Here is a 214,139-nt window from a genome sequence, read left to right as displayed (position 1 = left end):
GGCAGCAGCCAGAATGGCCACTGGAATCAGGAAATATGACCACATTTCTACTGCACTAAGAGAACTAAAATGGCTCCCAATTGATCAACGGGCGTACTTCAGAACGGTCTGCCACACGCACAAAGCCCTACACACAGGGAAACCGGACCACCTGGCCGCCAAGCTCAAAAGTACAGGTCAGACAAGGAACCTCTGGAGCTCCAACTCCCTCCTTCTCATCCCCATGAGAGCATGCAAACAATCCACCGCTGCGAGGTCATTTGCGGGAAATGCGCCCAAAATCTGGAACTCCATCCCAGCAGACATCAGAACGATCCCGTCTTCACAAAATTCAAAATGCACCTTAAAGCCCTCCTCCTCAACCGCTCCAACCCAAAGGGATAACCCCCTCCCCCACGCCTAACCCTATCCGCGCTTTGGCTCCGCACCAACAGACTCACCTCAGCCAAAACAAGGTTTCCTCAGGACACTTGAACTACCTTAACAATGCGTGCAACAAGACTACCTCAAGACTCTACTACTACCTCAAGAATTTGCAGCACACGTGGACTTCCGAACTTTTGTTTGATATTGCTTTATTAGGTATCTCCTATGAAACACTGTTGTAAAGCGCTCCAATACCCTCGGGTCAGGTCAGCCCTATATAAAACTCCTACAATAAAATAAATAAAAATATTAAATAAATTACACCTACCCCTCACAGGATACCAGCAGGGAGCTTTCTATGCCTGTATTACACCTACCTCTCACAGGAGATCAGATTTAAGCTTTCTATGCTTGTTTACACCTACCACTCACAGCATACCAGCAGCGAGGTTTCTATGTTTGTATTACAACTACCACTCACAGGATACCAGCAGGGAGCTTTCTATGCTTGTATAACACCTACCCCTCACAGGAGACCAGATTGAAGCTTGTATTATTCCTTCCCCTCACAGGATACAAGCAGGGAGCTTTCTATGTTTGTATTACACCTACCCCTCACAGGATACCAGCAGGGAGCTTTATAAGGTTTTATTAAACCTACCCCTCACAGGATACAAGCAGGGAGCTTTCTATGTTTGTATTACACCTACCCCTCACAGGATACCAGCAGGGAGCTTTATAAGGTTGTATTAAACCTACCCCTCACAGGATACCAGCAGGGAGCTTTCTATGCTTGTATAACACCTACCCCTCACAGGATCCTAGCAGGGAGCTTTATATGCCTGCATTACACGTACCCCTTACAGGATACCAGCAAGGAGCTCTGTATGCATGTATTACACCTACCCCTCACAGGATAGCCAGCAGGGAGCTTTCTATGCTTGTATTACACCTACCCCTCACAGGATACCAGCAGGGAGCTTTCTATGCTTGTATTACACCTACCCCTTACAGGATACCAGCAGGGAGCCTTCTATGCATGTATTACACCTAGCTCTCACAGGGTACCAGCAGGGAGCTTTCTATGCTTGTATTACACCTACCCCTCACAAAATACCAGCAGGGAACCTTCTATGCATGTATTACACCTACCCCTCACAGGATACCAGCAGGGAGCTTTCTATGCGTGTACTACACCTACCCCTCACAGAATACCAGCAGGGAGCTTTCTATGCATGTATTACACCTACCCCTCACAGGATACTAGCAGGGAGCTCTCTATGCTTGTATTACACCTACCCCCTTACAGGATACCAGCAGGGAGCCTTCTATGCATGTATTACACCTACCCCTCACAGGATACCAGCAGGGAGCTTTCTATGCTTGTATGTCACCTACCCCTCACAGGATACCAGCAGGGAGCCTTCTATGCATGTATTACACCTACCCCTCACAGGATACCAGCAGGGAGCTTTCTATGCTTGTATTACACCTACCCCTTACAGGATACCAGCAGGGAGCCTTCTATGCATGTATTACACCTACCCCTCACATCGAGGCGGGGCCGGAGCAGGACGGTAAAGTAGCAAGAAGCCTCGTCGATCGAGTGTGCAGGTGACGGGTAAAAGTTGTTTTTTAGTCCTTTGGTCCTGTATCCGAAGTTACGATCCATTTCTTCTTTAGTGTAGCTTTGCGAATTAGTAGGAAGCAAACAAGCGCGAAAAGAAAGCTGTGGCACTCATAGCGGGTCAGAGCGGAGCACTACGGCAGTCAGCCTGCTGCCGCCATGTTTCTCCCGTTTTCGATGCTTTCTATGTTTGTATTACACCTACTCCTCACATGATATCAGCAGGGAGCTTTCTAAGTTTGTATTACACCTACCCCTCACAGGATACTAGCGGGGAGCTTTCTGTGCCTGTATTACACCTACCCCCTCATAGGATATCAGCAGGGAGCATTCTATGTTTGTATTACACATACCCCTCTCAGGATACTAGCGGGGAGCGTTCTATGCCTGCATTACACCTACCCCTCACAGGATCCTAGCAGGGAGCTTTATATGCCTGCATTACACGTACCCCTTACAGGATACCAGCAAGGAGCTCTGTATGCTTGTATTACACCTACCCCTCACAGGATACCAGCAGGGAGCTTTCTATGCTTGTATTACACCTACCCCTTACAGGATACCAGCAGGGAGCCTTCTATGCATGTATTACACCTACCTCTCACAGGATACCAGCAGGGAGTTGTCTATGCTTGTATTATACCTACCCCTCACAGGATACCAGCAGGGAACCTTCTATGCATGTATTACACCTACCCCTCACAGGATTCCAGCAGGGAGCTTTCTATGCTTGTACTACACCTACCCCTCACAGAATACTAGCAGGGAGCTTTCTATGCATGTATTACACCTACCCCTCACAGGATACCAGCAGGGAGCTCTCTATGCTTGTATTACACCTACCCCTCACAGGATACTAGCGGGGAGCTTTCTGTGCCTGTATTACACCTACCCCCTCATAGGATATCAGCAGGGAGCTTTCTATGTTTGTATTACACATACCCCTCTCAGGATACTAGCAGGGAGCGTTCTATGCCTGCATTACACCTACCCCTCACAGGATCCTAGCAGGGAGCTTTATATGCCTGCATTACACGTACCCCTTACAGGATACCAGCAAGGAGCTCTGTATGCTTGTATTACACCTACCCCTCACAGGATACCAGCAGGGACCTTTATATGCTTGTATTACACCTACCCCTTACAGGATACCAGCAGGGAGCCTTCTATGCATGTATTACACCTACCTCTCACAGGATACCAGCAGGGAGCTTTCTATGCTTGTATTATACCTACCCCTCACAGGATACCAGCAGGGAACCTTCTATGCATGTATTACACCTACCCCTCACAGGATTCCAGCAGGGATCTTTCTATGCTTGTACTACACCTACCCCTCACAGAATACCAGCAGGGAGCTTTCTATGCATGTATTACACCTACCGCTCACAGGATACCAGCGGGGAGCTTTCTATGCATGTATTACACCTACCCCTCACAGGATACTAGCAGGGAGCTTTTTATACTTGTATTACACCTACCCCTCACAGGATACTAGCAGGGAGCTTTCTATGATTGTATTACACCTACCCTCACAGGAGACCAGCTGGGAGCTTTCTATGCCTGTATTACACCTACCCGTCACAGGATACTAGCAGGGAGCTTTAAATGCTTGTATTACACCTACCCCTCACAGGATACCAGCAGGGAGCTTTCTATGTTTGTATTACACCTACCCCTCACAGGATACCAGCAGGGAGCTTTCTATGCTTGTATTACACCTACCCCTCACAGGATACCAGCGGGGAGCTTTCTATGTTTGTATTTCACCTACCTCTTACAGGAGACCAGCAGGGAGCTTTCTATGCTTGTATTACACCTACCCCTCACAGGAAACCAGCGGGGAGCTTTCTATGATTGTATTACACCTACCCCTCACAGGATACCAGCGGGGAGCTTTCTATGTTTGTATTACACCTATCCCTCACAGGATACCAGCTTAAAGCTTTCTATGCTTGTATTACACCTACCCCTCACAGGATACCAGCGGGGAGCTTTCTATGCTTCTATTACACCTACCCCTCACAGGTGACCAGCGGGGAGCTTTCTATGCTTGTATTACACCTACCCCTCACAAGATACCAGCGGGGAGCTTTCTATGCTTGTATTGCACCTACCACTCGCAGGATACCAGCAGGGAGCTTTCTATGTTTGTATTACACCTACCCCTCACAGGATACCAGCGGGGAGCTTTCTATGCTTGTATTACACCTACCCTTTGCAGGATACCAGCAGGGAGCTTTCTATGTTTGTATTACACCTACCCCTCACAGGATACCAGCGGGGAGCTTTCTATGCTTGTATTACACCTACCCCTCACAGGCAACCAGCGGGGAGCTTTCTATGATTGTATTACACCTACCCCTCACAGGATACCAGCGGGGAGCTTTCTATGCTTGTATTACACCTACCCCTCACAGGATACCAGCGGGGAGCTTTCTATGCTTGTATTACACCTACCCCTCGCAGGATACCAGCGGGGAGCTTTCTATGCTTGTATTACACCTACCCCTCACAGGATACCAGCGGGGAGCTTTCTATGCTTGTATTACACCTACCCTTCGCAGGATACCTGCAGGGAGCTTTTTATGTTTGTATTACACCTACGTCTCACAGGATACCAGCGGGGAGCTTTCTATGCTTGTATTACACCTACCCCTCGCAGGATACCAGCAGGGAGCTTTCTATGTTTGTATTACACCTACCCCTCACAGGATACCAGCGGGGAGCTTTCTATGCTTGTATTACACCTACCCCTCACAGGAAACCAGCGGGGAGCTTTCTATGATTGTATTACACCTACCCCTCACAGGATACCAGCGGGGAGCTTTCTATGCTTGTATTACACCTACCCCTCACAGGATACCAGCGGGGAGCTTTCTATGCTTGTATTACACCTACCCCTCGCAGGATACCAGCGGGGAGCTTTCTATGCTTGTATTACACCTACCCCTCACAGGATACCAGCGGGAGCTTTCTATGCTTGTATTACACCTACCCCTCACAGGAAACCAGCGGGGAGCTTTCTATGATTGTATTACACCTACCCCTCACAGGAAACCAGCGGGGAGCTTTCTATTATTGTATTACACCTACCCCTCACAGGATACCAGCGGGGAGCTTTCTATGCTTGTATTACACCTACCCCTCACAGGATACCAGCGGGGAGCTTTCTATGCTTGTATTACACCTACTCCTCACAGGATACCAGCGGTAGCTTTCTATGCTTGTATTACACCTACCCCTCACAGGATACCAGCGGGGAGCTTTCTATGCTTGTATTACACCTACCCCTCACAGGAAACCAGCGGGGAGCTTTCTATGCTTGTATTACACCTACCCCTCACAGGATACCAGCGGGGAGCTTTCTATGCTTGTATTACACCTACCCCTCACAGGATACCAGCGGGGAGCTTTCTATGCTTGTATTACACCTACCCCTCACAGGATACCAGCGGGAGCTTTCTATGCTTGTATTACACCTACCCCTCACAGGAAACCAGCGGGGAGCTTTCTATGATTGTATTACACCTACCCCTCACAGGAAACCAGCGGGGAGCTTTCTTTGATTGTATTACACCTACCCCTCACAGGATACCAGCGGGGAGCTTTCTATGCTTGTATTACACCTACCCCTCACAGGATACCAGCGGGGAGCTTTCTATGCTTGTATTACACCTACCCCTCACAGGATACCAGCGGGAGCTTGCTATGCTTGTATTACACCTACCCCTCACAGGATACCAGCGGGGAGCTTTCTATGCTTGTATTACACCTACCCCTCACAGGATACCAGCGGGGAGCTTTCTATGCTTGTATTACACCTACCCCTCACAGGATACCAGCGGGGAGCTTTCTATGCTTGTATTACACCTACCCCTCACAGGATACCAGCGGGGAGCTTTCTATGCTTGTATTACACCTACCCCTCACAGGATACCAGCGGGGAGCTTTCTATGCTTGTATTACACCTACCCCTCACAGGAAACCAGCGGGGAGCTTTCTATGCATGTATTACACCTACCCCTCACAGGAAACCAGTGGGGCGCTTTCTATGATTGTATTACACCTACCCCTCACAGGAAACCAGTGGGGCGCTTTCTATGATTGTATTACACCTACCCCTCACAGGATACCAGCGGGGAGCTTTCTATTCTTGCATTACACCTACCCCTCACAGGATACCAGCGGGGAGCTTTCTAAGCTTGTATTACACCTACCCCTCACAGGATACCAGCGGGGAGCTTTCTATGCTTGTATTACACCTACCCCTCACAGGATACCAGCGGGGAGCTTTCTATGTTTGTATTACACCTACTCCTCACAGGAGACCAGCGGGGAGCTTTCTATGCTTGTATTACACCTACCTCTCACAGGATACCAGCAGGGAGCCTTCTATGCTTGTATTACCCCTACCCCTCACAGAATAGCAGCGGGGAGCTTTTATGCTTGTATTACACCTACCCCTCACAGGATACCAGCAGGGAGCTCTCTATGCTTGTACTACACCTACCCCTCACAGGATACCAGCTGGGATCTTTCTATGCTTGTATTACACCTACCCCTCACAGGATACCAGCAGGGAGCTTTCTATGCTTGTTTACACCTACCCCTCACAGGATACCAGCAGGGAGCTTTATATGCTTGTATTACACCTACCCCTTACAGGATACCAGCAGGGAGCTTTCTATGCTTGTATTACACCTACCCCTCACAGGATACCAGCGGGGAGCTTTCTATGCTTGTATTACACCTACCCCTCACAGGATACCAGCGGGGAGCTTTCTATGCTTGTATTACACCTACCCCTCACAGGATACCAGCGGGGAGCTTTCTATGCTTGTATTACACCTACCCCTCACAGGATACCAGCAGGGAGCTTTATATGCTTGTATTACACCTACCCCTTACAGGATACCAGCAGGGAGCTTTCTATGCTTGTATTACACCTACCCCTCACAGGATACCAGCGGGGAGCTTTCTATGCTTGTATTACACCTACCCCTTACAGGAAACCAGTGGGGCGCTTTCTATGCTTGTATTACACCTACCCCTCACAAGATACCAGCGGGGAGCTTTCTATGCTTGTATTACACCTACCCCTCACAGGATACCAGCGGGGAGCTTTCTCTGCTTGTATTACACCTACCCCTCACGGGAGACCAGCGGGGAGCTTTCTATGCATGTATTACACCTACCCCTGACAGGATACCCGCTTGAAGCTTTCTATGCTTGTATTACACCTACCCCTCACAGGATACCGGCTTCGGTGCTTCTCGGAGGTCGCGCCCCGGCGCAGTGAATGCTTTATGGACCACAATCACTCCGCCGATGAGAATGTCTCCCTCCGCGGAGTAGGCCTCCTGTGTCCAGCCCTGGACTCCACACCCCGGCTGCAGGCCCCGCCCCCCTCCAGCTGTGACAGAGGTGAGGAGAGAGGCTGTGCAGAGCCACAGGGCCATCATGGGTGAAGAGGGCCCCGGTCCTGTGATGAGGGGGTCTACCTCCTGTGAGACCAGACAGATGGACAGATGGACAGAAGGACTGACACTGAGCACCAGCGACCCTGAACCCTGCAGCCTGCACCAGGCGAGGACCAGGAGGAGAGGGAGAGGGGGGGGGCCCCGGGAGAGGGAGAGGGGGGTCCCGGCAGAGGGGCTCTGGTCCTGTGGTGGGGGGGTTCACCTCCTGTAGGACCAGTCAGAGATGGACTCACACCTTACAGCACCGACCCTTTCTCTGCAGCCTGCCCCGGGCGAGGACCAGAGAGGGGGGGCAGCCACAGGGCTCCTGTCATGGGTGGGGGACAATGAGGACTTGTATTCATGTTCACTACAGGGCTGAGGCGTCAGAGCTTTATAGAGGCAGCTTAAGGATGAGAGCAGCGCCCCGAGGGCGGGCGCCGGCCTCCAGGCGCTGAGGACGAGCGCAGGCCTCTAGGCGCTGGGGGAGGGGCGCCGGCCTCCAGGCGCTGAGGAGGGCGCAGGCCTCCAGGCGCTGGTAATCTTCATACCTGAGGTAATTACAGGGCAGGTTATAATGAGCAGGGAGGGAGCAGCGCCTTCCTTCTCTTGTGTCTTATTCTCAAAGGATGTGATACATCTAATCGGAGAACTGAAGCCGTCCTGTGGCCCCCGGGGGTCAGGGGAACTTCCTTCGACCTGTAACCAGTGTGCCAGGGGCCCCTGTGCACGGAAGGAAAGGGCCCCTGGCAGCTGTTTGAACTGTGAAATACAGCAAGAATCAGGGTTCTGTGTGCTCTGAGCGCCGGCGCCGCTGCACCTGCTGCACCAACGGAAGCCACGCCACACTACGACAGCTCCTTGAGCCCTGGGGGGGGGGGGGGGTACATTAAAGCGCTGGAACCCCGACGCCGAAGGAGCAGTAAACAGGATTTAAAGTTTGATTTTGTCTTCTCACACTTACTGTGCGTTCAAAGACAGAGGTCAAGGGTCAGCCTAGTCTGGTGTTTACTTTTCTTTCCCTCATAGCGTGAGGATTTTGTGAAATGAATGATGAGAGAAGCTTGCTGGTGGTAAAGACTGCAGGTCGCCGTGTTCCTCTCCCCCAGCCACATTTAAATACCTATAAAAGAACTGTTCACACATCTAAAAATAAAGGAAAGCACACGTGACGCGTCTTTCCCCCAATTGTAAAGTGTGATGGAGACAATGGTTTTAAGAGTCAAAACAAATGAATGCACTTTCCTTGGCGACGCGCAAATTACACATATTTTCTAACACATTATCGGGCGCCTCATAAAGTTTTGTCAGTAAAACTGAGGCCTTATTTATGAGGCTTGCGACAGTTTTGCGCTTCCGTTGCATCACTTATTGTGACGCCTCGGCGGAGTAAAACACGCCTCCTGTTGTGCCCTATTTACAAAGTGACGCATCTAAGCAGATGCGTCACTTCGTAAACCCCTGCGCTACATTATACCTGCGACAGGTATAATGTATGCAGGGGGTGCGTTCCCACGCAAGTAAGCCATAGAAGTGACGCAGTGAAGTACATACATACTAGAAGCCACTTCTAGGATGCAAATGCGTCAAAACCTTACCTCACGGCAGGCGTAACGGTGACGCAGTGCTGCATCCATCGCCTCCCCCTGCATTGCTGGAGTTGCATGACGCTTCCGACACAGCTCCAGCGATGCCTCATGTTTGCGCCAACAGATACGCCAGTAAAACTGACATATCTGTAACTCCTTGCGACATGATGCGTCATAATGTAAATATGACGCATCCATCATGCCGCAAGGAGGGCGCAATGAAAAGTGACACATCGCTGTTTTCACGCAGCGATGCGTCACTTTGCATAAATGAGGCCCTGAATGTCTGTGCAAATTAAGTGGTAATTTCAATGGAAAATGTGCGATCTGCAAATGACGGAGGCTACTGTAGCGTCCTCTCTGCTGAGGTGGACATATCAATGATTACGCCAACGTGGAACTTGATATTACACGTCTTTATCCTTCTGCGTGTAGCCGTGAACTCAACATTCTAAATCATGAATTCTATCATCCGCACCCGAACACTTACCGTCACTGTCCTACGGAGTCCGTCAGGAACCTACAGGGTCCGTCATCTCTAACTCACAAGACACTATGGGGCAGATTTACAAGAAACCGATGAATCTGTACAGATACTTCAGTTTCCCTGGTCCTCCAAGCGAGACGCCTGCGCCACCATGGATGCGCCATATTTAGAATGCGGCGCACCATGGCGCAAAGATTGACAGATGCTTCAGAAATTCTGACGCATCTGTTACCGCAAAAGTCACGCATTGCTGGAGTCGTGTGGCAAGCACAACACAACTCCAGCAATGCACGGGGAGGCCTATTCCCAATAAACTGCATAACTCCTTATGCCTGTTCAAGCAGGCGTAGGGTTTTGACGCAGTGGCGCCCTAGAAAGGGTGCAGTGAAATCTTGTAGATTTCCCTGCGTCTCTTCTACAAGGCTTTTTAGCGTGCGAACGCCCACCCTGCAAACAATAAACCTGATGCAGGTATAATGTGACACACGGCCTTACAACATGACGCATCTCCTCAGATGTGTCATGTTGTAAATGGGCCGCAACGTGGTACATTGTTTACGCCGCCGATGCATCACAAAAAGTGACCCAACGGCAGCAAAAAGTGTCACAAGGGGCTTGTAAATAGGAAACCGGGGATCTGTCAGAGGTGTTTTATCTTTAATTTGTCCCCCTGGTCTTCTATTTCTTCAAAGAGCTTCCAACACTGTAGTCGAGCCCACCCCGACTTATAGGCGTCGGGGTGACCCGATGATGAAGGATGACACCACTAGGGTGTGTGAGGGTAACTAAACAAAAAGAATTGTTTACTTGATCATCTGATGGTGAAGTGACACACCTTTCCTCACACTTTATTCTTCGCGCCCACCCATTTAAGTGCCCCCTAATTGACCACTGCGTGGTCAGGTGGAGTAACTTGTTGTGGATTTATGATTGAACGTGGGAGGTGTTACTCCGACCCAGAATCCTCTCGACCCTCCAGGCGTTGAAAAAGTGTTTCAGCAGCCTTTTTGTACACATGATTAGCACAGAGTACAGCTCTAGGGTTAATCACAGAAATCTTCTGTTTATTAACTCACAAGATTGCTCAGGTATTTTTCCCTAAAGTTGTATCTCATTCACGACCGCTGTCCATCTAATTAGACTCTCATTGACTCCATCTGAATACAAATATGGCAGAACAACTAGGAATTGACTACTCAGATGATATGGCTTCTGCTATACTCGCCGGGCCATCCCTTTTATCGGACACTAACATTAGCCAGAACCTCACCCACGCCAAAAACTGGGACGAACTAAAAGAATTGAAACGATGCCGGATGAAAATCCTGTTACACGGGGCCATTATGAGGGAATATCTCTGCGGTAAGGCAGCACCCACAGGATTGTTGGTGACTAATGCACCTAGGGGCAGATTTATGAGGCACTTGCGCCACGTTTACGCCGCTGTTGCGTCACGCAAGGCGGCGTAAACGTGGCGCATCCCTACGAACGATTTACAACGTGACGCATCTAGGCAGATGCGTCACGTTGTAAAGCCCTGCGCCGCTTGTGGGCGTTCCGGCGCAGGGTGGGCGTTCCGGGGCAGGTGCGCCTCGCAAAAGTGGCTGAGTGAAATCTATAAGATTTCACTCAGTCACTTTCAGGCCAATGCTGCGTCAAAAGCCTGCGCCTGCTTGAAGCAGGCGTAGGTCTTGACGCAGCATTGTGGAGATGGGGCACCCCCGAGCCTTGCTGGAGCTGCGTCGCGCTTGCGACGCAACTCCAGCAATGCGTCACCTTTACGGCACAGATGCGTGACGCATCTGTGCCGTTTTTGCCCCATGGTGCGCCGCATCATAAATGCAGCGCACCATGGGTGGCGGAGCTGTGGCGCACTGTGGCGCATGTTAACTGGCGCATCCCTGGGGATGCGCCAGTTAACATAAATCTGCCCCCAAGGATCTTCCGAGATGATCCCCAATTAAACAAGCATTGGCATAGCCAATAGGTCTCGCTTTTGGTACCTTATAACTATTTAGTTATGCTGCACAATGTCCTTGGTGCAACAACATCCACTGTTGCATGGCTAAAACACTTATAAGGTCCCAATGGCGAGACCTCGCCTTTGATTAAGTTAAAGCCATTTGCTTTGCTAATGGTATTGTATAGCAAAGCAAATGGCTTTAACTTAATGAAAGGCGAGACCTATTGCATTTTTAATGCTTGTTATTTCCTGCCACCTAGACCTTTACTATATACCCCTCTCATCTCAGTAAGCTCTAGGAATAAAACTGATCTGAGTTTGTGGAACAAGGCTGCTTGTCCACAAAATATGCGTACTTCCATCAGACGCTATTCCAGATGAAACTAAGTAATTTTTGCATCTGGGTCACCACTATTCTCAAGCATAGATAATGTTTTGGTATTTTGTATATTGTTTTCGTACAGCACCCAGGCAGGCTAGATTCCACTTTTAAGCGCTGGAAGTAGGAGGGTACAAAAGATAGGACGAGGTTGGTGATTGTCTGATAGAGAACACTCTCCATGTCCGGCGACAGCTAAAACAGGCCCAGGAATCTGACGGTAAGTCTTGCTCAGAAATGGAGGGCAGACATGGGAACTCGGGTCAGCTGCGCGGGCTTTCCAGAGCCTCGCGTTTCCGTCCCAACAATAGCTGTGTCACGCATCATGCCCCTACACGTGACACTGTTGGTCAACAGGTGATCTTGAAATGCGGCAAATGAGCAATCAACTCTGCGGCCATTATCAACGCAGGCGTACCTGGCGCAACTGTGACAGTATCAGGTTGGGGCAGTCAAGTCCTTAAGCAGTAGTGATCAATGTTGATTCAAGTATGCAGTACAGACCTGCACATATTGTAAACATTAGCACAACTTCTGTTTCATTTAACTGGCAGAAAGAAGTAAAAAAAACAAGGAGTGTGGCAAATGGCCGGAGGGAAGCCGGATGGGGGCGGGAGAGCCTGGTGGGGGGGCGGGAATGTGAGCGAGGGGAGGAGAATGGAGGGGGAGGCAAGACAGAGGCAAGGAGTGTGGCAAATGGTCGGAGGGAAGCCGGATGGGGGCGGGAGAAGTGATCGCAGTGGCTGGCACTGACTTTTTGCCTAATAATTTGCTCAGGGTTGATACACAACTTTTACTGGTATCAGTATTTTAAAACCCTTTATGGCCTATTTGCTTTACCAATGTTTTTTTACCGATTCAAATCCTGAGGAAAAAAAAAGGCACGACGAGGCGATCGCTGCTGGCACTCAAGTCATTTCCCATACATAGGACATGTAGAGATGCTCGGGCGGGGGGAGCCAAGTAGGAGCGGGCTGGGGTGCTGCGTGGGGCAAGCGACGGGGATCGGGCGAGAGGCGAGGGAGCAGGAATGGTGCGGGGAAAGCAAAGGATTTGTTTGGGAGGGCGGATGTGGAAACAACACAGAGCGCACAGATGGAGGAAGGGGCTGTTCACGGAGGCAACTGCACCACTGAGAGATGGAAAACATTCATTCTCATGGGGTTTAGTTGTTTACTATATTTGAGCGTTGGAAGAATGCGAGTGAGCCACTCGGAAGGATGGTAAAGAGGCTGTGCTCCAGGATAGGGACAAACACCGAGCGAGCAAGGCAACCCCTTAAATAAGAAGCAAGCAAATGAGCGTCAACAGTTAAAAATAGCGCGGGATCATGTTGCAGTGTAGAAGTGCCTGGAGACTGGCTTGTTTAAATAAGAAAAATGATTGAAATTATTGGAGAACATTCCACACCAACAATGATCTCTATGGGGCCGGATGGGGGCGGGAGAGCCTGGTGGGGGGGCGGGAATGCAAGGGAGGAGAAGTGTGGCAGGCGGAATGGCTGTGTGCGAAAGCGCTTGGAGAGAGGCCGGATGGGGGCGGGAGAGCCTGCTGGGGGGGGGGGGGCGGGAATGCGAGGGAGGAGAAGTGTGGCAGGCGGAATGCCTGTGTGCGAGAGCGCTTGGAGAGAGGTCGGATGGGGGCGGGAGAAACTGAAAGTACGAGTAGGAGGGAGGGAGGGAGGCTGATGCGCGCGATGCTCTTGGAGAGAGGCCGGATGGGGGCGGGAGAAACTGAAAGTACGAGTAGGAGGGAGGGAGGCTGATGCGCGTGCTTGTTTGCTCACGTGATTCACATGAACTTAATGAAAACCGCAGCGCAAGAAGCCCTTGGTTTCACGAGGATTTCGAGCACTTGAATTCTCGCTCCGCTCAATGCGCTTGCGCGCATTGATAGGTCGCGAGACCTAAAAAAGAGTGGTCACTAATTGCGTGCCGCTGTTCACACGATTGGTTGATTCTAATCATTAATACAGCTAAAAGTCTCTCCAACGCCTTACTGGTGAAAATCAAAATCAGCGAGGACTCGCTGATAACAGAAATTAAGCTGACTCTATATAAAAACAAACTTGAAGAGGTGAACAAGGAAATAGGAGAACATAAGGATTATCTCATGCAGAATAAAATCAGTGAACTGCAGAAGGATCTGAAAAATGTAGTCATTAGAAGGTATATCCTTACATAAAAGATGACTATAAAGGTCAAGAACATTTAGACTCAGGATCATCACACAGTGGACACTCAATATCATCCGGCTCTGAATATGCTGACTGGGCTAGTAATGACGAGGAAGAGCAAGAAGACCACGAAGGGGTGGCTACCACCAGAGACACGGACACCAACAGATGTATCCATGGCCAGGCCCCCAGGCCCCAATGCCTTTCCAAGGTCCTCCACAAATCCCCACAGGCCCAGACTACTGGCCCGGCTTCAACCAGCATTTTTTAGGACAGGGTGGAAGGCGAGGAAGATGTGGGAACAAGAGGATCCAATGGGAGGACTACAGGAATCCGATGAACACACGGAGCAACACAAGAGGTCAACAACGAATAGGAACGAGCAACAGGAGGGATTAGTCGTGAATCGGACTGACATCACACGTACAAATGAAGAACTGACGGTCCTGGAGAAGGGACTGGGTTTTGTCCCCACCACCTATTTGGACAAATTCCGCCTACGCTGTGAGCTGGGGGAGTTCTTCAGAAAAATGTGTTTGAAGACGTTCTTCATGGAGAGAGAGAGAGACCCAGAGATGATGACACCCATACAAACCTAAGAACTAAGTCAACCTTTTTTCCCCTATCCAACATGATACCTCCAGAAGTCATTTCCTTTGAAGAAGCAGTGGTCAAAGAAGTTTGGTTGCTTCAACCAAGAAGAGACAGGTTTAATACCTAAGCAACAAAGAACGAACTGCCCTGGCAACCCTTAAATCTAGAATGGACATAGTAATAAAGCCGGCAGGCAAGGGTGGGGCTATGGTGATTCAGTGTACCAACGCCTACAGGACTGCATGCCTGAGTCTACTAGCCGACACACGATACTATAAGAAGATCAACAGAGACACAAAACAACGTATAAAGACAACCATCAGTACAATCACGGCAGACGCCCTGGAAGAAGGATGGATCACGAAGGATGGATCACGAAAAAAAAAACGAATTCTTGAATCAAGAAGATCCTAGGACTCCACTGTTTTATACGATACCTAAGATTCACAAATGCAAGATTCCTCCTCCGGGTAGACCCATTGTCTCTGGCACTGGGTCTCTCCTGGAACCACGGTAAAAATATGCAGATTGGTTCTAACGCCCCTGGTGACATGAATCAAATCATATGTACAAGACACGAAACACCTCTTCAATCTTCTGGAATACAATCCTGAGGAAAACTTCCTGGTTGCAGGATCCACGCTGTTACAGGCCACTTTCGCTCCTAGACTCCAACGCCAAAATTATAGGGCCAATCGTCCTGAGCAGGATAAAGAACTGGGCCAAGCAGGGCAATGTTCTCTCTCCAGTACGGCTCTACAGAAGGGCGCAGCAAGGTAGATTAGTGCCTTAACCTTCTTCTGAATAGGCGTTTAAACAGAATGTCGGACTCAAAAATATTGTGGGACTAAATATCATGTCAAAAATATTGAGGACAAACATATTGCGAAGGTAAGTTTCTATAGGTAAGTAAAATGTTACTATACACAAATCCACATATATGTACCTTGACCATATACCTTCAAGCTTTGTAGACGTGGAGATCAGAATAGTAAATCTACACTTACCTACTTGTACTTACTTTCTGATATTGTGGTCCTCAATATTTTTGACACAATATTTTGATTCTGATATTCGGTCGCTGATCTCTCTGATTATTAACAGGGACACACCTGTGAAGGGGGAGGGGCTCTACATCTTTCCTTCATGGATTCGAGTGGTGCCTTTGATGCAGTCAACCGGTGGAAACTTTTCAGCATTTTGCAAGAGTTAGGTCCAGGCCAGGGGCCTCATTTGTGAGAGGCTTGCGTCGCCGGAGCATCACTTTGTTTGACGCTTCGGTGGTGCAAACCTCTCAACGATATCTATGCGGCGATGCAAAGCCACTGTGCCAGGCTTTGGATGGCTTCATCAATATGGAGTATGGCCAGCCAGCTCAAGGGACTGTGCTGCCTCACTCTGCACCAGGGAGGCGTTCCAGGGGCGTTGCAGTGCGTTATCCCACAGAACACCCATGGATGTTGACGCTGCCCTGGATATACTTAATCATGCAAACCTGGGGCAGCGCCAAAACCCTATGCTTCCCCAGAGCAGGCGCAACGAGGAGAGGCTGTTTTAATTACTCCTCTTTATTTTCTCACTCCTTGTATGCTGCATTCTGCAACATACATGGCAAGAGTAAAGCACCTACTGGATTGTGTTTTGTGCAGGAAGATGCCTCTTGCTGAACAAAAACAATCCTGCCTGCAACTGAGGCAGCAGTTCACAACGGAGCGAGAGTCTACGTCAAAATGGCACCAGAACATACAGAAAGGACAGGAATGCATCGTATTGCTTAAATACAGTGGGTTCCTGCCCTTTCACGTTGGCGTAGGGCAGCACAGCAGGTAGCCTTTCTGCTCTGCCCTACCCCAAAATGCCATGAATGATCCCCCGGTGTCTCCAATCAGTCTATCAAGAACTATCAGTAGCTCACAACTGTCAGTTCATTGGTAAATAAGCAGTTCAATAAATATGATTTACCTTTTCCTTTTGAAGTTAAGGGAAGTTCAGGCTGCAGATTGCAGGGCCTGATAATGTGCAGCGCTCAGTCAGATTTATGACCCAGGTGTGTCACAGAGGTGAACAATTAGGCATTGAGGTATTTCACTCTTAACTAAAAGTCCTTGTCAACTATGTATTGCTGTGTGAGAACAAAAGGATGTTTCTAAATGCTTTTATACAGGAGAACATTACAATGAAGTGTTAACTAAATGATTTCTCCTATTTCAAAGTCTCGCATTTACAAACATCAGGCCTCTCGCTCCCACGGGACAGTAGACACAGTGCCACATTTTTAACTAGAAGTTTCCGTTTTTTTTTAAATGAGAGAAATTTAAAATGAAGAAAATATTTCTATGAAACATGAAGGGCCTAATATAGATTTCCGTGGACGGGTTACTCCGTTACAATGGTGACTGATATCCGAAATCTAAATCCCATCGGAAATCATGGCATTTATATTTCAGCGGATGGCAGATTTATGTATGTGAATATATGTGTCACAGATAAAAGATAATGCTATGCGCAGTATTATTTCTTTCTACTGCTTACGCTGTACATAATTTATCTCGCATACTATCTTACCATTGTAACAGCTCATATCTCTTAAACGAGAAACAAGACTGTTCAATAAATCCTTTTACTGAAACAGCCGTCTATTCTTTCTGTGTAACTCTGAAGAAACTGTTGAACTGCATTTTAAAATGACCCACATGACTCCATTTTGTGTTGCCATGCTCTCGGCAACCTGGTGAAGGATTGCTTTCCATGTCCCTGTCAAAACTTGCCCAACCCTCCGTGCCCCTTGTGGTCGAGCCGATTCCGAGAAGCTGCCTGTGTGTCCCACCCCCCCAGTTGTGCCAGAGACTCAGCCACATCCTGTCCATTGTTGGTAACTCAGCCTGTCACGACCAGCTGCCCTGTGACCACACCAACTGATAGAGGGAGCACGAGGCTGTGCCCTGTGACCACACCAACTGATAGAGGAAGCACGAGGATGTGCACTGTGAACACACCAACTGATAGAGGAAGCACGAGGATCGGCACTGTGACCACACCAACTGATAGAGGAAGCACGAGGCTGCGCCCTGTGACCACACCAACTGATAGAGGAAGCACGAGGCTGTGCCTCATGACCTCACCAGTTGGACAAGGAAGCACGCGGCTGCGGACATTGTGCAATCAGAGAACAGATGTCCCCTGACCACGATTGCACCACAAGACTGACGAAGAACTTGTCAGAATGAGGAACTTATCAAAATGTGGAACTGTGTATTGTACAGATGGGCGTGGCTAGCGCTATAAATATGTGTAAGCTGTGGAGTAAAACAGCAGTCTCCGTAGAATTGTCTTTGTACCATTCTGGGACCTCTGTCCTTAGCTCGAGCTAATAAATAACTTACTTCCCTCCACAGCTGGTTGTCCTGGTCTCCTTGGTAATGTATGATTTGAGCAAGAAGAACCCCGTAGATTCTAGGTGTCCCCTGCACCACTGGCTTTGACTCTCCTAGTGGGGGAGTCTCCAAAAAGCCGGTTCTACAAAACTAAGCATGCACTATTAGCTGAGTGAAACTGTTATCTGTTGTTTCCACGATTCTGAGAGTGTTCCGATTCTAAAGGGAAACAAAGTTGTCATGTTTATGCGATTGCCAGAAACTACTCCCTTCTTGTTTACAAGGAGTTTCTAGTGGCCTCTGAGTTAGCCGGCACAAAGTAATTACGTTTAATATACTCGATAGGGGCATACTGACCTCAGTCCTATGCCAAATCTATAGGGTATATTATTCCAATGCGCAGAGCCTATTAGGGAAATAGGAACTACACTACAGTGGGTGCCATTTATGGACAACTTAGACCTTGAGATGAACATCTAAAAAAACACCTTTATGCTTTGTGGTCCTAAAACTAGCAAAGCAGGTATTACTCGAGTGAAAGGGCAACCTATGAAGAAGGTCAAGAGTTCAAAACTATTAGAACTCTCCCTCACGACCCATTTATTTTAAGGATCCATATCACAGATTCCACATTAGGCACTAATAAATACCAAAAAAACTATTATTTCTTTTTCACTTTCTTATTTCATTTTATTCATTAATCTTTATATAGTCCTTTGTTTCTCTTTTTTTCTTTTTTTTACACTATTTTCTTTCATGAAGAGGTCATTTTATACATCAAACACAGTTCTTTTACAAAATTACAATATTACAAAGTTATTTGCACATAAAACCACTAATGATTAACATACACACCTGGCTAGAGAAAACATGCAACCAACATCATACATACATACTACATGCATACTCCTCACTAATATACACTCCATCTGTACGAGTTAACAAGTTTCAGTTGTTTATCTATTGATCACAATGGATTCACTACGTTCCGTAGGATTCAAATAATAGACTTGGTCAACGCGTTTCGGTGGATTAACGATATTGGGAACCACCTTCTTCAGGACCCATCAGAATATTGCATAGGGATCTCTAAACCCAGGAGTATTCCTTTCTGGGTATAACGTCTTTATCTTTTCACAGCCAGAGATTCTGTTTATAATTTTTCTTTTTCGACTGTATATTCTAGTGGCTTTTTACAGCATAAATTAGGTATGGGTTCGACACGGTTTTTAATTTCTTTAGTTGTTCACTCTTTTATCAGTATTTCTTCCTTTACTGTGGTATTCGCCCTCTCTTCTATTATTTATCTTGGGTTGTTCTCCCTTGTATCTTTTCATTTCTTTAGTTATAAGTCCAAAATTTCTCCAAACTGCTCAATAATTCTTCTTTTTCATCTAGTTATGTCCTAACACCAGAGCCGGTGACACAGCATCCGTCCACACCTTCCTCAAGAGGTCAAGAGTTTCCCATACTTGGGAATCATTTTAGATTCTGGGAGCAGCTGGCTGGCTCGTACTGCTGACAGATGTCAGAGCTGTAGCCGAGCCGTGGGGGGCTTTTTGATTCTGCCAAGAGATTGGGAAGATTAGAAGCACTAATGCCTCCTGGTTTTAACACATTGGGCTGGGGTTTGGGGTTACGGGGATGGGCGCAACCTCAAAAACTGAAGAGAATCAATTGTGTTTGTGATTGTCAGGTTCCTTATTCCTTCTTGCAGGAGTAACGAGTGCTCTCCTACGCGCAGGATTTGAATAAAGTCTCACCGTTGCTGCTCTGGGTTTCAGTCTGGACCAACAGGTGTACGCGCTTTAACTGGGCTGTCATTCTAGATTGTTTGGTCTGTTATGAGTGTCACTTGACTCCTGGTTTGAATACATTGAGGTTTCCACCAAAGTTACTGGTAGGCTCGACTTGTTTACCTTTCCACACAGACTAACTAAGGCGGATATTACCTGGGTTATGATGCAATGTCTGTCATTCTGGGTTTCATCCAGGGAAAAAGAGAAATCAGGAAACTAATGTTCAGATATTTCGCCATTGCCCAAACCTTCCCATACCTGGAACTTTATCGGCTTGGATTAAACATCCCTGGGAAAGGTAATTTCTGTTAAAATTCCAGCTGGGGACCATGAGATCTCACCTTTGCTTTCTGCTCAATCAATATGATGTTGAGTCTATTTTAATTTGCTCTTCTGATGAGTCCCCTGTGCAAACTTTACAACATTATATCTTCTTTTACTTATATGATAAATCATTGACAAGGACATTTCTAAGACTGGTTCTTAAATGATATGGTTTTAAGCCGCACAAACCAGCTTTGTACTTTCACTGTGTGTTATTGAACCAATTTATTTCGTTAAATGTAGAAAGAGTTCTTAAAATGGCTATATGTAGGCGAATTTTGATGAATTTCTTAAATCTTAGTGCTGTATTCTTATTCACTGATGTATTTTCTTTAATCAAGTACTTGATGCTTTAATGATTGTTTGTAAATAGCCCAATAAAGCTATTGCGCAATTTGGAATAGATATCCTTCTGAGGGATGTATGACGTTACAACGCATACTTTTACATCGCATGCCTTTACAACGCGGTTTTTACATCGCATACCATTACAACGCATAGTGCTTTTAGGTGCTGGATAGTGATTTATTTAATTTACTATTCCAACTCCAGTCCCCGTGGATAGTAGGGAAGGTGTTGGATAGTATATTAAATACATTCCCTATCCTAGAGTGCCCCCCCAGCGCTATGCGTTGTAATGGTTTGCGTTGTAAAAGTTGCGTCGTAATGGTAGTGCGTTTTAAAAGTTTCGATGTAAAGGATGTATTCCCTCTTCTGAGACCCATGAAACCCTGCCAGAAATGTCAGAAAACAAGATGTTGTTCCCCAGAGCGAGATATTGAGAGAAAGGCCACTCGAGGAACTGCTGTACACAATACTGCAGGAGAGGTGAGCGAGCAAACAAAGGAACAGGGAGAGCCGAGTAAAGGGTCTGTCTTTACTCTAAGGGCCCAGGCAGGAGCTGAGCCGTGGGGACATTTGGCATTGAAATCATGCAACAAACATTATGTAAAAATATGATAAAGTGTTGTCAAAATTTTAAACAAAATATTTGTTTGGAACGTTTCAACTTAGTATATCAGATTATATCACTGAATTGAGAGACGTTTATTATAAGTCATAATTTTTTAATAGTAACTTAAAAACTTTCATGCACTCACTCCCCACACTGCCGACAACACCGTCAGTGAATCAACAGGTAAGTGAGTTGTCAAGTGCTCACTATATGTGGGCTATATTCTAATTTTACAGGAAGCAACATTATAGTCCATTCAGTCAAACACAAGAGAGATTTCCTTGTAGCACACATGCAATAATAACAAATCGGAGGCATGTCCAAATAAAGTAATTGGCTAGAATCACCTAATTTGGTCACGTGGCCAAGCCAGGATTCTTCACAGGTTTTCTGGTCTCACATTGCATAGTTTAGCCACTGGATTAGTATCCCTTTCCCTTACCTGTTGGACATCAAAGTTTAATGCTTTTTCTTTTATTTCTGGTGCATGAGGTTGGAGCGTGGGGAGCAGGAGGAAGCCACCTGAAAGCTTTGATCCTTTTGGGCAGTAGGACCACGAGCGGAACCACAGCCTGGCATCTGGCTCGAACCTTCAGTGGCTCACCCGCCTCTGTACTCTGGGTATCCGGTGCCTGAAATAAGCTTAGATGCTGCTGCCAGTGTGGTATCTTAGCTTGCACCGCTGCCGGCCTCCTTGTACCTGTGCTGCGGGAGAGGGGAGCTTACTCTACTGCCAAATACTCCACATTGTGTGTGTGTGGTTACACATGGCTTGCACCGCTGCTGGCCTCCTCACTACTGCCAAATACTGAACATTGTGTGTGTGTGGTTACACATGGCTAGAACACAACACTCCCAGATCTCTCAGGAATCGCGGTAAAAAGACACACCCTTTCGCTTGCACGCTTGTACTTGTCCACAATAAGATCTGACAGAGACACAAACCAGTTTAAAATATTTATTTTAACTAAGGTGCCCTAACATGCAGTATACGTGCCACAACAGGAAGGAAAATGCATAGTACAAATATAGTCAGCCTAGCAGCTAGTCAGTAAATCATGAAGGGAGATTTCATCATAGAAAGACAATGGAGCCTAACCTCCCTCCCCTTTGCTACGGAGCAGTATTATTATATATCTGAAGATCTCTGGGCTTTGTCGTCAGGCCTCATACTTTAGCCTATAGATGGTAGTTCTGCATCTTAGGTGCAGTCTCGCTCTTCCCCAGGAAAGATTCCTCTCCAAGTGTGTGCTACCTATTTGTTTATCCCACTAAAAATCCAAGTACGTTGTCAAAAATAAAAGCTACATCAGTATATTTTGTCTTAGGGCTAGGGACTGGCCAGACCAAAAACAAGGGGCATTGTTGTTCGACCTTGCACATAATGTTCAGTCATAATCCCAGGAACCTGCGGAGAGCGAACACAGCGAAGAGTTTTCATGTGAAAGCAGCCCGAGAAAATATTGCAAAAGAATAAAGACGTATAGTAACGTGTGCAAAGCAGCAGGCAGGCTGCAACGTGCTCATGCTAACTAAGTGAAGACGACAATGTCCCTATGGGCATGTGACACTTTGAGCAGCTGAAATTGAAGTGAAATCCGCTAGATCACCAGGGTTCCCACAGATCACGTAATTGCTGACGGGACTGGTAACTCCTGATCCTAAATCTACTCATTTACCATTTATATTTCGATGGGAACAGAAACAGAATGATGGGAAGTTGACCAATGACATCTGGTCGGGTGATAACAAGGTGCCCATTTGGATAAGCATTCAGGTGTCACACTGTGCAGTGCCTTGTCCTTAAGAGAAATGAAAGTTTTCTCTTTGCAGAACGTCCTTTCAAACCGGTGGACAGAATCCAGCTAGTCATGACCGTTGGCTGCTCACCAGTTGTGGCCCAACAGCTGGCTTCCAACAATGTGCAATAGTGGACTATTCATTTTACAGTTGACCTAATGAAAAACCAAGCATGGCCCAGTTTAAGGCCTCATTTCTTGCAGCACATTGGCCTAGCAACTTTCATTGGTATGACCGTTCTGGTTGCAGATAAAAGTAGTATGAAAGCACAATATCTCACTCACTGAACTCATTAGGGGTGACTGAGGCTCCCAGGACAGGGATGACGCGACTGTATCTGCAAAGCTTGTACAGTGGTCTCCAACCTGGAGCCAGTGAATGCGTGGTGAGTGCGACAGTCACATCATGCTGAAATATTCATTTTCCGGTTTCCAGTTTAATTCGGTTTATTTGCATTCATAATCAGTACAACAAAGCAGAAATTACAAACATTGCAAAAGCAAGTAAAGCCGCAAGACAGATAATCGTGAGGAAAACCTTGTGTCCTACAGGATAGCCCAACTTTTAGAAACCGAAGCCAGCAGGACGAAGACGACAGCAGTGTGGGGGCAGGGACAAGAGCACATGAGTGAAGGACCTGGAACAAATGAAATGGCGTGCAGCAAATGAAGGAATGCCAACCACAACACAGCAGATCAGCAGATTCCATCACAGTGACATATGTCATGCCTCGTTTAATTGCGACGTGATGGCATCTTTCTGATCCACAGCCAGGGACAGGAGTGGTCAACAGGCTCAGCATCATCAGCCCCAAGGACAAGGAAGTAAAACCAGTTCAGTGTCAACACTGTGCAACAATCCAGCAAGCAGAGGGTTTCCCCAGTTCTATAAGAAGATTGACATTTGCCAGAAGACAACACAATGCAGCTCTTTGCCCGACTGCTGCTGCTGCTGCTGGTGCTGATGCTGCTGCTGCTCTGCTGCTGCTGCTCTGCTGCTGCTCTGCTGCTGCTGATGCTGCTGCTGCTTCTGCCACTGCTGCTGCTCTGCTGCTGCTGCTGCTGCTCTGCTGCTGCTCCTGCTGCTGCTGCTCTGCTGCTGCTGATGCTGCTGTTGCTGCTGCTTCTGCCACTGCTGCTGCTGCTGCTGTTGCTGCTGCTCTGCTGCTGCTGCTCTGCTGCTGCTAATTCTGCCACTGCTGCCGCTGCTGCTCTGCAGCTGCTCTGCTGCTGTGCTGCTGCCCCCGCTGCTGCTGCTCTGCTGCTGCTGCTGCTGCTGCTCTGCTGCTGCTGCTCTGCTGCTGCTGCTCTGCTGCTGCTGCTCTGCTGCTCTGCTGCTGTCGCTGCTGCCGCTGCTGTGATGCTGCTGCAGTGATGCTGCTGCTGTGATGCTGCTGCTGCTGCTGCTCTGCTGCTGCCGTTGCTGCCGCTGCTCTGATGCTGCTGCTATGATGCTGCTGCTCTGATGCTGCTCTGCTGCTTCTCTGCTGCTGCTGCTTCTGCCACTGCTGCTGCCGCCTCTGCTGCTGCTGCTCTGCTGCTGCCGCTGCTGCCGCTGCTCTGATGCTGCTGCTATGATGCTGCTGCTCTGATGCTGCTCTGCTGCTTCTCTGCTGCTGCTGCTTCTGCCACTGCTGCTGCCGCCTCTGCTGCTGCTGCTCTGCTGGTGCTGCTCCGATGCTGCTGCTGCTGCTGCTGCTCTGCTGCTGCTGCCGCTGCTGCTGCCGCTGCTGCGGCTGCTGTAGGAGGGAGCGGCGTTGGCTGAGTTCTTGCTCTACCAGTTCTGCTGGTACCACTGAGCTCTGGCCACCACGTCGTTGGAGTAGTCGCCGCTTATAGTGTGTCTGTCCACGTCATCATAATCAGATACTCTTCTTGGGCCACAATTGTAGGCTGCAATTCCACCTGAAAGACAGAGGGACAGAGGCGTCAGTCCAGACTCAGACTGGCTCAGGGCTGCTGTGTGCACAAGATGGGCCCTCTCTGCCAGAATCACTGGCAGGGGACACTTTCCCCGATGCTCACTATATTGTTATTGTGCATTTACCACTCTTTTACAATATATTATGTGAAGGCTGTTTGATACTCTTTGAAGGCGAAGCTCCACACCCCTCAATGCAGAGCGTGTCATTATTGGGTGACCAGATAACACTATTCAGACTCTTAATGGTTTATGTCAGTGTATTTATTACACCCATTGACATTATTACACTTTATACACTTATGTTATATAAATGAATGTATGACTTGTACATTATATTTGAGCTTCAGAATGTACTGTTAACACTATGTGCCTGATTCATAAAGGTACATTTTAACTTTTGTGTAAGTTAAAGTTTTTTTGGGTACTCACAAGCTACGAGTTAATAGTAAGTTTATGACTGCAGAGATTCCGCAGTCAGGGCGTAGAACATGTAAAGGTAGGACAGGTCTGTCTTTGTTTACATTAGGCCCTATAACACAATCTCCCAGCCTGGCTACATAGATCAATTGAAAGGCATCTAAGCTGAAGGGTCAATCAAGCCGGCGTCCACTGGCAACCGAGGCAGGGCGGGACAAACATCCCCGCCACCACGGCAAGCAGCAGAAGCATCCCATAAGGAGTGACATGAACAGGCAAACCTAGACACACAGTGCAGCCAGTAAGACCTCAGAAATGGCAGTGGCAGTGAGACTGGCTCAAATGCCCCTCATTTGCTGAAGTGAATTGTGAGGAATTCTGGGAGTGTATAGACTATGGACCAAGCAATAATGATGGACATGGGCCTTTGGAGAGGCCTCAGCTGCCTGTTATTCCCCAGGGCAGATGCAGACACTCCATCATTCACTTACCAAACCATCACTTTTGCAGCAAGCCAACCCTGGAGAGCTCCAAGATAGAATATAGAAGAGGAATCCAAGGGGGACCTCTGCAAGATCTGAAGAGCTAAGTGATGCTCTGCACTAGACTGAAGCAAGGCTCACCCGTCCGCGGGGCGCTTATGCCCATGTGTTCATGTAACCTTAGCATACGTGTTCATGTAACCTTAGCATACGTGTTCATGTAACCTTAGAATACGTGTTCATGTAACCTTAGCATACGTGTTCATGTAACCTTAGCATACGTGTTCATGTAACCTTAGCATACGTGTTCATGTAACCTTAGCATACGTGTTCATGTAACCTTAGCATACGTGTTCATGTAACCTTAGCATACGTGTTCATGTAACCTTAGCATACGTGTTCATGTAACCTTAGCATACGTGTTCATGTAACCTTAGCATACGTGTTCATGTAACCTTAGCATACGTGTTCATGTAACCTTAGCATACGTGTTCATGTAACCTTAGCATACGTGTTCATGTAACCTTAGCATACGTGTTCATGTAACCTTAGCATACGTGTTCATGTAACCTTAGCATACGTGTTCATGTAACCTTAGCATACGTGTTCATGTAACCTTAGCATACGTGTTCATGTAACCTTAGCATACGTGTTCATGTAACCTTAGCATACGTGTTCATGTAACCTTAGCATACGTGTTCATGTAACCTTAGCATACGTGTTCATGTAACCTTAGCATACGTGTTCATGTAACCTTAGCATACGTGTTCATGTAACCTTAGCATACGTGTTCATGTAACCTTAGCATACGTGTTCATGTAACCTTAGCATACGTGTTCATGTAACCTTAGCATACGTGTTCATGTAACCTTAGCATACGTGTTCATGTAACCTTAGCATACGTGTTCATGTAACCTTAGCATACGTGTTCATGTAACCTTAGCATACGTGTTCATGTAACCTTAGCATACGTGATCATGTAACCTTAGCATACGTGTTTATGTAACCTTAGAATACGTGTTCATGTAACCTTAGCATACGTGTTCATGTAACCTTAGCATAGGCTCAGTCTGCTCTATGAAGGCCAACAGCATTGTTTCTGGTTTTACTACTCTTGCTAGAAAATTTTAAATATAACCACCAGATAGTTTCAAAAACATAAAAATAGCCTACAAGATTGTTGAAGAATTCTAGAACTCGTGGCTAATATAGGGACTTCCTTTCTGCCTTCTGCGTATTCGCATAAACTATTTCCTTTTAGCCAGCCTTTGTAACTTTTTTATTGGTTGAGAAATTTGGTGGCCTCCAAGTTGTGTTAAGCGCATTCTGACTACGAAAACTTAGGGCCATATTTATGGACAAGGCACACAGCGCAGCGAGTCACTGCGCTGTGCGGCGCTGCAAGACAAGAAAAGGGCAGGAATGCAACACATTTAAGGCAATCCTGCCCATTCCTGCCTTCCCCCTGCGCTGGGGCCCTCTTCTCTGCCTAGCACTAACAGAAGCACCCGTGCACGACCGCGCAGGGGTGCCTGTGTTGTAAATTGGACTGTTTTTGTACCGGAAGGTACACCTTCCGGCACAAAAACAATGTACTGAGGCTGTCTCCGTGTGTGCTGCAGAATGCAGGACACTTACAAAAAGGACAACACGAGGAGAAACAAACGTATTTCATCTGGTCATGTCTCACCAGGGGAGGTTTTTAGCACATTCCACGTTTGGTCATTCTGGGAATGCGTCAAAATCCATGGATGTTGTGTGGGAAGACCTACGCAACACCCATGGAACCGCCTACCTGGCGCGTGGTAATGCAACACCGTGGTTTGCGCTGCGTTGCACCACTCGAGCTTCATTGAGCCACTCAGGGCCACACAAGGTGGCCTTGCGTGGCGTCATGAATCTCATTTTTAGTTTGCGTCGCTCTTTCACCATGTGGTGTGGTGTAAACGTGACGCAAAGGCGCTTATAAATATGCCCCTGAGGGCATATTTTGGATGCAGCGCGATCTATGGGAAACCTTTCTGAAAGATTGGTTTCTGATGTTTTAGTCAGTTATTTAAAAGGGGTTCGGGAGCCCAAAGTCACCACAGAAGTGAAACGTGAGGAAACTGGTGGCAACAAATGCACCATGAAGAACAGAGCAATGAGTGCATTATTGGAAGCATTGTCTGAGATGAGTCGACCCTCTCCTAGGAGGACTCTGGAATATTGCGACACGTGCGCGATTGACGCGTTCCTCAGCTGTACTTTAAGCAGTGAAAGAACATCCGGTTTGTTTCTTGCCATCTCCTTTCTTGGTTCTCTCAGAAGACACCTGAGATCAGAACAAATGAACCCCTTAAGTGCACGACCATGGAGTGGACAAGCATTAGCACCTAGCTGGCCCCAAGCAGGCTGCAACTCAACAGATGTCATGAAATGCTCCAATATGAACCTATGCATCCTGTGTACTTACATTGCATCTCCCTGGAGTATCTCTGACAAAGAAGGCAGGCCTTACTTCAAGGCCATGTCTCATGGAGAGAATTCCATAAATGACACCCGGAAGAGTAACAGAGCACCGCACACCTGCAGCCGGACAATGCTCCAAATCAAAGGAGGATCCATACGCCCAGGTGCACCGGCTCGCGAGGCTGCCCCTATGGCACACAGTTGGATGCTGCTGTCCATCCCAGGGAGTGAGAAGTCGGTGTCAATGGAAGTTCAAAGTTATCTATGGCACAGCCTGCTGTGGAGCACTTCTGGTTTAATCTGCATGAAAACCCACGGCCCAGGGATAGAGCTTGGCTAGTAATTGAGCTCAGATTTCAACTATAAAATGTATGCATTATTAAATGAGAAAAAGTTGCAGACAGCATTTCTAAAATGGATGGTGATGGACGGAGCATCAGAACCAATCAAACACTCACACCCAGTCAAAAGATCTGGGTTTGATCCATCACCGTTCTTTAGCCCACTCTGCCACTCCAGTTCAGACATGGCTATATGCAAATCAGTCTGACCCTGTGCCTCATGGGAACAGTCCAGCCCGAACTGCCAAGCCATGCCTTTCCTGGACCGGAAACAAGCTTCCCAGGACGTTCCCAGGATGTTTGATTGGTTCTGATGCTCCGTCCATCAACACCCCCTTTTGTACCGCTTTGGCCGCCATAAGTGTGGCAGGGTATGCTCAGACGTGAGTCCCTTGCTCACTTTGCCACTGGATTCAAGCAAGCTGGGCTGAAGACGGCTGGAATGCCAGAAACCGGTCCTCGGAAGCTTGTTTCCGGTCCAGGGAAGGCATGGCTTTGCAACTCGGGCTTGACTGTTCCCATGAGGCACAGGGTCAGACTGATTTGCATATAGCCATGTCTGAACTAGGGTGGCAGAGTGGGCTAAAGAACGGTGATGGATCAAACCCAGATCTTTTGACTGGGTGTGAGTGTTTGATTGGTTCTGATGCTCCGTCCATCACCACACCCTTTTGTACAGCATTTCTAAAATGGCACGCAGATTTTGGCACAAGCAAACTGAAAAAATGAAAGAGGCCTGCAAAGGAAATCATTTAAAACAATGCTCATTTCATTAATCATGCAGGTAAAATGTGTAGTTTAGATTTAACCTCACAATAAAATATATATGTAATTTAGAAAATCTGTCTTGAACTAGCATATTTGTGCTGAATTAACAAGCATTTTTGCAAGAGTAGAAATGTGCTGAAATGTGTTTTTGCAGTGTAGAAAACCTCATTATTTCAGTTTGCTTTAGTAGACTCAGCTAACTGCTGTATTTAGGTCTCGGCCTGCGTAGGCTGCGCTTGCGCAGGCTCGCTGGCCGAGAAATCATGTCTTAGAGTAGGGAGGTAAACAAACCAGTTCATTGGCTGGCTTACTAAACGGCGGCCAGCCATTGGAGAAGAGCTCTGTCTGTCCCTTTAAGCCCAGTCCGTTTCGGATTGAGGGGGGTGTTTTGCTGTTTTCTCTCTGTGACGTCATACGTCACTCAACAAAAAACACGCCCCCCAGTCTGAAAAGGATGGGGCTTATCCACAGCTGCTGCCACCATTTTCCTTCTAGTTTCGGGGACGGCTAGCAACGCTCCACAAGGCGTTATGGAGGTTCCGGTTTGTGTGTGCAGCCGCCCATTGTCAGTTCGTGTCAGCTCGTGTTTGATGCCTCTGTCTGTTGAAAACCCAGGAACTGATAGCAAAGGGTTCAGGTCGGATCATGGCCAGGCGCGTGATGGCGGTGACCAGGCAGGCATAGCTCAGCACTGACATCATTGTTTATACATTTCCACATGTGGAGTAGGCTGCGTCACTTTTCCATCAGGCCTGCCGGCTAAGTCCTGTCAATGTGGTGCGTCCTGTGACATCAAACAAGGCGTGCCCGCCTGCTTTGGGACACCCACAGTCCATGGGGATTTGTTTCCTTGTTTGTGAAGTTTTGCGTGAGGAGAGGAGCACGCAGGAGTTTTGGCCGCTGTCCCCTGCAGTCCAGCCAGCCCAATAGTTAACATTTTCGACAAGGGGTCAGTCAGCGAGGGTGCCGGACATTAATGGTTAGCGGGAGCCGTGTCAGGTAGGCACTGGTTATTGCAACATCCATGTTATATACACATGAGGGCAGGGGTCTGCAAGTTTTAGGCATCCCTCCGCTTATTATGTTTTTGTCCTAGTGAAACTTTAAAAACGTTCAGTCTCGTCCTCCTTTTCTAGATTTCCTTTCTTATATACCCCTCTCACATTCCCCAACGGTCGATCTTTCCTTTCCCAAGTATCTTTTTACCTGCCGGCTTTCGGTCTTCTCCGCCCCTTTCTTCTCCCTTCTGTATATTTCCTAAGTTTATATAACATCTTTTTGCCTTCCCTGACAACTTTTACCCGCCCTCCGTCATGTCCCGCCATCTCCTCTTCTCATCCACACTGTCTACTTCTGTCTTTATCCATCTGGAGATAAGCTTCCCAAAAGCACGAAGAGGCCAAGGAATTGGTGAACTATGCGAAAAATGTAAAAAGCAAAATCTCTCCGCCTTCTATTTCTCTATCTATAATCTTTTCCCATTTCTTTCATTTTCCTCCTTTCTCCCTCCGACCTTTTTTTCCTTCATGTCCACTTCTCCTTTCCTTTCCTCCTTCTCGGTCTCCTGCTCGTTTTACATATTTTACAGTGTCACTGAGAACAGATGCTCTTTTAATCCGCTTATTGCTGCGTGGGTGACTGCCTGCAGCTTTGTTTGCTCAATGGAAATACTCCTGGACGTGACATTCTCTTACATTTGTAACGTGTTTTTGGTCCTTGTGCTTCAGCTGAGGTGCTCAAGGACTACTGAGGATGTAGCTGCCATTAACAAAGCAGGAATGGTGACGCCAGCCAGGGCTCTGATTGTTTCCATTGTTTGGCTCTGTGTGTGTGTGGGGGGGGCTCTGTGTGTGTGTGTGGGGCTCTGTGTGTGTGTGTGTGGGGCTCTGTGTGTGTGGGAGGGCTCTCTGTGTGTGGGGGGCTCTGTGTGTGGGGGGGTCTCTGTGTGTGGGGGGGTTCTGTGTGTGTGGGGGGCTCTGTGTGTGGGGGGCTCTGTGTGTGGGGGGGCTCTGTGTGTGTGGGAGGGCTCTCTGTGTGTGGGGGGGCTCTGTGTGTGGGGGGGTCTCTGTGTGTGGGGGGGTTCTGTGTGTGTGGGGGGCTCTGTGTGTGGGGGGCTCTGTGTGTGGGGGGGCTCTGTGTGTGTAGGGGCTGTGTGTGTGGGGGGCTCTGTGTATGTGTGGGGCTCTGTGTGTGTGGGGGCTCTGTGTCTGTCTGGGGCTGTGTGTGTGTGGGGGGGCTCTGTGTGTGGGGGGGGCTCTGTGTGTATAGGGGGCGCTGTGTGTGTGGGGGGGCTCTGTGTATGTGTGGGGGGCTCTGTGTATGTGTGGGGGGCTCTGTGTGTGTAGGGGGCGCTGTGTGTGTGGGGGGCTCTGTGTGTGGGGGGGCTCTGTGTGTGTGGGGCTCTGTGTTTGTGGCTCTCTGTGTGTGTGTGGGGGGCTCTGTGTGTGTGTGTCTGTGTGTGTGTGTGGGGGGGGGGCTCTGTGTGTGTGTGTGGGGGGCTCTGTGTGTGTGTGTCTGTGTGTGTGTGTGTGTGTGGCGGGGCTCTGTGTGTGGGGGGGCTCTGTGTGTGTGGCTCTGTGTGTGTGGGGGGGCTCTGTGTGTGTGGGGCTCTGTGTTTGTGGCTCTCTGTGTGTGTGGCTCTGTGTGTGTGTGTGGGGGGCTCTGTGTGTGTGTGTCTGTGTGTGTGTGGGGGGGGGCTCTGTGTGTGTGGGGGGGGCTCTGTGTGTGGGGGGCTCTGTGTGTGTGGGGGGCTCTGTGTGTGTGGGGCTCTGTGTTTGTGGCTCTATGTGTGTGTGGCTCTGTGTGTGTGGGGGGGCTCTCTGTGTGTGTGGCTCTGTGTGTGTGGGGGGCTCTGTGTGTGGGGCTCTGTGTGTGTGTGTGTGTGTTGGGCTCTCTGTGTGTGTGTGGGGGGCTCTGTGTGTGTTTGTGGGCTCTGTGTGTGAGTGCAAATGCAATAGGTCTCACATTTGCGAGAGATTAAGCTATTGGCATTGTAAATGACAATGCCATTTATTTATATGTTTTAAAAACAAAAACATAAATAAAAATAATGTCATGAGCAAAGCCAATAGCTCTAACTTTAACAATGCCGAGACCATTGCATTGTAAATGCTTGTTGCCCTTGAAGATGAGAATGGAATGCGCTCCTCTTCCTACCAACTTACAATGAAAGGGCGCTGTTAATAAATCGCGCCCTCCTGTTTCCGTCTCGTCTCTTCCACCTTCTCTATGTTGCATATTTTTTTGTAGCCTGTGTCAACAGTGGAGTGAAGAGAAAAACAGCAGAGGAAACATTTTTCTTAAAAATGTATTTTCTGTTTCCTCATAATTAATACAGGCCTGATTAATGACGTATCCGGTCAGCTCACGGGGAGACGATGTGTCTTGAAGTTCTGATTGGACCAGCTATGAGGACCCAGCACGTGGACTTTTGCTTGAAATATGGCGTACAAGTGGCAGGGTTGGCTTGTTGCTCTTTTCTTTCCTGACCGCCAGGCAGGACACTGGCAGATGAACAGCACAGCGAGGCGGAGAGAGGGCTGAGAGGATCAGAACAGGTTTAGATTTTAGGTGATAAACTTTAAATTTCATGCTTTGACTAATTGCTTTTGAAAAGATGTATTTGTCCTCTGTATTTATGTCTCTTTATGGGAGATTTTTGCCATTACTCATTATTAATTATCCTTGCTAACTCACTCTTTTCTTAGAAACTCTTTCAGTGTTTTCCTTCCTACATGTGATGCTTACATGCAGACTGTAACATGTTCCGTGTTAATGCTATTTTTCAATTCTGTCACCTGATTGATATTTGACTAATGAATAAAGAGTCCATCACATCACCCTTTACATCAGTAAACAAGAGGTAATGAGGTTTGGAATAGAGAAATGACCAGGTAATTACTGCTGGATTGCTGGCATGCCCAACTCCAGCTCATGCGATTCTGGCTAGCCTTCTTTAAACATCTGTCAAGCCTCTTTACAGCTGTGCTAATATTGCCATTTATAGAGGGCACTTTGAAAGTACTGGTAATAACCCAACCTGCGATATGTTCATTTTTAAACTATTACAACAAAATGGAGTCTTTAGCTTAAAAGCCCGGCCCTACACCTCAACACTCTCCCCCGCCCCCATATGATCCCTTCCGAGGCTCCGGCCTGGGGGGCTACACAGTTCAATACCCATGCAAAGCATCATCTCCCCAAAGTGCAGTCTCACAAGCAAATCTGGATAGGGCAGGGCTTGTGGGACAGAGAGACAAGCCATGAGGCCAGTGGCTGCTTTTAGTGCTGTGAGGGTAGGATTATTTGCCAATACGGCCTGAAAGAAATCCCTTTACACTTTTTTACCTGAGGGACCCTACTTGTTTGCCGCTGGACAGACACGACACTCCTGGCAATTCCATCAGTGTAACGCGTTGGAATCTTTCATGAGATTTGCTTCAGCAATGCCAACAATATCACTAACAAATATTCTGCTACCTTTCACCTAATATTAACTTGGCCCTTATACTTTATGACGCTTTATCAGCTCCTCCAGTTTTGAATAGCGTTTGGTAAATGAACCATTCACCACAGCTCCCACTGCCTGGTGCTTCATTGTTCATGACTTTTTAATATAGGTCAGTGATCTGGCCTCGCAGTGCTACTGTACGAGAACGCAAATGGAAGGGAATCTACGTTGGGCCTATGTTGGAGTTGCATTCTCGGATGATAGTAGGCACTCACAGTAGCGTGGCCAGTGTGCCTTGGGCCGTAGTGCAAGGACGAACATTGGCTGGCAAGGCTGCTGTTTAAATTATAATAAACAGGTGTTAGACCTGGCATCTCTTGGCGTGGTTACCCCTGACTTTTTGCCTCTACCTCCTATTTTGATGCTGTGATGGATTTTGTTTGGCTGGCTTAGATGCTTTGGGCACTTTGCCACTACTAATCAGTGACAAAGTGCAAGTGCTCCCTGTATAAAGTGTTACTGTACTTGGTTGTCCATGATTGGTATATTTGTTTTACTAGTGAAGTCTCTAGTAGAGTGCACTGAGTGGGCCAGGGCTGGTAATTCAAATGCTGCTAGTGGGCCTGCAGCACTAATTGTGCCACCCACATAAGTAGCCATAAAGAGAGATCTCAGGCCTGCCACAGCAGTGCCTGTGCACAGTTGGTTAACTGCCATGTTGTCCTTACAAGTGCACCCACTTGCCAGGCATTACCCTTCCTTTTCTGTGCATACCAGACACCCCTAAAGTAGGCCAAAGGTACCCCCCTGTGCAGGGTGCAGTGTATGTGAAAGGTAGGACATCTAGGGCCCGATTCACAGAACTAACTTAAGTCAAAATCCTAAATTTACTACTATTTCGGTATTCACAGAATGCACTTACTACTTTTGGCATTCACAGAATGCACTTACTACTTTTGGTATTCACAGAAGTTAGGATTTTGTCTTAAGTCTGTCTTAAGTCTGTCTTAAGTTTGTCTTAAGTCTGTCTTAAGTCTGTCTTAAGTCTGTCTTAAGTCTGTCTTAAGTTTGTCTCAAGACAAACTTTTTTTTTTTTTTTTAAACCTTTATTAGCATCAAAAGGATATACAAGTCCAGGCCTACAACCAAATCGGCCGGCATCAATATGTAAAGCGGTCAAAGGTTCCAAGGCAAACTTTACAGAGTCAGTCAGCAAAAAGCAGAGGCAAAACAATCGTAAAAAGGGAGAAAACACATAGGAACCAGACGGCCCAGAAACAGGAGCAAAAAAGGTTAATTTTATAATATGGGGATAAGGAGTACGATAGGCTCACTTTCAATATAGATGCGTCCGAAGTCCCAAAACCATCCTCAGCGACAATAAGGGGGCATGGGGCCGTAATACAGGAGAGACAACACAATACACACAGGGAGATAAGGACATTTTAGACATAATCGACACGTGATCATTATCATCTTTACATGCCCACCGCCCAAACCACAGCCAAGCCAGGACAGAGGGATCGGACAAACATTACAGCAGGACTAACCCGTCATAGTGACCTCTAGGAAAAAGGGGGGGGGCGAGGAAAAGGGGAGAGAGGGGGAAAAGAGGGGGAGGGGAGGAGGACAAGGCGAAAAAATGATAAAAGGAAATGAAATACAAAAACGAAAGAAAGAAGACCATGCCGAAACAGGCGTCCCGTGGCGAGAGTACAGGAGAAAACAGGAGCATCAGTAACAAGGAGGGTACAGCAATCGAGACGAAAAGCAACCGACCCATAAGAGGAGGATCAACGACGCCACACACCCCACCCCGAACATACCACGGGATGCAAGGACAGACGCGGCATTACTATAAAGAGATACAAAAGGGCCATAGAACCATAAAACAAACAACAAATAGAACCCAACCCACCCATCCCACCCTGCACCCCTGTAGAAGGCTATGGCCTACCCTTCAGACAGCGTGCCTGTCGCCCTAAACCAGAACCCGAAATATAGCAAGAAAGAAAGAGAGAAGAACGAGACAAAAAGAAACATAAACATAAATAAAGAAAACAGGAGGGAGGAGCATGAGAACAGAAATCAATACGGTCGGCCGCAGCCCTCCGCCCAACCAAACAATCGCAGCAAAAAACAGACCAGGACGACACCATTTCAATCGCCATAAAACTTACAGAGGAGAGGACTTCCCACCGCGCTATGGGTACAAACAACCGCGCCACGAAGTTGTACACCAATAATCCACAGGAGTCGCGCATATCACCCCCATCCCTTCCGAACCACAAATCCCACCCAACACATGACAATGTAAAGTGAGCTACTCAATACAAGACCAGCACACAATCGAAAAAAATTATGACTATCATATAGACAAGGGGGGTCAATCGGTCCGCAGGTGAGCAAAAGTCCGAGTAGAGAGTTTATAAGCATCAGCAATCGCAGCACGGGTGATGAAGAACAGGAGATCAGTTTCGCCGTTTGGGAAAGCGAGGGGTTCTCTGCAATAGACAAATGCGAAGCCATCGGTGCAGGCGCAGGCGGCAGTCCACCAATATTTCCGGGCATCCCAGCCGAACAGGGCCGCGGCACAATGTCCAAGTCCCCGGGGTCAGAACCTCGAAAAGCAGGGAGCTCCAAAGTCACCGGCACACAAAATGATCGTCGATCAGCGGCAGCAACACTTGCAGCAGTCGAGGGGGGCGAGGCAATGGAGTCTCCGAAACAAGAGGGAGGCAAGAAGAAACGGCTGCTCAAAATGGCGGCATATCGTGGCGGGCTCACAGGGACATCGGGGGCCAGGGATGCGCGCAGGGATCTCAGAGCTTCCAGGATATCTCTGAGTGTAAGCTCACGCTCACCAGACCAGACCCCCGCGCAATCAGGCAACCCAAGCCCGCCGCCACGAGGCGATACAAGTTCCAGATGGTCGGCCGCCATTTCGCGAAGTCAGCCCAGTCGCCACCCTCCGCGACTCTCAAAAACAGTTAAAAAATGTAGGACTTTACAGAGCTCCGGGGGGCTCCCAGCAATGGCAGCCTTGGTGCAGAAAGGACGTCCGCCCAATGCGGGTCTCCGCCTACACCAGCACCGGCGCCCCAAACAAGCAGAGTCCGGGCGCAGAGGTCCAGGGCCGCCGGACACAGCAGCGGCGGGGGGGGAACCCCGTCACAGAATCAGTCCCCGGTGCATCTCACTCACATCAGTCTCGCGGCCACCAGGGCTGGCCCGGATCAGGATCGCCGGGATGTTCGCACAACGGCTCTCATCATTGGTTCACTCTCTCGACCGGGGCCGACAGTCGTCGGATCCCACAGGCTAGGTCCCGGTCTAGGGTCCACGGAGGCCCCGGTCTTGCGGAGGGCACAACTTCGGAACCGCTGCACGTCGAAACCTCCGGGCCAGACGGTGAGTACAAGTGAGGTGTTTCGTCTCCAATTCTCCGATAATGTGTCGTCTCCGGACAGGATATGATACAGGATATACGATCAGGCCGGAGGGCTGCGGGAGCAGAGCTAAAAGGCGACCATTACGCTCGCGAGCTTGGCTCCTCCCCCCTCAAGACAAACTTAAGACAAAATCCTAACTTCTGTGAATACCAAAAGTAGTAAGTGCATTCTGTGAATACCAAAATAGTAGTAAATTTAGGATTGAGTCTTAAGTTCATTCTGTGAATACCAAAAGTAGTAAGTGCATTCTGTGAATACCAAAATAGTAGTAAATTAGGATTGAGTCTTAAATTCATTCTGTGAATGCCAAAAGTAGTAAGTGCATTCTGTGAATACCAATATAGTAGTAAATTTAGGATTGAGTCTTAAGTTCATTCTGTGAATACCAAAAGTAGTAAGTGCATTCTGTGAATACCAAAATAGTAGTAAATTAGGATTGAGTCTTAAGTTCATTCTGTGAATGCCAAAAGTAGTAAGTGCATTCTGTGAATACCAAAATAGTAGTAAATTTAGGATTGAGTCTTAAGTTCATTCTGTGAATCGGGCCCATACTGAGGTGTGTACCATGTCCTGACAGTGGAAAACTGCCAATTTCGTTTTCGCTGTTTGTGAGAAAGTGCCATCTTTCCACATGGTATGCCCCAACTTTCTGCTAATTTACTGATGTTCTTTGACTGAGTGTGCCCAGGGTTCCTGCCAATCTGGAGCCCAGGGCCTATGTTCCTTCCATAAAACTGGATTGATGCCTAAACCTAATTGGCATCTCTGGCCACAGGTAGGTCCCTGGTAAATGGTACCCCGTGTACCCAGGGCACTGTGACAAGAGAAGGCTCCTAAGGGATGCAGCCCGAATTGTGCCACCCTTAGCGGCCCTGCACCTTTTCACAAACACACTGCCTTGCAGGCTGTGTGTCGACATCCTGTGTGCCCTGCCTGCAAACCACTGCCTTGGCCTAGATCAGTCACTCCTCAAGTTTGGTGCACTATGCCAGTGGTGAGGGCACAGAGGCGCGAGCCCTGTGCCCCTACGGTGTTTGTGTCCATTCTCAGCCATTGTAAGTGCAGTGTGCCATTAAAGAGTATATGGTGCTGGGAGTTTGTAATTACGAACTCCACAGTACCATGATGGCTACAATGAAGACTGGGAAGTTTGATATCAAACTTCTCAGCACATTGTACCCACACTGATGCCAGTGTAGGTTTCAATGTAAAACGCAAGACAGAGGGCAACTTAGAGTTGCCCCCTAAACTTAACCCACATCCAGTGTTCCTACTGAGTGGCTGCTTCGGCTGCCACCATGGAAACAGGTTGCCGGACCCCTGGGTTGAGAGCCATCCTCTCTCAAGGGCCTGCAACAATGCGCATCCTGGGTTGAGGTGCGATGCCTCCTCCCCAAGGATGGGCAGGGGAAGCTTCAAAGGAATGCCGCCTTTGTGAGCTTCTCTAGACCACTTGCTGTACTCAGCAACTGATCCCCACCGGTTCTGACCCCCACTTTGGCCGGGAGAACCGGCGGGAAAAACAAGTGAAGAAAGGAGGTGTGCCAGCCTTTGCCAACCCCACCCCTCAGGTGGGGAAGGCGAGGTGAAGCACAACTCCGGGCTCACGCCATCTTGAAGATGGGGAACCCAAGCCAACCAGGAAAAGGATCCTGCCCTCCTCTCACTGGAGAGTGGCAGAGTAGGGGGTGTACTCACCCCAAGGAAGGGACCTCTTGGTCCCTGCCTTTGCTGTACTTGTAACGCCCCTACGCACCCTGAACCTTGATTCCTCCAATCCAGAAACAACTACAGAAGAAGCTAAGAAGAAGGACGAATTGCTGTGCAGCTGCTAACAAGAGGATGACGCCCACTGACATGGCCCCAGCCCTACCGGCCTGTGTCCCCTTGAACCTGCAACTGCTGAACCCCGGGGTGTCCTGCGGCCAGCAACCTTGAAAACCCCTGACTGCCTTGCCTCTACAAAGACTAAGTCTCCAGAGAACAGCAGCCCTGTTCAAAAACCTGCAACCACTGGCAGCAGGCCATGACCGCAAATCCATCCCACTATGCACCCGCCGAGCACGGCCCGATTTTTGAGTGGGAAAACACGAAGAGGAGGTCTCCCTGGTGATTGTGACCCAAGATCCAGAGATCCCAGACCAGCCTCAAGACCATAGTTGACGCCTGCAGCCAGAATCCAGAGACTCCCCTCTACTGCGACCAAGAGCTGGTAAGACTTTCTGATGCAAAAAGACACCCCTGCACCCGACGCCCCACTTCCTTGTGTGCCCCAACCAACGTTGCCTTTCCATCCCAAGACATCCCAACTTACCCCTCAAAGTGGTGGTCGTGCCCAGAAGATCCTCGTCCCCGAGTCTGCAGTGATTATTTCAGCTGTAATCTTTCCATTTTGAGAATAACAGGGCACCCGACGCCCCAACAGCACTCTGCACCCGGCTGCCCTAGTGCCGCTGAGGGTGCAACCTTTGTGCTAACCTTTTTGCTCATTTGCCCTGTGCATACAACCAGGAGCTCCGCTCCCACAGCCGTGTGGCCTGCTCACTAGCAGCCACCAACAAAAGGCCCACTAGCCTCCATTGGATAACATTGGGTCACCACACTCTACACCCGGCCACCCTAGTGCCGCTGAGGGTCTAACAAGAATGCATCCTTGACCCTGGGGAACACCTGAGTCCTGCCTCAGAACCTTAACTTCCACTGTCGATAACAAACCGTGAAGCCATTAACCCAGTTTTTTCCATAGGATAACATGAACTGTGTTTTGGTGAAATTTCTTCTAAGTGTGAAGTTTTGAAAGTTACAAATATTTGCTAAACATCGTACATCTAACTTAAATGCATTTTCTAAACTGTTTTCAGGAAATGTCCCGGTGCTGAATCTAGGATCCAGCACTGTGCTAGAAAAAGCTATTCAAAAAGTGATTTATCTGCATTTTACTAACCCTGGGCGAAGTACTGCGCTACGCTCACATAGTTTGGGAAGTTTGTGCTACTTCGCACTACGCAAATTGCACATAGCACAGTGCAAACACGCGTAGCGTAGCGGTAATTTTTTGCTTGCTCGCGATCCTCAATGGCAAGTTGGCGACCGTGAGGTAGCAAAATGACATCCCGGCAAGACTTTTTCCTCATTCGCGATCAGCAACATCAAGTTGCCGATCACGAGCATGGAAAATAAACCTCCTGGCGAGAGTCTCAACGCGGGGAGGCCAGGTTTCTCATTGCGAGTGGTCGCGTATGCTTACGACCACTCACAATGAGAAACTACCAGTTCACGTTCAGAAGGCTGCCGCTCGAGTAGAAATCTACTCGAGCGGCAGGAAACAACCGCTTGCACTGTGCAAGATGAGGTTTGCACTGATTGCACAGTGCGGACAAGCATCCGGCACTGTGCAACTTTGCACTTTTTAAAATTACTAATTTCAATTGCTACTTACAATTCAGATCGCCGCTGAGTGAGAGCGGATCCTGCCCCCCCCCCCCCCCCCTCGAGAACTCGACTGAGCCTCCGGCTCACCTGCCGCATTAGCATTTCCGGGCCCGCCATCTTGGGTGAGGAACACAATCAAATTGACCAGTACTAGGCCCCTCCCACCATCACGCCCTCGCCACTACAAAATGATTCCCCTTCCCAGGAGGCGCAGCGGACGGGCGCAGCGGCGGCGCCGGCGGGCGCCAAAGGCAAGCCCATCTGTGCCCGTCCGCGACAGGCCGGGACTAGGGGCCACGACCGCTAGCCAAAATAAATCCATTCATTATTCCTCCAGCACTTTGCATCAACTACGAGGCCCCATCAACGACCACTGCCTCGCATCCTGGAATCCCACCACAAAACTTTTCAGCTGCCTACACTGTACTTATCAAAGCTGCCCAACTACACCCCCCCTTATACCTTATGTTCCTGCTGAACTGCAGGTCTCTCCCTTAACATGCCGCTGAAATATCTCTGCTGATCTCTGACAAACAACCCGATGCCATTTTCCTCACGGAAACATGGCTACAAACAGATTCCGACCCCGATGTCATTCATATTACAAAGAACAGTGGTCCCTATGTGCATTTAATATACAGTACAAAATAATCATATACTTGATAAGTAATATGTCTTATGGGCTTATTTACATTGGACAAACGAGCCAGAAGGTCAAACTCCGCATTGGACAACATCGGAGTAGGATCAAATGCAAGACTGCAAATGCGCCCCTCGTAGAACATTACTCTGCCAAAGGACATAGCGAAAATGATCTACAATGGACAGTGATCACAATTATCAAACCGCCCCCTCGGGGAGCAGACATGGCTCAACTGTTGAATAAAGAAGAACTGCAATGGATTTTGCGCTGCAACAGCTTACATAATGGGTTAAACCGGATTGAGGACTGGACTTCCTTGCTGTAAATTGTAATGTTCTTATGTATTTGTGTAATACACTGATGCTAAATTCCCTTTGCAATTGATTTTAATACTTTGCATGCTCACTACACTTTATTTTCACCGCTTTAAAATGGCCGCCGTTTTCACCTCCCAAGCTATAATAGCCTTAGTAAGTCCCTTCACACTGTTTACCGCATTCCAGTCTCAGTAAAAGCCCGGGAACCTGAGATCACTGACTACCAGATCGCCACTCCCGCCATAGTGCCGTCGCACTCCTCAAGTAAGTAAGCAGCCGCTTCCCGCTTCTATTTGGTTTTTAATATTAGAGATGCCCATGTGTAATCTACACCTCCTTTTTGCACTTGTTAGGTAGCTATCGCGCTACGCCGCCATTGCAGCGTCAGAGTCCCGGCACAACTTTCCCACTTACGAACATTGTTCTGAACCACCGGGCTTATCAGGTAAACAGCTAACGTTTTTTCTGTGCAGTAAATGCCAAGCACGCGTATCTCTGTTTGTTTTTTAACTGGCCACATTTTATAATTGCAGACCCGCCGACTAAGCCAATGCGCAACCGCCAGATCCATTGATCAGACATTCCGGGGAGCGATTTCATTTGAATGAAGTATGTACCACAATACTTCCTGTTCACTTACGCCAGCATGCCTTTAGGTCATAGCCCACCATGCGTTACCGTGCACTTCCACTGCCCGTTTCTGAACACAGTACCTTCAATCCCGAGAATACCGCTGTGCATCCACTTCTCACAGCCGTTATCACTGTGATTTGCGCCCGGTCTAAGCTTCCAAATTGCCATTTTACGATCACTTTGACTGAATTCTAAACACCAGAGCAGAATATTGCTATGTTTTTAAAAAAGTTCAGGGTCACTGCGTCGAATAAGTCATCACGACGGTAACATTTTAACTTTTTATTCACTTTTTTATCCATGCTTCACTCACAAGCACTCACTCTTATCACTACTTAAGGATCACTGAGACATGCCTTCATTTCTTGTAATTACCCTAACTCTCGGTCTTTCTGTTTTCCCCCCCCCCCTTTTTTTTCCACTGTAACCATTTATGTATAAGTAAATGTAATTGAAAGGCATTATACATTGCTCTTGGTCAAGACAACAATAGTGCCAACTCTTGTCCTGATGATGATGCCTCCATTCCTATAGGCATCGAAACGTCGTCGACCTTTAAACCCCATATGCGCATTATTTATGTCAAAATTTACAAAATGCAATGGAGTGTTTTTCTGTAATTTATGCCTGCCTTACTGAAGTACAAGTACGCAGACTTATTCCTTTGCCTTGTTTACATTGCTTTTCTGTTGTTTTGTCTTGTATGTTGAGGGTCACGGCTGTGCCCACTTGACATCCCTTTCTTTAAAAATACTTCATCTTTGGATTTAAAGCTAAATAAACCCTGTCTGGACGGACAGAATACATATTACTTATCAAGTATATGATTATTTTGTACTGTATATTAAATGCACATAGGGACCACTGTTCTTTGTAATATGTAATGCCCAAGGTCCCTACGCTATACCTTAAGGGTTCCCTTGTTCTTTTGAAACACCCCGATGTCATTCAAGCACTCCCTGCAAGATACCAAATACTTCGGGTTGATCGTTCATCTGGAAAAGGCGGCGGCATAGCTATCATCTACAAGAATTGCTACACCTGCCGCTCCTCTCCAACGAACCTATCCAGCTGCGAACACATTACTTTCTCGCTGGACTACTCCCCCACATGCACATTCTCAGGGACTCTTATTTATCGGCCACCCGGCACCCCGACCAACTTTATAAACCAACTCGCACCGGAGTTAGCCAGTGGAGTCTGCTCCTCACCTAATTACACCTTATTAGGGGACCTGAATGTGCACCTGGACGACCCCCTGGACTCGGCAGCCGCCAAACTACGCAATAATCTGGAGGCACTAGAACTCTCCCAGCGAGTGCTGCAATCCACCCACTATAAAGGTCACCTACTGGAAACAATCTTTAGTAACTGTACCCATCTCACAGTTAGTCCATCCACCCCCCTCCCATGGACGGACCACTTTCTGATCCCATTTACCTGGGCGCCGTTAGGCCCGCGCCCCACACCCCCCCCGCCTCCATCAGAGACCGCAAATGGTCACAACTTAATACCAACTTGTGGACAACCACACTGGAAACCTCTGTCCCAGGAAACAACCCCAACCCGATTGTCAGTAATGACAACTTCAATAACTGGATCACCACTTCCTTAGATCTTATTATCCCATTCAAGGACATCAAACCCAAACAGAGACCTAAAAATGCACCTTAGTACTCACAGGACCTGCGCATTCTTAAGAAAGAATGCAAAAGATTGGAACGGAAATGGCGCACAGACTATTCACAAACCAGCAAAGATGAATATCGGGCTGCAAAAAAAATCTATAAAAACGACATAAAAAAAGCTCAAGCAATATTCTACGAAAATAAAATAAACAAAGCAGCCTCTAAACCCAAGGAGATATATCATATCGCGAAAAGCCTGCTCAAACTTCCCGACAAGCTACCAGACCCCCTGACTGCTCAAACTCGCTGTAATGAACAGACCGACTACTTCTACAACAAAATCACCACGATCTACTTCTCCTTCCCCCTACCCTCTCACCCCCAAATAGAACAGAAGGACACCAGACCACCACCCCCACTTACCACCCTAGAAACCTTTCCACCACTGGAGCCTACCAGCCTGGAAACCATAATACTCCAGGTTAAGTCTGGATCTCCCAGTGACCCAGCCCCAGCTCATTTCCTCAGAACAATCACCCCTACCATCCTGCCCACTATCCGGAACCTGATTGACAACTCCCTATCTTCAGGGCTTGTCCCTCCGAAGTGGAAACAGGCAACAGTTAAAGCCCTCCTGAAAAACCCCAATCTAGATCAGATGAACCCGGGGAATTATCGTCCGATTTCCTTGTTACCTTGGATACCTTGGTGGCTACTGAGACCATCAGGCAAGGAGTAGATGAGGGTCAAACCATGGCCCTCATTCTACTAGACCTAAGCGCAGCGTTCAACACTGTAGCACACTACACTCTGCTACAGTGTCTAAACAAAGGCGGTATAACGGGCTCAGCGCTGAGATGGATTCAATCTTTCCTCACTGACCGGGGTTTTCAGGTCAGACAGGGTGAACATTACTCCCGGATGTTCAATCTTGATCAGGGGGTGCCCCAGGGCTCAGCCCTGAACCCCACCCTGTTTAACCTGTATGTTTCCCCGGTGGCCACCATAGTTGAAGGCTATGGAATCCAGCTAGTGTCATATGCCGATGACACACAACTGGCCATCTCACTGTCACGGGCGCCGGACGTTGCGGCGGTCAGCCTCAGTGCCTGCATGCAGGAGCTTGCATCCTGGATGTCTGACAACTGCCTGAGGCTGAATGGGTCCAAAACTGAGGTGCTCGTGGTAGGGGGAGGTCCGAGTGTGTGGTCGTCGGCATGGTGGCCGTCCTGCCTAGGATCAACCCCAGTGCCTTGTCAACAGGCAAAGAATCTTGGGGTTATGTTTGACTCTGCCCTCACATTTGCTCCCCAGATAGACCGGGTAACCGGGATGTGCTTTGGTATCCTCAAGAGTCTACGTAAGATCCTGGATCTACTTCCGGTCGGTGCCAGACAGACTCTTGTGCACGCCTTGGTTACATCAAGATTGGATTATTCCAATCTTCTCTATCTGGGAATAACAGCTAAAAGCCTCAACCGCCTCCAGGTACTACAAAATGCCACAGCTCGGCCGGTGCTAAGGCTCCCAAGAAGAACGGCTTCTAGAGCGGCTCTTAAAACCCTCCACTGGCTCCCGATGAAGGAGAGGATAACTTTTAAAGCACTATGCGTATGTCATCGTATCATCAATGGCAAAGCACCTAACCCCCTATCTACCCTCGTCACCCCCTATAGTCCTGGACGCAGGCTTAGATCCTCTGACACCGGGCTACTCGCTGTCCCAAAAATTCATAAAGCCCGAATGGGTGGCAGATCCTTCAGGCTACTGGCGCCGAAGAGCTGGAATACGCTTCCGAGGGAGTTACGTCTCGAACCCTGCGAAATAAAATTCCGTAAAGCTCTGAAAACATATCTTTTTCGCTTAGCCTTGGTATAGCCTCCCTGTCATGTCTCTCTCACTTTTCTCTCCTAGCGCGGGGACACGCCGGTGTGCGTAATGCCATGCGCTTTATAAAATTCCAAATAAATAAATAACCAAAATCGTAGAAAAGCACGTTAATCAATCCCTCACAGAATTCCTGGAAGCAAATAACTTATTGGACACATCACAGACTGGGTTCCGCCCCATGCACAGGACAGAAACCGCCTAACTAGCTGTAACAGAAGGAGCTAGAACGATTGTGGATCAGGGCGGCACGGCGGCCATTATCTTATTGGACCTCAGTGCAGCATTCGACACTGCGAATCATGACATCTTGCTTCACAGAATTTCAGAGCTAGGGATAACGTCCACAGCAGCGGCCTGGTTGCAATCATTTCTATCAGAGCACTCCTTCCGAGTCTGTGAGGGAAATACCACCTCGCCCAGTAAACCACTCAGTTGTGGGGTCCCCCAGGGTTCGTCCCTAAGCCCCACACTGTTTAACATATACATGCACCCCCTCGCAGAAATAATTCGCCCTTTCGGCGTTCAAGTCGTGTCCTACGCGGATGACACGCAACTGGTGGTTACCCTGACTCATCCCTCCTCCTATCCTAGCGATCTCAGAGGTTGCATGGAAGAAGTATGTACCTGGATGAGCCAGTCCTACCTGAAACTGAACGGCGACAAGACAGAGCTAATGGTACTGGGTAACTCCCCACAAAAATCCATTGACTCTTTGTGGCCACCAGCACTAGGCCCAGCACCCCCAGCCAGGAACCCCATCAAGAGCCTAGGAATTTGGCTAGACAACGCATTCACTTTCCGCCACCAGGCAACCAAATTATCTGCCATCTGCATGGGCATTATAAGACTCATCCGTAAAATCCTGCCACTCCTCCCTTTCAAGGCCAGACAGATCATGGTCCAGGGCCTAATCCTCTCCCGGCTGGATTTCGGAAATGCCCTTTATCTAGGAGCCCCCGAATCAACCCTGAAAAAACTCCAGGTGATCCAAAATTGCGCCGCCCGTACTCTCCTGCGCATTCCCCGCCGCCAATCGGTGAAATCTGAACTAAAAGTCCTTCACTGGCTGCCAGTAAAGGACAGAATCAATTTTAAAAGCAAGTGTATAGCCCACCGTGCCTATTGGAGGAAAGGAGCAATCCTGAATCACACCTTGATCACCCCCTACAACCCCAACAGACAGCTGAGGTTGACCCATACCTTTCAAGTCGTCAAACCTAGGTTCAAAAGAGAAAGGAGTGGAGAAAGAATGTTCTCAACAAACGCGTCAAGGCTCTGGAACTCGCTCCCAATCTTTATCCGATCAGAACCTAACATTCTGCACTTCCGAAAAAAACTAAAAACCTTTCTCTTCAGCAGATAAAATCGACCCACCCCACACACCTGTATTTTGCTAAGCGCTAGGACGCCTGCGGGTAGCTATCACGCTCTACAAAAAAACAAATCCAATCCATCCTATATTGAAAGTATTTCAACAACGGTATCTTAAACCTGTAAAGTATGTTATGCTCATTTGCACCTAAAATATATTAACTGTATTTTTTTATACAAAACCCAATTAGTCTCGAGTTCAGTCTCTGAGTGTGTGAATTCATTTGATGATTGAGCGGGTACAATACATGTATTAACACTGTCCTCCGATACTGCCTTACTGCTTGACCACTCTACCACAAATAGATAGTAAGGTTTTATCTAACCTTAACCTCTGCTACACCTTTGGGGACTCTTGGACTCTATACACACTGTATCTCACTTTGCTGAAGCATATATAGAGCCAGTTTCTTACATTGGTGGCAGCGGTGGGATACAAAACTTTGCATTTGTTGGACTACTTGGTTAGCACCTGATCACACTGCAGAACTCGTAAATTGCCTTTAGAGTCTGATTTATCAAATCGGATTTTTTTTCGATATTACTAAAAGTCTTGTTAGGGCCATGGTTAAGTCCCTGTTAGAATTTTAGAAACCAAAAGTCACTTTTAGTCAAGGGTAGAGGGGTTAGAACTTTTTTGTAATAATGTCTCAAAAACAGAACCCAGCTATTAGTGAAAATAATAGTAATGGCATAGAGGAATTGGTTGAGGAACTCAACCTCACCCCTTACCTTCACTTGTCTTTCAAGGAAGTAAGGTCCCTATGCAAAATTTAAAAGATACCAACAGGCCAGCATCCAACCAAACAAAGGCTCCAGGAGCTTTTGGCTGAGTATGCTAAGGCCCACCCCTCTGAAAATGGTGATGACCCATCAGAGGAGGAAGGAGGTGAAGAGGAGGGGGATAGGGTCCCACCTCCCGCACCTCCCAGGGAAGAAATGGTACCAGTACCTTTATTTCCAAGAGTTAATCTCTTGGGACCTAGAGGCCACACAGGTGGGCCAGGTCGGGAGGAAGGCATTGAGAACAGCCTCAATGACAAGGACAGTCTTTTAGCAAGGCTGACCAAAAGGTTAGATCTAGAGAAGAGATTCCTGGCTCTGGAAAAATAGAGAAAGGAGATGGGCTTTGAACCCCTTCAATGGTGGCGGCAATACAAATAAGGATAAAGAGCAATCTTTTGATCCTAACATCCCCAAAGGGATTGTCCCTAAATTTGAGGAGGGTGATGACATCACCAAATGGTTCACAGCCTTTGAGAGGGCTTGTAAAATGAGAAAGGTGAAGAAACCTCTCTAGTGGGCCCTCCTGTGGGAACTGTTCTCTGGTAACTGCAGAGAAAGGCTTCTGACCCTTTCTGGGAAAGATGCAGGGTCCTATGACCTCATGACGAAGACTCTGATTGAAAGATTTAGCCTCACCACTGAACAGTAATGCATTAGATTCAGGGGGGCTCACACAGCCCAGAACCAGTCCTGGATTGATCTGGTGGACTACTCCGTGAAGCCACTGGATGGGTGGTTAACTGGTCACAATGTGCATGATTTTTTGGAATTTACAACTTATTCATGAAGGAACATATTTTAAGTAGTTGCACAAATGAAACATTACATCAGCATTTGGTAGACCTAGGTCAAATTTCTCCCCAAGAATTGGGAAAGAAGTCAGACCACTGCGTCAGGACAAGGGTGACAAAGGGCCCCAAAAACTTGCACAGGGGAGTGGGTCCCAAAACTCTTCCCAAAATGGACCTATGCATAGGGGGAAGAACTTTGATCATCCTGCAAAGGCCTGGTGTAACAACTGTAAGATGTTGGGACACTTAACTGGAGATGCAACTTGTCCTAGCAAGAAGGCCCCTCGTCCTACAGCTACAGCTACAACCCCAGTTACTACTGGTGTAGCCAATCTCCAGGTGGGATCAATAGTGTGCCCAGACCAAATCAGGATGCACACTGAAGCAGTTCTAGTTTCTGAAGGGGAGGTTGAGTTTGCCATTGTAGCTGTGTGGCCACACAACCTGAAAAATTTGCAATATCCCTGGATCAAGGGAACTAGGATATAAGCCCTAGAGGGAACTGAGCCTATGGAGTTAGACCCTTACCAGGTAGGACTCTTGGGCCCAGGGGGACCCTCTAGGGAAGAGCTGCACCAAGGGCAACTGGATTTTCCTACTCTTAAAAGCTAGAGGCAGCAAGCTGTTTCAGAAGCAAACGGAGATGTCAGTGGTACCCACAGAGTCTATTGGGAAGAGGGATTACTGTATACTGAAGCAAGAGACCCCACTCAAGGTGCAACCAGGAGGGTGGTAGTGCCACAGAGGTACAGGGAGTTCCTCCTAACATTGGCTAATGAGATCCCCATTGCTGGACATCTGGGCCAGAACAAAACTTGGGAAAGGTTAGTTAACCATTTCTACTGGCCAAGGAATGCACCAAAAGGTGAAGGAGTTTGTCAGATCCTGCTTTACCTGTCAAGCCAGTGGCAAGACATGTGGCCATTCAAAGGCCCCCCTGATGCTACTACTTGTGGTGTGATGCCCTTTGAACGGAGAGGTTTGGACATTGAGGGTCCACTTGAACCTCCCACAGCCTCAGGGAACATGTGTATACCGGTGGTGGTGGATCATGCCACCAGGTATCCTGAAGCTATACACCTAGGACTACTACAGCTCCTGCCGTAGCCAAGGCCCTCATTGGTGTCTTAACCAGGGTAGGGTTTCCTAAGGAGGTGGTGTCAGAAAGAGGTTCTAACCTCATGTCTGCATACCTGAAACACATGTGGAAGGAATGTAGAGTGCAGTACACGTTTACTACACCCTACCATCCACAAACCAATGGCTTTGTTGAGAGATTCAACAAGACATTGAAAGGCATGATCATGGGACTCTCAGAGAAACTCAAGATGAGATGGGATGTTCTCTCGCCATGTCTGTTCTTCACTTACAGGGAAGAGTCACAGAAGGGAGTAGGTTTTCCCCCTTTGAACTTCTGTTTGGCCATCCTGTGAGGAGACTACTTTGTCTTGTAAAAGAGGGATGGGAGAAGCCTCTCCAAGAACCAAGACAAAGTGGACTATGTACTTGGCCTAATGTCCAGAATGGCTGAGTATATGGAAAAGGCATCCAAAGCTCTTGAGGCCAGATGGGAGCTTCAGAAGCACTGGTATGACTTAAAAACTGCACTTGTTGAGTTTCAACCTGGGCAGAAGGAGTGGGTTTTGGATCCAGTGGTACCAAGAGCAATCCAGGACAGATGGAGTGGCCCTTACCCTATCCTGGAAAAGAAGAGTGAGGTCACCTACTTAGTTGACCTGGGCACTAGCAGCACACCCAAAAGGGTGATCCATGTGAACGCCTTAAGCTCTACAATGACAGCGCTGACATCACCATGCTCATCATGACTGATGAGGAGCAGGAGACAGAGAGTGAATCTATCCTTGACCTCCTCGCATGCAGTCCAAAAGATGGTTCAGTTGATGGAGTTGTCTTTTTATTTTAATTTATTTAAACCATATTTTATTTGTCAAATGCACATAGAGCAGAGCTCTGTAACCCAAAGGCTCCCGTAGCATCAATATACAATATCAAGACTTTGACACTTTTCTCACATTGTAAAAGGAAAAATGAAAGGACTTACAAATAGAACAAAACAAAGGCTTCAGGGACCCAGAGGGGAATCCAATCCCCTCGCGCTCCCATAAGACTTTGCTCTATTTTGTTAGAACATTCTGTCCTCCAGGGCAGAATGTTCTAATAGCCTCATAGCCCTTCGTAGCTGGGCTATACCGGCTATTAAAGTCCCTCTCCCTTGTTAAAGGCCCTCGTCGAACGCTGGAGAGGGCCTTTAATAGCCGGTATAGCCCTCCTCTCTGCCTCTTCTCTTCGGCGGCGCGCCCACATTCAATGTTCTAATGCAATCGATGGCTGTTCCTGTGGGGCGAACGAATGGTCTTAGAACACTTTTGCCTTCTGTAGCACAGAAGAGGCCATGTTTGTCAGCTGTAAACAGTCCAAGTGATACATGTGAAAGACAGGTATTTAAGAGCTCACCTTTTAATTGTTGCTCCTTTGTCCACTTCGGGAACTTCTTCTGGATGGTGTTGATCATATGAACAAGGATCGCAGTGGCTTGTGAGAGGTGTTCTTTGCTGTCCCACTCCCCTCTGGGGGTGTGCCACTCCTTAGCTACCTAATGCAAAGCAAGACAAACATATTCAAGGAGAGCTTGTGTCGTGTTCACGCTTTAAAGATTGCTTTGAGTGTCGATAACCCACAGAGCTGTCCGGTGGTGACTCTCAGTGAAGTGTGTCCGGCTGAGCTGGTTAGCTTGTGAGACTGATGTTTCTTTCATATTTGCTTGTTTTTGCACACGACCCATAGGGAGAAAGGAACTTGCTGAGGGAGTCTTGATGAACCTTGACTTAGACATGAGGAGTCTAATGTGGGTCAAGGGGGGCATATCACATCGGGGTGCCCAGAGCACACGATACATATGTGCCCACTGCTTGCAATGATGGAAGCCTTTGTCTCACACCATGTCATATTACAGGTGTGGATGCATGTGCAAACACGTCATTGCATGCACGCTAATGTCATGGGGTACCCCTTGAACGCGAGGTATGGAGGTCCCAGGACCCCCTCAAGCATGCCAGTGCAGGCAGATGCAGTCAAAGTCTCCATTCCCTTGAAAGTATATCCCTGTACCCTTTGAAAAATAGCCAATAGGTCTCGTCTTTGGGATCTTATAAGTGTTTGGCCACGCAACACCTGATGTTGTTGCACCAAGGATATTGTGCTGGATAACCAAACACTTAGAAGGTCCCAAAGGCGAGACCTATTGGCTATGCCAATGCCGGTTGAAATCGTTATGATAAAGATGATGTTTTCACAGTATTATAAATTAGACCTCTCGCTTGGTCATCGGTTTAACTATAGGAACTACGACTGAATCTGACATCTGGTCACAGAGCCTACTTAAGCCCATTTAGCAGTTCCTTCTTACCCGTAAATCACTCTGAGGTCATTTTGCACATTTAAATCTGATGGATCTTTTCGTGTCAACTAAATAAACGGTTGCAAATAAAAAGTAAACACAAGTCTCAAGCACAACAGCTAGGACAAATCTTTCAACAAATAATACAGATTATCAGTAAAGATATCAAGCATTCCTTAGTTGCCAGCAAAAAATGACTTGTAGTTTTGTTACTTCTACAACCGAGAAAGGAAACCAAACTCCTCCCCATGTCAAAGGCATCATGCACCAGGCAACTGAAGGGTCTCCAAGAGGCCAAAGTAAAACTGGGCCTGGCCCAACAGGGACATCTCTGGCAGTTGTAACAAGATCAAGCCCAGTAAACTCCCAGGTGTAAATATTGATGCATTGACTTAGTGTTGTTGCAGGTCCCACCAAAAGAGATAACAGTGATTCTCTGATTAAAATAGTCTTCAAATAAACTAGCCCCACCTAAATTCATGGAATACTGAGGAGCTTATTTATATATTTATAAAAATCCCAATGGAGAAAAAATTAGAAAAAAAGTTAAAAGCGCAACTGACCATTGAAAATATCCACGCATGCGTAATGTACACCCGCTACATTTTAAAAGAAGCGCGGCCCGTCATGACGGAAGATGTGCACATGGGGACTGGCTTTACTGGCGGCGAGAACAAACAGTCCCCAGTGTATTATGTCGCCAGTAAAGCATCCATTACCCACGTGCACATCTTTTCTCTTGTTTGTCTCCCCGCGTGCACGCTGGAATCGTATCGATTCCAAAAGTCCTCTGCTTTTCCCCAGGCCGAGACCTAATGAGGCAGATGCAGCTGGTGGTGAAACATGGAGCCCAGTGTCAAGCCGCGCACTCATTGACGCGCTGTCCCTATCAGAGGGCTAAAAGGGTCAAAGGTGAAGCTTGCACTGCTAAATTGCATAATAAGCAGCAGCACCTCAGTCTGGCACACCCACATACGTGTGTGCGGTGGCACAGCATGGAGGGGGCATTGTGCCCGAGAACTAGTAAGGCTCCAGCAGTGGAGAATCGTGCCTTGTCTAGGATAACCTCTGACCGAGTACATGTTTCTCATTTAGAATGATCCCCTTGAAATGCGTAAGATATGACAATCTTTGAAAGCAGCCGGGCTTGGGCCTAGATAGACTATTGTAGTGTCGCTGAATGACAATCTTTGAACGCAGCCTGGCTTGGGCCTAGATAGACTATTGTAGTGTTGCTGAATGACAATCTTTGAACGCAGCCTGGCTTGGGCCTAGATAGACTATTGTAGTGTCGCTGAATGACAATCTTTGAACGCAGGCCTGGCTTGGGCCTAGATAGATTATTGTAGTGTCGCTGAATGACAATCTTTGAACGCAGGCCTGGCTTAGGCCTGGATAGACTATTGCAATGTCGCTGAATGACAATCTTTGAACGCAGCCTGGCTTGGGCCTAGATAGACTATTGTAGTGTCGCAGATATGACAATCTTTGAAAGCAGCCTGGCTTGGGCCTAGATAGACTATTGTAGTGTCGCTGAATGACAATCTTTGAACGCAGACCTGGCTTGGACGTAGAGAGACTATTGTACTGTCGCTGAATGACAATCTTTGAACGCAGGCCTGGCTTGGGCCTAGATAGACTATTGTAGTGTCGCAGATTTGACAATCTTTGAAAGCAAACCTGGCCTGGGCCTAGATAGACTATTGTAGTGTCGCTGAATGACAATCTTTGAACGCAGACCTGGCTTGGACCTAGATAGACTATTGCAATGTCGCTGAATGACAATCTTTGAACGCAGGCATGGCTTAGGCCTGGATAGACTATTGCAATGTCGCTGAATGACAATCTTTGAACGCAGCCTGGCTTGGGCCTTGATAGACTATTGTAGTGTCGCGGAATGACAATCTTTGAACGCAAGCCTGGCTTGGACCTAGATAGACTATTGCAATGTCGCTGAATGACAATCTTTGAACGCAGGCCTGGGTTGGGCCTAGATAGACTATTGTAGTGTCGCTGAATGACAATCGTTGAACACAGGCATGGCTTGGGTCTAGATAGACTATTGTACTGTCGCTGAATGACAATCTTTGAACGCAGGCCTGGCTTGGGCCTAGATAGACTATTGTAGTGTCGCTGAATGACAATCTTTGAAAGCAGACCTGGCTTAGGCCTAGATAATCTATTGTAGTGTCACTGAATGACAATCTTTGAACGCAGGCATGGCTTGGGCCTAGATAGACTATTGTAGTGTCGCTGAATGACAATCTTTGAACGCAAGCCTGGCTTGGACCTAGATAGACTATTGTAGTGTCGCTGGATGACAATCTTTGAACGCAAGCCTGGCTTGGACCTAGATAGACTATTGCAATGTCGCTGAATGACAATCTTTGAACGCATGCCTGGCTTGGGCCTAGATAGACTATTGTAGTGTCACTGGATGACAATCTTTGAACGCAAGCCTGGCTTGGACCTAGATAGACTATTGTAGTGTCGCTGAATGACAATCTTTGAACGCAAGCCTGGCTTGGACCTAGATAGACTATTGCAATGTCGCTGAATGACAATCTTTGAACGCAGGCCTGGCTTGGGCCTAGATAGACTATTGTAGTGTCGCTGAATGACAATCTTTGAACGCAGGCATGGCTTGGGTCTAGATAGACTATTGTAGTGTCGCGGAATGACAATCTTTGAACGCAGGCCTGGCTTGGGCCTAGATAGACTATTGTAGTGTCGCAGAATGACAATCTTTAAACGCAGGCCTGGCTTGGGCCTAGATAGACTATTGCAATGTCGCTGAATGACAATCTTTGGACGCAGGCATGGCTAGGGCCTACATAGACTATTGCAATGTAGCTGAATGACAATCTTTGAACGCAGGCCTGGCTTTGATCTAGATAGACTATTGTAGTGTCGCTGAATGACAATCTTTGAACGCAGGCCTGGCTTGGGCCTAGATAGACTATTGTAGTGTCGCTGAATGACAATCTTTGAACGCAGGCCTGGCTTGGGTGTTGATAGACTATTGTAGTGCCGCTGAATGACAATCTTTGAACGCAGGCCTGGCTTGGACCTGGATAGACTATTACAATGTCGCTGAATGACAATCTTTGAACGCAGTCCTGGCTTGGGCCTTGATAGACTATTGTAGTGTCTCTGAATGACAATCTTTGAACGCAGGCCTGGCTTGGGCCTTGATAGACTATTGTAGTGTCGCTGAATGACAATCTTTGAACGCAAGCCTGGCTTGGGCCTAGATAGACTATTGTAGTGTCTCTGAATGACAATCTTTGAACGCAGGCTTGGCTTGGGCCTTGATAGACTATTGTAGTGTCGCTGAATGAAAATCTTTGAACGCAGGCCTGGCTTGGGCCTAGATAGACTATTGTAGTGTCGTTGAATGACAATCTTTGAACGCAGGCCTGGCTTGGGCCTAGATAGACTATTGTAGTGTCGCAGATATGACAATCTTTGAAAGCAGACCTGGCCTGGGCCTAGATAGACTATTGTAGTGTCGCTGAATGACAATCTTTGAACGCAGACCTGGCTTGGGCCTAGATAGACTATTGTAGTGTCGCTGAATGACAATCTTTGAACGCAAGCCTGGCTTGGACCTAGATAGACTATTGTAGTGTCGCTGAATGACAATCTTTGAAAGCAGACCTGGCTTGGGCCTAGATAGACTATTGTAGTGTCGCTGAATGACAATCTTTGAATGTAGGCCTGGCTTGGGCCTGGATAGACTATTGTAGTGTCACAGATATGACAATCTTTGAAAGCAGACCTGGCCTGGGCCTAGATAGACTATTGTAGTGTCGCTGAATGACAATCTTTGAACGCAGACCTGGCTTGGGCCTAGATAGACTATTGTAGTGTCGTTGAATGACAATCTTTGAACGCAAGCCTGGCTTGGGCCTAGATAGACTATTGTAGTGTAGTTGAATGACAATCTTTGAACGCAAGCCTGGCTTGGGCCTAGATTGTTGAGGAGTCCTGCGAGACTCTTCTGACGTTTCCTCTCAAGCTGCAAACTCCCAACTCCCTCAAGGATCAACCAACACAATCAGGACTTTGACACTGACTGAATTGACTTCTCCCCCAGGGAAAGGGGAAGTGGACAGAGAGACGCACAACAAATTATACAAAATTAAATCTTCGGTTGTGTCTCTCTTTAGGAAGTGCTCCAGGCCGAGGACCTTCTGTTAGGTAATTCTGCGCTGTCTTCACGCAATACTACGATGCAATATGAACAATATGAACAACAGTTACCTTGCTGACAACTTCTTAACTAACCTTAACAATTAATTAAACATAGTGCTTACTGACCATAAATCCGTCTGACCCTTGTTCGCACTTTACTGAAGTTTTAACTCTGGTTCTGAGTTTCGACACCTTTGAGTAAACACAACATGTCAAAATAGCTTGGCACTTTAACTGAGAAAACAGACCAGTTTAATTAGTGTGGTTAGTTTTAACAGAACTCTAAAAACTCATGCAAGATCATACCTGAGTCTTTAAAATAATTCTTCTGTAAAGAGACTCTGCAATTGGGAGACAGGAAAATACAGCCTATTCAAATTCACTCTATCACTAAAGATTATTATTCCAATCTAAACTTGTAAATATGTTAACCTTTTCTTACATCACTCAGAAAATAAGTCAACATTACACAGAATTGTCCATATAGGTTCAGAATGCCTATTTTACACTATTGTATTTACAAAGGCTTATTTATTTCATCCTGTTCGCTTTTAAGCGCTTAACTCTTCTCTGAGATTGGCTCTTTTCAATTGTAGTCATAAATCCCTTTTAAATCCTGGCTTAAGGATCTCTTCATGTAGCTAGCGCTAAGTCTGTGAACGAAGTTCCAGTTCAATATTTAGAGTAAATTTGCCTTTGTCAAGGCTTGTTTTTAGATCAGCTCTCCTAGACGCGTTATGCCTCTTAAGCGTCTTGAGAACTTCAAAGTTAATCACCTTTGCCACTTCCAATGTCAAGTTAAATTATTTGTGGCTCATTAAAAGAAAAAGAAACCTCTTACTGTTCTTTTCCACATTAATCTGAAACGTGGAACAGGAGACTCGATCTGACAACCGGAGGAGGAGAGCAGCGGGGAAACAAGCCTTCCGGCTGCCGCAGAGAAATGCCGGAAACCTGTCACGTCGTCTTCCAGCATAAATCTAAGACGCTGACTGCCAGGGCTTCCGGAGTCACGGGGAAATGATTGAATTAAGGAAATGAATAACGGGGCTCTGGCTGAACAAGCGGGTTAACAGGATATCAGGACCTAGGAAATTCCTACGTAGGGGCAGAAGCTCTCGCTAAGAACAACGAGAGACGAAGCATTTGACAGTTGGCTGAAGCTAGTATTTATAGCTTCAGCCACGAGACCTGCGCGAGGCTCTTACTTCATGACACCAAGCGCGAGGGAGCCCCGAGCCTGTCTCTCATGAGCGCACAATCTACGTAACTGCACCAAATAACAAACAAGCATTGCTAAAGGCAATTGCTACTGATTATATTACTAAACAGAATTTTAATTGAACTTAACATTAAAGTAAAACTCTAAATGAAATCACAAAACTAAATTAACCCTTTTGATTCACTATATATACACTGAATCCATTCTCAAGTCAAGTCAAATGTATGTTTATTATGACCGTAGTCTTTAAACAAAGCAGTGAGCATAACGCAATAGGGCTATCTAAAATGAATATTTGATATATATATATTTTTTTAAAATATTGTTCTTTAAAAAGCAATTCTACATTTCATTTTCAAAAGTACAATGTCCGAACTATAAAATACTAACAACCATAAAAAATTGCAAATACCTTAAAACTTGTTTATAAAAATTAAAACCTATTCGCTTTCCTACCACCATAACAGTTTCAATGGTTAAAATTCATACAGTACTACATTTTTCCTTGGTTCTCAGTGCGTTTAGGGCCACCTTTAAAAATTTCCCAAGGGCGATTACAATATCAATGAAGGGTATTTCTGTTAGAAGGCTGGCTGCCTGCAACCTTGTTTTTATTCCATATTTTAGGAAGACCGGGCGCAGCCATAGTTTTCTCTGCTCAAGGAGAAACAGACAGTCCAACAGAATATGCGACCAGTCTCCCTTGGTTCCCAGCTTACACCTGCAGCGACCTTCTTGATCTAACAATTTTGATTTGGGCTCTTTATTTATTATCCACGGGTTAATCCCAACTCGACACCTCAGGATCTCTTGCCTGAGCCCGCGGTTAGGTAATCTATCAAGGTAGGGGAACCAATTTTCGTTGGGCCAAGCATTTATCATATGCGCCACTGATTTTTTCTTTGTCAGATAGCCTATGTCAATCGATTTAGAAACTTCCTTCCCCCTTTGCTTCAGCTCCCCTTTGGTATTTAGGACCTGAAGCGTTTCCTGGACCCAATCTAACTCTAATGAGTTACAAATTCCTTTCAGTTTATCCCTGCAGTCCTTTGCCCATTTTAGCTCGCTTCTCAGTATTTCATTGCGACACCAATGTGCTACTTTTTGGCTTTCGGGGTCTTCCAATCTCTTCCAGAATCTAATCACAGCCATCTGGGATTGTATTTTCCACAAATTTGTGCCTATTTCTATCCTGATGGCTTGTATCATCGAAGATTGAGGAAGGGATAGGAGCCTTTTTAAGCAATTCCCCTCTATCAGGTCCCAGGATCCCTTACCGCTCAAATAAAGGATCTCGACGCCATACAAAACTTGAGAAGGAATCATTGCTTCGAAAGCTCTCAGCATAGGTCGGTGAGACATCTCTCCATAGACCCCATTAAACCTTTTTAGGCCACATATGGATGAGAGTGCCTTTGCTTTTTGGGTATCCAGGTGGGAGTTCCAATTTAGAGCCCTATCGAACCATAAGCCCAAATATCGATATTCATTAACTGTCTCCAGTTTAAGATCACCAATATACCAAATATATTTACTTTTCTTTTTCCCGAAGCTTAGGGTTTTCAATTGTAGTCATAAATCCCTTTTAAATCCTGGCTTAAGGATCTCTTCATGTAGCTAGCGCTAAGTCTGTGAACGAAGTTCCAGTTCAATATTTAGAGTAAATTTGCCTTTGTCAAGGCTTGTTTTTAGATCAGCTCTCCTAGACGTGTTATGCCTCGTAAGCGTCTTGAGAACTTCAAAGTTAATCACCTTTGCCACTTCCAATGTCAAGTTAAATTATTTGTGGCTCATTAAAAGAAAAAGAAACCTCTTACTGTTCTTTTCCACATTAATCTGAAACGTGGAACAGGAGACTCGATCTGACAACCGGAGGAGGAGAGCAGCGGGGAAACAAGCCTCCCGGCTGCCGCAGAGAAATGCCGGAAACCTGTCACGTCGTCTTCCAGCATAAATCTAAGACGCTGACTGCCAGGGCTTCCGGAGTCACGGGGAAATGATTGAATTAAGGAAATGAATAACGGGGCTCTGGCTGAACAAGCGGGTTAACAGGATATCAGGACCTAGGAAATTCCTACGTAGGGGCAGAAGCTCTCGCTAAGAACAACGAGAGACGAAGCATTTGACAGTTGGCTGAAGCTAGTATTTATAGCTTCAGCCACGAGACCTGCGCGAGGCTCTTACTTCATGACACCAAGCGCGAGGGAGCCCCGAGCCTGTCTCTCATGAGCGCACAATCTACGTAACTGCACCAAATAACAAACAAGCATTGCTAAAGGCAATTGCTACTGATTATATTACTAAACAGAATTTTAATTGAACTTAACATTAAAGTAAAACTCTAAATGAAATCACAAAACTAAATTAACCCTTTTGATTCACTATATATACACTGAATCCATTCTCAAGTCAAGTCAAATGTATGTTTATTATGACCGTAGTCTTTAAACAAAGCAGTGAGCATAACGCAATAGGGCTATCTAAAATGAATATTTGATATATATATATTTTTTTAAAATATTGTTCTTTAAAAAGCAATTCTACATTTCATTTTCAAAAGTACAATGTCCGAACTATAAAATACTAACAACCATAAAAAATTGCAAATACCTTAAAACTTGTTTATAAAAATTAAAACCTATTCGCTTTCCTACCACCATAACAGTTTCAATGGTTAAAATTCATACAGTACTACATTTTTCCTTGGTTCTCAGTGCGTTTAGGGCCACCTTTAAAAATTTCCCAAGGGCGATTACAATATCAATGAAGGGTATTTCTGTTAGAAGGCTGGCTGCCTGCAACCTTGTTTTTATTCCATATTTTAGGAAGACCGGGCGCAGCCATAGTTTTCTCTGCTCAAGGAGAAACAGACAGTCCAACAGAATATGCGACCAGTCTCCCTTGGTTCCCAGCTTACACCTGCAGCGACCTTCTTGATCTAACAATTTTGATTTGGGCTCTTTATTTATTATCCACGGGTTAATCCCAACTCGACACCTCAGGATCTCTTGCCTGAGCCCGCGGTTAGGTAATCTATCAAGGTAGGGGAACCAATTTTCGTTGGGCCAAGCATTTATCATATGCGCCACTGATTTTTTCTTTGTCAGATAGCCTATGTCAATCGATTTAGAAACTTCCTTCCCCCTTTGCTTCAGCTCCCCTTTGGTATTTAGGACCTGAAGCGTTTCCTGGACCCAATCTAACTCTAATGAGTTACAAATTCCTTTCAGTTTATCCCTGCAGTCCTTTGCCCATTTTAGCTCGCTTCTCAGTATTTCATTGCGACACCAATGTGCTACTTTTTGGCTTTCGGGGTCTTCCAATCTCTTCCAGAATCTAATCACAGCCATCTGGGATTGTATTTTCCACGAATTTGTGCCTATTTCTATCCTGATGGCTTGTATCATCGAAGATTGAGGAAGGGATAGGAGCCTTTTTAAGCAATTCCCCTCTATCAGGTCCCAGGATCCCTTACCGCTCAAATAAAGGATCTCGACGCCATACAAAACTTGAGAAGGAATCATTGCTTCGAAAGCTCTCAGCATAGGTCGGTGAGACATCTCTCCATAGACCCCATTAAACCTTTTTAGGCCACATATGGATGAGAGTGCCTTTGCTTTTTGGGTATCCAGGTGGGAGTTCCAATTTAGAGCCCTATCGAACCATAAGCCCAAATATCGATATTCATTAACTGTCTCCAGTTTAAGATCACCAATATACCAAATAAATTTACTTTTCTTTTTCCCGAAGCTTAGGGTTTTCAATTGTAGTCATAAATCCCTTTTAAATCCTGGCTTAAGGATCTCTTCATGTAGCTAGCGCTAAGTCTGTGAACGAAGTTCCAGTTCAATATTTAGAGTAAATTTGCCTTTGTCAAGGCTTGTTTTTAGATCAGCTCTCCTAGACGCGTTATGCCTCTTAAGCGTCTTGAGAACTTCAAAGTTAATCACCTTTGCCACTTCCAATGTCAAGTTAAATTATTTGTGGCTCATTAAAAGAAAAAGAAACCTCTTACTGTTCTTTTCCACATTAATCTGAAACGTGGAACAGGAGACTCGATCTGACAACCGGAGGAGGAGAGCAGCGGGGAAACAAGCCTCCCGGCTGGCGCAGAGAAATGCCGGAAACCTGTCACGTCGTCTTCCAGCATAAATCTAAGACGCTGACTGCCAGGGCTTCCGGAGTCACGGGGAAATGATTGAATTAAGGAAATGAATAACGGGGCTCTGGCTGAACAAGCGGGTTAACAGGATATCAGGACCTAGGAAATTCCTACGTAGGGGCAGAAGCTCTCGCTAAGAACAACGAGAGACGAAGCATTTGACAGTTGGCTGAAGCTAGTATTTATAGCTTCAGCCACGAGACCTGCGCGAGGCTCTTACTTCATGACACCAAGCGCGAGGGAGCCCCGAGCCTGTCTCTCATGAGCGCACAATCTACGTAACTGCACCAAATAACAAACAAGCATTGCTAAAGGCAATTGCTACTGATTATATTACTAAACAGAATTTTAATTGAACTTAACATTAAAGTAAAACTCTAAATGAAATCACAAAACTAAATTAACCCTTTTGATTCACTATATATACACTGAATCCATTCTGGGTCGGAATCTATTTAAGACGACCTGTAACACCCCTAACAGTTCCTCCCCCCAAAGGTCGTCTTACAGGTCTAGGTTTATCAGGATACAGAGCATGAAAAGATCTAACAAGTCTAGGAGCATGAACATTTTTCTCAGGTTCCCAAGATCGCTCAGAAGGATCATAACCCTTCCAGTCAACCAAATAAAACAAAGCACCCCGAATCCTTTTGGAATCTAAAATGGATTTAACCTCGTACTCAACATGGTCACCGACAATTACTGGCGGTGGTGGATTATCAGCACGAGTAGAAGGTTCAAAAGGTTTCAACAGAGAAACATGAAAAACAGGGTGAATAGCATATTCCTCAGGTAAAACTAATTTCACAGATACAGGGTTCAAAACTTTCTTAACTTCAAAAGGCCCAATATATCTAGGCTTCAACTTCCTGGGACCCTCCAACTGAATGTTTCTAGTGGATAACCATACCAACTGACCTTCCTTATACAAAGGAGCAGCTTTACGATGGGAATCAGCAGTCTTTTTCATAGATAACTTACTTTTGACCCATTGTTTTCTAGCCTTATCTTGGATATCCAACAGATGAGTCAACCTATCAGTAACTGCTGGCATAGACAATTGTTCATCAGGTAAGAGTATAGGAATAGATCTTGGATGTTGACCAGTGAGAAAATAAAAAGGAGAACAACCCAAAGCTGAATGAGTGGTGTTATTATAGGAAAATTCAGCCCACGGTAACATTTCATCCCAAGGGTGAGAGGAGGTAGTTAACAAACATCTTAAACCCTGTTCAACATGCTGATTCAATCTCTCCGTCTGACCATCCGTCTGTGGGTGAAAAGAAGAAGACAGAGCCAACTCAATTCCCAAAAGTTTGCTAAGTTGTGACCAGAATTTAGAAATGAACTGAGGGCCCCTATCCGAAATAATCTTTGAGGGCAGACCATGAAGTTTCACAATATTAGATAAAAATACAGCACTGAATTCAGTTGCCGAGGGAATCTTATGTAATGGAATAAAATGTCCCATTTTGGATAACAGATCCACCACCACAAGGACTGTAGTAAAACCATTAGACTTAGGGAGATCAGTAATAAAATCTAAACTGATTGTATGCCAAGGGTGAGGAGGAATAGTCATAGGACGAAGTAAACCCATTGGAACCTCATGTAAAGCCTTTTGACGAGAACAAACTGGACAGGCTTTCACGAATTGTTGAATAATAGAAATCATTCTTTCCCACCAAAAATGACGTTGACACAAATCCAGGGTTTTGTTAATACCAGGATGTGCAGCAATCGCCAAATCATGATTCCATTGCATGACCTTATCCTGTAAATCTCTTGTGGGAATAAACAATTTATCATTGTGATAGAAAAACCCATCTCTAATGGAATTACCTTTTTTTAATAACCATTCATGAACATCAAAGTTCTTTAATTCCTTTTTTACGGAATCCAAGAAACTTTCTGAATGGATTTCAGCAGCAATTTTTTCTAAAGGCAAAATGCTGGGAGGATCCTTCATAGAATTTAAATCCTTTTCACAAACTAAACGTGAAAGTGTATCAGATAACAGCTGCTTCTTCCCTGGTCGATACATAATCAAAAAATCAAATTCGCTAAAAAATTGCAACCACCTCATTTGTCTAGGAGTAAAAGCCTTAACAGTGGAATAAAATTGCAAATTTTTATGGTCAGAATAAACAGTAATAGTGTGTTTAGCCCCCAAAAGATGATGCCTCCATTCTTGAAACACATCTTTAATGGCTAACAATTCTCGTTCTGCAATCGTATAATTCTGCTCAGCCAAAAGTAATTTCCTGGAGAAAAAGGCGATTGGATGAAAGTGACCAGTATTTGAATCCTTTTGAAGCAACACACCACCAATAGCAGTCTGTGAAGCATTGCTTCCACAAAGAAAGGCCTATTAGGATCAGGATGAACCAAAATGGGAGCCGAGGTAAAAGCCTTCTTCAACAATGAAAATGCCTGGTCAGCCTCCTCAGTCCAAGAGAAGACTTTCCCTTTTTTCAATAACTGGGTAATAGGAGTAACAATTTCTGAAAATTTAGAAATGAAACGCCTATAAAAATTAGCAAATCCTAAAATTCTCTGCGTGTCTTTAATTGAAGCAGGAATTGGCCAAGTTAAAATTGCCTCAACTTTCTTAGAATCCATATGAATTCCCTCTGGTGACAAACAATAGCCAAGAAATTCAACTTGAGAAGCATGGAAAACACATTTTTCCAATTTAGCATACAGAGAATGATCTCTCAATCTCTGTAATACCAACTGAACATGCTGTACATGCTCTTCCATACTTTTAGAATAAATTAAGATGTCATCTATATAAACAATACAACAGACATCCAATAAATCATGCAGGACCTCATTAATAAAATATTGAAAAGCCGCTGGAGCGTTGCAAAGACCAAAAGGCATAACCGTATACTCAAAAAGACCAAATTTCGTACGAAAAGCGGTCTTCCACTCATCGCCTTCTTTGACTCTAATCAAATGATATGCTCCTCTAAGATCCAGTTTGGTGTAGACAGACACTAGAACCTTTAATTTGATTAAGAAGCACAGGAATCAAAGGCAATGGGTACCTATTCTTAATGGTTGCTTTATTTACCGCTCTGTAATCAATACAAGCCCTTAAATCACCAGACTTCTTCGCAACGAAGAAAAGAGGAGACGAAACAGGAGAAGTAGAATGTCGAATAAAACCTAATTCTAAAAGCTCATCCAAATAGCTTCTTAAATAAACATTTTCAGGTTCAGTTAAGGCGTAAATTCTACTACATGGCAGAATAGCACCCGGAACTAAATCAATTCTGCAATCAAAAATTCTGTGCGGTGGTAATTTGGTTGCTTCAACAGGATCAAAAACCTTAAAAAAACTCCTATACTCTACTGGAAGTTTATTATCTTCAGCAGTTAAAGCAGCACAAAAAAGGGGCATCACAGGATCCTTGGTCTCTTGATAACAATGTAACTTACAAAAGGAAGACTCTAAGGTAACTGTCCTTTTAATCCAATCAATATTGGGATTATGTAATTCCAACCAAGGAATGCCTAGGATGACACCAAAACTTGGTGCATCAATAAGATCAAAAACCACTTTCTCAGTATGCCCATTATCTGCTACCAAAGTTAATGGTTCGGTGTTAAATTGAATCATACCAGAAGACAAAACTGAACCATCAACTGCTCTCACAGACTCAGGTTCTTCCTTAGTAACAAATTTCAGATTCAATTTTTGGGCAAAACCAATATCGAAAAAATTCCCAGTAGCCCCAGAATCCAAAAGTACAGGAATGCTATGTCTTTGAAGAGTAGTTAAGATAAAGACCATTCGAATAGTAAAATGTTTGGGAATTTGTGTAGTTACATTGGTGACAAATTTAGAGATCTTAGAAGAAATTTTGCTCGAGGAAACGATCTCCGCTTTCCTCGAGTATTTCAGTTTTCCGACGGCTTAATAGGAAGAGTTTCAACAACTAGAACTTTCTTTTTAGCGGGCTTCACAGAACAATCCTTGGCAAAATGCCCAGGTTTGCCACAGTATAAACATAAATTGCCCTTACGCCTCCGTTCTTTTTCTTCAGGAGTTAAAGGCCCTTTGAACCCACCCGGTAAAACAGGTTCAACAAAAACATTCTTAACTTCAGACTCTTTTTTCTCAACTTTAACTAGAGGACTTCTAAAATCACTCCTATTTTTTTCATTTCTACGTTCACCCAATCTGTGATCAAGTCTAACCACTAGATCCTGAAATTCCTTAAACCCATCAGGTAAATTCACTATGTGCGCAAGGGAATCTTTTAAATCATCTTTTAGACCTCTATAAAATAAAGAAATCCTCTTCTCCTCTGGCCAATGAGTTTCAGACAGAAGTCTATTAAAGGTAGTTATATAGGATACAAGGTCCTTGGTCCCTTGACGAAGATTCAATAACTCATTATCAGAAGATTGAATTAAGGTATGTTTGGCGAATAGACTGGACATGGCCAATTTAAAATTCTGCAAATTGTGAAGCAAAGGGTCATTATTATCTACTAAAGGCATGGCCCAATTAGCAGCCACCCCTCCCAGATAAGAAATTATAAATGCCACCTTAGCAGAATCAGAAGAAAAAATTTGAGGTTTACACATGAAGTGCAATTGACATTGACTAAAAAATGTCGCAAATCTGCTATTATCTCCAGTAAACCTTTCAGGGTTAGCCAAAGGGACAGGTGTAGGAGTAACAACAGTAACTTGAACTGGTTGTTTTTCTGACTGAACTTCTGAGGCATGAGGCTGAATAACATCAACTCCAAATCTAGCTGGCGCTAAAACCGGTTTCTTCTCCTTAGAAGAATCCCTCCAAGACGAGAATCCAACCCTAGTCTCATCTAGCTCCTGACGAAGCGATTGATTCTCTAAACGTAAATTTTCCATCTCCACTGTCATCTTCTGGACTAACTGTGACAACTGTGAAGCATCCATGAGGGTGAGTTTGCAGACTTGAAAGGAAACGATTTTTAAAATAGGGAAGATAGGCTTCGTCTACTGTTGAGGAGTCCTGCGAGACTCTTCTGACGTTTCCTCTCAAGCTGCAAACTCCCAACTCCCTCAAGGATCAACCAACACAATCAGGACTTTGACACTGACTGAATTGACTTCTCCCCCAGGGAAAGGGGAAGTGGACAGAGAGACGCACAACAAATTATACAAAATTAAATCTTCGGTTGTGTCTCTCTTTAGGAAGTGCTCCAGGCCGAGGACCTTCTGTTAGGTAATTCTGCGCTGTCTTCACGCAATACTACGATGCAATATGAACAATATGAACAACAGTTACCTTGCTGACAACTTCTTAACTAACCTTAACAATTAATTAAACATAGTGCTTACTGACCATAAATCCGTCTGACCCTTGTTCGCACTTTACTGAAGTTTTAACTCTGGTTCTGAGTTTCGACACCTTTGAGTAAACACAACATGTCAAAATAGCTTGGCACTTTAACTGAGAAAACAGACCAGTTTAATTAGTGTGGTTAGTTTTAACAGAACTCTAAAAACTCATGCAAGATCATACCTGAGTCTTTAAAATAATTCTTCTGTAAAGAGACTCTGCAATTGGGAGACAGGAAAATACAGCCTATCCAAATTCACTCTATCACTAAAGATTATTATTCCAATCTAAACTTGTAAATATGTTAACCTTTTCTTACATCACTCAGAAAATAAGTCAACATTACACAGAATTGTCCATATAGGTTCAGAATGCCTATTTTACACTATTGTATTTACAAAGGCTTATTTATTTCATCCTGTTCGCTTTTAAGCGCTTAACTCTTCTCTGAGATTGGCTCTTTTCAATTGTAGTCATAAATCCCTTTTAAATCCTGGCTTAAGGATCTCTTCATGTAGCTAGCGCTAAGTCTGTGAACGAAGTTCCAGTTCAATATTTAGAGTAAATTTGCCTTTGTCAAGGCTTGTTTTTAGATCAGCTCTCCTAGACGCGTTATGCCTCTTAAGCGTCTTGAGAACTTCAAAGTTAATCACCTTTGCCACTTCCAATGTCAAGTTAAATTATTTGTGGCTCATTAAAAGAAAAAGAAACCTCTTACTGTTCTTTTCCACATTAATCTGAAACGTGGAACAGGAGACTCGATCTGACAACCGGAGGAGGAGAGCAGCGGGGAAACAAACCTCCCGGCTGCCGCAGAGAAATGCCGGAAACCTGTCACGTCGTCTTCCAGCATAAATCTAAGACGCTGACTGCCAGGGCTTCCGGAGTCACGGGGAAATGATTGAATTAAGGAAATGAATAACGGGGCTCTGGCTGAACAAGCGGGTTAACAGGATATCAGGACCTAGGAAATTCCTACGTAGGGGCAGAAGCTCTCGCTAAGAACAACGAGAGACGAAGCATTTGACAGTTGGCTGAAGCTAGTATTTATAGCTTCAGCCACGAGACCTGCGCGAGGCTCTTACTTCATGACACCAAGCGCGAGGGAGCCCCGAGCCTGTCTCTCATGAGCGCACAATCTACGTAACTGCACCAAATAACAAACAAGCATTGCTAAAGGCAATTGCTACTGATTATACTAAACAGAATTTTAATTGAACTTAACATTAAAGTAAAACTCTAAATGAAATCACAAAACTAAATTAACCCTTTTGATTCACTATATATACACTGAATCCATTCTGGGTCGGAATCTATTTAAGACGACCTGTAACACCCCTAACATAGATAGACTATTGTAGTGTCGCTGAATGACAATCTTTGAACGCAGACCTGGCTTGGGCCTAGATAGACTATTGTAGCATCGCTGAATGACAATCTTTGAAAGCAGACCTGGCTTGGGCCTAGATAGACTATTGTAGTGTCGGTGAATGACAATATTTGAACGCAGGCCTGGCTTGGGCCTAGATAGATTATTGTAGGGTCGCTGAATGAGAATCTTTGAACGCAGGCCTGGCATGGGCCTAGATATACTATTGTAGTGTTGCTTTAAACGCAGGCCTGGCTTGGGCCTAGATAGACTATTGTAGTGTGGCTGAATGACAGTCTTTGAACGCAGAGATGGCTTGGGCCTAGATAGACTATTGTAGTGTGGCTGAATGACAATCTTTGAACGCAGACCTGGCTTGGGCCTAGATAGACTATTGTAGTGCCGCAGATATGACAATCTTTGAACACAGGCCTGGCTTGGGCCTAAATAGACTATTATAGTGTCGCTGAATGACAATCTTTGAACGCAGGCCTGGCTTGGGCCTAGATTGACTATTGTAGTGTGGTTGAATGACAATCTTTGAACGCAGGCCTGGCTTGGGCCTAGATATACTATTGTACTGTCACTGAATGACAATCTTTAAACGCAGGCTTGGCTTGGGCCTAAATAGACTATTGTAGTGTCACAGAATGACAATCTTTGAAAGCAGGCATGGCTTGGGCCTAGATAGATTATTGTAGTGTCGCTGAATGACAATCTTTGAACGCAGGCCTGGCTTGGGCCTAGATAGACTATTGTAGTGTCGCTAAATGACAATCTTTGAACGCAGCCTGGCTTGGGCCTAGATAGACTATTGTAGTGTCGCAGATATGCCAATCTTTGAAAGCAGACCTAACTTAGGCCTAGATAAACTATTGTAGTGTCGCTGAATGACAATCTTTGAAAGCAGGCCTGGCTTGGGCCTAGATAGACTATTGTTGTGTCTCTGAATGACAGTCTTTGAACGCAGACCTGGCTTGGGTCTAGATAAACTATTGTAGTGTCGCTGGATGACAATCTTTGAACGCAGGCCTGGCTTGGGCCTAGATAGACTATTGCAGTGTCGCGGAATGACAGTCTTTGAACGCAGGCCTGGCTTGGGCCTAGATAGACTATTGTAGTGTCGCTGAATGACAATCTTTGAACGCAGGCCTGGCTTGGGCCTAGATAGACTATTGTAGTGTCGCTGAATGACAATCTTTGAACGCAGGCATGGCTAGGGCCTAGATAGACTATTGTAGTGTCGCTGGAAGCCAATCTTTGAACGCAGGGCTGGCTTGGGCCTAGATAGACTATTGTAGTGTCGCTGAATGACAATCTTTGAACGCAAGCATGGCTTGGGCGCAGATAGACTATTGTAGTGTTGCTGGATGTCAATCTTGGAACGCAGGCATGGCTTGGGTCTAGATAGACTATTGTGTTGTCGCTGAATGACAATCTTTGAAAGCAAACCTGGCCTGGGCCTAGATAGACTATTGTAGTGTAGCTGAATGACAATCTTTTGAACGCAGGCCTGGCTTGGGCCTAGATAGACTATTGTACTGTCGCTGAATGAAAATCTTTGAAAGCAGACCTGGCTTGGGCCTAGATAGACTATTGTAGTGTAGCTGAATGACAATCTTTGAACGCAGGCATGGCTTGGTCCTAGATAGACTATTGTAGTGTCGCAGATTTGACAATCTTTGAAAGCAAACCTGGCCTGGGCCTAGATAGACTATTGTAGTGTCGCTGAATGACAATCTTTGAACGCAGATCTGGCTTGGACCTAGATAGACTATTGTAGTGTCGCTGAATGACAATCTTTGAAAGCAGACCTGGCTTGGGCCTAGATAGACTATTGTAGTGTCGCTGAATGACAATCTTTGAACGCAGACCTGGCTTGGGCCTAGATAGACTATTGTAGTGTCGCTGAATGACAATCTTTGAACGCAGGCCTGGCTTGGGCCTAGATAGATTATTGTAGTGTCGCTGAATGAGAATCTTTGAACGCAGGCCTGGCTTGGACCTAGATAGACTATTGTAGTGTCGCTGAATGACAATCTTTGAAAGGAGACCTGGCTTGGGCCTAGATAGACTATTGTAGTGTCGGTGAATGACAATATTTGAACGCAGGCCTGGCTTGGGCCTAGATAGATTATTGTAGTGTCGCTGAATGAGAATCTTTGAACGCAGGCCTGGCGTGGGCCTAGATAGACTATTGTAGTGTTGCTTTGAACGCAGGCCTGGTGTGGGCCTAGATAGACTATTGTAGTGTGGCTGAATGACAGTCTTTAAACGCAGAGATGGCTTGGGCCTAGATAGACTATTGTAGTGTGGCTGAATGACAATCTTTGAACGCAGGCCTGGCTTGGGCCTAGATAGACTATTGTAGTGCCGCAGATATGACAATCTTTGAACACAGGCCTGGCTTGGGCCTAAATAGACTATTGTAGTGTCGCTGAATGACAATCTTTGAACGCAGGCCTGGCTTGGGCCTAGATAGACTATTGTAGTGTTGTTGAATGACAATCTTTGAACGCAGGCCTGGCTTGGGCCTAGATATACTATTGTACTGTCGCTGAATGACAATCTTTAAACGCAGGCTTGGCTTGGGCCTAAATAGACTATTGTAGTGTCACGGAATGACAATCTTTGAAAGCAGGCATGGCTTGGGCCTAGATAGATTATTGTAGTGTCGCTGAATGACAATCTTTGAACGCAGGCCTGGCTTGGGCCTAGATAGACTATTGTAGTGTCGCTAAATGACAATCTTTGAACGCAGCCTGGCTTGGGCCTAGATAGACTATTGTAGTGTCACAGATATGACAATCTTTGAAAGCAGACCTAACTTAGGCCTAGATAAACTATTGTAGTGTCGCTGAATGACAATCTTTGAAAGCAGGCCTGGCTTGGGCCTAGATAGACTATTGTAGTGTCTCTGAATGACAGTCTTTGAACGCAGACCTGGCTTGGGTCTAGATAGACTATTGTAGTGTCGCTGGATGACAATCTTTGAACGCAGGCCTGGCTTGGGCCTAGATAGACTATTGTAGTGTCGCGGAATGACAGTCTTTGAACGCAGGCCTGGCTTGGGCCTAGATAGACTATTGTAGTGTCGCTGAATGACAATCTTTGAACGCAGGCCTTACTTGGGCCTAGATAGACTATTGTAGTGTCGCTGAATGACAATCTTTGAACGCAGGCCTGGCTTGGGCCTAGATAGACTATTGTAGTGTCGCTGAATGACAATCTTTGAACGCAGGCATGGCTAGGGCCTAGATAGATTATTGTAGTGTCGCTGGATGCCAATCTTTGAACGCAGGCCTGGCTTGGGCCTAGATAGACTATTGTAGTGTCGCTGAATGACAATCTTTGAACGCAAGCATGGCTTGGGCGCAGATAGACTATTGTAGTGTTGCTGGATGTCAATCTTGGAACGCAGGCATGGCTTGGGTCTAGATAGACTATTGTGGTGTCGCTGAATGACAATCTTTGAACGCAGGCCTGGCTTGGGCCTTGATAGACTATTGTAGTGTAGCTGAATGACAATCTTTTGAACGCAGGCCTGGCTTGGGCCTAGATAGACTATTGTAGTGTCGCTGAATGAAAATCTTTGAAAGCAGACCTGGCTTGGGCCTAGATAGACTATTGTAGTGTAGCTGAATGACAATCTTTGAACGCAGGCATGGCTTGGTCCTAGATAGACTATTGTAGTGTTGCAGATTTGACAATCTTTGAAAGCAAACCTGGCCTGGGCCTAGATAGACTATTGTAGTGTCGCTGAATGACAATCTTTGAACGCAGACCTGGCTTAGGCCTGGATAGACTATTGTAGTGTGGCTGAATGACAATCTTTGAACGCAAGCCTGGCTTGGGCCTAGATAGACTATTGTAGTGTCGCTGAATGACAATCTTTGAACGCAGGCCTGGCTTGGGCATAGATAGACTATTGTAGTGTCGCAGATATGACAATCTTTGAAAGCAGACCTGGCCTGGGCCTAGATAGACTATTGTAGTGTCGCTGAATGACAATCTTTGAACGCAGACCTGGCTTGGGCCTAGATAGACTATTGTAGTGTCGCTGAATGACAATCTTTGAACGCAGGCCTGGCTTGGGCCTAGATAGACTATTGTAGTGTCGCAGATATGACAATCTTTGAAAGCAAACCTGGCCTGGGCCTAGATAGACTATTGTAGTGTCGCTGAATGACAATCTTTGAACGCAGACCAGGCTTGGGCCTAGATGGACTATTGTAGTGTCGCTGAATGACAATCTTTGAACGCAAGCCTGGCTTGGACCTAGATAGACTATTGTAGTGTCGCTGAATGACAATCTTTGAAAGCAGACCTGGCTTGGGTCTAGATAGACTATTGTAGTGTCGCTGAATGACAATCTTTGAACGTAGGCCTGGCTTGGGCCTAGATAGACTATTGTAGTGTCACAGATATGACAATCTTTGAACGCAGGCCTGGCTTGGGCCTAGATAGACTATTGTAGTGTCGCTGAATGACAATCTTTGAACGCAGACCTGGCTTGGGCCTAGATAGACTATTGTAGTGTCGTTGAATGACAATCTTTGAACGCAAGCACGGCTTGGGCCTAGATAGACTATTGTAGTGTCGCTGAATGACAATCTTTGAAAGCAGACCTGGCTTGGGCCTAGATAGACTATTGTAGTGTCGCTGAATGACAATCTTTGAAAGCAGACCTGGCTTGGGCCTAGATAGACTATTGTAGTGTCACTGAATGACAATCTTTGAACGCAGACCTGGCTTGGGCCTAGATAGACTATTGTAGTGTCGCTGAATGACAATCTTTGAAAGCAGACCTGGCTTGGGCATAGATAGACTATTGTAGTGTCGGTGAATGACAATATTTGAACGCAGGCCTGGCTTGGGCCTAGATAGATTATTGTAGTGTCGCTGAATGAGAATCTTTGAACGCAGGCCTGGCGTGGGCCTAGATAGACTATTGTACTGTTGCTTTGAACGCAGGCCTGGCGTGGGCCTAGATAGACTATTGTAGTGTGGCTGAATGACAGTCTTTGAACGCAGAGATGGCTTGGGCCTAGATAGACTATTGTAGTGTGGCTGAATGACAATCTTTGAACGCAGGCCTGGCTTGGGCCTAGATAGACTATTGTAGTGCCGCAGATATGACAATCATTGAACACAGGCCTGGCTTGGGCCTAAATAGACTATTGTAGTGTCGCTGAATGACAATCTTTGAACGCAGGCCTGGCTTGGGCCTAGATAGACTATTGTAGTGTGGTTGAATGACAATCTTTGAACGCAGGCCTGGCTTGGGCCTAGATATACTATTTTACTGTCGCTGAATGACAATCTTTAAACGCAGGCTTGGCTTGGGCCTAAATAGACTATTGTAGTGTCACGGAATGACAATCTTTGAAAGCAGACATGGCTTGGGCCTAGATAGATTATTGTAGTGTCGCTGAATGACAATCTTTGAACGCAGGCCTGGCTTGGGCCTAGATAGACTATTGTAGTGTCGCTAAATGACAATCTTTGAACGCAGCCTGGCTTGGGCCTAGATAGAGTATTGTAGTGTCGCAGATATGACAATCTTTGAAAGCAGACCTAACTTAGGCCTAGATAAACTATTGTAGTGTCGCTGAATGACAATCTTTGAAAGCAGGCCTGGCTTGGGCCTAGATAGACTATTGTAGTGTCTCTGAATGACAGTCTTTGAACTCAGACCTGGCTTGGGTCTAGATAGACTATTGTAGTGTCGCTGGATGACAATCTTTGAACGCAGGCCTGGCTTGGGCCTAGATAGACTATTGTAGTGTCGCGGAATGACAGTCTTTGAACGCAGCCCTGGCTTGGGCCTAGATAGACTATTGTAGTGTCGCTGAATGACAATCTTTGAACGCAGGCCTGGCTTGGGCCTAGATAGACTATTGTAGTGTCGCTGAATGACAATCTTTGAACGCAGGCCTTACTTGGGCCTAGATAGACTATTGTAGTGTCGCTGAATGACAATCTTTGAACGCAGGCCTGGCTTGGGCCTAGATAGACTATTGTAGTGTAGCTGAATGACAATCTTTTGAACGCAGGCCTGGCTTGGGCCTAGATAGACTATTGTAGTGTCGCTGAATGAAAATCTTTGAAAGCAGACCTGGCTTGGGCCTAGATAGACTATTGTAGTGTAGCTGAATGACAATCTTTGAACGCAGGCATGGCTTGGTCCTAGATAGACTATTGTAGTGTTGCAGATTTGACAATCTTTGAAAGCAAACCTGGCCTGGGCCTAGATAGACTATTGTAGTGTCGCTGAATGACAATCTTTGAACGCAGACCTGGCTTAGGCCTGGATAGACTATTGTAGTGTGGCTGAATGACAATCTTTGAACGCAAGCCTGGCTTGGGCCTAGATAGACTATTGTAGTGTCGCTGAATGACAATCTTTGAACGCAGGCCTGGCTTGGGCATAGATAGACTATTGTAGTGTCGCAGATATGACAATCTTTGAAAGCAGACCTGGCCTGGGCCTAGATAGACTATTGTAGTGTCGCTGAATGACAATCTTTGAACGCAGACCTGGCTTGGGCCTAGATAGACTATTGTAGTGTCGCTGAATGACAATCTTTGAACGCAGGCCTGGCTTGGGCCTAGATAGACTATTGTAGTGTCGCAGATATGACAATCTTTGAAAGCAAACCTGGCCTGGGCCTAGATAGACTATTGTAGTGTCGCTGAATGACAATCTTTGAACGCAGACCAGGCTTGGGCCTAGATGGACTATTGTAGTGTCGCTGAATGACAATCTTTGAACGCAAGCCTGGCTTGGACCTAGATAGACTATTGTAGTGTCGCTGAATGACAATCTTTGAAAGCAGACCTGGCTTGGGTCTAGATAGACTATTGTAGTGTCGCTGAATGACAATCTTTGAACGTAGGCCTGGCTTGGGCCTAGATAGACTATTGTAGTGTCACAGATATGACAATCTTTGAACGCAGGCCTGGCTTGGGCCTAGATAGACTATTGTAGTGTCGCTGAATGACAATCTTTGAACGCAGACCTGGCTTGGGCCTAGATAGACTATTGTAGTGTCGTTGAATGACAATCTTTGAACGCAAGCACGGCTTGGGCCTAGATAGACTATTGTAGTGTCGCTGAATGACAATCTTTGAAAGCAGACCTGGCTTGGGCCTAGATAGACTATTGTAGTGTCGCTGAATGACAATCTTTGAAAGCAGACCTGGCTTGGGCCTAGATAGACTATTGTAGTGTCACTGAATGACAATCTTTGAACGCAGACCTGGCTTGGGCCTAGATAGACTATTGTAGTGTCGCTGAATGACAATCTTTGAAAGCAGACCTGGCTTGGGCATAGATAGACTATTGTAGTGTCGGTGAATGACAATATTTGAACGCAGGCCTGGCTTGGGCCTAGATAGATTATTGTAGTGTCGCTGAATGAGAATCTTTGAACGCAGGCCTGGCGTGGGCCTAGATAGACTATTGTACTGTTGCTTTGAACGCAGGCCTGGCGTGGGCCTAGATAGACTATTGTAGTGTGGCTGAATGACAGTCTTTGAACGCAGAGATGGCTTGGGCCTAGATAGACTATTGTAGTGTGGCTGAATGACAATCTTTGAACGCAGGCCTGGCTTGGGCCTAGATAGACTATTGTAGTGCCGCAGATATGACAATCATTGAACACAGGCCTGGCTTGGGCCTAAATAGACTATTGTAGTGTCGCTGAATGACAATCTTTGAACGCAGGCCTGGCTTGGGCCTAGATAGACTATTGTAGTGTGGTTGAATGACAATCTTTGAACGCAGGCCTGGCTTGGGCCTAGATATACTATTTTACTGTCGCTGAATGACAATCTTTAAACGCAGGCTTGGCTTGGGCCTAAATAGACTATTGTAGTGTCACGGAATGACAATCTTTGAAAGCAGACATGGCTTGGGCCTAGATAGATTATTGTAGTGTCGCTGAATGACAATCTTTGAACGCAGGCCTGGCTTGGGCCTAGATAGACTATTGTAGTGTCGCTAAATGACAATCTTTGAACGCAGCCTGGCTTGGGCCTAGATAGAGTATTGTAGTGTCGCAGATATGACAATCTTTGAAAGCAGACCTAACTTAGGCCTAGATAAACTATTGTAGTGTCGCTGAATGACAATCTTTGAAAGCAGGCCTGGCTTGGGCCTAGATAGACTATTGTAGTGTCTCTGAATGACAGTCTTTGAACTCAGACCTGGCTTGGGTCTAGATAGACTATTGTAGTGTCGCTGGATGACAATCTTTGAACGCAGGCCTGGCTTGGGCCTAGATAGACTATTGTAGTGTCGCGGAATGACAGTCTTTGAACGCAGCCCTGGCTTGGGCCTAGATAGACTATTGTAGTGTCGCTGAATGACAATCTTTGAACGCAGGCCTGGCTTGGGCCTAGATAGACTATTGTAGTGTCGCTGAATGACAATCTTTGAACGCAGGCCTGGCTTGGGCCTAGATAGACTATTGTAGTGTCGCTGAATGACAATCTTTGAATGCAGGCATGGCTAGGGCCTAGATAGACTATTGTAGTGTCGCTGGATGCCAATCTTTGAACGCAGGCCTGGCTTGGGCCTAGATAGACTATTGTAGTGTAGCTGAATGACAATCTTTGAACGCAAGCATGGCTTGGGCGCAGATAGACTATTGTAGTGTTGCTGGATGTCAATCTTGGAACGCAGGCATGGCTTGGGTCTAGATAGACTATTGTGGTGTCGCTGAATGACAATCTTTGAACGCAGGCCTGGCTTGGGCCTTGATAGACTATTGTAGTGTAGCTGAATGACAATCTTTTGAACGCAGGCCTGGCTTGGGCCTAGATAGACTATTGTAGTGTCGCTGAATAAAAATCTTTGAACGCAGGCATGGCTTGGTCCTAGATAGACTATTGTAGTGTCGCAGATTTGACAATCTTTGAAAGCAAACCTGGCCTGGGCCTAGATAGACTATTGTAGTGTCGCTGAATGACATTCTTTGAACGCAGACCTGGCTTAGGCCTGGAAGACTATTGTAGTGTCGCTGAATGACAATCTTTGAACGCAAGCCTGGCTTGGGCCTAGATAGACTATTGTAGTGTCGCTGAATGACAATCTTTGAACGCAGGCCTGGCTTGGGCCTAGATAGACTATTGTAGTGTCGCAGATATGACAATCTTTGAAAGCAGACCTGGCCTGGGCCTAGATAGACTATTGTAGTGTCGCTGAATGACAATCTTTGAACGCAGACCTGGCTTGGGCCTAGATAGACTATTGTAGTGTCGCTGAATGACAATCTTTGAACGCAAGCCTGGCTTGGACCTAGATAGACTATTGTAGTGTCGCTGAATGACAATCTTTGAAAGCAGACCTGGCTAGGGCCTAGATAGACTATTGTAGTGTCACTGAATGACAATCTTTGAACGCAGACCTGGCTTAGGCCTGGATAGACTATTGTAGTGTCGCTGAATGACAATCTTCGAACGCAAGCCTGGCTTGGGCCTAGATAGACTATTGTAGTGTCGCTGAATGACAATCTTTGAACGCAGGCCTGGCTTGGGCCTAGATAGACTATTGTAGTGTCGCAGATATGACAATCTTTGAAAGCAGACCTTGGCTGGGCCTAGATAGACTATTGTAGTGTCGCTGAATGACAATCTTTGAACGCAGACCTGGCTTGGGCCTAGATAGACTATTGTAGTGTCGCTGAATGACAATCTTTGAACGCAAGCCTGGCTTGGACCTAGATAGACTATTGTAGTGTCGCTGGATGACAATCTTTGAACGCAGGCCTGGCTTGGGCCTAGATAGACTATTGTAGTGTCGCGGAATGACAGTCTTTGAACGCAGGCCTGGCTTGGGTCTAGATAGACTATTGTAGTGTCGCTGAATGACAATCTTTGAACGCAGGCCTGGCTTGGGCCTAGATAGACTATTGTAGTGTCGCTGAATGACAATCTTTGAACGCAGGCCTGGCTTGGGCCTAGATAGACTATTGTAGTGTCGCTGAATGACAATCTTTGAACGCAGGCATGGCTAGGGCCTAGATAGATTATTGTAGTGTCGCTGGATGCCAATCTTTGAACGCAGGCCTGGCTTGGGCCTAGATAGACTATTGTAGTGTCGCTGAATGACAATCTTTGAACGCAAGCATGGCTTGGGCGCAGATAGACTATTGTAGTGTTGCTGGATGTCAATCTTGGAACGCAGGCATGGCTTGGGTCTAGATAGACTATTGTGGTGTCGCTGAATGACAATCTTTGAACGCAGGCCTGGCTTGGGCCTTGATAGACTATTGTAGTGTAGCTGAATGACAATCTTTTGAACGCAGGCCTGGCTTGGGCCTAGATAGACTATTGTAGTGTCGCTGAATGAAAATCTTTGAAAGCAGACCTGGCTTGGGCCTAGATAGACTATTGTAGTGTAGCTGAATGACAATCTTTGAACGCAGGCATGGCTTGGTCCTAGATAGACTATTGTAGTGTTGGTGAATGACAATCTTTGAACGCAGGCATGGCTTGGTCCTAGATAGACTATTGTAGTGTCGCAGATTTGACAATCTTTGAAAGCAAACCTGGCCTGGGCCTAGATAGACTATTGTAGTGTCGCTGAATGACAATCTTTGAACGCAGACCTGGCTTAGGCCTGGATAGACTATTGTAGTGTCGCTGAATGACACTCTTTGAACGCAAGCCTGGCTTGAGCCTAGATAGACTATTGTAGTGTCGCTGAATGACAATCTTTGAACGCAGGCCTGTCTTGGGCCTAGATAGACTATTGTAGTGTCGCAGATATGACAATCTTTGAAAGCAGACCTGGCCTGGGCCTAGATAGACTATTGTAATGTCGCTGAATGACAATATTTGAACGCAGACCTGGCTTGGGCCTAGATAGACTATTGTAGTGTCGCTGAATGACAATCTTTGAACGCAGGCCTGGCTTGGGCCTAGATAGACTATTGTAGTGTCGCAGATATGACAATCTTTGAAAGCAAACATGGCCTGGGCCTAGATAGACTATTGTAGTGTCGCTAAATGACAATCTTTGAACGCATACATGGCTTGGGCCTAGATAGACTATTGTAGTGTCGCTGAATGACAATCTTTGAACGCAAGCCTGGCTTGGACCTAGATAGACTATTGTAGTGTCGCTGAATGACAATCTTTGAAAGCAGACCTGGCTTGGGCCTAGATAGACTATTGTAGTGTCGCTGAATGACAATCTTTGAACGTAGGCCTGGCTTGGGCCTAGATAGACTATTGTAGTGTCACAGATATGACAATCTTTGAAAGCAGACCTGGCCTGGGCCCTGATAGACTATTGTAGTGTCGCTGAATGACAATCTTTGAACGCAGACCTGGCTTGGGCCTAGATAGACTATTGTAGTGTCGTTGAATGACAATCTTTGAACGCAAGCCTGGCTTGGACCTAGATAGACTATTGTAGTGTCGCTGAATGACAATCTTTGAAAGCAGACCTGGCTTGGGCCTAGATAGACTATTGTAGTGTCGCTGAATGACAATCTTTGAACGCAGACCTGGCTTGGGCCTAGATAGACTATTGTAGTGTCGCTGAATGACAATCTTTGAAAGCAGACCTGGCTTGGGCCTAGATAGACTATTGTAGTGTCGGTGAATGACAATATTTGAACGCAGGCCTGGCTTGGGCCTAGATAGATTATTGTAGTGTCGCTGAATGAGAATCTTTGGACGCAGGCCTGGCGTGGGCCTAGATAGACTATTGTAGTGTTGCTTTGAACGCAGGCCTGGCGTGGGCCTAGATAGACTATTGTAGTGTGGCTGAATGACAGTCTTTGAACGCAGAGATGGCTTGGGCCTAGATAGACTATTGTAGTGTAGCTGAATGACAATCTTTGAACGCAGGCCTGGCTTGGGCCTAGATAGACTATTGTAGTGCCGCAGATATCACAATCATTGAACACAGGCCTGGCTTGGGCCTAAATAGACTATTGTAGTGTCGCTGAATGACAATCTTTGAACGCAGGCCTGGCTTGGGCCTAGATAGACTATTGTAGTGTGGTTGAATGACAATCTTTGAACGCAGGCCTGGCTTGGGCCTAGATATACTATTGTACTGTCGCTGAATGACAATCTTTAAACGCAGGCTTGTCTTGGGCCTAAATAGACTATTGTAGTGTTACGGAATGACAATCTTTGAAAGCAGACATGGCTTGGGCCTAGATAGACTATTGTAGTGTCGCTAAATTACAATCTTTGATCGCAGCCTGGCTTGGGCCTAGATAGACTATTGTAGTGTCGCAGATATGACAATCTTTGAAAGCAGACCTAACTTAGGCCTAGATAAACTATTGTAGTGTCGCTGAATGACAATCTTTGAAAGCAGGCCTGGCTTGGGCCTAGATAGACTATTGTAGTGTCTCTGAATGACAGTCTTTGAACGCAGACCTGGCTTGGGTCTAGATAGACTATTGTAGTGTCGCTGGATGACAATCTTTGAACGCAGGCCTGGCTTGGGCCTAGATAGACTATTGTAGTGTTGCGGAATGACAGTCTTTGAACGCAGGCCTGGCTTGGGCCTAGATAGACTATTGCAGTGTCGCTGAAAGACAATCTTTGAACGCAGGCCTGGCTTGGGCCTAGATAGACTATTGTAGTGTCGCTGAATGACAATCTTTGAACGCAGGCCTGGTTTGGGCCTAGATAGACTATTGTAGTGTCGCTGAATGACAATCTTTGAACGCAGGCATGGCTAGGGCCTAGATAGACTATTGTAGTGTCGCTGGATGCCAATCTTTGAACGCAGGCCTGGCTTGGGCCTAGATAGACTATTGTAGTGTCACTGAATGACAATCTTTGAACGCAAGCATGGCTTGGGCGCAGATAGACTATTGTAGTGTTGCTGGATGTCAATCTTGGAACGCAGGCATGGCTTGGGTCTAGATAGTGTGATGTATTCCTATAGGTTCTGTATCGATCCCCCTATTCCGGACCCTGTTCTGGTTAACAAGTTAACTAGCAGCCATCCCATGATGCAGAAACCGTTATCTGATCAAGCCATACCACGTAGCAGGAACGTGTTATCTGATTAGGTCATAACGCTTGCCATCTAATTAGACAAGCAATATTCCTCCAGCCCCTGATAAGGCATACAGAGTTCTCAAAACAAATCAAACCTATGACAACCTGGGAAAAACCCTGCGGCTATTGTTTTGATTTCACCGAGAACTTCAGCAAAAGAATGTGCTAACGACCAGCTCGTATTACATCCTTATTGACGTATCTATGTCCATCCTTACGTCAATCTCGGCACCTTACAGGTATAAATATTACCAGTATTGCCTTAAGCAAACACACGCGGTGGTGACGAGATCGGAGCAGCCAGACTTGCCGAAGCCCAGAAGCAGAGCAGACCCCGCTGGCGCAGCCCCGCCTTCCTGACGCGCTGAGAACGAGACGCTGCTTTCTCCTGCCGAGAAATCCAGCTCCGGCGCTTCCGGGTAGCCCTCGCAGGCAGCCTGGAATATCGAGACCAGAGACGAGAGATACCATCCCACAACCATCCTAGATCTCAGGTACAGAACTGAATAACCCCTCGCAGAGAATTCTTGAGTCAGTCACTTGGCAAAAACAAACTTAACTTAAACTGCTACTTTCCATCCCCGCCCACGTATTAGGCTTAGGTCAGGTACACTGGGGTAGGCGTAGTTAGAAACACCAGTTGAGTACGATTAGTCAAATGTATATATGTATGTATCTATTTTATCCATTTTAAACCTTCATATGGCTTAGAAACCATATAAATGTTTTTACAGTATTATTTTATACTTCTGCTTTTATTGTATGCACTTTACTTAACCATAAGTATTGCGATAATATCGATCCATTTCTCTTGTATGAGAAAAGAGACTGATCAATAAATACCATCTTTTATTGAACACGCCCGTCTCTTCCTTTTCTCTACAATCTGGTGAGACTAAGAATGCACGTACTGACTGAGTAAAATAAGTTGTCTTTTGTTTTCACACGACTCTAGAGATACACTCTTGATTAGGGGAGAGCAAAGTTGTCATGTTCTATGGTTGTCAGAAACTAAATCCCTTCTTGTCTATCCAGGGAGGTTCAACTCCTCCTTGCCTATTCGAGAAAGTTTCTAGTGAACTCTGAGCTAGCTGGCAAACCCAAAACTTTAAGTCTAATATCGACAATAGAAGACCTAGTTAACGTCTGGTCTAGGCCTATACTATTGAAGGTATTATTCCAATGCGCAGAGCCTATTGGGATAATAGGAACTACACTACATGGCGCCCAAACGTTTGGAAAGGCGATAAAACTAACGCAAGACATTAGAGTAACTCAGTCGTGCTTTTTCACTCAGACCCCTTTTTTCCCATAATACTCCAAAGACGTCTGGAGTGGGTGAAAGGTCATATCCGCCAGACCTCGCAGGAGGAAACTCCTATGTATGGTTCTTGGTTTAGTCAACGTTGAAGGATACACTGTTCCAATATATTGTGCATCTAATCTTTGTTTCCATAAGAAACCTGATCTGCAAACAAACGGAATAACCTTCTGAACAGTACAATGTCAGAAAGTGAGGATGAAAGAGAGGCAGTTAGAATAGCAGCTGAACTCGTAGCAGCTGATACTACTATGCAAGCAGCAGACCCGGATATAATACTCATCCCGGTCAACATAAGAAAATCTATAACTTTAAAACTTATAGAAAATGGACTGACACCTAGAGGTGGCACAGTCATATTCATAATAGAGGCACACGAATATCGGCAGACAGAGGTATTCTATTCATGGATAAACTTTCCAGCAGCAAACGCTGTAACAAAGCACTTCCACTATTACAAAACAGAGGAACCTCCTAATGAGTACACTCCTTTCGAGGAGGTGGAAGTACCACTTAAATTTCAAGAGCACCTGCTCTTGTTTAATGGCGCCCTAAAACATAATAATCACATCACCAGGCTCGGTCCTTTAGGTAGACCAGGAGCAACGTGGCCGGTCCTAGCCGGATACACACCACATCCAGACTTCGAAAGAATGTCTGCAGTAGATCTTTTAGTACAACTAAAACAATTAATAAAAGTACATAGACAATTAGTCCAATATGTGATGCGGACTTCAACAATCCAACCAGCAATTAAAATTCCACAGCTGACCCCTCATCAGGGGAACACAAATAAAATTACACCACAGAACATACAGTCCTGCCTAGGTAAAGTACCAGCTAAACGGGAACAAATACCATTCTGGTTAGCACAAAAAATCACCCAAATAGAAGCGGTGTTTCCAGACACCACCCCGTTAGAAAAACACAGGATTCTGACTATCTGTCTTCCAATGGGAATCGCACCACACGTGGAGGACTGTGACACTTGGGGTACAGTCTTTGCTTCGATTTACACAAAAACGCATGGTGTTCCATCCATCTCGGTAATACCAGATGTGCTAAAACAAATTCAAGATGAATACAGTCCAGAACCCGCTTTAACTCTTGGTATGAAATTACTAAAAGACTTCAAGCAGGTCTCGGCAATACTACTAGCCAACATAAAGGGAGAAGCAGCAAACGTGGCGATCCGCCAAAGGTTAAAAGAGACAGATTTAGCAGACCAACCAGCTGAAATTGCCAGAATTATAGAAAAATCCTATGAGGAACTAGGTAGAGATAGTTTAGGTGGAATACCAGTAAAACCACAACTGATTGAAAGTCCTGAAAAAGTATTTTTTAATAATAATTTAACATCACAAAAAAAGAGCTGGGATGGAAACAAACAATCCAATCCTAAAGAAAAGAAATTCCAGTCCAGAGGAAGGTCTCCTCGGCGGAGAGAAAGATCTCCGAACCAAAGACACAGGTCTCCCCAAAGTGAGCCCTCTGGGAAAAAATACAACCTTAGAAATAGGGATAATATAAAGAAGCCTGATAGATATCAAGAAATTGATACCCGCCCCTCTCAATCTTTTCAGACTTCCTCGCAGAAATCGGAAAGAAGAGGACGATCAGAACAAAGAGAAGAGCACGTCAAGTCCAAAGACAAGGAACCTGCTCATCTAAAAAAGAAATTACAATTTCCAAAAAAGAAGGTAGCCAGTATTAAAGTAGTTAACAATGCCGAGAATTCTGAGGACACAACTGAAAAACGGAGAATGGGCTCAGACAATGCTAGACAGCGCAGCAGAAGTGAGCATAGCTCGCAAAGTCCTTATGAATCATCTGGAGACAGTGGACACGAATGAATATCTTCAAGTGGAAACTGCAGACACCAGAGTTAGCAAACCTCACAAAATATATGAAATAACTTTACGTATAGAAGGGGATAAGACTAGAAAAATAAGGGGACTATTTTGGGATAATCTCTCCAAGGGCTATGACATCCTTCTAGCTGAAAAAGACTGGCCACAAGAGTTTGTCAGGGACTGCCCTCATGGCGAAGAAATAATTATGCCTGCCTTCTCAAATCATATCCCAATTCATAAAAAATACACACTTGCTAGAAAGTGGGCAGTAGCTCAAGCTCCTGCTTTATATAAAAATCACGTAGGATAGGATGAGGACTCTCCTCCTCACAAAATCCAGTTAAAATCACAACCTACTGCACAAAGACAGTACCCAATTAAGCAAGAAGCTAAAAAACAGGTAAAAGAAATCCTAGATCAACTAGAATACCAGGGGGTGATTGAAACTTGCACCTCACAAATGAACAACCCTTTGTTTCCGGTCTCCAAACCAGACAATTCATATCGTCTAGTTTTGGATTACAGGTACCTTAACTCATGTTGCAAAACTTTTGCAGTGCAAAACTCGCATAGTGCTGCACTAATGAATAACATAGTGCGCAAAAAATACAAAACAACATTAGACATCTCTAATGGATTCTTTTGTCAAAATATAGCACCAGAGAGCAGATATTTGTCCGCGTTCTCAATAAATGGCACTCAAAAACAATTCTGTTGGTTAGCCCAGGGGTACAAGAACAGCCCAGGAGTATTCTCAGCGAGAGTAACAGAATTACTACAAACATATGATGACGAAGCATTATCTTATGTCGACGACATATACCTAACAGATGATGACTTGGATACTCACTTGAAGAGAGTGAACACCATAATACTTGGGTTCGCAGCAGAGGGTTACAAATTCAACTTTAAAAAATCTAGAATTGCCCATCTAACAGTCCTCTTCTTAGGATATGAATTATCAAGTGAAGGCAAAAGCCTGGCTGACAATTTCCTAGAGAAATGTGCCGTACTCCAAGCACCTAGAACACTAAAAAACCTACAGTCAATTCTAGGCTTCCTAAATTTCGGAAGAACATACATTGCAAATTACGCAGAAAGGGTCAAACCCCTTTATGATCTAATAAAACCAGATTTTAAAAGAACCAATTGGACTCAGATACACACAGAAATTCTGAGATCCTTACAAAGAGACATGTTAATTAAAACAAAATTAGAAACACGTGATAACACACGCAACCTTGTGATTCGAGTCATCCCAGGAAGATGCGGATTCACATACCTGACCTCTAATGAGGGAGAAAAGGTACCAATTGCATTCAAATCACACTTGTACACTGAAGCTGAAATGAAATTTAGCCCAACGGAAAAAATTCTAACTGCAACACAGACAGCTATAGCAAAAGAACGAGCCCTGGCACAAGGTAAACGAATAATAATCGTAACACCGATACCAGCCCTAGAGGCTGTAACAAAAGCAAGCATTCCAAATGCTAAAGCGCTCCATCCGAGATGGATACAATGGGCTAATTCTCTTGCTGCAACAGACGTGGTATACGAATTTGATCCCAACTTAAAAACACAAGAATTTCTCCAATACGAATTCGAATGTCCTCCGCCGACCGAAATTCTGCCTCTAGAACATTACGGCTGTATAATATATACAAACGGATCAGCACAACCCGCAGTGGGGGGTAAACAAGCTTACAGTGCTGCGTGCGCGATTGTTAAAGGTCGCTGGCACGAAGGGAAATTTAAACCAGCTATCACCAAAACACAATCTCTGGGAGATTGTACAGCTCAGCGAGCTGAACTACTGGCATTCAAGATGGCGCTTGAAAATACCGATCGAGAATTCCCCACACTCATAGTGTGCGATTCGTATTATTGCGTTCAGTCTTACAATGAATACTTGCAGATCTGGCTTCAGAATGGTTTTAAGGATGCAAAAGGAGGCACAATCAAGCATAAAATGCTCTGGGAACAAGTAGTTCTTTTACAAAAAGAACTACCAAAGACTCACGTGATACATACACTGAGTCATCAACGTGATGGCGTTCACGTTGCAGGGAATTCATTGGCTGATGAGGCCGCGAAGGCAGCTGTGCAAACGGCTTCCGTAGCTGCCATCACACGGTCAAAAACATAAATAGACAGCGAGATATTACAGGCTGTCAGCGCTACAGAAAAGGATTCGATAGAAACACTCCCGAAAGGCTTTCCAGTAAAATACTCATACATAACTGATGCAAACAATGTTCCTTTTGCTCGAATCCCTGGAGTGGGGGATAGGGCAATTCCAAACATGGAACATAGGTTAGGACTAATAATAGCGGCACACGAAGGGCTCGCTTCTGTACATGCTGGCATCTCAGCCACAGTATCATTGTTAAAACAGAGATACTGGTGGCCACAAATGAGAAGACAAACAAGGAACTATGTTTTAGAATGTGAAATATGTCAAAGAATGAAAGTATCAACGGTGAGACGACCAGCGTTACAACACGGTCAGTCTCAATTGCGTTCTATTGTACAGCTTGGCTGGACTTCTAATCTCAGATAAACCATTAGCCTGTGTTTATCTGGACCACTGTGGTCCCTTACAAAGGGATGGTAACTATAAATATATCCTGGTCGCAGTGGATTCATGCATGAGATTCATATGGATGTGGCCCCAGCGATCGGCTGACGCCAGAACTGTTATAAAAGATTTGCGAGTCTTTATCGGCACATACGCAATTGGCATGCTGCATTCTGACCAGGGTCCTGCTTTTAGCTCTCGAGCTTATAAGGAGGCCATGACCAGCATGGGCATTGCATTGCGGTACTCTTGTCCATTTCACCCTGAGGGGAACGGAATTGTAGAAAGAAAAAAACGTGACATAAAGCAATCTATAACAGCAAAGGTATTAGGTTCGGGAGCTGGGTGGGTCAAACATCTAATAAGTGTCCAACGTAGTCTAAACAACCTGCCAAGAAATTCTCTGAAGGGATTCAGTCCGTACGAATTATTGTTTGGAACTAGGATGTTAGTCTTAGATCTTGACAGTCAGACTTCAGTGGTGAAGGAAAAAAGCTTTGATATCAAAGATCGTTTGGCTATTTTACAGGACTTAAACAAAACAAGAAAAGACCTGAGCAACATAAAGTTGAAACAGCAGCCAGCAACCACTGAAGAACCACCACCTGTCCCAGCAAGACCTGTCTGGATTCCAAAAGTCGGGGATCTAGTCAGAGAAAAGATCGCGGTAAAGAAGGAATTTGGGCCTTCTTACAGAAAAGCAGTTCCTGTCTTGTCTATCAACGGGACAAGATCAGTTGTACTACCGCCGCTTGCTGGTAAAAAGGAGAACTGAGTTGTATCCATCGACCTGGTAAAACCACAATCATGTGGCCGATAACAAACAGTAGGCCAAGTGGACTCCCGATAAGTAGTAGAACACCAAGGTTTGCTACCAATACAGAGGTCCTAACTAAGAGGCTAATCACATTCGAAACGCCTACAGAAGAACAACAAGGACTGTGCAACAATGCAATGGAACTTAAACCTCTGAAAACCCAAATAAAAACATTTAGTAGAGACACACCAACCTACAATGAAGTAACAAACGAATATGCAAGAAAGAGTAATCCTGAAGCAATTGGAACAATTGACAGAACTGCATCCGGCTACTTCATAAACTTCGATGATTCCTCTGAAGACCTCAGTGAATTAAAAACACAGCCATCAACAAAAACCTTTAAAGATAAAGCTAAAGAACTTTTGAAACAACTGAAAGAAACATATCTGATTTCTCCATGGATTGAATTTTGGGTGGGCTTTGGTGCATTTATCCTCATACTTTGGCTCATCATGGTACTAACTTTGGGACGCTTCATTGAGGGAAAATATGCTAAAATGGACACAGCAAGTCAGAAAATCAACTTGATCCTCAAGCCACACACATCTTCACACGTCGAGAAAAGAGAACTTTCTTCAGTCAACTTCACAGCCAATCCTATACCGGGTGGGGTAGCATGGGACAATACTGACTACGAAATTTATGGTCCAGTTGAAATCCTGAAATATCCACACCAAATCAAGATCTCGTTGAGTGACTTTGTAAAACCAAGCTCATTTGCTGATGATTGGGACTTTGAAAATATAAATGATATGATGTCTGACTTAGTGATGTCTGCTAAATTTACCAAACATGATTATTTGCAGGGTTCGACTAATTATGATAGTATGTACTGTTACAACCACTATGGTAACCATTTTCTACATAAATCGGCACAACCTAGAAATGTTTTAAATTATAATCAATGGGAACATTGTGCAACCCCTCCAAAAGGAAGCTCAAGAACCTTTTTTGACAAATATTCATACTTTTCAGGTTTCAACATAAGTAATGCTGAAACATTTTATTTCAAATTGTCAAATAAGACAGGGACAAAGACCATGCTAACAAACACAAAATTGATATATTCAGACTCATTTTTCGAACAAATGAATACTTTTGGTTTTGATTATTGGGACAAAAATGTTGAAGGAAAAAGTGTTTGGGGTACAAAAAGAATGGAAAGTACAAGGTATAGAATCATTGTTTAGAGCCTGCATGATCCCAGAACAAATTATATTTTTAAATGACACTGTTCAACAAACTACCTGTCTTGGCCTAGCCAAAATCAAAGACTTAAATAAACCGTCTATTCCAAAGCCAACGATGAACAGCAATGGCTCTACAGATGAAGAGATAGACGTAAACTATGTATTAAACCAAAACAGAACACATCCTGATTGGAAACAGTGGTTGATCTGGCCCACAGATACTAATAACTGTCAAGACAGATTCCTGAACAAAACACAGGGGTTCAAATTGACCAGGCCAGACCCTAGATATTCCCAAAGACAACACCCAGGGATAATAACCACCTACAGTGTGGGCAAATTATGCCTTCAATGGCTACAAACTTCCACACTGACAGAAATTAAGCAACACCTAACTTTACTTACTGATGGTGCTGACTTGCGCGATTTCATTATGGGACCGCGCAAACAGCGTCAAAAACGTTTCATAGCAGCCTCTATATATGCAGCTTACAACGAGGCCTGGAAGGTAACTCAAATTGAGACAGCAGAAAGTATACGGGAAATTGACCGTATTAATTTGGAAAAATCACTTTCTGTAGTGGACAATGGGTTAATGACTCTGTCCTCCAGAATTTTTTCTTTGGACAGCATTGTGTCTTCAGCAATCGACATTTTATCGCAAGACTTACTGTTGTTACAACACGGTCAGTCTCAATTGCGTTCTATTGTACAGCTTGGCTGGACGTTACAAAATCTGCGTTCAGGCTATGTGCCTTGGCGTTTAATCAACACAACGTCACTATTCAATATCTTTAACCTTACTGATAAACAAATCAGTATGGCACAGAAGGGTGCTGATTATACAATCCTGAGCATTGAGAAACTCGAGAGATTACCAGTGACAATGTCAGAACGACCTGTCAGTGAATGGATAATACATGGGATAATTAATATTCCAATATCTACCTTCAGGTTTCAATACTGCCAAAAATATATACAGGCTGGCATGTACGAAAAATTGGGAAAAGGGTACATTAAGTCAACATGGAACCTGCCCTATTCACATGCATGTGTCAGTAATAAAGGACAGAAAGTGTTTCTTAGTGGCAATAATTGTGCGATGTCACTAAGCGGTACACTTCTGTGTAATGGAATTAGTTTGCATGGAGCCTGTGAAGGGAACTCAAATAACCTTTCATGTCACCAGCTAGGCGCACCTGCAACAGAGATAGAACCATTTTTTCAAAGACTCTATAATGGGAGTTACATTCTAATTGTGGATCGCAGATGTTGTAGTCTTATGCCCGGGACTCCTTATCTCGTAACTACGACTACGAAGGTCATGTGCTGTGGACACTCATTGTTCCCCAGCTCCTTTCCAGACAGGGAGGCAAGGGCATGGCCTAACTTGAAAATTACTTCTATTCGAATAGATACTTTAAGCAGAATGAAAACAGTGCTTCTTCAGACGCCGACCAGACTCACGTCATCAAAAGAAACGTATGATCTCCTAGTCGCAAGGACGACTGCAGAGATTCACTCATTGTTATCAACTAATACCCCCATACATTTCGCAAAAATCCTGAATGAAATCTTAAATATTTCTGATACCAGTGGAGTCTCAAAGGTATTTAAGACATCATTTTCGATGGCATTAACACCATTCAAAGCCATACAGGGTATTTTTCCAGATTTCGTCCATTCGATTTTTGGCGGACTTCCCCTCATTTTGGGACTAATTGCAGGAATCCTATTCTTGGTCCTAATATTTCGTTATGGCAAACCGTGTCACAGACAAAACACCTGCGACAAGGGAAGAAACAATCTGAGCCATTGGATACCGGGACCGGATATCAAAAATCCTGGGACTATCCCGGCTTAGAGACCTGAACATGACTTGGTTTCTTTCATTTCGACCAATGTGGCATCGATGTGTTTTACCTGTATTAAGGTGCATGCTGTACGGAGAAGAATGCGTGTTGGACACCTGTCTGACGCTACAATCGGATGCGCCAATGGATGCAGAAACATTGTTGAGTCCAATAACGGCTCATGCTTAGTGCTGCCCTCAACGGCTACCAATCCTGATGACGGCATTCGTGGAAACTTCACCACTACGATTGAGGGGTAGTGAAGTTCAAGATGAAAGCAGCATCGATCAGGTACGACCTTCTGTCAGCAATACTAATCAAAACGTCAATGGAGACAATCATGCGCACGAATGCATGGTTACACCTTTTTCCGAGTTAGTGGAACTCTCCCAGGAAGCTGTTGACAGCTTTTTCGACAGTCTAAATGATATGATGTTCTCACCAGAGCAGAAATAAATACTTTTGAGCAAGCTAGCACACGGCGTTCCCTGAATTTGGCCTTCAACTAGAATAGCAAAATAGCATGAACAATTTTCCCTCCAGTTCACGGACAGCAATTTTTTTTCAGCAGCCCCAAAATATTTTTACGATTTTTCGGGACACTTATCTTCTGCTTAAAGTAAGAACTATTCTTAGAGAACTAAAATTTCTATTTTTAGAAACTTTATAGACATTAGCTGCCCGCTGGTATGTTCATAATTATTTTTATTCTGTGATGAAATGGTCTCGAACCTTTTTTCTGTATTAAGAGCCATTTCATGTGTAAATTCTCATATACCAATTAGCAATAATGTATACATATGCGTGATTACTTTAGCATTATTCTACAGCTTGAGTGCATATAATACATGTGACTGTTTTTTCCGTATATTAGATAATTTCAAAATGCATTTTATGTATTTTGGGGTGGTTAGGTATACACAATACTCTACAGTATGTTTTACTATGCCTAGATTCGTAAATATGGCCATAGTTAGCGTGGAGTGGGTGTGATGCATTCCTATAGGTTCTGTATCGATCCCCCTATTCCTGACCCTGTTCTGGTTAACAAGTTAACTAGCAGCCATCCCATGATGCAGAAACCGTTATCTGATCAAGCCATACCACGGCGCAGGAACGTGTTATCTGATTAGGTCATAACGCTTGCCATCTAATTAGACAAGCAATATTCCTCTAGCCCCTGATAAGGCATACGGAGTTCTCAAAACAAATCAAACCTATGACAACCTGGGAAAAACCCTGCGGCCATTGTTTTGATTTCACCGAGAACTTCAGCAAAAGAATGTGCTAACCACCAGCTCGTATGACATCCTTATTGACGTATCTATGTCCATTCTTACGTCGATCTTGGCACCTTACAGGTATAAATATTACCGGTATTGCCTTAAGCAAACACACGCGGTGGTGACGAGATCGGAACAGCCAGACTTGCCGAAGCCCAGAAGCAGAGCAGACCCCGCTGGCGCAGCCCCGCCTTCCTGACGCGCTGAGAACGAGACGCTGCTTTCTCCTGCCGAGAAATCCAGCTCCGGCGCTTCCGGGTAGCCCTCGCAGGCAGCCTGGAATATCGAGACCAGAGACGAGAGATACCATCCCTCAACCATCCTAGATCTCAGGTACAGAACTGAATAACCCCTCGCAGAGAATTCTTGAGTCAGTCACTTGGCAAAAACAAACTTAACTTAAACTGCTACTTTCCATCCCCGCCCACGTATTAGGCTTAGGTCAGGTAAACTGGGGTAGGCGTAGTTAGAAACACCAGTTGAGTATGATTAGTCAAATGTATATATGTATGTATCTATTTTATCCATTTTAAACCTTCATATGGCTTAGAAACCATATAAATGTTTTTACAGTATTATTTTATACTTCTGCTTTTATTGTATGCACTTTACTTAACCATAAGTATTGCGATAATATCGATCCATTTCTCTTGTATGAGAAAAGAGACTGATCAATAAATACCATCTTTTATTGAACACGCCCGTCTCTTCCTTTTCTCTACAATCTGGTGAGACTAAGAATGCACGTACTGACTGAGTAAAATAAGTTGTCTTTTGTTTTCACATGACTCTAGAGATACACTCTTGATTAGGGGAGAGCAAAGTTGTCATGTTCTATGGTTGTCAGAAACTAAATCCCTTCTTGTCTATCCAGGGAGGTTCAACTCCTCCTTGCCTATTCGAGAAAGTTTCTAGTGAACTCTGAGCTAGCTGGCAAACCCAAAACTTTAAGTCTAATATTGACAATAGAAGACCTAGTTAACGTCTGGTCTAGGCCTATACTATTGAAGGTATTATTCCAATGCGCAGAGCCTATTGGGATAATAGGAACTACACTACAATAGACTATTGTGGTGTCGCTGAATGACAATCTTTGAACGCAGGCCTGGCTTGGGCCTTGATAGACTATTGTAGTGTAGCTGAATTACAATCTTTTGAACGCAGGCCTGGCTTGGGCCTAGATAGACTATTGTAGTGTCGCTGAATGAAAATCTTTGAAAGCAGACCTGGCTTGGGCCTAGATAGACTATTGTAGTGTAGCTGAATGACAATCTTTGAACGCAGGCATGGCTTGGTCCTAGATAGACTATTGTAGTGTCGCAGATTTGACAATCTTTGAAAGCAAACCTGGCCTGGGCCAAGATAGACTATTGTAGTGTCGCTGAATGACAATCTTTGAACGCAGACCTGGCTTAGGCCTGGATAGACTATTGTAGTGTCGCTGAATGACAATCTTTGAACGCAAGCCTGGCTTGGGCCTAGATAGACTATTGTAGTGTCGCTGAATGACAATATTTGAACGCAGGCCTGGCTTGGGCCTAGATAGACTATTGTAGTGTCGCAGATATGACAATCTTGGAAAGCAGACCTGGCCTGGGCCTAGATAGACTATTGTAGTGTCGCTGAATGACAATCTTTGAACGCAGACCTGGGTTGGGCCTAGATAGACTATTGTAGTGTCGCTGAATGACAATCTTTGAACGCAAGCCTGGCTTGGACCTAGATAGACTATTGTAGTGTCGCTGAATGACAATCTTTGAACGCAGACCTGGCTTAGGCCTGGATAGACTATTGTAGTGTCGCTGAATGACAATCTTTGAACGCAAGCCTGGCTTGGGCCTAGATAGACTATTGTAGTGTCGCTGAATGACAATCTTTGAACGCAGGCCTGGCTTGGGCCTAGATAGACTATTGTAGTGTCGCAGATATGACAATCTTTGAAAGCAGACCTGGCCTGGGCCTAGATAGACTATTGTAGTGTCGCTGAATGACAATCTTTGAACGCAGACCTGGCTTGGGCCTAGATAGACTATTGTAGTGTTGCTGAATGACAATCTTTGAACGCAAGCCTGGCTTGGACCTAGATAGACTATTGTAGTGTCGCTGAATGACAATCTTTGAAAGCAGACCTGGCTTGGGCCTAGATAGACTATTGTAGTGTCGCTGAATGACAATCTTTGAAAGCAGACCTGGCTTGGGCCTAGATAGACTATTGCAGTGTCGCTGATTGACAATCTTTGAACGCAGACCTGGCTTGGGCCTAGATAGACTATTGTAGTGTCGCTGAATGACAATCTTTGAAAGCAGACCTGGCTTGGGCCTAGATAGACTATTGTAGTGTCGGTGAATGACAATATTTGAACGCAGGCCTGGCTTGGGCCTAGATAGATTATTGTAGTGTCGCTGAATGAGAATCTTTGAACGCAGGCCTGGCGTGGGCCTAGATAGACTATTGTTGTGTTGCTTTGAACGCAGGCCTGGCGTGGGCCTAGATAGACTATTGTAGTGTGGCTGAATGACAGTCTTTGAACGCAGAGATGGCTTGGGCCTAGATAGACTATTGTAGTGTGGCTGAATGACAATCTTTGAACGCAGGCCTGGCTTGGGCCTAGATAGACTATTGTAGTGCCGCAGATATGACAATCTTTGAACACAGGCCTGGCTTGGGCCTAAATAGACTATTGTAGTGTCGCTGAATGACAATCTTTGAACGCAGGCCTGGCTTGGGCCTAGATAGACTATTGTAGTGTGGTGGAATGACAATCTTTGAACGCAGGCCTGGCTTGGGCCTAGATATACTATTGTACTGTCGCTGAATGACAATCTTTAAACGCAGGCTTGGCTTTGGCCTAAATAGACTATTGTAGTGTCACGGAATGACAATCTTTGAAAGCAGGCATGGCTTGGGCTAGATAGATTATTGTAGTGTCGCTGAATGACAATCTTTGAACGCAGGCCTGGCTTGGGATTAGATAGACTATTGTAGTGTCGCTAAATGACAATCTTTGAACGCAGCCTGGCTTGGGCCTAGATAGACTATTGTAGTGTCGCAGATATGACAATCTTTGAAAGCAGACCTAACTTAGGCCTAGATAAACTATTGTAGTGTCACTGAATGACAATCTTTGAAAGCAGGCCTGGCTTGGGCCTAGATAGACTATTGTAGTGTCTCTGAAAGACAGTCTTTGAACGCAGACCTGGCTTGGGTCTAGATAGACTATTGTAGTGTCGCTGGATGACAATCTTTGAAAGCAGGCCTGGCTTGGGCCTAGATAGACTATTGTAGTGTCTCTGAAAGACAGTCTTTGAACGCAGACCTGGCTTGGGTCTAGATAGACTATTGTAGTGTCGCTGGATGACAATCTTTGAACGCAGGCCTGGCTTGGACCTAGATAGACTATTGTAGTGTCGAAGAATGACAGTCTTTGAACAAAGGCCTGGCTTGGGCCTAGATAGACTATTGTAGTGTCGCTGAATGACAATCTTTGAACGCAGGCCTGGCTTGGGCCTAGATAGACTATTGTAGTGTCGCTGAATGACAATCTTTGAACGCAGGCCTGGCTTGGGCCTTGATAGACTATTGTAGTGTCGCTGAATGACAATCTTTGAACGCCGGCATGGCTAGGGCCTAGATAGACTATTGTAGTGTCGCTGGATGCCAATCTTTGAACGCAGGCCTGGCTTGGGCCTAGATAGACTACTGTAGTGTCGCTGAATGACAATCTTTGAACGCAAGCATGGCTTGGGCGCAGATAGACTATTGTAGTGTTGCTGGATGTCAATCTTGGAACGCAGGCATGGCTTGGGTCTAGATAGACTATTGTGGTGTTGCTGAATGACAATCTTTGAACGCAGGCCTGGCTTGGGCCTTGATAGACTATTGTAGTGTAGATGAATGACAATCTTTTTAACGCAGGCCTGGCTTGGGCCTAGATAGACTATTGTAGTGTCGCTGAATGAAAATCTTTGAAAGCAGACCTGGCTTGGGCCTAGATAGACTATTGTAGTGTAGCTGAATGACAATCTTTGAACACAGGCCTGGCTTGGGCCTAGATAGAGTATTGTAGTGTCGCAGATTTGACAATCTTTGAAAGCAAACCTGGCCTGCGCCTAGATAGACTATTGTAGTGTCGCTGAATGACAATCTTTGAACGCAGACCTGGCTTAGGCCTGGATAGACTATTGTAGTGTCGCTGAATGACAATCTTTGAACGCAAGCCTGGCTTGGACCTAGATAGACTATTGTAGTGTCGCTGAATGACAATCTTTATAAGCAGACCTGGCCTGGCCCTAGATAGACTATTGTAGTGTCGCTGAATGACAATCTTTGAACGCAGACCTGGCTTGGGCCTAAATAGACTATTGTAGTGTCGCTGAATGACTATCTTTGAACGCAAGCCTGGCTTGGACCTAGATAGACTATTGTAGTGTCGCTGAATGACAATCTTTGAAAGCAGACCTGGCTTGGGCCTAGATAGACTATTGTAGTGTCGCTGAATGACAATCTTTGAACGCAGACCTGGCTTGAGCCTAGATAGACTATTGTAGGGTCGCTGAATGACAATCTTTGAACGCAGACCTGGCTTGAGCCTAGATAGACTATTGTAGTGTCGCTGAATGACAATCTTTGAAAGCAGACCTGGCTTGGGCCTAGATAGACTGTTGTAGTGTCGGTGAATGACAATATTTGAACGCAGGCCTGGCTTGGGCCTAGATAGATTATTGTAGTGTCGCTGAATGAGAATCTTTGAACGCAGGCCTGGCGTGGGCCTAGATAGACTATTGTAGTGTGGCTGAATGACAGTCTTTGAACGCAGAGATGGCTTGGGCCTAGATAGACTATTGTAGTGTGGCTGAATGACAATCTTTGAACGCAGGCCTGGCTTGGGCCTAGATAGACTATTGTAGTGTGGCTGAATGACAATCTTTGAACGCAGGCATGGCTTGGGCCTAGATAGACTATTGTAGTGTGGCTTAATGACAATCTTTGAACGCAGGCCTTGTTTGGGCCTAGATAGACTATTGTAGTGCCGCAGATATGACAATCTTTGAACGCAGTCCTGGCTTGGGCCTAAATAGACTATTGTAGTGTCGCTGAATGACAATCTTTGAACGCAGGCCTGGCTTGGGCCTAGATAGACTATTGTACTGTCGCAGAATGACAATCTTTAAACGCAGGCTTGGCTTGGGCCTAGATAGACTATTGTAGTGGCATGGAATGACAATCTTTGAAAGCAGGCTTGGCTTGGGCCTAGATAGATTATTGTAGTGTCGTTGAATGACAATCTTTGAACGCAGGCCTGGCTTGGGCCTAGATAGAATATTGTAGTGTCGCTAAATGACAATCTTTGAACGCAGCCTGGCTTGGGCCTTGATAGACTATTGTAGTGTCGCTGAATGACAATGTTTGAACGCAGGCATGGCTTGGGCCTAGATAGACTATTGTAGTGTCGCTGAATGACAATCTTTGAACGCAGGCCTGGCTTGGGCCTAGATAGACTATTGTAGTGTCGCTGAATGACAATCTTTGAACGCAGGCCTGGCTTGGGCCTAGATAGACTATTGTAGTGTCGCAGATATGACAATCTTTGAACGCAGGCCTGGCTTGGGCCTTGATAGAATATTGTAGTGTCGCTGAATGACCATCTTTAAACGCAGGCATGGCTTGGGCCTAGATAGACTATTGTAGTGTCTCAGATATGACAATCTTTGAACTCAGGCCTGGCTTGGGCCTAGATTGACTATTGTAGTGTCGCTGAATGACAATCTTTGAGCGCAGGCCTGGCTTGGACCTAGATAGACTATTGTAGTGTCGCAGAATGACAATCTTTCAAAGCAGACCTGGCTTGGGCCTAGATAGACTATTGTAGTGTCGCTGAATGACAATCTTTGAACGCAGGCCTGGCGTGGGCCTAGATAGACTATTGTAGTGTTGCTGAATGACAATCTTCGAGGGCAGGCCTGGCTTGGGCCTAGATAGACTATTGTAGTGTCGCAGATATGACAATCTTTGAAAGCAGCCTGGCTTGGGCCTAGATAGACTATTGTAGTGTCGCTGAATGACAATCATTGAAAGCAGGCCTGGCTTGGGCCTAGATAGACTATTGTAGTGTCGGTGAATGACAATCTTTAAACGCAGGCATGGCTTGGGCCTAGATAGACTATTGTAGTGTCTCAGATATGACAATCTTTGAACTCAGGCCTGGCTTGGGCCTAGATTGACTATTGTAGTGTCGCTGAATGACAATCTTTGAGCGCAGGCCTGGCTTGGACCTAGATAAACTATTGTAGTGTCGCAGAATGACAATCTTTCAAAGCAGACCTGGCTTGGGCCTAGATAGACTATTGTAGTGTCGCTGAATGACAATCTTTGAACGCAGGCCTGGCGTGGGCCTAGATAGACTATTGTAGTGTTGCTGAATGACAATCTTCGAGGGCAGGCCTGGCTTCGGCCTAGATAGACTATTGTAGTGTCGCAGATATGACAATCTTTGAAAGCAGCCTGGCTTGGGCCTAGATAGACTATTGTAGTGTCGCTGAATGACAATCATTGAAAGCAGGCCTGGCTTGGGCCTAGATAGACTATTGTAGTGTCGCTAAATGACAATCTTTGAAAGCAGGCCTGGCTTGGACCTAGATAGACTATTGTAGTGTCGCTGAATGACAATCTTTGAACGCAGGCCTGGCTTGGGCCTAGATAGACTATTGTAGTGTCGCTGAATGACAATCTTTGAACGCAGGCCTGGCTTGGGCCTAGATAGACTATTGTAGTGTCGCTGAATGACAATCTTTGAACGCATGCCTGGCTAGGGCCTTGATAGACTATTGTAGTGTCGCTGAATGACAATCTTTGAAAGCAGGCATGGCTTGGGCCTAGATAGACTATTGTAGTGTCGCTGATTGACAATCTTTGAACGCAGGCATGGCTTGGGCCTAGATAGACTATTGTAGTGTCTCTGAATGACAATCTTTGAACGCAAGCCTGGCTTGGGCCTAGATAGACTATTGTAGTGTCGCTGAATGACAATCTTTGAACGCAAGCATGGCTTGGGTCTAGATAGGCTATTGTAGTGTCGCAGATATGACAATCTTTGAGCGCAGGCCTGGCTTGGGTCTAGATAGACTATTGTAGTGTGGCTGAATGACGATCTTTGAACGCAGGCCTGGCTTGGGCCTAGATAGACTATTGTAGTGTCGCTGAATGACAATCTTTGAACGCAGGCCTGGCTTGGGCCTAGATAGACTATTGTAGTGTCGCTGAATGACAATCTTTGAACGCAGGCCTGGCGTGGGCCTTGATAGACTATTGTAGTGTCGCTGAATGACAATCTTTGAACGCAGGCATGGCTTGGGCCTAGATAGACTATTGTAGTGTCGCAGATATGACAATCTTTGAACGCAGGCATGGCTTGGGCCTAGATAGACTATTGTAGTGCCGCAGATATGACAATCTTTGAACGCAGGCCTGGCTTGGGCCTATATAGACTATTGTAGTGTCGCTGAATGACAATCTGTGAACGCAGACCTGACTTGGGCCTAGACAAGACTATTGTAATGTCGCTAAATGACAATCTTTGAACGCAGGCCTGGCTAGGGCCTAGATAGACTATTGTAGTGTCGCTGAATGACAATCTTTGAACGCAGGCCTGGCTTGGGCCTAGATAGACTATTGTAGTGTCGCTGAATGACAATCTTTGAACGCATGCCTGGCTTGGGCCTTGATAGACTATTGTAGTGTCGCTGAATGACAATCTTTGAACGCAGGCATGGCTTGGGCCTAGATAGACTATTGTAGTGTCTCTGAATGACAATCTTTGAACGCAAGCCTGGCTTGGGCCTAGATAGACTATTGTAGTGTCGCTGAATGACAATCTTTGAACGCAAGCATGGCTTGGGTCTAGATAGACTATTGTAGTGTCGCAGATATGACAATCTTTGAGCGCAGACCTGGCTTGGGTCTAGATAGACTATTGTAGTGTGGCTGAATGACGATCTTTGAACGCAGGCCTGGCTTGGGCCTAGATAGACTATTGTAGTGTCGCTGAATGACAATCTTTGAACGCAGGCCTGGCTTGGGACTAGATAGACTATTGTAGTGTCGCTGAATGACAATCTTTGAACGCAGGCCTGGCGTGGGCCTAGATAGACTATTGTAGTGTCGCTGAATGACAATCTTTGAACGCAGGCATGGCTTGGGTCTAGATAGACTATTGTAGTGTCGCTGAATGACAATCTTTGAACGCGGGCCTGGCTTGGGCCTAGATAGACTGTTGTAGTGTCGCTGACACTGAGCTCCAGAGTAACCATAGTGAACTTTAAGTAGCCTGAGTCCTACACACATATTCTAAAGCTGTGCTGGCCATGGCTGTAACTTTTCGCTCATCTATAGGTGAATAAAGACCAGTCTGTCACATGAGCTAGATTTATCTGCTTTTAGGACTTGGTGAGGATTGGATGAAGGACGCACATCGAATCATCTGTGAAACCAATCTTAAGGGCTGTTTTTTCCTTTTTGCCTCCATGCACATTTGATCTCCATGACCTGCGAAGAATCTCAACTTGTTCATATTTAAGCTCCACCCAGCTTAAAATGTCTTACTTTTAAAATTCTTTCTCAAGCACCTTTGTTAGCGCCAAGAGGCCTTGTCGGGTCCCTGCTTCTCTCCACCTAAAGCTCCCTAGCCCCTATAAGCACGGAAAGGAAAGCCTCAAACCCTCTCTGAGTCCCAGGACAAGTCGAGGGGAATCAGTGGCTCAGGATTTGCACCAAGGTTCATCTTTACTGCACCAAGCATGCTGGGAAGACTCCTGTGAAACTCTGTAGGAGGGGATTCAGCCCTCGTGGGCTGGAGTTCAGAAACTAGCCGTCGTCCATGTAGGGTTGGGGCAACAAACACCAGTGCTGGTATCAAGACGGGTGTCAATATAATGCAACAAAGTTTACAATCTCACACCAAGCAATGACGGCTTCAAAGTACAGAAACAGATGAAAATACCATCCTTAGGGTTCAGTTATGTGATCTACAGAGAGTAACATTAGGCTTAGCACTGGTCCCATCACCCTTAAGCAATCGTTTCACAGCTACTATCAATATCCTATATCCCTTCAATCACCTCCATGCAGAGGATTCTTCGCATTTCTACAAAACGTGAACAAGATCTATTGTTACTGGAAATGGACTCACTGGACTGGAAATCCACCCGAAGACTTGTATAGAGACTTCCATCACTCATTACCATTAGCCTCCAGCAAAAATAATGAAGCCAGTTATATTTACAAACTATTGCTCGGAGAATATTCACAAGACCCAGATTCCCAATAACCAATCAAAACAACTTACTCTACAGCTCAGAGGTGGGTCTAGAGTTATCTGTGCTACCTTGCAACCCTGCTGACCATTGATAAGCAAGTAGACAAAGAAAGGACATATTTCTCAAGGTATGCCGCAAGCTACAAGGGTATATAATCTATCCACTATTGTCAGACTGGTTATATCTCACATGTGCAAACAAGCCCGGTGGGTGCAAACAAGCTCAGGAGGTGCAAAGAAGCCCAGAGGGTGCAAACAAGCTCAGGAGGTGCAAAGAAGCCCAGGGGGTGCAAACAAGCTCAGGAGGTGCAAAGAAGCCCAGAGGGTGCAAACAAGCCCGGAGGGTGCAAACAAGCCCAGAGGGTGCAAACAAGCCCAGAGGGTGCAAACAAGCCCAGAGAGTGCAAACAAGCCCAGAGGGCGCAAACAAGCTCAGGAGGTGCAAAGAAGCCCAGGGGTTGCAAAGAAGCCCAGTGGGTGCAAATAAGCCCAGAGGGCGCAAAGAAGCCCAGAGGGTGCAAAGAAGCCCATAGGTTGCAAATAAGCCTGGAGGGTGCAAACAAGCCCAGAGGGTGCAAACAAGCCCAGAGGGTGCAAACAAGACCAGGGGGTGCGAACAAGCCCAGGGGGTGCAAACAAGCCCAGGATGTGCAAACAAGCTCTGGGGGTGCAAACAAGCCCAGATGGTGCAAACAAGCCTGGAGGGTGCAAACAAGCCCGAAGGGTGCAAACAAGCTCGGAGGGTGCAAACAAGCCCAGAGGGTGCAAACAAGCCCAGAGGTTGCAAACAAGCCTGGAGGGTGCAAACAAGCCCAGGGGGTGCAAACAAGCCCGAAGGGTGCAAACAAGCCCGGAGGGTGCAAACAAGCCCAGAGGGTGCAAACAAGCACAGAGGGTGCAAACAAGCCCTGAGGGTGCAAACAAGCCCAGAGGGTGCAAACAAGCTCAGAGGGTGCAAACAAGCCCAGAGGGTGCAGGCAGCAACAGACAGAATCTACTTCCCCTCCTGGATGTCGCTATATCACAGATCTGGTCCTCCATTTCTTCGCCTTCTCCTCTATCTCAATTTGTGTATTTGCTCACCCTTTTCAGCTTCGAGGATAACAGATCACTGTATAGTTTGGTTCACTGTCAAACATTTGGAATCTATTCATTTAGCACGTATTTTGAATGAAAAGGCAGATTTTGTCAAGATTTCTGTGGGAATTTCCATAAGGCAGAAGCTGGGAGTGTCGTAGAGTGGAGTGCGGCTGAGTGGACTAGAGTTGTATACTTGAGGTGCGTAGTTTGGAGTAGAGTGGCCTAGAATTAAGTGTCATACAGAGGTGTAAAGTGGCGTAAAGTGGAAGTGCATAGAGTAGAAGGGCATTAAGTGGATTAGACTGTGGTGCATTAGAGCGAAGTGGTGTAAAATGGGGTAGTGGAGTACTTCTGGTAAGAGTGAGCTCTTCTCATGAGCCGTTTCAACCAATTAGGGGAGAGAATGTAGTCTTACGGCTAGAGCGGTCGACCTCGAAGCCGAGGTACCGGGTTCTTGTCTCGGCAACAACGCTCAACATCCTGTGATTCTGGGAAAATCACTTTCTCCTCGTGCCTAAGAAAAATGAATGTGTCCTCATGTAACGCAACTGGTGCTCATGTAAAGCGCTCTGATACCCGATGTCTCGGGTCTAGTTTGCAATATATAAAACTCTTAATGATAATTAAAATGAATAGATTGACTTGTACTTCCGGCTATTCCACCAGCTCATTACGTGATGATAAACACATGACGAATGTTACAAACAGTGCTGATAACGTGGTTAGGATTCCAGGAATGGACCAAATTGTGATCATTACTCTAATATGGGTACATCCCCACCACAGACATTCAGAGAGGATCGGCAGAATTTAAAAAGCTTTATGGTCCCGGTCAGTTGCACTAGAATAGAAACACGCTGAGGCACTGAAACGTCTTGCCTTTTGAAACGCTGACCTTAGCACTTTGCACTTTGTCTGTGGAAAATTGTTCATTTTGAATATTTTAACTTGCTGGGAATTTTAATTCTTTAAAACGGGTGTCCAACATAGCGACTATTCCAGGGGACTTCGCATTGCCTGCACATAAAATTTTATATATATATAAAATAAAATCTCAGGAGAAGTGTGCATGCGTGGGCGGCCGCGCATGCGCATTAGTATCCAAGATGGCGGCGTGGTTACCAGAGGGAGCCCCGGAGCCCCGGAGACGCAGCCGACAAGGTAAGTGGTGTTTATTGTTTTAAAAATCATTATTTAAGTATTTAGGGAGGGCAAGAGGGAGGCGGGTGGTATTTAGCGAGGGCGGGAGGGAGGCGGGTGGCGCGTAGTGGGGCTACGGGAAGTGCGTAGGTGGACATAGTTTCTCGTTCATTTCGCGTAGCTTCGCGTAGCCCCACTACGCCTACTACGCCCAGGGTTACAAAATACATCAAAGACCGATTAGTAAGGTACACCCCAGGCATGGCCTTCCGCTCTTCCAAGGCCTGCAAGCTTGCCCCATCGAGATTTAAATTTAAATCCAAAGGTGGCAGAGCTTTGTTGGTTCTCCTACCCCAAATCTGGAATGAGTTGCCGGAAGCTCTACAAGGAGAACCAGTGCTACTTCCCTTTAGGAAAGCCTTGAAGACCTACCTGTTTAAAAAGGCAATTGCTCTTACCTAACGTTAGCCCGACAGCAGGCGGAGTATTAGTGACTTGGTTGTGTTCCTCTTTTTTCAAAGCGCTTAGAGACCAGTGGTGATTTGCGCTATACAAAAACAAAGTAACCTAACATAACATAACTTCTAAGCGAAAGCCCACATTTTTAATCATGTCACTTCCAAAGTTATATACTCTCTTATCTTATGAAACACACCTTGATGTGGGTTTTGTCATTTATCCGAAATCAAGGCCCGCTGTTGTCCAGCTGGACCCAAGTGATGGCTCAATTCTCCGCTATATTTCTCCGCTATATTTATATCAAACATGCATTACATAATAAGCTGAAGCTGGTCTATTAATGCTCAAACTGTGAAATCAGGATATTCTGACTTACACCACTCATTTCCAACTCCTGGCCTCTGAGGTGACGTGTCCACTGCTGCAGCCTTTCATCTGGCTCTCGGGGACCTCCTCAAAGATTCCTTGTGGTTAGTGTTAAATCAACCAACCCCATTGGGGACTTTAATCAACCTGAAGCTGCGAATGGATGCCCAGAAAAACCTTTCGGCGAACCAAGGGATGGACTTAAAATTGAAGACCCTGACTTAATAAAGTCCCAAGTGGCAGTGTCTGATGTTACCCCTCAGGCGGCAGGACCCATGCAGACTGGAGACTCGTGAGTGACCCTGTCAACCAAAGAAAGGAAAAGCCGTAGGGAGACATGATTGAGTTTCTAGTGTGGACATTTGGTGAGAGGCTATCCTCAGTTACAGGCAAAGAACTTTGCTTGCCTATCTACAGCGGGCCTGTGAAGGGCTCAGAATTACTGAAGTGTACTTTACTGATTGATCACATCGATCTCATGCAAGTTCATTCTTGAGGACTTGTGATACTTCTTGCCGTATTAGACTCTGGAGCATCTGATTGGTTTATGGGTAATCAATTTCAAACTGGATGCTAGAGTCCTATCAAGGTGAAATGCATGAAGGAAGCGAGACAAGTAATAGATGCGACGGCTCTCACTGTAGAAGCTGTAACTTTTGAAGTCCTTCCATTATTGATTCACTTCAATGTAATCAATGTTACATCCTATCCCTTTCTATTGCTCTCGGCACTACATGACCTAGGAAACATCACGCCCATATAGACTGGAATACGCAACCTTTAACTCATCTTACTGCGATACACAGTGCTTTCAAAAGCAGTCACTGACAAGACAAAGGCCTAATTTTGAGTTAGGAGTAAGGGTTACTCTGTCACAAGAATGCGCCTTATTGCATGTGCATTATATCCCATGGCCCTTGTAATAAGGCGGATGGGGTATCCAACCCGTCCGCCAAACTCTAAGTCAGGCCATCAGCCGGAAAAACTGAAAAGAAATCAAAGCCCTGCACAGAAATAGTATGTGACACGTACGAAATGGCACCAATCCCAGTTTTCCACATAAATCTTGTCAGCATCAGCCTTTCCATGCTCTGAGGTACAGCCACATTCTTCTGAAGCCACCCTAAAAGTACAGAAGGATGTAGAGGATGCTCCTCCAAATTATCATGAATTTATAGATGTGTTTATCAAGAAACGAGTCAACACTCTTCCAGCTCATTGAGAGTGTGACAGACAAATCGATCTATTACCTGGAGAGCCTAGTCCACACTGGAAGATCTATCCACTGGAAGGTGAAAGAGGCCGACATTGTACAACAATAAATTCAGTAAAACTTTGATAAAAGCTTTATTCGACAGACCACCTTTCAAGCAGGGTCCCCAATCCTTTTTGTGTCGAAGGCGAATGGGGAATACAAGCCATGAATAAACTATAGAGAATTAATGTGATATCATAAGAAATTGATATCTGCCATCCCTGGATCAAGTCAAATCTGTCAAAGTATTGTATAAGTTGGATCTTACAGGAACATACAACTATGTGAAAAGGATTAATGGAATTTGGCATTCAATACCCAATATGGGCATTTTGAATAACTAGTACTGCCTTTCAGCTTCCGTAATTTCACTGCAGCCTTCCAGCATTTTGTCAACATTTTCAGTGATATTCTGGATCTGTGCATCGTGATTGGAAGGATTGGAGTTAGGACAGAACATGTGTATCTAGCCTTGAGCCCCAGATGATAACCAGTGCAGGCAATACCACAATCTCACATAGGACAGTAGAACAAGAAAACAGAATTTTATTCATACACACCTGCATGAGTCCAAAGCAATTGCCATCGTCACCCCACCCTTGGATCAGGTCGGCTCCAGCACAGGACTGCCGCGAGATAATTCCAGCAATAATGCCCGCTTGGACATTCTTCTCCCGTGCTACGCTGTCGATAAGGCCCTTGTATTTTTGCATATTGGAGGAGTCAGTCTGGGCCATCTTACGAGATGCTGCAACTCCTGGAATCAAAAATCAAAATGTTGTCCTTGATCACTCACTCACAATCATGCATGAAAATGCTGATTAAGTTAGTTTTAGATTCAGCTGACCTGTTATTCCTCCCACTTCCTAAAATGGTTCTCAGGTCCTGAACATTACCCTGTGATACACAACCTGTCTCCAGTTTGAACAGAAACTATAACTTGGGGCAGAATCCATGACTTCATGATTATGCTTGGCAAAGTCAATCAAAACTGGAAAGATGGAAAGCTAAATCTTGCTTCTGAGTTCAGCTGGTTCGGAAGATTTTCCTTATATGACCAGAATTTCTACAAATATTACAGAACTTGGGAACTGCAGTGGAATTGGAACAAGAGACATTGCATGAAAGAATCAAAGTTTAGGTTTGTCTACTGAAATGGATTGAGAAAGTAGTGCTAAGTTCACAAACTAAAGACAACAGCAAAAGGGATGTCAGGTTTACAAACTAAAGGAGACAAAAAAGTACTTTCAGACTCAAGTCGCAAAGGCGAAAAAGAAACTAGCTTCAGCCTCGCGACCAAAAGTGACAGAAAAGTGCTGTCAGATTCCTGAACTATAATGGACTATAAGGAACATGGACTGATTTACCTTACACTGCAGTGGGCTGCCAAGGTGAAATGAAAGCCAGATGAAAGAATCACAGAAGAGACACAGTAAGTATTGTTGACAGCAGGTCACCTACCGTCAAGGGAGGGATAGGACAATAGGAGAATAAGAGATTTATTCACACATTTAGACTAGCCCCGGCACAAATTAAGGAGGCTAGGAGATTAGCTCCTAGGTTTAAAATTGACTGTGCATTGAGTGCATGTAGCAGTCTTTGAACACCTAAATCATATAAGCAGCATATTGTGTTTTTTTTAATGTAATTTGCGTTTGGTAACGCAAACACACAAGATGGCTTATCATGTGAGCTTTTGTTTTTGTGTTTCTTTGCTTTTGATGATATTGCAGACCCGTCCTGAGTTGTGAAGGGATGGTCACGATGATGCCCAATGTTACATTACAATTGGCTGGACTTGTTCTAGTCATTCAAAATTCTCAGATATGATATTTTCGTGCTGTGAACCTGACAGACAACACTTCACCAGTGCATGTCTATTCGGTTATGATAAGTATTGTAGGAACAATATATAGATAGGATTAAAAGTATGTCCACTGTGAAAGTCAGCCATGTTACTGTCCCTCCTTTGTGAAAATTGGTGGAGTGGAAATTGGACAGGAAATGAAATGACCAACAGACTTGATTGGTGATTCTCCTATTTGATTTTTAAAGAGAATTATAAGACTATGGCTCTTGCTAGGTGACACCACGGCCGAAAATGCAATCACCACATTGCGCACAGTCATTGAGACTTACCGCGTTCCAAATCAATCAGCTCAAGCTGCTGAATTAGTAGCTCTGTTGAGAGCCTGTGAGCTGAGTGAGGGAATGACTGTCAATATCTACATTGTATTCATTAGACTCACTTGCCATGTATTCCCAGTGATCATGAGGAGGCACTGTGCAGCTTGTGCATCATGTAGTGCGCATGGTGCACAATTACTAGCGGGGTATCTGCATGCCCCAGACAACTTGTATCATGCATTTTCCCTTTTTGCTGTTTCCTGAATAAAGAATGTAGGAACAAACAGATGTAGTAATTCAAAGGATGTCTTGAGCACAGCCATGTGTATGAAAGTCTATTTTAGAACAGAAATGCTATGTCCCCTTTTACCCCCAGCTGGTAGGAAAATGTACCCTTACATTGAAGTTAGTGAGGATAATGGAGAGCCCCAATTGAAGAGACCTGCAGTGCTGCCCTTGGCCCTGTATTGTATGAGGGCGACAGCGCATCTTAGATCAGATTTGTCCTATGGTTTTTGGCCCTCCTGAATATTGCAGGCCACCTGTTCACTGCTCCACTGTTAATAGCAGGCGATTTGCTTCTGTGTTAATGGAAAGGAAATAACAAATGTTATCTTTCCTATACCTCCAGGTTCTGCAGGCTCTTCCAGAAAGAAAGGAAGTCTGGTATTAAATGACCTGCAGACCAGTAATCACAGGATGAATCACAGCTCCTGCAAGCGACAGCTGGAGCCTTCAACACTTCTCAGCATCCAGAAAACAGCGAAAAGTGAGCAGCGCCAGAACGCCACTGGTGACATCTCGAAAGCACCGCGTTTGCTCCATCAGACGGCGTTGGACAGCAGAAGAAGGAGGAAATGGATCCCTGCTTGCCTCAGGCTGAATTTTCAGCAAAAGAGCGAAAAAATAAATGGATCCTTGTTGTGAGCGACAGGGCTCATTTAGGATTTCATCCTTCAACTCTCATGTGCTGGTAACCTCTGACAGCGCGCGGTTTGGGCGCAATGAAACCGCCAGCAAGTTCTAATTCCCCAGATGCCCTTGAGCCCCAGTTTCGAGATGACCATAAGTTTGGTCAGCCCCCTTTTTAGGTCTCGCTTAGCGAACGCAGCACATGAGCTGCTTTGCCTTGGCGAGACTCTATTGTTGTGGATTTTGCTAGTGAAGGGAGACAAACCATGTGCACGCATGCACATCCAATGTACACGCGCATGGCGTCTCATCTCTGGTATCTCCTCTGAAACGGGACAGGAGATGGCATGCGTACGGACAGGAGATGTGCACTCTGTACGCGTGCACATCTCCTGTCCCCACGCGAACACAGCGGGCAGTTAAGTAACGTTTTCGGCACGTTGGCATTTCCATGTTCACACGTTTATCGTCTTTTGATGTATTTGCTAAATTGCAACGCTTTTCTTACTGATTGAAAACCCAGAGGGCCGGAATCAAGGGGTGAAAAAAATGAATTTCCATCCTTAGTCACGGAATCCGGATTAGTGAAGTTGCAAATGTAAAAGGTAAAGTGTGGACTCTATACACCTTACGTTTTAGGGGGTAGGGCTGTAAACAGTGGTGGGAAGAGGATTAGCAATAGTATATGTGACAAATGCTATCAAATCATAACTTAGTGGGAGTTCACAAACATTTTTTTCACATGATGTTTGTTGCGTGATTTACATGTCAGCTATTTTCAGGGCTCAGTTTGGGCACGGGATCTTCAAGCCAAAGCCGATGCTTGGCTCTACGCCCCATGTTAATGTGCTAGCTAGCCCACCTTTAACTATTTCTAACAATAAACCACATGCTCTTACCACCAGACACATACAACCAAGCCCCGCTGAATAACAGCAGCACATCCCTTTTCAGCTCTCTAATCACCACGCCTTCAGCCTGTACAAACTATGTAAAAGCCCCACCCTCAGGAAGAGGAGGTACTGCCACTCAATGCGGTCACGTGTCAGCGAACACCTAGGCTTTGGGTAATTAACACGCAGCTCTATGCACCTGTGTCAAGTTCACACCCACGAAGGACTGCAACTCCCCTGCTTTATAGTCCCTTGTAAACTCCCCGCTGGAGGGAAGAGATGCGGCACCTTCAGCGCTTGTGCACTGTACTCGGGCTATGCAGTGCTTCCGCTTCTCGCCCTGCCTGCCTCTCACAGAACGCCCGAGGATCAGGCCCCAAACATACTGAATACCCTATGGCCATGAAAAGCAGACCGCATGCTCACATTGATAAGGTGTGCGTTGGCTGACCAGGCCACTTCCAAGACCCTTACGCGTTCTTTTTTCTGGAGATACATGCCCCCTCCTTCCCGTTGCTACCCTTCTCACTAACTATTCTTCCTCTACTCCTTCCAAGGCAGCCTCATTCCCTTTCGATCATACTATCCTCTGGCCTTCCTCCGACCTACGCATTCTGCATACTCCCTCCCATTCTCCACAAACGCTCCCATTTGTCCTCTGGCCGGCTTGCTTCCTTCCTTCCCACTTGCTGTAGGGCCCCTAATTTCCATACATTTTCCACAGGCTCCCTCCTTCTTCCCTCCCACCCTATTCAGGTCCTCCTTTTTCCCTTCCCCTTTCCTTAGGCCACTCCTTTTACCCTCATTCTCCACAGGCCTTCCCGGCCCACTCTCCTTTATTATTTCCCCCTTCACCCGCAGACTATCTTCCACAAACACAACACAATACAAAACCGAGCGCCTTGTTTACAAAGCTGCGAGGAGTGGTCTAACTATGGCCTGGAATCTTTGTAAGACGGATCTTCCGTCATCTCTCATTCACGGACGGACACCACAATATCCACACCCTGGCGCTTCCACTATCATAAGCAAAGTATGTGTTGAATACAGTTACACTACTACCCATAAAGTAGAGGTAGGAATGCTATTAAAACTACTGTCAACCAAGGTCACTTTAAGTCCTAGACATGCCAATATGGTCTCTAATAAACACTAGTAAAAGAGCAGAAGGTGCTCTACATTAGTCGCTGCCCCCCTCCGCCCAGGTAGCGCCTGGAGCCAAGGGAAGCTCTACCAGCGTACAGTGTGAACGCTGGCTTATTCGTGCAGGACAGGCCTGATCATTCAAGCACAAGCTGGGCTCCCAGCCAGTCATAGTTTTTTCAAACCTATATTTTAAAATTGCACTAATTAGAGGATTAGGATTGGATTACTGGAGAGGACGGCAGCTATGACTGGAGGGTGAGCAGAGGAACTGGAATACAGAAGGCACTTTGATGGTTACTGTGGTGCCTCGAAGAGCCATCATGTTTTTTTTTCCAGTTTATGATTTAGACATTTCTTTTCAGCTGTATTTTTCTTTTGAATGGGTCAATCCTCTCCTGTCCCAAGGTTAGAAAAGAGGTCCATGCTGGCCCGTCGTCTGCTAAAGGTCACATCCATATTAAAAGCCATGTGACCTTCATTCGTACTAAGCATGGGCGAATTTTGCGAATTCGAGATTCACGGATTTGCGAATTCGCGATCTGCAAAATTCGCAAATTTGTGCGAATTTGCGGATTTTTTAAATTTTGCGTGTTTGTGGGGCGCTTTGCGTGTTCACGGGGCGCTGTGCGTGTTCGCGGGGCGCTGTGCGTGTTCGCAGGGCGCTGTGCGTGTTCGCGTTTTTTTTTTTTTCGTTTTTACTTTTTGTTCCCTTCTGCCCTCTACCCTTCTGCCCTCTGCCCCACTCCTGTTTTATTTTAGGATGGCGCCGGCAAGCTGCCAGCGCCATCCTGAAACAGTTACTAAGTTATCAGGAAGCACTAATAGATAAAATAAAGCAGGAAATAAAGCAGGTGCACCTGCTTAATTTTATCTATTAGTGCTTCCTGATAACTTAGTAACTGTTTTAGGATGGGGCTGGCAGCTTGCCGGCACCATCCTAAAATAAAACAGGAGTGGGGCAGAGGGCAGAAGGGAAGAGGGCAGAAGGTTAGCTTCAACAGGAAGCAGTAATAGATAAAATAAAGCAGGTGCTCGAGCACCTGCTTCATTTTATCTATTAGAGCTTCCTGATGAAGCTAACTTAGTAACTGTTTTAGGATGGCGCTGGCAGCTTGCCGGCGCCATCCTAAAATAAAACAGGAGTGGGGCAGAGGGCAGAAGGGCAGAGGGCAGAAGGTTAGCTTCAACAGGAAGCTCTAATAGATAAAATGAAGCAGGTGCTCGAGCACCTGCTTTATTTTATCTATTAGTGCTTCCTGATGAAGCTAACTTAGTAACTGTTTTAGGATGGCGCTGGCAGCTTGCCGGCGCCATCCTAAAATAGTTACAAGCTTGAAGCTTGAACTTTTGCCCCCAGATCCGTTCGCTCGCGGATTTTTGGCAAATTCGCGGGAGTTCGCGGATTGCGAATTTGCAGAAAATCCGCAAAAATCCACGAGCGGAACGGATTTTACGCACACACTTAATTCGTACACAGAGTTCATCTGCTTCTACCCCAATCTCAAAGTCCATGGCAGGACTTGATTCCTCGCTTCAGAGCCGAATCGGAGTTACTGGAGGTCTCAGAATTGGTTAAAGAGAACTCAGACGGTGGTCATTCAGCAATGGTGGTCCTGCTGGAGCTGTCAGCGGCATTCAACACAGTCTGGCATGCCACCCTTTTTGATAGACTAAAAGAAGAGGACATTCAAGGATAAAATCTTTTTTGGAAGACAGATCTCAAGAGGTGCATCTTCACCCTTTTTCATCTGCCCCTAAACCCCTTTTATATGGAGTGCCAGAAGGCTGTGCTTTGAGCCCGACTCTGTTCCATCTGTATATGGTTTCTTTGGCTGGCCTGATTGCATTCTATGGTGTGCAGGTTATATGGAGTCCCAGGAGGCTCAGCTTTAAGCCCGACTCTGTTCCAACTGTATATGGTTTCTTTGGCTGTCCTGATTGCATTCTATGGTGGCAGGTTATATGGAGTCCCAGAAGACTCAGCTTTAAGCCCGACTCTGTTCCATCTCTATATGGTTTCTTTGGCTGGCCTGATTGCATTCTATGGTGGCAGGTTATATGGAGTCCCAGAGGACTCAGTTTGAGCCCGACTCTGTTCCATCAGTATATGGTTTCTTTGGCTGGCCTGATTGCATTCTATGGTGTGCCGGTGACACCCAGCTCCTATGATAATTTCAGGAGCATTCGGAGGTTGCTCTCAACAAAATGAGAGACTTCAGGGAGTGGCTGGATGGATTGAAGAGAACTTCCTTTGATTGAACTCCAATTAAACAGCAGTTCTATTCTTCGTTCTTGTGGTCCTTCTCCTCCACCCCGGGTTCCTACTGCTCCTGCCAGAAATCTTGGTGTTATCTTTGACGCAGCCCTTTCCTTCCCTGCTCAAATTAAGCAGATTTCGTCAGTATGTTTCTGCAAACTGAAATCGCTACAGAAGTTGCTGCACCTTATACCTGAGGACTCACAAACACGTTGGTTCACACACTGCTTACCCACTGCCTGAATCACGCCATAGTCTTGAGTTGAATTCTTTCCTTTCTAATTCAAAGACTTCGGATTATTCAACTCGCAGCAGCACGTCATATCCGGAGAGTTCCTCCCACCCCCATCTGAAGCAGGTACATTGGCTGACAGTCACTAAACGCATTAAATTCACGCTATCACGTTGGCGTTTAGAGCGTTTGCAGGGGGAGGTCCCTATATCCGCTAGTATCCTTTGTCTGTAGGAGTCTTTCTTGGCAAGTGTTATGCATCTGAATTTGGATGCGGGTCCTCTTCAGTGGAGCAGGAAGGTTCACTTGTCACTGTCAGACCTTTCCGAGCAGGCTGGCTTGCAGTGTGTAAAAAGCAACACATGAACACATGAACACACATGTGTGGCCAAGAGCACAGCCAATGCACAACACCAGCACACCCATCCCAGGTACTAGGATACACAATCAATATTAAGGGCCTTTTTATGAGTACTGTGGTCCTAGGACTGCTATACTCATGTTGGCGGCCTGACCACCGCCACCACTGCGGGTCCACTTGCTGTATTTTGGGTGTGGCGGTTGGATCGCCGTGTCTGCCGGGATCCAGGATTGCATGGCGGTGGTGCACCGAAAAGGTGCAGGAATATGCTGGTGGTGCCACTGCACCACCGTCGAGCATATTCCAAGTTGTATTTCTACCACCCATTTCAATGCGGTGAAACCACCATGAAAAGGGCGGCGGAGATGCAACCCGGTCGCTTCTGGGCCTGGGAGTGCTTCCGGGAGGACTCATGTTGTGCCACCCTAGAATTGAACCCTGGTTCATGCGCTACATGGGGCATTACTCACTGCGCAGGAACGTGCTGCAGGCACTGTCACGACTGCAGTCTGCTGTTAAGGCTCTCCTATAGGCCTAACACAGCCACCCCCGTGAGACCACTGCAGCACCGTCTGCCCTAGATTCAACTCAGAATCCAGGCAGGCAGTCGCACCACATGCTTGGCGGTCTTCCTGCCAGCACAGTGGTGTCGGTGCACCTGGAGGACCACCAAACACATAACAAGGCTCTAAAACTAGAAGTGCTTATTTTAATCCTTTTACAGCTAAGGAAGTAGAAGCCTACCAACAGCTCTTGATTGTCACGATGCTGCCTGGGCCTGATACGCTTACCCAGTGGACATTATGGGGGGTCTACAGTTACCAAGGAAACACAAGAGACTCCACAACTTTTAGGATGCCGGCATTCATGGAGTTGACCAGCTACACTGTGATGGGACCAAGTTCGGGCAGTACACAAGCCTTTTTGTCTGCTATAATGAGATCAATACGATATTTCTAATACAAATGCGCAACTGTACTTTGCGCAACTCCGCAAAGTAGGAAAAAACTCTGCTGCGCTACGCGGAGCTCCGCAAGTGGTGGAGTTTGATAGAAAAATGCGATTCGCTGTGATTGCACAGTGCTGGATGCTTGCCCGCCCTGTGCAATCTTCGTGAACAGCACCATACACAGTGCAAGCGAGCGCTGCTTTCCTTTCTGCCGCTCGAGTAGATTTTTACTCGAGCGGCAGCTTTCTGAACGCGAACAGGCAGTTTCTCAACGCGAGCGGTCGCGAGCATATGCGACCACTCGCAATGAGAAAACTGACCCACCCGCATTAAGAAATCTCGCCGGGATGTTTATTTTCCACACTCGCGCTCGTCAACTTAATTTTGACGATTGTGAATGAGGAAAAATCTCACCGGGAGGTTGATTTTCTTTGATCGCGGTCCCAACTTGACGTTGACGAACACGAGCGAGGAAAAAAACTCCACTCCGCAACGCGGAGCGTTCTTGGGAACTCCGCAAGCTGCGCGTAACACGGAATGCGGAAATCTCCGCAAACTCCGTGAGCGGAGCGGAGTTCACCACCCAGGGTTAACTATTAAATGGGAAATTGCATTCCGAGGCCAAACAAACGCTGAATGTGTGAGCAAGGGTGTTCAGCTTACCTCTCTCAGTCAGTCGGTCCTGCCGCGCAGTCTGCTCGGAAGCTCCAGAGGTCTCCACTCTCATGATGTCACCTAAGGGTCACACCATGAATTAAAAGAGTATTTCATCTGAGAAACAGCACAGACAGGGAAACATGACATCTTAATTCTGACTTGTGTTGTGATCATGATTGACGGGTGTGAAATGGTGGCACAAAAGAACACGTCACATGCTCCTTTCAGTGCCAAAAGGCTTGAAGTTCCTGCCAAACATAACACTATACAACTGTAGCAGTCTGGGCATCCTTCACCATAACACACTAAAGAAACAAGTCTATCTTGAACGCCCAGAAAGCTGCTGTAAAATGGGATACACAACAGGTAAAAAACACACAGATCTCATCATAACAGATAGGAATCATGCCTCCGTTGGGGAGCTGAGTTTTTGGGAACTCTGCGAGCTCCAAGTAACGCGGAGTGTGGTAAACTCCGCAAACTCTGCGAGCGGAGTTCACCGCCCAGGGTTAACTATTAATTGAGAAATTGCATTCCAAGGGCCCAAAAAACTCTGCATGTGTGCGCAAGGGTGTTGAGCTCACCTCTCTCTGTCAGTCTGTCCTGCTGCGCAGTCTGCTTGGAAGCTCCAGAGGTCTCCACTCTCATGACATCACCTAGGGGTCACACCATGCATTAAAAGAGTATTTCAGCGTTGCCACGGTTTTTATATGTCCTCGAAAATACACCCTATCCCATGGCCCCTAGTTTTTTCCAGAAAGTGTCAGCGCTGGTTTCTACCCTTCTTTGGGGGAACCTCCCTGCACGCATTGCGCAATCCAAGTTGCACAGAGGCTGGTACGACGGTGGTATCGCCCTCCCTAACTTAAGACTGTACTACTGGGCAGCACACCTCAAGCCCATCAACCAGTGGATTCACGCGCCTCAAACTGAGCCAGCGTTCCGGGCGGACAGGGAACAACTGGGCGCGACAACTCTGCTGGGACCACTATACGATCGCCGCAAAGTTCGTGCCCTACTGGGGCCCACTAGACTGACAGTACAGGTGTGGCATACTGCAACGGCGGCGCTGGGTTGGAGGGGGAAGGTTACCGGAATGACCCCACTGTGGGATTCTCGGATGTTGGGCAATATGAGAAACAGTAAGGGTTTCACACACTGGGACACTATAGGGATCTCCACTGTGGGTGATCTCTGGGAGAGGAACGAAGTGATACCCTTTACCAGGCTGAAGGAACTCTATGACCTTGGTGACAGGGAACTTTATAGGTACATCCAGATACAACATGCATTGCTCACAGTCCTTCCCCCCGGCACAACACTGCCTGAGTCCTCGCCATTGGAAGACCGCCTCCTTACTGAGTTTATGATGGAAAGGGGGACATCACTTACATACCGCAAATTGCTCAATAACTTCCCTGATCCAACGCTCCTGTTGAAGGCGAAATGGGAGGGTGACACTGGTGACATGGACGAGCATGAGTGGAATGAGGCACTTGGGTCCCCTAAGGACGTGGGCATCTCCGCCCGAATGCGGCTAGTGCAACTCAAAATACTACACAGGGTCTATTACACTAGGACCATGCTACACCGCATCCACAGAATACCTAATCCTTACTGTCTTCGTGGGTGCGGGGAGGAAGGAACATTTTTTCACACCATATGGGAATGCCCCAAGATTCGTGAATTCTGGAAACAGATACTTCGGACACTCTCACAAACATTGGACCAGTCGTTGTTACCAGACCCAAAAAGGTGCTTGTTAAACTTATGGGAACCTACTGACCTTTCCAGACACGAACGGCTCTGGGTCACGGTCAGATTAATGGTGGCAAAACGAGACATCGCACAGCGCTGGGGGGCGGCGGACGTGCCGACCAAGTCACAATGGTGCCTAAATATGGACGGTGTGATGATAACAGAGAGGGCGGTTTATTCTAACCGGGCCTGCCCAGCAAAGTGGAACAAAATATGGACAAAGTGGAATGTGTACAGGGGGGACATTTGCGACCCTTTGCAGGAAAATGATTTAGATGGCTCCGACGAGGACGAGGAGGAGGGGTGAAGCGGAGTGAAAATGGCGGGGAGAGGGGTGGCCAGGGTTGCGGTGCGGGATCTCCTATTAGACTTACTAAACTGGAGGGCGGGTCACGGATGTAAGGTAGGATAGAGGGGGAGCAATTGCATAAAAGGGTGGGGGACTAGTGTAGACCTCTCACGGAAGGAACATGAAACTCGGATTGTGTTGATTCATGCAAGATCGTAATGCTAATTCCTAACGGTTAAAGTTAATTTTTGTTGTTTTACAAAAAAAAAGAAACAAAAAAGTACAATCAAAAACCTCATCCAGCGTCGATAAGTATATTTGGCAAGCAATTTTATTTTGCAGCGACTTTACTTAGATCTACATTGAAACTGTTGATTTCACTGACTCTCAGTGATGTTGCATTCTGTACCGCGAAATGTGTTAGCAGCCGGCCCGCGGGGTTGTAGGCGATCCGCTGTGTAATGTACAAGTGCAATAAAGGTTTTTAATAAAAAAAAAAATTAAAAAAAAAAAGAGTATTTCATCTGGGAAACAGCACAGACAGGGAAACATGACATCTTAATTCTGACTTGTGTTGTGCTCATGATTGACGGGTGTGAAAGGGTGGCACAGAAGAACACATCACGTGTCAAAAGGCTTGAAATTCCTGCTAAACATAACACTATACAAATGTAGCAGGCTGGGCATCCCTCACCATAACACACAAAAAAAACAAAGTCTATCTTGAACGGCCCGAAAGCTGCTGTAAAATGGGATACACAACAGGTACAAAACACACAGATCTGATCATAACAGATAGGAATCATGTCTCCGATGCTTAGTGGAGTTTTTGGGAATTCTGCGAGCTCCAAGTAACGCGGAGTGTGGTAAACTCCGCAAACTCTGCGAGCGGAGTTCACTGCCCAGGGTTAACTATTAATTGAGAAATTGCATTCCGAGGGCCAAAAAAACTCTGCATGTGTGCGCAAGGGTGTTGAGCTCACCTCTCTCTGTCAGTCTGTCCTGCTGCGCAGTCTGCTTGGAAGCTCCAGAGGTCTCCAATCTCATGACGTCACCTAAGGGTCACACCATGAATTAAAAGAGTATTTCATCTGAGAAACAGCACAGACAGGGAAACATGACATCTTAATTCTGACTTGTGTTGTGATCATGATTGACGGTGTGAAAGGGTGGCACAGAAGAACACGTCACATGCTCCTTTTAGTGCCAAAAGGCTTGAAGTTCCTGCTAAACATAACACTATACAACTGTAGCAGTCTGGGCATCCCTCACCATAACACACTAAAAAAACAAGTATATCTTGAACGCCCAGAAAGCTGCTGTAAAATGGGATACACAACAGGTACAAAACACACAGATCTGATCATAACAGATAGGAAACATGTCTCCGATGCTTAGCGGAGTTTTTGGGAACTCTGCAAGCTCCGCGTAACGTGGAAAATTCCGCAAACTCCATAAGCGGAGGGGAGTTCACCGCCCAGAGTTAACTATTAAATGATGAATTGCAATCCGAGGCCAAACAAACGCTGAATGTGTGCGCAGGGTGTTGAGCTTACCTCTCTCAGTCAGTCTGTCCTGCCGCGCAGTCTGCTCAGAAGCTGCAGCGGGCTCCACTCTCATAATGTCACCTAAGGGTCACACCATGAATTAAAAGAGTATTTCATCTGAGAAACAGCACAGACAGGGAAACATGACATCTTAATTCTGACTTGTGTTGTGATCATGATTGACTGTGTGAAAGGGTGGCGCAGAAGAACACATCACGTGCCAAACGGCTTGAAATCCCTGCTAAACATAACACTATACAACTGTAGCAGTCTGGGCATCCCTAATCATAACACACTAAAAAAACAAGTCTATCTTGAACTCCCAGAAAGCTGCTGTAAAATGGGATACACAACAGGTACAAAACACACAGATCTGATCATAACAGATAGGAAACACGCCTAAGTGAAATGTCATAATATAAAGTCAAGACTCAAAGGCCGCTAAGTCTTCATAATAAGTTATCCGAAAAAACACGACGTGATCTCAGCCATGGTGCCTTCTTCTGTGTGCGTCGTTCCTCAGTGGACAGAACGCGCGTCGGTGGTCTTGTTGCCTCTAGGTCCGCTTTATATGAGCGGTATGCTTCGCTTTCGGTTTTGGTTTCTGTTGGACCCGGCCTCATGGCGTGTTCCTACCCCTCCCGCATGGTGGGCCCAGGACGACATCAGCCCTCCTCCGGACCTCGGGCGGCCCCTTCGGCCCGACCCTGCACGCCCCACCACCACAGATCCGGCTACCATCCCGGATCCCCATCATCGGCCTGGCCCCAGCGGAGGCCCATCACGACCTAAGCACGAGGCCGTGCCCGACTCCATCTTGGGCCCACCACGTCACGACCACGTGGCCTCGGCCCCAGCCTCGGCCCCAGCGAAGCCCAGACATCGGGGCACCAAGATCCACCCAGGTGGTCGAGTGGCCACTCGACAGATCCCGGAGGAAGAGAAGTTTCGATGGCCCTCCAGCCGTCCCCGGACGCCTGGTATCGATCGCCCTCCGGCCTCCCTGGGCGCTGGCTCCGCCCCCCTGCTGGGTGTCTGGACACCATCATCCCAGCCCCTCTGGCCCCCAGGCGCGAGGGTCCGGACATCAAAGGACCTCCGTCCTATATCTGGGCCAGCCCCGGAGTAGGACGCCAGTTGTATCCTGGACTGGAAGCCCTGCTGACGCTGTCACGGCCGACACCAGACGAACTCCTCCTTCCTGTAACCCGAAGCCATCTGAGAGCCTGCTGGCGCTGCCGCGGCCTACCTTGCTGAACCATCTGAGAGCCTGCTGGCGCTGCCGCGGCCTACCGTGCTGAACCATCTGAGAGCCTGCTGGCGCTGCCGCGGCCTACCTTGCTGAACCATCTGAGAGCCTGCTGGCGCTGCCGCGGCCTACCTTGCTGAATCATCTGAGAGCCTGCTGGCGCTGCCGCGGCCTACCTTGCTGAACCATCTGAGAGCCTGCTGGCGCTGCCGCGGCCTACCTTGCTGAACCATCTGAGAGCCTGCTGGCGCTGCCGCGGTCTACCTTGCTGAACCATCTGAGAGCCTGCTGGCGCTGCCGCGGCCTACCTTGCTGAACCATCTGAGAGCCTGCTGGCGCTGCCGCGGCCTACCGTGCTGAACCACCTTGCAAGCCTGCTGGCGCTGCCGCGGCTCGAATCTCTCGGAACCCCCCAGCTCGAGGATTGAGAGCTGTGCGTAGGGTATCCCTTCCTCCGCCCAGAGTAAGACTGTCCCGCTACCTTACCCTCCTTGTCCGAGACTTTACGGATCCCGCGATCCAACTGTATATACTGCCAAGAACCCGCAACCGTTATTTCTTATAAAAGCTTGAGAACTTGACCTCCTGTGTGGTGTCCGTTTGTAGTGTGTGATTACTCTGCTGTACGATCCTAGGAGAGGGCCCTCATTCAGGAGGCCTCTCGGTAACGCTCGGCTACTTCTCGACGGAGGGGTGGACCTAGGGGTGGTCAGTCAGACATCTTCTGCCTCCCCCGGGTCGCCTTTCTAACGTTGGTGGCAAGCGCTGGGATCCGAGCCCACGCAGATCGTACAGAGAGTGATTCACTCGCTACCCAGAAAAACCCACTGCGACCATGAGCACAGAATTCCAGAAGGAGAAAATGGAAGACTACAGTCACAAGGAGCTGAAGCAATTCTGCAAAGATCTAGGCATCGCTACCACTGGCTTAAGCACCAAAGAAGATTTCAAATCGGCCCTGCAGGCCTGGGTGGACGCCGGTGAGGCGCCACCTCCGAGTGAAGATAACCCGGGCCCGAACGGAGGCCCGGAGGCTCAGCTGAACCCAGCGGGAGAGAGACCCGCAAACCCAAACACGGGCCTCTCCCACGAAGACGCCCGAGAACGAGAGAGGAACCGGCTCCACGAGTTGGAGCTTGCTCGACTCAGACAAGAAGGAGAGATCCAACTGGCAGAAAGGAAGCTAGCCCTCGAGCAGCTACGGCTAGAAGGAGACCTAGAAGAAAAGCGGAGACAAAGAGACCTCGAGGAGAAGAAACTCCTGTTCGAGCACGAGCGCGTCCTCAAAGAACTAGGATTTAAAGCCAAGGCAAACGAGACTGCCACCTCCGGGGGTAAGACCTCACCTCCCCCGGTGGACACGAAGGTGCACATACCCAAGGATGTCGTCAAAGAGTACTATAAGAACGACGACATCCAGCAGTGGTTCAAAGCTTACGAGGTCGCCATGGCCTCCCATCGAGTACCCCTCAAGGACTGGGGTGCCGGCCTGTGGGGGAAGTTTATCAACGGTGGGAGAGACGCCCTGCTGGAGCTCCCTGATACCGAGAGGACCTCGTACGAGCACATGAAGACCGCCCTCCTCACTCGCTACGGACTCACCCCCGAGATGTACCGGCAGCGATTCCGAGACTGCAAAAAAATCCCCGGTACCACGTGGGTGGAGTACGTGAACTATTACAGCCGAGCCTTCGAGGGGTGGATTCGAGGCTGCCAGGTCACCACCTACCAGCAGTTGGTCGACCTCATTCTATGGGAACACCTGTCCAATAACTGTTTCGTCGAACTCCGGCAGCACCTCCTCGACAGCAAACTGACTGAGCCACGAAAACTCGCTGTTGAGGCAGACCGATGGGCCAGCACCCGAGTTCCCCGGAACACGATGGGAGATTACGGCCGGGGATCCCCGGGGAACCACCGACCACGAGGTGGCGGAGTAGGCCAGAGCCGGGGTCGAGACGCCCCCCCGGGGTCATCTCCTACCTCCACGTCGCCATCCCTGGGCCGGAGAGGGGGCCCCCCAGCCAGGCCGGGGCCCCGCCTGAACGTTACGTGCCACAGATGCCAGCGATAGAGTCATTATGCGAATGACCCCCTCTGCCCGATGAACCAGCGACCCGGCACCACCGGGCCCCCAGCCCGCCAGATCGCGGCAGCTGCCCTAGGTGAAGCAAGAAGTGAGGAAGAGGACGGCGACCACGAGCAGGCCGAGTGGGAGCCCGCCGCCATGACCTTAGCCTGCCTGGGTACTCACGACATGATCCCCCGAGGGCCGATCCCCGGCAACACCCAGAAGTACCGCCAGTGGGTCACCATCAATGGTCGCCGGACCGAAGCCCTCCGTGACACTGGGGCCAGCGTGACAGCGGTCCGCTGCCATCTGGTGACCCGGAACAGATCCTTCCTAACGTCCTGTACCCAGTCCGATCCGCAGATAACTCCGAAACTTTGTGTCAGATGGCCCGCATCCCCTTCGAGTGGGGGGAGTGTCGGGCGTGCTGAAAGTGACTGTCCGCGACGATGCCCCTGTGGACTGCCTCCTTGGAAACGACCTGGAAAGTTCCCCATGGGCTGGCGTCGAACGAAGAGAGCACCTGGGGATGCTAGGCCTTCCCGAGTGGGTATGTGCGACCACCCGCTCCATGTCCGCCCGCGCCTCCGCCCCAGCGGGGGAAGCTCCAACAGAGGAGCCAGAATGGCCCGCACCTCCGCCACCCGTCGTCCCCGAGGACGCCGACACCGAGCCCGGCCCCCAAGGGCCCGACCAAGAAGATCTCATCGAGCTCAACCACCTCCCAGAACTCGCTCAATGGCGCCAAGAAGGTGGCCCCACCCGCGAACAGTTCCGGCAGGAACAGAAAACCTGCCCCTCCCTCGAGGGGATGCGACAGCAAGCCGCTACGCAAGCCGCTGGCTGCTGGAGACCCCGCGGGGTCCCACTGGGTCTACTGGGACAACAACCTCCTTTACAGTGAGCAGAAGATTGCCGAGCTAGGGGCCGGCCGGGTGCTGGTTGTACCCCTCCGGTTCAGAGACTTCCTCCTGAACTTAGCACATGATGTGCCCCTCGCCGGGCACCTGGGGCAGGACAAAACTTACAGCCGCCTGGTGACCCATTTCTACTGGCCCAAGATGCGCACTGATGTCCAGAACCACTGCAGGACCTGCCCGACCTGTCAAGCCAGCGGGAAGAGCGGGGGGAAAGTCAAAGCCCCGCTCCAGCCGTTTCCTGTGGTAACCACCCCCTTCGAGCGAGTGGGAATAGACATCATAGGGCCCCTGGACCCTCGCACCTCGCAGGGGCACCGCTTCATCCTCGTCCTGGTGGACCATGCCACCCGCTATCCTGAGGCCATCCCTCTCCGAGCCATCACGGCCCCCGTGGTGGGCCGAGCCCTCATGAGCATCTTCTCCCGAGTCGGCTTCCCCCGAGAAGTCGTGAGTGATCGGGGGTCCAACTTCATCTCGAAGCATATGCGGTCCCTATGGCAACAGTGCGGGTCGCATATAAGTTCACCACCCCGTATCATCCCCAGGGAAATGGACTAGTGGAACGCTTTAACAGGACACTGAAGGGAATGATCAAGGGCCTAGAAGAGCCCCTCCGGCGCAAATGGGATGTCCTGCTGCCCTGCCTCCTGTTTGCCTACCGAGAGGTACCCCAGAAATCCCTGGGGTTCAGCCCGTTCGAACTCTTGTACGGACACCCGGTTCGAGGCCCCCTTAGCCTGGTCAAGGAAGGCTGGGAGACAGCAGTTCGAGATGCCCCACCGGATGTCTACCGGTACCTCCTGACACTCCGCAGTCAGACTCGGAAGTTCAGGGAACTTGCCGAGGCCAACCTGGAGGCCAGTCAGGAGGAAATGAAACGCTGGTATGACCAGAACGCCTCGTCCATCGAGTTCGAGCCGGGCCAGCAAGTCTGGGTCATGTCCCCGGTTGAACCGTGTGCCCTCCAAGACAAGTGGACGGGGCCCTTCAAGGTGGTGGAGCGCAAGAGCCCCGTCACCTACCTGGTAGACATGGAGTCCCCCAGGAACCCCCTCCGGGTTCTACACGCCAACCGGCTCAAGCCGCACTTTGCACGCACCGAACTGAGCCTGCTGCTGGCGACCGATGACGGAACTGAAGACGACTCCGAGCCACTACCAGATCTCCTCAGCACCACCGAGAAAGACGGCTCCTTCGAAGGGGTCCGGCTCTCCTCTACCCTGACCCCAGAGCAGCAACAAGACTGCGGGAAGCTGCTGGGGCAGTTTGCGGATCTGTTTTCCCTCACGCCCGGGGTCACCCTGTGGTGCGTCCACGATGTGGACACCGGAGACAGCCCCCCTGTGAAACAACGAGCTTTTCGAGTGCCCGACCGGGTTCGGGCCTGCATCCAATCCGAGGTGGCCAAGATGTTGGCCCTGGGGGTAGTCGAACCCTCCAACAGTCCCTGGGCCAGTCCCGTTGTCCTGGTCCCGAAAGCCGCTTCCCCCGGAACAGCGCCCGAGCTCCGGTTCTGTGTTGACTACCGGGGACTGAATGCAGTCACCAGGACCGACGCACATCCCATCCCCAGGGCGGATGAACTAATCGATCGCCTAGGGGCCGCCAGATACGTCAGCACCTTCGATCTCACGGCGGGGTATTGGCAGATCGGCCTTACCCCTGGCGCACAAGAGCGATCGGCCTTCTCGACGCCCGATGGCCACTATCACTTCAAAGTGATGCCCTTCGACATGAAAAATGCGCCGGCCACCTTCCAGAGGCTAGTGAATCAGGTGCTGACCGGACTAGAAGAATACAGCGCCGCCTATCTAGATGACATTGCGGTGTACAGCCTCCACTGGGATGAGCACCTGTCCCACCTCTGGGAAGTCCTGACGGCCCTCCGGCGGGCCGGACTAACCATCAAAGCCAGCAAATGCCAGATCGGCCAAGGGTCCGTGACCTATCTAGGACACCAAGTAGGGAGCGGTCAAGTAGCTCCCCTCCAACCAAAGGTGGACGCCATCCAGGCCTGGGAGCCCCCGGTCACCCAGACCGCCGTCCGAGCCTTCCTGGGTCTCACCGGATACTATCGGCGATTTATAAAAGACTACGGGAGCATCGTGGGGCCCCTCACCGAACTGACCTCAAAGAAATTACCCCAGAAGGTGCACTGGACCCCTGCGTGCCAGACAGCCTTTGAGACTTTAAAGACTGCCATGTGCACCGCCCCTGTGCTCCAGGCCCCCGACTACAGCAGAGAGTTTGTAGTCCAAACGGACGCCTCGGAGCACGGCATCGGGGCGGTCCTGTCCCAAGTTAACCCCGAAGGAATCGACCGGCCTGTGGCCTTCATCAGCCGACGCCTCCTGGCAAGAGAACAGCGGTGGAGCACCATCGAGAGGGAAGCCTTTGCCGTGGTGTGGGCACTCAAGTAGCTCCGGCCCTACCTCTTCGGCACCCACTTCCGAGTCCAGACCGACCACCAGCCCCTGCGTTGGTTGATGCAGATGCGGGGAGAAAACCCAAAACTGCTGCGCTGGTCCATTTCTCTGCAGGGGATGGATTTCACTGTGGAGCATCGCCCCGGCAACGACCACGCCAATGCCGACGGCCTGTCCAGATTCTTCCGCCTCGGCGAGGAGAATCCCCAAGAAAATGGGTGACTCTCCCCTGCCTTCAGCTGGGGGGGACGCGTGTTGGACCCGGCCTCATGGCGTGGTCCTACCCCTCCCGCATGGTGGGCCCAGGACGACATCAGCCCTCCTCCGGACCTCGGGCGGCCCCTTCGGCCCGACCCTGCACACCTCACCACCACAGATCCGGCTACCATCCCGGATCCCCATCATCGGCCTGGCCCCAGCGGAGGCCCATCACGACCTAAGCACGAGGCCGTGCCCGACTCCATCTTGGGCCCACCACGTCACGACCACGTGGCCTCGGCCCCAGCCTCGGCCCCAGCGAAGCCCAGACATCGGGGCACCAAGATCCACCCAGGTGGTCGAGTGGCCACTCGACAGATCCCGGAGGAAGAGAAGTTTCGATGGCCCTCCAGCCGTCCCCGGACGCCTGGTATCGATCGCCCTCCGGCCTCCCTGGGCGCTGGCTCCGCCCCCCTGCTGGGTGTCTGGACACCATCATCCCAGCCCCTCTGGCCCCCAGGCGTGAGGGTCCGGACATCAAAGGACCTCCGTCCTATATCTGGGCCAGCCCCGGAGTAGGACGCCAGTTGTATCCTGGACTGGAAGCCCTGCTGACGCTGTCACGGCCGACACCAGACGAACTCCTCCTTCCTGTAACCCGAAGCCATCTGAGAGCCTGCTGGTGCTGCCGCGGCCTACCTTGCTGAACCATCTGAGAGCCTGCTGGCGCTGCCGCGGCCTACCGTGCTGAACCATCTGAGAGCCTGCTGGCGCTGCCGCGGCCTACCTTGCTGAACCATCTGAGAGCCTGCTGGCGCTGCCGCGGCCTACCTTGCTGAACCATCTGAGAGCCTGCTGGCGCTGCCGCGGCCTACCTTGCTGAACCATCTGAGAGCCTGCTGGCGCTGCCACAGCCTACCTTGCTGAACCATCTGAGAGCCTGCTGGCGCTGCCGCGGCCTACCTTGCTGAACCATCTGAGAGCCTGCTGGCGCTGCCGCGGCCTACCGTGCTGAACCACCTTGCAAGCCTGCTGGCGCTGCCGCGGCTCGAATCTCTCGGAACCCCCCAGCTCGAGGATTGAGAGCTGTGCGTAGGGTATCCCTTCCTCCGCCCAGAGTAAGACTGTCCCGCTACCTTACCCTCCTTGTCCGAGACTTTACGGATCCCGCGATCCAACTGTATATACTGCCAAGAACCCGCAACCGTTATTTCTTATAAAAGCTTGAGAACTTGACCTCCTGTGTGGTGTCCGTTTGTAGTGTGTGATTACTCGGCTGTACGATCCTAGGAGAGGGCCCTCATTCAGGAGGCCTCTCGGTAACGCTCGGCTACTTCTCGACGGAGGGGTGGACCTAGGGGTGGTCAGTCAGACATCTTCTGCCTCCCCCGGTTCGCCTTTCTAACAGTTTCCCTGTGACTGAAGTAACGTTTCAGCCCCTCCCACCCCGGTAGAACAGGCTTTCCTTTAACATTCAGTGCACCATGCGCGCTTTCACTTTCCAGGCAGCTCGGGACAATGCGGCCGCTTCTTTACAAGGAAATAGGTCTCATATTTACAAAAGTTGGAGCTATTAGCATTGTAAATGATAATGCTTTTTATTTATGTGTTAATTAGCAAAACAGGTAAATAAAAGGCATTGTCATTTACAATGTCAATAGCTTAAACTCTCACAAATGCGAGACCTACTGCATTGCAAATGCTTGGTTTGTTTGCAGTGGAGTAATCAGTTCGAAAACGAGAGTTTGAGCAATTGGCGTTGTAAATGTAAATATTTATGTGTTATAGAGTAGAGTGGGTGTATGTGGTGTGTAGTAGAATTATGTGGCTATCATCCTGATAATGTGAGCATCTAACCCCTTCCGTGCGTCGGACGGCTGTGAGCCATCCGACGTCATTGTGGGCGTGGGAGTCGAATGGCTCCCAGAAGTCCTAGCACCCACCCACGGGGAAGCACTGGTGCCACCCGTGGGCTGCCCATCTACGTGCCCCCACCGGGGAAAGCAGAAAAAGCCCTTCCCCTGCCTCCCCCACCCCCCTCCCATGTCATCAATGACATCAGCGCGCTGGAAGCCATTTGCTTCCCGCATGTCGTACGGAGAAGAGGTGAGTTTCTCCTGGGGGGGGGTGGGGGAGGCGGCCATTTAAACAAAAGAGGCATCGGGGGAAAGGAAAGGGTTTTCCTTTGCCCTGATGCCTCGTTTGTGCTTTCCTGCTGCACGATTGTGCGATCGTGTAGCAGGGATGCCCACTAGACACAAGGTAGATTTCACCATTTTTTTTAAACTGGCGCACTGGACCACCAGGGAATAACGTGTGGGGAGTGGCTTATTTCTGCGGATGTAATTTGCTCTTAGGAAGGTTCAATGGGAGAAAAGCCCAAGCGTGCCCCTGAACACGGGATTTCAATTCACATATTTTGTATTCTGAGCTCGACAGGAACACATTGCCTAGCTCCAAGACACACAGTAAAACCTCCGGGTACTTACATCTCTGCACAAGGTCGTTTCTAGGAATTTTCTTCAATACTTGTCGTGTGATCTCAGTGGCTGTTTGATCCCTGTAATATTGAATCATTGTCTTCGCCGTATCCATGCGGTCGGCATTTTCAAGCCGTGATCTTGGGATCTTTACCTGTCCAGGTTCCACTGCGGAGTCTTGGAGCCAAGTTTTGAAGAGCTTGAACTCTTGGCCAGCCAGTTCTTCTAAACAACCATAGATCACCTCACTGGCTGTGTCTGGGCTGCTTCCCTGAGCCATTATAAAGCATGAACCTCAGTGCCTGCAATGAAAATGCATCTTTCAGTTGAATTTAGCTGAGATCTGTCACAGTTAGTTTATGATATGGAGGTCTGGTTGAGTTAACAACATTATGAGCCCCTGTATAGGGCGCTGGTGCCCTGAAATCTAATATCATTAGATATAAAGACAGAGCCCAGCCATATTCAGAGTCCTACATTTATTGATCGAGCCATGACACAGTGATAACCAGTGGCGGCTCCTCAGCTAAGGCGGAGGAGCATCGCCTCACTGCTCATTGAGCAGTGGAAAATAAAATGATAATAACAAGAAGTTGGTATCATTTTATTTTCCTTTGCGACTACTGGCGGGGCAGGGCTGGCTCGCTGAAGAGGAAGCATGAGTGGTTTGCACTCCCTCCCTAAGTGTGCATGATGCTTTGACCGGCCCTCAAGGGCCGGCCAGACAGTCGTAGTTGGCATGTTCTCCATTGGGCTGTGTTGCACAGCACTGTAGTGAACATGCCCAGCTCCCCGGCACACCCTGAGCAGTCAAACAGTCCTCTCAGACCAATCACGACCCTGCTCCTGCAGCATCGTGATTGGCTGCCAGAGCCCGGATGCCTGGGTGCTTCCGGTGCAGGCTGCAGGCATCAGCCGGGAAGAAGACAAGAAGACGGAGGAGAGGCGTGCGGTGGAGGCAGCAGCAAAGCAGGCAAGTTGATTTAGATATTTTTTCCAGCCCTCCTCCCACCCCAGCACCTCCGTTCAGATGCAGCCGCCACAGCTGATAACCCTACATAGAGTGACAGAGCCCTCCCTATTTGGAGCCTTACATTTATCAACGGGGCCCTGACCGACTTATATACTTGATATACTAACAGAACCTGCCATATTCAGAGCTTTTCGTGGTGCCACAAAGCACTGGCATGTTCACAGACTTACATCTATTGCTGGAGGCCTGACACAATCAGGGGCATATTTACAAGCCCCTTTCGGCACGGGAACATCACATATTTGGACATTGTGGTGGTGATACGGGCTTTGCCTTATTACATTACACTGTGGCGTTAAGCCACTTAATGTGGCTTAATACCACCTTGTGAATGAGGCACCCTCTCACGCTGTATTTAGCATAAAAGGGGAGGGCAATGGGTGTTGCTGTGCGCGTTCCACCACAACACCGCAACACCCATTAATTCTGACGCTGCTTAAATATGCGGCATTAAGCAGCACACATAGAAGTTACAAAACACTATTTAAAGATTGGAGACCTTCCTGCACATAAACAATCTTTCCCTGCAACGCAGACACCCTTGCAATGTGGTGCACGGGTGCCTGCATTGGCGCTAGGCCGCTACATTTAGTGCCAGAGCAAGGGGAAACGTTCAGAGCCTTGAGCAGAGCGAAAGAACCCTCCCACATTGACAGCCTTGAGTAGAGTGATAGAGCCCTGCCAGGTACAGAGCTTTGAGTAGAGTGATAGAGCCATGCCATGTTCAGAGCTTTGGGTAGAGTGATAGAACCCTGCCATGTTCAGAGCTTTGAGTAGAGTGATAGAGCTATGCCACGTTCAGAGCTTTGAGTAGAGCGATAGAGCCCTGCCATGTACAGAGCCTTGAGTAGAGTGACAGAGCCCTGCCATGTACAGAGCCTTGAGTAGAGCGATAGAGCCCTGCCATGTACAGAGCTTTGAGTATAGTGATAGAGCCCTGCCATGTTCAGAGCTTTGAGTAGAGTGATAGAGCCCTGCCATGTTCAGAGCTTTGAGTAGAGTGATAGAGCCCTGCCATGTACAGAGCTTTGAGTATAGTGATAGAGCCCTGCCACGTTCAGAGCTTTGAGTAGAGTGATAGGGCCCTGCCATGTTCAGAGCCTTGAGTAGAGTGATAGAGCCCTGCCATGTTGAGAGCTTTGAGTAGAGTGATAGAGCCCTGACATGTACAGAGCTTTGAGTAGAGTGATAGAGCTATGCCACGTTCAGAGCTTTGAGTAGAGTGATAGAGCCCTGCCATGTTCAGAGCTTTGAGTAGAGTGATAGAGCCCTGCCATGTTCAGAGCTTTGAGAAGAGTGATAGAGCCCTGCCATGTTCAGAGCTTTGAGTAGAGTGATAGAGCCCTGCCATGTTCAGAGCTTTGAGTAGAGTGATAGAGCCCTGCCATGTACAGAGCTTTGAGTATAGTGATAGAGCCCTGCCACGTTCAGAGCTTTGAGTAGAGTGATAGGGCCCTGCCATGTTCAGAGCCTTGAGTAGAGTGATAGAGCCCTGCCATGTTGAGAGCTTTGAGTAGAGTGATAGAGCCCTGACATGTACAGAGCTTTGAGTAGAGCGATAGAGCCCTGTCATGTTCAGAGTTTTGAGTAGAGTGATAGAGCCCTGTAATGTTCAGAGCTTTGAGTAGAGTGATAGAGCCCTGCCATGTTCAGAGCTTTGAGTAGAGTGATAGAGCCCTGCCATATTCAGAGCTTTGAGGAGAGCGATAGAGCCCTGTAATGTTCAGAGCTTTGAGTAGAGTGATAGAGCCCTGCCATGTTCAGAGCCTTGAGTAGAGTGATAGAGCCCTGCCATATTCAGAGCGTTGAGTAGAGTGATAGAGCCCTGCCATATTCAGAGCTTTGAGTAGAGTGATAGAGCTCTGCCATGTCCAGAGCTTTGAGTAGAGTGATAGCGCACTGCCATCATCAGAGCCTTGAGTAGAGTGATAGAGCCCTGCTATGTTCAGAGCTTTGAGTAGAGCGATAGAGCCCTGCCATGTTCCGAGCCTTCAGTAGAGTGACAGAGCCTTGCCATGTTCAGAGCCTTGAGTAGCGTAATAGCGCCCTGCCATGTTCAGAGCCTTGAGTAGAGTGATAGAGCCCTGCCATGTCCAGAGCTTTGAGTAGAGTGACAGCGCCCTGCCATGTACAGAGCTTTGAGTAGAGTGATAGAGCCCTGCCATGTTCAGAGCTTTGAGTAGAGTGATAGAGGCCTGCCATGTTCAGAGCTTTGAGTAGATTGATAGAGCCCTGCCATGTTCAGAGCTTTGAGTAGAGTGATAGAGCCCTGTCATGTACAGAGCCTGGAGTAGAGTGATAGAGCCCTGCCATGTTCAGAGCCTTGAATAGAGCGATAGAGCCCTGCCATATTCAGAGCTTGAGTAGAGCGATAGAGCCCTGCCATGTTCAGAGCTTTGAGTAGAGTGATAGACCCCTGTCATGTTCAGAGCTTTGCATAGAGTGATAGAGCCCTGCCATGTTCAGAGCTTTGAGTAGAGAGATAGAGCTCTGCCATGTCCAGAGCTTTGAGTAGAGTGATAGAGTCCTGCCATGTTCAGAGCTTTGAGTAGAGTGATAGAGCCTTGCCATATTCAGAGCTTTGAGTAGAGTGATAGAGTCCTGCCATGTTCAGAGCTTTGAGTAGAGTGATAGAGCCCTGCCATGTTCAGAGCCTTGAGTAGAGTGATAGAGCCCTGCCATGTTCAGAGCTTTGAGTAGAGTGATAGAGCCCTGCCATGTTCAGAGCTTTGAGTAGAGTGATAGAGCCCTGCCATGTTCAGAGCTTTGAGTAGAGTGATAGAGCCCTGCCATGTTTAGAGCTTTGAGTAGAGTGATAGAGCCCTGCCATATTCAGAGCTTTGAGTCGAGTGATAGAGCTGTGCCATGTTTAGAGCTTTGAGTAGAGTGATAGAGCCCTGCCATGTTCAATGCTTTGAATAGCATGATAGAGCCCTGCCGTATTCAGAGCTTTGAGTAGAGTGATAGAGCCCCGCCATGTTCAGTGCTTTGAGTAGAGTGATAGAGCCCTGCCATGTTCAGTGCTTTGAGTAGAGTGATAGAGCCCTTCCATGTTCAGTGCTTTGAGTAGAGTGATAGAGCCCTGCCATGTTCAGAGCTTTGAGTCGAGTGATAGAGCCCTGCCATATTCAGAGCATTGAGTAGAGTGATAGAGCCCTGCCATGTTCAGAGCTTTGAGAAGAGTGATAGAGCCCTGCCATATTCAGAGCGTTGAGTAGAGTGATAGAGCTCTGCCATGTCCAGAGCTTTGAGTAGAGTGAAAGCGCCCTGCCATGTTCAGAGCCTTGAGTAGAGTGATAGAGCCCTGCCATATTCAGAGCTTTGACTAGAGTGATAGAGCCCTGCCATATTCAGAGCTTTGAGTAGAGTGATAGAGCCCTGCCATGTTCAGAGCTTTGAGTAGAGTGATAGAGCCCTGCCATATTCAGAGCTTTGAGTAGAGTGATAGAGCCCTGCCATATTCAGAGCTTTGAGTAGAGTAATAGAGCCCTGCCATATTCAGAGCTTTGAGTAGAGTGATAGAGCCCTGCCATGTTCAGATCTTTGTATAGTGTGAAAGAGCCCTGCCATGTACAGAGCTTTGAGTAGAATGATAGAGCCCGGCCATATTCAGAGCTTTGAGTAGAGTAATAGAGCCCTGCCATATTCAGAGCTTTGAGTAGAGTGATAGAGCCCTGCCATGTACAGAGCTTTGAGTAGAGAGATAAAGCCCTGCCATGTTCAGAGCTTTGAGTAGAATGATAGAGCCCTGCCATGTTCAGAGCTTTGAGTAGAGAGATAGAGTTCTGCCATATTCAGAGCTTTGAGTAGAGTGATGGAGCCCTGCCATGTTCAGAGCTTTGAGTAGAGAGATAAAGCCCTGCCATGTTCAGAGCTTTGAGTAGAGAGATAGAGTTCTGCCATATTCAGAGCTTTGAGTAGAGTGATGGAGCCCTGCCATGTTCAGAGCTTTGAGTAGAGAGATAAAGCCCTGCCATGTTCAGAGCTTTGAGTAGAGTGATAGAGCCCTGCCATGTTCAGAGCTTTGAGTAGAGAGATAGAGTTCTGCCAAATTCAGAGCTTTGAGTAGAGTGATAGGGCCCTGCCATATTCAGAGCTTTGAGTAGAGTGATAGAGCCCTGCCATGTTCAGAGCTCTGAGTAGAGAGATAGAGCCCTGCCATATTCAGAGCTTTGAGTAGAGTGATAGAGCCCTGCCATGTTCAGAGCTTTGAGTAGAGAGATAGAGTTCTGCCATATTCAGAGCTTTGAGTAGAATGATAGAGCCCTGCCATATTCAGAGCTTTGAGTAGAATGATAGAGCCCTGCCATATTCAGAGCTTTGAGTAGAGTGATAGAGCTCTGCCATGTTCAGAGGTTTGAGTAGAGAGATAGAGCCCTGCCATATTCAGAGCTTTGATTAGAGTGATAGAGCCCTGCCATGTACAGAGCCTTGAGTAGAGTGATAGAGCCCAGCCATGTTCAGAGCTTTGAGAAGAGTGATGGAGCCCTGCCATGTTCAGAGCCTTCAGTAGAGTGACAGAGCCCTGCTATGTTCAGAGCCTTGACTAGAGTGATAGAGCCCTGCCATGTTCAGAGCTCTGAGTAGATTGATAGAGCCCAGCCATGTTCAGAGCTTTGAGTAGAGTGATAGAGCCCTGCCATGTCCAGAGCTTTGACTAGAGTGACATAGCCCTGCCATGTACAGAGCTTTGAGTAGAGTGATAGAGCCCTGCCATGTTGAGAGCTTTTAGTAGAGTGATAGAGCCCTGCCATGTTGAGAGCTTTTAGTAGAGTGATAGAGCCCTGCCATGTTGAGAGCTTTTAGTAGAGTGATAGAGCCCTGCCGTGTACAGAGCTTTGAGTAGAGTGATAGAACCCTGCCATGTTCAGAGCCTTGAGTAGAGTGACCGAGCCCTGCCATGTTCAGAGCTTTGAGTAGAGTGATAGAGCCCTGTCATGTTCAGAGCTTTGCATAGAGTGATAGAGCCCTCTCATGTTCAGAGCTTTGCATAGAGTGATAGAGCCCTGCCATGTTCAGAGCTTTGAGTAGAGTGATAGAGCCCTGCCATGTTCAGAGCTTTGAGTAGAGTGATAGAGCCCTGCCATATTCAGAGCTTTGAGTAGAGTGATAGAGCCCTGCCATATTCAGAGCATTGAGTAGAGTGATAGAGCCCTGCCATATTCAGAGCTTTGAGTAGAGTGATAGAGCCCTGCCATATTCAGAGCATTGAGTAGAGTGATAGAGCCCTGCCATATTCAGAGCCTTCAGTAGAGCGATAGAGCCCTGCCATGTTCAGAGCTTTGACTAGAGTGATAGAGCCCTGCCATATTCAGAGCCTTGAGTAGAGTTATAGAGCCCTGCCATATTCAGAGCCTTCAGTAGAGCGATAGAGCCCTGCCATGTTCAGAGCTTTGAGTAGAGTGATAGAGCCCTGTCATGTTCAGAGCTTTGAGTAGAGTGATAGAGCCCTGTCATGTACAGAGCCTTGAGTAGAGTGATAGAGCCCTGCCATGTTCAGAGCCTTGAGTAGAGTGATAGAGCCCTGCCATGTTCAGAGCTTCGAGTAGAGTGATAGAGCCCTGCCATGTTCAGAGCTTTGAGTAGAGAGATAGATCCCTGCCATGTTCAGAGCTTTGAGTAGAGTGATAGAGCCCTGCCATGTTCAGAGCTTTGAGTAGAGTGATAGAGCCCTGCCATGTACAGAGCTTTGAGTAGAGTGATAGAGCCCTGCCATGTTCAGAGCCTTGAATAGAGCGATAGAGCCCTGCCATGTGCAAAGCTTTGAGTAGAGTGATAGACCCCTGTCATGTTCAGAGCTTTGCATAGAGTGATAGAGCCCTGCCATGTTCAGAGCTTTGAGTAGAGAGATAGAGCTCTGCCATGTTCAGAGCGTTGAGTAGAGTGATAGAGCCTTGCCATGTTCAGAGCTTTGAGTAGAGTGATAGCGCCCTGCCATATTCAGGGCTTTGAGTAGAGTAATTGAGCCCTGCCATGTTCAGAGCTTTGAGTAGAGTGATAGAGCCTTGCCATGTTCAGAGCCTGGAGTAGAGTGATAGAGCCCTGCCATGTTCAGAGCTTTGAGTAGAGTGATAGAGTCCTGCCATGTTCAGAGCTTTGAGTAGAGTGATAGAGCCATGCCATGTTCAGAGCCTTGAGTAGAGTGATAGAGCCCTGTCATGTTCAGAGCTTTGAGTAGAGTTATAGAGCCCTGTCATGTACAGAGCCTTGAGTAGAGTGATAGAGCCCTGCCATGTTCAGAGCCTTGAGTAGAGTGATAGAGCCCTGCCACGTTCAGAGCTTTCAGTAGAGTGATAGAGCCCTGCCATGTACAGAGCCTTGAGTAGAGTGATAGAGCCCTGCCATGTTCAGAGCCTTGAGTAGAGTGATAGAGCCCTGCCATGTTCAGAGCTTCGAGTAGAGTGATAGAGCCCTGCCATGTACAGAGCTTTGAGTAGAGTGATAGAGCCCTGCCATGTTCAGAGCCTTGAATAGAGCGATAGAGCCCAGCCATGTTCAGAGCTTTGAGTAGAGTGATAGACCCCTGTCATGTTCAGAGCTTTGCATAGAGTGATAGAGCCCTGCCATGTTCAGAGCTTTGAGTAGAGTGATAGAGCCCTGCCATGTTCAGAGCCTTGAGTAGAGTGACCGAGCCCTGCCATGTTCAGAGCTTTCAGTAGAGTGATAGAGCCCTGTCATGTTCTGTGCTTTGCATAGAGTGATAGAGCTCTGCCATGTTCATAGCTTTGAGTAGAGTGATAGAGCCCTGCCATGTTCAGAGCTTTGAGAAGAGTGATAGAGCCCTGCCATATTCAGAGCTTTGAGTAGAGTGATAGAGCCCTGCCATGTTCAGAGCTTTGAGTAGAGTGATAGAGCCCTGCCATGTTCAGAGCTTTGAGTAGAGTGATAGAGCCCTGCCATGTTCAGAGCTTTGAGTAGAGTGATAGAGCCCTGCCATGTTCAGAGCTTTGAGTAGAGTGATAGAGCCCTGCCATGTTCAGAGCCTTGAGTAGAGTGATAGAACCCTGCCATGTACAGAGCTTTGAGTAGAGTGATAGAGCCCTGCCATGTTCAGAGCTTTGAGTAGAGTGATAGAACCCAGCCATGTTCAGAGCTTGAGTAGAGCGATAGAGCCCTGCCATGTTCAGAGCTTTGAGTAGAGTGATAGAACCCAGCCATGTTCAGAGCCTTGAGTAGAGTGATAGATCCCTGCCATATTCAGAGCTTTGAGTAGAGCGATAGAGCCCTGCCATGTTCAGAGCTTTGAGTAGAGTGAAAGCGCCCTGCCATGTACAGAGCTTTGAGTATAGTGATAGAGCCCTGCCATGTACAGAGCTTTGAGTATAGTGATAGAGCCCTCCTACATTCAGAGCTTTGAGTAGAGTGATAGAGCCCTGTCAAATTCAGAGCCTTGAGTAGAGTGATAGAGCCCTGCCATGTTCAGAGCTTTGAGTAGTGTGATAGAGCCCTGCCATGTTCAGAGCGTTGAGTAGAGTGATAGAGCCCTGCCATGTTCAGAGCGTTGAGTAGAGTGATAGAGCCCTGCCATGTTCAGTGCTTTACATAGAGTGATAGAGCCCTGCCATGTACAGAGCCTTGAGTAGAGTGATAGAGCCCTGCCATGTTCAGAGCTTTGAGTAGAGTGATAGAGCCCTGCCATGTTCAGAGCTTTGAGTAGAGTGATAGAGCCATGCCATGTACAGAGCTTTGAGTAGAGTGATAGAGCCCTGCCATGTTCAGAGCGTTGAGTAGAGTGATAGAGCCCTGCCATGTTCAGAGCGTTGAGTAGAGTGATAGAGCCCTGCCATGTTCAGTGCTTTACATAGAGTGATAGAGCCCTGCCATGTACAGAGCCTTGAGTAGAGTGATAGAGCCCTGCCATGTTCAGAGCTTTGAGTAGAGTGATAGAGCCCTGCCATGTTCAGAGCTTTGAGTAGAGTGACAGAGCCCTGCCATGTACAGAGCCTTGAGTAGAGTGATAGAGCCCTGCCATGTTCAGAGCTTTGAGTAGAGTGATAGAGCCCTGCCATGTACAGAGCCTTGAGTAGAGTGATAGAGCCCTGCCATGTTCAGTGCTTTACATAGAGTGATAGAGCCCTGCCATGTTCAGAGCCTTGAGTAGAGTGATAGAGCCCTGCCATGTTCAGAGCTTTGAGTAGAGTGATAGAGCCCTGCCATGTTCAGAGCCTTGAGTAGAGTGATAGAGCCCTGCAATGTTTAGAGCCTTGAGTTGAGTGATAGATCCGTGTCATGTTCAGGGCTTTGCATACAGTATGCAGGTGCCCTCAAAAGGCTTGCAGATAGTGCTAGAGCTGCGGCTTAGTCAAAGACCTGTTCACCGCACTGGTAGACCTGGTATTTAAAAAAAATTATATATATATTATAAAAAGTCCTGATATGATAGGGCAGAGCCCTGCCGTATAGTAAAAGAGATAAGAGACACCGTAACAGAGTCCTGCTATCACAACAACAGAGGTTGATGTTGTAGTGAAGGAGTCCTGAGATTATAGTGACAGTGTTGGAGGACAAAGAAGCAGTGTCCTGACACAAGAGAGACAGAGGTTGCGCGCATAATAAAAGAGTCTTGCTATAATAATGACAGAGGGCCTCATTACAATGGCGATCGGACAAGCATTCGACCGCCATCGCAGCGGGATTGAGACTGCCGACAAGTATTCAGCCGTCTCACCCACCCTATTTTGATAAAAACTTCTGTGTAGGTGGTTGGAAACTGCTTTTTTTGTACTGCAGCTTGTGCTGCGGCCCACAAAAGGGCTGCAGCACAGCCACAGTAGAAAAAGGCATGTTTTCAAACACTACTATATCAACAAAGACCTGTTTGTGCTCGGACACAAGATGTTTGAGGGTCCTACAGGCAGGGTAGTAATGTCTCTGCCCAAAATCTGGCCTAAAAAGAATGCCAAAAGCAACCGGGCCTCGGTGTCCAAATTTCAGTGTTTGTCAATCCACCACACATGTACCCCCACTGATTAGTGCATACAAGAAAAAATTGTGTGCGAGGTCAGAAAGTACCTCACGTAAGCATTACCAAGGGAGCTGCTGGTAGGTACTCACCAGTTTGCTCACGTTTGTTCGTCATCAGTCACTTTCATGACCGTGAAAAATGAAATAAGTGTCAAATATGAGTTTAAGAAGTGAGGAAAAGAAAAGATAAATGGTGAAATGTGAACAAAAGCAAAACAGTGCTTATTTTGTGCTATCCCTGATGGACCTCGTAGTGAGAGAAAGGTAAACTCGCTTCTCCAAGCTACAATGAGTTTGGACACACTGGCAAATAAGCCTACTTTATTAGATGCTGTGAGCCCACTCACATTAAACAAGCATTGGCATAGCCAATAGGTCTTGCTTTTGGGATCTTATAAGTCTTTAGTTATGCAGCATAATATCCTTGGTGCAACAACATCAACTGTTGCATGGCTAAACACTTATAAGGTCCCAAAGGCGAGCTCTATTGGCTATGCCAATGCTTGTTCTAAACTGTTGTAGAGTCATGTTCTGGTGTTTTCACTGTGTTACTTTTGAAGTGTTACACAAATACTTTACACATTGCCTCGTAAGTTAAACCGGACTGCTCTGTGCTGAGCTACTAGAGGGTGAGCACAGGTTCATATAGGATATGTCTGTGACAGAGGGTGAGCACAGGTTCATATAGGATATGTCTGTGACAGAGGGTGAGCACAGGTTCATATAGGATATGTCTCTGACTTACCCAGACTAGGATTGTGCTACGAGCATGAACAGGGTGCATACCCCTGCCACCCAGAAACCCAAATCTATCAAACACTACCTCCCTGAGAAACCTTTGACTGCTCACCATCACAACCACAAAGAGTTAAGTGCTGAAGAGTTGTACTTGGCCCAGTCAGCAGAGTCATTGTAGGTTTGATCCCAGGACATCAGAAGCGATGATATCAACCCCGGCGGTCGAGGCAAAGTTGTCCTTATTGCTCTCTCACACATTGGGGTCTTACAGCCACTGTTTTGTTTTAGCTCCAGAAACTCAACTCACTCTTGGTGTTGAGTTCAGAAAACAAAAAAGTTGCAGAACAAGCACATCAAACATTGTCCCCACTAAGCAAAGGATCAGTGTTTTCAGTGAAACAATTTCAATTTCAATGGCTGCTCCACTAAAGGTCCAGAGATCCCTGTCCTCCTGGTGCTGTGGGTGGTCCTCTTCTAGGTGGGGTTCATGCTGGTCCAGTGATCCCTGTCCTCTTGGTGCTGCGGGTGGTCCTCTTCTAGTGGGGCTCATGCTGGTCCAGTGATCCCTGTCTTCCTAGTGCTGCGGGTGGTCCTCTTCAAGGTGGGGCCAATGCTGGTCCAGTGATCCCTGTCCTCCTGGTGCTGTGGGTGGTCCTCTTCTAGGTGGGGCTCATGCTGTACCAGTGATCACTGTCCTCCTGGTGCTGCGGGTGGTCCTCTTCTAAGTGGGGCTCATGCTGGTCCAGAGATCACTGTCCTCCTGGTGCTGCGGGTGGTCCTCTTCTAAGTGGGGCTCATGCTGGTCCAGTGATCACTGTCCTCCTGGTGCTGCGGGTGGTCCTCTTCTAAGTGGGGCTCATGCTGGTCCAGAGATCTCTGTCCTCCTGGTGCTGTGGGTGGTCCTCTTCTAGGTGGGGCCCTTGCTGTTCCAGTGATCACTGTCCTCCTGGTGCTGTGGGTGGTCCTCTTCTAGGTGGGGCCCTTGCTGTTCCAGTAATCACTGTCCTCCTGGTGCTGTGGGTGGTCCTCTTCTAGGTGGGACTCATGCTGGTCCAGTGATCCCTGTCCTCCTGCTGCTGTGGGTGGTCCTCTTCTAGGTGGGGCTCATGCTGGTCCAGTGATCCCTGTCCTCCTGGTGCTGCGGGTGGTCCTCTTCTAGGTGGGGCTCATGCTGGTCCAGTGATCCCTGTCCTCCTGGTGCTATGGGTGGTATTCTTCTAGGTGGGGCTCATGCTGGACCAGTGATCCCTGTCCTCCTGGTGCTGTGGGTGGTCCTCTTCTAAGTGGGGCCCTTGCTGTTCCAGTGATCACTGTCTTCCTGGTGCTGCGGGTGGTCCTCTTCTAAGTGGGGCCCTTGCTGTTCCAGTGATCACTGTCTTCCTGGTGCTGTGGGTGGTCCTCTTCTAGGTGGGGCTCATGCTGGTCCAGTGATCCCTGTCCTCCTGGTGCTGTGGGTGGTCCTCTTCTAGGTGGGGCTCATGCTGGTCCAGTGATCCTTGTCCTCCTGGTGCTGTTGGTGGTCCTCTTCTAGGTGGGGCTCATGCTGGTCCAGAGATCACTGTCTTCCTGGTGCTGCGGGTGGTCCTCTTCTAGGTGGGGCTCATGCTGGTCCAGAGATCACTGTCCTCTTGGTGCTGCGGGTGGTCCTCTTCTAGGTGGGGATCATGCTGGTCCAGTGATCAGTGTCTTCCTGGTGCTGTGGGTGGTCCTCTTCTAGGTGGGGATCATGCTGGTCCAGAGATCACTGTCCTCTTGGTGCTGCGGGTGGTCCTTTTCTAGGTGGGGTTCATGCTGGTCCAGTGATCCCTGTCCTCCTGGTGCTGTGGGTGGTCCTCTTCTAGGTGGGGCTCATGCTGGTCCAGTGATCACTGTACTCCTGGTGCTGTGGGTGGTCCTCTTCTAGGTGGGGTTCATGCTGGTCCAGTGATCCCTGTCCTCCTGGTGCTGTGGGTGGTCCTCTTCTAGATGGGGCTCATGCTGGTCCAGTGATCTCTGTCCTCCTGGTGATGTGGGTGGTCCTCTTCTAGGTGGGGCTCATGCTGGTCCAGAGATCACTGTCTTCCTGGTGCTGTCGGTGGTCCTCTTCTAGGTGGGGCTCATGCTGGTCCAGTTATCCCTTTCTCCCTGGTGCTGTGGGTGGTCCTCTTCTAGGTGGGGCTCATGCTGGTCCAGTGATCCCTGTCCTCCTGGTGCTGCGGGTGGTCCTCTTCTAGGTGGGGCTCATGCTGGTCCAGTGATCCCTGTCCTCCTGGTGCTATGGGTGGTATTCTTCTAGGTGGGGCTCATGCTGGACCAGTGATCCCTGTCCTCCTGGTGCTGTGGGTGGTCCTCTTCTAAGTGGGGCCCTTGCTGTTCCAGTGATCACTGTCTTCCTGGTGCTGCGGGTGGTCCTCTTCTAGGTGGGGCTCATGCTGGTCCAGTGATCCTTGTCCTCCTGGTGCTGTTGGTGGTCCTCTTCTAGGTGGGGCTCATGCTGGTCCAGAGATCACTGTCTTCCTGGTGCTGCGGGTGGTCCTCTTCTAGGTGGGGCTCATGCTGGTCCAGAGATCACTGTCCTCTTGGTGCTGCGGGTGGTCCTCTTCTAGGTGGGGCTCATGCTGTACCACTGATCCCTGTCCTCCTGGTGCTGTGGGTGGTCCTCTTCTAGGTGGGGATCATGCTGGTCCAGTGATCAGTGTCTTCCTGGTGCTGTGGGTGGTCCTTTTCTAGGTGGGGTTCATGCTGGTCCAGTGATCCCTGTCCTCCTGGTGCTGTGGGTGGTCCTCTTCTAGGTGGGGCTCATGCTGGTCCAGTGATCACTGTCCTCCTGGTGCTGTGGGTGGTCCTCTTCTAGGTGGGGTTCATGCTGGTCCAGTGATCCCTGTCCTCCTGGTGCTGTGGGTGGTCCTCTTCTAGATGGGGCTCATGCTGGTCCAGTGATCTCTGTCCTCCTGGTGATGTGGGTGGTCCTCTTCTAGGTGGGGCTCATGCTGGTCCAGAGATCACTGTCTTCCTGGTGCTGTTGGTGGTCCTCTTCTAGGTGGGGCTCATGCTGGTCCAGTTATCCCTTTCTCCCTGGTGCTGTGGGTGGTCCTCTTCTAGGTGGGGCTCATGCTGGTCCAGTGATCCCTGTCCTCCTGGTGCTGTGGGTGGTCCTCTTCTAGGTGGAGCCCATGCTGGTCCAGTGATCACTGTCCTCCTGGTGCTGTGGGTGGTCCTCTTCTAGGTGGGGCTCATGCTGGTCCAGTGATCCTTGTCCTCCTGGTGCTGTGGGTGGTCCTCTTCTAGGTGGGGCCCATGCTGGACCAGTGATCACTGTCCTCCTGCTGCTGTGGGTGGTCCTCTTCTAGGTGGGGCTCATGCTGGTCCAGAGATCAATGTTCTCCTGGTGCTGCGGGTGGTCCTCTTCTAGGTGGGGCCCATGCTGTACCGGTGATCTTGTGGAATCGCGGCGAGGGCTTGGTTGGACGATCGTAGTTGGCGGGTGGGGGTGTAGAAGGTCAGGCGAGTGTTGAGGTATCTGGGTCCTAGGTCGTGGAGGGCCTTGTGTGCGTGAGTGAGGAGACAGAACGTGATTCTCTTGTTGACGGGGAGCCAGTGAAGGTCTCTCAGGTGGCCGGATATGTGATTGTGGCGGGGTATGTCTAGGATGAGTCGAGCGGAGGCGTTCTGAATGCGTTGAAGTCTTTTCTGCAATTTGGCTGTGGTTCCGGCGTAGAGGGTGTTTCCGTAGTCCAGTCGGCTTGTGACAAGTGCTTGGGTGACCGTCTTCCTTGTTTCGGTTAGGATCCATCTGAAGATTTTTTGGAGCATGCGTAGGATGTTAAAACATGACGATGAGACGGCATTGACTTGTCTGGTCATCAAGAGGGAGGAGTCTATAATGAATCCCAGGTTGCGAGCATGGTCTGTTGGTTTGGGTGCACTTCCTAGGGCCAGTGGCCACCATGAGTCATCCCATGCCGAGGTGGATGATCCTAGGATGAGCACTTCCGTCTTGTCTGAATTCAGTTTTAGGTGGCTGTTCTTCATCCACTCGGCTATGTCTTTCATTCCTTTGTGTAGGTTGGTTTTGGCGGTGTTTGGGTCTTTGGTGAGGGAGAGGATCAGCTGTGTGTCGTCAGCGTATGAGATGATGTTGAGGTTGTGCTGGCGTGCGATGGATGCGAGGGGACTCATGAAGATGTTGAAGAGGGTGGGGCTGAGCGATGATCCTTGTGGTACGCCGCAGATGACTTCGGTGGCCTCTGATCTGAAAGGGGGGAGGCGGACTCTTTGGGTTCTTCCGGCGAGGAACGAGATGATCCAATCCAATGCTTTTTCTTGTAACCCGGCGTTGCTGAGGCGTTGTACAAGGGTGCGGTGGCAGACAGTGTCAACCGCTGCGGAGAGGTCCAGGAGAATGAGGGCAGCTGTTTCACCGTTGTCGAGTAGTGTCCGGATGTCATCTGTGGCTGCGATTAGGGCGGTCTCGGTGCTGTGGTTGGCTCGGAAGCCGGACTGTGAGGGATCTAGGGAGCCGTTAGACTAGAGGAAGGCGGCGAGATGACTGTTGACGGTCTTCTCTATGACTTTGGCGGGGAATGGGAGGAGCGAGATGGGGCGGTAGTTTTTAAGTTCGGTGGGGTCTGCAGTAGGTTTCTTCAGGAGGGCACTGAGTTTGGCGTGTTTCCAGCTTTCCGGGAAGGTAGCGTGTTGAGGGAGCAGTTGATGATGTCCCGGAGTTGGGGTGCGATGATGGAGTCAGCCTTGTTGAAGATGTGGTGGGGGCATGGGTCGGTTGGTGATCCGGAGGGGATGGAGTTCATCAAGCGGATGGTGTCTTCGGTGCTAATCGGGGTCCAGGCGCGAAGGGTGGTGGAGGGGGGCTTCAGTTCGGTGGTGAGGGGAGTGGACTGGTCACCGAAGCTGTTATGTATGTCCGCGATTTTGCTGTGGAAGAACGAGGCTAGATAGTCGCAGAGGTCTTGAGAGGGAGTGATGTCATTGGTGCCGGCGCTGGGATTGGTGAGCTCTTTGACAATGCTAAAGAGTTCCTTGCTGTTGTGGGCATTGTTGTCTAGTTGATCCTTGAATGCTGATTTCTTGGTGGAGCGGATCAGCTGGTGGTGTTTGCGGGTGGTGTCCTTGAGGGCGGTCATGTTGTCTGTGGTTGGGTTTCTTCGCCAGGCTTTCTCGAGGGCGCGGCAGTTCTTTTTGGAGTTCTTGAGGTCGTCGTTGAACCAGGAGGATTTTTTGTTCCCTGGCTTGTTGTGATGGTTTTTCAAGGGTGCTAATTTGTCAGCGCAGTGGGTGATCCACTGTGCAAGATTGATGGCTGCTTGATTTGGTTCAGTTGATATGGCGGGAGGGTTTTGGTTCAGAGATGTGGTGAGCTGGTCGGTGGTAACTTTGTTCCAGTTTCTGCGGGGAGCTTGTTGCGGGTGGTGGTGGGTTGTGGTCTTTCTGAAGCTGAAGTGGACGCAGCTGTGGTCTGTCCAGTGGAGTCCCGTGGCGTGATTGAAGGAGATGTGCTTGCTAGAGGAGAAGATTGGGTCGAGCGTGTGTCCGGCGTAGTGGTTGGGGGTACTCACCAGTTGTTTGAGTCTGAGATTGGCGAGGTTGTCCAGCAGGGTGGTGGTGTTGTTGTTATTGTTATTATTCTCTAGGTGGAAGTTGAGGTCCCCTAGGAGAATGTAGTCGTCGGAGGGGAGGGCGTGTGGACTGATAAAGTCAGCGATGTCTTCGCTGAATTGTGTGCGGGGTCCTGGGGGTCTGTAAATGAGGGTGCCTCTGAGTGTGGTCTTGGGGTCGGTGTGTATCTGGAAGTGGAGGTGTTCGGTGGCTATGAGGGTGTCTTCGGAGCTGGTCGAGATGCGAATGGTGTTCTTGTGGACGATGGCGATGCCTCCTCCTGTTTGGTTGATGCGGTCTCTTCGGATGATCTTGTAACCGTCCGGGATGGCTATGGCGATGTCGGGCGCTGAAGAGGCGTTCATCCAGGTTTCCGTAAGAAAGGCGACGTCCGGCGAAGTGGTGTCGAGTAAGTTCCATAGTTCAATGGCGTGTCTGTGGACCGAGCGGGTGTTGAGCAGGATGCATTTCAGGTGGTTATTGTCGGAACTCTGTTTGGCGTTTGTGGGTGTAGTGAGGGTCTTGATGCAGGAGAACTTGCAGGATTGGCAGGTGAAGGGTCCATGGGTACGTCCTGAGGCGGCTAGGTGGCAGTCTTGGCGGTGGCCGGTGTTGAGTGCAGTGAGGGTTGAGGCGTCGTAGGTTCGACGGCAGGGATGGCAGTTGCGGGGGCCAGGGGGTCTGGCCCTAGGCGCGGTCCAGGCGCGGATGGGCGTAGACGGGCTTACCTTTGGCGCGCCTTCGGCGCGCATGGGGCGCGTCCGCTGCGCATGAACGCTGCGCGTATGTGTCTCTGCCATAAGTGGAGAGTGGAGGGGGGCGGAGCGAGGGAGGAGCAGCTGGGAGGCGGGAGCGGGGTGGCGAGTGGGGAGGCTCGGTCGAAGCTGGAGGGAGCGGGGGTGGGGCCGCGGGGGAGCAGCGGCAGGGACGGGCTAAGGGCACAACAAAAATGGCTAAACAATGCTGGGCGAGATCAGGCACAATAAGGGAAGACACAGGCACAAAGGAGGTCGCGGGCACAGAAACAAACAGTGGCGCAAATGGCTGGCACTAATCAAAGCAATGCAGGAGATGCAGCGATATCAATGGCACAAATGGCTGGCACTAATCAAAGCAATGCAGGAGATGCAGCGATATCAATGGCACAAATGGCTGGCACTAATCAAAGCAATGCACGGCGATAGAACGATACCAGGTAGCAACAGGATGCAGGGGATACCACGATCGATACCAGGCAGTGTCTCACAGACACTCTCACAGACACTCTCTCACAGACATTCTCTCACAGACTCTCACAGACACTGTCTCACATACACTGTCTCACAGATACTGTCTCACAGACACTCTCACAGACACTCTCTCACAGACACTCTCTTACAGACACTCTCTCACAGACACTCTCACATAGACTCTCACAGACACTCACAGGTGGAGAAGTGTGGCTCAGGGGTTAGAGGCGGCAGAATCGGAAGCTGAGATCGGTCCTGGACCAGGGTTCAATTCCCCGCCTCGGCGGGTCTTGGGCTCAAAAATTCCACGAACTTGATAATTCTCGTTCCGGTGCCTACTCGACTCACGGGTTCACACTCTGCGACTCTGGGCAATAGCTTGCTTAATCTCCACTACGGCCCCTCGCGGCGGGATGCCTGGCTTTCACCTTGTGGATACCCTGCTGGGGTTATCTCACAGGGGAATACCAGGACGGGTTCCCAAGGCAAGCGCCTTGATGCCTTCGGGTGATACGTGCGCTATATAAATCGCAATACAATACAGGCACTCTCTCACAGACACTCTCTCACACTCTCTCACAGACTCTCACAGATACTCTCTCACAGACTCTCACAGAAACTCTCTCACAGACACTCTAACAGACTCCCTCTCACAGACTCACTCTCCCACTCTCTCTCACTGATTGACTCACTCTCACTGACTACTCACTCACTCTCTCTCACTGACTGACTCACTCTCTCTCACTGACTGACTCTTTCTCACTGACTGACTCTTTCACTGACTCTCTCACTGACTTTCTCTCACGGACTCTCTCGCATGGACTCTCTCTCACTGACTGACTCTCTCTCACTGACCGACTGACTCTCGCTAAAAGACTGACTCACTCTCACTGACTGACTTATCTCACTGACTCACTCTCTTTCACTCACTGACTGATTCACTCTCTTTCACTCACTGACTGACTCACTCTCTGTCACTCACTGACTGACTCACTCTCTTTCAATCACTGACTGACTCACTCTCTCACTCTCATTCACTCTCACTGACTGACTCTCACTGACTAACTCTCTCACTGACTCTCACTCTCACTGACTGACTGACTCTCTCACTCTCACTGATTGACTCTCTCTCTCATTCTCACTGACTGACTGACTGACCTTCACCCTCCTGTTATTTGTGCCCCCATAAAAAACAAAAACACAACAAGCAACCATTGGGACAGGCAGATACAAGTTGCCAGCATCGAAAGGACAAAAAAAACTCAAGACATTATTTTTAATACTTTTTTAATATGGTCGTTTAGTTGTTCATAATGCTTTCTTGGTCATATATAAGGGAACAAAAATGCTTCTGACACTTCTTTATTATAACTTTTCAGCATGCTGCAAACTTCTGTACAGCACAGCTTAAAGACATAGGTAAAGTCAATATCTCTGGCTAAACACTTATAAGTTCCCAAAGGCAAGACCTATTGGCTATACCAATGCTTGTTTAATTTGAGTGGGCTCACGGCATCTAATAAAGTAGGCTTATTTGCCAGTGAGTCCCAACTCATTGAAGCTTGGAGAAGCGAGTTTACCTTTCTCTCTCTACGGGGTCCAAGAGGGATAGGTCCCCTGCGCGGCTTTGGAGAGGACGCACCGCTGCCTCCAGGTCCCCATAGTGAGTTCCTGGTGATTTTAGTCCATTGAGCTATCACCTTCCAGGAAGCGTTGCATGTCTGTCAGCCTTATGTAGCAGTGTCCTTTAGTCCATCCATGTGGGACATGGGCAACGCGTGTGTGTTTGACATATGTGTAAGCGGTGGGATGTTCATGGAACATGGATGCTACATGTGTCTGTGGCTGCCCAGGAATCCATTTCATTTCCTGATCTGGAGAGGAATTAAGTGGGAGAGACCCTCCGTCAGCCATGTGACTCACAAGGATTCTTCAAAGCGGGGGCGTGGTTAAGGCACACTGCGAGATGGCTGCCTGGTGAAGGAGCGCCGCAGGCCAGGCGCTGATATCCTGAAAATACCATTTACCGAGTGTAGCCCGGCTCTCTAAAACCTGGGTTGCCAATGGCCAGGTTCTTCCAGAGTGCCTGATCGCGGTCTGGTTGACTGAAATCCGCAGAAATCTGCTCGAACCGGAGAAGCCGAAACGTGGAAAAGGCAGAAGAAAAATGGCCACCAGACTCCGAGCGGAATCTGAGTGAACTGAGCCGGCAGCGGAGAGCGACGACACCCGCTGGGCCATTACCGAGGGTGTGGAGTATAGAGTGGAGGAGCTGCTTCCATAATTCAGGTCAATTCCGCGCAAAACAGACGTCTCAGGAGCTGTCACCTGGAGTCACAGCTGGGCAGATACACGGCGACACAGAGCATAGTGGGGTGATATATTGCACGGGCGGGCACGTCTGCCTACGCCACCGGTGTTTCAAGACCATGGGGAAGACTGACCCCAAGCAACCTAAGATTCCATTTGAGAGTAAGGACAAACAGGCACCATGGACTCGTCGTCGGAGACGGGTTCTGCTCAAGCCCCTGGCGACACAGTGGACAACTGTGAAGAAGACATGAGATCTATATTACCAGAGGTGTGCTCTAGACTTAAAACTATTGATGGTAAGATAGATGCCCTCACTTCCAGACTTGATGCTGTTAAGAAAAAAGATGAATGTCCATGAAACTCACCTCGATGTTCTGGAGAATAGGCTGTCTGAAACACAGCACTCTCAGGCGGAGTCGTGATCGCAAATCCTTAGTATGGAGAAGGTGCTAACTGTAATTAGGGTGAAAAATGAAGACTTGGAGGTGCATTCCTAAAGGAACAATCTCCGAATTCTTGGCCTTCCAGAAGCGACTGCTATCTCTGGCAGGGGCAGTGTGTAGCACAAGCTCTAGAGGGTAGGAGTGTGAATGTAAGTGCTTGTCTTGTTACTGTCATTCGCGGCGCTGGCGGTGCAGTGTGTGGCACAAGCTGCAGAGGGTAGGAGTGTGAACATTAGTACTTGTGTTGCAACTATCATTGGTGGCACTGGCAGGGGCAGTGTGTGCCCCAAGCTGCAGAGGGTAGGAGTGTGAACATTAGTACTTGTTTTGTTACTATCATTTGCGGTTCTGCGGGGTGTTGGACTTGCCCCTTCTGGCATGTTCACCCCTAAACTTGTTGCTTTTAATTGTGACTTGGTGTTAGTTATTTTTGGCTTCTTCGCACTTTCACTGTGTCCCAGTGTTAAGTGCGTGCACACTCTAAGTGCATGTTGTGAGATTGGCCTGCCCTCCCATAGGAATGCATGGAGAATGTATGTGTCCATGTTAGTTCCTGATGTGTGGGGAGTGCAGGGTCGAGTTTGGTATGGGCGGACTCGTGAGATTAAATGCTGCGGGATGATGTGTGCGGCGTTAATGTGCCTAGTGTGGAAGTGCCACTTCTAGAAGTTGGCCTGTCTGTGTAGTAAAGGTGAAATGACTGTCTGGCTTGTGATTGGCTGGAGCTAGCTGGTGAGCCTGGCTCCATGAGTGATGATGGGTCTTCCCTTCCTTGTTAATATCGTGAAGCAGCCTTTGCGATATTTTCCCTGGTTGGCTTCACAGCCACGCCTACTTTGCATCTCATTAGCGATGCAAAGGTAGGCGTGCTGGAAACGGGCGCTAAGTCAGCAAAACACGCGATGGCGTGTCTTTGCTGATAAGCCGATAATTTTATAGCGCCGCCTTGTTAATAAATTGAAAGTTTCTAAAGCTTTAGAAGAGGTCGCGGCAAAGAGTTTAAAAATCTGTGAAGTTAAGAAACATTTGTCGTGGGTTTTATTTCCCAGCCCCCTGCGCAATCAGGAGTATCTTAAAATCACGTCATAAAATCTCTTCCTCCTGCACCAGACACATGTAGAAGCAGAGGAGCGGGAAACGATGCGCTGGATTCTATTAAGTATTAAGCACACAAATTGCCTAAACCACACTTACTTAAACAAAAAAACGTTTTTAGGTTAGAAAAATATTTATTACATTCCAACCAGGCATGCTTATTCAATGCCAATTATTTAGACTTTTAAAGTATCTTTTTTAACATTAATAGACAGAAATCAAACGGACTGCGCATTCAATATTTACATCACTGTACAATTGGTTTGAGACACATAGGAACAAACAATGTCAAAATAATATATAAAACATCAAACATCCTACAAAGAAATTAATACATAACAAAACACCAATATCATATACATATAGAATCAATGAACGAAACAAATCGAAGGAATGGGGAATATGGTCAACTAAATGACTCGAAATTGATAATGTCTTGACTGGCTAATCCTAGTATTGTTTGTTAATAATGCTCTATTCCACCAAAGCTGCCGACGCGTTTCGACACCAGGACAAACGTCCCTGGGCTCTCATCAGGGCTTTTATTCTTTGTGTCTGAAAGATGCAAAGAAAAGAGCGTTTTACTATTTTGATTAAATGAAAGCCTCTATTCTAAAGTTGCTACATATGCTACTAGTTTGTGCATAGATAGAATCTACATACTTGGGACTTGTTGTCAGAGTGCGGGGAACCAAAGGGATCAACCGTTTTCTGTAGGCAGGCGAATTTATCTGAAAAATCAGGGTTTAATGGAATAAGGCTGAGCGTTTACACTGTTGCCTAATGAATGAATGAATAGGCGGTATAACTCATAACCAACACTGACCTTGAGTCTGCGCCAACCGGCGAGGTGGCTTGTAAAATATGACCATCCGCGTCATTTCCTGGCAAGGGCCAAGTAAGCGCGTGTAAGTAAATTTGAAAAAGAGGGGGGGGGTCCTCATCTGCATTGGTGGACACTGTGGAGTGGCAACAAGAGCCTGCCTTGTAAAGGCCTCTTATTCTTGAATTCAATGTGTTCCCAGCACAAGGGGCGCTTATTGGAAATTCAAACCAAATTCAAGTTTTGGCTCAAAAGTGGCCCCTTTAGAGTAGAGCAATGCCGTCTCCAAAAGCGCTTTCTCAGCAACTCTGTTCCTCGAGGTCTCAATCAAAACGGCCGTTCGTTTGTGGGCTGGGTTTATTTGAATCGAGCCGCAGTGCATTATGGACCTAGTAGTTTTTGGTGATAAATAGTCGCAGTGAAACAGATGATTTGAAAAAAAGGGAGGGGGGTTAACTAGCATGAGTCTAAGGGCCACAGTATGATTCATTTTTAAAATTGGCGCTGTATTATTAGAAGGGTAGTCTGGGGATGAAAAGCATCTGTTGTATGTCGTGAGTATTAAGCTCTTGTAGTTCTTTATTTTTGGATTCAATGTATTTTCTATTCACGGGCTGGATGGTTGAAGCGGCTCTGGTGGAATGCCAAGGTCTCTTTTAAGGATGGTCATGGTGAGGGTATGTTTGTGCAGATAATACAAGAGTCGGGCCACTGGCTCAGCCCGGCGAGTCTGGCCGGACACACAAGTCGCTCCAGAAAAAGGTTCACTTCTTATAACCGCGCTGTCCATCTCCGAGAGATTGCCAAGTCCGGTTTCGATTAAAGCATCGCCCCCCACCCCCTTCCCCCGGTTCCATTACTGCCAACTTTTGACCTCTGAACCCACCACAGTCTGCATTAGGAAGCAGCTTTATAGACTCAGCGCTCCCTCCCCTGTTCATCTGGGGGGGGGGGGGGGGGGGGTTGGTACTGAAGTCTCCACCGCCCCCCTCCTTCCAGCGCCAGGTGCCAGAGAGTGGGCGCGTTGGCGCTCGGAGCCGGTGGGACCCAAAGTGACCCAATCTGACCCCAGTCCTGGGCCCCCTCGGCACGTCATCATTCCCCCAGTGACGTCAGGACCGCCCGAGGCACACAAGCTTCCAGACACGTGACCCCCACCCAGAATGGGTTTGGGGTGTCTTGCCGCACCTGCCAACGAGCATCAAATAAACTCAAGTCGGTGGAAGGCAGCCGAGGTCTCGGTGCCACTGCACCAGTCGCACCGCTGATAACTGGGCCCCTGGGATAAAGCAGCACAGACCCTGCGTTTGATGGGGAGTTCAAACCTCCAGCCTATTTCCAAAGGAGAGCCCGTGCAGGAATATAGCAATAAAGCCCTGGCATAAGGAAACCCCATATGGGGTTATAGCACAGCAGTCCCGGCATAAGAAGAGCCCATGAAGGGATGTAGCAGCAGAGCCCTGGCATAAGGAGATCCCGTGCATATTAAGAACCCTACATAAGTAATTCTTCGGCCGCTGGTGCCCTGCATTCAGCCCCTTGGTGCCCGCAGACCCCCCGCAGGTAGTGACGGGGCCCTGGCCCCGCAATGACGCAACAACAAAGAAATATCCGAGTCTGGTCCGGGGTGAGGCCGGGCTTCAGGGAGCTCCACGCCTCGAGGCACTCTCGACCAGTGCAGGGGGGGGTACTGTCAGGGGAGGGTGGCGGGGGCACAGAGAGGCCCCGGCAGTAGTGGAGGGTGGGGGGGGGGGGGGGGTGTCCCCTCCACACTAGAGCAGTCCGTCTATTGGTTCGTTGATTGTAGGGTCCCCTCCAAATTAAAGTTGTCCGTCTTACCGTCCCGGGGCCGGGGGCGCTGCTGATGGACTGAACTCTCCTCCTGCTGCGCTCCGTGCTGCCGCCTCCTCTTCCAGGCGCTGTAAATATAACACCAGCGCTTTCACTTTCACGTGTCGTCTCCAGAGCCCGCCCCTGCATCCACCTGTCCCTCCTCCCTCCAGGGGGGGCCCTGTGGCTCTCACCCGTCCTCGCCTGATGGAGGGGCTCCCCCCCCTCTCTGCCTTGGATGCTTCCACTGGGGGGGGGGGGGGGGGGGGGGAGGGTCCGCCTCAGCTGCAGGTGTCCCCAGTCTCTTCCCGGACACGCCCCCTTTGATCCCCGCATCTCTTGTGGGCGCTTCGAGGCTCCGACGGGCGAGGCTGGGTCACCAACCCGTCCGCCCGGTCAGTTTTCTTATTTTTTATTACATTGTTTTTAGTTTTCGTTTTCCAGCGCCGACATGTCCAAGGGCACAAGAGCGCTTTACAAGAGAACCTTGTGGGAGCATTGGCACAGCTGTGAGTGAGCTGCGGGCGAGGGGCTTTAAATGCCCCTGAACCTCAGGGCGGTGACACGAGGCTCCTTTACCCTCATCCGGTCACCGCTTTGAAAAAGGAGCTCTGTAAACAGGGGTTTGTATTAAACCGGAAGATAAGTAGCGGGCTCTAATGATTGGTTCTCTGTGGAAAAAGGAACAGTGGATGAATGAAGGCGGTAAGACTGTGACACTCAGAAGAGAGGCGCTCTGCTTTCTTAAAACACATCCAGCCCGGAGGAGGGAGAGACTGGAGGCGGGAGAGGCTGGTGCAGCTGCTCTCTGCAGGGCGCCGCTAACAAAGTCCCTGAGCGCTCTAACAAAGGCCCCTGAGCGCTCTAACAAAGGCCCCTGAGCGCTCTAACAAAGGCCCCTGAGCGCTCTAACAAAGGCCCCTGAGCGCTCTAACAAAGACCCCTGAGCGCTCTAACAAAGGCCCCTGAGCGCTCCAACAAAGACCCTGAGCGCTCTAACAAAGGCCCCTGAGCGCTCTAACAAAGGCCCCTGAGCGCTCTAACAAAGACCCTGAGCGCTCTAACAAAGGCCTCTGAGCGCTCCAACAAAGGCCTCTGAGCACTCTAACAAAGACCCTGAGCGCTCTAACAAAGGCCCCTGAGCGCTCTAACAAAGGCCCCTGAGCGCTCTAACAAAGACCCCTGAGCGCCCTAACAAAGGCCCCTGAGCGCTCCAACAAAGGCCTCTGAGCGCTCTAACAAAGACCCTGAGCGCTCTAACAAAGGCCCTGAGCGCCCAAACAAAGACTCCTGAGCGCTCTAAAAATGGCCCCTGAACGCTCTAACAAAGACCCTAGCGCTCTAACAAAGGCCCTGGGCGCTCTAACAAAGGCCCCTGAGCGCTCTAAAAATGGCCCCTGAACGCTCTAACAAAGACCCTGAGCGCTCTAACAAACGCCCTGGGCGCTCTAACAAAGACCCCTGAGCGCTCGAACAAAGACCCCTGCTCGAACAAAGGCCCCTGAGCGCTCTAACAAAGGGCCCTGAGGGCTCTAACACAGGCCCCTGAGCGCTCTAACAAAGTCCCTGAGCGCTCTAACAAAGACCCCTGAGAGCTCGAACATAGGCCCTGAGCGCTCTAACAAAGGCCCTGAGTGCTGTAACAAAGGCCACTGAGCGCTCTAAAATGCCCCATAGCGCTCTAACAAAGGCCACTGAGCCCTCTAACAAAGGCCCTGAGCGCTCTAACAAAGGCCCCTGAGCGCTCCAACAAAGGCCTCTGAGCGCTCTAACAAAGACCCTGAGCGCTCTAACAAAGGCCCTGAGCGCCCAAACAAAGACTCCTGAGCGCTCTAAAAATGGCCCCTGAACGCTCTAACAAAGACCCTGTGCGCTCTAACAAAGGCCCTGGGCGCTCTAACAAAGGCCCCCGAGCGCTCTAAAAATGGCCCCTGAACGCTCTAACAAAGACCCTGAGCGCTCTAACAAAGGCCCTGGGCGCTCTAACAAAGACCCTTGAGCGCTCGAACAAAGACCCCTGCTCGAACAAAGGCCCCTGAGCGCTCTAACAAAGGGCCCTGAGGGCTCTAACACAGGCCCCTGAGCGCTCTAACAAAGTCCCTGAGCGCTCTAACAAAGACCCCTGAGAGCTCGAACATAGGCCCTGAGTGCTCTAACAAAGGCCCTGAGTGCTGTAACAAAGGCCACTGAGTGCTCTAAAATGCCCCATAGCGCTCTAACAAAGGCCACTGAGCCCTCTAACAAAGGCCCTGAGCGCTCTAACAAAGGCTCTGAGCGCTCTAACAAAGGCCCGGAGCGCTCTAATAACGACCCCTCAGCGGTCGAACATAGGCCCTGAGCGCTCTAACAAATGCCCTGAGCGCTCTAACAAGGGCCCTGAGCACTCTAACAAAGGCCCCTGAGCGCTCTAACAAAGGCCCTGAGCACTCTAACAAACGCCCCTGAGCGCTCTAACAAAGACCCTAACCGCTCTAACAAAGGCCCCTGAGCGCTCTCACAAAGGCCCCTGAGCGCTCTAACAAAGGCCCCTGAGCGCTCTAACAAAGGCCCCTGAGCGCTCTAACAAAGGCCCCTGAGGGCTCTAAAACAGGCCCCTGAGCGCTCTAACAAAGGCCCTGAGCGCTCTAACAAAGACCCCATAGCGCTCGGACATAGGCCCTGAGCGCTCTAACAAAGGCCCTGAGTGCAGTAACAAAGGCCGCTGAGCGCTCTAAAATGCCCCTGAGCGCTCTAACAAAGGCCACTGAGCCCTCTAACAAAGGCCCTGAGCGCTCTAACAAAGGCCCGGAGCGCTCTAACAAAGGCCCTGAGCACTCTAACAAAGGCCCCTAAGCGCTCTAACAAAGGCCCTGCGCACTCTAACAAAGGCCCCTGAGTGCCCTAACAGAGGCCCTGACCGCTCTAACAAAGGCCCCTGAGCGCTCTAACAAAGACCCTGTGCGCTCTAACAAAGGCCCTGAGCACTCAAATAAAGACCCCTGAGCGGTCGAACATAGGCCCTGAGCGCTCTAACAAAGGCCCTGAGCGCTCTAACAAAGGCCCTGAGCACTCTAACAAAGCCCCCTGATCTCTCTAACAAAGGCCCTGACTGCTCTAACAAAGGCCCCTGAGCGCTCTAAAAATGGCCCCTGAGCGCTCTAACAAAGACCCTGAGCGCTCTAACAAAGGCCCTGGGCGCTCTAACAAAGACCCCTGAGCGCTCGAACAAAGACCCCTGAGCGCTCGAATAAAGGCCCCTGAGCGCTCTAACAAAGGGCCCTGAGCGCTCTAACAAAGACCCTGAGCGCTCTAACAAAGGCCCTGGGCGCTCTAACAAAGACCCCTGAGCGCTCGAACAAAGACCCCTGAGCGCTCGAATAAAGGCCCCTGAGCGCTCTAACAAAGGGCCCTGAGCGCTCTAATAAAGACCCTGAGCGCTCTAACAAAGGCCCTGAGCGCTCTAACAAAGACTTGGTATTTGAGCGAGGGAGAATGGGGTTGGATATGTGCAAGGAAGTAGTGGCGCTCAGCGTGTTTCTTAAGTGTTAGTAGCTGCTGTGATAGTCAAAAGTCCGGTGCATGCAGGTCAGGGGAACAAACCCAACGGAAAAGGCCCCTGCAGAGGTTAGGAGAATCCTCTCCTGGACCAAATAACATGAACAAAGTCCCATGTGTTCAGCCTGTAGTTATCTATGCAGTCACCGGCCATGTGTTTATTGTTTTTTGTCTTCTTTTAGATACGACCGGAGGTCAATCAATCAATCAGGAGTTTGTTAAAGCGCGACTACTCACCCGTAAGGGTCTCAAGGCGCTAGGGGTGGGGGGGAGTTGGGGGGGTGCAGGTTCCATTCCATCAAGGAGGGGGTCTGTCGAAGAGCCAGGTTTTGAGGTTTCTTGCGAAGATGGGGAGCGATGTTGTCTGTCTGAGGTGGAGCGGAAGGGCGTTCCATGCTTTGGCCGCGAGGAAGGAGAAGGAGCGGCCTCCCGATCTGGTCTTTCTGGTGCGGGGGACCACGGCGTAGGAGAGCTGGGCTGATCGTAGGGTCCTTTGGGGTGCGTGGAATATGAGTCGGCTGTTCAGGTATGCTGGTCCGGTGCCGTGGAGGGCCTTGTGTGCGTGGGTGAGCATCTTAAAGGTGATTCTCGCCTCGACGGGGAGCCAGTGGAGTGTGCGCAGGTGCTGGGAGATGTGGCAGTGTTTTGGCAGGTTGAGGACCAGTCTTGCGGCGGCGTTCTGGATGTTCCGTAGCTTGCAGATAAGGTTTTTGTTTATTCCGGCGTAGAGTGCGTTGCCGTAGTCGAGTCTGCTGGTGACCAGGGCGTGAGTGACTGTCTTTCGGTGTTCGAGGGTTGCGTGCGTGGTCTGTGGGGGTTGGCGGGTTTCCGAGGGCGGTGGGCCACCAGGTGTCACTCCAGGCGTCGGGGTTTGGGCCCATGATGAGTACTTCTGGTTTGTTGGTGTTTAGTTGTAGGCAGCTGTTTTTCATCCCTTTGGCGACGGCTTCCATGCCTTCTCGAAAGTTGCGTCTGGCGGTGTTGGGCTCGTTGGATAGGGAGAGGATGAGCTGGGTGTCGTCTGCATATGACACGATGTTGAGTCCGTAGGTTCTGACGATGGGGGCAAGTGGAGCCATGTAGACGTTGAAGAGCGTCGGGCTGAGGGAGGAGCCCTGGGGGACTCCGCAGGTGATAGGTGTGGGGTCCGAGAGGAAAGGGGGGAGTCTGACCCGCTGCGTCCTGCTGGAGAGGAAGGAGCAGATCCAGTCGAGGGCCTTGTCCTGGATTCCTGCATCGTAGAGTCTGCGTAGTAGGGTGCGGTGGGAGACTGTGTCAAACGCCGCTGATAGGTCAAGGAGGATGAGGGCTACTGTTTTTCCTTTGTCCAGTAAGGTGCGGATGTCGTCTGTTGCGGCGAGGAGGGCGGTTTCGGTACTGTGGTTTTTTCTGAAGCCGGATTGGGAGGAGTCGAGGATGTTGTGTTGTTCAATGAATGTGGCGAGTTGGCTGTTGATGGCTTTCTCGATGACTTTCGCTGGGAACGGGAGCAGGGAGATGGGTCTGTAGTTTTTGAGGTCGGTGGGGTCCGCTGAGGGTTTCTTTAGGAGGGGGTTGACCTCGGCGTGTTTCCAGTCGTCGGGGAATGAGGCGGTCGCCAGGGAGCGGTTGATGGTTTGGCGGAGCATGGGTGCGATGGTGTTGGCGGCTCTGTTGAAGATGTGGTGGGGGCAGGGGTCCGTGGGGGCCCCTGAGTGGATTGACTTCATTGTCTTCAGTGTGTCTTCGGTGGTGAGGGCTGTCCAGTCATCAATCGCCGGTTTCCGGGTGTCGGGGGTGGTTGGTGAGGGTTCAGTGTGTTGGTTGTCTTCGTCGAAGTTGTCGTAGATGCTCTTGATTTTGTGGTGGAAAAAGATGCTGAGTTTGTCACAGAGGTGTTGTGAGGGAGGGATGTCGGTAGACTCGCTGGTGGGTTAGGCGAACTCCTTGATGATGCTGAAGAGTTCCTTGCTGTTGTGTGCGTGGGTGGAGATTCTGTCTTCAATCGCTTTTTTCCTCGTTTCTCTGATGAGTTGATGGTGGGCGTTGGTGGCGGCTCTGAAGTTGTTGTGGGCTTCTGTGGATTTGGTGTTTCTCCAGGCCTTTTCGAGGCGGCGGCATATGCGCCTGGACTCTCGAAGTTCGGTGGTAAACCATCTGGCTTTCTTGGCACGGGTATTGTTGTTTTTCTTTAGGGGGGCTATGGTGTTGGTGCTGTCCGAGATCCATCTATGCAGGGTTCGGGCTGCGGTGTTGGGGTCGTCGTTTTCCGCGATGGTTGGGGTGGAGTTGTTGAGTGAGGAGGTGAGCTGGTCATCGGTGATTTTGGTCCAGTTTCTTTGTGTAAGCAGGTGCTGGTGTCTGTGGATGGTGTGTGTTCTGAAGGTGAAGTGGACGCAACGATGGTCGGTCCATGGGAGTTCGGTGGTGTGGCTGAAGGTGATGGAGTTTCCTGTAGTGAAGAGGGGGTCGAGGGTGTGTCCTGCTGAGTGCGTGGGCTTGGTCACGATCTGGCGGAGTCCAATGTTGTGGAGGTTGTCCAGGAGGGATGTGGTGTTGGGGTCCAGTTGATTGTCGAGGTGGAAGTTGAGGTCTCCCAGCAGGGTGTAGTTGGTGGATGCGATGGCCTGCGGGGAGATAATGTCCGTGATGGAGTTGGCGAAGGGTCCCCGGGGTCCAGGGGGTTGGTAGATGAGGGTTCCTCGGAGGGCTGCGGTGGGGCTGGCCAGTATCTTGAAGTGAAGGTGTTCCATCAGTTCTGTGGACTCGTCAGGGAGTGTGCTCAGGCGGAGGCTGGATTTGTGGACGATGGCGATTCCTCCTCCTGGGTGGATGGGGCGGTCCTTCCTGGAGATCTTGTATCCTTGGGGGATGGCGATGGCGATGTCCGGTCCCGAGGTGGTGTTGGTCCAGGTTTCGGTGAAGAATGCTACGTCTGGGGTTGTGCTGTCGAGGAGGTCCCAGATTTCTGTGGCGTGTTACCGCCGGCTCCATTTTCACTCATTTAAAAGAATGTTTGCCTTCTCTTAGATCTGTTCTACTGCTAAGTACCATGCCTCAAATAGACTCTGTACTATACCGTTTTTACATCATGTCCCTTACACTATCAGTGGGACACCTCGTATTATGTATCCCCTGTGCGCACGCGCAGCTGGTCTCTTAGATACAACCGATGCCTACACGCTCGTGCTCTAGACGTATAGCGTCTGGGGCTATTACATTACCAATGTCATCCGTTCGTTTGTGGTTCCCCCTTCTTAATTGACATCGCATATCCTCGGCTTCATTTCATTTTCTTTCTTATTGATTGGTTTCAATTTTATATCATGTTTTCACGTATGCCTGTGCTGATTGTTCCCACGCCGTTCTCACATGTGTCACTTTACTTAGGTGCTCGACACTTGCTACTGTTCCCGCTTTTCTGTCTTTATTTGGGGTCTCCACTTTTAAAACCACTTACACACATCGTCACAAAGTGCATTTCAGGATTCATTGTGGTTATGCAGTTTTTAACACACCTGCCATCTCTCCTTCCCCTAGCCCTGATGAGTCACAGCCGTTTCACGCTGTGACGAAACACGTGTCGGCTTCATTTATTGTGTTTACAACTTGCTGCTTGGATGCACTGAATGAATGAATGATTGAATGAATGAATGAATGAATGCATGAATGAATGAATGAATGAATGAATGAATGAATGAATGAATGGGTGTCTTATAATGCGCAAAACTTAACCCAGAAGGGCATCAAGGCGCAGGGAGCTGACAGACATAGAACAACATAGGGGGGGATACCATAGGACTTAATAAGCCAGGGAGAAGAGCCAGGTCTTTGAAAGTTTACGAAAAACCCCTAATGAGGGTTGGCTGGAAAGTTCAGATGGAAGCGAGTTCCATAATTTGTGAGCCAAGATGGAAGATGCTCCTCCTCCCCACCTCACCTTGTTAAATCTAGGAACGAGGAGCAGATTTCTGGAGGCCGAGCGAAGGGGTCTGCTGGGGGTATAAGGGCTAACAAGGGATCTGATCCCTTCGGATCCTGATTCAAAGGCCATCCTGTGGGCCAGGCAGATAATTTTAAAAGAGATCCTGGCCTGAATTGGTAGCCAATGGAGATCTATCCTAGCCCTGGTAGCAGATGTGCGCCTAGAGAGGTTAAGAACCATCCTAGCAGCGGCATTTTGGACTACCTGGAGGCGCTGAAGAGATTTCTTGTTAATGCCCCCATATAGCGCATTGCAATAATCAAGCCTGGATGAGACCAGGGCGACTGTTGCCTGTTTGCGCACATCAGGTGACAGGTACGGGGCAATCTTTTTTAGATTCCGAATGATAGTGCAGCAGGTGGCCACTGTTCTGTTGACCTGGCAGGATCTATAAGTATGCCCAGATTCCCGGCCGAATGAGTAGGCAGGGGACAGTCCCCTAAGGAGGCCGGCTACCAGTACCACGTCCACAGCTCTTGGCTCCCTCCAAAGATCAAGACTTCCGTCTTTTCTCCATTCAGCTTAAGATAGTTACGTATCATCCAGTGCGATACTACCTCCATGCAAGCTCGAAATTTGAGGGCAGAGTCATTTATCGGCAGGGCGGTTGAGACAATAATTTGAGTATCGTCAGCGTATGACAGCACTTGGTACCCAAAAGATCTTACAATCTTAGCAAGTGGGGTCACGTAGATGTTGAACAGTACAGGGCTCAAAGCAGAGCCCTGTGGGACCCCACATTGCACCACCTGAGAGGGGGACAGAAATGTGCCCAATTTTACTCTCTGCCGTCTCTGATGAAGGAAAGAGGAGAGGAGATTCAAGGCACTGCCTTCCACCCCTATCCCCTTTAGCCTGTCGACCAGGATTAAAGGGGACAGGGTGTCAAACGCTGCCGTCAAGTCTAACAGAACCAGCAACGTGGTCTGTCCTCTGTCGACCTCAGATCTGATATTATTAACCACAACTGTGAGGGCGGACTCCGTGCTGTGAGCAGCACGAAACCCATGTTGGGAGACATCCAGCAGGTTCTCCCTCTCCAGATAAGAGGTGTTAGAAGGGGTGATCCCAGGGGAGGTCAGAGTATGTACCTGACCACCCTGTGACCCACCTCTCCTAAGAACGTTGCCGAGCACTGGCGGGAGACCCTTCAGGGGGAAGAGTCTCGACTCTAGGATCGCACGCGCTGAGCTAGCACCACTCGACAAAGGGACACCACACCGTAGATTTCAAGAGAACGTATTACTTTATCTCTCAGGTAAAATGGATTTTTATGATCCGCATGATTCTTATGTACAATCAGAGCAAGGGCTCAAGAGTCTCGGTAGGGGGTTAGGGTAGCAGGACAGTCTCAATGTTCAGGATAGTTCCGGGTGCGTATTGGGCGCACAGCTCTCAATCCTCGAGCTGGGGGATACGAGTAGATCTTGGGTCCAGCCGGACCAGGATAGTCTCTGAGCCGCGACCACGTCTGCAGGGCTCGAGCAAGGGCGTAGCGGTTCTTATGGTTTTAGGAGAGCCGCGATCGGATCAGCAGTGCTCAGGTGGTTCCGGGCAGAAGTCCTTCTCTACCGGGTAGGAGCCGCGGCGAAGTCAGCAGGGCTCAGATGGTTTCGGGCAGAAGTCCTTCTGTGCCGGGTAGGAGCCGCGACGATGTCAGCAGGGCTCAGATGGTTTCAAGCAGAAGTCCTTCTCTGCTGGGTAGGAGCCGCAACGATGTCAGCAGGGCTCAGATGGTTTCAAGCAGAAGTCCTTCTCTGCCGGGTAGGAGCCGCCACGATGTCAGCAGGGCTCAGATGGTTTCGGGCATAAGTCCTTCTCTGCCGGGTAGGAGCCGCGAGGATGTCAGCAGGGCTCAGATGGTTTCGGGCAGAAGTCCTTCTCTGCTGGGTAGGAGCCGCAACGATGTCAGCAGGGCTCAGATGGTTTCGGGCAGAAGTCCTTCTGTGCCGGGTAGGAGCCGCGACGATGTCAGCAGGGCTCAGATGGTTTCAAGCAGAAGTCCTTCTCTGCCGGGTAGGAGCCGCCACGATGTCAGCAGGGCTCAGATGGTTTCGGGCAGAAGTCCTTCTGTGCCGGGTAGGAGCCGCGAGGATGTCAGCAGGGCTCTCGTAGTTTCAGGATTCACCCCGTTATTGTCCCAGAGCAACCCTTGATATAGGACTGCTCCTCTTTGATGTCTGGAGTCTTCGCAGCCGGGGATCTTAGCACCTGGAGGCCGTTTGTTGGGGGTTCCTCCTCGCCGGCCCCTTTCATCCTTTCAAGTTTGGTCTGGAGGGATCCCAGACACGCAGCAGGCCTGGAGCCAGCCCTCAGGGAGGCCGGATGGGTGATCGAAACTCATCTCTCGAGGGGGGCTGGAAGGTGTGATCGAACTGCTCCTCCCTCTCTTGCTTACGGGGAGCGCTCTACCCCCCAGCCGGGTATGGCGCGTCTAGGGCCGAGGTCGCGCTGGGGCCGAGGGCGGCCATCTTAAGTACAGGGGAATGGCGCCGGAGGCCTCCGGGGCCTATAGGGTTTGGGTGTGTCCGGTACCGGGAAGATGGAGGGGAAGGACGGGGAAGTTCATGGTAATCAGGGGCCTGGTGTGGTGCACAGGTCAGGGTTGGGTCACTACGGGTCAGGGAGGACCACGCCACGAGGCCGGGTCCAACAAGAGGCCAGATGGCGATTGAGATGGGCTTCTAAAATTTTGGCAGGGGCAGGGAGCAGGGAGATGGGTCGAAAGTTTTTTAAGACTTCCGGGTTTAGGGAGGCCTTTTTTAGAAGAGGTTTCATAACAGCGGTTTTCCAAACTACGGGAAAACTCCCTTCAGAGATGGCCATATTCATGACCTCCAACAGAGGGGGAAGGACAACCTCTCTACATGCCTTAAGCGTTTTCAAAGGGCAGGGGTCCAGAGGAGAGCAGGACTTAGTAGCGTCTAAGAGACAGTTTAGCTCTTCCAGTGACAACCTAGGAAAGTTTGTCAAACGAGGGCAGGGTCCTGCTTCGAAGACCCCAGCCATGGCAGAATGGTGAGGCATGGAGGGCATGGGTGCCTGGATGGTATCCAAATCAAGATTTTGAATTTCGAGGGCATTGTGTATGTCAGCGATTTTCGTATGAAAGAAGTTCGCAGTGTTGTCACATAGCTCTTGTGTCTCAGCAACAGAATTTACAGATTTAGGTGTGGACAGGATATTAATGATTTTAAGGAGCTCTCTTGAGGATTTAAGCGAGGCCGTGGTGTTACTAAAATAACCCTTTTTTCCTCTGTTATCGCTTTTTTATATTCCTTTATGGCCTGTTTATGTTGGCTCATCCCGGAAGGGGTGGGTTGAGCAAGCCAGGACCGTTCTTTTTGCCGGCATTTCTGCCGCAGCAGCCTCAGGCGTTCAGAATACCAAGGAGCAGAGGGGCTCGTCCTGGCTGAGTAATGTTTTTCAGGCGGCGCTAGACTGTCCATGGCCCTACCTAGCGCATTGTGCAGGCTACATGCCGCGACATTAGACTCTGGCAGGAGGGAGGGATTAACCTCCGCCAGAAATGGGGCTAAGGAACTATTACAGACCTTCTCGTTTCCCATGCATTCATATTCTCTTGTTTGGGGGCCAAGGCTGGAATGTTCAGAAGGAAAGGGACTGCCAGATGGTCTGACCAAGATAGAGGAATTGGTGTCCCAGTCACCAACCTGTTATCGTTAGAAAAAATGCCATCTAGCGTATGCCCAGCCAGGTGCGTAGGGCCAGCTACCAGTTGGCTTAGCCCACAGGCATTCAGGCCCTCAACCAGAGCCAGCGTGTCTCTGTCCTCTGTTACCTCCAGCTGAAAGCTAAAGTCACCCAGGAGGGTTAAATTAGGCCTATCGATAAAGGGCTCTAGCATTTCAAGTATGTCATCGGAGAAGGAGGCCCTGGGGCCAGGAGGCCTATAACAGAGAATACCAGAGAAGGAAGCCGTAGGGGCAAGCAGTATGGAGAAGTATAAAGCCTCATATTTATCCGAAGGGGACGAGAGGGGGTCAATGCGACAAGTAAAACTGTCCCTACAGAGTATTCCCAGCCCCCACCTTTGCGCCGTTCTCGGTCCATTCTAACCACGGCCTAGCCTTCTGGAATAGCATCGACCAGATCAGGGGCCGCGGACTCCGAACCCCATGTCTCAGTTATAAAGACCCAAGGGGGTTCCCTCTGAGATACAAACTCTTTAAGGGCTATGTTGTTTTTAACCATTGACCTGGTGTTAATAAGAAAACCAGGCTTCATTTCAGGGCTGTCAGACACCTTAGCTGCCGACGCTCTTGTCCGATGTTTCCTGGGCAGTCGAGTACCTGAAGGTAGAGTAGAATTACAGCCACAGGTAATATCATCAGGAGCTTTAGTGTGGTGGTAGGGTAACAGGGGAGGTCTAACAGAGAGTAATGAGGAGAGGGAGTATAACTGAACATTCATTCCACGATTAAAACTCCATATTGCTACCAGACAAATCCTTGAATCATTTCAATAACACTGCTCATTTCGAGTTTCCACCTGGAGACTACTTGATTTTTCGTGTGCACAGGACTTTGTTCACGCTCTAACAAAGACCCCTGAGCGCTCGAACAAAGACCCCTGAGCGCTCGAACAAAGACCCCTGAGCGCTCGAACAAAGACCCCTGAGCGCTTGAAAAAAGGCCCCTGAGCGCTCTAATAAAGGCCCCTGAGCGCTCTAACACAGACCCATGAGCACTCTAACAAAGGCCCTGAGCGCTCTAACAAAGGCCCTTAGCGCTCTAACAAAGACCCCTGAGCGCTCGAACATAGGCCCTGAGCGCTCTAACAAAGGCCCTGAGTGCTGTAACAAAGGCCCTGAGTGCTGTAACAAAGGCCGCTTAGAGCTCTAAAATGCCCCTGAGCACTCTAACAAAGGCCACTGACCCCTCTAAAATGCCCCTGAGCACTCTAACAAAGGCCCCTGAGCGCTATACCAAAGGCCCATGAGCGTTCTACAGTGCCCCTGAGCGCTCTAACAAAGGCCCCTGAGAGCTCTAACAATGGCTCCTGAGCGCTCTATCAACGGCCCTGAGCGCTCTGTCAGGGTTTGCTCCAGCAGAGTCCTCTGGAGCTGTCCATAGGCGCTGTCGTGCTTACAGGCTGTGTACCTGTAGGGAAGGTATCCAGGCTGAGGAGACCTCTGTTAGAGACCGTTGTTGGGATGAGAGCCCTGGTCAAGCAGCACCCACAGTCCTAGTCAGAGTAAGAGGCAGGCACACCCTAAATGAACCTGTGCTCACCCTCCGGTAGCTCGGCACAGAGCAGTCACGGAAAACTTAGAGGCAGTGTGCAAAGTATTTGTGCAGCACTTCAAACAGTGAAACACCACACAACAAAACCCACACCAGGTCTAGAAAAATAGCACTGACTTTAATAAATAAAACAAGACCGAAACAACAAAAATCAAATGAGTAGAAATGGAGAATTCTTTTACATTTATGGTGAAAAATAGCGCCAAAAAGCTCAAAGTGCTACTGAGGGGTATGTGGTCTGGACCGGGACAAAGTCCCAAGTTCAGGCTGACTGTGATGGAGTGTGAGCGAGCTACAGGGACCCAGTTAGTCCGCTGAACAAAATATCTTAAATCCTAGTTGCGGAGCGTTGCATGGATCCACAACCTGGATTCGCATGCTTCTAAGATGCATCGTGCAGCAGAGGAGATTTGTCGGTTCTGAGATGCTACAAGGATGTGGTGTGAAGTCCTGATGAGTTGACGTTGAGGATGCTGTAGACGCAGCTTGTGAAGCAAAGTCAAGTGTTGAAGATGCAAGGAACAGCCGAGGTGATGTGTCGGTTCCGAAGGGCGGTGAAGCTGCATTGCAGAGTTTCGTCGTCGTTGTCAAGGCTGCCGTCAATGAGGGATGTGAGGAGCTTGCACCGGTGAAAGCGTCGCGCAGTGGTGCTTCAGAGACAATGTGTCAGTCCCCAGATGCAGAAGACACTGTAGACGAGTTCAATCCACTCATGCGTTGGTTCTGCTCGGGGATGCATCGCTCAGCAGAAAAGATGCATCGGTTCTGCTGACAAGCACCTTAAGCCCACTTCCAAGGGTCGAGGACAGGGGGGGCACCACTTGGCATGGTAGAGTCACAGCTGACAGAGTTTATGTGCAGAGATTGGAAGCCTGTTATGTTCCTGAGGCTTCAGATCAGGAGGCCAGCCACCTAACCCTTGGAGTCACTCTGGGTTCTGGGGTAAGTGATTCAGGTCCAGTCCTTCTCACCCAGGCCGGAGGGCAGCAGACAGCAGGGCAGCACAGCAATGCAGGAGTCCAGCAGAGCAGCAGTCCAGCAGAGTGGCAGCCCTTCAGCAGCACAGAGGTCCTTCTTCCTGGCAGAGTCTTCATAGGTCGAGAGTGTACTGTGTTGTAGTGTCTGAGGTCCTTTACCTCTTCCCAGTGATGCCCTTGAAGTGCACGGAGGTCTTCCCTTCCTGACCTGGCTCCAGACTCACTACGGGGGGGCAGGGGGGGGTATGCAGCCCTTTGTGCGTGGACAGGACACGGCCTGTTCAGGTGTAAGTGAGGCTGTGCCCAGCTCCTCCCTCCCATCCTGCGAGTGATGGCCCATTGAGACACACCTAAACTCCCATTTTGTGTGGTTGTCTAGGAGGAATACACAAAACCCAACTGCCAACTTACAGCGATAGTATCAAGGAGCATAGAGATCTCTATAATTAAATGGTAAAGTACAACAGAGTCTTTCAATTCTTAATCCACAAGCATATGAAGACGTGAGTCTTGAAAAAGTTCTTGAATTCAGTTTTCTCTTTTTATTTTCACAATCAGATGCAATGATACATGCAACAGCCCAGCCAACGCGTTTCGTCTGATGTGGACTTCATCAGGGCTGAAAATACAATAAAAACATGTTTTTGTAACTATTATAATATTCGCTACAAGACACAAGATTAAAGAAAGTACTCTAATCAAGAAGACACCAGATAGACATGGCAAATATCAGTAAGCAAAGACGGTCTTGTTCACAGAATAAAAAAGCAAATTTGACATAATTCAAATTATATTCAAGACCCCCTGCCTATATACAATCTAATCATCAATATTTCAAACATTATGAAGGAAGTGACCCATTTAGAGTCACCCGGGTCAACAAGAAAGGTGGAAGTCCGCATTAGTGAGCATAGGAGTACCATACATATAAAAGTTGCTGCTACAAGGCTCCCAGCAGCACACTACTTGAAAACGTGAAGGGGGGTCTTGATCTACCAAGGAGACTATTGATAAAAGAACAGAGATGGGTGTATACCCTCAAAACCCGCGAACAAGGTCCAAATGATTCCATTCTGTGTGGCCCATTAGGCAGAGTATGAGGTATCCCAGAGTACGATAACTATCTTAGTGGATGTGGTCAGATCGCTGTTATAAGAACAACCACTCATCGGTGGCATCTGTTAGGAGCACCAGGACGGCACACATAGCTACTGACCCCCCTCATTAAAGTATACACTTTCATGAATTATTCATGTCTATGACCTTAGTGCAAATGCCTGTTGCCATATTTTGAAACACTGATGGTGGATTTGCCCTCTTAATAGCCTTTTTGTGCAGGGTTATCCCTAGGATCGAGGGAGATACGCTATTATCTATTGAGCAATTCTGTTATATGTATGTCTTAATATGTCTGTTTTATGCCCTGTGATCGGAGTTTACACTACTTACACTTTTACCCGATATCTGCACTTCTGGGCCACTCTACACTGTGCCCGGCTTGAATAAAATTTCTGTGTTTGCAATTTTTTTCTTTTTTATTTAAAAAAAACCCAGTCTCCGAATTACGGAGTCAGTGAGGAAATATCAAAAGGAGAACTACATCTCCCATGATCCCCTGGGGGCCTGGTAGTTCTTTTTCGGGACAACGGATATGACGCAACGGAGAAGCGCCGTGAGATCGAAAGTGAATTCACCTGCAGACGCGGGTCCCACTTCTTGTTCCCCTTTAAATAGACCACAGTTCCTACTCACCGGCACTCACGCCTGGAGTTGCAGAACTTTGGGGCATATTATCAAGAAACAGAGTTAAGATTATCACCACTTTATTGGTGGGAAACTGCCGCTAAAGTGGTGGTAATGGGCTTGATAATATGCCCTTGTGAATTCCCATAGGAACCCAGGTTCTGGTGTGAACCTCGGCTTCTATAGAAATTCACAAGGGCATATTATCAAGCCCATTATCGCTGCTTTAGCGGCAGTTTAAAACTGCAGCTAAACCGGCGATAATCTTAACTCCGTTCTTGATAATATGCCCCTAAAGAGGTGCTGCCACAGGGCCAGGATCCTTGAATGTTTTTTTTTTGCGCAATTTTATTAGAATTCTTAGAAGCGTAAAATACAATATTATGTAGCTTCAAAATTTTGTATAGTTCGGCATTTAAGTACATTATAGAATTAGGCTTGTTTTTCCGTATTTATACATTACTAATTATAGTCACATGTTACATTGACTGGCCTTTGGTATAACCACTCATAATCATATCAATATGCTTGAGACTGTAAACCCGATAAATCGATATATCGTCATTTTTCCTCCCTCACCACCCACCCATGTTCTCCCACTCACAATTCTATCCTTCCTATGAACATTTAACTATAAACTTAGCCGCTTTATCCTATTTGTCTCGGCCGGGGCTGGTTCCTGGGGAATCGATCGTGCTGATGGTGAGCAAAAGAACTCGGGGGGAGAAGAGAAGGGGATCTGAACAGGATCAAAGAAGTAAGCAGAGGGGGGTGGGGGAACCCCTCCCAGTCCAGACCACAATCCATTGTGGTAGCTGGTATTTTGTATCTAGTCTATCAGAGGATCTAGGGACATCGCTGCGTCATCATCTGCTTCCGCTTTAAACTGCTCGATTAACTGAGCCCATTCAAGGGAAGTCGCTCTTTTTTGCAATACTCAATATTCTTCGCGTCGAACCGCTTCCCCCTCTGCGACTGCGCATCGAGTGACGTCATCCTTCCATTTGCCCTCCCGTGGCGCCGTGCGAGATTTCCAGCGCTGTGTTATTAATCGTTTGACGAGCATCAAAGCGAAACCCATGAATCGTTGTAGTAATTCCGTCTTCTTCGGGAGTGGAAGAAGACCCAACAAGCACACCTCCATGGTGTCCCAAGGGGAGCATTCCGCGAGTTGGGATAAACCCTGAGTAACCTCTGACTAAAACCTCCCCAGGGTGGAGCAGGACCATAACATGTGAGTGAAATCAGCGGGTTGGAGGGAGCACCTGGGACATAGGGCAGAGGCGGCGGGATACATTTTCTGAGTAGCTTGCGGTGTAAGATTGGCCTGTGTAGTATTAATAATTGTATCGTCTTCAGCCGGAAGTCACAGGACACCCGTCGGGATGTTCTAGCGCAGTGCCCCATTCCCTATCCTCTAATTCTCTCGCCAGTGCCACTTCCAACCGCTGTCGGAGAGGCAATAGTGGTATATGTAAGGCCTCGGTACAACCATCGAACAAGATGGCGCCCATGTTCCATTATGTAAGGAGACTGGGCCTCGGTACAGCCGTCGAACAAGATGGCGCCCATGTCCCATTATGTGAAGAGACCGCAGCAATTGAAATGTCGGGGGTTCTTTCTGTTCTACTAACCAGTACTTCCGGATATATTGTGTGACCGATGCACGTGTGAGAAACATAGTATCTGGTACTGCATTAGTGTGCTCAAATCCGCCATGGGACATCAAAGTCCCATCTAAAAAGAGGTCCCCAACAGCAGTTGTCCCCGCTTGTGTCCAGCCCCGCACCCGTACAGTAGACAAAACACAACAACGAGTAGGCAAACCGCAAAGGGGAATGTTGGGAGCATATGGATTTAGTACTTGCGTATACTTTAGAGCTTGCTTCCAATAGTGTAATGCAAGAAACAAGAGAAAGGGAGGGTCACGCATCTTGTCGGCCCCGGCACACAGCAATGCAAGCAGCGTCCCTCGCTGTAATTGCCCGGGGGTGTAACCTATTTCAATCAAGTTATGACCCACCAACCAGTACGCCAACCACTGTAGCTGCCAACAATACATCATGTTTTAAAATCAGGTGCCCCCATGCCGCCTGCAGTGCTCGGGAGCTGCATCTTGGACCGTGCTAGTCTATGTCTCCCTTTTTCCCATAACAAGCATGTCAACAAGGTGTCTAATGTCCTAAAAATCCAGGCCGGCATAACTACAGGAATGTTCACGAACTGGTATAAGAGTGTGGGTAACAGGACCATTTTGGACACTGCTAAGCGGCCTGCCATTGATAACGGCAGGGAGTTCCAAAAGGTCACCTGCGAACGGAGCGAGTTCATAGTCCTCACCACATTCCTGTCAATAGTGTCAGTGGAAGACCTATACATTTGTATCCCAAGGTACTTAAAAGTTGTGAGTTCTGCCCTGAACTGTAATTGACCAAATTGCAAGTGGGTTCGCTCATCAGTGTTAGAGAAGGAGTCTGCCACTGTCTTCATGGAATTAAGATGTCGGCCAGATATGTCACCGAAGTGCGAGAACACTGTAGCTCAGTGCGGCATATCCATGCCAAGGTCTTTAAAATATAACAGCATATCTTCAGCGTAGAGTGAAACTGAGAGGGTTACTGTCCGTATTGGGATACGATATGGGGCCATCGTGCAATGTAGTCGTTGCGCCAGTGGCGCCAACACAAACAATAGGGGGGACCAGGGGCACCCTTGGTGAGTTCCCCGAGAGATATGATACGCGGGCGATAGGATCACTCACGACTTGGCGGGGCCGTGGGGTTAGTATAAAGCCATTGAATCCATTTTCAATATTCAGGGTGTATTCCAAACTAGTACTGCAAGCATGTATGACCAACTCAACGTGTTGAACGCTTGCCGTATATCTAGGGACAAGCAGCCCGCCAACGGTACAGTCCCTGCCACTGCGTGCATCAGGGGATCAGTAACTAAATATCCAGGGACAGAGTATTGACTGCCCACAATATCGAGGCCAAAATATCAAGGGACAGAATATCGACTCCCTATCTACAAACAGGTAAGTGCCAAAATATCGAGTCTAAAATATCGAAGTTAAAAATATAGGTAAATAAAATATCGATTTTTAAAAATGTATTAAAAGTAATATAAAATAATTAAATAATAAACACAATTAAGTAAAACATAGTTTCCTGGATTTTTTTGAACTTGAGCAATGCCATTTTGCTGGTGACTCTAACAGGGCTTTCCTCGCGCTGCGTGAACAGCCAGCTGTTCCTGGCTCTGAGAGGGGGGTTCTTGGTAGCGCTGGGAGACTAGAGAAGAATGGATGACTTGATGACTGAACGAAGGCAAGAGGGATGGATAACGAGCAGAAAGGTCTTGACATTTGAGTGGTGGAAGAAAAATATGCAATAAATATCCAGATACAGGGGGTAGACAGAAAATATAAGGCTGGGGCAGGGCAGAAAGCGCCCAAGGAATGCCTGAGGAAACAGAGATGGTGCAAGCTATGAGCAGGTGGCAAAGGAAGAACAGGACTGTCCTAGGACAGAGAAGGGAATAAAGGGCAGAGAAAGAGGCCACAAGGACAGTGGATGGACAGAGACGAGGTGCAATATATTGCAAAGAGCATAACAAGTAAGATAAAGGCCTGACGAAGGAATGATCAAGAGGGGAGATGAGGGAACAAGAGGAGAATACGGAAATGTAGATTGATGCAAGAAGAAAAGAAACAAAAGAGCTGACAAGAGGTCAGAGGCGATGGACAGGCTGGCAGAGGACCGAAGGGAAGGAAAAGAGCCAGAGAGAGTGCAGACGAGAGGGCGACTAAGAACCTGGGGCCTCATTTATGAGATGTTGCATCATGTTTTGCGCTTCCGACGCATCGGCGGCGTAAAACATGCCTCCTGTTGCGCACTATTTACAAAGTGACGCATCTCAGCATCACTTTGTAAACCCCTGCGCTACATTATACCTGCGTCAGGTATAATGTATGCAGAGGGGGCGTTCCCCCGCAAAAAGCCTCGTAATAGTGAGCACTATCTATGAGATTTCACTGCGTCACTTTTAGGATGCTGTTGCGTCAAAATCTTGCGCCTGCCTCACAGCAGGCGTAAGACTGACGCAAGCCCTTTCACATGGGGCTCGCCCCGTGTGAAAGGACGCATTGCTGGAGTTGCGTCACTTTTGTGACACGCTCCAGCAATGCGTCACTTTTGTGCCTACAGATACGTCAGAAATACTGGCGTATCTGTAACTCCTTGCGCTATGATGCGTCATACTGTAAATATGACGCATCATTGGTGTCTCAAGGAGGACGCAGTGAAAAGTGACGCATCGCTGTTTTCAGGCAGCGACGCGTCACTTTTCATAAATGAGGCCTCTAAAGTGTACGAGGGGTGGCAAGGTGGGATGAACAACTATGAAGGAGGCACATGGAGTGAAAGATGAGAAAGAACAGAAAGAAGGCATGAGGGCAAGGTGTGATGGGTCAGAGTGCAAGACCTCTGGAAGGACAGAATAAGGGCAGAGGGGCGACTTGTATCGCCCAAACTGTAGTAAACATGTCAGCCACTGGTGGCTGCTGTCCTAGGGTGGGTCTGGCATACCAGAGGTAGGGGTGAACGAGCCCCTATTCGACCCAGCCACAGTACAACCAACCATGGGCTACCAAAACACCAAAGGCGAGCAGCAAAATATAGCAATGTGTCCATGACATCAGATGAAGCAGCTCATACATATTAAATGTGCATTGTCATTTAAAAGAAAGAGAACAAGCATTGGCATAGCCAATAGGCCTCCCTTTTGGGACCTTATAAGTGTTTAGCCATGCAACAGTTGATATTGTTGCAACAAGGATATTGTGCTGCTAAACTAAATAATTATAAGGTCCCAAAGGCGAGACCTGTTGGCTATGCCAATGCTTGTTCTATTGGGTGTGTTACATAATTTACATGCCAAATATGTTGATGGCTCTGCTTCCATGATGCATGTTTATACAAGCCTGGCCTTTTACTGGGCTCTCCCTTTTGCATTCCTGGCTTGTCCTCCTCTAGGAATTGTAATGCTTTCGTGCTCCAGCTCTTCCAGGCGGGTTACCCCCCGGCCTTTTGTAGAGCTGTGTGGCTCAATGGTTAGAAGCGGCAGACCCTAATGCAGAGGTCTAGCCCGGGACCAGGGCTCAATTCCCGCCTCGGCGGGTCTTGGGTCAATGTCCGCGGACCTGATAATTCTCGCCTCGGTGCCTAGTCTAATCATGGAGTCCCACTCTGCAACTCTGGGCAATAGCTTGCTTAATCTCTACAACGGCCCCAACAACGCTGAGGATGCCTGGCTTCACCTTGGGGGTGCCCAAGAGTGGGCTCCTCACAGGGAAAGGCAAGGAAGGGTTCCTCGGCGGTATTCGTACAAGCACCGAGATGCCTACGGGTAGTCATGAGCTATACAAGTGCGTAATCATCATCATCCTTTCACACCAGAAGTAGTCCCGGAACCCGCCTCCATGTTCAGGCCGACCATATTCTGAGGCATTAATTTAAACAAGTTTTCCAAGCAGAGGCAGACATATATGAGGAAATGTGTCCGATGTGCCACTACTTCTGAAAGACCGATAGGGCACGGGCAGGGTCAGTCACCGGGCAGGCTCCGTCTACCCCGGCCCTATCACTAACTGTCATGGAGCCTTCTAGTTCGTTTCAGTAGAACCCCCAGGTTCCATGATGGGTTCTCACGGCTGCCTATCTTTACAAAGATGAGTCGCGCGAAGAAGGTAGCGTAGCGGGTGAAGCGCTTGCTGTACAGATGCGTCTTGCTCCTGTAAACTAATGGACAGATTTACAATAACTGGCGCATACCTGCATATCAGCAGGGATGCGCCCGTTATTGTGCGTCAAGGCTGCGCCACCAAGGATGCGCCGCATTGTAAATGCGGCGCACCATAGGGCAAAAATGGACAGATGCGTGACGCATCTGTGCCGTGATGGCGGCGCATGGCTGGAGTTGCGTCACAAGCGCGACGCAGCTCCAGCATTGCTCGGGTGTGCCCTATCCTTCAAATGCTGCGTCAAGCCTTACGCCTGCTTCAAGCAGGCGCAGGGTTTTAACGCATCATGGGCCCAAAAGTGACTGAGTGAAATCCTGTAGATTTCACTCAGCCACTTTTAGGAGGCGTTCCTACGGCCCCCCACCCCCCCCACCCCCCATCGCCACAATGCCTACATGTGGCGCAGGGATTTATAACGTTTAAGAAAATGGAGTAACCCAAAAGTCGTGGACCTGGGTGAATTTAGGTATCGAAAACAATGGTCCTTGACCTATTATTCAATATGTCAGAATCAATCAGTATATAGTTAGTTGATCACACACCATTAGGAGCATATCTCTCAGTATAGCTCTAGCTAATAATAGCACAGTAAAGAAAAATTATAATGCAACAGACCTGATTAAAAAAACTAGAGACAATTTAATTCATTGTATCTAGATTAAATGCAATAGATCACATTTATAAATTCATACAAATGTAAGCACTGCGTAGGCGAGACCTAAAAAGGGGGGTAGGACGTGGGGAGAAGGGAGGATAAACCATTAATCATGTTACCAATTAGAAACACAACAAGTCATTATGAAATACGACACAAATAGTAAAAAGTGTACCATACAGTCTAGAGCAGAACTCGGCTAAGGTCATCGGAAGCTTGTGGAGTTACTTGGGGTGGTCTGGAGTCTAACTTGGAAAGCCAGGTCGTCAAGGAGAAAATGTCACTTGAGTGCATGGACATCTCATCCAGGTCAGATAAGGGGTTAGGGTCTTCAATTGTCGAAGCCGCTTTTAAGGCCATTTGTCTCTCGTGAATCATCTGTTCCAGATCCGAGTGTTGCGTGGCCGTGGGGAGCGGTCTTGGCCACTATGTCACTTTTAGGTCTCGCCTAGGCAGCAAGCATTCGCTGTCTCTCCAAGACATCCAGTAATCAGTATTAGTGAAACTCCACCCATTGCCTGTCTATTGGTTTTATTGCTTGCCATTGGAGAACTCTGGGATTGCTGTTCTTATCTCGCTTAATGTTGGCTGGTGATCCGATAATTCACTTCCGTTTTTGGAGGAAGCAGCACCGACCAACTACAGTTTTGTTACGCTGCTGGCTGTTATCTTTTACATTTAGGGACTACTTGTTTCCTTTGCTGCTCGCAAAGTTTGCACAGTGCCGCTGCTGACACATCTGCCAGCTTTTTGTCCTCACCCGACACATTGCTCCATCGCTCTCTACCCAGGACCAATGCTTCGCCACTCCCTGCGCTACTCCCGGACAGCCGCCATTTACATAACCTGTTTTTCACACTACACGCACTTTACCTTTAGCCATGTTAAGCTAAGCTTGGGTGCCAGAGCCAGTTCCCTTAATCTCCCCATGCCTTCCACCGACAACTCTGCTTCTGGCTTCGGAAGCATCTATTCTTAATCAACATTTTAAAGGAGTATAGCTGAGCACCGCTAAATTTGACCGAATTTGTGTTGCGTTTTTGTTAAGGTATCAGAGCGCTTTTTCATGCACACCGATGACATTACCTAAGTTTACATTCATTTTGGGAGAGGGAGATCATGTTCTGAGAAGTTGGCCTGGCATATGATGTCCACTATTCTAGTGGGCACCTTGCACCAGTCCAAATGACCCCTATTGATGGTAGGTTAAAGACAACCTTTCTAGAAAGCTATCCTAGTGGTAGCTATGGAGGGTAGCCTTCATTCTAAGTCTTGGAGGAATGTAAATCAGCTTGTTTTAACAGTCTATAATCTCATGAATGACCAAATGAAAGGCGAACCACACCAGGTATATATATATATATATATATAAAATATATGTATTTATTCTAAACACACCCCTCTAGTCTCTTTATGAGGCTAGAGGCAAAAGTACTTTACAAAAACTTAATTAGCACACAGCAAATTAGCACAATATATGTTTTGCCCTAGGGGCCTCACAAACCATATACTAAGAAAGTGGTATAAGTACCCCTACAGTCATTGAGAAGAGGCCTAGAGCCTGTAGAACTGCTGAAGCAACCAGGAACCACCCAAGGTAGGGACGCAGGAGGCCCACGGGGGACACGTGCAGTGTCTAAACACAGCCTCGAATCACCATTGACTTCTATGGAGAAAGTTGCGGTTAGATTTTTACAGATTAAAGACACCAAGGAGTGGACAAGGAACAAACCCCATTCAGTACTGGACACTTTGAGATTCAAGACCCCTGGGAGCACCAAAGTACTCGTGTTACCTCACCCAGGGAACCCGGGTGTATAGGTGTCTTTTTGTGTTGGGTTTCGTCGTCGTTTCCTATAGAGAGCTGCAAAGTAGTGCTGTAGGCGACCAGATGAAAAGTGTCCGGATTGATCCAAGGGAGGATTGAAGATCTGAAGAACCTGAAAGCAGGGGGACAGAGTCTGGGTCATTAGCCAGTGACCAGGAAGGCGACAAGAAGATGCCAGCCGATGTCGGGTGATTTCAGGTGATGGAGGTGAAGTTTGACTCTTCCGCCACGAGGACCAGGAGGTGTCGACGACAACTAGGAGCTGGATTCAAGCTGTATCACGTCGGATGTCGAGTGCTGCGGTGTCGGTATCCAGATTGATTCTAACAAGCCTTGGCAACAGCAACCCACGCAAAATACAAAGATTGGCTTTGGTGCAGACCAGCAAGGTCTAAGGGACTCACCCTTTGGAGGAGAGTCAGGGCACATCTGGAGCAACCGGGAAAGCCCATGAAACAAAAGAGTTATCTTCGTGGGGACCCATCAGTCGACAGACCAGGGATGGCGAAGGAGTCTCAAGAAGGAATGCTAAAAGCGGGCCCACTGAACACTTGTGGAGTGTAGGCCCACAATCTTCAGTGCAATTGGTGCCCAGGGCTTGGACTACAAATAGCTCAATGCACAACTTCAGAAAAGCTTGGGAAGTATATGCACTTGCAAAAATGCACGGTGTCCAGGAGTTCCAGTGCCATGTCTTTCATGATTGCTGTGGATCTCAGCTTTGCCGTGATCTCGTGTCAGATTCAGAGATGTCTGAAAGTCTGTGTCCTGTGTCGCAGATGCTTCGGGATCCCGCAGGAGCCTTGAGATGCTTCTTTGGTGTTTGAATAGGGGAGTCACTCCTTGACCCCAAGGGACAATTCTTCAGTCTTGTTGTCAAAATAGAATGTCAAAGGTCCAATATATATGTTGCAGAGTTTAGTCCAGGGTTATCTAAAGGCCTAGTGACTGGGTTCCTATACTTATACCAAGTTTAGGGGATGGACTAACTCTAAGGTCCGACCTATGGGAGGACTTGGGGAGGGGGTGGGCACACCCCTTCCCCTTTGTCCAGTTTCACGCCAGAGCAGGGGCTGAGAGCCCCTGAAACTGGTTTGAACTGGGGTATGCACAGGGACACCAAGTGTGCCCCAGGCAGTGTCTGAAAAGCATTCACTGAATGCACCCACTCAGCCCCAATACACCAAAGCCTGTCTGGGGAGGTGGTTACACCTCCCTGGACAGGAAACCTATTGTCCAGGCCTCCCCTGCCAAAGTGTTTCATCCTGCAGCAGGAGGTAAGACTCATGTATGTGGCAGCAGCATCCATTTTGTGATGCTGGGGCTCTTTTAAACTTCTACCGGTTAGACCAGTGTTTTACATGTCTCCTCCCTCTAGAAGGGTGGAATGCTACCCCCACCGCCTGGACTGGCAGGCAGTAGTATTCCAAAGTGTTTGACACCAAACACGACATGTTTTGATGCAGCCATTCCACAGTTAGCATTAGCTGCAAGGATTATAATGCACTTAAGAGTGTATGGTATGGCTGTATCACAGAACAGACATAAGGAAGGGATTCCGAAAGCTGCCAAGGGGCTCAGCTCATGCTAGGGCACCCTCTCACACAAAACCAAGCACTCTGCCCTCAGGATTGCCAAGACCTACCACAGGAGTGACTTATAGGTTTATATGTGTCTGTTTTAAAAGGTAGATATAGTTATACTATATCTTATTAAGGGGTGCTTACACCACCTTACCCAGGCTGTAGTATCAGACCTGTGGTGCCATTTTGGAAGGCTTCCCAGGGGTGGCATAATACATGCTTCAGCCCCTGGTAGGCCTCTGGGGTACCTATGTCCTGGGTACATTAGGTACCATATACTAGGGACTCACAAGGGTAACCCAGTAACCAATCTGGAGTCTACCTAATTTACATGCAATCAATTTAGAGAAAGAGCAGCTGGGCTGTGGGCCTGATTAGCAGGGCCACCGCCGGACTAAAGTCGATAAATCAGTGAAACATCAGCAAAAAGTGGGGGTAACTATAGTAAGCAGATCCTAATCTCCTACATACATGTTCCCTTACTCACGCTGTCTGTGTTACTTTGAAGCACCGTGTGCTTCTCTGCACCCCAGCGCTCCCCTTCCCAGTTTCCCTTCTGTTTTGTACGGCGTGGGTGGCTTCCTGCTGCTGGAGCCTGGGCACGGGGGCTGTGCGCGTGGCTGTGACTAGGACAATGAGCTGCCGCCAAGAGCTCGACCTGCTGCTGCTACTGTTCCGCACCCACCACACAGGGATTGGAGCTGGGCTGCTGCCTTCAACGGCAGGACACCCTAACCTCCACGGGACCCCGGAAGCGCCAGTTTGCTGCCCCCCATTCCTTGCAGATATTAAAGACGAACATGTTTATGCCGACATTTAATTTTGCACTAATTTAAATAGGGCAACCTCAACCCGACCCAAAGGTTTCGGAGCGCTTTACGTGCCAGTTACATTACATATTGTTGGACTTGGGCCTTAGGGCAGGTTCACCCCTAGACTTTTTGCTTGAAATGGTGACCTGGCAATGGTGATTTTTGGGATTCTGCGCACTTTCACTGTGTCCCAGTGGAAAGTGCGTGCGCACTTTGAGTGCATGTGCTGAGCTAGGCCTGCCCGCCCATAGGAATGCATGGGGAATGTATGTGTCCCTGGTAGTTCCTGATGCGTGGGGTGTACAGGCTTGAGTCTGGTATGTGTGAACTCGTGGGAGTGAATGCTGCGCAACGGTATGTGCGTCTTGTATGTGTCTAGTGGGGAAGTGTCATTCCTAGACATGGCTGTACGTGTGCAGTGAGGGTGCTGGAGTGTGATTGGCTGGAGCTGGCTGGCATGCCAGGCTCCAGGAAGTCTGGATGGGTCTGCCCGGTGGTGAGTGGGAGATTAGCATGAGTGATGTGTGGGAGGAGTGTACCTGTGTCCTGGATGGGCTGGGTTTTCCCCACACAATGCTGGCTCCGCCCCCCTGTGGTGTGTCTAACGACCCTAGCCCTGCCAGTGAATAGAGAGGGTGGTTGAGGTAAACAGAGTACTCAAGAACCAGCTGCGACTGGTTCCGCCCCCACTATGCACCTTCAGACAAAGGAATGTACTGTATAAAAATGGGGCTGTGTCCCCACAGAAGTTGTTCTCTTCCAGGATCCTGAGGGGGCTGTTGCTGCTGCTGCTGGGCCAGAGGACCGCCACTTGGGGTGTCTCCCTGCCTGGAGACCCAGTGAGCTGGCTCTGGGCCCAGCTTTGCCCCTTGCCTACCTACAAGGACTTTGCCGGGTCCTTTCCTGATTTATAGCACTAGGAGCGCTTGGCTTTTCCCTCTAGCGCTTGAGAGCGCTTTATTTCGTCCTAGCGCTGGGAGCGCTGTGGTTTGTGCCCACTAGCGCTTGAGAGCACTTTATATTGACCAGCAGCGCCTGGGAGCGCTTTTGTAAGGCAGGGGCCCACCCTGCATTTTGCTGCTCTAGCGGCTGCCCACGCCGCATATTTGTGGGATTTATTTTAATTATCGGGAGCTCACCCCATGTGGAAATCACCGCCGCAGCCCGGAGTGTTTTGAAAACGTTGCCGGGCCGCTGCCAAGTGCGACCCTAAAGTCCCGCCTCCACACCTCCAGGGCCGCGCTGCCATTGGCGGCCCCCGAGGTCTGACCCGGAAGTCAGGCAAGCTGCGGCGGGACAACAGGGAGCGGACGGGAGTCCACCCCGCGCTCCTGCAGCAGAAGAAGAAGCCGGCACATTCCGCCCCCCCCGAGGCTCCAAGGAAACGAAGAGGTGAGCCCCGGAGGGTGAGAGGGGAGAGCGGAAACAGCGCGTGAGGCCGCGGGGCTCCCGTGCCAGGAGAGAGCCCCGCCCGCGGTAGAGTCCAGCGAGAGGAGAGGAAGCCCCCACGTCACGTCCCGGTGAGTGCTAAAGAGAGGGGGGGCGTTGGGACACATTGGCGGTGACCGCCCCCCTCCTTCCGCAGCTGTGCAAAGCCCCCGAGAGGCTCGTGGGGCCATGGTTGTGTGAAGCGCTGAGAGGCTCCACCAGAGACCCGCCCCCTGCCACTGTTGTTTTCGAGCCCAGAGAGGCTCAATGGTTACTCAGAGCCACGGGGGCTCCAGAGGGGGCAATCAGTGTTCAGAGCCCCGAGGGGCTCTGGGTTGCCACAGTCGTTTCTTTTGAGTTCCCAGAGGAGGGACTCCAACGGGCACATTTCTTTTCAGAGCCCAGAGAGGCTCAAGGGGGCATGTTGATTTCGTGAGTGCCCTGAGAGAGGCTCAGCAGCGCCCTATTTGTTTTAAGAGCCCAGAGAGGTTCTTGAGGACCACAATAGTTTCGTAGAGCCCACGAGGGGCTCAGATGCATTATTGTTGTTTTAGAGCCCAGAGAGGCTCAGGGGCCATTTGTTTATTCAGAGCCCAGCGAGGCTCCAAGGGGACAGTCATTCTGCAGAGCCTGTGAGGCTCCCCCATCGTGTTGGTCCCATCATTGTGCTACCCAGTTGCCCAGCACTTTGTGGGCAACTGCTCCGTTTAGGCCCCCCTGACATTGGACACAGGGCGTCCTAGCCCCAACAAGGCCAGTTGGCCTAGGGACAGTCACAGGTGGTGACTTATGTGAGTTTGGCGCAATTGTTCATTTTACACCTCTGAATGTATTGTTGATGCATCATGTGTTTTCTTCCCCTGCACCTCTGAATGAATGTTATGCATTGCATCATGTGTTATGTTCTTACACCCCTACAGGTATTGTGATATGTAGGTGGTTGTTTTCTCCCTAGTACAGGTGGTGCTAGTGAGGTCCTGGTTACCAGTAGTTACTGGTTGTGTGCTATTTTGTGCTACAGTGATTTACATTCTAAGTGCTATTTCTAAAAAGTGTTACTTCTGATTCCTGACAATGGTCCAGGTGGCCCTGTCTTGTACATATCCCCTGTAAATTCTGCCCGTGCCTCTGGCACATTGTAACAAGTGTGTGTTTTATCTAATGTGTTTTGGTGTAATACAAAGGCTATTTTTATATAACCTTGTGTGGAGTTTCCTTTGTGGTGGGTCCTGGGTGTTGTTGCTGGGGTGCGTGCGCAAATACTTAACTTACATCGCCTCCAAGTTTAGCCTTGCTGCTCGCGCCACGTTACCTAGAGGGTGAGCAGGGGTTATCTTGGCGTGTAACTCCCTTGCCCTGACTTGGGAGTGGTGGTCTCTGACTGACTTTGGCGAAAGCCCTGGCCAGCCAGGGATCCCATTTCCAACATTGGCGGCAAGCGGTGAGGATAAGGATTTGTGTTTGCGTTGTACCACAGTAGTAACTGGCCACACCACAAAACTCTGCATTTTAGATGACCACATTTTAGGGGATTGTTTTTTTTGAAGTTCATTATTTTCTTCTCCTGAAGGTATTATTGTGCAATTGTGTCAAGTACATTTGTCCCCCTCCCTGCGCCCAGAGTCCGGTACCTGTGTCACGTGTGGTCAGGTTGAGGAATCAGGGGTGGTAGAAACTGCCTTACCAGTCCGAGGGGAGGGTTGTGTGTGGATGAATGGTGTGTGGCACTAGGCAAGTGAGTAGGAGTTCTCTGGGATAGAGAGCTTTCTGAATCATTTGTGAATTGTGTACTCCTGTGTTAGCTCAGACCCCTAGGTTCCCTGTGTAATCTTGTCTCTAGAACGTCCTGCCAAGATGGAGCTTGTCTTTGATTTCAGTGATCTAGATACCTACAGTACGTGGGAGCTGGTAAGGTTCTGTGATGAGAGAGACATAGGGAGGGGTGAGTCAAACTGGTACGAACTTAGGGACCGCCTGGTCAGATGGCAAGAGGGTCAATGGGATCGTGAGCGCAGTGAGGAAAGGGTCTGGGCCTCACACCATGAGGGTGATGGGTCTGTGGGGAGCCCTGAAGATTCTGAAGAGGAGGAAGAAGATGACAGCACCTGGATGCCAGTAGAGAGTGAGGACCCCATAGATAGGGAGTCCCTTGCTGGGTCCAGTTTAGGAGGCAGCGCCTCATCCCTTTCCCTGTCCCCAGAGGAGCTGGAAGATAGGAGGAGAGAAAGGGAGCACCAGCTTGCCTTAGAGAAGCTCAGGTTAGAGCATGCCCAGGCTATGGCGCAGCTGGAGCTTAGGAAGCAACAGCTAGAGACCGAGAGGGTCTTAGCGCAGGAAAGGATAGAGGAGGCTGAGAGGGCCTCCACCAGAGGCAAAGTAGCTCTGGAGGGTAGACTATCCCCTGCGCGCAGTTTTAATTTTCTGGATTCCCCGGGGAGGGTTGAGTCCAGTGGTGGCAGCTATATAGAGCCCAGTGCGAGAAGTCCCACCCCCAGTTCCCACAGTCTGGTACCTGTTTCCCCAGAGGAGGAGTATAGGTTGAAGTTCAGGGACAGTAGGAAACTGTCTCGCCAGTCTTGGGAGGAGTTTGCAGGGGACTGTCAGTGTGCACTGATTGAGTGGTTAGAGGTTCCCACGGGACCTGATTTTGACAAGCTGTTTGATCTTATTCTCAAGGAGCAGGTGCTCAGTTGTTGTTGGCCGGAGTTGCGGCAACACCTGTTGAGGTTGGAGACCTTTGATCCTTGGGAGCTGGCAAAGGAAGCAGACAGATTGGAGAGTGCTAGAGGTTCTCTAGAGTCATTAGGGAGTGACTCCAAAAGTAGTGGTTCAGGTATCTTCCAGCCCAGCGTGGTGGAAGAGGCTCAGTGTAGCCCAGCTAGGTCCCAGGATAGCGAGGAGGGTGTAGGGGCTGACTGCCTGGCTCAGTGGAGCAGGAGTGAGGGGGAGACCGAGGTTCCCCAGACGCCCGAAGCCCTGCCTCAGGACTTGGATGGTTCCTGTAGGGAACACCAGGTTGGCGACCTAGGCTGTCCTGTTAGTCCATTTGAGGAGGATCTCCTAGTGAGTAGAGGACCTGGAGCGTCTGTAACCAGAGCTCCTGTGGTTCCAGAGGCTGGCAGTACCGCTCCGGTAGGGAGGGTACAGGAGTCCAGCATGAGGAGTGATTGGGGGATGAGTTTCCCAGTGGATGCACCAGTGGACCAGGGACTAGCCAGTTGGGCTAGATCTTCTTGGGGGGACCCGGGTGGCGCCACTTCTGGTCTGGGGGATCGTCACGCACTGTCAGGTGGACAGGGGACGGGAGATCTGCGCCAGACAGACAGTCACACAACATATGTGTCATTTGTTAGCCTCAGGGGGATGGAGTGTAAGTCCCCAGAAGTCCTGGAGTGCCAGGCAATTGTTCCACCGAAGGTTTTAGACCAGAGGTTGGAAGGCCAGGTTCAGGATCAGCCTGACCTGAAGGGTAGGATGACTGTAACCAGTGTCCTGACCGGTTCTTCTTCCAGAGGAACTTCTCCAGGTGGGAGAGGGCAGACCTCTGGAAGGGGGTGCAGAGGGTGGGAGAGCCCACCTCTGACCCCGGTGCAACCTGAGTGGATAAGCCCTGGGTTGGAATGGAGTTCTAGGTGTACCCCTCGTCGGAGGAGGAGGAACCCTAGGAGAAGAGGTAAGAGGAGGAGAGCCTTCCCTGAGACTCCTGGTCCGTCTGAGGTTGTAGGCCGTAGGCTGGAGAACCAGTGGCAGTCTAGTCCTGTCTTGCAGACAGGAAGAGTGGAAAATGGCTCCTATGTGCCAGGTATTACTACCCCCCGCTCTGCGAATAGGCAAGGACCAGTGGCACCTGGGTGGCCCAGGGCCTGGTCCTGGCCGCGGACAGCTTGGGAGTACCAGTGGGGTAGCCCAGTTGGTCCAGACAGTGTGTTGAGAAGGAATCCCATGGGTTCACAGTGGCGTAGAACAGGAGGGTGTCCCTGCAGTTGCGGGCCCGCGTCCGTGTTCTATCGCCCCAAGCAGGGAAGTCCATCACGGTGGTGATTGGTCTCCCCTGCGTTTTGGCTGGAAGGGGGTTGTGTTGGACTTGGGCCTTAGGGCAGGTTCACCCCTAGACTTTTTGCTTGAAATGGTGACCTGGCAATGGTGATTTTTGGGATTCTGCGCACTTTCACTGTGTCCCAGTGGAAAGTGCGTGCGCAGTTTGAGTGCATGTGCTGAGCTAGGCCTGCCCGCCCATAGGAATGCATGGGGAATGTATGTGTCCCTGGTAGTTCCTGATGCGTGGGGTGTACAGGCTTGAGTCTGGTATGTGTGAACTCGTGGGAGTGAATGCTGCGCAACGGTATGTGCGACTTGTATGTGTCTAGTGGGGAAGTGTCATTCCTAGACATGGCTGTACGTGTGCAGTGAGGTTGCTGGAGTGTGATTGGCTGGAGCTGGCTGGCATGCCAGGCTCCAGGAAGTCTGGATGGGTCTGCCCAGTGGTGAGTGGGAGATTAGCATGAGTGATGTGTGGGAGGAGTGTACCTGTGTCCTGGATGGGCTGGGTTTTCCCCACACAATGCTGGCTCCGCCCCCCTGTGGTGTGTCTAACGACCCTAGCCCTGCCAGTGAATAGAGAGGGTGGTTGAGGTAAACAGAGTACTCAAGAACCAGCTGCGACTCGTTCCGCCCCCACCCTGCACCTTCAGACAAAGGAATGTACTGTATAAAAATGGGGCTGTGTCCCCACAGAAGTTGTTCTCTTCCAGGATCCTGAGGGGGCTGTTGCTGCTGCTGCTGGGCCAGAGGACCGCCACTTGGGGTGTCTCCCTGCCTGGAGACCCAGTGAGCTGGCTCTGGGCCCAGCTTTGCCCCTTGCCTACCTACAAGGACTTTGCCGGGTCCTTTCCTGATTTATAGCGCTAGGAGCGCTTGGCTTTTCCCTCTAGCGCTTGAGAGCGCTTTATTTCGTCCTAGCGCTGGGAGCGCTGTGGTTTGTGCCCACTAGCGCTTGAGAGCGCTTTATATTGACCAGCAGCGCCTGGGAGCGCTTTTGAAAGGCAGGTGCCCACCCTGCATTTTGCTGCTCTAGCGGCTGCCCACGCCGCATATTTGTGGGATTTATTTTAATTATCGGGAGCTCACCCCGTGTGGAAATCACCGACGCAGCCCGGAGTGTTTTGAAAACGTTGCCGGGCTGCTGCCAAGTGCGACCCGGAAGTCCCGCCTACACACCTCCAGGGCCGCGCTGCCATTGGCGGCCCCCGAGGTCTGACCCGGAACTCAGGCAAGCTGCGGCGGGACAACAGGAAGCGGACGGGAGTCCACCCCGCGCTCCTGCAGCAGAAGAAGAAGCCGGCACATTCCGCCCCCCCCCCCCCCCGAGGCTCCAAGGAAACGAAGAGGTGAGCCCCGGAGGGTGAGAGCGGAGAGCGGAAACAGCGCGTGAGGCCGCGGGGCTCCCGTGCCAGGAGAGAGCCCCGCCCGCGGTAGAGTCCAGCGAGAGGAGAGGAAGCCCCCACGTCATATCCCGGTGAGTGCTAAAGAGAGGGGGGGGCGTCGGGACACATTGGCGGTGACCGCCCCCCTCCTTCCGCAGTTGTGCAAAGCCCCCGAGAGGCTCGTGGGGCCATGGTTGTGTGAAGCGCTGCGAGGCTCCACCAGAGACCCGCCCCCCTGCCACTGTTGTTTTCGAGCCCAGAGAGGCTCAGTGGTTACTCAGAGCCACGAGGGCTCCAGAGGGGGCAATCAGTGTTCAGAGCCCCGAGGGGCTCTGGGGTGCCACAGTCGTTTCTTTTGAGTTCCCAGAGGAGGGACTCCAACGGGCACATTTCTTTTCAGAGCCCAGAGAGGCTCAAGGGGGCATGTTGATTTCGTGAGTGCCCTGAGAGAGGCTCAGCAGCGCCCTATTTGTTTTAAGAGCCCAGAGAGGTTCTTGAGGACCACAATAGTTTCGTAGAGCCCACGAGGGGCTCAGGTGCATTATTGTTGTTTTAGAGCCCAGAGAGGCTCTGGGGCCATTTGTTTATTCAGAGCCCAGCGAGGCTCCAATGGGACAGTCATTCTGCAGAGCCTGTGAGGCTCCCCCATCGTGTTGGTCCCATCATTGTGCTACCCAGTTGCCCAGCACTTTGTGGGCAATTGCTCCGTTAAGGCCCCCCTGACATTGGACACAGGGCGTCCTAGCCCCAACAAGGCCAGTTGGCCTAGGGACAGTCACAGGTGGTGACTTATGTGAGTTTGGCGCAATTGTTCATTTTACACCTCTGAATGTATTGTTGATGCATCATGTGTTTTCCTCTTTACACCTCTGAATGAATGTTATGCATTGCATCATGTGTTATGTTCTTACACCCCTACAGGTATTGTGATATGTAGGTGGTTGTTTTCTCCCTAGTACAGGTGGTGCTAGTGAGGTCCTGGTTACCAGTAGTTACTGGTTGTGTGCTATTTTGTGCTACAGTGATTTACATTCTAAGTGCTATTTCTAAAAAGTGTTACTTCTGATTCCTGACAGTGGTCCAGGTGGCCCTGTCTTGTACATATCCCCTGTAAATTCTGCCCGTGCCTGTTGGCACATTGTAAAGTGTGTGTTTTATCTAATGTGTTTGGTGTAATACAAAGGCTATTTTTATATAACCTTGTGTGGAGTTTCCTTTGTGGTGGGTCCTGGGTGTTGTTGCTGGGGTGTGTGCGCAAATACTTAACTCACATCGCCTCCAAGTTTAGCCTTGCTGCTCGCGCCACGTTACCTAGAGGGTGAGCAGGGGTTATCTTGGCGTGTAACTCCCTTGCCCTGACTTGGGAGTGGTGGTCTCTGACTGACTTTGGCGAAAGCCCTGGCCAGCCAGGGATCCCATTTCCAACACATACGTGTACCTGATTTGCCAAGAGTATATTGCGTGTTTTTCAGTGGCCTCCCTTCTACGCTTTCCATCATCACGCTCTCTCTGTTACTTTAAAGCACCTTGTGCTTTTCTGCACCCCAGCGCTCCAATTTAATGTTTCCCATCATACAAAGGAATTAAAATAAATTGCAACTCATAGTGGTCTGTTTATAACCGCTGTTGAAGTCCTGATGTATTTTGTGCAAAGCTTCTCTGTTTTCCTAAGGGATTGTTTTAGTGTTACTGTACAGTTGTGAAAAGGAGCTTTCTACGTACCAGCCCTTCTAAGAAACATTGTTGCCTATATTATACAAACTATCACATTTTTCTTTGGATTTTAATTGTTATATATTTGTTTTTTTATTAAAACATGCTTCCCTCTTTGAAAACGTGTGCTACATTATAATAACACTTCATCTGCCACAGTAAACACACAACCATAACAATAAATCTTAATTTCGCTGCAAGAGTAGTAGGACAATAATCATAAAACTAGAAAACATTTTTTATGTTAATTGTTTTTTTAATAAGGTCGTTCAGTTGTACATAATGTCTTCTTGGTTATATATAAGGTAACAAAAATGCATATAACACTTTTTTATTCTAACTTTTCAACAAGCTACACAGCAGCCACAATGCTCTACAACATAGCTTGAACACAATGGCAAAACCAATAGCTCTGGCTAGACGCTTATGAGGTCCCAAAGGCGAGACCTATTGGCTATGCCAATGCTTGTTTGACAAGAGTGGCTGCGGCCATGGTCACCTGTCAAACAAGGCCAAGGGGGGCAGCCAGTGATCAATCCAGTCCTAAGCATCTTTAGGGTCCGTGTGAGAAGTTGGCCTGATAGGTGATGTTTCCAATTCTGGAACCACCTGTTATCAGACCAAATAATCCCTTATGGTGTCTGGTTGTAAGTCAACCTTATTAGACAAGCTATCCTAGGGGTAGCATGGACTAAGCAGCCTAAAGGCTTAACTTAAGAGGTCGTGTTAAGCGAGCTGTTTTACCACATACAATCCTGTAATTTCAAATGAAAGGACACCACACAAGTATATATTATAAAAATATATGTATTTATTACTAAAAACAATCCCCAGTATTCTTTATGAATAAAGGGGCACAAGCGTTAAATCAAAAGCACTGTTTAAACATACAAAGTTGCACAATTATGGATGAGGGCAGGGGGCCACTCAAACCATATACTAAACAAGTGGTATAAGAGATGCCACTCGAGCAGTGGTTAGGCCTAGGGCCTAGGGAATCGCTGGGAGCAGTCAGGACAAGCAATGCTGAAGTCGGGAATGGCCCTGGGATTCGGGAGATGTGCGGAAAGCGCACGCATGCACCAATGTTAACCAATGGTGCGTAAAAGTTGTAAAGTTAAAGTTTAAGGACACTTCCGCTGAACCTAGAGGAACAAAACTTAACACACAGACCCTAGAGATGTGCACCAGTGTGGGAACACCGGCGGAGCAAAGTTACCTCACCCACAGGAAGTGGGTGCACAGGGTCGAAGTGGCGTCGGGTTTTGACACGCAGGCTCTTGGTGCTTGAAGCTGAAATGGCTGCAGGCGGGTTGAAGATGAAGTGTCCGGTGGAGTCCAAGGGTGGACTCAAGTCGAAGGGTACCTGAAAGCAGAGGGGACAGAGTCTGGGTCACTCAGCAGTGACCAGGGTGGAACCAGGACGGAACCAGGCAATGTCGGGCGCAATCAGGTGGTCGTCGAGGAGCTTCTCTCCGCTGTCACGTGGGCTCTGGGGCATCTGCGACGTCCACGATCTGTCCCACGCAGGCTCTCACCGTCGGCGCTGTCGGCTTCAAGTTTGGAGCAAACAACACTTGGCAAGAGCAATCCACGCGGAACCGGGAGATTGCTTCTCACTCGAACCAGGAAGGTCAGAGTGGGGGCTCCTTTTCAGGGGAGCTGGTGTGGATCTGGAGCAACCAGATTCACGAGTCTTCTTTGTAGTTTCGTCGGCACAGGGACCACTAGCCGGCTGGCAAGTGACCGGGCCAACGCGTTGAGCCAAATGGAGCAGAAGGGCCCCACGCAGCACTCGTCGAGTGTGGAGGGCTGAACTTCGGCTCAAGAGTAGCTCAGGGTGGGGGCTTCTCAAACCCCGGTGCACAGCTTCGAGGGTCACTCGTGGGCTGCACGGTCAGCGTCTCGTGGTCAATTCAAGATGGCGTGCCCCACGCTTCCGGTCGCCTCCACGGGTCTCAGCTCTGCAGGGACTGTGGATCGGGCTGTTGGAAGGCAGGCAAGCTTGATCTCGTCGATCTCAGTCGCTCGAGTTCCGGCGGGAACTGCAACTAAGTAGACGTCGAGGGCTGGATGGTGCCTGCTGCTGCAGGGTGGTCACTCCTTGACCACAAGGGAGATTCTTCGGGCTTCCACGTTGAGATGGAGGTCCAAGGGTCCAGAGTTTCGTTTCTAATGTTTCTTCCAGGAAATCTGATGTGCATTGGCACTGCTCCCACTCTTATTCGAATCTGGGGGGCGTGATTACCTGCTAGGTCCCTCCCTATGGGTGGGACCCAGGAAGTGGGTGGATACACCCCCTTCCTTTGATCCAGGCCGCCCTGGCACGAGGGCTGGAGTGCCCCAGAACCGGTTTGGCCGGATTATGCAAGGGGCAGCCTTGTGCGCCCCAAGCAGTGTCTGGTTTCTTTCAAACCTCCCTGCTACAATCCACTATCTCCTGTCTGGAGGGCGGTGACACCCTCCTGTGACAGGAAACCCTTTGTCCAGGACCCATTTGGCCGAGTTTCGGTCAGCTGCAGGGGTCCAGACATTTGTCTGTGGCAGAGGCATCCATTTTGTGGATCTAAGGTCTTTGGAGAAATTAACCGCATTTAAGTAAAGCAACATGTCCTACCCCTCTAGAGGGGTGGAATGCTATCCCCGTCGCCAGAACTGGCGAGGGGATAGTATTCCAAATCGTATGACACCTTACACGACATGTTTTGATAAAGCCAAACCAAAGTTGCTGTTTAACCGCGAGGATTATAAGGCACTTAAGAGTATATGGTATGGCATTATCCTGAAACAGCTTAGGGAGTTGTTCCCGACAGCTGCAGACAGGCTCAGCTCATGCTAGAGCTCCATCTCACATAAAACCACGCACTCTGCCTCCAGGATTGATGAGGCCTTCCATAGGAGTGGCTCACAGGTTTACATGTGTCCAGATATAGGTTTAGATATAGGTATACTATATCTAAGCAAGGGGTGTTTACACCACCTTACCCCAGCTGAGTGATCAGCCAGTTTTGTCAATTTAAGAACCAGCCAGGGGTGGCAAAAGATATGCTGCAGCCCCTGGTAGGCCTTGGTGGCCCCTATGCCCTGGGCACCTATAGTGCATTATACAGGGGCTGACAAGGAGTCCATTTCCAATTGTGGTATGTGCCTATAGCACATGTGTCAGTAATTTAGAGAGAGAACAGCAGGCTGGGGGTCTGATCAGCAGGCCCACAGCCTCAGTAGTCGAAAACCAGTGAAGCAAAAAGCAAAAATTTGGGGTGACCATAGGATAGCAGACCCTACTCTCCTACAGTCCATGATGAAAGATGTCTTCTCATCTCGTATTACGCAAAGTCGAGCCGGGAAAAGGAGGGAGTATCTGACTTCCAGCATCAGGCAGTTCCTGTTTAACTGCGAGGAAGGAGTTCCACTGGCATTGCTCCTCCAGGGTGTAACCTATAACTATCATGACCTATGCGTTATCAACTGCTAGTTCCGGGAGCTTGTGGGCGTCTTGCCGGAGTAAATTGCATTCCCAGTAATAGGCGGCTCTATGGGATTCGCGCCAAGTGAAGTATGTGTTGAGACTGGTTTGCCACTAAACACAGGAGAAGAGGGCGTGTACAAGAAATACTTTATTCCCAGAAAACCTGGCGTCGATCCACCTCAGGGAGTCAGGAACAACGGACTCACTTGGAGTGTTCTGCACCTTATATTCTCATGGTAGAATACAGAACAGGAATACAACTATATAGAACAGTTATACCTCAATATAGAACAGAGATACATCAATATAGAACAGAGATACATCAATATAAAACAGTGATACCTCAATATAGAACAGAGATACATCAATATAGAACAGTGATACCTCAATATAGAACAGAGATACATCAATATAGAACAGAGATACATCAATATAAAACAGAGATACATCAATATAGAACAGTGATACATCAATATAAAACAGAGATACCTCAATATAGAACAGAGATACATCAATACAAAACAGAGATACATCAATATAGAACAGAGATACATCAATATAGAACAGAGATACATCAATATAGAACAGAGATACATCAATATAGAACAGTGATACATCAATATAGAACAGAGATACATCAATATATAACAGAGATACATCAATATAGAACAGAGAAACATCAATATAGAACAGAGATACATCAATATAGAACAGAGATACATCAATACAAAACAGAGATACATCAATATAGAACAGAGATACATCAATATAGAACAGAGATACCTCAATATAGAACAGAGATACATCAATACAAAACAGAGATACATCAATATAGAACAGAGATACATCAATATAGAACAGAGATACATCAATATAGAACAGAGATACATCAATATAGAACAGTGATACATCAATATAGAACAGAGATACATCAATATATAACAGAGATACATCAATATAGAACAGAGAAACATCAATATAGAACAGAGATACATCAATATAGAACAGAGATACATCAATACAAAACAGAGATACATCAATATAGAACAGAGATACATCAATACAAAACAGAGATACATCAATACAAAACAGAGATACATCAATATAGAACAGAGATACATCAATACAGAACAGAGATACATCAATACAGAACAGAGATACATCAATATAAAACAGAGATACATCAATATAGAACAGAGATACATCAATACAAAACAGAGATACATCAATATAAAACAGAGATACATCAATATAGAACAGTGATACCTCAATATAGAACAGAGATACATCAATATAGAACAGAGATACATCAATATAGAACAGAGATACATCAATATAGAACAGTGATACATCAATATAGAACAGAGATACATCAATATATAACAGAGATACATCAATATAGAACAGAGAAACATCAATATAGAACAGAGATACATCAATATAGAACAGAGATACATCAATACAAAACAGAGATACATCAATATAGAACAGAGATACATCAATATAGAACAGAGATACCTCAATATAGAACAGAGATACATCAATACAAAACAGAGATACATCAATATAGAACAGAGATACATCAATATAGAACAGAGATACATCAATATAGAACAGAGATACATCAATACAAAACAGAGATACATCAATATAGAACAGAGATACATCAATACAAAACAGAGATACATCAATACAAAACAGAGATACATCAATATAGAACAGAGATACATCAATACAGAACAGAGATACATCAATACAGAACAGAGATACATCAATATAAAACAGAGATACATCAATATAGAACAGAGATACATCAATACAAAACAGAGATACATCAATATAAAACAGAGATACATCAATATAGAACAGAGATACATCAATATAGAACAGAGATACATCAATACAAAACAGAGATACATCAATATAAAACAGAGATACATCAATATAGAACAGAGATACATCAATATAGAACAGAGATACATCAATATAGAACAGAGATACATCAATATAGAACAGAGATACATCAATACAAAACAGAGATACATCAATATAAAACAGAGATACCTCAATATAGAACAGAGATACATCAATATAGAACAGAGATACATCAATATAGAACAGAGATACATCAATATAGAACAGAGATACATCAATATAGAACAGAGACACATCAATATAGAACAGAGATACATCAATACAAAACAGAGATACATCAATGTAGAACAGAGATACATCAATATAGAACAGAGATACATCAATATAAAACAGAGATACATCAATATAAAACAGAGATACATCAATATAGAACAGAGATACATCAATATAGAACAGAGATACATCAATATAGAACAGAGATACATCAATATAGAACAGAGATACATCAATATAGAACAGAGACACATCAATATAGAACAGAGATACATCAATACAAAACAGAGATACATCAATGTAGAACAGAGATACATCAATATAGAACAGAGATACATCAATATAAAACAGAGATACATCAATATAGAACAGAGATACATCAATATAGAACAGAGATACATCAATATAGAACAGAGATACATCAATACAAAACAGAGATACATCAATATAAAACAGAGATACATCAATATAGAACAGTGATACCTCAATATAGAACAGAGATACATCAATGTAGAACAGAGATACATCAATATAGAACAGAGATACATCAATATAGTACAGAGATACATCAATATAGAACAGAGATACATCAATATAGAACAGAGATACATCAATATAGAACAGAGATACATCAATATAGAACAGAGATACATCAATATAGAACAGAGATACATCAATATAGAACAGAGATACATCAATATAGAACAGAGATACATCAATATAGAACAGTGATACATCAATATAGAACAGAGATACATCAATATAGAACAGAGATACATCAATATAGAACAGAGATACATCAATATAGAACAGAGATACATCAATATAGAACAGAGATACATCAATATAGAACAGAGATACATCAATATAGAACAGAGATACATCAATATAGAACAGAGATACATCAATGTAGAACAGAGATACATCAATATAGAACAGAGATACATCAATGTAGAACAGAGATACCTCAATATAGAACAGAGATACATCAATACAAAACAGAGATACATCAATATAGAACAGAGATACATCAATGTAGAACAGAGATACATCAATATAGAACAGAGATACATCAATATAGAACAGAGATACATCAATATAGAACAGAGATACATCAATATAGAACAGAGATACATCAATACAAAACAGAGATACATCAATATAGAACAGAGATACATCAATATAGAACAGAGATACATCAATATAGAACAGAGATACATCAATATAGAACAGAGATACATCAATATAGAACAGAGATACATCAATACAAAACAGAGATACATCAATATAGAACAGAGATACATCAATGTAGAACAGAGATACATCAATATAGAACAGAGATACATCAATATAGAACAGAGATACATCAATATAGAACAGAGATACATCAATATAGAACAGAGATACATCAATATAGAACAGAGATACATCAATACAAAACAGAGATACATCAATATAGAACAGAGATACATCAATATAGAACAGAGATACATCAATACAAAACAGAGATACATCAATATAGAACAGAGATACATCAATATAGAACAGTGATACATCAATGTAGAACAGAGATACATCAATATAGAACAGAGATACATCAATGTAGAACAGAGATACATCAATGTAGAACAGAGATACATCAATGTAGAACAGAGATACATCAATATAAAACAGAGATACATCAATGTAGAACAGAGATACATCAATATAGAACAGAGATACATCAATACAAAACAGAGATACATCAATGTAGAACAGAGATACATCAATGTAGAACAGAGATACATCAATATAGAACAGAGATACATCAATATAGAACAGAGATACATCAATATAAAACAGAGATACATCAATATAAAACAGAGATACATCAATATAGAACAGAGATACATCAATATAGAACAGAGATACCTCAATATAGAACAGAGATACATCAATATAGAACAGAGATACATCAATATAGAACAGAGATACATCAATATAGAACAGAGATACATCAATACAAAACAGAGATACATCAATATAGAACAGAGATACATCAATATAGAACAGAGATACATCAATGTAGAACAGAGATACATCAATATAGAACAGAGATACATCAATATAGAACAGAGATACATCAATATAGAACAGAGATACATCAATATAGAACAGAGATACATCAATATAGAACAGAGATACATCAATGTAGAACAGAGATACCTCAATATAGAACAGAGATACATCAATACAAAACAGAGATACATCAATATAGAACAGAGATACATCAATATAGAACAGAGATACATCAATATAGAACAGAGATACATCAATATAGAACAGAGATACATCAATATAGAACAGAGATACATCAATATAGAACAGAGATACCTCAATGTAGAACAGAGATACATCAATGTAGAACAGAGATACCTCAATATAGAACAGAGATACATCAATACAAAACAGAGATACATCAATATAGAACAGAGATACATCAATGTAGAACAGAGATACATCAATATAGAACAGAGATACATCAATATAGAACAGAGATACATCAATATAGAACAGAGATACATCAATATAGAACAGAGATACATCAATATAGAACAGAGATACCTCAATATAGAACAGAGATACATCAATATAGAACAGAGATACATCAATATAGAACAGAGATACATCAATATAGAACAGTGATACATCAATATAGAACAGAGATACATCAATATAGAACAGAGATACATCAATATAGAACAGAGATACATCAATATAGAACAGAGATACATCAATATAGAACAGAGATACATCAATATAGAACAGAGATACATCAATATAGAACAGAGATACATCAATATAGAATCAATATAGAACAGAGATACATCAATATAGAACAGAGATACATCAATATAGAACAGAGATACATCAATATAGAACAGAGATACATCAATATAGAACAGAGATACATCAATATAGAACAGAGATACATCAATATAGAACAGAGATACATCAATATAGAACAGAGATACATCAATATAGAACAGAGATACATCAATGTAGAACAGAGATACCTCAATGTAGAACAGAGATACATCAATGTAGAACAGAGATACATCAATATAGAACAGAGATACATCAATGTAGAACAGAGATACCTCAATATAGAACAGAGATACATCAATATAGAACAGAGATACATCAATATAGAACAGAGATACATCAATATAGAACAGAGATACATCAATGTAGAACAGAGATACCTCAATATAGAACAGAGATACATCAATGTAGAACAGAGATACATCAATGTAGAACAGAGATACCTCAATATAGAACAGAGATACATCAATATAGAACAGAGATACATCAATATAGAACAGAGATACATCAATGTAGAACAGAGATACATCAATATAGAACAGAGATACATCAATATAGAACAGAGATACATCAATATAGAACAGAGATACATCAATATAGAACAGAGATACATCAATATAGAACAGAGATACATCAATATAGAACAGAGATACCTCAATATAGAACAGAGATACATCAATATAGAACAGAGATACCTCAATATAGAACAGAGATACATCAATACAAAACAGAGATACATCAATATAGAACAGAGATACATCAATATAGAACAGAGATACCTCAATATAGAACAGAGATACATCAATATAGAACAGAGATACCTCAATATAGAACAGAGATACGTCAATACAAAACAGAGATACATCAATATAGAACAGAGATACATCAATGTAGAACAGAGATACATCAATATAGAACAGAGATACCTCAATGTAGAACAGAGATACATCAATACAAAACAGAGATACATCAATATAGAACAGAGATACATCAATATAGAACAGAGATACCTCAATATAGAACAGAGATACATCAATATAGAACAGAGATACCTCAATATAGAACAGAGATACGTCAATACAAAACAGAGATACATCAATATAGAACAGAGATACATCAATGTAGAACAGAGATACATCAATATAGAACAGAGATACCTCAATATAGAACAGAGATACATCAATGTAGAACAGAGATACATCAATATAGAACAGAGATACATCAATATAGAACAGAGATACATCAATATAGAACAGAGATACATCAATATAGAACAGAGATACATCAATATAGAACAGAGATACATCAATATAGAACAGAGAGATACATCAATATAGAACAGAGATACATCAATATAGAACAGAGATACATCAATATAGAACAGAGATACCTCAATATAGAACAGAGATACCTCAATATAGAACAGAGATACATCAATATAGAACAGAGATACCTCAATATAGAACAGAGATACATCAATATAGAACAGAGATACATCAATATAGAACAGAGATACATCAATATAGAACAGAGATACCTCAATATAGAACAGAGATACATCAATATAGAACAGAGATACCTCAATATAGAACAGAGATACCTCAATACAAAACAGAGATACATCAATATAGAACAGTGATACATCTAGAACAGAGATACATCAATGTAGAACAGAGATACCTCAATATAGAACAGAGATACATCAATATAGAACAGAGATACATCAATACAAAACAGAGATACCTCAATATAGAACAGAGATACATCAATACAAAACAGAGATACATCAATATAGAACAGTGATACATCTAGAACAGAGATACATCAATATAGAACAGAGATACATCAATACAAAACAGAGATACCTCAATATAGAACAGAGATACATCAATACAAAACAGAGATACATCAATATAGAACAGTGATACATCTAGAACAGAGATACATCAATATAGAACAGAGATACATCAATATAGAACAGAGATACCTCAATATAGAACAGAGATACATCAATATAGAACAGAGATACATCAATATAGAACAGAGATACATCAATATAGAACAGAGATACCTCAATATAGAACAGAGATACCTCAATATAGAACAGAGATACATCAATATAGAACAGAGATACCTCAATATAGAACAGAGATACATCAATATAGAACAGAGATACATCAATATAGAACAGAGATACATCAATATAGAACAGAGATACCTCAATATAGAACAGAGATACATCAATATAGAACAGAGATACCTCAATATAGAACAGAGATACCTCAATACAAAACAGAGATACATCAATATAGAACAGTGATACATCTAGAACAGAGATACATCAATGTAGAACAGAGATACATCAATACAAAACAGAGATACCTCAATATAGAACAGAGATACATCAATACAAAACAGAGATACATCAATATAGAACAGTGATACATCTAGAACAGAGATACCTCAATATAGAACAGAGATACATCAATATAGAACAGAGATACATCAATGTAGAACAGAGATACCTCAATATAGAACAGAGATACATCAATATAGAACAGAGATACCTCAATGTAGAACAGAGATACCTCAATATAGAACAGAGATACATCAATATAGAACAGAGATACATCAATATAGAACAGAGATACATCAATATAGAACAGAGATACATCAATATAGAACAGTGATACATCAATACAAAACAGAGATACCTCAATATAGAACAGAGATACATCAATATAGAACAGTGATACCTCAATATAGAACAGAGATACATCAATATAGAACAGAGATACATCAATATAGAACAGAGATACCTCAATATAGAACAGTGATACATCAATATAGAACAGAGATACATCAATACAAAACAGAGATACATCAATATAGAACAGAGATACATCAATATAGAACAGTGATACCTCAATATAGAACAGAGATACATCAATGTAGAACAGAGATACATCAATATAGAACAGAGATACCTCAATATAGAACAGAGAAACATCAATATAGAACAGAGATACATCAATATAGAACAGAGAAACATCAATATAAAACAGAGATACATCAATGTAGAACAGAGATACATCAATGTAGAACAGAGATACATCAATATAGAACAGATATACATCAATACAAAACAGAGATACATCAATGTAGAACAGAGATACATCAATGTAGAACAGAGATACATCAATGTAGAACAGAGATACATCAATGTAGAACAGAGATACATCAATACAAAACAGAGATACATCAATGTAGAACAGAGATACATCAATGTAGAACAGAGATACATCAATGTAGAACAGAGATACATCAATATAGAACAGAGATACATCAATGTAGAACAGAGATACATCAATGTAGAACAGAGATACATCAATATAGAACAGATATACATCAATATAAAACAGAGATACATCAATATAGAACAGAGATACATCAATACAGAACAGAGATACATCAATATAGAACAGAGATACATCAATGTAGAACAGAGATACATCAATACAGAACAGATATACATCAATACAAAACAGAGATACATCAATATAGAACAGAGATACATCAATATAGAACAGAGATACATCCGCATAGAACAGAGATACATCAATATAGAACAGATATACATCAATACAAAACAGAGATACATCAATACAAAACAGAGATACATCAATGTAGAACAGAGATACCTCAATATAGAACAGAGATACATCAATATAGAACAGAGATACCTCAATATAGAACAGTGATACATCAATATAGAACAGAGATACATCAATACAAAACAGAGATACATCAATATAGAACAGAGATACATCAATATAGAACAGTGATACCTCAATATAGAACAGAGATACATCAATGTAGAACAGAGATACATCAATATAGAACAGAGATACCTCAATATAGAACAGAGAAACATCAATATAGAACAGAGAAACATCAATATAAAACAGAGATACATCAATGTAGAACAGAGATACATCAATGTAGAACAGAGATACATCAATATAGAACAGATATACATCAATACAAAACAGAGATACATCAATGTAGAACAGAGATACATCAATGTTGAACAGAGATACATCAATGTAGAACAGAGATACATCAATGTAGAACAGAGATACATCAATGTAGAACAGAGATACATCAATACAAAACAGAGATACATCAATGTAGAACAGAGATACATCAATGTAGAACAGAGATACATCAATGTAGAACAGAGATACATCAATATAGAACAGAGATACATCAATGTAGAACAGAGATACATCAATGTAGAACAGAGATACATCAATGTAGAACAGAGATACATCAATATAGAACAGAGATACATCAATGTAGAACAGAGATACATCAATGTAGAACAGAGATACATCAATATAGAACAGATATACATCAATACAAAACAGAGATACATCAATGTAGAACAGAGATACATCAATGTAGAACAGAGATACATCAATGTAGAACAGAGATACATCAATGTAGAACAGAGATACATCAATGTAGAACAGAGATACATCAATGTAGAACAGAGATACATCAATATAGAACAGAGATACATCAATGTAGAACAGAGATACATCAATGTAGAACAGAGATACATCAATGTAGAACAGAGATACATCAATATAGAACAGATATACATCAATACAAAACAGAGATACATCAATGTAGAACAGAGATACATCAATGTAGAACAGAGATACATCAATATAGAACAGATATACATCAATATAAAACAGAGATACATCAATATAGAACAGAGATACATCAATACAGAACAGAGATACATCAATACAAAACAGAGATACATCAATGTAGAACAGAGATACATCAATGTAGAACAGAGATACATCAATACAGAACAGATATACATCAATACAAAACAGAGATACATCAATGTAGAACAGAGATACATCAATACAGAACAGATATACATCAATACAAAACAGAGATACATCAATGTAGAACAGAGATACATCAATACAGAACAGATATACATCAATACAAAACAGAGATACATCAATGTAGAACAGAGATACATCAATACAGAACAGATATACATCAATACAAAACAGAGATACATCAATGTAGAACAGAGATACATCAATATAGAACAGAGATACATCAATATAGAACAGAGATACATCAATGTAGAACAGAGATACATCAATGTAGAACAGAGATACATCAATATAGAACAGATATACATCAATATAAAACAGAGATACATCAATATAGAACAGAGATACATCAATACAGAACAGAGATACATCAATACAAAACAGAGATACATCAATGTAGAACAGAGATACATCAATGTAGAACAGAGATACATCAATACAGAACAGATATACATCAATACAAAACAGAGATACATCAATGTAGAACAGAGATACATCAATACAGAACAGATATACATCAATACAAAACAGAGATACATCAATGTAGAACAGAGATACATCAATACAGAACAGATATACATCAATACAAAACAGAGATACATCAATGTAGAACAGAGATACATCAATACAGAACAGATATACATCAATACAAAACAGAGATACATCAATGTAGAACAGAGATACATCAATACAGAACAGATATACATCAATACAAAACAGAGATACATCAATGTAGAACAGAGATACATCAATATAGAACAGAGATACATCAATGTAGAACAGAGATACATCAATACAAAACAGAGATACATCAATGTAGAACAGAGATACATCAATGTAGAACAGAGATACATCAATATAGAACAGAGATACATCAATGTAGAACAGAGATACATCAATGTAGAACAGAGATACATCAATATAAAACAGAGATACATCAATGTAGAACAGAGATACATCAATGTAGAACAGAGATACATCAATACAGAACAGAGATACATCAATATAGAACAGAGATACATCAATGTAGAACAGAGATACATCAATGTAGAACAGAGATACATCAATATAGAACAGAGATACATCAATATAGAACAGAGATACATCAATGTAGAACAGAGATACATCAATGTAGAACAGAGATACATCAATATAGAACAGAGATACATCAATATAGAACAGAGATACATCAATGTAGAACAGAGATACATCAATGTAGAACAGAGATACATCAATATAAAACAGAGATACATCAATGTAGAACAGAGATACATCAATGTAGAACAGAGATACATCAATATAGAACAGAGATACATCAATATAGAACAGAGATACATCAATACAAAACAGAGATACATCAATGTAGAACAGAGATACATCAATGTAGAACAGAGATACATCAATATAGAACAGAGATACATCAATATAGAACAGATATACATCAATATAGAACAGATATACCTCAATATAGAACAGAGATTAGAACAGAGATACATCAATATAGAACAGAGATACCTCAATATAGAACAGAGATACATCAATATAGAACAGAGATACCTCAATATAGAACAGAGATACCTCAATACAAAACAGAGATACATCAATATAGAACAGTGATACATCTAGAACAGAGATACATCAATGTAGAACAGAGATACATCAATACAAAACAGAGATACCTCAATATAGAACAGAGATACATCAATACAAAACAGAGATACATCAATATAGAACAGTGATACATCTAGAACAGAGATACCTCAATATAGAACAGAGATACATCAATATAGAACAGAGATACATCAATGTAGAACAGAGATACCTCAATATAGAACAGAGATACATCAATATAGAACAGAGATACCTCAATGTAGAACAGAGATACCTCAATATAGAACAGAGATACATCAATATAGAACAGAGATACATCAATATAGAACAGAGATACATCAATATAGAACAGAGATACATCAATATAGAACAGTGATACATCAATACAAAACAGAGATACCTCAATATAGAACAGAGATACATCAATATAGAACAGTGATACCTCAATATAGAACAGAGATACATCAATATAGAACAGAGATACATCAATATAGAACAGAGATACCTCAATATAGAACAGTGATACATCAATATAGAACAGAGATACATCAATACAAAACAGAGATACATCAATATAGAACAGAGATACATCAATATAGAACAGTGATACCTCAATATAGAACAGAGATACATCAATGTAGAACAGAGATACATCAATATAGAACAGAGATACCTCAATATAGAACAGAGAAACATCAATATAGAACAGAGATACATCAATGTAGAACAGAGATACATCAATATAGAACAGAGAAACATCAATATAAAACAGAGATACATCAATGTAGAACAGAGATACATCAATGTAGAACAGAGATACATCAATATAGAACAGATATACATCAATACAAAACAGAGATACATCAATATAGAACAGAGATACATCAATGTAGAACAGAGATACATCAATGTAGAACAGAGATACATCAATGTAGAACAGAGATACATCAATACAAAACAGAGATACATCAATGTAGAACAGAGATACATCAATGTAGAACAGAGATACATCAATGTAGAACAGAGATACATCAATATAGAACAGAGATACATCAATGTAGAACAGAGATACATCAATGTAGAACAGAGATACATCAATATAGAACAGATATACATCAATACAAAACAGAGATACATCAATGTAGAACAGAGATACATCAATGTAGAACAGAGATACATCAATATAGAACAGATATACATCAATATAAAACAGAGATACATCAATATAGAACAGAGATACATCAATACAGAACAGAGATACATCAATACAAAACAGAGATACATCAATGTAGAACAGAGATACATCAATGTAGAACAGAGATACATCAATACAGAACAGATATACATCAATACAAAACAGAGATACATCAATATAGAACAGAGATACATCAATATAGAACAGAGATACATCCGCATAGAACAGAGATACATCAATATAGAACAGATATACATCAATACAAAACAGAGATACATCAATACAAAACAGAGATACATCAATGTAGAACAGAGATACCTCAATATAGAACAGAGATACATCAATATAGAACAGAGATACCTCAATATAGAACAGTGATACATCAATATAGAACAGAGATACATCAATACAAAACAGAGATACATCAATATAGAACAGAGATACATCAATATAGAACAGTGATACCTCAATATAGAACAGAGATACATCAATGTAGAACAGAGATACATCAATATAGAACAGAGATACCTCAATATAGAACAGAGAAACATCAATATAGAACAGAGAAACATCAATATAAAACAGAGATACATCAATGTAGAACAGAGATACATCAATGTAGAACAGAGATACATCAATATAGAACAGATATACATCAATACAAAACAGAGATACATCAATGTAGAACAGAGATACATCAATGTAGAACAGAGATACATCAATGTAGAACAGAGATACATCAATGTAGAACAGAGATACATCAATGTAGAACAGAGATACATCAATACAAAACAGAGATACATCAATGTAGAACAGAGATACATCAATGTAGAACAGAGATACATCAATGTAGAACAGAGATACATCAATATAGAACAGAGATACATCAATGTAGAACAGAGATACATCAATGTAGAACAGAGATACATCAATGTAGAACAGAGATACATCAATATAGAACAGAGATACATCAATGTAGAACAGAGATACATCAATGTAGAACAGAGATACATCAATATAGAACAGATATACATCAATACAAAACAGAGATACATCAATGTAGAACAGAGATACATCAATGTAGAACAGAGATACATCAATGTAGAACAGAGATACATCAATGTAGAACAGAGATACATCAATGTAGAACAGAGATACATCAATGTAGAACAGAGATACATCAATATAGAACAGAGATATATCAATGTAGAACAGAGATACATCAATGTAGAACAGAGATACATCAATGTAGAACAGAGATACATCAATATAGAACAGATATACATCAATACAAAACAGAGATACATCAATGTAGAACAGAGATACATCAATGTAGAACAGAGATACATCAATATAGAACAGATATACATCAATATAAAACAGAGATACATCAATATAGAACAGAGATACATCAATACAGAACAGAGATACATCAATACAAAACAGAGATACATCAATGTAGAACAGAGATACATCAATGTAGAACAGATATACATCAATACAAAACAGAGATACATCAATGTAGAACAGAGATACATCAATACAGAACAGATATACATCAATACAAAACAGAGATACATCAATGTAGAACAGAGATACATCAATACAGAACATATATACATCAATACAAAACAGAGATACATCAATGTAGAACAGAGATACATCAATACAGAACAGATATACATCAATACAAAACAGAGATACATCAATGTAGAACAGAGATACATCAATATAGAACAGAGATACATCAATATAGAACAGAGATACATCAATGTAGAACAGAGATACATCAATGTAGAACAGAGATACATCAATATAGAACAGATATACATCAATATAAAACAGAGATACATCAATATAGAACAGAGATACATCAATACAGAACAGAGATACATCAATACAAAACAGAGATACATCAATGTAGAACAGAGATACATCAATGTAGAACAGAGATACATCAATACAGAACAGATATACATCAATACAAAACAGAGATACATCAATGTAGAACAGAGATACATCAATACAGAACAGATATACATCAATACAAAACAGAGATACATCAATGTAGAACAGAGATACATCAATACAGAACAGATATACATCAATACAAAACAGAGATACATCAATGTAGAACAGAGATACATCAATACAGAACAGATATACATCAATACAAAACAGAGATACATCAATGTAGAACAGAGATACATCAATACAGAACAGATATACATCAATACAAAACAGAGATACATCAATGTAGAACAGAGATACATCAATATAGAACAGAGATACATCAATGTAGAACAGAGATACATCAATGTAGAACAGAGATACATCAATGTAGAACAGAGATACATCAATATAGAACAGAGATACATCAATATAGAACAGAGATACATCAATGTAGAACAGAGATACATCAATACAGAACAGATATACATCAATACAAAACAGAGATACATCAATGTAGAACAGAGATACATCAATATAGAACAGAGATACATCAATGTAGAACAGAGATACATCAATGTAGAACAGAGATACATCAATGTAGAACAGAGATACATCAATATAGAACAGAGATACATCAATACAAAACAGAGATACATCAATATAGAACAGAGATACATCAATATAGAACAGTGATACATCAATGTAGAACAGAGATACATCAATGTAGAACAGAGATACATCAATGTAGAACAGAGATACATCAATATAGAACAGAGATACATCAATATAGAACAGAGATACATCAATACAAAACAGAGATACATCAATGTAGAACAGAGATACATCAATGTAGAACAGAGATACATCAATATAGAACAGAGATACATCAATATAGAACAGATATACATCAATATAGAACAGAGATACATCAATATAGAACAGATATACATCAATACAAAACAGAGATACATCAATATAAAACAGAGATACATCAATATAGAACAGAGATACATCAATATAGAACAGAGATACATCAATATAGAACAGAGATACATCAATGTAGAACAGAGATACATCAATGTAGAACAGAGATACATCAATACAAAACAGAGATACATCAATGTAGAACAGAGATACATCAATGTAGAACAGAGATACATCAATATAGAACAGAGATACATCAATATAGAACAGAGATACATCAATATAGAACAGAGATACATCAATACAGAACAGATATACATCAATACAAAACAGAGATACATCAATGTAGAACAGAGATACATCAATGTAGAACAGAGATACCTCAATATAGAACAGAGATACATCAATGTAGAACAGAGATACATCAATATAGAACAGAGATACATCAATGTAGAACAGAGATACATCAATGTAGAACAGAGATACATCAATATAAAACAGAGATACATCAATGTAGAACAGAGATACATCAATGTAGAACAGAGATACATCAATACAGAACAGAGATACATCAATATAGAACAGAGATACATCAATGTAGAACAGAGATACATCAATGTAGAACAGAGATACATCAATATAGAACAGAGATACATCAATATAAAACAGAGATACATCAATGTAGAACAGAGATACATCAATGTAGAACAGAGATACATCAATGTAGAACAGAGATACATCAATGTAGAACAGAGATACATCAATATAAAACAGAGATACATCAATATAAAACAGAGATACATCAATGTAGAACAGAGATACATCAATGTAGAACAGAGATACATCAATACAGAACAGAGATACATCAATATAGAACAGAGATACATCAATGTAGAACAGAGATACATCAATGTAGAACAGAGATACATCAATATAGAACAGAGATACATCAATATAGAACAGAGATACATCAATGTAGAACAGAGATACATCAATATAGAACAGAGAAACATCAATATAGAACAGAGATACATCAATATAGAACAGAGATACATCAATATAGAACAGAGATACATCAATATAGAACAGAGATACATCAATGTAGAACAGAGATACATCAATATAGAACAGAGAAACATCAATATAGAACAGTGATACATCAATGTAGAACAGAGATACATCAATATAGAACAGAGATGCCTCAATATAGAACAGAGATACATCAATGTAGAACAGAGATACATCAATGTAGAACAGAGATACATCAATACAGAACAGAGATACATCAATGTAGAACAGAGATACATCAATGTAGAACAGAGATACATCAATATAGAACAGAGATACATCAATATAGAACAGAGATACATCAATATAGAACAGAGATACATCAATATAGAACAGATATACATCAATACAAAACAGAGATACATCAATGTAGAACAGAGATACATCAATGTAGAACAGAGATACATCAATATAAAACAGAGATACATCAATGTAGAACAGAGATACATCAATACAAAACAGAGATACATCAATGTAGAACAGAGATACATCAATGTAGAACAGAGATACATCAATATAAAACAGAGATACATCAATGTAGAACAGAGATACATCAATGTAGAACAGAGATACATCAATATAGAACAGAGATACATCAATGTAGAACAGATATACATCAATACAGAACAGAGATACATCAATATAGAACAGAGATACATCAATGTAGAACAGAGATACATCAATGTAGAACAGAGATACATCAATATAGAACAGAGATACATCAATGTAGAACAGAGATACATCAATACAGAACAGAGATACATCAATATAGAACAGAGATACATCAATGTAGAACAGAGATACATCAATGTAGAACAGAGATACATCAATATAGAACAGATATACATCAATGTAGAACAGAGATACATCAATATAGAACAGAGATACATCAATATAGAACAGAGATACATCCATGTAGAACAGAGATACATCAATATAGAACAGATATACATCAATGTAGAACAGAGATACATCAATATAGAACAGTGATACATCAATGTAGAACAGAGATACATCAATATAGAACAGAGATACATCAATGTAGAACAGAGATACATCAATACAGAACAGAGATACATCAATATAGAACAGAGATACATCAATGTAGAACAGAGATACATCAATGTAGAACAGAGATACATCAATATAGAACAGAGATACATCAATATAGAACAGAGATACATCAATATAGAACAAAGATACATCAATATAGAACAGAGATACATCAATATAGAACAGAGATACATCAATATAGAACAGATATACATCAATACAAAACAGAGATACATCAATGTAGAACAGAGATACATCAATGTAGAACAGAGATACATCAATATAAAACAGAGATACATCAATGTAGAACAGAGATACATCAATACAAAACAGAGATACATCAATGTAGAACAGAGATACATCAATGTAGAACAGAGATACATCAATATAAAACAGAGATACATCAATGTAGAACAGAGATACATCAATGTAGAACAGAGATACATCAATACAGAACAGAGATACATCAATGTAGAACAGAGATACATCAATGTAGAACAGAGATACATCAATATAGAACAGAGATACATCAATGTAGAACAGAGATACATCAATGTAGAACAGAGATACATCAATATAGAACAGAGATACATCAATATAAAACAGAGATACATCAATGTAGAACAGAGATACATCAATGTAGAACAGAGATACATCAATGTAGAACAGAGATACATCAATGTAGAACAGAGATACATCAATGTAGAACAGAGATACATCAATACAGAACAGAGATACATCAATACAGAACAGAGATACATCAATATAAAACAGAGATACATCAATATAAAACAGAGATACATCAATATAAAACAGAGATACATCAATGTAGAACAGAGATACATCAATGTAGAACAGAGATACATCAATGTAGAACAGAGATACATCAATACAGAACAGAGATACATCAATATAGAACAGAGATACATCAATGTAGAACAGAGATACATCAATGTAGAACAGAGATACATCAATATAGAACAGAGATACATCAATATAGAACAGAGATACATCAATGTAGAACAGAGATACATCAATATAGAACAGAGATACATCAATACAGAACAGAGATACATCAATGTAGAACAGAGATACATCAATGTAGAACAGAGATACATCAATATAAAACAGAGATACATCAATGTAGAACAGAGATACATCAATGTAGAACAGAAATACATCAATACAGAACAGAGATACATCAATATAGAACAGAGATACATCAATGTAGAACAGAGATACATCAATGTAGAACAGAGATACATCAATATAAAACAGAGATACATCAATGTAGAACAGAGATACATCAATGTAGAACAGAGATACATCAATATAAAACAGAGATACATCAATGTAGAACAGAGATACATCAATGTAGAACAGAGATACATCAATGTAGAACAGAAATACATCAATACAGAACAGAGATACATCAATATAGAACAGAGATACATCAATGTAGAACAGAGATACATCAATATAAAACAGAGATACATCAATGTAGAACAGAGATACATCAATGTAGAACAGAGATACATCAATATAAAACAGAGATACATCAATGTAGAACAGAGATACATCAATGTAGAACAGAGATACATCAATGTAGAACAGAAATACATCAATACAGAACAGAGATACATCAATATAGAACAGAGATACATCAATGTAGAACAGAGATACATCAATGTAGAACAGAGATACATCAATATAGAACAGAGATACATCAATATAGAACAGAGATACATCAATACAAAACAGAGATACATCAATGTAGAACAGAGATACATCAATGTAGAACAGAGATACATCAATATAGAACAGAGATACATCAATGTAGAACAGAGATACATCAATGTAGAACAGAGATACATCAATATAGAACAGATATACATCAATACAAAACAGAGATACATCAATGTAGAACAGAGATACATCAATGTAGAACAGAGATACATCAATATAGAACAGATATACATCAATATAAAACAGAGATACATCAATGTAGAACAGAGATACATCAATGTAGAACAGAGATACATCAATACAGAACAGATATACATCAATACAAAACAGAGATACATCAATGTAGAACAGAGATACATCAATGTAGAACAGAGATACATCAATGTAGAACAGAGATACATCAATGTAGAACAGAGATACATCAATGTAGAACAGAGATACATCAATACAGAACAGAGATACAACAATACAGAACAGAGATACATCAATGTAGAACAGAGATACATCAATATAGAACAGAGATACATCAATATAGAACAGAGATACCTCAATATAGAACAGAGATACATCAATATAGAACAGAGATACATCAATGTAGAACAGAGATACATCAATACAGAACAGAGATACATCAATGTAGAACAGAGATACATCAATATAGAACAGAGATACATCAATATAGAACAGAGATACATCAATATAGAACAGAGATACATCAATATAGAACAGAGATACATCAATATAGAACTGAGATACATCAATATAGAACAGAGATACATCAATGTAGAACAGAGATACATCAATATAGAACAGAGATACATCAATATAGAACAGAGATACATCAATGTAGAACAGAGATACATCAATGTAGAACAGAGATACATCAATATAGAACAGAGATACATCAATGTAGAACAGAGATACATCAATATAGAACAGTGATACATCAATATAGAACAGAGATACATCAATATAGAACAGAGATACATCAATATAGAACAGAGATACATCAATATAGAACAGAGATACCTCAATATAGAACAGAGATACATCAATATAGAACAGAGATACATCAATATAGAACAGAGATACATCAATATAGAACAGAGATACCTCAATATAGAACAGAGATACATCAATATAGAACAGTGATACCTCAATATAGAACAGTGATACATCAATATAGAACAGAGATACATCAATATAGAACAGAGATACATCAATATAGAACAGAGATACCTCAATATAGAACAGAGATACATCAATATAGAACAGTGATACATCAATATAGAACAGAGATACATCAATATAGAACAGTGATACATCAATATAGAACAGAGATACATCAATATAGAACAGAGATACATCAATATAGAACAGAGATACCTCAATATAGAACAGAGATACATCAATATAGAACAGTGATACCTCAATATAGAACAGTGATACATCAATATAGAACAGAGATACATCAATATAGAACAGAGATACATCAATATAGAACAGAGATACATCAATATAGAACTGAGATACATCAATATAGAACAGAGATACATCAATGTAGAACAGAGATACATCAATATAGAACAGAGATACATCAATATAGAACAGAGATACATCAATGTAGAACAGAGATACATCAATGTAGAACAGAGATACATCAATATAGAACAGAGATACATCAATGTAGAACAGAGATACATCAATATAGAACAGTGATACATCAATATAGAACAGAGATACATCAATATAGAACAGAGATACATCAATATAGAACAGAGATACATCAATATAGAACAGAGATACCTCAATATAGAACAGAGATACATCAATATAGAACAGAGATACATCAATATAGAACAGAGATACATCAATATAGAACAGAGATACATCAATATAGAACAGAGATACCTCAATATAGAACAGAGATACATCAATATAGAACAGTGATACCTCAATATAGAACAGTGATACATCAATATAGAACAGAGATACATCAATATAGAACAGAGATACATCAATATAGAACAGAGATACCTCAATATAGAACAGAGATACATCAATATAGAACAGTGATACATCAATATAGAACAGAGATACATCAATATAGAACAGTGATACATCAATATAGAACAGAGATACATCAATATAGAACAGAGATACATCAATATAGAACAGAGATACCTCAATATAGAACAGAGATACATCAATATAGAACAGTGATACCTCAATATAGAACAGTGATACATCAATATAGAACAGAGATACCTCAATATAGAACAGAGATACCTCAATATAGAACAGAGATACCTCAATATAGAACAGAGATACATCAATATAGAACAGTGATACATCAATATAGAACAGAGATACATCAATATAGAACAGAGATACATCAATATAGAACAGAGATACATCAATGTAGAACAGAGATACATCAATGTAGAACAGAGATACATCAATACAAAACAGAGATACATCAATATAGAACAGAGATACATCAATACAGAACAGAGATACATCAATACAAAACAGAGATACATCAATACAGAACAGAGATACATCAATATAGAACAGAGATACATCAATATAGAACAGAGATACATCAATATAGAACAGAGATACATCAATATAGAACAGAGATACATCAATATAGAACAGAGATACATCAATATAGAACAGAGATACCTCAATATAGAACAGTGATACCTCAATATAGAACAGAGATACCTCAATATAGAACAGAGATACATCAATATAGAACAGAGATACATCAATATAGAACAGAGATACATCAATATAGAACAGTGATACATCAATATAGAACAGAGATACATCAATATAGAACAGTGATACATCAATATAGAACAGTGATACATCAATACAAAACAGAGATACATCAATATAGAACAGAGATACATCAATATAGAACAGAGATACATCAATATAGAACAGAGATACATCAATGTAGAACAGAGATACATCAATATAGAACAGAGATACATCAATGTAGAACAGAGATACATCAATATAGAACAGAGATACATCAATATAGAACAGAGATACATCAATATAGAACAGTGATACATCAATGTAGAACAGAGATACATCAATATAGAACAGAGATACCTCAATATAGAACAAAGATACCTCAATATAGAACAGAGATACCTCAATATAGAACAGAGATACATCAATATAGAACAGAGATACATCAATATAGAACAGAGATACATCAATATAGAACAGAGATACATCAATATAGAACAGAGATACATCAATATAGAACAGAGATACCTCAATATAGAACAGAGATACATCAATATAGAACAGAGATACATCAATATAGAACAGTGATACCTCAATATAGAACAGAGATACATCAATATAGAACAGAGATACATCAATATAGAACAGAGATACATCAATATAGAACAGAGATACCTCAATATAGAACAGAGATACATCAATATAGAACAGAGATACATCAATATAGAACAGAGATACATCAATATAGAACAGAGATACATCAATATAGAACAGTGATACCTCAATATAGAACAGTGATACATCAATATAGAACAGAGATACATCAATGTAGAACAGAGATACATCAATATAGAACAGAGATACATCAATGTAGAACAGAGATACATCAATGTAGAACAGAGATACATCAATATAGAACAGAGATACATCAATATAGAACAGAGATACATCAATGTAGAACAGAGATACATCAATATAGAACAGAGATACATCAATGTAGAACAGAGATACATCAATATAGAACAGAGATACATCAATATAGAACAGTGATACATCAATATAGAACAGAGATACATCAATGTAGAACAGAGATACATCAATGTAGAACAGAGATACATCAATATAGAACAGAGATACATCAGTATAGAACAGAGATACATCAATATAGAACAGAGATACATCAATATAGAACAGAGATACATCAATGTAGAAC

The 214,139-nt window shown here is 46.3% G+C and overlaps 1 pseudogene; it reads right to left on the bottom strand.

The window, feature by feature from the left end:
- Positions 1-24,668: 24,668 nt before the first annotated feature.
- LOC144772180 (lysozyme g-like) lies at positions 24,669-115,563 on the bottom strand (annotated as a pseudogene).
- Between the last annotated feature and the right edge of the window lie 98,576 nt (positions 115,564-214,139).

Source organism: Lissotriton helveticus, chromosome 8, assembly GCF_964261635.1.
Source record: "Lissotriton helveticus chromosome 8, aLisHel1.1, whole genome shotgun sequence".
Lineage (NCBI taxonomy): Eukaryota > Metazoa > Chordata > Amphibia > Caudata > Salamandridae > Lissotriton > Lissotriton helveticus.
The sequence above is the reverse complement of the archived record's forward strand: the minus strand, read 5'-3'. Positions and strand labels throughout refer to the sequence as shown.